At 34.7% G+C, this 235833-nt stretch overlaps 26 protein-coding genes and 1 long non-coding RNA gene across 35 annotated transcripts; 9 read left to right on the top strand and 18 right to left on the bottom strand.

Moving 5' to 3' along the window:
* Nucleotides 1-3487: 3487 nt before the first annotated feature.
* Nucleotides 3488-5305, top strand: LOC113494985 (zinc finger matrin-type protein 2). Its single transcript, XM_026873539.1, has 3 exons — nt 3488-3804; nt 4018-4259; nt 4772-5305. Exons 1-3 carry the CDS (start codon nt 3690-3692, stop codon nt 5009-5011), a joined length of 597 nt encoding a protein of 198 aa, XP_026729340.1. The 5' UTR covers nt 3488-3689; the 3' UTR covers nt 5012-5305.
* A 3895-nt stretch (nt 5306-9200) lies between these two features.
* On the bottom strand, nt 9201-11049 carry LOC113494984. The gene has a single exon (XM_026873537.1). It carries the CDS (start codon nt 10743-10745, stop codon nt 10023-10025), a length of 723 nt encoding a protein of 240 aa, XP_026729338.1. The 5' UTR covers nt 10746-11049; the 3' UTR covers nt 9201-10022.
* Nucleotides 11050-11593: 544 nt separating this feature from the next.
* On the bottom strand, nt 11594-23621 carry LOC113494981 (rapamycin-insensitive companion of mTOR). The gene is made up of 24 exons (XM_026873534.1): nt 23374-23621; nt 22949-23225; nt 22717-22848; nt 21779-22008; nt 21210-21432; nt 20945-21098; nt 20750-20854; nt 20545-20670; nt 19800-20468; nt 19538-19723; nt 19248-19456; nt 18785-19172; nt 18480-18703; nt 17724-17916; nt 17189-17453; nt 16545-17112; nt 16353-16471; nt 16141-16225; nt 15904-16050; nt 15424-15630; nt 15124-15272; nt 14558-15046; nt 14327-14454; nt 11594-14219 (listed from the first exon to the last, which is right to left on the bottom strand). Exons 1-24 carry the CDS (start codon nt 23411-23413, stop codon nt 13977-13979), a joined length of 5556 nt encoding a protein of 1851 aa, XP_026729335.1. The 5' UTR covers nt 23414-23621; the 3' UTR covers nt 11594-13976.
* Nucleotides 23622-24486: 865 nt separating this feature from the next.
* LOC113494983 (zinc finger protein 436-like) lies at nt 24487-29037 on the top strand. Of its 2 annotated transcripts, none has more exons than XM_026873536.1 (9): nt 24487-24765; nt 25079-25170; nt 25340-25667; nt 25937-26192; nt 26273-26524; nt 26916-27063; nt 27153-27219; nt 27521-27664; nt 27998-29037. In XM_026873536.1, exons 1-9 carry the CDS (start codon nt 24628-24630, stop codon nt 28220-28222), a joined length of 1650 nt encoding a protein of 549 aa, XP_026729337.1. In that variant the 5' UTR covers nt 24487-24627; the 3' UTR covers nt 28223-29037. The 2 variants fall into 2 exon arrangements, with proteins under 2 accessions (XP_026729337.1, XP_026729336.1); XM_026873535.1 differs by lacking the exon at nt 27521-27664 and adding an exon at nt 27337-27480 and having other exon boundaries at nt 24488-24765; nt 27998-28674.
* On the bottom strand, nt 28438-30510 carry LOC113495167 (prothoracicotropic hormone-like; the record flags this gene model as incomplete). The annotated part of the gene is made up of 4 exons (XM_026873775.1): nt 28438-29304; nt 29380-29496; nt 29579-29617; nt 30136-30510. Coding segments are annotated over 4 exons (672 nt in total), but the record flags the coding sequence as incomplete, so codon positions are not given.
* Nucleotides 30511-32304: 1794 nt separating this feature from the next.
* On the bottom strand, nt 32305-36602 carry LOC113494980 (zinc finger protein 626-like). Its single transcript, XM_026873533.1, has 9 exons — nt 35900-36602; nt 35701-35792; nt 35268-35544; nt 34610-34736; nt 33904-34131; nt 33379-33526; nt 33202-33268; nt 32981-33127; nt 32305-32645 (listed from the first exon to the last, which is right to left on the bottom strand). The coding sequence occupies exons 1-9, from the start codon at nt 36014-36016 to the stop codon at nt 32376-32378; spliced, it is 1473 nt and encodes a 490-aa protein (XP_026729334.1). The 5' UTR covers nt 36017-36602; the 3' UTR covers nt 32305-32375.
* Nucleotides 36603-38983: 2381 nt separating this feature from the next.
* On the top strand, nt 38984-43436 carry LOC113495312. The gene is made up of 2 exons (XR_003400705.1): nt 38984-41105; nt 43062-43436. It is a non-coding gene; the product is annotated as an uncharacterized LOC113495312 (long non-coding RNA).
* Nucleotides 43437-50282: 6846 nt separating this feature from the next.
* On the top strand, nt 50283-53500 carry LOC113494974 (putative ATPase N2B). Its single transcript, XM_026873522.1, has 7 exons — nt 50283-50987; nt 51108-51302; nt 51767-52008; nt 52387-52561; nt 52803-52952; nt 53041-53154; nt 53322-53500. The coding sequence occupies exons 1-7, from the start codon at nt 50589-50591 to the stop codon at nt 53445-53447; spliced, it is 1401 nt and encodes a 466-aa protein (XP_026729323.1). The 5' UTR covers nt 50283-50588; the 3' UTR covers nt 53448-53500.
* A 939-nt stretch (nt 53501-54439) lies between these two features.
* LOC113494975 (general transcription factor IIE subunit 1) lies at nt 54440-61944 on the bottom strand. Of its 3 annotated transcripts, none has more exons than XM_026873524.1 (9): nt 61855-61944; nt 57743-57868; nt 57432-57548; nt 57100-57278; nt 56519-56745; nt 56155-56353; nt 55352-55484; nt 54966-55076; nt 54440-54671 (listed from the first exon to the last, which is right to left on the bottom strand). In XM_026873524.1, exons 2-9 carry the CDS (start codon nt 57864-57866, stop codon nt 54496-54498), a joined length of 1266 nt encoding a protein of 421 aa, XP_026729325.1. In that variant the 5' UTR covers nt 57867-57868; nt 61855-61944; the 3' UTR covers nt 54440-54495. The 3 variants fall into 3 exon arrangements, with proteins under 3 accessions (XP_026729325.1, XP_026729327.1, XP_026729324.1); XM_026873526.1 differs by having other exon boundaries at nt 57743-57880; nt 61855-61933; XM_026873523.1 differs by having other exon boundaries at nt 61844-61932.
* Nucleotides 58353-61516, bottom strand: LOC113494971 (tyrosine-protein kinase transmembrane receptor Ror2). The gene has a single exon (XM_026873520.1). It carries the CDS (start codon nt 61336-61338, stop codon nt 59419-59421), a length of 1920 nt encoding a protein of 639 aa, XP_026729321.1. The 5' UTR covers nt 61339-61516; the 3' UTR covers nt 58353-59418.
* Nucleotides 61790-64629, top strand: LOC113494978 (rab-like protein 3). The gene is made up of 6 exons (XM_026873529.1): nt 61790-61907; nt 62640-62849; nt 63493-63635; nt 64002-64138; nt 64218-64272; nt 64408-64629. The coding sequence occupies exons 1-6, from the start codon at nt 61862-61864 to the stop codon at nt 64549-64551; spliced, it is 735 nt and encodes a 244-aa protein (XP_026729330.1). The 5' UTR covers nt 61790-61861; the 3' UTR covers nt 64552-64629.
* A 153-nt stretch (nt 64630-64782) lies between these two features.
* Nucleotides 64783-68175, bottom strand: LOC113494976 (beta-1,3-glucan-binding protein-like). The gene is made up of 9 exons (XM_026873527.1): nt 68099-68175; nt 67588-67778; nt 67133-67287; nt 66401-66564; nt 66080-66201; nt 65855-65984; nt 65511-65659; nt 65266-65367; nt 64783-64950 (listed from the first exon to the last, which is right to left on the bottom strand). Exons 2-9 carry the CDS (start codon nt 67774-67776, stop codon nt 64834-64836), a joined length of 1128 nt encoding a protein of 375 aa, XP_026729328.1. The 5' UTR covers nt 67777-67778; nt 68099-68175; the 3' UTR covers nt 64783-64833.
* An 804-nt stretch (nt 68176-68979) lies between these two features.
* On the top strand, nt 68980-70840 carry LOC113494977 (m-AAA protease-interacting protein 1, mitochondrial-like). Its single transcript, XM_026873528.1, has 4 exons — nt 68980-69145; nt 69230-69676; nt 69854-70052; nt 70357-70840. Exons 1-4 carry the CDS (start codon nt 69143-69145, stop codon nt 70539-70541), a joined length of 834 nt encoding a protein of 277 aa, XP_026729329.1. The 5' UTR covers nt 68980-69142; the 3' UTR covers nt 70542-70840.
* Nucleotides 70841-71404: 564 nt separating this feature from the next.
* On the bottom strand, nt 71405-77308 carry LOC113494972 (lipoamide acyltransferase component of branched-chain alpha-keto acid dehydrogenase complex, mitochondrial). The gene is made up of 9 exons (XM_026873521.1): nt 76995-77308; nt 75683-75843; nt 74450-74637; nt 73767-73891; nt 73181-73420; nt 72677-72943; nt 72462-72590; nt 72106-72177; nt 71405-71728 (listed from the first exon to the last, which is right to left on the bottom strand). The coding sequence occupies exons 1-9, from the start codon at nt 77073-77075 to the stop codon at nt 71564-71566; spliced, it is 1428 nt and encodes a 475-aa protein (XP_026729322.1). The 5' UTR covers nt 77076-77308; the 3' UTR covers nt 71405-71563.
* A 3665-nt stretch (nt 77309-80973) lies between these two features.
* On the bottom strand, nt 80974-100532 carry LOC113495215 (blood vessel epicardial substance-like). Of its 2 annotated transcripts, XM_026873836.1 has the most exons (8): nt 100248-100532; nt 90068-90451; nt 89568-89770; nt 88424-88618; nt 86682-86790; nt 83941-84052; nt 82710-82886; nt 80974-82629 (listed from the first exon to the last, which is right to left on the bottom strand). In XM_026873836.1, exons 2-8 carry the CDS (start codon nt 90407-90409, stop codon nt 82406-82408), a joined length of 1362 nt encoding a protein of 453 aa, XP_026729637.1. In that variant the 5' UTR covers nt 90410-90451; nt 100248-100532; the 3' UTR covers nt 80974-82405. The 2 variants fall into 2 exon arrangements, with proteins under 2 accessions (XP_026729637.1, XP_026729639.1); XM_026873838.1 differs by lacking the exon at nt 100248-100532 and having other exon boundaries at nt 90068-90534.
* Nucleotides 100533-106360: 5828 nt separating this feature from the next.
* LOC113494970 (popeye domain-containing protein 3-like) lies at nt 106361-113961 on the bottom strand. 2 transcript variants are annotated; one of them, XM_026873518.1, is made up of 8 exons: nt 113635-113961; nt 113423-113481; nt 113240-113324; nt 112312-112493; nt 111841-111972; nt 110448-110555; nt 107449-107746; nt 106361-107075 (listed from the first exon to the last, which is right to left on the bottom strand). In XM_026873518.1, the coding sequence occupies exons 1-8, from the start codon at nt 113759-113761 to the stop codon at nt 106861-106863; spliced, it is 1206 nt and encodes a 401-aa protein (XP_026729319.1). In that variant the 5' UTR covers nt 113762-113961; the 3' UTR covers nt 106361-106860. The 2 variants fall into 2 exon arrangements, with proteins under 2 accessions (XP_026729319.1, XP_026729320.1); XM_026873519.1 differs by lacking the exons at nt 113240-113324; nt 113423-113481; nt 113635-113961 and adding an exon at nt 112907-113095.
* Nucleotides 113962-114237: 276 nt separating this feature from the next.
* Nucleotides 114238-128604, top strand: LOC113494968 (probable cation-transporting ATPase 13A3). The gene is made up of 20 exons (XM_026873516.1): nt 114238-114451; nt 116374-116601; nt 116885-117113; nt 117473-117677; nt 118087-118300; nt 119235-119365; nt 119452-119634; nt 119719-119907; nt 120108-120320; nt 120655-120792; nt 120932-121045; nt 121135-121408; nt 121650-121777; nt 121902-122025; nt 122190-122351; nt 122514-122668; nt 123005-123228; nt 123437-123585; nt 123660-123847; nt 124059-128604. Exons 1-20 carry the CDS (start codon nt 114418-114420, stop codon nt 124185-124187), a joined length of 3411 nt encoding a protein of 1136 aa, XP_026729317.1. The 5' UTR covers nt 114238-114417; the 3' UTR covers nt 124188-128604.
* LOC113494969 (sodium channel protein Nach-like) lies at nt 127967-133835 on the bottom strand. Its single transcript, XM_026873517.1, has 11 exons — nt 132593-133835; nt 132101-132198; nt 131566-131668; nt 131306-131483; nt 130888-131033; nt 130706-130811; nt 130344-130620; nt 129860-129998; nt 129473-129576; nt 129080-129263; nt 127967-128817 (listed from the first exon to the last, which is right to left on the bottom strand). The coding sequence occupies exons 1-11, from the start codon at nt 132778-132780 to the stop codon at nt 128706-128708; spliced, it is 1635 nt and encodes a 544-aa protein (XP_026729318.1). The 5' UTR covers nt 132781-133835; the 3' UTR covers nt 127967-128705.
* A 688-nt stretch (nt 133836-134523) lies between these two features.
* LOC113494966 (adenylate kinase 7-like) lies at nt 134524-142003 on the bottom strand. 3 transcript variants are annotated; one of them, XM_026873511.1, is made up of 16 exons: nt 141629-142003; nt 140904-141059; nt 140523-140689; nt 140236-140363; nt 139871-140023; nt 139498-139579; nt 139343-139429; nt 139107-139265; nt 138878-138997; nt 137576-137763; nt 137260-137351; nt 137052-137162; nt 136572-136853; nt 136332-136459; nt 136099-136257; nt 134524-134790 (listed from the first exon to the last, which is right to left on the bottom strand). In XM_026873511.1, the coding sequence occupies exons 1-16, from the start codon at nt 141873-141875 to the stop codon at nt 134581-134583; spliced, it is 2469 nt and encodes an 822-aa protein (XP_026729312.1). In that variant the 5' UTR covers nt 141876-142003; the 3' UTR covers nt 134524-134580. The 3 variants fall into 3 exon arrangements, with proteins under 3 accessions (XP_026729312.1, XP_026729313.1, XP_026729311.1); XM_026873512.1 differs by having other exon boundaries at nt 134686-134821; nt 141629-142002; XM_026873510.1 differs by lacking the exon at nt 134524-134790 and adding an exon at nt 135441-135879.
* Nucleotides 142004-142263: 260 nt separating this feature from the next.
* LOC113494967 (band 4.1-like protein 5) lies at nt 142264-147361 on the bottom strand. Of its 2 annotated transcripts, none has more exons than XM_026873514.1 (2): nt 147267-147361; nt 142264-146746 (listed from the first exon to the last, which is right to left on the bottom strand). In XM_026873514.1, exon 2 carries the CDS (start codon nt 146727-146729, stop codon nt 144726-144728), a length of 2004 nt encoding a protein of 667 aa, XP_026729315.1. In that variant the 5' UTR covers nt 146730-146746; nt 147267-147361; the 3' UTR covers nt 142264-144725. The 2 variants fall into 2 exon arrangements, with proteins under 2 accessions (XP_026729315.1, XP_026729316.1); XM_026873515.1 differs by lacking the exon at nt 147267-147361 and adding an exon at nt 147177-147233.
* Nucleotides 147362-147813: 452 nt separating this feature from the next.
* LOC113494963 (eukaryotic translation initiation factor 3 subunit G) lies at nt 147814-150875 on the top strand. Its single transcript, XM_026873508.1, has 6 exons — nt 147814-147945; nt 148386-148574; nt 149304-149474; nt 149779-149902; nt 150162-150376; nt 150673-150875. The coding sequence occupies exons 2-6, from the start codon at nt 148386-148388 to the stop codon at nt 150814-150816; spliced, it is 843 nt and encodes a 280-aa protein (XP_026729309.1). The 5' UTR covers nt 147814-147945; the 3' UTR covers nt 150817-150875.
* A 315-nt stretch (nt 150876-151190) lies between these two features.
* LOC113494965 lies at nt 151191-152307 on the bottom strand. Its single transcript, XM_026873509.1, has 2 exons — nt 151862-152307; nt 151191-151774 (listed from the first exon to the last, which is right to left on the bottom strand). The coding sequence occupies exons 1-2, from the start codon at nt 152080-152082 to the stop codon at nt 151411-151413; spliced, it is 585 nt and encodes a 194-aa protein (XP_026729310.1). The 5' UTR covers nt 152083-152307; the 3' UTR covers nt 151191-151410.
* Nucleotides 152308-153801: 1494 nt separating this feature from the next.
* LOC113495292 (probable tRNA N6-adenosine threonylcarbamoyltransferase, mitochondrial) lies at nt 153802-155358 on the bottom strand. The gene has a single exon (XM_026873961.1). It carries the CDS (start codon nt 155058-155060, stop codon nt 153804-153806), a length of 1257 nt encoding a protein of 418 aa, XP_026729762.1. The 5' UTR covers nt 155061-155358; the 3' UTR covers nt 153802-153803.
* Nucleotides 155359-156040: 682 nt separating this feature from the next.
* On the top strand, nt 156041-160007 carry LOC113494961 (cytochrome P450 302a1, mitochondrial). Its single transcript, XM_026873506.1, has 8 exons — nt 156041-156416; nt 157024-157255; nt 157918-158102; nt 158309-158510; nt 158604-158760; nt 158848-159096; nt 159287-159493; nt 159771-160007. The coding sequence occupies exons 1-8, from the start codon at nt 156083-156085 to the stop codon at nt 159882-159884; spliced, it is 1680 nt and encodes a 559-aa protein (XP_026729307.1). The 5' UTR covers nt 156041-156082; the 3' UTR covers nt 159885-160007.
* A 2170-nt stretch (nt 160008-162177) lies between these two features.
* LOC113494962 lies at nt 162178-196594 on the bottom strand. Its single transcript, XM_026873507.1, has 5 exons — nt 196281-196594; nt 187395-187451; nt 164454-164619; nt 163503-163624; nt 162178-163421 (listed from the first exon to the last, which is right to left on the bottom strand). Exons 2-5 carry the CDS (start codon nt 187425-187427, stop codon nt 162654-162656), a joined length of 1089 nt encoding a protein of 362 aa, XP_026729308.1. The 5' UTR covers nt 187428-187451; nt 196281-196594; the 3' UTR covers nt 162178-162653.
* Nucleotides 196595-200851: 4257 nt separating this feature from the next.
* Nucleotides 200852-210919, bottom strand: LOC113495320 (protein lethal(3)malignant blood neoplasm 1). Its single transcript, XM_026873992.1, has 4 exons — nt 210527-210919; nt 204236-204386; nt 202468-202599; nt 200852-202359 (listed from the first exon to the last, which is right to left on the bottom strand). Exons 2-4 carry the CDS (start codon nt 204384-204386, stop codon nt 201203-201205), a joined length of 1440 nt encoding a protein of 479 aa, XP_026729793.1. The 5' UTR covers nt 210527-210919; the 3' UTR covers nt 200852-201202.
* An 11364-nt stretch (nt 210920-222283) lies between these two features.
* On the bottom strand, nt 222284-226173 carry LOC113495355 (endocuticle structural glycoprotein ABD-5-like). The gene is made up of 3 exons (XM_026874040.1): nt 226091-226173; nt 224404-224519; nt 222284-222859 (listed from the first exon to the last, which is right to left on the bottom strand). Exons 1-3 carry the CDS (start codon nt 226100-226102, stop codon nt 222676-222678), a joined length of 312 nt encoding a protein of 103 aa, XP_026729841.1. The 5' UTR covers nt 226103-226173; the 3' UTR covers nt 222284-222675.
* Between the last annotated feature and the right edge of the window lie 9660 nt (nt 226174-235833).

Below are 235833 nucleotides of genomic sequence, written 5' to 3'. Positions count from 1 at the left end.
GGGAAATTTCTTTTAATATACAGAGGAATTGTTTTATAAAAGTCCGTTGGAGATTCAGAAATGATTTTGGTGTTACGTTTTAAGAAGTAAAACTGCACAAATACTGAAACGCTCGCTACTCACGACGTATGTAAATTGCAATCCGGGCCATGAACCTTCTGAGATTAGTGATTAAAATTTGCGATAATTGTTGCATTCAAATTAAAGTCACTCGGAACCACGATGTTTATTTTCGTTTTCTTCAACGTAAAAAAAGTATCACACTTCGAAAACTCTGGAAAAAATATAGAATTCCCAAAACACAGTTTGTTGTCTCTCCAAAAATACTTACTCATACGGGTATAAATAGTACATTAATGTAGTTAATAATATTCAAGGAAACAATCGAACTTCATTATACGGTGGGAGGTAAGATAGAGATGATTTATCGGAGCAGAAACAGCCGGGGGCGTGCGCTCTTGTTCATAGTCGCCCGCAACACCTAGACATCGCGCGAATCCCCAGTGACATGTTTTACATTACACAATTCACCGAACATTACTACCGCTTCAATATTGTTCTGGAATTCTGTGAAATCGAATGATTTCATTCATTATAACTTGTATTTGTAAAGGTACTTTATTTTATCTTTTGAACTATACATTTTTTACTGCCTGTTATTCGAAGAGCATTATTACTGCTCATCAAGTAGGCAAGTGTGTGACCATGCTATTATTAAACCTCGTCAGTTAAATTACATTAAATCGTTACAGGAAACGACTCTCATTACTGGTCATGAACTGTAACGACACTCTTACGATTGACACAGATCTATGTACGTAGGTATAACAAGAGTATCTTTCACACATTAAACTCAACACTAGATCTCGGTGTCTTCTCACGAACTCATCTTCATAATGGCTTCCTCTTTATCCGCAGAAAGAGTAGCTTTTACGTTAAGAACCAACGATTTAACGTTAGCTTAATGACTGTTAAGGTGATGACGTGTAAAGAAAATTGTGCCAATTTGTTTGGTAAAGTCAATTTATCACATACTCGACGTGCGTCGGATCCGAGCACGCTCCGCCCTTCATGTCTGTTTTTCCTGAAATTGTTCCTCTCACGAGACCGATGCAATTTACATCGACACCGTCTGCAAAAAATCCATATATGTTAAAGCTGAATAGAACCTTCTAGTAGAACAGATACTATAACACTAAAATCAAATATAACTCGAGTAGGTGCATAGGCACTTGGGAAGTTGCGGCATATCGATCCACACAACATCAGAGTAAAGTAAATAGAACAACGAAGAGTTACGACAAAAAACAAGAGACATGATAGATAACTGCTATCTCGCCGGCAAAAAGGGCAAAATGAAGAAATTTCTCGTCATAATAATGTTATAGTCATGCCATGTGTCACGGTCGGGCCTCCACGCTCGTTCTCTTCATGACGTCACTTCGTCAGGCTTCTTGTCCTAAATCGTGTCGCATTAACCCATGCCTGTCTAAGAGAGCAAACGGACAGAGGACGACCTGATTATTTCTGATATGTTTTTTCAGTACTCTACATTGTTAATGCCATATCGAAACCATTGATTCTTATTTAAGATTCTGATTTCTAAAGTTCTTATGGAAAAAAATACTTCTCTTGCTTTTTGCTCTCACTTTAGCCACCTTTTGGTGGTGGAAGGCCATTGCAGGTGCTGCTATAATTACCTGAAGAGATTGATGTAGTGAGTAATCTTGACAGATCTTAATATTGCTGTTGGATAATTCATATTGCTACCAAATTTATGTCACGTCCTACGCTATAGAGCTTATGTTAAAGCCACTATTTAAAGACAAGAAACACAAACACGAACAAAATTAAAGCACACCTACGCGGCGTTATCAGTCATAAATTTACCTGGGGGTTTGTAGGATAGGTGATGATCATAGGCCACCGCCTATGATCCTGAGTCCTGCACCTACAAATAATTTTTACCTCTTTGGTTCCATTCTTGCAATGGTCACTTCAGTAGTCTTAGAATCATCTTCAAGTGATTCTCTTACTTATTTATAAGGACCAAAATCACGTAAGAAATATTATTTTACCAGGCTCAAATCTTCGTTTAGTAGATATCTCTATGACAACGCGGAGTTCAATTCTCTATGTCTCTATTTTTCTTACTGATTAAGCTGCTTCATTAAGGATAGTTACAATTTTTAAATGAAACCTGCTATTCACACCGAAACAGGTTTCGAATAAAATAACTTCAATCCGTTCCTACGCATATTATTTACCCTTGGGTAATTATAACCTACTTGACCTTTTGAATGTATAATTGTTATGAATTGATGTCAATCGATTTCATTGTATTTAGACATGATATAAAGTCCTGTCCTCCGTATTACAGCTGTCCGTCCCTTATCAACTCTTTTTTGCACTCAGCGTTGAGCGTCATTACCTCCATCAATTTTTCCCGTTCCCTCCATAACGACATCACTTCACCTCATCAACCGTTCCCCAGCCAGGGTTCCTGCATCCCTCGTATAAATTACACTCAATATCACACTTCAGAAAGACTAAGGGTTGATATTCTTTCACTAAATGCCCAAAAGAAATGAATTTTCTGATATTAAGTAAGTAGATAGAAGCTGAACCGGATTATAAGTGGAACATTAATTTATCGTTAGGTTTCGTGAAATGAAATAATAACTTGCTTTTGTAATAGACTAGACACAGCGATCGAGTAATGTAGTGGTTTCTTAGGTTTACGCGAATGTTAGACATTGAAATGAAACTACTTTTACGGATTTTATCGCGTTTTAACCTTTGCAGGTATCATGGTCACGGGCAGACTGCCCGTGACCATGATACCTGCAAAGGTTTCGAAACGTCGGGAACTAAAATCTAAAATTAAAACCGCGATAAAATCCGTAAAAGTAGTTTCATTTCAATGATCGAGTAATGTGATATATTACTATTCAGTTAAACATAATTTACATAGTTACAAAGTATCTAGTTTATTAATCCACATTTTCAGTAATAGTTTTATAATGTCAGGATATAAGTTTAAGTGTGTTTTATTTAGATCTTAGCAATCATTTTTGTTAGAAAAGAGGCTTACCGCCAAATGTATTGAAATCATTCCAATTAAAAATGTCAGTTTACAAAATTCACAAATAAAGTACCCGAGTGAAATCATATCCCCAGCTAATTTGAAAATTAAACTGCGGCCAGCGACACATGGCGCCATCTGCAGCAATTTCCTATAACAAAGTGAATTCTTATTAAAACACCGTGCCTCTATTAACTTTAGGGTAAAAGTTTTAGTTGTATACAGAAACTAAAAGAACTTATAGGTATCTCATTTTAAATGTAATATTCAAGTTCAATTCAACAAAATTAAATTATGTTCGTAAACCCTGTGTATCTAAGCCGATAAAATCTATAGACAACTAAAAAGACAGTCATTGACAATAATTTTGTTGACATTACATTCAAAGTCAGTGTGCTGTCAAATGTCAAACGTTATATTGTCAACAGCAAAGGAAGGTGCTTCAATCGTCTGTCTATAACTTCTCGTGTTATCGGTGTTATTCTTCGACCAATGTTGTTTCTTTTCTTTCTGAATAGCAATAAAAACAATTAACCAATAGCATAGAATAAACAAGACTGTTCTCTTGGGCTTTCAATACCAAGATTAACAAAATATCAGCATCATGAGTATGCGACCAGATGATCATCGTCGAAAATGGGACAAAGACGAATTCGAAAGAATAGCTGCCGAGCGGTTGAAAGCCGAAATAGAAGAAGAGGAACGAGCCAAAAAGAAAGGTAATACATAATACATGTTACGTTCATTTTAGTTTCTCTTAATTTATTATATATAAGCTCTAAATTACATTAAGAAATGAAGTTTGAAATTTCTCTTTTCTACTTAGAAATAATGGTTTTCTTTATTGTTATAACAAAGACTATCAATTTTCCATACTGTTGTCTAGCAGCACTCAATTATTGCACATTTTAAGAAATTATGTTATATTCCAGTTCCGCCAGTTAAGAGGGAGCTACTCAAACAACGCGACTACAAAGTCGATCTCGACTCAAAGCTTGGCAAAAGTGTCGTGATCACAAAGAACACTCCAACTTCCCAGTCTGGAGGTTACTATTGCGATGTTTGTGATTGTGTTGTCAAAGACTCCATAAACTTTCTGGACCATATCAATGGAAAGAAACATCAAAGGAATCTTGGCATGTCCATGAAGATTGAAAGGAGTTCATTAGATCAGGTGAGCAGGAAACATGGTAAACATTTTACTTTTTTATAAATATGAGAAAAACTTAATTATTTATGTACACAGAACATACAAAAAGACATAATATGTTAATTGGTTCTTTAAAAAAAATTGTCGGCAGAACTGCAGCTGGAGATATCAAAAAGAAATCATAGAGACTTTATTAGTAAATGTCTGGTTCCGTGTCTTTATTAGTTAATGACATCTCATTTAGATATGATTTTGTAATGATTGGTGTCATTTGAAAATTAACTAATAACATTGGTAAATGTAGTGCAAAGTATGTTTGCAAAAAATTTGCTTAGTCCAACATTGAGTCTGAATTTTAAGCTTTATGATCTCTATCTCTATGTTTACCATCTCAGACTCTTTTTGTATAGCTAAGAGAGTTGATTAACTCCCCTTTTTCATCCCTACTTCTTTTAGCCATTTAAACATAAATAATATGTTTACCAGCATATTGATTTGAACATATTGTATTGAAATATGAAATCATCTTCTTTCAGGTTAAAGCTCGTTTTGCAATGAACAAACGTAAACTGGAAGAAAAGAAGCGTGAGTACGAGTTGGACACTAGGCTAAGGGAGGCAGCAGAAGAGGAGGCCAGGGTTAAAGAACAGCGCCGTGAAAGGCGTCGGGATAAGAAGCGTAAGTTGATGGAGTCTGAGGAACCAGAAGACACCCCAGCTCAGTCAGAACTAGCTCAGATCATGGGATTCTCTGGATTCGGAGGCACCAAGAAATGACCAACATTAGCTTTAATTTAGTCATAATTAAAAAAGTGATCCACATTTGAAGTTTAGTATTGCTACGTATTTTTAATTATTTTAAGGTTGCTTGTGCAGAGAACCTCAACATTTTAGGTGTCAATTGAGTTTCTTAGAATAATATGACCTCATCTTAAAAGTGATGCTTGGACGTCTATAGATATTATTCAATAGTTATTAACCCAACAAACATTTTTTGTACACTTTTGTAATTTTAGATTTAATGAATTGTTCACAGAATAATATGAGTAATAATAAATATGTTGCAAGTACCTTAGTTTGTTATTATTGGTCTGTCTGTTACCTTATTGTAAGATCCTCATGTTTTACTTTGTCAGATGTCCCATGATGTTTAGATGTCTATTAAACAAACTGAAAACAGTAAGACTATTTTTATATTATTTACACATATTCATACATTGAAAGTAAAAAGTTTTGATAAAGAATAAAAATTGAACCAGATCATCAGCTTATGCAAGTATACCAACAGACACGCAACAATATCTGCCGACAGCAAAACTCTTCCTGCCATCACATTAATGAATATGTTTTAAGTTCATAGATGAAGGTAGGTATACTTCAAAGTAACTCAGGAGCCGTTCTTTGAGGAAATACTTAGTTGCGAAAATATCCAAGACCCAATGAACACTGAAACAGTACCAGTAGATAGAAAGGTCACCTTGGACACTGACTGTATTTAAACCTGAGATGAAAACGCTGCAAACTCAAACAAGTACCTCCGTACCGAGCAAATAGTATTTATACCGAAGTACAGTACGTGTGTCCAATTAATTATGGGTATTTACCCACCTGCCTACAGAACTTATTACGTGACGATGACTCTTCACTTCCCGTCGAGTCCACGCCTATGATACAGTGTCCAGTGTTCTATTGTACGAGAGCTTTGATGCGGAACATGCATCTGAATCGACAAGGTCGTTTCAGGTAATGAAAACATACACGAAGTACTACAATCTTGAATGTGGGTACAGATATCACCAAAGGTGCCTTCCTAATTATTTATAATTTTTCTTGAAGTTTAAAAGTGCAACTCTTACTACTCTGTAGCTTTAAGTAATATTTATGTATTTGACTTTACTTCAATAACAAATTCTCTAGAATGTGTGCGGGTTCGATGCCCGCATTTTTTATGTATATTTGTGTGATCTATGATCATTCAACTCTGGGTAGTATTCATTATTTTTGTTTTATATTAAATAGCACCCAGTGTAGAAAACTACACAAATAGCCTAGTGGTTTAGGTCACCACGCCATACCCACTGAGCGCGATGTTTCGCGGGTTCAATCCGTGTAAACGGTTTTGCGGGGCATTTAATTTACTTATGTAATATATATGAGAATAATAAAGATTTTGAATTGAATTGAATCCCGTTCAAAGCAAGCATTTGTGTGATCTGCGAATACTTGCCCTGAGTCTGGGTGTCTTTGTACATCTTTCTTGAAACACCCCGCGAAACAAGGATTAATATCCCTAATGCGGGAATTCTTTTTTTTATATTAAAGAAAAACACTCAAGAACATTATTTATGAGAGTAAATTCTAGTCAATGGGTGAATCAAGCAAGATGTGGTAGTAGTTTGTGGTATACAGCTAGCCGTGCAATGCATATGCAAGCGATCAGGCATCTTTAACAAAAGCGGGACGGGAATGGAGATTTGTTATCGATACAAGTTCAGCACTTTCCACGCCAAACCCTCGATGGCATATGCAGCCTTAGCCGAAGTTTTCGCTGAGAATGATATAACTACATACGTACACGAGGAAAAATAAAAAATAGCTCTAAATACTTGTTGTGAGTATCTAATCAAACTGCAAGATCATTTTCCGCCACAATCAGGCAAAGCCCCGCCCTCCTATAAAACGCAAATTCACATTCATGGCGGATCAATGTGGTGATTGAAAACGGAGACATGAGGACGATACTTTTGTCTGTTGCTTTACTAACTATACTTTATTCATGTATTTCGGCATTTCAAGTAAGTTATTTTTGTAAATTTCTAAAAATATTTAGGACATATTTAACCCCTTAGCTACTTTGATAGCCTGTACCTAGCTGAATTTGTAAGTAGGTACCAAAGAATATAACGATGTGGTTTACTTATAAGGTATTTTTTATTTTTCAGATACCATTAGACTCCTCGAGCTTGTCATGTAAGTTATTATTATTTATTTATTTATTTGGCGTTTAGGTTTTTTTTTCAATATGCTTCAGTAGGTATATAGCTAAGTACGTACCTACATACGTACGTATTAGCGTTTTCAAATATTTACGTTTATCTTTCTTCAATTAGGTTTCTGTTTTAATTACCAAGCAATCGAAAACTTAAATGTGTTTAAGGGTCTAAACAGACGGACCGCATTTCAACTGCAAGTTTGCAGTTCGGATGCAGTTTGAATAGTAATGGTTGGTTTGCAGTTCTATTGCAGTCGTGTCACCCGCATTCAAACTGCATTTGAACTGCAAATTTGCAGTTGGATTGCAGTTGAAATGCAGTCCGTCTGTCTAGAGCCTTAATTACAGGTAGGTAAGCTTTACTTTCAAATAAAGTTACGTTTTAAGCCTTAAAAGGTTTAAGGTTTTGTTGAACACAATAACCCAGTTACCTAGACTGTCGCGCTATCGGTTGCTTTTTGATTTAGCTCGTGGTAAAATAGGTGTAATATACAATAAGGTGTCCACTCCATTTTAATTGAAGCTATGTATCAACAATATTATAGCTACTTATAGGATGTGAGAAAATGCTGATATATATTTTTTACTTTATAGATACTCTTGACAGCGTTCAAGAATATCAGCGAGAAAAACGGCAGTTAGAAAACTTCGACGATGAATACCCATCAGCGTCAAGTCAAAACGAAGAAGAAGAACCTGGTTTTTGGGACAGAATCGTTAAAGTAGCGCTGAAGTTATTCAGTAGGTTCATAGAATGGTTGAATTCTTCATAATGGAACCGAATATATAGGAACAACTACCTAATTATAATTATGTCTAACTTTAAATAAATAATAACTAATTTATTTCTTGTGTAATACGTGATTTATTATTAAACGACGAGTTTTTTCTCCTTCTCCATATCTTAATTATTTATCATTGGTAGGTACACTTGAATCGTTTTACCTACTATTTTATAATACCTGCCGCCTTCCGGCCTCATCTCTTTCTTCAATTGGTAGGTAGCACTATTTGGGAAATGTATGAAGTTTTTGTGACTACTGGAAAACTATCCAATCCCATTTTCCACAATGTTTCATAAGAAGTTAAATGCCAGCGACCTATCAACATTTCGTCAATTGATATTTATCCAACTCAAAATGTATCTAACCGCTATGTAATAAATAAAATACAATTTCCGGTTTTTGTCACATTATTATATAACTAGCTTTTGCCCGCGACTTCGTTCGCGTGGAACAGTGACTTCCGGCAGATTTTTGGTTTTACTCACATAGTTCCCGATCTCGCGGGATTTTTGAGAAGTTCCCGCTCCCGCAGGATTTTTGGGATAAAAACTATCCTATGTCCAACCAAATGCGTGTAACGAAACCATAGCGCGATCTATTTCGATCCCAACGCCATCTATCGACCATAGTAACAACTCGGATTATTTATCTATACTCCGTTCGGGCATTTTCTTTGTACTAAAAGTAGTATTATATTTTTTATATGTTATTTTATTATTTTTTTCATACCTTTTTACTATTTATTTACTTTTTTCCGATGAATTAAAACAACATGAACCGAACTCGTGTAACGATCGACACCATTGCGCGTAGTACTAATAGAATTATCTATACTCCGTTAGAGCATTTTCTTTGTAGTAAAACTTTTATTATATTAATATTTTTTTTTTACACCTTTTTACTGTTTATTTACATTTTTCTGATGGATTTTCCGATGAATTAAAACAATAACATGAACCGAACACGTGTAATGACACCATTGCGCGATTAACGCCATCTATCTACGGAGCATAGGAACAGCTCGACATTTGACCAATAGATGGCACTATTATATAGTATGCCCGTAATAAATTTTATTTTTTATTTTTATTTTTTGTAATAAAAACTATCCTATGTCCTTTCTCAAGTTTCAAACTATGTCTGTACCAAATTTCACACAAATCGGTTCAGTAGTTTAGGCGTGAAGAAAAGACAGACAGACAGACAGAAAGACAGACAGACAGACAGAGTTACTTTCGCATTTATAATATTAGTTTGGATTAGGCAAATGTACCGACGCGATGCTGTAATGCTTATAATGGCTACATTGGCTACAATGCTCTAAAGGGTTAATTGATCCTATGCCACATAACATTATCAAACAATTACAAGAGCTACAAAACTAAACATCACATGCATTTAAAATTAACACATATTTCTGAATGTAATGTCTTATGCATATGAAACAGTACATAATAGTAATATTTAACAATATTTGAAACATTTTTAACATTTATAGTAAACAGAGAGAAGAGTTGCTTAAATCGTAGTAATTATAAAGTTAATTAGTCACTGAAGTTCAATAGTTTATGTATGTTAGCACAAATAATGCAACAGTTGATTCAGTACTAACACTAATGGTGTACATGTAAATGAAAATATTGCATTTTCCTCAAATATCTAACAAGCAAATGTAAAAATTTTCCAGCCTTTTTCATCTTCTTTTCTTCCTTTATTCACTGTCAATATAAGAGAAATCTATATTTTAACATTTATTTAATAAGCCAATATTATACTGGCAATAATTGCCTACTTGCTTATGTAATTTCACAGGTAAATGCTGTTTGAATGTGCATAAAATTATGTTTTAACTTGTCACTATACATATAATTGTAAACACATAAACACTAGTCAAAATCTTTCATCTGGTTTATAAAACTGTTTGAATGGTCTGTTGTTTTTCAATTATTTAATAATCGTCACTCTCATCTGAGCTGACATCAGCTTGGGACTTGAGAGTCCGGAGCAAACCTCAGTCAGCTTTAATCTGTGCAGAAGTCCATGCCACTTGGCATGTAGGACGAAGGTACTCTTCAGCCACCCTCAATGGGTTGTAACTCCTTTGGGCCGCTAAATGGCGGACTACAGAAAGCTCTTGATCCTCAGTAGGTCTAGGAAACATGTTAATTGCTTTATCAGACAAATCAATTTCATTTAGTACATACTTGTAAGCAGTATTTTTAATAAATGCTTTACTAGCTAAAGCTGTCTCAGTTATGGTTCTGTGAAGCACTGCACCAGTTACCAAATCTGTAGTCAATTGTTTTCCTTCTAAAGCATTGGCTACTTGGTGATATACTTGTCGAAAATCTACACCACCCGTGCACAAAGGCGGGGGCAGTGTTTCTAAATCTGCAATCAATCTCACAGCAGTTGATGTTTCTGTTCGGAGTTCATTGAATTTTAAAGAGTCTGTAAGCAGCTTGGCCCAGCCTGTCAGAGGCATACGTGGTTTACGACTTTGTCTAGTCTTTTCTACCTTACATTTGGATTCAAACAATGGATGCCTAAGTGCTAATTGTTTATAATAAAAGACAGCTGCTTCGATTTCTTCTAACGATCTTGTTGTTACATATTCAATTAATTTATTGGTTTCGTGTGATCCACAGGTTTTTAGAGCTACCATTAAATCAAATTTTTCTTCCTTCGTCCATCCCTTAATAGCAGACTCATCGATTTTTTTATCATCGGACATTTTTGATTATTTCAATATTCTTCAATTTTATACTACTAGAACTCGAGACAGACTCACTTCAGGTTATGATAACCAACGAAAACTGCAGGTTTACAATGTTTCAACCGATAACACGTAGACCAAGACTTATAAGACGTAGACTTTATGATATTATGATTACCTGTTATGGTAGGTCACTAATTATTTTATAAGTAGGTACTTAATAAATTTTAAACAATAATATTATTTTATTTTGATACTTTGTTGTCTTGTTGTCTCTCCTGTCAGTTGTGTCAGTGTCAGTCAGACTGCGTTTGACATTTGTTTGACTGCCGCTTTTTTTATGCATTTTGACATTATATCAACAAAGGCATTGCATTTACTCATCTTTGAGTATAGTTGTGGAGAATATTAAAACAAAATGAGGAATATTAATTATTTTACTATTAAAGTTTACAATTTCTACATGTTATAAAAGAAACACTATAGGTTATTAATTTTGCGGAGTCGAGAATTAGGGCTTTTATATTTGTAGCGAAACACAATCCAGATACTCGAGAATTCTCTTTACTCCGACCCCGATGCTTATGGGCTTTATTCCCTTTGCTATACGATAGCTTAATCTATTTTCGAATGTCACTAAAAAGCGTTTGAGCTTCACTCGCTGCAAATGCTGCTTAGACCTTTGTTTAGTCCTAGCTACCGCATTAGGTTAAGTAACCTGTAATGGTAGATTAGTGTGATAATTAAATAAATAAATAAATGTGCGCCGGTCGCCAGTTGTAATTTTATTAAGCATAGAATGACAATGTTTTTCATGTCTCAGTGCCCAATGATGAGTAGAGGTATAGAGGTAATAAAAACATAAATACGTTATTAAAATAATATATTTTATTGTAATGAAGTGGCATAATCGAAAGTCGATACTTAGTAGTAATGTAACATGTAAATATAACTGCAAGGAACCAGCACAATGGCACGATTTTGTTTTTTCTATATTTTATGAATAGGTTTATAATGTGCAATCACGTATAAATTAATTTGTATTTAGTAAAAAAAAACTTTATACCGGAACGCACGTTGAAAGATATTATTTAATAACTCTTTGTATATTATTAATAATGTAGGCATTATTATACAATTAGAATCAACTCTTAGGACTAGTATTCAACAGGAAAGTATCATAATACATAATGTACAATACTCAGAAGTACTAAAGGAAGATAAAACTAAAAAATAATGAAAGTAATTTCCTTGTCTGGAATAAATATGCAGATCTGCATATAAAAGTTAATAAGTTATATAATAAATGAGTCGCCATTTTCATTTTTACCACGTTTACAAAAATATCGGACTCAAATATATACAAATTATTTAACCAAGCCGGAATAGTGAGAGACAGATAGACAGTTTTTACGTTCATAGGAATAAATAGAATGGAAACACTAAACACGCACCTTTTGGTTACCCTATTGTAACCAAAACATATGTGTTCGTAAATATTATTTGAGTAGCTACTTACTTTTAGTACCTCTGAGTGCTTGTTGTAGTTGATATTAGTTTGAATTCATAAATTATGGTACAGTATTATAAATGCAGAAATTCGAGGACGCATAATTGAATAAACTTGGAAGGAGAATACAAGAATGTTTCTCATAAATACGGCAGTATATAAGTGACAGCTTTCTTTCATTATTTATTGCTTTTCACTAGTAATATACCTTATATAAATTACATATTTCCCACTATTATTAACAAAAGATTCCTATAACAAATAGTAATATGGGACATCTAGTGTGCTCTTTTAATACTTATAATATCATGTTATGTAAAACTAGATTGCTATTCTGATTTAGTTTTTATAAATAACAACAACGAACAAAAGGGAACAACTACTATTAAATGCAAACATAAGACTTTAGTTAAATAATGAACACAGGGTTGTAATAGGTATTTATAACTAATTATGCTTGAAACTAGGGAACATTGTGTATCGTTTTAGGTGGGATATATGAAGAGGTACAGCTAAGCTATTGAAGTCAGTGGGAATGGTGCATATTCAGTCCGTAAGATCAGTAACTATTGTCATTATGTGAGACTTTATAAACTAATTATAATAACTATTTTTCTAGGAGAGTAACTATAGGCAATCGCGCCATTCTTGAGTTTCTATTCAAATTATACAACAAAATCAAAAACGTTTCTATAAGTAACATAAATCGATGTCACGACATAATGTTTTTGAATTTTTTAATAATTATAAAAATAGTAATTTGGTTATTTTTAATGTGCAGATTACTATCCAATACTGTCTTGGCTAATTTTGACGTTACGGTCATTGAACATAACAGGGTCACGAGAAGGCGGTCACTCGGGGACGTAAATTTATACTTAAAAAAGATAAGTAAACATAAATAGGTATTTATTGATTTTGGCATTAGCGGATTGAGTGGCAGCTTTAGAGCAAGTATATAAGCTTAATCATGCATGATAAGGTCTCTTGCCATTACTCTATTATAACTTAGGGCAGTTTATCGCAAGTTAAACAACAAACCAGCAAAATAAAAACTTTGCATATGAATAAATTTATCGCACACTTTACGAGCATATAATTATATATCCCTTACAATCGGATATCCTACTTTATAAAATATTATAAATTAGTAATATTTTACATGTAAAACTGTAACAACTTATACTAATTGAAGACTGCTCTGTATATGTTAAATCGTGAGTCGATCGTTAATGTTACACCTAGGTCGTCTCTATACATTACATTATATCTAAACAAAGTGCTATAATATTCAAATCCATACAAGTGCTTGAAAATAGACTAACAGTAAGCAATAGCATCAGGAATAATTAAATTAACACCTAATAAATTACCAAAACCAAAACAACGTAAAAGTAAATTTTATGTTACTAGAAATCACGATCGATTATGTAAGGTCGCCTATCTTGCTATATTTAACGCAGTGTAGGTAGTATAAGACTATCTAATACTGAAGGGACGCAATATTACTTTGTTCAAATTGTATTAAGACTTTTGTTCCATGCTAATTGGATGGGATTCGACGACATACTGGGTTGATAAAATCCTAGCGTACATCGTGCAACTTTAATAGCGTTTTTTTAATGCAAGTCACATTCAATTTTAATCAATATCAGGGTTTAAAATAATTGTAATTAAAACCGATTTTGACAGTTTAAACAATATTTTACGACCTTACATGTTCGTTATGATCTTAAATACTATTGGTGTACATCAGTAGATATTCTATCTGAAGGTGTTGTCACGCCGTGACGTTTCAGCACAGCAGCCGGTTCAGTGGCAAAGCAGTCGAAATTTGTATCAAGAAAAAGTTCCTGTACAAACCGTCTGGCACATAACATGTACGTGTCTCTTGCCAGTAATGCGCATACGTCAGAGTAAACACAGGGACTCCGGAATACCTCTAGATGCCGCTGCTTCATCGACAGAAGAACAGACCGAGCCTGGAAGAGTAGAAAAAAATATTTGTTATTGCTATAAAACTAAAAAAAAACTATATCAAAAACATTTTTGGTCACAACAAAAAATAATAGTTTTCCATATAACATACCTGTCTTAAGTGTATGGGGTTGGACATGAAATGTACTTGATGTAACAACTCCGCTTGCGGGCCACGATCAGCCTTTTCGTTTACCGGACTGCGGGTGTCTTTGGTGATGGAGCCAGAAGCATCCATATCTAAATAATTAAGAAAATAAGCGTAAACTTAGAGTGTTTTCTATCCTTTATGTTAGGAGCTAACTGTCGAAAGCAATATAAGACGTAGGCGCAAGGATCTTACCAGCAAAGAACGCTTCGCGTAATTCATGTGAAGAAGGCGGCCGGGTTCGAACGCAAGCCAAACAATCCGCAGTTGCATGTCTCCACTTTCTGCTAGAGGAACTGGATACTTCAGTAACCACAGCACCTATACTTTGAGCCACACTTTCACCGTCGGCGGCAATCGACCGATTAGGGTCTAATCCATCCTGCACTTGACTTGTACCCTGTGAGTCTTCATTATTTGCAGCGACATTTTCACTTTTATTTTCATTATTGACTGTTTTAACGCTTCCTTCAGCAGTTTTCTTAGATAAAGTGTTAGTAACATTTTCATCTTCATTTACAGTTGTGACTAGCCTCTTAGGTTTGTCTTTAGGTGTTCTCGTATTTGTGTCATTCGGTTCTACACTTGCTGTAGATGTATCGGCATTAGAGGCCACTGTTGTGTCAGTTTTATCCGAATTAGAACTAGCCTTATGTAGTTGCACTGCAATAATGTTTGAACCAGCTAAAAATAATAAAAAATAAAGATAAATTCATCCCTACAAATCCAGACTAATCATTTATTTTGTTAATTGATTATACCTTTTTGGGATGTTAGCTTTTGGCTATCAGGTGTAGCTCGAGATTTGTTTTCTGTGCTTGCACTACTAGTATCTACGAGGAAAGATGGAAGGCGACCACGTTTCGTATGTTCACTTTTGTCAGTATCTTCATCATATTTCTCTTCATCTCTGAAAGAACAACTTTGTTAGTTTTTACACTTATATGACCAATTCACATATTTGTGCCTTTTCATACAACCTGTTTTGTAAAGTAACACAAGTAATCATGATGGTTTTCAAGGATAGGAATAGCATTGAGGAAGAAAAAGATGTTAGGTACCGAGGAAAGAGTTCCATGAGGTCCCTGGGAAGGCAGATGCCGATGTACGCGGGTGAATGCGCGGAGGAGTTAGGCGGCGGCTGCGGCAGCGTAGCGCTCGGAGTGCGGCGTCTGGCGCCCGCCGGGCCCGCGCCCACACCCACTGCGGGTGGGGACGAGCGAGAGCTCTCGCCCAAGGGAAGGGGCTTCCAATCGTACTCCAACAGGCTAAACGGGACAATGCAACAATCATTATTAGAAGTTATTTTCCATAGGGTCATACATGGTGATGCAATGGTGGTGATAATAGACATTATTCACAGAAGCTATATCAATGTTACCCTAAAAAACTACAAATGGCAGGAGAGTATTAACCAGTGACACATGGCACAATAGAACTTGCATGAATTTACAATACATTCAAAATCTCATTCTTCATTACAAGTTTTAGAGTATAGTCATTAGAGTAAGTAGAGAGTGATAGTATTACAAAAACAATACCTGAGCTTTGTCATTCTTTCTTTAGTTGTTTTAGCTCTGTCTCTCAGTGAAGAGAACGGCTTCGTACGTCGATTGGTGTCCGAAAGTAACCAACTAAGGTCGTCCATTTCGGTAGAGCCTGTAGCCGCGCTTTCCGACAAATGAGGCCTGTAATAATTAAATGTTAATAAATAGATGCTTATTTAAATTAATCAACAAATATACTGAAATTCCTGATAATATAAAATGTTACAATACCTTCGATTTAGTGACTTCAAAGTAGCATATCCTGTCATATCCATTTGGGACGGAGGTGAACTGGCTACTTCATGACCAGCGAAACCTGTTAAACCAAAACGTTTTAATCAATTCAGCAAGTCTTGTTATCATGAATAATATATACTTTTCGGTATTTTAAGTAAAGTGAATCAGACTATTTGTAAGTGTTTTTACTCAAACAGGTAACTTACTTGAGGTGGAAGTCCGTCGCTGCAGTTCTGGTATTTTCGGCCGATGTGAACTATTACTGCTCTTCATACCATACAAACTAGACGAACTTGGTATAGGACTGAGAGTTAAAACTCTATCCCTGTGAAATTGAATGTCATTAGAAAAATATTGTTGTTTACATCGTTTGGAGATGTTTTTGTAGGGATACTTACGGAATAGCGTATTTCCCTAGAAATGAATCACAACTACTGACTCCACTGGTGCTGGATTCACTAGTGTTCCTCACTCTGCCCTCGTGTGCGTGCTCTAGTGAGTTCATTCTGCCTATAACTAATCTATTTTCCATTCGATGTGGTCCATGGCGCTCGTAGCTTGAGCAGTCCCGCAGTATGTCCACAGTTCTCGATTCAGACAATGTAGGCCGGTCGTGGGAACTAGAGACACCTTGCGATGGTAGCGTATGCGACTTTCTCTTGTCCGGTCGCCCGTCAGCGTAAACCTTATTGTCCGTAACATCCTGGTCTTTAATTTCGGATGTGTCGGCCGATATTGACCCAGTCTTTCCAAACTGTTTCGTTGTTTCCGAATGTAAGCTTTCTGCTACGCTTTGGTCGGTATGGTCTGAATGTTCGCTTAGCTCTGCATCATAAGCATTGTAACGGCATTCCGGAGAGGTTACATAGTAATGCACATTTGAACCCTGTTCAAAGTTACAGCCTGAAGTTTCATCGGGGATGATTGGGAACTGGTCATATCGTGTGTGTCGTACGCACAGCCAACCTGTAAAAACGAAGTTTTATGAGTAATCGATCTGACAGGAACACTACACAAAAATGTATTATGCGATTATCCTTACCAAGATCAGATAGTAGGTTAGCACCGTCGTATGTACTTCCGATAAGACCAAGAACATAAAAGGCTGTCGCTCGCACGGAATACACGGGGTTGTATTTGGCTAATCTGACGATGTGAACAAGGACAGAGTCCTCTAAATAGCCGTTACTTAAACTCATAAGTTGTTGAAGTCCTTGAGAAGTGACTGCGGTATTGCCGACAGCCCACAAAGAGGCCTTTATATCGGCTATTTCTTGTTCCGTAGCGCACTTTTTACGTTGCAGAATCTGAGAAAGATTTTTTTATATTATTTTATGTGTAAAATTGTACAGAATTAATTAATTGTGGAGTCTCATAACTAAACTAGCTATAACTGTGTTTTTTAATTTGTAAAACATTTTTTTTCGAACTAATCGCTAAATTCATCTTTATAAAGAAAACATGCTTTTGGTAATATTCAGGAACCGAAGACTCTTTTTATATTTTTTATAAAATCTGATATCGTAGTTTGTTTTAATTTTGTAATAGTATTTGTGGCAGTGCTTTGTGCTAGGTACCTTGTAGTGTTCGGGCAGCACGGCGGCCAGCAGCGCGCGCGCGCGGGCGGCGGGCGGCGCGCGCGGCGCCAGCGCGGCGTGCACGTGCGGCGGCGGGCGCGCGGCGCGCCGGGCGCGGGGCAGGCCGCGCGCGCCGCCCGCGGAGCTCACCGCCAGCGCCTCGTGCACGCCCGCCTCCACCAGCCGCACGTACCTGCAACGCCGACGACTCTAAGCGACCACTGACACTACGTGAGGGCTACTACTGACCAAACTAGGAGCTACTGTTAACGATCCTGCTCACAAACCGAGTCAAGATTCATAGTACTAGACAGGCGACCATAGTTTTTAAAGAAAGTATTGCTGTCTGTCTGCCTGTCTCACTTTCAAGCCTAACAGCTACACGATTTAATTAAATTTAGTACACAGATAGTCTAGAGCCTGAGAAAGGACATGGCTACTTTTTAACTGGAAAAAAAGGAGGTAATGAGGGCGACATTCGAAAGAAACTTTAAGATTTGGCTTAAATATTTTTTATTTAAAAAAATGAAATATATTCACAGAGCGGTTTTAAGCTATGATTATTATTTACTATTTTAAGTGTAGAATAGGTTATGGGGATTCATATTATAAATGCGAATGTTTGTAAGAAGGTTTGCATGTTTGTTTAACACGCAAAATCTACCGGATTTTACGATTTTGAGAAAACTATGCAGTAAAGTGGACTTGCGGGCAACAGCTAGTAATAAATTTAAATACTTTTATGATAATAGTTACCGATAATTATAAGATTTCGTCCAAAAATCGAGATGTTTCTTGAGAAATGCAATGGATTTCGCATCAACCGATTGAACAGCGACGGAAACTTCGAGACTTAACCACAGCAAATATCCACGATCGCTGACCGCTCCAAAATCAAGAGACGAAGGATCCGCGGCCTTGTCCAGATGACAGTTTTGACAGAGCAACTCCTTCATCGTTACCAATTTTTCGACGTACGACTACAGAAAAAAAAAACTTATTGATTCACTTATATTCAGAAACCTTGTAGTGTTAGACAAAAAATAAGGAGTATAACTTACAGGAACGTGATAAGCTTCTTCCAATATCGTTAGGGCAATTTTTATCACGGCCTTCGATTCATCTTTGACTTGACCAATCAACATCTGCAGTATCCAAGTGTCCATATCAACACCCGTGTTCACTTCAGGGTTATCTTTATGCGTCGACTTCATATGATCCAAATTCTTTTTCAATTTTGCCTTTCTCCGCACTAATTCACGCGATTTCGTCGACGCACGCAACAGAACGTTTAGAAATTGTGTCGTGTATAATCTTGAAGCTTGAATGTTGCATGTTAATGTTTTTGCCAGAATATCCCTCGGATATGAGTCCAAAGTATAATCAAGACTAGATATTACTAACTTCACATAACAACTGTGATGAGTTTTTGTTGATAGTTCTAAAAGACTGGAAAAATAAATTACATTAGTTTAATACAATATATCATTATATCATTTTTTATTGTACTTTAAAATTACTTACTTTTCATATAGTCCAGTCTGTTTGAATAGCCTCAAGCCGCTGTGTGAATGACAAAGTTGTCCAATAAAGAGGAAGTACATCTGACACATAGTGTTGCACATGTGCTGTGGACTGAACAGGCACTCGTGAGCCTTTAAACCTGTCTCAATAGCCTCTATTTGGCGACTCACGTCTGAGAACAGATCTTCCAGGAGTCTTTGGCAGTCAAGCTGAGGAAATACCAAAACATAATAAATAAATTACGATAATATGTTAGTAAGGAAAAAAATCATCGTAAAACTAATTCTTACATCATTATGTCTCAATAGATGTCTAATAAGTTGGCAGCCGGCGCGCGTTGCGGAGTGGCCGTGGCAAGTACTTGACAAATCAGTATGGGAATATTTATTGGAAGACGGCTTCAAATAATTAATTATACGAGTGACCCAAGCTTTATGACCGCTATCGTTTAGGTTTAATAAAGGAGTGTCGTTTTCCTGAAAAAAAAAGTAATCATTATTAGGATACTTAGAACTTTTAGCAAAGGTTTTACTTTCGAATGTGGTTATGTACCTTCAATATAGTCCTAATAATATCCCAATTCCACGTGTTACCGTCTTTATTTTGCATTACCAATGTACAACGGATCAAGTTGTCGCTATCACGTTCAAATAAGTTGAAGAATTTCGCAGATTTAGTAACTCTACTGACGGCAGCACTAGTCCGTGAACTGACACTTTTACTTTTCACTAAAGCACCCACGTTTCTGTTAGGAACATCGGCTCGCGAGCCAACACTGTGCCTTTGTTTTAATTCGTTTTCATTATCAGAATCATTCAAAAATTCAATACTATTTTCTTTATGAAACGAAACGTCATGTTTAGGTTTAACCATACTGGCGTTGTCTTTTTCTTTTCGACTCTTTGTGTTATCTTCTACTTTTTCTCTAAATGCACCACTGCAATACTGTATAATATGGTCTAGGAACAAGCTGCTACTCGCCGGCCTAGCTTCGAGCATGGAGTGCAGTCTTCGTAAGGCGGCCACCGCGGCTAGCGCCTGCGGCTTGCCGGCCGAAGCCTGAGACATGAGCGTCGGTAGCGCCGGCGTTATACTACATATTTGAGGAGGTAGATATAGGTGTATTAAATGCAATAGTTGACCCAATAATACAGTCGCTCGGACCGATATAAATGTATCACTTGTAACAATCACTTCAGCTAACCCGTCCAACAATCCAGCCTGAAAATATAAAGAAATAATTTAATAGTACCGTATAAGTAGATGAGTTTATAATTTGAAAATCCTCATGACATACCTCTAAGAAACACTGAAGTAAGAGCGCGAGATGAATTTCAATTATATCTGGGCCCGTAGCACCGAGATGAGGTAATATGGCAGTGCCTTCGGCGGCAACAAAACCTTCGTTTAGTCGCCAAGAATCCTAAAAGAACACCACATAATATTTACATGTCACTTATGTTATACCCAAAACCGATAAAAGTTACTGAAATAGAACTTACTTGAAAATCAGATGGATCAACTGCATCCAAAGCTACAGAAATCTCATCTGTCCATTCTGGTTGCGGTAATCCGACTAGCTCGTACAATAGATCCAAAATTGCTTTCTAGAAGTAAATTATACAATTACAGTAATAAGATCAAAAATGTCGATTACTTCTCATCTTACAAAACTTATGACTGTTTTGTTTACTCACTCGAACCTCTAATCGCGGAAGATATAGAGCGGCAACTAACGCCCGCAGCCCGCCCGTGCTACAAGGGTGACAGAAGTGAAGCAAGCCAGGCCAACTGCGCAGCACACACAGCAGCGCCAGCCGACTACATGTGAATCTCATCTCACGTTCATCTCTAATCATGTTCGATAAAAGAAAAACACGAATTAAGTTATTTATTTTTAATAATAATATTATATTATATATTTAAATTAACTGTGGAAATTATAGTATTGATTTAACGCACCTGCTAGTCTCAGTACCGGCTGGACGGAAGTGAAAATCACAGTATGGTGAACTAAGACACATCAGATCGATGCGTGCAGATCTTCGTGAGACAGGATCGTTCAGCGCGTGCAGCAACACGCCGCACAGCGCTTCAGCCATGCGGGGGGTAGCACATTCTGCTAGCTGTCGAGTCACTGCGTTCACACCGCCACATGATATGAACATGTCGGGGTTCAATACGCCTTGAAAAATTTTTTAAGTCCCTTTAATTCCTTGTGTCGCGGGGTGATACACTAACATAGAACTCACATAGACAATAACACCCAGGCTCAGAACAAGCATTCGTGGATCACACAAATGCTTGTCCTACGCGGGGATCGAACCCGCGACACGATGCGCACAGCGGGTTTGGTTTGGTGACCCTCACCACTCGGCTATCCGTGCAGGCCAATTGTTAACTATTAGACGGAATGTAGTAACACATGATATGGTGTTTGAAGAGCGAGAGAGAAAGAAAAAAAATGTGCTGTAAAATATTTTCATCTACAGTTATTGCAGATAATTTGTAAGACACATGGTAAGACTCACATATCTCGGCCAGCGTGGCGATGGCCGGCCTGGCCAGGCGGTCGCCCGTGCCGTCGCCGGCGCTGGCGGCGCGCGCCACGGCGGCCAGGCAGCGCAGCAGGCCGTGCTCCACGAAGGCGCCGCGCTGCAGCCGCGCGCCCTGCGCCGCGCCCACCACCGCCACCACGCGCCGGACCACGCGTAACGCTTGTGCACGCTCCTCTTCGTTCCGGAGCATTAAATCCATTGATCTGGGATATATCAAGAATTTATAAGAAGCAACTGAACAGCAGTAAAAATGTAAAATAAAAACGTGGCAATATTGCTTTTCCCTAAAACTTACAACTTATGGAATATGGGTATAATTTAAATATTAAATAGGCTCTAATGCCTTTTATGCAGGCTTAGCAGATAGCAACAGATTTCATATGCTCATAGCTGAACGTTCAAACCCAAGGTAGCTGTTTAAATAAAACTATTTCTTAAACATGACGGAAAGTATTTAAAAAAATATTTCCCTTTTTTTCATCAATTGTACATTAACATACAAGTATATTTGCACTACTATATTTCTATCAAAACGCAAGAAAAATATGTTGCATATTTTTGGAACCAACAAAATACAACATTATTGAGTGTAGCTTGCTTTTTCTACATATTAATAAGTAAAAGCTATAATTCAAAAACTTTTTAATTTGCTTACTTATATCAGTATGAAAGTCTTACAGTATTTTCACACGAAAAAAGTACATTATGACAATATAGTGGATAATGTTATTAAAATTATCTGTCTAATGATTTAATGATATGGTTATAATACATGACTTATTTTTAAAAGTCAACAATATATTCACAAAGATTACTATGGAAAATATGAATGCAATTTTTTGTTTTTTAGGATTCAGCTTTAAATTTTACTGATTCATCATATTCAGTTAATATGAAAGAATAACACTTACCTTATAACTAAATATGGTAATTTCAAATTATTAAATGTTGCTACATCACTTTCTGTCTTAATCAAGTAGCGTAATACTCTTAAGGCTGCTGCTCTAATTACCATAGATTCATCTACTAGACTCACACGAATACTGAAAATTATAATTATATTATTTTTAATAATATCTCACGAAACTGATTTATATCATCAGCTTTGTGACGTTATGTCAAGTTACAGGACTATGTTCTCACCATGTCATTAGTTCATCAGGTGTAAAGCCTAAATTACTTCTATCTTCTTTACATAATAAGGTGACTAAGGCATTTAAGTAGGACAGTTTACGGCTATCAGAGCCATTTTTCTGCATGCCTCTCAGACCTATCTTGAATTCCATAGGATTAGTCTTGTTGGTGGGTGAGGTGTCATTGTGTAATGTTCTCTTCGAATAGAGTCCCTGCAGTATTTCTTTTATGTTTTCTTCAGGTGTTTTATTCTTAGTGTCCAATTTGAATAAATCACTCTGTTTACCTGTAATGTACATTTTAGACGTGTTACGAAATAATTGAATTTAGAGCGTGAAATATAGTTTACATCTCCATTAACAAAATACTAATATTATATGATAAATACAGGCATACTATTTCAATTAATACCCAAAAAAATTACAAATATTTACCTTTCCTGCGACTCAACCAATTTTCGTAGGAGGTAGCCATTATAACATTTTTTACGCAACAGTGTGTGAAAGTAATGGGTATTCTTATATTACAGCAACGTGTAGGGACATAAATACTTTCAGTAATTCCTATATGAATTAGACATAGATCATAAAATAAGCTGTAATTCAGTCCTGTTTTCTCACACACCAACACCACACATTTGATTTGACATATACCTACTTTGACTGTCTTTGACTGACAAGTTTATCCTGCAATTTAAAAAAGTTTGAAGATTGTCCTTGGGCTTAAAAAAACTATCGTCGTTTATAAATTAGGTTTTATAAGTGACTTCAAGAAATAAACACTACTTATTCCCCAAACTAAGTACGTATTTTTTAATACATTGATTTATTAAAATCACAAAAACTAAATAGTATCGAAAACCCATTTCTTCATTGAAAATAAATGTGGAATTCTATTCTAAATGAATCGTTAACTTACTTACTTATTAAGCAAGAAGACCTGGATTTATTTAAGTATATACCACTAGGCACACAAATTAACGATTAAATTGTGTTCAACACTTTTAAATGAAATAGACCAATCGATCAAAGCTGCAAAAATAAGCTTAGCCATCATCAAGAGAAAGCTGAAAGTAATATTTTATATCATTACCGAGAGCCGACGTATACAAGATTATTTATTAACGGATCCATGCAATAGCTGGGCTAAGATGATGAATGCTGTACCAGATCATCATCTGGCATTGTAATCTTATCGCGAGAACTTTCACGGCAATTATCATTACAATAGTAAAATACCTAGGCAATAAACGTAACTGTACAGACTGGGCTGAGCGCAATTTTATCCATAAAATAAATAAAACTTGAAGAATTTTATTTTGTACGACTGTCTGTTATATCTTTCTGTCTCAGCTGCTTTTTGAGCTGTCTAAGTATTGATCATTTATTTTCTACTTGTTCTTTCATATAAAATATCTTTAGAGTAGTTTGTTTTTAATTCATTATACGAACAAGAAGGTTTTATGAGAATTCCAAAATCAAATTACACGTAGCATGGCAACAAAACGCTTCGAAAATTAACAAATTACGACGCACTATCTGCTGTTCATTGTCTATGGAGGCGTAGTGAGGTGGTGAAGAGACTGCTGTGGAATCGTACGAAGAAATCCCTAAAGTGTATTTTTATGAAAAGTGAAGTGCGCTCTTCGATACGAAAACGGATTACTGCCATCACTTTAGTTTTGGATAATGCTAGACCCAATTGATACTATCGACATGAAATCATGTCGAATATGCTTGACAAACAACAAACCATTATGTCCCCTTTTCAGATATAAATTGTCTGGTAATTATGCTGAAATGCTTACAGCGATTGCCGACGTAAAGGTAAGTTTCATAAGCTACTATTTTGTTTACAAACTGATCCTAGTCTTGTAGTCTGTCAGTCGATTTCGGTATTTACTCTTTTACTAACTATATTTAGTGCCGGGACTAGTGAAAACCGATAAGCGCGGGAGATTGTCCTGTAACGTTTGATTCAAGAATTGGTGATAAATTCTAATTGTGTAGCGAAATAAATGTTACTATGATGTCTATCCGAAAGCTTTTAATGTGGTTATTGATTACATTTATATCATAGTCTTCAACTTGAATGTGTTGTTAAGAGCTAAGACCCATGTAAACATATATTTGTTTGCAGGTGTCATCAAATGATGGCTTGCCAGAAAAGATTTGCCTTAAATGCTGCCTTACTTTGGAAAAGGCATACCTACTTAAAACAGTGGCTGAAAGGTAACAGAACCATTTGAATCAATACTAATATAGTAGATTGTTATGTTAGTGTATATAATATAAATTAATTTTTAACTTTTTGGTACACACCTAGTTCTGCTTTTCATCAAACTTGAATTTTGGTTATTTATAATATCATAATAATCTTTTATAAAATTATAAATTACAGGTCAGATAAAAAGCTAAGAAAAATTTTGGCCAAGGAAAGAGAGAGTGTCCCAACCAAGAAAATCGCATTTGACTCTTTCACTGACATCAAAAGTGAAATTGGACCTCTGACAATAAAGTCTGAACCAAAATGGGAAATGGAAATAGAGGTACCAGAGGGAAGCAAGCCAGTTGAGACCATGGACGGAAAAGATATTGTCATTGCCAACACAGTCATAAGAAAAGTAGATCCAAATGCAGAAGAGATTAAATTTGATAATAGTAGTGATGATGTTCAGCTTACATGGAAAACTACTAAGACTAGTATTAATGCCAAACAAGATCCAGATGTAAGTACTTAAAAAAATGCAAAGCATTTGAGTAGTGTGTTTTAAAAACACAAGATTTAAGCCTGAACTTCTGGATTACTTAAACCGTCTAGGCTTTTTATTCATTATTTTCTAGTTAACCAAGCTGTTGACAAATTAGAAAACTCTTATGGAAGCACAAATTAAATATGTTCTATTCCAAATCCACAATATTTTCAAGTTTTTATAAGTGTGTTCAAATTATTTTAAATGAAAATTAAAAAGCTTTTTTAATTTATATCTGTTTGTAGATTGAATACCTAGACGACAATGTATTTCAAGATGATGATGTATATCAAGACGATGATGATGATGACTATATTCCACCAGTTGAAAAACCCAAGACTAAATTCAAAAAACCAAAACTGTCTGATATAAAAGTGTTTAAAGGAAAAACTGTTGTAAGAACAGTGAAATTGGTAAAGAAATCTAAGGATAGTTATGATGATGATGATACAGGCAGGTCAAGGGATGAAAACAAAACAAGATCTACTACAATTACTTGCTGTAGGTATAACAGAAAGTACCAGTAACACATTATGTATCTCTTGTCTATAAATAATTTGCTTATGATTCCTAAATTTCAGACCCTATAATGAAAAATGGTTCTAGAGGTTCACCTATACTTTTAAAGCGGCCAAAAGATGCAACTGTATTAAAGGTTCATACTGGATACAAAAGCAAAGTGCCTGGATCATCTGATGGTAGTAAAGGTTTACGTAGGGACAAGCCTGTGAGAATGGTGCGGACTGCTGTCAGTAAACAGAGAGAGAAACTTGTGTGCCCTGTGTGTGGCATTCTTACTTACACATTGGGCAATCATATAGCCACTCACCAAGGTAGATATTTCTTTATAACTGTATGGATCTGTTTTAAGACTGTAATTTATGTCACATCAATACTGTTGTTTAAGTTCTATTCAGACTTCAGCTACATCATAATAATTTGACGACCTCCGTGGTCGAGTGGCGTACGCACCGGTTTCAAGGTGTCGCTAGCTCTGAGGTCCCGGGTTCGATCCTCGGTCGGGATGTAAAAATGTGTAAAAATGTAAAAATTCACATTTCTACATTGTCTCGGGTCTGGGTGTTTGTGGTACCCTCGTTGTATCTGAATTCCATAACACAAGTGCTTTAGCAACTTACTTTGGGTTCAGAACAATGTATGTGATGTTGTCTGCATTTATTTATTTATTTTATTTATCATAATTCATTATCTTCCTTCTTACAGAGAAAAAGAGATACACTTGTTCACAATGTCCAAGGTCCTTTGCTCAAAAGAGTAATTTACTAGTACATGCAAAGCAACACACAGGGGTCAAAGACCATATTTGTGAAATATGTGGTGCTGGCTTCTATAGTCAGAAATCTTTGGTTAGGTAAGCAATAGTTTTTACTTTTAATGAGGAGTGTAATGATATAATGTAATTGTGGACATTTAGAGTAATAACAAGTTTTGTTTTTTCAGACATAATTTAATTCATAAAGGAGACAGACCATTTTCCTGTAATTTGTGTACAAAGAGATTTATTGCTGTAAGTATAATTATATTTTTTTTGTCTCTGTTACTAGATCATAATAAAATATGTAATGAAATTAAAAAAAACCCCAATATGTGCTGAAGGACAATAAGTGCAATTGATGTATTTCAGCGTTGTGATCTGAATCGGCACCTGCGTATACATTCGGGTTACAAACCATTCAAATGTAACACTTGCACAATGTCGTTCAACGCGAAACATCAGTTGCAAAACCACGAGAGAATGCACACCGGGGAGCGGCCGTACACATGCCAGGTGCGTCATAGCCTTTACCAGATCTCTTGTCACGTTGCAGATGGCAGGACTGCGCCGCCATATGGCGATCCATACTGGTGACAAAAGGTTCAACTGTGACTTCTGCTATAAAAAATTCACGCAAAGCCACCATCTGCAGAACCATTTGCTTATCCACACAGGCGATAGACCCTATACTTGCGAGGTCAGTAGGCCCTACTAATAGTTTGAACGCCAGACCAGCAGTTTAAGCTTGAAAATGATACCAAACTAGATTTTAGACCCTAAAACCCTTCTCATATCTTTTGAGTAATTAACATAGGTCATATAAATGTTTTGTGGTGAAAAATAACGCATAGGTTTTTTTGGTACTTAGCGTTTTTGCTAATTACACATCATTATCGCTGATCTGTTGGACCTATCATATTCAACCAACCCACCTGCCTGAACCTATGACTTTTTAGAATTCATTATAATAATTTATTTTTTTACACAGAGGTCTTGAATATGGTTTACTAAGAATTGTATTTAATTTCAGGTATGTAATGTGGCATTTAGTTACAAAGTGAACCTTAATAACCATGTGTCTAAGGTTCATGGCATCAATCTTAAGTTCAAGTCAATTCACACTGTTACCGAGGACGTGTTACGACGAGAGATGGGCATGGTCAATGAGACGAGAGTTGCGATATCGCATATTATGCCGCAGTTGGGAGAAGTCCCCACACCAGCCGCTCATGAGACTGTACTATCCTTGTCCTGATCCGAGTATGAAAAACAATTTTCGTAAAGGTATTACAAATAGAGAAATGTGCAAGCGGCAGTAAACATTTTGAACATTCTGAACACGACTTATCAAGTGCAACCTATTATGTCTGAACAAGCAAGTTAGTGCACAACTTCAGATATCAAGTTGATAGTTACTGAATTTTTTATAGGTAGGTAATAATGTTTTAATTTTTACACCTATTGTTTTAATTTGTTTGTCTTAGTTCAGAGCGACTACGATGTTTCCGATTTTATTTTAGATGTTGGTAACTTAATTTTTTGTGATTATTGTCGAGAGTCATGTTGAATTGTATAAAAGCTAGATTTATGTTAAGACATTTAAATATAACTGTTGAAAATGAAAACTATGATTGTGTTACTACAATACTTGTAAATATTTTCATTAACATAGGATTTGTTAATACTTAATAAACGAGATTTCTGATATAAAAATGGTTTGCTTTAAAACAAACATCGACATATTTTATTAGACTTTCTTTTTAAATAAAAATACCAGTTTCTTAGCTTGAATACCCGATATTTTTAATCATTGGCTACCGTCCATAAGTTGAAAAAATACTTCCACTTACGGACATAATAGCCTTCGTGTTAAAGCAGAAAATACGTTTTTTCCAGGCATTACGAGTCGCAATCGTAGTTATAGTTCAAAAAATGTGTATCTACTGTGAAGCTTTTTTTGTTATTACCTCCTTATTTTATGAATTTCAGTTTAATTCAGGTATATTGTATAGCAACAAGACGGGCACAAATTGTTAGAAATGTAGAAATGGAATAAAACATAATATACAGGGTGTACGTTTTATTGTTTTTACATTGTGGCTTTAGTCACCCCTCTTACTGATATTAAAAATATAAATTCGTTTTGCGTTCTCAAATACATTTTTAGGCATTTTTCTTGCAGCATGATTATTAATTTTAATTTTCAAAAATGTAGTCTCGGGTGCACACGCATCCGACGCTCACTGGACGTTTTTCAGCAACCCATTTCAATTTCAATTCGTGAGGTAGTTCCAAAGATTCTTGCTTTGACCATTCTCGTCTTCTTATTACTATTAGCTATAAAAATAAAAATATAGTATTTAAATCAATTCAGGCCTTGAAAATAATGTTAAGTAAAATTATTTTTCTTACTTCGTATAAGTTTTCCTTGCAAATGTACGGCGGTAGACAGGTTTTTTGCGAACCGTTGCAATTTCTGGTCTCAACGTAACGCGGATATACGTCCTCACCCAAATCTTTTGTAGTTTTCTGAAATGTAAATTTGAACATTTACTTTAAAAATTGTATAAAAATAACGGTAACAATAATATAATATAGGCAAGAGTCTTACGTTGTATTGGCAGCTACAAGGAGGGTCCGGTATAGCTTGCTGAAAACATTTTTTTAAGATTAATAAGTAATATTACAAGGATATAAATTAGATAATTTGTAGTAGATTCCCATGTTGTGCATACCTACCCTATACTTGGACTCTATAAAATGTAGAATAAAATAGGTAAAACGTCATTCCTATTAATTGTTTCAGTTGGAAGACAGTTGTACAAGTGTTTTGTGGCAGTATGCGGAGGCCAGAACACTATTATTTTGAACTAGCTTTGCCAGCGGCTTCGTTCGCGTTGAAAAACGATTTAGGCAGATTTTTTTAAACAAATTCCCTACTACAGTAACAGATCAAACTCAGATTAGCATTCAGCCGTTGCCGAGTTAATCGCACACAAACACACAGAAAAACGTGTCGTATGGTATGGGAATGGTTTATGCACGCAGCATTCTTTAAAAAATATCAATGTATAGGTTTCACTTCTCTACGATTTTATTTCTATGTATAGATCAACACAGTTTCACACAATGAGCCCTAGAATCAGCTAATAAATATGTTTTACTTACGTTAAACTTCTTAACTTTAATGTTACCCCTTTTTCGAGTCCTTGTTTCCACGGAGTTGTCCAATAAAATGACATCATTGCGTATCATATTGGCATAGTCCACTATGAATGCCGATAGTTCTTCCGGGTTCGAAGGATCCGGTTTTATAAAATCTGTGCCATAGTCATTGCCTAGACTGCCTGCATTGTCTAGTATTTCACCGTCCCTGGCTAATCGCACGACGTAATTCTTTCTTTTGCGAGTTCTTTGGTCTTCTAGCATATACTCGTCAACGTTAGATTGTTTTAAGGCCATCACTTTAGGGACTAATGATTGAATTAAAATGAAAAGTCCAAAACATACTATTACGAAAACGAGCGGTCGAGTAATCTTAAAAAAATACAACAAATATTAATTAAATCTCTATTAATACCTATATATTTTATTACAAAATATTCAAAGAGTTCTTACCATGACTAGTCCGCTTACTACAGGCACCACAAGACTAATAAATACCCTTGGAAAATTTTCCTCCCTTATATAGGAGGATTTGATTGATAGGTGGATAAAAGGGTCCATTAGGTAGCGTAGAATCCCGTGTTGTGTTATTTATAAATGATCATAGACAGATGATATTGGGTTACACTTTTCTAGTTGATATGTAGGTGTAACAATAGATTCTTGATATATCAGCTTATTGAATAGGCTTTGACATTTCGTCGTAGGTCTAATAAATGAATGGTCTAATTTCACTTGCTTCACGCTCGCGTACTTACTGTTTTTAGCTTTTCGGGTGAGAAAATGGGATTTTTTTTTTATAAATTAACTGTAGCATACTTCGAAGCCGTTGGAGTATGTTAAAAATCCATTATACCATTGAATAACTGTTATTGAATTCGTCTATTTATTAAGTGTGTGTTTGAAAAAATATACATTAGGTTATTTACCTCCTTTTAAGTAGTAGTAGATACACATGGAGTATATGTGTTTTTATACGATATGTAGTTTAATAATAATCGATCTCAAATCTCGATCAATCACGCCTTAGACTTCTGCTGGGGTAGGATTCGAATTCTGTGTCTTTTGAAAGAAAAATACTACTTTAATTCGCTGTGGACTTGTGAAACTTAGGGTCGTCGCACACGGGCCACCGGCCACAACTACAATACGCCGCGGCGCCGCTACAGGCATATTTACTGTAGTTTATAGGGACTCGCCGCATAAGATTGAAGCTAGTGGTCGCCGCACGCTACAATACAAGGCTCGCTCTTCTATACAAACTACAGGAAATATATTATGTAGCGGCGTTTTGTTGCTGTGGCCAGTGGCCCGTGTTCGGGAGCCCTTAGTTTTCCGTACTAATAGTAGTTTTAAAGAAACAAGAACATTTTTAATTGTTGTTATAGCGGCACATATACATAATCATTAAATCAAATGCATCATTAACGTATCATGAGATACAGCCTGGTGGCAGGCGGACAAATAGCAGAGCCTTACTTATAGCTACGACGCTTGGTTTTTATTATTTGGGTGCAAACTTAAAAATAAGATTAGTTGACAAGGTTGTAGGTAGGAATAACAAAATAGTAATTTGTAGTAATATTTAATTTATGTAATTACAATCATTTATCAGCTCATTTAAATAACAAATCAACTTAAAACACAACAAATTAAAGTTATTTAAGTGTCTGCCAAATTAAGAAAATAATTTCAGTCGTTCATTAAGAATATTAGCGCCTGTTTCACAATCACTGATTAGCTGCTATCTGACAGGTAAAATGAAATGTTTGACATTCTTTGTAAGAAAAAATTACAAATAATTTAACGGGATCTTATGTGGCGGTCGTGATCAGGCCTTTATTCTCCTTAATTTATAATTAAAGCATAAGTATTTACCAGTGACCAGTAATACAATCAGGCTACTTACAAAGTCTCTGCTTACATAATCTTTTTTTTCTTCTTAAAATAATCTTTTGGACTTCGAAACTCAACCATTCTGATTATAGAGCTAGGATTTTTTTTCCTGAGAGTTTAAAATAAAAAAGTAAGTCTAAGTATAGTTACCGGCACCGATCTTCAGCGCTCGGCGGAAGAGTGGGGATCGCTTTGTGCAACGTAAAATAAAACGCCAATAAATTGTCCGTACTCGTCGTCTTGCGGCGCATGCAACTGCAGCAAATAACGAATTTAAAAAAATCACTTCTGCGCAGGTGAAGGTCAGCGCTCAAGATCCGTGCCGGTAACTATACTTATTTATAACACTAGTAGGTGATAGGGATTTTATTAGATTCTATGGCTTTCATCGCCTGTTCAAAGGCTAATGCCGCTTGGGGTCCTTCGAAAGGATTTTCTACTACACCGCCTTTTATAACGCCGTGAGCTCTAAGCACTAAATCTCTCATAATGGCCTTCTCTTGTTGTAAAACCTCCTCGTTCATTACGTATACAGATCTTCGTTTCAAGAATACGCCATGCTTTTTGAAGCAGTGCCGGTTGAAGTCGTGTTTATAACTGTATGGTTGTGAGCAGATCTGAAATTGATAATTTTTAATAGCAATCTTTGGAGTATGTGCAACAACTTGGTATTTCATTAAAAATCTTGAAACCCCTATAGGATCATGTAGTGATTAAGGAAATATATCAAAAGAGTGTAAAAGGCCAATTTGAAGTAAAAAGTTTTTGATTTGATGATGATGATTAGTAAAGTAAGTATAGTCTATATGTAGATTTACCTATCCTACTATTTAAAGCTGGATAGAAATTCTGTAAGCGAGTGTTTGTTATTTCGAGCGGGGTTCGAGAAAGAAATATAAAGTGGCCTATGTTTTAGAAACAAATAAATAAGTAACATAAGAAAAAGATATACCTCGCATTTGAAGGGTCGCTCGCCAGTATGGACTCGCAAGTGATGGCGCAGATTATACTTTGTTATAAATGTCATAGGACATAATTCACATTGAATAGGTTTGTTTCCAAAATTATGAATCATCATATGCCGTGTCAGTATAGCTTTCTAAAATTAAAAACAAAATTGGTCACATTAATTCAGAAAAATTACATGCAAAAAAAGGAAAAATTTAAACATACCCTCTTAAAAGCTTTGCTACATATATCACAGACGTGTTTTTTCTCATCACGATGAACTGCCATGTGACTAAAAAAAATTAGGGTAAAATTAATAAACCGTTATGTTTATTTACTTTACAAAACAGTAGATAGAATTATTGTTTGCTAGAATATTGTATTTGTATAGGTAGTACCTACCTTTTCAAACTACCTTTACAATTGAAAGCTGCAATACATTGATCACATTTAAAAGTTCTGTTCGGATTATGCTTTTTCTTATGCTCAGTTAAAGTAGGAGCCGAAAAGAATGCTTTGTCACACTTATCACATTTAAATTTTCTTTCAGCTGAAAAATAAAGGCATTATTTATGTACGATTTGCGCTCCAGTATTTATACCAAATTAAAGAGGGAATAAATTCTGTTTGGTATTAAGGTCACTTCCAAAACAAGCGTATAGCCGATTGTGAGCTGCTGATCTGATTCTTATCTCACTGTGATCCCGTTTGAGAAAGTGAAAATAAACGGCATTATTCGTTTTGTCTGTAGCAAAGGAAAAATTGAATATTTGTGGAAATACAATGAACAATATGAGATGAAGGATTGACACACATATCAATCGCTCGTAGTTTGCTGACTATACGATTACTTGGTTCAAGCGCGGATTAAGGTTGTAAGATATGTTCGTCGGCATCGAGCCTCCGCTTAGGCATAATATTACTTACCTGTGTGTAGTAAAATGTGTGAGTTTATGGACTTAGATAGTTTGCCACAATACGGACAAACATTTAGTTTTGTACATGCCTTTTTCCTTGGCTTCCGAGACAATCTTTGGGTAGCTTCTGTACGAGCTAACCTGAGGTCATCTATAAACTTGGGCTTGATTGGTTTCATGCTAGGATATTTTGTCCAATTTTTACTATTACTTTTAGGTTTTCCAGTAGTTTTGTTTTCTAAAACAAATTGTTTGAGAACATTTTATATAGTCTTTTCATAAAGGTTATAAACAAAATCTATATCTATACTAATATATAAAGCTGAAGAGTTTATTTGTTTGTTTGTTTGAACGCGCTAATCTCAACTACTGGTCCAAATTGAAAAATTATTTTGTGTAGAATAGACCATTCATTGAGGAAGGCTTTAGGCTATAAACTATCACGCTGCGACTAATAGGAGCGAAGATACTATGGAAAATGTGAAAAAAACAGGGCAGGTATAAATCATAATTTATATGTTCTACCCACGGGGACGAAGTCGCGGGCAACAGCTAGTCTTAAATAAAGCACATATTAGTACATTGCATTTAGCTGTAAAATTAAACCGTTTTCGAAAATGAATTAAATGAATGTCTTATGTATACTTAGAAAGGTCTAGACACGCGGTAGCGGCAGGTAAGAAGGTATACCATAAAATATATCTTTGAATACTTACTTTTGTTTTTTGTTATGCCTATTCTGGCTTTCTTTTTTTTTAATTTACGAGATTTTAAATCATTTTCCAAACTGTAGTCACTCCCCGAGTCTTGGCCATATTCATCAACACCTATGTCATAATCATGCTAAAATTAAAGTATAAAATGTAAGTTGTTAGCATGAATTAAAGAAGTAAAATTGATATATACTTCTTTAATTAAAAGATTTTACAAAACAAATTAACTCATAAGGAGGTTATATTGACCTTATTACCTTTATAATGATAAAAAAATATAACTTATATACTTTCATAAGCAAAGTTATAAAAGTTATGAATATTGTCGTATAATTAAATGAGAGAGTTATAGTAAATTTATGGCAGTTGTACTAAAAATTATGTTTCTTATGTTAAAAACTGATTCACTCGCAAAGCAAGCAAACACACATGCAAATTATTATCAGATGCAAGTCCATCCAATCTGTGTTATCTAGTTTTATTTTAAGCCTACGAAATAACTACTGTACTAATATATCATATTTTTGTGATGTAGGGCTGTAACTTGAAATTACATCAACCAAACTGAAAAAAATGTAGGCTTAGTTTGTGGTTCATAGCAAGGGTCTTAATATAAATTTACTCTTTGTATAAATAAAGACTTATTATTATCATTACTTACATAGTCATGATCATTGTCAGATTCAGTTTTAATTGAATTAAGAAATTCATTGACTGAAAGTGATGTTTTATCAGTATGCACAGGTTCAATTTTCTTTATAACAGTGTTGTTGTAAGCTATACTTTGGGAGCCATCTTTAAATAATTCTGCAGGTAGTTGTTGCACAGGAGGTAAAGGTTTACTATCCAATTCTATTTCAATCTTAATTTTAATGTCATTTATGTCCCTAAAACTAATTCTTTTTAAGTTTGAAGCTTCTTGTAGAGTAATTTCAGCACTGTAAAAATGGAGAGAAGCATTAGTCTTGCTGTGATTTTTTTTTCCAGTTTGTAGTATTGCTCCGCAGAGCTAGCAATTAAAATCCAATTCATTTGTAATTTAAAATGGTTAATTTATAGTCATAGTCACTCTCTATTATTGTAAATATACTTACTCTTCTATTAAAACTTTAAAATCATAAGCTTCAGTGAGCTTTTTACAACATGAATAACATAATTTATCATTTATCTCGTCTTCAGGTCGTATCTGCAAGAATAACAATAATGAAGTTTATGTATAACCCGGTGTTGTATTTTAGTGATATCTGCAATAGCTGTCATATAGTCATAAAAATATTATTATCAAATAAACACCTTCACATTAGCAATAGAAGTCATCATGTAAGCATAAGTAGTATCATCTTTTTTTTCATATATTGAACGCAAGTTTTTGCGAATCTTTAAACATATACGACATTTGTCCGATATCATTTTTGAAACTTATATTTGTTTATTTATTTATTTTTAAAGCTTGTTTTTAAGGTTATGTCTTACATAGACGCCAGCAGATGGTCATTCTGACAGTGACACTAATGACAGACTTAATAGACTTATTTTTTATCATATATTATGGACCAGTCTTATTAAAGAATGAGAATGATCATAAAAAAAAGTGAAAAATAAAATGACTGCCTACTAATGGGGTTGTAAATAAGCTGAATTTTATGATGTTCAAATGATTTCTTGTTTTAATTTTTCAGTTAATTTGGCTCTCAAATAAGTATTAAGAAAAATCATTGTTAGTTTAACGCAGTAACCCAGGAATACGTTCATGACCTCACCTTTAAATGCTGCTGACATATTAAGTGCTTAAATATATTAATAGCTGTCTCCTATCTTTGCAGACAAAAGTAAAAGATGAAGATTTATAAATTATACCATTTTTTAATATTATACCATACAGCCGGCTCCGTAGACTATTTTATTCCTGTGACACTGACATTGACTTAAGATTGACAAATAGTGACGTACACTATAAAATATTTTGGGGTCCTTGAAATGACTCGTATTTCTAGGACTATCTTCGCATGATTTATGTAGGGTCATCTATGAATTAGGTTAGCTTGATTGGCAGTGACCTATTTTTGCCCATGTTCCTTTTAAGGACTGCTACCTATCTCGATGAGTCGCGTGGGACCCAATATATTTTTTTCTACAACTTTAAACTAAATCTGATACTACTCGAATACATATTAATAAAGTTGGAGTATCCGCTGGAAATATTGAAATAACCGAAATAATATTTTTTACAATTTTTGTCTGTCTGTTTGTTGCGGCTAATCCCTACCTACAGGGTTGGACCGATTTTGACCGGGCTTTTATTAGCAGATAGCTAATCTATACTTATAATAAATATTGTAATAAGGAGTAACTTGGGCTTCTTTTATTTCCCACTGAAATGTTGCAATGTCCAAGTACCTAGTACCAACCTGTCGAGTAGGTACCTACCGTGCGCAAAATGTTCAATAAAACTACCTAATACAGAAATACTGCTGATGAATCCAAACTAATATTATAAATGCGAAAGTAACTCTGTCTGTCTGTCTTTCTGTCAGTCTGTCTGTCTTTTCTTCACGCCTAAACTACTGAACCGATTTGTGTGAAATTTGGTACAGACATAGTTTGAAACTTGAGAAAGGACATAGGATAGTTTTTATTACAAAAAATAAAAATAAAAAATAAAATTTATTACGGACATACTATATAATAGTGCCATCTATTGGTCAAATGTCGAGCTGTTCCTATGCTCCGTAGATAGATGGCGTTAATCGCGCAATGGTGTCATTACACGTGTTCGGTTCATGTTATTGTTTTAATTCATCGGAAAATCCATCAGAAAAATGTAAATAAACAGTAAAAAGGTGTAAAAAAAATAATATTAATATAATAAAAGTTTTACTACAAAGAAAATGCTCTAACGGAGTATAGATAATTCTATTAGTACTACGCGCAATGGTGTCGATGTTGAAAAATCCCGCGAGATCGGGAACTATGTGAGTAAAACCAAAAATCTGCCGGAAGTCACTGTTCCACGCGAACGAAGTCGCGGGCAAAAGCTAGTGATTATATAAATACTAAAACCAAACAACAAATATAAACTCATTTACTTCTTTTGTTAAATTCCACGCGGATGAAGTCGCATGTCCAGCTGGCAGCTAGTACTTCCATAAAGCTGTAGGGGTACGAATAGAGGCGAATACCTACTTAGCAAGCGACTTCGGTAGTTTTTGACTTTTTCGTAAATAATTTCCTTAATTCCATAGGCGTAGCAGTGATTTGTATCTTTGAACTCCAGCCCTCGATACCTATAAGCTATGATAAAACCGCAGGAAAAACAGGTAGGTACAGGCGTCGTTTTTCCTGCGCTTGTATGGGTGAGCTATCCAAAGTTTGAACCGATTATTAATTAGGTATATTTTGTTAAAATGTTTGTGTCGAAACTTTACTAACTAACAAAGACAAACTCATCAAAGCTAAGCTTATGCGTATGAAAGGGTATTTTTCATTGCGAGGATTGAATCCCTACAGCAGGCAGTACTTATAAGTATAAAAAACAATGGCACTATTATATAGTATGTCCGTAATAAATTTTATTTTTTATTTTTATTTTTTGTAATAAAAACTATCCTATGTCCTTTCTCAAGTTTCAAACTATGTCTGTACCAAATTTCACACAAATCGGTTCAGTAGTTTAGGCGTGAAGAAAAGACAGACAGACAGACAGAAAGACAGACAGACAGAGTTACTTTCGCATTTATAATATTACTAGCTTTTGCCCGCGACTTCGTTCGCGTGGAACAGTGACTTCCGGCAGATTTTTGGTTTTACTCACATAGTTCCCGATCTCGCGGGATTTTTCAACATCGACACCATTGCGCGTAGTACTAATAGAATTATCTATACTCCGTTAGAGCATTTTCTTTGTAGTAAAACTTTTATTATATTAATATTATTTTTTTTTACACCTTTTTACTGTTTATTTACATTTTTCTGATGGATTTTCCGATGAATTAAAACAATAACATGAACCGAACACGTGTAATGACACCATTGCGCGGGTATATTTTGTTAAAATGTTTGTGTCGAAACTTTACTAACTAACAAAGACAAACTCATCAAAGCTAAGCTTATGCGTATGAAAGGGTATTTTTCATTGCGAGGATTGAATCCCTACAGCAGGCAGTACTTATAAGTATACAAAGGTTTGCAGAATTTCTCAACATCTACTAATTATAATAAAACAGATTGCCTCCTCGCTAAAAGTGTTTAAAAGCTGAAGAGCTAGTTGACGATCCCTTACAAACCAATCAGCAAATCATTTTAGCTGTTCACACGTATTTTTTCGGTTACGTTTGTTCTCTCTCCTTTTACATGTAGTAGGTAGAGATGTACAGTAGTACAACATAAATTACCAGTACATAAGCTCGAAAGTTTGTTACCTTTTTACTCTCAAACGGCTTGAAGAATTTCATAATTTAACGGTAAATCCGCAGGAGAAAAAAACTTATCTCTTTCACGCCCTATTTCTTAGCATCTTTTTAAAAATATAACGTTTAGTTTAGTAGAGTTCTTAAAAGACGATGGAGAATATCGATATTATGTGTTGGCACAATATGCCTCAGTGTAATAATTATAGTTAAGCAAAAACATGATTAGTTTAGGGCATTATTTTAAATGGGAGATTCTCATGTATCGAATAGGTTACGGTAGTAACAGAACGATGTCTTCCTTTTAAATATTCAGATTCCTTTCGCCACATGTAAAGGATTTTTGTAATACATATATGTACTTAGTTTACAGTTTTTTTATACATATATATATAACTAATTACATAAATAAGTTTCCTGAGCAATAATCGAATTTGCGACCCATCGACTCTACCTGACTACTAACTGTTTAAAAACATCCTGTAGGACCTAAGTGAAAAAGTGATTAGGTTGAATTGAATTATACTTCATACAGATTAAAGAAAATGTAATATATTCTTGCTCTATTATTTGTTTTGACGACATATTATAGAGAGCCATTGCGCTACAGGATTACAAAAACAGAACAGCCAGATCATATTCCATAAGAGTTAAATTTCACAAAGAATTAATACTTTTCTATAGCTAATTTACTTATATTGAGGAGTAACAAATACCACTGTGTTTCTAACTGTTGCTTACAGCAGAGTTCGAATCACAACCTCTTAAGGAAGTTAAAATCTCAACACGATACTCATTTAGGTCAAGCGGTTTATGGTAGAGACATTTCGAGTGCTACATCTAGGTCAAGCTTCGTCTAACTAACCCGAAAATTCTATCAGACTTAGAAGAGAAAATGTGCTATTAAAGATATTTCTATTTAAGTCAGAACACTTCGGAGTATTTTGAGCTATTCTGTTAAACCTAACCTACATACGTCTTTAACCTAAACTAGACACATTCCAGACTCTCTCAGACTCAGCTTCAGCAGTTACCGATTACATGATATGTATTTACAATTTTTCTACTTCACGAGTAAGCTGTCAAAATATTTATTCTATTCAACACAACAGATTAGTCCATATGTTCCTTGTTAAAATAAACTGGAAAATTTGCTGTAAATATTTCTAACAGTATATTTTATTTTACCCCCAATTTATTGCTTTACCAGCTGATTTGTTGCCTCCTAAGTATAATATTTCATACTAGTCAAACTCCTCTAAACTTTCGACATTATCAAATACCACTAATGTAAAGTGGTTTAACTTTACGGACATTAAATGAAAATTTTGAAGTACTTAAATTATCACTAGTCTCAGTTATCAGAGTGCAACTTATGAAAAACTTATAACTAGTTGGGCGGGCGGCGCTTGTTGGTTGCACTGCATTATCAGGAAGCTGAGGTGAGAGTCCAGCGCAGCCCTGGCGCCGCTTGCAACGTGAGTCAGCAGCAGTCAGCAGCGAGCAGGCCATCCCGCGGGGCGTAAGGCGTGCGGCGGCGGCGCGGGGCGGTTGCAGCGCCCCAGGCAACGCCGCGTGGCGAGGCGTGCGACATACTAGTGTCGAATGTGAGTCGTGTGCAGTGTAGCACGCGCCGCCCGCGGCCGCACATCGCTCATCGCGCTACGCCGCCGCCTCCCCGCTCTGCCGCACCACGCGTCCGCTGGGCGCGTCGCGCGGGCCGCGGGCCAGGCCCGCGAGCCTGCTGCTTCTGGCCGCGTGGCTAGCGGCCGTCGCTGCCGAGCTCGCTTGTCCTCAAGACCCTCCCGCCGCTCAGATCGCGTGCGCCTCTTGCCGCTCCTACGAGAACGCGCGAGAACACAGCTTGAGAGTGATACGCGAGAGCTTGCTGGCCAAGCTCGGCTTCACGCAGGCCCCCAATACGACGGGGCGGGAGCTGCCTCAGGTGCCAGCAGACATGATGGAGCGGTTCGAGCGTCGGAAGCCGCCGCCGGGCGTGCAGGCCGACTCACCAGTCCCCACCAGGACCTTCGTCACTCATACGGAGCAGGACGACTTCCTCGCAAGAACCGACAATGTCCTCATCTTTGCACGTTAGTATCTAACGAAAAATTAAGTTCCTATCCAATAATACCTAATAGTTATTTAGTGATCAGTTAATAATTATAATACAATATCGACATACCTAGAACTAAGTTCGATGCCCCTAGTCTAGATAGAAACTACAGCCCATTTGCAGGTTTTAGTTACATTCTTAGAATAAATTATAGAAAGCTTTATAATTTGAGAAAACTAATAAGCCGCGTATGTGATATAAATTGTGTGTATTTGTAAACCAGATAAAAGGTCGGTAGCTGTGCAAAAATAATTGTAGAGACGTTTTACAAAAGATAGTGGAGCTCAGTTCTCAAGTGCAGAATTTTGGCGGCTGAACTCGTGGACAGCTATCGGCATGGTCTGCGAAGTTCATTGACAGGCACGTGTGCAGCCTATAAGTGAGTAAGGCACTTCGTGGTCGCGTCACGCACAGCAAATTTTAATTAGCCAATGATTGCTTCAACTTCAACGCGTAGATATATTCTGCTCCATTGTCTATAGAGTACGACAAGTTGAGATTGCTATCGCGATGGTCTCCGACAACTTTTGAATAATAAAATTTGCAACGGTCAATGTAAGCGCCTATTGAACATTTTGGGTACATTATTTAAGTACTCTAATGTAAGCAAACTCGAAGCTTTATTCGCTATCGTGAGTAAAATTAAAAATTCAGTAGGTTCAATTTTATTTTGGGTGTGATATAAATAGGATGAAGTTTTTCTATTTTCAAAAGTAAATAAATGTAGAAATTAACAGACGTTGTAAGGGAGAAATTGTTGTAATGCGAAATGGGGCTATCAAAGTTCAGGCTAGTATGTAATCTGGTAACGTGAGCGAGGGGCTTCGACCGCTGACGATAACGTTAACTCCAGTGCTTCTTGCGTATAGCTTATGATTAATTGAAACATTATAACTAAAATTTAATTGATGGCTACAGACAGTTTCATTTAAGCATTGGTGTATATGATGGTAAAGGTCATGTCGCCGAAATGCACTAAATAATAATGAGTGGCATACGCAATTAATCAAAAACAGAATTTTCTATTCTAGGAGCAAACACCAAAGATTTCGCACGGTATTTAATATTTTAGGCTGGAACTGAGCATGATGTAGATTAGGATTTTGTATCTGTATGTTGTTAATTTTAGTTTCAAGCTTCTGACTCCAATAATAACCCTCGTCTGTTAGTACATACACTCTCACTTGGACAAATTATTTATAAACCATCTGGTCGTATAATTAATGCTACTGTTTAATAATAATAATGTGTGACATTGTGTTTTCAATTGGTGTTAAAACTTGGTTCTTCTGAACAGCTGTTATTTCCAAGATTATTTATTATGTGTCGACTCAAAGTAATAGGTATGTTCCTAAGTTATTTATAGCACATTCAAGCTGATAAAGCCATCACTGGTCTTCTTGGTTGTGCATTCAGAAGTGACAGACAAGATGCAACCTTTAGTGCTTTATTGATAGTTATACTTACTTATGCTACTTTTAAAGATGTATGTGGTGTGAGAGTGTGATTTGGAGATGGAAAGACTGCGTTTTATATGTTAATATTATCTATTGGGTTAAAGTGCGTGGCCGCCACCACAAAACTCTACACCCAATTTATAACACTAACAAATAAAACAAAAGTGGACGGGCAAGTGACAGATAAAAGTAAAAATACGGAAATATTTGAATAAAGGTATTTGTAGAATGGCATCTATTACTTGTAGGTACATTTCATTATGAAAACGGCTGATATAAACTTACATGCCGCTTCCTAATTATGCCAGAATTAAATGATCCATTGTTAATCAAAGAAGCAGGCATAATTTAAAGGCCAATTACAATGTATTACAATAAATGCAAACCCGAGAAGCTAAATAATTTAAAGAAAACTTGCATTTGTCAAAAAAATAAGTCCGGCTGACGATAAAAATATATATTTTCTTATTGTTTAGATTATTATTCGGCGATATCACATCTGCCCTTAAGCTGATCGCAATTGCCAATCGCGGATTTGACGTAGAGTAGGTGAGTACTTGAGTAGGCGTTCGACGTCTCTCTGTCTGTCATTCGCGCTGCCCGAGGAACACTGCCCTCGACTCATATAATCGACGTGCAAACGCACCGCCTCCGTTTAACTGAATGACACAATTCCTGACACATTACCTAATCTCGACAACGTACGTTACGGCGATTTTGGGAGTTCAGGGTTCCCGATCTGTTAGCCCAAATTGTACTCCAATTTATTCCGGATGATACTTAAGGCTACCAGTTATTCTTCAAAGACAAAAGAGGACTATGCCTATTGGGGACACCTCTATAAAAAAAACGCACCTACGGTTCTTACCTCTCAGGTGGTGTGGAAAGAGGACCTGATACATCTACAAAACTATGTATTAAGATATGGTAGTCGGTACCAAAACTTTCGCTCTTATGGGTAATTGATTTCCCCTTGACCCACAGACAACATCCTGCCAAACCGATTACAACAATCGATAAATCAGTTATCGCATCACTGCATCTACGAACATTATTAAGATATATTGTCAAAATTAGTATAACGTTCCCAAAACGTAACATAGTCAAATATCCATTAATTTAATGTACAATGTGCTTGTCATTTTTATAAATAATCATTCCTTATCAAGAAAAGCAAGGACGCGACACTGTTACGAGTTATAATTTTAATACACACTTATATTCTTACAGTTTCTGCATTATTACCCGTTTATCATTAATTTTTCCTTATAGTAACCAAGGAATTCCTTATCATAAATATTAAGAGATAAAGTAATGAAAGATCTTCATAAATGTTAAGAACGGGGTCCTAATTGAGAGCGCGGTTGGCAACAAATCTGCTGCTCAGCAACTCAGCTGAGTGCGAGCGCACGCCGCACCTATTTAAAGCTAAGAATAGGATGCGAAAAAAAACTAAAATGTATCATATTTTTCATTAACCTAGAGTGAAAATCATAAGATTTAAAAACACAAATTTCGAAGACCATAACTAAACTGCCGCAATTGAACTGCGCCAGAGGATTCTGCAAATATGACAAATTTTGCTCCCTAAAAAGGACCAACAAAAGTATTTGTGGGTCTACAAATCTACAGTCTTATAGCAACTTTGATTTTAATACAGTTGTACTTTTGTGTGTCATGTGTGGGTTCATTCAATTTAATCATAACGTGACCTAAAAGTTACTTATCGTTTATCACTACATGGTATCACTGAAAAAATTAGTCTTATATCTGCAATATAAAGCATATATTTGCAGTGCGTCTGTCTGTAGGGAGAGACTCGGGAGTGTCTCGCGCGCGTCTGACCAGTGCGTGTCGCCGAGACGGCCATTTGCAGCGATCGATTGTTTTGGCTGCTCGCAGTCACCTTAATTGCTCGTGAGTCAAGATGACTTAAGTGCTTTTGTATGGAATGATCAGTACTAGACTTTGTATAATATATTACTCTTATAATGTTGACTGTTCAGGCGGTTTAACTTGGTTTGTTCTAGTGCAACAAAAAAACCAGACTATTATCATGATCCACATGCCTTTTGGTCCATTAAGTTATTATTTTTGTCGATACCTCTTGTTAAAAAGAGAAGAAATAATCTTTTGGCTCTTGTATTATGGACGTAAACAGCTTTCGTAACACAATTTTGTTTTACAAAAGTTGCAAAAACCCCGTTTTTCGAGGAGTTTTTCTTTGTACGGATTTTAATGAACCCTGTATTAAGGCCTGACTTATTTTTGGTATCTAACTTCAGTCTAGAAACTCATTAGAAAATTCTGAATCAATGCTGGAAATAATCTTCAGTAAAGTCGCTCTACCGATTCTGTTACGACAGATAGGTGCAGGTAACTTAGAGCGAGAATTTATCGACATATAATTAATAATTAGGAAATTCTAAAATTTGTAATATTGTGCCAAATTTTATTAATTCTATGTTCTATTCTTAAATGCGCCAACTATCCACTTTTTTTTAAAATTTTTGGTATACGAAATCGGCTCTTTCCAAAATGTTCAATATATTTTCTACTTACTGCTATTGTGTAGAAAACTGTGGTGAAATATTAAACTCTACATTCCACGCTGCATGGTTTTGTTTTGTACCTAAACCGGTGATTATTTAGAATTACCTACTTAAAATCTCATTTGTGTAAAAATGTGAAAATAAAGGTTTTATAGTTACGCTAAAAGATTAGCTAAGAACATTAGCGATACACTTACACGCCCATCGTTTTAATTTTCTGCTCTAGAATTTTAAACAAGTATGATTTATCCCGGAATAGGCAGTACATATTTCTAAGCCAACACGTTATTTAAAACCGTTGTACTGAATCACGTTCTCAATATGTAAATATGTGTGGGCAACGTTTTCGTATTAGAAACACGATTTTAGCCATATTGTTGAATTCGACGTAGAGCGCAAGTTGATTAATTCTAACTCAATATACAAAGATAGCGGATATCTTAAGTATGGAAAGCACATCCGCAGACTTAAATAGAGGTACGCATACCCATACAGCATAATGTGCAAAATTCTGTGTAAAGTTATACGCAGCTGAGCCCGCATATGTCGACCACCCTCGCGCTTTTGCAACAAATCGGTAATTGGTAGGGTTGACAGGAATAGGGATGTGCGCGAAATACTCTGCGAGTGCTATAGGGTTTAACTTATTATTCATCGTGAACGCAGCGTACGACAAGACACGTTTTTGACGTTGATTGCTTATTTGGTACAATAGATACGCCTGCTAGCGAACCGCGGATTTGGGCCGCATCCGTGCCTTGTACTAGGTCATGTCTATGATATCATGCAAATTGGTTTTCTTTTATAAGAGATTGTATCTAAGTTTCTTAACTAGGTATGTAACATTATAATTTAAATGACAGTTTTGCTTTGATGAACATTATTCATATGTACGGTGTAGTTCCTGGGTTAAACGAAAGCTGTTAACCCTTACTCTACATTGTAAACCATTTAGAAGTGTTATTTACGTTCATTTGTAATAATGTTAAGTATTTTTTGTTCTATAGATGTTTTATTGTTGTTTACTAAGTAGACTATAAGGCGTCACAGAAAGTTCCCCGAATACAAGAATTATAGTATCTTGTTTATCATTGTTTACTTTCCAATAAAAAACCGACTGACCAAATAACTGACTGTAAAGTTTGTTACTTTTTAAAACGTATAAAATTGTCCTTGTGATATAGTCCCTCACTGGGGACTGGGGTTAACGTTAGTAGATTTGATAGTTTTGAGACTTCCTTTCACTATGCAAACAACTCCAGGCACCTTGACACTAGAGGTTGTTAACCGGTGCATTAGATGGGGCACAATTGAGGCCAGTGTGTGAGCGAGTTCAAGAGCAATTTAGGTTCCGTAGGTCAGTTCGCCGAAGGTAACCTTGACATTGACCACAATAGTTCCACCTGAAACGCTTATTTATATTAAACTATTTTGACAAAAATGATAATTATTATCTCGGCTGTTCGCTGAACCCAAACAAAACGAGTGATATTGTAATAAAAGTACGTAAATGTACACGACAAATTAGGCACTTGACATAGACGTTTTGGTGCGCCAATATATCCTTGAAACCACTTGTGACGTAAGCAAGATGTGCACATCTCGTAATATTAGGTACCCAGATAGTGTTGCACTCCTGATGTCTACTTTGCTTAGAAAAAATGATTGATTTAAAAATTGACCTTAGTTTATTTAAAATTATTTTATAAGTGTACATTCCCACTGATAGATATTTTGTCAATTTGTGATTTAAACGAAAAAAAATGATATTCCTTAAGTAAAACGAATTCAATCGGCGAAACCAGTAAGAACCTTCATAATGCAGACATGGCAATAAGCAAACAAATGTCCTTATTCGCAATTTACCAGCGCAAGTAGGTATACAGCGTATGAAAATAACTTGCAGCATGACTCGCGACGGATTTCCAGGAGACAGGAGACTCAGACAGAAAAAAAGGAACAGCACGTAAATTAAGCGGGCGGAGACTGCGTATGCGCTGCCGTTTCATTCAGGGCTGTTTTAGTTTTGATTTAGTATCCCTACCTTTGTTGACGTCTGCGTTTATTTATATCTAAGCGTACAGTAAAATAAGTATCTTTGATACTTCAAAGGGTATTACGCTGTCTGGGTGCAAACCCTAAACCATAACTGTTAATGTTTTCCCTTAAGAAGCGATTTGGAGATACTTCTTGCTAACAAGATAAGTAGCTAGTGGAGTAGTTAAATACAATAAACCTCTTAGGATAACTACAGCACCGTTCTTACTTGATCTCAGTAGCCACAAGCCAACTGGTGGGGCATGGAAAAACTCTTGCATTGAAAAGCATCTAAACATGTAACTAGATTACAATGGCTGATGAATTAATTTAAATTGGATTAAATTTGCACTATTCGTATTATTCTCATATTTTTTCTCAAGACCGTAATTATAAATAATACGAGTCGGAACACTCGCGGTCAATACAATGAATTTTCAATAATTGTGTTGTAAAATGCTTAAGAAAATTGAAATAATTTAAAATTTAATCCAATAGCCAATTTTACATCGGTCATTGTAAATTAATGTTAATAGCAGAATCGGGGCCCAGCTTTCAGATTAGAGAGACTCACTAAGTTGCTCATTGATCCATCTGGCTGAAAATAAGCCAACAATGAATAATCAGTTCCTAGAATCTAGATCGATTCTAGGAACTGATTATTCATTCAATAATATAATACGCACGTCAGCTCATCTCTTAACGGGCTTTTGATAATCATCGTTTCATTTAACAATGACGTATGGGACGCACATAACGAAAGTGAGCTACATTTATAAATTTAAAATGTCAGAGTGATTTATTACTTTTTAGCTGGCAAATGGAAGTTCAGTAAAAAGTAAATAAAAATTGCTTTTTAAATTACAATTTTATTGAGTATACATCATTCTGCCAGTGGCACCCCTGTTACATACCGTTCAAGAAAAAGAGGATGTCACGATAATGTGTGACCGTTGATTGCAATAAGCACTTACTTTGCATCAATTCAGTCAGGACGTCGATTTCAATTTGACCACATCCTGCTTTCTCAAGATATTCTTGTTATTTATTGTTATGAGAGAGTTTTTTAAATCAGCTCTCATTCTCACTTGTTTCAAGTGTTTGTAAGCTGAGGATACAGTAAATTATTGAGACCTACATTTACATAGGTAGGTATATTGCCACGAATATTTTGCCACACTGCTATTACGAGCTTATCACTGTTTTATATACCTACTTACGTACGTATGTTAGTACCTAGCTAGCAAAACAAAATATGTGAATGTTACATGTCATATGTCTACATCTATCACAAAGTATTCACTTCGATGAGCTCCGATCTTACGCTTTAGCTATTGCCTTGCGTCTGGCCTAGAAGCTGACATGAACATGCTATATGCTGCCTACTACTCCAGGTAAGTATGGGTCTGATGACGTGCGAAGGGACATTATATTGCAGAAACGGTTAGCGTTTGTGACTTTTAACTTAAATTTTAATGTATTCTTGTGTTTCAGGTATATTCCAAATTTGCTTTTTGGCAATTTGTTTTCAACCTAAAATTGTTGTATCATTTTATAAAGATCTATCTATCTGTATATTACAAGAAATTAAATAATGAGATAAAAATACTAGCTACTTCGGTATGAACATTAAAAATAATTTAACTTACAATGCTTATCTTAATTTGCTGTTGCATTACTTATAGCTTACTTTATTAAAACGATAAGGCTGTTTTTAATTAAGATCCAAATATCTCATTTAAACTAAATACTTTCCTAGATTAATATTCACCGTTGCTGAATATCAGCCGTCCGTGTGTCCGTAGATAATTTTTTTCTCAGGCCGCGTTGATATTTTGGCACAGTTGGAATTCAATGATCCTTTAGAGCTGTGAAACACTATTTTTTTGCTTTGCGTATTCAAAAACATTTCATTCGCAAAGGTATTCTCATATTCTCTAATTCTACTAAAAAATAACAACCTTTTGTAGAGCAAGTAGGAAAATCCATAAGGAAAAAATGACGAATGAAGTCTTTAACTATAGTTTATACGTAACTGAAGCGCGAAAAAACGAAGTCCTCATTGAACTTGGCCCGTTTCTTACAGCGTTTTCAAACTATGCAGCCTCACTCCCACAACTTCTTGCGTTCCTGAATCCCTAAATCGTTGTACCTACAAGAATTTATACAAATAAGCTAACATTTCAATAAAGTTACAAATTATATACATAATCCAAGAAGCGAGGTAATATCATAGTTTTATGGTTGTCAAGGTTGTACAGTGAAAATCGTCAAATTCCCCAACCAGCTAGCAAGCCCTCGTGAGTGGCGGTAAGTAAAACAAGGGGTGTGGTTTTGCGTGACACCAAAATACTAGACAGATTTATGGGTAAGATTAGATAAGAGTGTTAGACTGTTAATCGAAAGGTGGCCACGCAGGTAGGTACTGCTGATTAGAGAGAAGAGGAGGCCACTAAAGCCAAGTCTAGAAAACCCTTCAATAATTTCCGATTTATAAGTGTGTAGCCGTTAAAGTATAGTTTCGTAAAAACTGGTATGCGCCTATACTTTTTGTAAAAATAGGGCAAAAGGCAAGAACAAAGGGCACATAATATGCCTTCTCAAATCTTGTTGTTGTAATGTTTCCAAAGATCCTACCTAGAAGCAAAGATCTTCACCATGTGACAACTTGTTTGTGAGTAGCGACTCAAGGGAAACTGCATGCCCCAAGAGATCACTCTTTTTGGGAACTCCTAGCTTTTTCGTGAAGTAAATGGCTGGCTAGTGAGGAGTTGCTAAAGTTAAAATACTTCCTCCAAATTAATATTTTTTTACTTATTTTAAACACCAGACAAGCGGATGAAGCAAACATAACATACTTGCTAAGTTTACAAGTTTTGAATGTAATACAGTCAACATAATATGTCTGCTTATGCAGTTTTTACAAATTGTGTTGGGTCGTTGATCGTTTTTCATCATTTGTTACATTTATTTCCGTCTAGTTAAGCAGTATCCGAACGTTGTTTAACTATTTTGACATTGACATTGTCAACTTGTCATCTGACATTGCCAAATGCCAAAGCGTTCCATGTCTTGATATCGCATAGCAGTTTTAATTTTATGAAGTTATAGATTTTGCTTTATCTGTCTTTGAAATAACCTAAATACTATGATAATATTTCGCCAAAATTAGTCATTGCAACAGAAGTTACCGATATGCTATTAGTGTTTAATTGATGAACGATTTATTTTGTAGAAGTAAACTATTCAACAACTTACAACGAAGTAATTGAAAATGAATGTTTCTATGTGTAAAGTGTTTTATGATTGCACATTATTATGAAAAGCTGTAAAATTGTTTACAGTAGTCAAGGTTATTATGGTTGAAAGTTATATAATGCAAATATTTTCCGTGAGTGAATCAGTCAGTTGACAATGAACACAATGTTCGCACAGAATACATGTTTCCATGTTTCCTCTCTTGTAAAGTATCACTGGAAGAGATGTTATCAATGCATGAAGTTATTTTCTTCACAAGCTCACGATCAGACCCCTGGTGACGGTCCTTGGTCAATATACTCACAGAGGGTATCAAGTGGAGTTTTAACTAAAGATACATATCAGGAAACTGTTGTTGAAAACCTGCAGCGAGTGTATAATGAAGTGGTTGCTTATGAAAGACCTGTATTACATAGTCCTAGTGCAGGATCACTTTTTAGCTTCTTTAAGAAACCTGAGCCTCAGAAGATTGTTGCTCCCAATGGACTTTATATATATGGCAGTGTTGGAGGAGGGAAGACCATGTTAATGGATTTATTTTATGAAACTGTGCCGGTAACTTAACCATTGCTTTTACTCCATATTAAAAAATATACTTCAAAATATAAGATGTTGATGGCAATAATACTTCATATTTTACAAGTTCATTATGTTTTATTATGTGTTTTTTTCCAGATTAAAGAGAAGTTGAGGGTTCATTTCAATTCCTTCATGTTGAACATTCATGCTAGGATTCATGAATTGAAAATTAAATCTGGAAAAGGAGCAAGTTCATTCCGTGATGAAGGTTCAAAGCCATTTGATCCAATCCCTCCAGTGGCAGCAGATATAACCCAGGAGTCATGGCTTATTTGTTTTGATGAATTTCAAGTAAGTGAAATAAAATACAAATTGTCTTCTCTTGAAATCAGATGTATTTGAATTTACCTGTTAAAGTATTTGTGGTTTGCAATAATTTTGCTATCTATGTGCTAGATACAATCAGATCTTACATGACATATGAACCAATAGAATATAATTAATAATTATATCTATATTATTGTGCATTCAATCAAAAAACCACACAATGAAGATTATAACATCAATTACATAATAGGAATAATAATAGAAATATTACATTTTAGACAATAACTAAATACTTTACCTACCTAATTATGATTTTAGTTTGTAGAAAAATATTTTTAAATTGTGACTTGAAGTTAAATGAATAAAAAATATAATTTTTGTGAATGTAACTATTTTATAATTTTATAAACATGTATAACATGAGATTGTAATATTTCATGTAAGGACTCACTTCACGGATTAGTTGAACATATTTATTTTATTTATAGGTAACAGATATTGGGGATGCTATGATATTGAAACGTCTTTTCACACAATTATTTGACAATGGTTGTGTTGTAATAGCAACTAGTAATAGAAAACCTGATGACTTGTACAAAAATGGACTGCAGAGATCAAACTTCTTGCCATTTATACCTGTACTAAAATCTCATTGTGATATAATTCAATTAGATTCAGGTGTTGACTATAGATTACGTGGTACAGGCAATAAGTATAGTAAATACTTTCTGTAAGTATCAATCTAAACTGCATATGATTCATCTTGGCTGCCCGTTTGAGTTGGACAGCATTCTATTTCGCTGTATTAAACGTAGTCTATATTTCTCGAATTAGCAGGTACCTTATGTAACAATCATTCTTTTGATTTGATATCTAATCTTAATCTGTTCCTAAAGTAATAACAGTAAGAAAATAGTGGCAATACATATCGTCTAGGTACATTAATAATTGATTAAGGATTCTGACTCATTGGTAACAAACTTTCTGATTAGAATTTTTTAAGTGACATTCGCCATAAATACTGAATTGACGTCATCTGAATAATAAATTTTATTATTTACTAACATCATTGAACAATGTCAGTAGTAAAATATATTATTTATTACAGAAACAATGAACTGACTCCCGACAATAATGCAGTAGACAACTTGTTTAAATTCCTTGTATCGAAAGAAAATGATACGGTGCGACCTCGAGTTATCAATATAATGGGTAGGAATGTCAAGTTCGCCAAATCGTGTGGAAGAATTCTGGATTCTACCTTTGAGGAATTATGTGATAGGGTAAGTCTATTGGTATACCTATATAATCGCACTCTTAAAAGTTGAAGCATGTGGATATTTAACTGAGTAAACTGTCGAAAGTTTGTTTTACAGCTGGTGAAAACGATTGTTATTGATCGATTTGTAAATCGAGTAGCCTTGGAGTTGACAAAAAGTACATCCGTGTTTCGCAACTACAATCAAAGCAACAAAGAAAAAATCTTTAGTAATAATTTTTTCATTATCATGATGTTCTTTTCAGCCTCTTGGAGCTAGCGATTATCTTGTGATATCCAAGACATTTCACACCGTTTTTATAAGAAACCTTCCACAGTTATCAGTACATACGCATAGATCACAACTAAGGAGGTTTATCACACTTATAGATACATTGTATGATAACAGAGTGAGGGTGAGTAACCATATAGCACTAAGTGAATAGACTTGAATTTATTTGTTTAAAATACATTATTAAATAACTATGACACTGTCTCTTATAGGTTGTTATCGCAGCAGATTGCGACCCGAAAGATTTGTTTAAATTAGATCAGAAAACAGAGTATGTTGATGCCGATAGAGCGCTCATGGATGACTTGAAAATTACAAAGGACTCTGTAAGTTAATAACTTAAAAAACGTTTTTATTGTTCTTTGATCATTGTCGTTTACGTGGTAAAATATGTTATGAAACTTAAATTGACACCGCTAATCGGCATCGTGTTTTGTGTTTAGTTTTAACGCTAATATTTTAAAGTGATTGATGACACATTGTCTTATATCAGGAGGATGCTAATGCTGCCATATTTACGGGTGAAGAAGAAATGTTTGCATGTGATCGCAGCTTATCGAGAATCATGGAAATGCAAACTGAAGAGTACTGGGAAAAATGGGGCAAACATCTTAATTAATGTCCTATAGTCATTATAGTTCAATTTTTAAATAGAAAAATGTATATTCTGTTTCTTGTTGTTTGCGTTAATTTTAGATGTTGCAATGATGCCTAATTGAAGTGCCTATATTAGATAATGTATGAACGAATAACTTAGGTACTTTTATATTTAACATCAAGCAGTATTATAACATTTAACTACATTATTAAAATTAATTAAATTATTTTAGTTTCATGTTTCTAATTTTTATTATATTTTTGTAAAATATATAGTTGAGTACTTAGGTATAATGTATAATTTAATTCTGTTAGTAATTTATTTTTTGAAAATATAGTTTTACTATTGTCTTTAAGGCCCTTATTTTTCATACCTTATAATACGACCACTATACCTTCACGCATCTGAAAACAGCCCCAAATTCGTTTAGACGAGGTTAAAGAATGGATGAACAGTGGGAGAGAAAGAGACGGCAATACGCCAAGGTCCTTCCGACACGCCAAGTAATGGTCGCACTTGAGGTTTACACTTCCATAATAACTATACATTTTTTAAGCAGTATGTAAATGTACAACTATATGAACATGAAAGTGAGACAAACATCTACCATTACTGAGAAACGATAAAACTTGACATTTGTGTGAGAATGTAAAAACCCAATGGTGTTTATTAAAGGAAACTGATAATATAATATATACTTTGAATGTGGTTCACTCAGTACTATCTATAGCAATAATATGTATTATATATGTACATTGTTGAATTGACTTTTTAGTAATTGGTAGGTACTTTTTACCCATGCAGAAATACCATGATTTCCTTAAAGATTAAATTAGAGCTGTGCTCTTTTCTGTCGTTTCATCATGGGTCTACTACGCCATATTTCGACTAACTAGATTTAAACATTCTAATTTTGATCTACGAATTGACTGATTAATGTTGCGACAAGTCCCACTTACATCCTCACTACTCTTACTTATTGTAACACTAAGCAGGATGTAACAAGAAACTTATTCGAGATTTAGACAAGACATTTATTTACGTCTGATAGCTGATTTGTAATGCTTATCTAATCGTACATGTGGCTGTAATACTCTTGGTATACTTGGATGTAAGTTTCTTTTTCCGTGGGCGTCATCTGTGCGATGACGTCATCGTCGATGCTCGTGATTGGCACCTCTTTGCCGTTGACGAGTACGGTGGGTGCGTTGTCATCAATGTCAGAATCCTCGCTTTCCATTTCAGCTAGAAAAAGGATGACAATTTTTTTTATTAAAATGTGTCAAAAATTGATAACTACATCATCGAAAAATTAAAAAAAGGAATAGGAAATATCGAAAATAGATCGTATCGTTTGCTTCTGCAAAATTTAAATTATTGGGTATTATGATGCTTTCGTGATTTCTGTCATATTAGGGTACAACTAGCTTGACTAGCACAAAGGTGTAAAGCAAAACAACTTTTAGATACGAACTATAATTTAGCATGTATATAGCATTTTGGCTGTTTGAAGTCAGTTCTGAGTAATCCTTTACTTACCAACAGCAGCAAGCTCGTCCTTGAGTTTGTACGGGTCTTTCGACTCGTTGTCACTTGAATCTGAACTATCCGGTTCGATTCCTTTCACGGCGTTCATCATAGCCGAATTTCCTGGAAATAAAATAGAAATAGTATCATACTAAAAAATAATAAGATAAAGTAGTTAATTCATTTGTCATTGTTTCATTTGTTTTTGGAATAGAAATAGTTCTTATGATTAATCAATTCATTCCAGTTGTTTGCAGTATCGCCTTCACATAAGGCTGTTTACTAGTATTCGCATAATTTATAGGGAAATATCTTATGTTCTGGCTAGAAGATTGAATTTTGCGTCCAGCGGTCCACGGGACCTCGAGGTCTGGATAAGTGGGTCTTTCTAAGTTTACCTGAGTTTTGTTTTTCATGAGCAAGCAAGACGGACATGATGTCATCATTCTTCTCTTTTCCTGTCGTCTTCACATTACTGGCATTGCTAGCTGCTTTCTCCAACGCAGCGTCAGTGGAATGTACACTATCACTCTGTAAATAAATGCATATCCCGTTTAAAGTATGGGTCATTGTTATTCGTGAGAATATCCCATTAATCTAATCAAAACGGGCTCTTGATACAGTGAATAATAACATAAAACGTAACCGATATCACTTATAAGTGAATCACATGTTATATGCGCATTTATAAAATGATATCAGTAGATATACAAATTTAGGTCACATTCTATAAGTCAGATAGTTTACAAAGGAGTATTTTGATCTTCAAATAATATCTGCGTTGTTTATAAGGGGATGACAATTAATTGCGACCGCTTCTAAATATAGAACGACAAAAGACCTTTGATTTGGATAAGAATAACAGGAAACAAAATCTATAACATGCGTATATATTTTTTATGTAGTGTTATAAATGCCGACATACTACATTTTCTGTATTATGAGCGCTTAAAAAAAATCAGATGGCAGAAGCGAGACGGCAATCTAGCAATTGTATACTGCTGCCAGCTTATAGCATAATGCTGCAGTCAAATGTCATTTTCTTTCAAGTTGTATTTGTATTGCATATTCATATTGGCTTAAGAATACCGCGTAAAAAAAAAACAAAGTTGGATACAAGAATGTGTCTGGGTGTTCTTTGTGAATACCCAACATAAAGCGTAAACTCATTACTTTGTTTAGTTACTTAATCCATGTTTACCTGGTCATTAGTAACGATGGTACTCTCGACCATCCATACGGGCCGCTCCTTGCGCAGCGCGCTGGTGTCGTTCGCGTTGTCGGCCTCCCCGATGGTGACGTCGACGCGGGTCTCCTCCACCAGCATGCCCTGGTTGCGCGTGGCTTCGCCCGACCACTGCTCTCCTGGTGGCCGTTGGGCCATCTGTTTGTTGTTCAACCTGAAATAAACCATACAATTATTAATTTAGGGGAGAATATTAGGTGGATGGAATTTGAAATGGATTTTTTTCAGTACGAAAACTTCTTCTTATTAATTTTTTTTTAGTGTAAATATTACAGTAAATTGAGAGGAAAGACAAAAAACAAAGAGGATATGAACTTACCCTCTGATAGTATTAATATCCACTGGTTCCGGTTCCAAAATTTCTGGTGAAAGCTTGATGCCTTCCACTTCTCGTAATAAAATATACAGTGTTTCTAACTGTTCGTTGAACTTGGCCAATAATAATCTTGAATCCTTTTTTGGAAGAGCCGACTGATCTTCTTCTACGATTTGACTACAAAATGTACAACGGAACTCGTTTGTCATCATGTCATATAACTGGTCTGCCTGAAATTGGTAAGTAAGTACATGAGAAATAGCGGCCTGCAAAAAGAATATCACATAGAGAAAAAAAAAACTTCTATACATCTAGGAACCGTAATAAGGCTAAATCGACACAAGCAATTAATTAGGACGTAGGACAAGTCTGTGAGACACCCCGCGACACAATAACACAGGCAAACCCCGGTTGGTAGCTGTTGTCGTTTTTTAATCCTTGTATCTTTAAACATAGGCTAATGATTTTCAAATAGTTTGCCAACAATTTAAAAGGGATTTTCCAGTTAGTATTGCCAAAGCTATAGAGAAATGGTGAATCAACATACACAGGTACGTATCACGATACGGTACCTAGTAACTTACTTCAAGATCAGTGAATGTTTTGCCGCACGACGGGCATTTGAAGCTAGCGCGACTGGTAGCGTCACGTTCCTCTGTTTCCATTCTTTTGCGCATGAGATCCAACTTGTACTTAACTACGTTAACGAAAGTTTTGTAATTTATAAAATAATAGTTCACTTTCTGTGCTTTACCGTCTGGTCCTGAAAATGCAACATTGTAATGTTAATCAATTGAGAGTTTATTTTATTGTTAAGGACATAATCCCTTTTATATTGTAGGTAGCAGCGAATTTTTAATATTGGATAATATGTGCTACCATTCATATGTAATTTTTATTATTAATTAATATTTACCCGTTTCCATTTTCAATCTCACTTGAATGAATTTATCGTTTTTCAATGTAGCTATTCGAGCTCTTAACATTTTCCTCTCGAACTTGAGGAGTTCGCAAATATCATCTTCTTTCATACCTGCAAAATTAAGATTTATTGATAAGAGTGTGGTTTGCCTCTTTACTAAAAATCTTCAGACAATGCAAAAAACTGATTCGAATTTTGGTTAGAAAAAAGGTAACTTGCAAACCATAGAATTTGGTATCGGTTTATCTCTAGATTCAAATGTTACTCAAGCTCTTTAAAAAAAAAGAAAATAGGTAAGTACTTACATGGATTTCTTACAAGCATGTCGACTATGAGAGCATCTTCTATCGTATAGAAGCCTCTAACGACAAGTCTTGCCAGCTGCTTCAAGCTGCTGGGAACTTCAGTCACCAACCGTTCCTCAGTCATCTCTGCAATAAGTACTTAAATATGTTACATTATTACGGTTGAGGTTGCCGAAATAGAATAAAGAGTTACTTTGATCGATCATCTGTGTTGACAATTTGTGTTTTCTCTCAAGTTGCGAAACTCAAGCAATTAGTCTGTAATTCTGTATGCTAATTTATGCACGTTTTCCGAGAGAGCGCGTGTATTCATTTATTACGACAGATTTGCGATGAGCTCTGCTATAAATTTTAATGAATATTTCACCTATACTGTGGATGTGGGTGTTTTGTTTATACTCATTTAGAATTACTAGGGTAAGCAATAAATCAAATTATTCCATTCATAAAAACAAATTTATTCAATTAAATTCACTTACAATTATTTTTATTGACAAAATAAAATTACATTATATTGTAAAACTGTAAATTAATAGGTACATAAATAAAAATATTCTAAAAATGCCTATATATTTACCGTCAGCGTTACGAAAAATATTACAATTCACTCTTTTGTATGTATATATAGAACTTTAAATTGTTTGGCAGTATGTACAATTTGTTTACTTTGGACATATCACTTTAAACACATATTGTTATCGATCACTAGGGAGACATTCAGTCCAATTTTGTTGCTTAAACTATCCTACTTCATTTCAAAATTAGATATAATACAAATCCAATTTCGTAATAACACTTTATTCCTCTAATGACAACTTTTTGTAATATGAATTGAAGGATTGTTTTTAAATGGAAATAAAAAACAAAGCTGCAATATGTAGCAGAGATGCCCTTTTAGTTACAAAAGTATTGAGTCTTGTAGACAAAGCAAACATTTTGAATGTCAACAACAAATTATAATTGCTGTTTACAAAAAAGTAGCAAGTATAAGGACAAACAACGCCTGTATTAAGCACATCTTAAATACTATATAATTAGTAGCAACCCACATTTTCATCATTCATACTGGATAATTACAAGTACAAGACAACTAAAGGTTCACTAGAATAAATTAGGATCCTTGAGTACTAACCAAAATCAGTCTTGGATTTAATGTAAAAAATGAAATCATACATAAACATAGCATGCCACTTATATGAACCTTATTGCTTAAAATAATTGATTACTTTAAAAATTGACAAATAAATTCAATAGCTTGCCTCAAATTAAATTATCATTAAAATAGGTAACATATCAATAATTAATTTTAAGGGAAAACACAACCTGTTTCAACAGTGATTTAACAAACATTGGTTTTTGTATAGTAACTTTTTTGAGGCGGATTCACAATTATTTATCACCAATGTCTTCTTGAGCATAATTAAAACCAACCAGTTTTAGAAGCAATTAGGAGTTAAATCAAGTGCCAGAAAGCAGTGATGTTCCTAGTTGAACTCAATTCATCAACATTGGTTTTAAATAATTAGGTATCAATTAAAATTTGATAAAAAACAATCCCAATCAAATTATACTAGGTTGTTGTAATAAATAATATAAAAGAAATACAACAAGATGGTACTAAAATTATTATACAAAATGTTATTCCTACTCTCTAATCAATCAAATAGACACTTATATTATTCTGGATGACTTCTTTCCAATATCATTTGAATGCTGTCCAGTGTTTGATATATGATTCTAAAGTTGGGGCGATCACTAGGGCTGTGATTCCAGCATTGTTTCATCAAATCATAAACACACCGGGGTGTGTTATCAGGACAGGCCAAAACATTTCCATCCTTAAGGAATCTTACAACTTCTTCATGGGTCATCCCAAAATATGGTTGTAGAGCAAAGGAGAATATTTCCCAAAGGCAAACACCATAAGCCCAAACATCTGATTCCAAAGTATACTTATTATAAAGTATGCTTTCTAGGGGCATCCATCTCACTGGGATTGCATCATGTTCATCACCTTTATAGTAATCTTGTAAGTATATTTTATGAGACAAACCAAAATCAGCTATTTTTACCACCATATCATCATTGATAAGACAATTTCTAGTAGCTAAGTCCCGATGAACAAATTTTCTATCTGATAAATAAACCATACCAGAGGCTATTTGTCTTGCAACATGTAAGAGATCCAAGTGATGAAGTGGTGTTACAAGCAGTTTCAGATCTTCTCGGTTTTCAACAGAAGGTGGAAAGTTTGTGGCTGTGCTACAGGCACGCAAATATTCATTCAAGTCACCTTTTCCCATAAATTCAAATAATAAACACATGGGTCGTCCAATAGCACACACACCAAGTAATTTCACAATATTGGGATGGTCAAAATCAGCTAATAAACATGCTTCTCTTTCAAAATCTAATTTTAAATCATGAGAAGCTTCATCTTTGAGCATTTTAACAGCAACAAGAGTAAACTCTTCCTCAGGAACAAGTCCTGGGGCCTTAGCTTGAAACACTCTTCCAAAAGCACCTTGTCCCAGATCTCTGATATATATAATGTTGTTCCTGGGAAACTCCAGCTTTTCCAACTTAGGATTGAGTTGGGCTCCAGTTGTGTGGTAAGCTAAATTACTAGGAAGTTTGTCTAGATCTATGTCCATGTTAGGCAAGTTTCGGCGGCTAGACACATGGCATTTTGAGTAATGATTCTTAACAAAATAATGACACAGAAGGGTTATTAAAGCCATTCCCAAGACACATCCAAGGCCACCAATTGAGAGTAACAATACAAATGTTGGCGTAAAGTAATTCTCCATTATAATATTTGGTCCATTGCTATTGTCAAATTCATCACTAGAATTGGCACAAGATGGAATATCACAGTGTTCCCATCGCACATTCGGATCCATAGTGTAACACCATGGTTTTGTCTCTTCTCCGCCTGCATTCCTACAATAGTTGGTAGAATTTTGAACTTCAGGAAAAACTAAAGGAGGTCTTGTGTGTTGATGAGGTGATTGTGACTCCCATGCTTGGCAGGCTAGCCCTGACTCAGTAACATTCATAGTGCCCTGATAATATCGGCCATTGTCTCTATAACAGTTTGTGGTTACCTGGCTGTAATCCATATTAGTAATACCAACATTATTGCATGTCACTTGCAAACCTTTTCCTGAAAACCTTGGAAGTTTTTCACATTCCGGAAATCGGAAATGACCTCTGTTCTCGAAGAAAACTCCTCGTCGTTTTTGTTCTTCAACAACTATCCAATCATTGTAACAGAACTGCATTTTAACAGCCATACAGTCTTCATAACAGATCGGTAATGCAAAATAACCCACACCATCTCTATCTATGCATTTGGGGAATGCATAAGCACATAACAATTTTTCAGCCCTACTTCGACAGGGCTCTTTGAGATTTGATATCATTTCTTTCCAGAGTCCGGTTGTAATTTTTTCATTGTCAAAGCCTCCCGTGTAGTTGTACCAAACGTATCCAGTAGAATATTTTTTACATATTTGTCCATTGTATGGTCCACAGTAAAGATGCACTGATTTAATAAGAAGGAGCGCAATAAATATTCTGTAGTATAAGTCCATTGTTTTATTTTATGGGTGTAAGAGAGTCGATGTATGTAATCTTTGTTCGTTGCATTTTACTATAAAGCTAGATACAACATGTTAAAAACACGATACTTGTACAATGGCGGACGTGGTTATTTTATTATGTATTGATTTTAGTCTTCGTAAAAGAAGCAACTTGAAGCGAGCAAGAACATGAACAATGATGGGCATCGAGCATTCCGATGTCTGACCGATTAATGTCACTTTGTATTTTCGTTACTAAATAACAAAACTGAGAAGTTATTACAGCGAGGAATTCCGTAAATTAAGTGATATATTGAGAATATGAGGCATATAAATAAGAATTTGATAAAATACTGATAATACACTGAAATTTAAGATTTCATGTTTAAATAAAGAAATGTAGTCGATTTTTTACGTTAGGCTGGCAACGAGAGTCTGGAACGGCACTCCAGTTTTGTTTTGGAAAGTTGGTAATAAAGGTGAATGTCAAAATAATAGAACATAATATATTACGAACCGAATTAATACCTTGTGAATGGCTGCTATTGAGAAAGTCAAAGTCGTCGTTCTTGGTGATTCTGGTAAATGAAGTGCTAATCTATATTCACACACGTTTTGAATTAATTACACTATTAAAATCGAACACAATACACTTATTTTACTGAACAACTTAACATTTGCCAACATGACTGTAGCCATGACACTTTTGAAGGCTAGCCAACATAACATTTTATAGGTTATTTTGGCGGTAAAAACCAAGTGTTTATGTTTTTTTATACTTTATAGGCACACACAATTAATCACACCATGCAAAGACATAAGATAGGACATAAGGGATAAAATTAATATACTTATCATGTTTATTGAAATCAACTGCAATTATAGTAAATTAAATATTGAAAAAAAAATAATGATAAAATATAAAAATTATATCATGATTCAATATTCAATCAATTCAATATTTAATTATATTTCTTGGCTGTTCTTTTTCTTGTTTTCTTGCTTTTTGTGTATGGGTTGGACATATAAAAATTCAAGAAACCAAATTAAAAAAAAAATACGGTAACAACATTTTGTTAAACAATCGTAGTTTTTCGAGAATGTGCTGCATAATTTAGGTAAACGGATAACTGGATATTTCTTATTATTGCTATCATACATAAATTTTCCCATTTACCCAATTTGTGTTAGCTCGGCCTATCTTACACCACGGTTCCACGTTTAAGTTATCTCTTAATATCAAACAGAAACAAGAATACCATATCAACGGCGGCTTTTAGTTTATGCATAATTTACGAATGATTTTGTTTTAGGCGTGGGCAAAACCTCATTGACGTATTTGATTGCACACAATAAGCCGCTATTATCGCCAGGATGGACAGTAGGATGTTCGGTCGAGGTAAAATTGCACAGGTACAAGGAGGGGACACAAGCACAAAACACGTTTTTTGTGGAGTTTTGGGACGTTGGAGGGTCTAACGGACACCGTAATACAAGGAACGTGTTCTATCAGCCTACTCATGGTTGGTTTACAGACATTTTTTTTTAATAATGTCGCAGTTCTGGTATTAATATTAGAATGATTAACAACGTCTGGGCCCGAGTCCGCTATTTACAATGGCCGTTCAATGAATCTTAAGCATTTTACTAACATAATAATTTTATGTTCATATCAATTATTGACCGTAAGTGTTCTGCCCCGTACTGAATTTCCAAAATGCTTTAACACAAAAATAACACAAAAAGTGCCAATTCAATCCAATTTCCATTCATTCATCGGCCAATGTATTAAGTAGAATTGGAACCCCTCAAGTAAAATTAGTACTTTTGATTAATTTCGTATGAGGAAAATAATATTTCCGTTTCGTTCAAGTGGTGTCGCAAAATTAGTGGTCCGCCGGCTGGTAAGTAGAAATATCAGGACAGACAAACATTCGGCTAATCCGTCTTTCACTCTTGGGAGGATTAACTCAGAATGATTTTTTTTCTAGCATTTTCTGTGTTTGCTCTATGCATTTTAACACTAATGCTATTGTTGCAGTTCTTAGTGAATGACGTTCGACAGACAGTCCTACAGAATCTTTTGCTCGCTTTCATTTATCTGTATACCTACTAAACGTTCCTTAACCAACGCAATCAATCACATCACACAATTAAATGTTTCAGGTATTATATTAGTTCATGATTTAACGAATAGGAAAAGCCAAGTTAATTTACAGAAATGGCTGTCAGAAATACTGAATCAAGACAGTTCAAATCCCACACAACACGTAGACGTAGATCCTGAACAGTTTCTTGGATCTACTCAGGTAAGATAATTAATTATGTACATGCTAGCATTTGCCCGCGGGACCGCCTGCTAAAAATCCAAAATGGTCCCACGGGCATATGGAGAAAGGCTAATATCCTATGTGTTAATCCTGGTTATGAACCATCCATGTACTTAGTTTCGTCTTAATCCATTCAGTGGTTTTGCGAGAAAAAGGCACAAACTTCCATATATACAAACTTGTACACTTTAACTTAATAGGTCAACTTTTAAACGGGCTAAAACATTGAGAAAATGAGAATAGCTAGATAAATTACTTAAATATTCAAGGTACTTACTGTCCTTCAATTTATTTGACCTACACGTAATTACGCGGTACTTGACAAGTTTCTCAACCTGTTTTCAGATTCCTATATTAGTGATTGGGACAAAGTTTGATTTAGCTGAAGAAAAACAAAGAAAGAACCAGTACAGAAGGTTAGCTAGCAGTATTGCAGAGCAGTGTGGTGCTGACGAAATATTTGTGAATTGCCATCAGGCGAGGTATTAATCATTAAACTTATTTAATGTCGATTTCTTTATGAACGTGCTTTTATTATTTAAAATTACTATTATTTTACAGATCACTAGCCCCAGGTACAAGTAACTCCGTTAAGTTAACAAGATTTTTTGATAAGGTGCGTAGCTATACTCATTGTCAGCATCTATCTTGAATATTTATCATGTGTTTAAGTTGTAACTAATCAAACATATCGCTGATCTGTATTTATCTATTTTATAGTTCTTTGTATCTCTTATATTTTATATTGTAGGTAATAGAACGACGGTATTATTCAAGAGTGAGCCCCTTTACGGATAAGCGACGCTTACCGCAGTACATAATGTCGACTTCGACGCCGCTGTCAAGCAACAAGCCCGCTCAGTACCTGAGCCCTCGGTTCTATCATATGGACTGATGGTCTCTATATAAGCTTTACTGTTGTATCATTCCATGTTTGTAATACCTACTACTATAAAGTTTGTTATGTAATTTATTCCGCATTTTATTAAAGACTTTCTTAAAACACTTCGCAAACATGATCCAATACCGAAATATTTCCTATATCTATTTAAAATAAATACCAAAAACAAAGTGCTAAAACATTTAAAAAAATACCATTTGGGGACCACAAATAACAAAACTTTGAAAAGATTTTAAATGGTTTATTACTCTTATAAATGATGTATTCTTTTACTGATTACAAAGCCCAAATGCGTACGTAATCAACTTGTAGGGATGCATCCTGACCGTCATTGGAGTTTAGGTTCCAAGTGGGCAACCATCCCCAGCGGCCATTCCAGAAGTCAGTTGCGGCCTGAAAAACAAAAATATTGCAATAAGGAACATCGACTGAAAGTTTTTATATCAGGTGTCATCCATCAGTCGTGATCACTGGTGATCAAAATGATTGAATGATGTCAAAGTTCTGTTAGAAAAAAAGTAACATGGGCCTTTTGGAACAAGACTTTGCCTTTGTGAAAAAAACATGCGCTCACATCAGTTGCCGGCTTTTCTCATTTAAAACTGTTACTAAACGGTTTTAAAAGATTTAGCGATACACACCTCTGTCTCAAAATTTGGTTGGTTGAATAAAATGAGTTATTACTAAGGTTTCTTAAAACATGCTTACCGAAGGAGAGCCATTCCACCAAGGTTTGGGTGTGGGGTTGGCGACATTATCGGGGAAAAATCCGTTAGTTCCTCCTACCGCCAAGTTGATAATGAGGTAAAACTGAAATTTTGCACAAAAAGGTATTAATTAATTTCTATTTTCAGTAATTATAAATACATAAACGGAAATGTGTAACTCGCTTTATGAGTGTAGATCAGTTTTATCAATGGAGGATGCATCAAAAGGATAGGGACAAATCTCACCTTTTCGTCAAACGGTGCCATCTTGCTGCCGTATCTCCAGGGGTTTTCGATCCTGGAGTTGGTGTTGAAGCCGCCGTATTCCCAGAAACCACCATTGCCAGGTGTCGCTCGTCCAAGTTCGACATCATCAATGCTGAATCGCAAGTAATCTGTGAAGATTATTTGATATTTGGATATTAAGTCTTCAATGGGTCAATTTTCAGATAATAATGCTGTTACACTTCTGGGTAACGGCCTCCCCTAATCATCCATTCTTTAAACTTCTTGTGAGTTAGAAGACAAGATCAATGGTAGTTAACTTAATATATTGGTATGTAACCTAATGTTGTAAATAAAAATCATACTTGGAGTCCATTCGAGTTGGTAACGATGGAAGTTGCTGTTGTATCCAGCCGTGTTTCTTCTCAGCCAGTGGGCACGTTCCCAGCCGTTCAATTCGGGGTAAGGACCGTAATGAAGAGTGGAACCGGCTTCCTGAAATTAGAAAAAAAATAAGTAATTGCTTTATCCTTTTAATATCTCGGGAGTAAAGTAATAAGTAGGATATAAAGTAAAGGATAACAACTTACTTGTGTGCCAATGTGAACGCCGTGTTGTGTCATGGCGCGGTTGCCTCGAGACTCGACTAAGTCGATCTCACCAGACGCGGGCCAAGTACCATATGTGTTGTAAGCAGGCATCAACCAGATAGCTGTCAAAAAAAGGTTAAGAATGAATACCAAAATCATACACCTACATTTAAAATAGACTAGTGGTAGAAGTTGGGTTGATATTAAAATTATGCATGTATTTAGGCCTGTATTCGGGATGGGCACATCAAATCCTCCCGCAGGAATGGATGTGCTCAAGCCGGCACTTGTTAGTGTTATAATATTTTAGAAAATGATTACCGGGCCAAAGCCAGTCTCCAGCAGGCATTTTTGCGCGAACTTCAACGCGACCATAGCGGAAGCTGAACGAATTTACAGTACGGATACGTGCACTCTTGATAGGGTTCAAAATATTCGAAGGACTGCCAGTACGTTCGCATCCCCACCATCTTGGGTTTGTACATCTGTAAAGTAAACACCGCGTGTTATAGCCATATTGAAACAAAACCACATCTTTGAACCCATAGACTGAGGGCTTACCACCCATAATGCAGTTAACAGAGTTGGCAAGAGATGCCACAAAGCAGCGTGTGTGGGCACCTTTATAACTGTAATTATTGCTTTTCTCAACAAGGCCTCTGGTTTTGGACTAGGTCTATTCGAACGAGGTTATCCCGTACATTAAAATAAGTTACTTTAAGGGGTGGCGATAGAAGCTGTTAAAATAGGCATGCATTCAAACATTTGGCTTTCTCCTCATTCTATATGTGTTCAGATATATAGTATTGATTAGATAATGCAAGCCAACACAAAGATCACCTTATAAATTAAATCATTGAGTTTGATCAAGCTACTTTATTTTTTAGATAATAGCGTGTCTGTATCTTATCTTTTATCCATCTCGACCAATTTTCTTTCATGCCTATGCCAACTAAAAAGTATCATGAGTTTATTCTATTTTTAAAGCGATAGTCATACTAGTGTCATTTTCAATGTGAAAACTTATTATCAATAATAAAATAGCTTAATTACCTATCCGCGGGTGCGCCTCCTTCAACGTTCAATGTGCCATGAGACAGGAAGGCCTCCCCAAACTGGTCAGAAGTCAGCGAGGGACGGATGAACAGGCGTCCACTGTGAGTGAACGAGTTTGATCGGTTGTTGCTGTAGTATTGGAACTCCCAGTTCTGTAAAGCGATCAATGGATTTAGTAAAATTAGACACGTTGCTGCTCGCCAGTTCTGTACTGGAAATTGGCTTGACATGCTACCACGTTTCTGGAGTTGTAGTTATAATTCCTGAAAACTCTGAATCCTCAGAATGTCTATGTCAGTGCTTTCTCAGCAATACTATTTGTGTTTTTATGTGTATTTAGACGAGACGAGATATCATGCACGTTTCTTAATTTCCTGCGATATTTATCGCTTTATATAAATGTGCCTTTATACACCGGATGTCATTATTAAAGTAATTGCAATGAATCTTACACCGCCACCGGCAAGAGTGTTCTCATGCTGCCATTTCTCAAGATCGAAACTCTCGAAATCATCAGCGAAGATGAGAGCCCCCGAGCACACGGTGGCTGGGGCGTGGGTCCCACTGACTGTCGTCACACTGGGGGTGCAAGCTGCACCCAGTGACGCTACGGCTAACACGCCTGCTAACACCGACCACATCTCTGTAACAATAAAAAATGAATGATTTATTTTAATATAAATTATTATCCTCATATTTTTCCCTTAACTAACACTTTGATATAGTTTTTCTGAATAAAATTATATTTTCATCTGAAATATTATAACGTCAATGTATCTTTGCAATACACTCTCACGATTTCTTATGGCATAAAGTTTAATTACAGTATACGGTCACGAATAAAGGTTTAGCTAACGTTAATAACTGTAAAATACTATAGGGGTATGTATTAAAAAAATTACAATTAACAAAGTCCAATGTAAACACATTTAAAATAATAATACATATTTATGTACTACTTACCGGCGGGAAAGAACTAAAACTGACAAAATCCTCGAATTCGCCGGAGTTTTATAATCTTAGAACATCGATAACACAGCACTTGAATGATAATGTGTAAGAATAGGAACCATACCGTTGGTTAGTGACGCAGTTATATTATTTTCAGTAAAAAACAATAAAATTAATGTTCCACAATGACCATTATCACAATTAAGTTGTTCTCTTGATTACCCAAATTATCAGATCAATATTTTTAATCAATCAAGTAATTTCATTTGTATGAGCTGAATACCTAAGTCGCACATGCAAAATTACTTTAACAACTAATCTGAAGTCTAATGGATACTTCTATTTAAAATATTGCGGCGGGGGAACGGGAAGTTACAACTTGGTAGACTACAACTAACACAGGCAACAGGAACAACGTTTACTTGCTCAAGCTTTCTTAGAATAGAAACACGCAGTTATTATGGGAAAACACATTAAGCATAAGTAAATGCGCACTATGACCATATTATCTCTTTACTGTTTACTTATTGCAACCAGAGCATATTCCCGAGCTCTTTTGCCACGTCTTTTATAGGTATTGAAATTGTGTGCAGCACGTGTGGAGGGCTAGTCCGAAAACATTCAGACAGAACAAGCTTAAAAATTTGTGAAAACCCCACAAGAATTAAATTACTTAGTGCGGAAAGAGTTAAGAATGAAAGTATTTGCTAGCACATTTTCTTGAAGTTCAAATACAATTCGGTTGATATCTTGTCAGTTTTCCAATCATACAAAAATTAAATCCTATAGCGGGAATAGGAGTGGAGATTTTCTAATGTTTAAGGTTGTACTGGGACAAAAAAACCTACTTCGGTTTTATCAAATTTTGACACCTGTTGACAACCATTAAATTTATGTAAAAAAAATCGGAATACTTGATGTCAATATGCATTCCTTTTAGACTCAATATACACATTTCCTAAAATTTACAGTAATTAAGTAAATAATAAAAATGGAAAAACTTACTTGCTATCAGGAATACAATAATTGGTTACTCTGAAATTTTGCCATGGATGTATGGTGAGTAGCCAATGCTTGGTTTCAAATAACGCTTGACTGGTACCTGATCGTCGTGTATGTCTCTACAAACATGTTTATTTTCAGATGGCTTCAACAATTAAATTACTGCCGAGGTATATATGTCCCGTTGTAACACGTCAATTTTCGTTGAAGCAAGCCAACTTTTGTAACTTCTTCAGAGTAGTACGTTGTACATCAAATGAAGCTTCTACCACACAATCCCAAGGCTTAACGTGTTTTAACTCTAACAGCAAAATCGATTTTCGGCAATTTGATCCTCGGAGAAATGACAGGGGCGACAATTTATTACAGCGTTCTAAAAATTCTCTAAGTTTCCTAAAAGGCTTTCAAAAATCATTTACATTCCGGAGAAAAGACGAAAAGCCAAAAAATCAGAAGAGGCGAGTCCCTAAATTAATTTTAATTCAAAATCCTTTGACATGGTTAATGATTAAGATTGACTTCAGCGTGTTAAGGAATATATGGGATCCGTCTTTTGAAGAAAAGGAATTTAAGTTTGGAACGAAGCAGGTAAATTATTCTCCTTCACTACTCTAGTGGCTCTAGTTTCGTAAGTGTCTGTCTGAATGGTTGCTTGCTTGCTTGCTGGAGGGATCAACTCTGCTGTTTACACTTCACACAGTTGTATATTCGTAATCGGAACAGAATTTTCGGTTTCCCTATTTATTGACCTAGTGATTATTCCAGGCTATATCGCGTATAACGCATGTGATCAGCGCTGGTCAGTTCACCGAGTTAAACGGCTTATTGACTAAACCTGCGCGTTTAAGTTTAATGCGAGAGTTGGACCGCAACTGGGGAGAAAAGCAACGTTCCCTCCTAGCGCTAAATCATGATGACATACAGATTTCTTCCCCACGAAAGGTTTATTTCATTCGAATAGCTGGTACGTATGTTTCTGCATCCATATAGTAAAGTATTTTTCACTTAGTAACTAAGCTTTTTGTAGACTTATTTGTTGTTTTCACAATTATCAATGTGCAGCGATCTTATCAAATTAATGATAAATATGATAAACCAAAAGGTATAATTTGATTGCGGCACTCATTGTACTTAATATGGGAGGTGTAATTAGTGTTAATTCAATCATTACAATGTATCTTTTATAGTTTCGTACAATGGATTGTTTGGCAATTCCGATCCTGTAAAACTAAGTTGACATGAAATTACAAATATTTGTTTGTTTGTAGATAAGAAATTTTGTGATGTTGATATGGCGTTTTTGGCCCTAAAATGGGCGCCTATTAATAGTATTGAAGCCCTTATATTTACTGAGATATTTGCAAGATTTCACCGAGAGTATACGCCTCACTCTATCCCAGAGTGGACTATAGCTTATTTCAAAGTAACACGCTTTGAAGTCTTGCGCCGATGACATACGTTGTCACGAAGTTAAGCTATATTCGACAAGCATGAAATTTTTATGTCAGCACTGCAAATGTTGATTAATAAGACAGTGACACTCAGCCTTTTTTGACAATTGTATAGTTATAATTGTTATTTGACGCTGTACCAACGAGGACGTTTTTATTGGAGTTTCGACGTCTTAATGTGCCTTGGAAATGTTGGTTGAACGTTGATATGAATAATAAATATATCGGTTGCTTGTCGGTTAAAAATTAATTTACTGTATTTGAAAGAGTCAGTCTCAGAATTATATAATTATCTGGAAAATCATTTTATTTTTTGCTAAAACACTGAGCCATTCATCTTGCAGAATCATCTATGACATTCTAAAATATGGGGGGCAGGCGTTTAAGACATATTATGGGAACCATCAGGCGCAGATTAATATTAAAAGCTGCAGCAATTTATGTGACATATTTGCGGACTAAAACGATTTTTGTCTATAACGTCAACAACAACCTTCACCAGATTTATGAAATAAATTTATTTAAAAGATAACCGCTGGATCAAGTCTAGGTGAACGTGGCTTACGTATCGCTGCTTCGCGGAAGACAGCGATCGGTGGACACCTATTTACCTATGCATGCGTTTTAGTATTTTTATTTTGCCACAACTTTCGCCCTATGCGCATGCGTCATTAACTGCACAGATTCCAAACTTGACTATTTGGCTGTGGCTGTGAGTATATTTAATCGAAATCACATTTGTAATGAAATCGTATATTGGCATTTAGTAAATATTTAGTTAGTTTTTAACCTTTTGGTGAAACGTGTTACGAATGAATAAAACTATGATAACGAAATAATATTTTTTTATTTTATTTTAAAAATATTTGTCATGGTAGGTATATTACTAAAACTAAAGACCTATTTCAAAGTATTCCATATTTTTATGTTTACGTACAAAGAATTACTACTGTATGTGACATAGTTCTCTAGTTTCAAAATATACCTTGACCGAGTAACAAAAAATAGATACTTAAAAGTAGCTCTATAAATCTAATAACAGCGTGGTTGGGTTTTCGAGGTAGTTTTTCAAGTAATTAGAGAAGCGAGCCATAGTAACGCCATCTATCACTCTGTGGTCGGCGGAGAAGCTTATGGTTAGTATGTGGGCTTTCCTAATGTTGCTTTCGGAATCGAATCTTGGTAGTACCTGCAAATATGGAGAATAGGGGTAGGTAAAGTAATAGTATCTTTTAGACTGGTTACTATTCGCTTACCAAGTAAAGCTGTAGGTATTATTACTGCGTATTAACACACCGGGAAGTGTGAATAGAGTTCATTAAATTTCTTTGTTCACCACAGATGTAGAAACTAATTACTAAAAATGATAAACAACAAGTGTAGCATCAGTCTTCAGATTAGTTTCATTAGGATCTTATTATTTGGTTAATAATTTGAATGTGGTGAGTAACCTCGTAAATCGCAGACTGGAAGAAGAGAAGAAGAAGAAGTGGAAAACTGTTAGTCTTCCACTTTTTTCATATGTTTTTTTAACTATAAACATAATTACTAAATAATGTTATTTACCTGTATTTTACCAAGGGCACCAATTGCGACTTGTGGTGGTAATATCACAGGTTTAGTATAGGTTCCACCAATCTGAAAAGTGTAAGATCGATTAAATGTACACATTTTGATAATTGTTATTTATATTCGTATTTTAAAAGTACAAGCTTTTCAGTCGGCGCTCGATGGTAGACTTGAATTTTGGAACTTAAAATTTGGCCAGGTTATCATTATATGTATGTCGGAATTTTTTTTTGGGCTTAATTAATGAATGGGTGATTTAAATTTATTTACAAGTAGGTGACTTCATCATTATCTCTGGCCGTCATAAACCACCACAAAAATTCAATGATGACATTAAGTGTTATTATACTCACAATGCCTATGTTTGACAAGGTGAATGTTCCACCAGATATTTCAGCGAGCCCCAGTTGTCCCTTTGTTCCCTTTTCTTGGAGACTGTTAAGTTCACTCGCTATTTCTAGTATCGTTTTATTTTGCACGTTCTGAAACAGACAAAGCAGAATTAAAAAATGTTACTAAATTATATCTATCATATTTTATATTGTTAAATGATGTAATTTAGTAATACCTTGATAACAGGAACGACTAATCCATTAGGCGTATCCATGGCAACACCGATGTTGTGATTTGCTTTGTAAATAATGTGTTCACAATTGCTGTCAAGGCTGCTATTAAGAATTGGTAGTTGAGTCAAGCCCAAAGAAGTGGCTTTGATAATGATGGGCATGTATGAGAACTTGACACCTCTCTCTAGTGCTATTGTCTTCAATAAATCACGAGCTTCAACTAATTTTGTCACGTCGTATTCTTCGCTATATCCAAAGTGAGGTATTTTCTGAAATAAAAATAGAATAACTATTAATGCAAATTCGTTTAAACATGTTATATTTTAGTTCCAAACCTATGCAGCATTACTCCTGTGCCACACCAGGTAGCACGATACCAGCCGACTTAGATTCGCGCATAAAACAAGTATTTGTATTATCCACTAATGCGTTGATGTTATGACCCCTTTCGAACCACAAGAAAACTATATCTCAGCAGAACGGAATACATAAAAATCCCTTCTTACCATGGCTTCGGTCATAGATTTCACCATTGCTTTCGTAAACCCGCTCACTGGAACTACCCTGTCTTCCAATAATACTTCAACTTTAGCTTGTGCCTTAGTGACTGGAATTTCAACAGCTTTAACGGTTGTTGCATCAGGTACGATGTTGGAAGCATCAGAGTCGATGTTCAAATGCGCGAGCATGTCTTCTTTGAGAATCCTGCCGTTTTTGCCAGTAGGTTTAACAGTACTTAAGTCTACCTGTAAAGCAATTAATATTGATTAAATTGACAGAAAATTATTATAGACAAGTATTTCGGGCAAAAGCAAGTTTCTGAAACGCAGCTCTAGTTTTTGTTTACATATATCATTCTCGTCTTTTGGATAAATCAATGCTTAGGTGTTAAAGAGAAATAAATCATGAGCAACACTGGGACTAGTACTCACTGTAAGTATTCATAAGTGTTGAATATTTCGCTATCAGCGAAATATTGCCTATACTGACAGCGGATGGATACGGGCTGCCCAGATGGTTGGCGTTCTTTGAAAAAGGCAGAGCACGGCAATAGGCAGATGAAATGATAAAGATTGAATATTGAACACTTACATTGAATTGTGCTGCAATTCTCCTAACTGATGGAGTTGTCAATACTTTTACTTTTTGGGCTTTCTCGTCCGCTGCTTGTTTTGTGCTAACCTGCGCTTGTTCTTCATCCGAAGAAGAAGATGACCCTGAAAAGTGAGACGGTTACATATGGACTAATATTATTGTTTACTTGTGTCTCTTAACGCGACATCCACTTTAAATGAAGTAGATTGCGTTATTCGTAGACTTTCTTGCCGGTTCTTCTTCATAGGAAAAAAACATTGTATAACCATGCATGTAAAGGCACTACCACATCGTTTCAAAAGTGCCTGAAAAATGGCTTACTTAAAATTAAAACTTACTTTGACGACAATTTGAAAGGATAAGTTGTATCATAGTATAGAGTCGTCACTAACATAGTGAAACGCACGTCACCTAAGTTCGATATGTACCACCAGTCTTCAGTAAGGCCAGTAGAGGACGGACGTGCTTTTTATTGCTGACGACATATTTCTCATATTGATCCGTCAGTTAGCGTCAAATGATGGGGCCTACCCATCTCGTGTAGTGGGCATTTGTTAAAAAGTGATACTTTCCTCTGATCTCCTCTACGCCGCTCATGTTGTGCGCTGTCACGCTGCTTAAAGTAGGAACTTTAAGAAAAGTTGGCAATCCTACTACTACTACTGCTTATGAATACACACCTTCATCCTCTCCATCTTCAACTTCGATGTCTACAAGAGGTTGTCCAACTAAAGCCGTTTGGTCGACCTCATGGTAGAGTCGCTTCACCACTCCGTCGTACCGACTGGTTATTGTAACCGCAGCCTTATCACTCTGAACCTCACATATATTGTCAAATTGCTGCACTTTGTCACCTACTTTCACAAACCTGAAATACCGGAATATTCATTAGCCTTAGTTTTAGATTGCAATTTGAAGAGTTCCAAATTGATAGCTTTTCTAGTATTTAAGGGTAAAATAATATACCTATGCATTGAGTTAGAAAATACATTTAAATTCATAATATTATTCATTATGCACGACATAAGTGGATCTAGTTCAGACAACATATTAATGAAAATAAACTCTTTCATAAGAAAGGAATACTGTCGATACCGATGTATATAAATATATATCTATTTATATATTCGAACATGAATATGAATAACATTTGGTAAATAAACTTATCTTTGTAAACAGAAAATCTTTGTTTTGCATAAACAACTATTTCATCACGTACCTATAGCAAGCCGTCATAAGTCATAATTATATGAGAAGGTTACGTTAAGTAATTATTTTGTGGGTACGTATATATTCTGTAGCTATTAAATTCAATGACTGCTATTATGACAATCGTCGTCGACTTAACAATAAAAAGTACGAAAATAACACTAAGAAGAAAACCTAAAACATCTTAACTACCAAGACGTATCGCTTCGGGACATTCAAGTCTCTATAAAAGCAAGTTTATTGGTCTGAGTACTAATTCTGCATGTTACTCGTAACTATACGTACTGTACGTATACCTATATACTTGCGTTAAAATAATATTTTAAATTGAAATTCAACATCCTCGCACTCGACGCGCCTCGCTACAAGTAGAACGATAAGGATAATTTTAAATCAAAACTGCACTTCAGCACAATGATAAAAGCTAAAAATGCAATTATTGGGCATGGATTTCCTTTCCGACAAACCGTTCGGTTTTGTGTGTTTTCGTAAGATATTTTGTTGACCTATATTTTATAACATTTTTTTTTCTAACGCCAGAATTACGCAGGTTTGGGAGTTGTACAAAAATGTTACTAAGACAAGAGTCAAGTCATGTTTCGTAAGAAGTATTTCTTCTTAAAATTTAATAATGGATTGATTATTGCTTTGTTATTATTTTTTAATGTAAACACTATATTGAGTACTTAATGAAAAAGTCTTACCATTCTTTTATAACTACTTCTCGAATACCCTCACCAATGTCAGATAGTTTGAAAGCAACGCTTTTGTTTAATATTGAGCTTGTGTGGAATGTTCTATGGCTTATAGTAGCGTTGGTTATTTCACGTTTCAGTATACAAGCAGATTGAGATCGCTGCCTCTCCTGAAAAGTAGACAAATATGAATTAGTTACGACTATAATAACGGGCCATAAGGCTACGTTTCCATCAGGGGCCTACACACTGTAAAGAAGATTGTTTCAGCTATACGATGATGGCGGTGGCATCTCACTTCCGAAATTGCAACAGTCTTGTATTACAATCGTAGGCCCCTGTATTCCATTTGCTTAGTAACTAACATTTATTTTCTCGAGTTTTTACACAGAAGTTTGACTGTTTGTCTAAAAATACAGCTATTAAAAACGCGGCTAGAAACGAATTTAAAACTTAGAAATAAATAAATTGTTTATTTGTTTTATGCGTTTATGTTAAAAGCCACACTAATATTTAGTTTCGCTTTTATAAGATTGTTTATCTATTTTTAAATATCTGATCACTGGGGGCCTAAATCATCCATCGAGCGGGCCAGCGACGGATGTTAAAGTCTTATTTAATTAGTCAATTCTACTTAATATTTATCTATCACGTTGTAAGAGAATAGAAGAGATAAAGACTTGTGGATAATCAAAAATGTCATAAACATTATGAGTTTTAGAGGTGATTACAATCATTGTGAATAGTTACTAAGCGGTTTTTCTGCATGTGAAAAATATATAAATCGTCGTATTTTACAGATATTCCAAAATTGCCCAATCTGTTACAGAAAAATGCACAAATTTTGGCAAGATGTTATTCTGTTAATGCTTTGAAAATGATCCGAAACCAATAAATAAGTGGGCGTGTATAATCGACAAAGTGAACAATGTTTTAACTTCAGATTGTTTCTTATCATTTAGCAGAACATCTTAGTAATTCGGTAATTACTTGATAAGATTTGCTTATTTTATAATTCTGTTATCTTATTGCTATGAAAAAATAACGTTTTGATTTAAGGTGTCACTGATTATTTCAATCACGGCGATTAGGGGCTTGTAACACTGACATCTATTACATATGTTTTAAATTAATTAATTATAAATTCCAAGCTAACCTTTAACATTGTACTTCTGCACTAGTAAATAGCTATTGGAAATAAGGAGAAATATGCGAGTGTTAATTTAGTTTTTCGTATACTTAAATTGTATTATTATTAAATTACCACAGGCACGTTCGTAAACATTGAAAATAATATGGAATTTCATTAAATATTACTCACATTTCTCATTACCACACACACAGAGCTCCACCGGTTCACATTCTTCAAGTTCACAACACATTTTCTCATTAAGTACGACATTATGAGTAAATTAAATATATTTTTACTAATTGTTAAGATTCATGTCGCGGTCGCCGCGCCGCGCCTCGCCTTCGCAAACACTACTGAATGTTATCACCTCATTATCAGTGGGCCACGGCATTGATTACCATTTTAAACAATATTATACGTTTAAGTCGAATATGCTGTCACTGTGACGTAAGGGTGTAAGGGTCAACGTTCGTGTATTAACTTAACCCATAACAGAATAATAAGATATAACTTGTTGAGTTGCGGACGCTGTTCAGTGAATACTGGTGCATGTAACTGGTTTTAGTATAATGATATCCCCATCCTTTTCGCTTTTGTAGCAATGTAAACAAGTAGTGAGTCGCACGCTATACAGCGCGCCAGTATAATAGATTAGATTTCGACGCTCGGTAAATAATTATAGCATTTAATCGGAGTAAAAACTCGTTATTTCGCGGGTGTGTCTGAGTAACTCACAGTGTATATATTTTATATAAAATATTAATGTGAACTTAAACAACACGTTTTCGGTAAAGATGACTTATGAACAAAACTAAAAGTCTTTAATGCTCATGGTCTTTTCAGACAGTCATAACATAGGTGAGTGAGTTAGTAAAATAAAACGATGTAATAAGCAATTGTTTTATTAAAGACATAATAAACATGTTAATAAAGTGAATAAATACAATAATATAATCAATAACTGTAATGTCATGTATGACGAGACGCAGGAGGCAACCCATATTGAGAATAACATCAGATTGCGAGTACATGATATTTAAACCGACGACTCCTATTCTAAATAGCTAACGTGTATCACAGAGGCGCTCTGCCAAGTGTCTGCTACCGATCATTGTTTTAGTTCACAGCAGATATAATATACGTACTATGTAACAACACACATCAATAAAATAGCTTTAAAGTTATAACTATCATCTATTGCTTCTTTTCGCTGCATAGTAGAATGGAACTAATTTTCTAAAACAATGTCTGTGCATCCATCAACTCGCGCCTTTCACAAGTCTATGAATATGCTGATATTATCACATCATAACTGCCTACATTGTATCTATTTACTCTGAATAATATACATTGTTATATTTAAATGTACTTAAAATAAATGTGTTTTAAAAAGACGTGATTCTGGAAGATCTGGGTATTTCGTCTTCTTAGACTATGGAGATATAATGACTCGTTTGCATTTGATATTATATCTTCAATAATCTAGACATAGATAGAGAAACGCCCCTGGAAGATTTATTGTAACTTTGTACATGAGTGCCTATATAAACTTTAATATTCAATTTATAATTCTTACGATGAAGAACGTAAATATATTACTTACTCGGATATTGACATTTTGTTTGTACACATTTATTATTAATTCACCTATTAGCTACAGACGTTGCCTGTGAAATAACTGAGGAACAATATAAATAGTTACACGAAAAGCATTAAATAAGTAAGAAGTTGCTCCCGTTTTTGTACAAATAGCTTCGACAATAAGTTATATTATATCACACTAGTGACACTAACAAATAAATACAGTCAAGCGATTACATTACTTTATATTTCAGGGCCTTGCATATATTATTAAGCTGCTAAATACAGTTACCAAAGTACAGACTTGATATTGACTGGAAGTTACTTAAGACAGTATTACAGAATATCGGGAAGAATCTTTAAATCATGGAAGACGTTATAAGCTGTCAGAACCAATTCTAAAGTATCGATATTATCTGGAAAATAGTGGAAGTTGTCAGTTGACACTATCGAGACTGTAAAGTTTGTTCAATTCAATTCCTGCGATGAGTTAGTCGGTTGTTCCGAAGTCGTCTTAAATGCATGTGGCACTCAATCGTCATTAGTAACATAAAATACACAACGTACACATTTTCAAAAAGCGACATGATATACGCAGCGTATGTTAGTTAATAATTAATGTCATAATGATTTATACCTTATCAATTTATAATTTCAATCTAGTTGTTATTTAGTTATCAAAATTTCACTAGCCTTTTATAATGTTATTTTATTACACCATAAGAGCAAGGCCAACATTTTTGTAGATTGCAAAGAAACTAAGAGAATGTTGCGATATTGTCACCAGTGTTGAGTATACCTGAGGGGATATATTCTATTCCTGAAATTGTATCCTCATGCAATAACAAATTTATAGGTGCAATATAACAGCATTCCCTAGCTGTCTTTTGCTACTAGTTAAGTCGTATAGAAAGCGTTTTACGGTTATGATCACGTTGACGATGTAAATGTGTGATTAACTAGTTCATTATTGAAGTCGAAGTCTGATCGTATTAACCTACTGCGTTAAAAAAATTAGCCCACCGAGAACACGCTACGCCATTAGATAAATTACTAACGAGACGAGACAAGACGAAGAACGATATGTATTCGAGAGACACCGTACAATCAGGAAGTATGGAGTGAAAGAAAAATGTTCATAGATGAAAATATAAGGATCATGCATGCTGGCTCAGCACAAGACCGTTGGCGGAAGAATGGCGATGGAAGACGCAGTTTAATTATTGCACAACAATATTTAACTCTGGCGTTACACTACTATCTTATTTACCAATATGTACTCCACAAAAATAATAAAATCTTGTCCCAATAACACAAGTAACAGGTACATGTCGTGCTTCAGTAAGTTCCTAACAAAATTAGATATCAACTTGACACTGTTCTTATTTGTCAGTTTTATATATAATTTAGTTACAAAACGTAAAAATACTCTGCAATATCATTATCAGAAAATTTATACACGTACATACTTTTATAGTTAGAAGTTCTCTCTTGTTACCGTAGTCTATCGAGTTATGACATATAATGGTATCACACTATACACGGTAAGATTACCTATACAATAGTGATGGGTGACCTATCCTCGTTGTACGGTCTCTTAAAGTTACGCATTATCGTCGACGGGGACACAAATCCGCTATTTCTAATTGACAATGAATTAATGGAAATTGCATTAAATTGGACACAATTCAATTCTTGGTATTGATAGATTTCCAATCATTGTATGGGAAAAGTACTTAGGAGACTACGAGTAGCGTCATTTGAATCCAATTTTCGGCAATTCATCCGCAATTGTAAATAACGGATTTGGGACCTTGGTCTTAGTACAGTGAGTGCGAACTACATGTTTCTAGTCTGACACCGTACACGTATAATGAAGTAACAACATCAACTAAACATCGACGTGATTATTATCTATGTATTAATTCAGACATCACACGGCATTTGATTGCCCGGTGTTTTCAATTCTTGAAGGTCTGGCGATCATAGTAAAGTTTTTATAACGATATTTGTAAAAGTTCTTGCATTTGTCATTGGTAGGTCTTGCGTGTGATGTTTGAATCCTTCTCTATTGAGATGTGTTATGTCACTTAATGTAAAGTTAACGATAATGCATTGTTTTAATGCTTACACAATATGAGTAGATACATTGACTAAAAGCTCAGCTCTTAGCGTTACATGAACTCGAATATTTTGTTTGTGAGATATTCCAAATGTGCATTTTGAACATTAGGGTCTTAAGGTTATTTTTTTTATAAATCTGTTTTATAATATCCAAATTAATCATGACGAAAAATAAGTAGACATTTCAGCATGGATGTTGTCTAAAAAGTAATTTATAAAATTACTCAAATTTGAAACAAAAGAGTAACAATTGCTTCTACACTTATAACCAAAAAATACACAGTTATCTACATCTACATTTTGACCACATCAATTTGAGAGAATGCTAATAATTCTTCCTTTAATCCTATCACGGTATCTGCCTCAGTCGATGTCGAAGAAAATATAGCAATATCAACAAAATAACAATCTGTATTTGCGTCAGTACAGAAAAGAACCAGCTTTATTCCCAGAACTAAGGTAACTGAATGTTAATGAGTAGGTATAACATTTTCATCTAATACTGAAAATATAATGTTCCAAAGTTTCTCTATCGACATCGACAAAAGCTTTCTAATATTCCGACGTTACACAAAAGACCTAATTTCGTTGTAGTTTTCAATAGGATCTTTCACGCGCATACCCGTGTTAAATAAATAAATGTTAACAAACAGCAAGTACCTAGCTTTGTTACCTACGATAGGGTGCTAAACTGACAAAGCGTAGAATATTTAGATCTTGAGATTAAAAGTAACAGATAAATCTATTTAGTATTCGTGCATCGTGTATGAGTTGTCGTTTAAAAGCTGTAAACTGATCTGGTCATTGTCCAGTATATATATATTTAAACATAATACATTGCGCATGTACACACAGCAGAAAGACCAGCACTCACCATCAGTTATTTGTGAATAAGTACGATTATATTAAGCAGTGTTGACGTCACGCTACGAATATTATAATGCGGTGCTGTAGATGGTATCACTGGAACTTTGCTGATTGTACTTCACTACACAACAGGCACTTATTAATGTATTGACATTTTCTTCAACGAAATAATCTTGGCGACTTACGTTTAAGCTTGAATTCCTTCGTCACAGAAGATGAATGATGAAATAGCACATTATTGATGAATGTATACAATCATATTGATAATATTTAATATAAATTCGCGCAGTAACTTTAATATTTTATCACGAATTTAACACATCTTAACACTAATAAACAATTAATTACTTTAACATTAAAATACTTTTAGAATTCCACATTTGAATTGTTAATTGCTAAAAATTAGGTATTATTACAATTCCATTATTCTATCAGTGTTTCAGTTTGGAACAATAATCGCTCATTTTGCGTCGTTATGGTCTTATAAAACTTTTGCACGTTAACTTAGTGTTCTCTTGTGTATTTGAGCGTTGGTAGTAGCGGCGTACTTTGTAACAATGTACACTGCCGGTACATCGACGCTAGTCTACTTTCTCACACGATAAATACAATGTAACACCATCACTCCTAATAATTTGTCATATTCAACTTACACTATTTCACTTATTCATTGTTCATAGTTTCACTGTGCTAATGTTATTTCGAGCGAACGAGAAAACGTTATACAAATAACAAAATAAATACTTATTAAGTATTATATAACAGGAAGCTCTTTTTGTGAACGAAACTTATAACGGGAAATCGTAGTGTGCCGCATTCCACTTAGTTTATATCTCTCACGTGTTTTGTAACAGTACTTGAATGCAGGCACAGAGTACGACGAAGGTTACTTAGAAATCAGTGGTATGAGGCGCGAACGTTCGCTCAGCCTGCGGTCAGGGGGACTTGATAGAGGGCGACGTGTGAGTGGGGGAGAAGGTCTGTGGCGAGACGAGCGGCACCAGCTCGGGCTGGAGCCGCGGCCCGCGTCACACCGCCGGCTCCGGCGCGACCGTCATCTCCGCGAACTTCACCTCGCGCCCGCGTCGGAACGACGTGCTCCGCCGCGGGGGACTGCGCCGCCGCGCCGCTGCTGCCGGCTGCAGGCTGGCCGACGACGCCTGTGTCAGCAGTCGCGGAGGCTGCGCTACTCGCCCGAACGGTGATTGCCGTAGGAACTGACGGGCTACCATTGGTTGCCAGTATGATGTTCCTAGAAGAAACATATGTTAACAATGCTTGTCCCTTCAACTATATCGATTGGCAGTCTTAATCCATGTCACAGTTATATACCTTTAGTGTTAGTGCTTCTTGCGCGCCACGCACTGCTACGTAGCCTGCCGCGCGTGCCTTCGTGTACGGCGTCGACGCTGGCGGAGCGCGTCAGGTGTGATGGCTGACCCTCATGATCCGCCACGCCAGCGCCCAGACCCTCACTCACTGAATACAGCTTATGCGTTATATCTTTGCCTGGAATTATACCGAAAATTATCTTTCCTTTGACGTCAATTGTAATGAAGATATCTCATAAAATGTTCGAAGAATAGCTTAATTTAATTTTGAGACAGGATGTTCTGTTTTAATCGAAAGTTTTGGTTTTACTGCTATTTTCCGCCTCATAAATCTAAAAGCATTTGAGACACGCGCAGGATGCAATGTCTCTATCATAAATCTCAAATTGTTTAAGTGTATACAGGACAGTTATGTGTGTTAAATCTATATCCAACGACTCTCAAATAAGCAATAACCATTATACTACCAATGTTATGACACATTTATTATGTTCTCGTGCGTAAGAAAATCTACTTATAGGATTGACTTTGATCGGGCTATTTCTGAAACCCGAATCTATAATTTCGTAAAAGCTTCATAGAACATATGCATTGGGAAAGTTCCGTCATAATGCACTTTTCTTTTGTTCTATGTATAAACCTATCTACTATTGTATATGCACGGTTTTTTCCTCTTGCAATGTTGTTTAATAAAATGTTTTCTTCATTAATACTTTATATTAATTTCAAAGAAACACAAATAGTGTATTTGTGGGCAAATAGCTTTTCATTCACACCCTAATTCGGTTTATATAAACAATAGTCCGGCCACGGTGGAGAATTCCTTTATACTAAGGATATAATAGAAAGCTATTTCAGCCAGTGTCGTGCCTGCCTCGCATTTGCAACGAAGTTCGGGGAAACATATAAACAAGTTTGTACGTCTCGTAGGACCAAGCACGGAATCGTGACTTCGAAGATCTCACAAAAAACTAAGGTTTTAAAGAAAATGTATTCGATTCATTTAGCTTTTTATCTTCAGCAGTTGAACTTTAAAACTGGGGTATTTTGGCTATGCTGTAGGCATTCGCACAGTTAAGAAATTGTTTTTCACCAGCTTTAAAAGACGTTACAATAGATTTAAAATGAACTCTGAATCTTCCATCCTGTTTATTTTGCGAAACACCTAATAAAGAAATATGATTAAAGTTTCGTAAGAATTAGTCGCAACAAAAACATTAAAGGAGACTGACCTATAAGGCAGTCGAGCACGACCTTGAGTGCGGGGCGGTGACGCAACACGCGCTCCAGGCGCATGCGCGGCCAGCAAACGCACGTGCACACTTCTTCCGCGATCACGCTCACCTGAGGAAAATAGGGACTGTCAAAATTTACCTAAAACATTTAAAAGACAACAAAAAACCCAAAAAAGATTACAATTTATTATCCTTCAACAAAGTTAAGGTGACTAACTTTTTTAACTCTACTTCATTTCTACGCGATTTCATCAGTCATTGCCTAATGCGGATGGATTTTTATGTTCAAAGCCGTACTCGTGATAAAGGTTTCCCAATTTTCTATATTGTTGGTTGAGAAATCAACCTTATCTGATTTATAATATTAAAATTAAGGCATTTTGCTGTTGTTGTCCTTGTTCGAGATAAATAATTTTGTCAATCTTATATATTTCATGTTGTCCGTTGTTCCACTGGATAATAAATTTCGTATGAATTTTCAGATATGGGTTGAGAATTATTTTAGCTTTGTGAAATTCTTTGGCATCTAGAAAATATAGTTCTGTGTTTGGTAAAGTAGAAATGAATTTCAATGTCTAAAATTTTACTTTTTATTTTCATTAGCTTTTTTAATGAATCCATTCGTTTCAACAACTATAGCTTACTAGGTAAACGTAAATATTACGTTTACCTAGTAAATATTACCGAAATAAACGAAAATATTACCTTTTAATTGTTTATAAATAGATTATAGGTTAAATTTTATTGTTCCGAAAAAACATACATTTAAAAGTTTTAAATTTAAAAAATCTAATATCGTTTTCTGGCTATTATAAATTCAAAATTTAAATAGTACATATACAAAAAATAACCAAACAAAAAACTTGGTATTCATGCATATCAGTTCTATAAAGTCGGAGAGAACGTGTCTCGAAAGAAGTCGTAGATAAAGATCTTTTGCCCAGCACTCGTATAGATTCAAATAAAGTAGCCTCGAGTTTTCCAATAAAGTGAGTCGCTTTTCCGGATGATCCGCTGTTGTCTCCATTCCTTATATGCAGCTGTGTAATGTAACGTAGTAGCGAATGCAAACCATATTATAGTAAAGCTAAAATGAGAGATCGCGGAAATGTAAATAATCTTGGTTTACGCTTACAATGTTATTTACTAACGAAATGTGGTTTTGATTTAATGTTTGCATTAAATTTTACATTTTGAATTATGTTTTTTGGTATCTTACTTTAAATGTTAATTTAATTTCATAATAAATATTTACTTTCATTATATATAAACTAAAAAAAAATGTCTCAGAGTTGCATGTTATGTTACAATAAACACATCACCGATGCAACGCTTCTTTATAACGTGTTTTTTCGTCGTAATATAGTCGTTTATAATATTTATTATTATCACTAAAGAAGGAAGATATCGTTACGGTGAAAAATTGTATTGTACGCATAAATAACACAAACCGTCCGTCTATTTATTTAAATGGTTACACATAAACATAATTAAGCGTTGTTTTCTATTCCCTATAGGAGTATTTTCGGTTAAATATTCTTCCCCCGTGAGGAGAAGATGTGGGGTAAATGAGTCGTTCATTATTGTGCACCTGTCCGCACCTCACCCACCCTTACACAAACCGAAACACAGAACAGACCTTAGCAATAACTTTGTTATACACTTACATTTATAAACAGTACGGTTTATCTAACAAAACAAATGAATAACAGTTATAAAAGGGAACCGTCTAGTTGCACAACCTATAGTACAAATATTAAATACAGTTGATCGTTGGACTGCGAAGTTAAAGGTCGAAGGTTTAAAGCCCGTCTCCAATGTCTTTTTAATGTCATGTGTATAATACAACTTGCTAAAGAGAATGCTTGCAGTACGTATGTGTAAATTCCCGTCAGTGGGCTACGGGCACCGGGTTTTACATCTACGATACAATAAAAAGTCAATCAATTGAAATTACAAGACAATTAATGTAAACAATAAATATGTTATTTTTTTTAAAGAAGTCTGTATAAATTATTCGTAGAAACTTCATGAACAAGAGAACATACTACAAAATGTCAGTCTTCTGTCTACTGGGAAATTCATAATTGAATGTCCGCATGAACAGCACACAAGATAAAATATTACTAAGAAAATATATGGAAACTTAACAAAACCAAAAAGTATGCATGTTACTATAAAACCTTCATTCGCAACGAGAAGAAAAAAGGTACAAATTCGCATGTTTATGTCACTATAAAATTGATAGATTTTATGTAGCAACATGTTTAGAAATGTTAATCCTAGTTTTATCAAGCATTATGGATCCAATTTAATAAATACCCAGTCATTAAGATAATGCTTTATTCCGTGCCGCCCCTGAATTATTTAATGTAATTGTGCGTAGAATTACAATGAGTACTCGTCCGAAGTGATACGAGAAAAGATGTTAACGATATTGGCTCTCATCTTTCATGGATAGAATTACGGCGCGCGTGAGTTATTTTGTCATTCGATAGAAATAATATTTCATGGAAATCGGCAATCTGTACATAATCATGAGAAAGGACGATATTTATCATCTTATATTACGTATTTCAGATAATAAAGCATTATTTCTTTGAATGCTATAGTTCGTAGCAATATGTTAATGACGCTGAAAATAAGAAGGAAATTTTCTTTAGATCGTCGTGAAGCTTTAAACCATTAGTTTTGTATAATATTACAAAGTTGACATAAAGTAGTTATAATTTACGTACCTGGAAGACATCATCGGATTGTTCACGATTGGCCTCCCACTCCGGCGAGTCAACGAACTGGTAAGGCTGTATGAAGTGAAGATGTGTCTCGTCACAGCTTACTCGCATCCTATTAAAAAACTCATATGTCAGTGTCACAAATACGCATAACTTACGTCAAACCCTCTTTGGGCTTATCAATAGAAGCGAAATCAAATCAGACTAATATATTATACTCTAATTTGACATGACTTATAACTGCCTAACCCCTAGCTCATATATACAATTCGGTATAATTATTAAACCTGAAAACTTTTTATACGCCAGTTCTTTAGTTATAAATTAGCTGCGGTAACGCAATACATGATAAACATAATACATGCGCATTTTACATGGTAAAATATATGAAAATGCGAAAGTCCTACCTTGAGTACTCAAATTTATTATAGAGCCGCTATAAAAATGGCTTACAAGGGAATTAGAATCATTAGCTTATGGGCTGCCGTACATTACCCCCGTGCCGAGCCCAGGCAAGTGCAAAGCTTTTAACAAGTCTATACACCTATAGAAAGTGACTGAAACAGAGCACCTAACATCGAAAACGTTTTAAAAGACACACCAGACTAAATATTCAAAATGGTTTCCAGACTTAATTGAGCCATTGACATCAATTTCACTTATATTACCCATAGTTTTTGGGCCGTAATGATATTACGATACATATATTCTGTAAATACAACCTTGTTAATTTTTCTATTCAGTGTTGCTACGCACGCAATGCTTGAAGCTATACGAACAACGATTAAGGTCTGCGTAATATTTGACCCCAAATGTACGGGTTCATGATTGAATAAAACTTTTATTCAATATTTTACTCTACCATTTCATAAAACCTTAGAGAAAATTTGTATTATCGTTCTCTGAAAATGTTCAAAAGTATTTTTTGCATGATTGCGAAGCTATTTTACTTGCTTTCATGACTTAAAACTAACCCCTTTATTACTTGTTAGTTACTTGTAAACGTAAATTACTTATACAATGCATGCATACTAAAACAAATTACCAACACTTAAAACTTAAAAACGTCTATAGGTATGCAGTTTTCATAATATAAATTATGTGATAGACCAAAACTTTTTCTCTAAATTTATCATTGTGAAACCCACATTAGGTTCCGAATTCAATTATAGCATTTGCCCTGAAAGTTTCCAAAAACTTGTATTGACTTAATATTCCTTTTAACTTTATATCAAACGAAACATTTTACAGTTAAATGGTTGTGTTCAATTAGACAGGGAATATTTAACGATGCTTCTTTTATGCTGAAGCACACCCGTTCATACAATGCCGGCGATGATAAAACAAAGAAAAATATTTCTTTACGAGTAAAACAAAAGGAACATGTGTAGGTATCTTATTTTACATTGCGAGGGTCGACGCTCGTCTTTGAATTGTTTATTTTGTAGCCCTATACCCTCGATATTTTTCTTTATGAGATTTTTGGGAACATCCATTTAGTATTTAATTTATACCGTAATAGATGACGCGTCCCTAGATAGAGGTTTAATTAATTAGATAGCCTCGGTGTCCCTTAACACTTTATTGATTATGTCTTCGGGAAGTTCTCGTGTCGGGACTACAAAGGCATCGATACAGAATTGAGTAGCACTTCCATTAAAATACTTATATAAGGGAATGTAGTACACCTACACTAAAGAAAATTAACTCGAAATGGAACGGAACACAGTATTTGTTGAACATACTTTCCCTTTAAAAGTATTGAGAGTCTCTCGTCGGCGGGCGTGACTTCTTCCACGGCGTACGCCTCCCCCGGGTCGAGCCGCACTATCCTGGCTTCACGCGTCAGTTCTGTGAAGTGCTTCTTGTTCACTTTCAGAGGCTTGAACAGTTTCAGGTATAGATCCGTCAGCTCGAGTGATAACGCTGGCGGGAGGAACCTGCCATGGAAAATCCGTTGAAAAATAGGAACGATTGTGACGTTAAGTAACAGACTATTCTAGATAGTCTGAATGAAAACTTCAGTATATTATTGCAATTTCACGTTGTATTCAATGATTAATACTGTAAGATATACTGGTATAAATACTACAGACATAATTCGCGTTTCATGGCAATTAGACGATCAGAGCATGATATTGATAACGCTCAGTGTAAATGATGTTCCGCATATACATAGATAGATAATTAAGTCCAGACAGATTAACTTCCAACATCTTAGCAAATAACGCTATCACAAACGTATTGCTATTCCTGTACCAAACAAAATAATAATAGAGCATTAATTTTCTTGGCGACGTACAAAACATGTTCGAATAATATGATTTTTGGAACCAAGAGCGCTCAACAAACCTTGTCGCCAAGTTTCTCGGAGCATGAACATGAAACAGCAGGATGTGCCGGATCTTTATAACAAATCTTGAAATACATTTGTAACTACCGTTATACTGGGGAACAGAGCAAGAAGTCCCTTTATGTGCGTTGAATGATTCAGTTCTTATTGAAAGCTCGCTCGCTTCTTGAAGCTTATAAATCTATTTGCAGATGAAAGTACTTTGAAGCGTTCCGAAATGACTGAAATGTTACCTTGGACAAAACTGATAAGGCTGTTATCAGAAAGCTGTTAAGCACATTCTATGTCCGAATGTCTTTAAGTCTTAGTCGTACCTTGAGCTTTAAGCCAATGCAAATGCATATATGACTATATAGTCAGATATATAGAGAGTTCTATCTCTACATTTAACTGTGTAGGCCAAAAACAATAACATGAAGTTTGCAAAACTAAATTTCAAGATATTCACACGCTCCGGATTACCTTCACAGCTAAACAATGTTTATAATAAGACTGACTTTCAATTAGAACTTTTTGGCTCCTATCTTACACCTTACCTTATTATTAAAAACACAGTGTGTATAGAGTTGACGAGCACCAGTGCCAGGCTCCAGGCGAGCACGTCGGGCGCGCACACCTCAGCGCCGGCCCACAGTCCCATCAGCACGGCGCCGGCCGCGGCCAGCGCCCGCAACACTAGTATACTCTGCTTGAAACTCTTTGGTGCTAGGAACGCGATCGCAAAACATAAGTTTGCCGCCTAGGAAAAAAAAATGATTTTATCATGTACGTTTTTTTTATATTTTAGCACGCTTCGAAGGCTAGCTTGACCAAAACTAACTTACTGTTCAAGAAGCTTACAAAAAAATGGTTCTAAATCTTCTCTGTAATTTGAAGCGACTGTTAAGCCACGTGTTGAAGAAAAAGCATTTGCAGAATTATCTCTGTACAAACATCTGAGTAGACGACATTCCACACGGGATCAAAACACAGTGGTGGCTGCAAACGGTAGGCAGTTATTCTTGCTACATATTTGATCAATGGAATAACTAGTTACCTGAAAGAGATCTTGTTGGGCGTTGGTCCACTTTGCACAGAACCAGTGGTGGTGTTCATCTGTCGAGTTCGAGTTGAGCAGGTCGAAGTCGGTGTCGAAAGTGGCGTTTAGCCTGGTGGCGTTGTAGACGAGCGTGGCGTTGAGCCAGGGCGCGGCGGACGCCGGCGCGGGCGCGGCCGGTGCCGGCGCCATGCTGGCGGCGCGCTCGCGGCCCGCGCCCCCCCGCGCCGCCGCCGCCCCGCCCCCCGCCCGGCCCGAGCGCTCCCCGCCGCCCGCGCGCCTTTCTCCGGACGACACGAGACGATTCAGTTGGGCTCTCGCTCTCAGTATTACCACCTCCATCACCACACCCTGCTGCCAACTTCACGGTACACCACACCCTACCTGTGACAAAAAAATGGACATGGTCATCAAAAATAATAGACATTCTTAAAATCAAGTACCTTACTGTTATGAACTACTCAAGGTTAGGGTTAAGTCTAATACTATGAAAATGGAAAATACTGTGGTAAAAGTATAAGCGAGAGTTTGAAAAAAAAAGAATGTGAAACTTCTTTTAACTACGCAAATACAAAAAAAAAACATGTGGAAGTAGAGGGCAATTCCATCACCAAAGTAAATAGGAAGTGTTTAATTAGCTAAAGACTCAAGTTTAACGGTTACGAATTCGCTAGTTGAAATAAGAAACAAAACTACTCTAACTAATTAAAGCGGCGAGGAACTAAAATTACGCCACTTTGCTAAAAATCTATATTGCACGGATTTGGCCCATTGACCTGTTTTGCAGGAATACTTGTACGCGACTTTAAACTAATTTTGCAAAATCTTCGGGACAAAACTAGAATAAAGTGACCGTGTTTATATGGCGTAGCCTCACGTAGCCGCCGCGTAGCAACTTGCTACGCATAGCACGCTCCTACACATATTAGTTTTTCCTCATCTCTAAACTTCAGCCCGGTTTTTTTGCAGAAGTTTTATTTCATAAAATTCTTGCCTTCGTAAGTTTAGATTTATAAGAGATTTTTGTTACATTAGAAGTTTTAAATAGTATAATATCAACCAGACAATCTCTCGTCTTAGCTTCTATGCTTATATAATAAAAATAAAATAAATCTATTAGCTTTTAACACATACTTGACTATCCATTTCCTAACCACTTCCACTTCCTTCCTAACCACAGTATTTCGAAACACTTGCTATGCTAAACATAGTCCAGACATGGAATAATAGACTTCGTTACACTACCTTATTTTCCAAAACACAAACGTTGCACTTAAAACCACTTAACTAAATGGGTCACTTAAATAGAATGAGCTAGCCACGTCTGCCTTATGTCGTCTGAGCTGTGGGCCAAAATAACCACACAGTGGAGACCATTGTGCAGACAATAAGGCAGCAAAGGGTATACCACAAATGCAACGCGACTAGGACAGATTCAGTATCAACTCGAAAAGAATGTAAGAAGTTTCGAACCCATTAACAACACAAGAATGTCTCCTTGTATCGAATACACCCTGTAGAGTCCTAAAGTCCGTCATAACTTAAACCTAAAATGCAAAACATTTTGCATTCTCCAATGAAATATGGCTACAAGCAAAACAATAGAACTAGCTTATTTTGTGACGGAACATAGGATTGTATGCAGCGGTCGGTAGGCGTGTAATCCGCGACATTTCCGCACACATTAAGTCATCGGGCAGGCGGCGGCAAGGCGGTTCGGGTCGGCTGCGGTCCGGCTGCGACTTGGCAGCGGCGCGGCTGCGTGGCGGCGTCGTATCGCGGCGGCGAGGAATCCGCCCGCCTGCTGCACACGCGGGCCTTGTTATCGCCACATCAACACATTTGCATTAAATTGCATTACTTACGACCCGACCGATGCATTAATACGATTCATTTGATGAACTGTTCATTTGGTCTATTGTTTCAAGCAGCCGTGGTTTATTTTTGGGTCAACGTGAGGTTTTTTGAAACAAAGAGACAATTAATCTTAGTCTCAGTCTGCCTCACGAAGGTTTGTAACGTGTTTAAGGTTTATGTATGCAAGTTTCTTATTCAATTTTATGTTCTGAATTACTAAAGGAATTTTATTAATATCGTCCAAAACCTTATATCACTGCAAGATACACTGGCCACATTTCTCTCGCAAAAAATAAACTGGATTTTATGAAACCATTTTTCAATTCTCGGGATATTCTTTTAAAAATCGAAAACTGGTTTCATGTAGTCGTTATTTTTTTTAATTGTTGAATGATTCAATGGTTTTCTAAACATTAAGAGTTCATAAACAATTTTGGCGCGTAAAATTATACAAATACTCGTAAGATAGGATCAAAATACTTTTTAATAAAAACTCCCAAAGATTTCAAGTCTTTCAAAGTTAAGACGAGACTGAAATATTTTATATAATAATAAAGAATAATAGTTGCGATAGCATGTCTCGGGTGACTTTCTCTACATGCTTGGGGAATAAGTATATGCAGGATCGTAAACTCGGTAGACGTCCATTCGGAATGCGACATAAAAGAATCATATAAAATATTTAATCGGGATAGAGGAGATATGAGATGTAGGTAGTGAGGATACCTGCATTTTATTTTGCAATATCATGCCTATACCATACCGTACATATACATTTCGTAGATCAGAATTGCACTTACAAATTAGAAGACCAGGTGATCTTGAGAACATCAATAAAAGAAAAGAAAGGGAAGGCTTAAGAGGCGCTTTTGGGAAATTAATAACAATTAATTACTTTCCTATAGAGGGGAACTGGCAAAATAGTCCAAGAGGTTTCCCTACGCCTATGATGCTACTCGTACAGACATTTTTACATTATTATATAGGTACTTACTCCAAGTTATCTATACTTATATATAAATCTGAAAAGTTTGTTTGTTTATTTGAACGCGCTAATCTGAGGAACTACTGGTTTAAAGGCTATATACCATCACGCTGCGGCTAATAGGAGCGAAGATAATGGAAATGTAGAAAAAACAGGACAGGTATGAATCATAACTTATATCTTCTAACCACGCGGAAGAAGTCGCGGGCAACAGCTAGTTCACGATACAACTACATATATCTATCCCATTATTTCCGCGCGGGAATATAACTTGAAAAGAATTTCATACATCCATATATAGAAGGCAGAAAATTACTCCTACACCACTCAACTGATAGGTTGATAGGTGACAAGACATTCTGTTCATATATTCGATTATTTACGCCCCATTGTTAAAGTTACCTCAATCCTGAAAGATTAAAACTTTTCCATAATTTGCCTATGAGTAAAACAGGACAAAATATTTTTATTTTCCTGATGGCTTAAAGAATTTTACGAAAATCTAACAATTTAGGACGAATGTGCGGTTTTAAATTAAATAAACTAAATAAAGCTATAGTAAAGCATTAACTTTACTAGTTACCTTAAATTATACTGACAAAAGAATCACGACTTGAATATATTTACAGCCCAATTTCGAGTACGCTTGATTAGTTTCGGATTTATCCAGATCCCTTAATTTAAGTTTTGCTTGTGACCTCGCTCGGAAGGATTATGAATGTCCCTCAGTTAACTTACAATACAGACCCACAAATAGACGTTTGCTCAACAAATGAGTTCGTAAAAAGGGTCATTTTATACATATTCATTTAAGTAAAGCTTCCCTCATATATATGTTTATAATATATGAATAGTTTGAGACTTACTCATAGACGATATCTCTATATCGTATTAACCCCGAAACACCCATAGCCTTTTATAGAATTATACAGGACTAATTATCGAGATATTATCTTTTTTGACGTAACGGTATTGATGACGTCATTTTCATCAAGTTTTTTACGTATTTTTTGAAATTAAATATCTAGAATTCCTTTTAGAAGCCCTAGTAACGTCTAGCTATGAGATTGCATCGGATTAAGTCCACAGTACATACGTATGCACATTCTGTCTGTACACCACAAGCACAGTGAATGCCTGCTAAATATTCTTGTATTCTCTGTCGGCACTCATCATACTTTTAAGAAACACTCGTCAGTGCAAAGAGCTCTTGACGTGGCCAACCTCTTTTAAAGCTCTAATCCTCGTGTTCCAGCGTCTGGTTAACCCTTGCCTTGTAAACTGGCATTTTAGTTTATTTTTGTCTCCTTTCTCGTCCTACGAATCATATTTTTGCCTTTTAATATTTTGGTTGGTTTCGTTTTGTAATTGAAATTGTAAAAAGTTTCATGTAATATGTGTTTAATTACCATTACTTGCTCATGCAGCTCAGCTTATTTTCTTAAACTTGTAAGTTTGTAAGCCAAATTAAGAATGTTTATGACCATAACCTTACAGTGGGGATTTTAAATTAAACCCATATTACTTTGGTTTAACTTGCAGTTCGTTATCTGAATCTACCCTAAAATATCGTGCATACCAAAAAGCCTACGCAAGCCAACCTAGGACGCTCATCTAATCCCACAACATTCAAATATTATTGAGAAATAAGCTGTGAATAAAAACGAATGTAATATCCTCATGTCTATAGCAATCATCACTTAAAGCTTCATTTTTATTCTATTACGGAACCCAAGTTTTCGAATCACTAAAAAATACATTTACATTTATTTTGTCCTGCACAATCATTAGGTATTGACTATTGATGTATTACACAGTAGTCTGTACAGTGTTCACAGCACTCAGACGTACCGTGACCACTACATATCTAAGCGTCACGGAATAATCCTCAAAGGATTAGGCGGAGTGCTACCCTCATACCTACCATTTACCGACGAGGTTCACTTGCTTCATTACGTTCCAAGTGATTTGGCCCAATTTAGGTTACGGTTTGGAAATCAATTTATCAACCGACTTAATCAAGCTGTAACTAAAAAAATGAAATTTTTACTACTTTTCTTTGGCCAAAATATTGTAACAAAAAAAGCTTAATTATTAACTATTTTGCTTTATAGATAAAAATAAACTATTCCGATATACAATGATATGCTCTTTTACTTGTCTAAATTATATATCCAGGTATACGAAGCTCCTCAAACACCCTTTCAAGATATTAATCACTGTAGGAAGCAAAAGTGCTTTCTGAAGATCGTTCCAGTAAATCAAATGAAATATGTAAGTTTATCACCTCTTTAAGGGTGGCGTTGAGACAAACCTTTCAAAATAAAATATTATTTTGACGTGTTCCATGTAACTGGGTCACTAGGTCAGCTAGGAAGTGTGTACGTTAAACATTTTTGGCGTTGGATTGAAGTTTTGATTGATTTTCTGGATTTGAATCTAATTAAGTCTTATTAAATTAGAGACAGCCTGAACCTATAAATAACTATCGTATTACTAGACTTGGGTTACAAGTCGAAATTCCGCAATATATCCTAAATTAATTACTGTGTTTGTATACACCGCAAAAAAATGGACAATACCTTAAAAATAGGTTTAACTTATTCGGTAATCTGTCAGAAGGCCTGTACCTACAAAATATTCTTTTCTCGTCAAAACTGCAGACGCATTTACACAGTGATCGCACGGTATGTCCTTGTATATTATCATTCAGGGTATTTCTATAACAACTATGCTTAATAGGAGAGTTAATTAAAAGCTGGACGCCTTACAGAAGGTTATTGAAATAGTTCTCCAACTCAGTTGGACAACAATACAGAAAATTTCCATCGAATCAAAGTTGTAGTTGCACAACTCGTGCTCTACACAGTATACAGGCCGGGGGCAAAACTATTACGTGTGAAAACCATGATAGTTTTGTTGTCACGTAGGTATGCCAACCAAGGATATGATGTTTTGGTACTCCTATGGTCTGATAGGGGTGGGATTGTTTTTTTTTTCCGAAAAGCCATAATAATTAAAAATTTTGCAACATTGGGCTCTCCTTATCATTGTTATCAAATATCATCTGGGATTTACCAAAAAAACAACCGAAGCTGTAATAACCTAGTGATAAGACCGCAGGACATCCAAGACAATGGTTTCGAGTTCAATCCCAAGGCACGCAACGACATTTCGAACGTTGTATGAGTTTTAGCTTCAGAGTTTCGGAAGATTATGAGGATAAGAGGACATAGAGTGCACCTGTGTTTGCGCACATGTTTGTGCACTATAACCCCACGCAAGTGGCTTGTCTTTCGATACCAGCCGCCGTGGTCAATCGGTCAGCACCTTATGAATCCAAAAATTAAACCGGCTCTCTTTTTTTGGGTTAGTATAATCTATATCTATCTATACTTCTATACTAATATATAAAGCTGAAGAGTTTGTTTGTTTGAACGCGCTAATCTCAGGAACTACTGGTCCAAATTGAAAAATTCTTTTGTGTTGAATAGACCATTCATCGAGGAATGCTTTAGTCTATAAATCATTACGCTGCGACTAATAGGAGCGAAGATACAATGGAAAATGTGAAAAAAAACAGGGCAGGTATAAATCATAACTTATATCTTCTACCCACGGGGACGAAGTCGCGGGCAACAGCTAGTTTCATAATAGAAGTTACATTTAAATGTGAACAGGCTCTATAAGAGACTCCTGTTACAAGAGACGTGTGGCTAAAACGTCATAAAACGACCATAATGTATCATGGCTTCTAAGATATAAACACAGATTTCCTAGGAATATTGTTGACTGTTTTACTATCGCTTTTATTTACTCGTACTCGTTGGACACTGAGTAAGTTCCTTATTCATATCAAAAGAGTAATGATTCTGACATTTGAAAAACAACGTACAGTTTGCCTTTAAATTTGTTGACAGCTGCACTTTTTTCAGCAGTGCGAAAATAAAACAACGTTCTTAAAATTGTAAAATAAAAATATTTTCTTAGAAATCGCCATATCTGACCACACTATGTAATTACTTGGTAAACTATTATTAGTTTAATAACCTATTATTAGTTAAATTACCTATTATTAGTTAAATTACCTATTATTTCTATTTGTGAAATGTTATGTCACTATTATATCGATTTAAAAATATGCTTTGAAGACACCATGTTTAAGTACCATGTGTCCAAGCATTTCGTATCAATGTAGATCGTTGTAGATCAAGTTAAATTGAAAATGCTGGACTCAAAAAGGCGAGCCTTCACTGAAGCAATATGTGGAGCAAAGCCACCTCCTACTTATTCAAATGTTATGACTGTGATAGCCATATTATGTAGTGGGTACTTTACACTTCATTTCTCTCTGTATCTCGTTTGGGATAAAAGTGAACAGTTTTACATACTGGCTGATAATATTGTCTGCACTGAGCAAACGATCAATGATCGCTCCTTTTCTAAATGAGAAGAAGGTTTTTAATCCTAAGCTACGAATAGACCCAGACAAAAATATCAACACCATATATGGTGTTGATATTTTTTTTCCAATCTTATATTTTTTGCAATTTGCTATGTACAATAACAATTTTAATTTTATAACTCAAAAGTAGTAATTAAGATTTTCTCGTTTGTACCATCTTGTTCTTATTATGGTACTTTATTAGACTGGTTTCCAGTTTCAATGATAAAAAGTCTCACGCCTCCTTATGCTCACTGATCCATCACTATCATGCCATGATTTAAAACGCGTTCTTTAAACCGGATTTTCTGTTTTTTTACCAGTTACATATCATCAAAACATAAAAAGCTATCTTTAAGTAATTCTGAATGGATTTAGGTAGGTGTATGAAAACTTGTTGACTTGTTACATATCATGGCTCTATCGGGACAAACTCTTAGGAGAACATAGATCTTAATACAAACTTTCCTCTCGCGTTTCAAACGTAAGTTATCATAAAATCTTACGGGTAACACGAGCCGTGGTACGTCACCTTGTTCGCAGTACTAACATATTTTATTGGCTTATTCAACGTGCATGTAGGTTACGATACCGACCAAATATGGCTTTTACGTTTAAGTAACATGCGGTATCGTAAAATATAATGCAGCTATTAACACGTCACATATAAACGCACCAGTATATAATGTACAACATGGTGACAATACGTGATCATGAAGTGTGCCTCATACATATGCATTAGTGTTTTTAATTCGTTAATGGAAGCCGACCGCTATCGGAAATATCGAGTGAGATTTTACTCCGGAAATATCGAGATAAGTGTCAAAAAATATGTTTCAATACAAGATTATTATCAACTCTTGGCAAGTTCTGCAAGGTTTTATTTTATAAACCAATAAACATTGTATTGTATTGTTCTGACATCACGTTTTTCTGTTTCGATGCTCTTATATGTGCTTGTTTCTATCTCGTCTACGTACATATGTGGTAAAATATTTTTCTGTAAATATGCCTTCCAGTGGAGCGCACTAATCTAAATAAACAATTGGTTGATGTGTGAGAGTTATTCCCTAGTTATTTATAGGCGAGATATTTGTATACATGTCGTGTGTGTGAGTGCAGGCTGGCACTGGCACAGGCCTGGCGACGAGTTGTCGCGACCGTCTCGCCGCCTACATTCACGAATATCTTCTTACATAGAATAACTGCCGACCTATAGAGAAACAAGAAATGCAATTTTATTGCACTTTGCTACATTAATAGCCTATTATTTTGGAGCTATGTCTTTTTTGCAAGTCAAGTAGTAGCCATGGAAATTCATTTCAGTTTTGAAAGCCTGGTAACATATTGTAGTATGGTTTGGTCTATCACACCCTTTGCTATATTTATCTTTTTTTGATTTATTCTAAAAGAGTTTTTATTCACCTATCACTGGGATGACACACTGGGGTGTAAATCATCAACATTAACTATCGACGATAATGCTTGATGTTGATTATACTATAAAGTTGACTTAATTAATTCATAAATACTAATTTCGTACAATTGCAGAATTTGATAAATTTTTAGTTATTATTGAGTTAAAACTCGTATCAAAATCGAAATAGTGTTATTGTACTGTTATAAAATAGCTCCATTTCAAAACGTTATCATAAATAATTTGCGTTTATTTTTGTCAGTTATATCCACTCCATTTTAAACTCTTGTTTTTTTGGACTGAGCGTTTATTATATTATTGGAATACAATTTTTGATGAGTATACGATCATTAGATATATCAAAATAGAGGGAAACAGAGATTTAACTTGTTGTAATTCTTACTTTCATTAATTCCATTACAAAAACTTTGGATACCTAAGTAATAAATAAAAATTACACTTCTCAATTATTACATCATAAAGAATAGTAGCATCCCTACATAAAGAACCTAACATAAAATTATATCTATTTCTATACATTACATTGTATCGCTACATAAATATTGGCAACTATTGTTTATTCCTATAACATAATATGAATATAACATTGTGTACGAGCTGTCGTTTTCCGAACCTTAAGATTGATGACGGCGGTTTGTAGCTTTTCTGACTCCAAGATATGCTGTATTCCCGATATTGCGTGACTTACAAGTCACGATTCTGAGCCCTTCCACCAAATTTATTGACTTCCAACCTTCTATGTCATTTAGAAACACGAAATAAAAATGAATGAAAAAATTATTGGTTTTCTCGATTTTTTGTACTCGACATTAAGCTTCGGTGACCAGCAAAGTATCCAATATTGAGTGGGCAAGAATTATGGAAGGAAAAGGTCGTGGCTCGACTGATATTTATTTAAGAGTTATAGTATATTTCATCTACTGAGTTTGGAACTCGAGTCACTAGGTGATAGTTGTTTATTTACATGAATTGGAAATTCAATGACATCGATAGGTATACAATAGTAGTGACGTTGCCAAGTTTGCCCATATTACATGTCTCGCAACGTGAGTACGATTCATACTCTGGACAAATTGCGATGCTGTTGTTGACTCCCCGTTTTCTGGATTTAGAGTTGTTATTGAAGTAGCAGGCAGCAAGCCAACCAGAAAGTAGGATATATATTTATGTCCGTTCGAATTTCAGTATTGTGTTATAGTGCAAATGTCACGAGTCTAAAGGTAGGATAAATCTCTACGAAAAAGACTCTTTTTACGATAGAAAAACAATAAAAATCACTTAGTTAGTAAAAATTAATAACACGTTTCTGGTGTATTTAAATTAGGAACCGCATGTATAGTTACCGTAAGGCGCTACATCTACGTATTACCCTGCGTAGATCTGTCTACGAAATTTCGTAGCAAAGGTTACGGTAATGTTACAATGAGTTTTCATTCGAGACTAGGCAGCAAGGTACCTTATCGACCCCGAGATCACAGCGTCTTTAGCCAGCGTGCAACGGGCGGCGTGAGATGCGAAGGGCCGCTCACCTGAGCAGCCTAGGACGCGTCCCGTCTCTCCGCCCACTTGTGGCGGTGGTGATTTCGGCAGCACGTCTTTCACGGAACGTCCGCATATCTGGCAGTCTCATGCCGTACCATCATAAAGCACCACAACACGAGAGAGCGCGGCACGCGAGTCGCATAGTAGTACAGGGCGCGTGATGAGGCGCTCACGGCGCTCGGCGGCGAGGGAGCGCGGCGCCGCGCGGCACGACTGACTGGCCGCTCGCTCTCCGCGCCGCGAGACGGGCGCGGCGCCGCCGCACGCACGCGCCATGCGCCCCCGCGCGACACCCGCTTCAACCCTTACTCCCATCTCGCTACTACCTACTTAGATATTATCAATAAAATTATTGTACGACATGAACTCGTCCGCTAGCTGCAGCCTGTCAATTGTTTAGTGATTTGTTGCCGGCCGTCACAACACGTACGTAAATTTATAAACATTTATGTATTTCTTGACCATACAACCATCGAAATCGGTGTTTGATGCTATTTAATGACTTGATTCTAAACAAATGTGTTGGTTATGTGTTTAGTGATACTTAGTCCTAATTCTTTATCTAAATAACCTTTTGTGAAACTGGAGTACACTTCGAGTATTGACATGTCGAGTGCCGGCAACGGTCCAGGCTTTTTCAGCAAGAAATGCCAATATAAATCATAGGAAGTAAAACGCTAGGTGGTAACTGCAAGAGATTAATAAACAAGACTTTTAAGGTTTTAAGTACAAGTCTGGGGTGTTACGAGCTCCATTTTGATGAATTAATGGTTTTTAATAATTGGAACTATTACTGTTGTGGCTATTTAACTATGAAACATACTGTAAATTTCGTTTGGAGAACGGAAGTGATTTAGTGCCGATCGATAATCTAGACTTCCATGACGCCTACGTGCATAGTTATTTACGACATTTTGTTTGGGTAGGAATTTACGACATAAAACAAGATTTCAATTAGGTAAATATGCGTTTCTATCTTTAGTAATTTATCTAAAAATATAAATTGTTTGTTTATTTCATTAAACGAATGGATTTATTCAACTTTTATGATTGAATGTATAACTGCGCGACGATTAGCGGCTGGCAGGACTCCAACGATGACAAGATGCGGGGCCTTGCTGCGACGACGCAGTCTCTCCAATTTTCTATGCTCCGAAAACAATATCACATTACAGTGATGACAAATTCGTGTGGGGGCAAATAGGGCACATTTATATCAGAAGTATGTTAAAATTTCACTGAAACACGTGTGGTTCAGGGTTAACCGGTTTTAGCCTTTTTTAATACCTGTAACTCACTGTCGTAGTCGTAAAGTTGTGTTCGTACCCAATATCTGTTTTGGTGCTCGGTACAAGGCCATCGATAAAAATAAATTTTGTAGTCCTAAAACAGACGAATGCGACGCTGACTGAAATGTAATGAATTCAAGGAAAACTCTTTTTCAGTGTAATGAAACATAATTATTATTGCTTTACCAAGCTTACGTAGGTCTTTACTTAAGTGGAGTTTTATTAAAATAATCTATATTGTCAAACATTGACAAACAGTGCATTCGCTTAATGCAGGAGCTTAATTTGTGCTATTTCTGTATTGGACCATACGGTCAAGCATATCGATCCTTCTTCCACCGTATTTAGAGCTCCTTTGTTAGGTACGCCATAGGCCATCAGATAACGGTTGGGAAGGTAAATCGCATGTAATGCTCAAGAATAGTGCGGTGTAGCGGTGGTGGATAAGGAAACATCGTGAGTGCGGGCCAGCCCAGCCTTGACCACGCCGGCCTGCAGGTGATCAGATCGTATCACACTATCGTTTGTTGAGTCACCTTTGTGCTGTAAGGTCACCTGTTCATTTACTTAGATAAACTAAGATTGACGAATACCGGTTCTTTTAACACCAGAGTCGCCTCGTTCCTTAAACACGCTGATTAGATTACAAATACGAAAACAAACCCATAAATATTGATTACAAGTTGTTTTTTCGAACCCGTTGGAGTAAGTGTAAAGTTCTGTTCGATTGATTTCTTAAAATATGATCCTCTCTTAAGCTATAAAGTAGTCTTAAGCAAAATAAGTGTCTTGTGGGTCAATTTGTGGCCATAAAACTTATGTACTAAAATCATATAAATACCTAAATATTTAGTTTTTTAAATAAAAAGTTACTTAAAACCCAAAGTGGTAACCTATTATATTTTTATAATAAGCAATACAAATCGCTCTTTAATTGGGATTACAACTGTTTTATAACATGACATGATACTTAAAGTCACGCGAGCCCACTTTCAGTGTTTATCAAATTATTTTGTAGCACCTTTTATAATTAGCACCTATGTTAAACTACGCAAACAGCCTGTAGAAACGTGACTCGGCGAGGTCATTAAGACAGCACAAATTTAAGGTTCCTTCATATTTTCGCCCTAATTTTCAAGTCAGATGGCTTGAAATTTATGATATTTACGATTCGATTTAAAACCGGTGAATACTTGAGTGACGTAATACCGTTTACCGAGATCTTCAAATCTATGTAAGCGACTAGCCCGAGGCCCTTAGCAACACACCCAGGCGGGCGCACATTCATCAATCATGAAAGGCCGCACGAGAAATAACCGCTGGTTGGCATTTTATTTACATTCAAAAACGAATTCCTCATTATAAATATCTTAGACATGCATCAAAATATCTCTATCATTTTCAGAATAAGGACCACCTTGAAGCAAAACGGTTTAGCTTATACTGCCTACGTATAATAGCTCTAAACTTTTTGATGTAGGCCGCCTAAGATACCAACAGTTTAGGTAGATATAAAATCAATCGTTTTAGAAGGTAAGCCTACGTTTACAGAGCTTTAACGAGTTTGCGTTACCTACTTTTCGTGCGACTAGACGTTGAGTAGAAAACATCGCGATCTCAGTAAGTTTGTATAGCTCTTGCCAAACGTTTCTTTCCAATTACAATCGCTGCAAGGCAATAACGAAATTGCAAAAGTTGACACGGTAACGTAGCTTCTATAAAGATACGTCGGCTCAGACATTCAAGCGAAGCTTAAAAGTTTTCCGCTTCCAATTTTCGCGATGGACACGGTTCAGTAGGTATTGAACTTTAAGTAAAACCGTGTTGGTTTGCTTATTTAGTTACAGGAACACTTAATATACTAAACGTATTTTCATAAATATGTAATTCAAATCCAGCCTTATCATCTATTTCTTAGCAATTTCAACGACAAATATGTAAGTCAAATAACTATGTTATATTGCACTCAACAGTCTGCTGGGCATTTCATCAATCACGTTCTTAGTTCGTAATTATGCCATAACTTAGCCGTGTAACGGTGTACCCTGATTGTTTAGCAATTAATTTTAATCGCCACATAATAGGTGGCTCGCGTCGCATGAATATTCGCTAAACAGAGCCTAATTTAGATTACAACATAGTTAACAAATGAGACACATTAATAGCAGACTTAGGTGTGCGTTTGCTAATTAGGTCTATAGTTGTTTCAAACAAAGCAAACTTTAGAATTGTGTTTTCATTAAGGTTCTAGGTAATAGCTTACAAAGCTAACGTTAATTCAATGAATCGAAAATTGGGTGCGAACTAAATATTGGTGTTATTAACTGAAAATAAATTACATTATCAACACCGGGTGGATGTGTATCCGGTTCAGTGAAAGAAAATAATGAGAACAGGCATTATTATATGCAGAACACCGCCATATCCACAGCATTAGTGAAATTAAAAGCATAAATTTTAAAATGCAGTCATGCTTACGCATTAATAATAATTATTCATAGGAACATACATGCTCGTATGTGTACAAAATTTGATTATTGATATCAATTTTAATATTCTCGTTACGAATGGGTTTTAGCAAAATTGTGATGCACGCTTTCTATAAAACTAGGTTAGTACCTAATTGGTGTATAAATGACGTTAAAATGTAGTCATAAATGTCAGAGACAAATTAAAGTTAATAAGTACTTGATAAGTGAGGGGTTTGCTAGTTGAAGCCGCCAAAAAGCAACGCCAACGCGCTTCCAGTTTAGTTAGATGATGTTCATTTGGCTGCAAGACCAGCGTCTGCAGCTGAGAGTGTTTGGCATACCGGGACGGTATCAGCTGCTTTTCCTGGCATCATCGCACAGGTTAAGAGCCAAACGACTACAGAACACAATGTTTAATTCCGCGGATGGCCGAGGATTAGAAGCCAATAAGCAATTTTCCGCTGCACTTCATATTGATCTTACCTTTCTCATTAAACTTTTTTTTTTGTTGCGGTTACATTGTGATTTAAAAAAATTATTACATGTTTTATATACTTTCTCTCAAAATGAGTAGGTATAACAAAATAAAACCGCAGATGGTTTTGTGTTCTAGAGGTAGAAATTCGGACACGGCAAATTGAGAATAATAGTCGTCTATAATAAGTATTAATTGTGAATCTTTGCCATTGGCGGTAGAGACAAAATTGCCTCGTACTTCTCATCGAATATAACTCAATTGTCATTGGTAGAGTGAACTTATATTTGTGTTGTAGTTAAAGACCTATTTAGCTCGTTGAGCGAGCTTCCATTGGACAATACAAGTACACTTTACAAAACTAGTTAGCCGGCTGTAGAGCGCAAAGCTTGCAATATTGATTCCGATATCCTACTTTTGTTTTATACAGTACGCTATTTTGAACATTCAACCAATTTGTTCTGGTTTGGGTGACATCTGGTAGTATAATGGGAAGTGTATTATCCTTTATCCTCAGATTCTTGAATGAAGCACTAATGTTTAATTATTATTTAAAATGTTATGCGCAAATTGGTCATCGATAAAAATAAACTTTATAATTTAAAGTTTTATGCATTATGTGGAGTTAGGCGCAACGTAACACTGCTATTTAAAATGATTATGTGCTTTATCTTTGTGTCTGTTTATTAATACGCAAGTCATCGAACACTCCCAGATAGGATAATACGCTACAATAGTAGCCAATTGACATAATTACATATATGCAATATACTAAAGTTAACATTATCCTCCATGAAACAACGATATCTTACTAAAACTTATTTTAATAATTAGTGTGTAGTAGAGTTTCTAATATTTACTAACATAAGTAGATAATGTAATACTTACATAGGAAAATGGTAGGTACCTCCGTAATTGATCACCGTCCATTGCGTGACTTCAAAGATAGCAACTACGCAGAACAAGCAGTCTTGTATCTAAACGGGTATCAGTTTAATAGGAAAACTCTTTTAATTTCTCGATCATCTAATTAAATCCAATGTTTTCATTACATATCGTAGTGTTACTGTTATTTTTCGATTACGATTTTTTTCTACCATCTATTCAAATCTTGCAACTACGTACTTTAAAGAACATTTCACAACTTCACAAGCTACACCATAACTAATAACAGCATGCCTACACTTTCTTTATGTACAGTGTTTTATTAGTTTATCGACTGATATAAAATCTCTAAAGTACATAATGTACAAAATTAATATTTCAGCTATCCATTAGATTGTGTGTACTTACTATCGCAAAATTAGATTGGTAAGTTGATTGATTGATAGCCACAGGGAGGGGCGTGCGTCGAGTCGGTGTCCACTCGTAACACAGCTTTATTGCGATTACCCGTCTTATCCTCGTATTGAAATCGTGAAATACACTCTTCATTTACTTACCGCGTTGGCGTGAATAAATAAATCTAAAAGTTGGTAATTGCTATGCAAATTCCACTGTTTCTACTTATAATGCAAGACGAGAAATGGTATTGTTTAGTCTACAAGTTAAAACCAATTCAGTAATTCAGTTATTGTATTTTTCAGGGTTTTAATAAATAATTGATTAAGTTTTAAATAAATCAAATTAATGATGACAACTGCGGTTTAAACTTATGTTGTCATAGATAATATAAATGTCTATTATCGCAAACTGTTTCACAGAATTGCGAGTTTTTTTATTAAATGATACTTTATGTGTTTTGATAAATAAATAAACTCAAAGTTTAATTTATATTTTTAAATAAAACATCTAAACGGGATATAAGTAGTTTATTACATTACCATTGATTGAAACAGTTACTGATTCAAAATTTTAAGGCATACAATAATTTTGACACTACAAGTTTGCATTACTTTTAGCAATGCGAGTACATTACTTAATTTCTAAACATATCATTCGATTATCAACGAACCAATAGTCCCCGATATACCCTCTATCACCTTCATTCTTCATATTAAATGTTACAGTCTCGACAATACTTTAACCATTATTTGATTAAACATTTATATGTACATGCTAAGTATTAAGTAATAACATAAAGAAATATAGCCATCAGCAAATAACTTGACAAAAGTATGGACTTTTAACGCAAAGTACTGATATCTGTAGATAATATCTTGACCCCAAACTTTGAGAACTTTTAATCGATGAAATTAAACCACTCTTATGCTCAAGTTATTTTCTAATAGATACCCATATCAAAGCTTCCCAATCTGTTACAAATCGCTTCTGGAAATTTCTAAGTCTTCCTTAATGTCTGAGTTCATCATCTGTCTCGACAGCCTCACAGCTATGATACTTGGAGGACGTGTCAGGACAGCTGTCAGCTACAGACAGGTCGTCAGACGAAGCCGCCGGCGCCTCATGAGCGGCCAAAGGCATCAGCTCTTCGTCCCCACCGTCGTACACCGGCGTGCAATTCCGTTTCACAGTTGCTATAGGATCGGCCTCGCGTGTCCAGTAACCTGTGTTATTTTCATATTAATGGTTTGTGTCAAGGATTTTCTTATGTGCTTGTTGACCTTTGACTTAAATTAAGTGTTTGGAAATTGTGTCTTAAATTACAGTTTAGGGCTACAAATGAGTTGAGAGGGACTACTTATACAGATTTTGCTGGTTTGTCAAATTTGTCGGATCATAGTATTTTGATAATACTGTTGCTTGCATTCGATAAACGAAATGTATTGAGAGTGAAAATAATATGACTACAATAAAAGCAACAACAAATATCTGTAGAATAAATGTGGGGAGCAAACAGAATTAGAATTCAAGTTGCAAAATTTGTTGGTCAACACGGAAATCGTATATTGTTTATGTAGAATGTAGAGCGAGACTTACTCGGTCGTTTCTCAGGCGGTACAGGCTGGACCGTTGTCGGCGGCGGCAGTTTCGCGGCAGCGCGCAGTTTCCTAGGACTCCTAGCTAATGCATGCGATATACTCGGCAGCCGTATATCCAAGTGCGAACCCCTCTCGGTCACTATCTTATTATTCATCGCGTACAGCTTCGTAGTGATGTCCCTCGCTATTAGTGTTGTGACCACACACGCGAGATACGGCTCCTTTACAAAAAGATATTCGAGGGAGCTCCTCTGCCAGTATACGTAGCGACATGATGATGCTGCTACAATTGACACCTGGGTGAAAAAAAAATGTTTTATTTACAAAGCCTTCATTTACAAGGGCAATTCCTCAAAAACTTCTGAAATTATAATACAAATGAGATTGAGATGATTACTTTTTTGTTCTAGGCGATGGACTGACATTCGTCTACATCGCGGTTCCCGACTCCCGAGTACCTAAATCTACATATCAAAGCAAGATGTCGTTGATACCGATTGGACACAGTAAGTATTTACCGCTGAGACTATATATCATTTAACTTTACCTAAGAATTTACAGGCTTATAAAGATATGCTGGTGTAAAATTGGACCACACTAGGCAATTGACCAATCAATAAAAATCTGAACCTTTTTGAACCCTATAGAAAATTGAATACACAGGAAAGACATTACTTTACCTATATGATTACGTCAAAATAGTGTTGGTCGTTATCGCGGCTGTGTAAAGAAAGAACGCTATTACTAAAGTTGATGAGTGCTCGGCCACATTATGTGGGCGGCCGAGGGCGGCGCGCGTGCGGTGCGCCTGTTTTAATAAAGTAGCCAACTAAATACGTGACGTATTATTATGCTCGTATGATGAACGATACCATGAAACGGGAAACTTACATTAAATGTCTATTATGACAGCTATATTTAATAATCTCGCGATTAATATTATTGTTTTAACTGCTCTACCATTATGGCAATGTACAGGTGTTTTCTTTTTGTTTTTCTTTTTTCAGAACATTTTCACGCGCTTTACATTCTATTTCTTTAAAATGGGTAATTTAGAAAGGAATTGTGAATGATTGATATTGTAGATATAATTATCGTAGCGTACTTGAAAAAATAATGTAGAGAATAGTAATCTGTAAAGGAAGAATAAATTGAATCGCTTTATCCAACTATTCCTCTGACTCCAAAACAGAAGAAATTGTCGAAATAAACTTTGGTAGGAATCAGATTCACTCCCATTTCTATAATTCACGCCAACAAATACAACTGCTACATCTAAAGTGTATGTCTATAAGTCAATGTGATTGATGTGTAAAGAAGCAATTTAGGTAAGTTCCGCACGTCTTTGCGAGACTGTTAGACTTCATCGATATTTAACCCAGTTTCTTGCATTTATAGCCACTTCGGCTGTTATACAGCCATATCAGGCAACAATTAGGTCAGCGGAATGGGGTAGGTAATGCCAAAGCACGATCAACGAGTGAGTACCGATCGCGAAATACTATCAGATGGTGTTAACCTTTATTCACGTAAAGAAATATTAACAAAAGCGAGAAATTGTGCAGGCTCGAAAGGAATATGGAAAATAAACATATAACATTAAAAAGTAACACGTAAAAATAAAGCGAAACATATATTATGCTTGATGTTTGTAAGCCGACCCAGTGAAGGGTGCAAACACACGTCAATTTTGCAGAGCCGTTTGTAATACGATTGAAGCTTTTTACTTAATGGTACCGCGATCTAGGGGTTGAGTTGGTAACCGAACCCATAAGCGTTTCTTTGTTGTACCTATGACTCAGCTCCGAGGCGCCACACGAGGCGATATCACTTAGTGATTCGTGTCATTGTATGTAAGGTTTAGGCGTGATAACATGGCGTCTTATCTTAGCGACTCTATTTGCTTGGAGTACGAAATCTTTTAAAATATTGCGACTTTTTTATCGTGTTTAGAGGTATAACTCTTAGATATCGCTTTCTAGGCCAAACGAATCCGGTAAGTGTAGGTATCAGCTATAAAATGTTAAAGTTTAGTATTCAGTACTACCTGTAGGCTACCTAAAAACCTGACATATAGGTATATCGGCGACCTTTTACCTGAAATATACAAAGGCGTTATCACGGCTGACACTTTGAACAGAGTAATTGGCGAGCATCGGGTTGGCCAGCGAGGTGAACACGTCGCAATTTATGCGATTAAGTTTGCAGTTGTTTATGACCTGCCTCGTTGAGCTTCAAGCGTCTAGTATCTGCGTAACGACTGTTGGCTTGCTTTTATTACCCATTCTGATTGGGATTTGTAACGATGGAACGTAAAAAAAATGAACGCTGATAAAATGAGTGCAACGTGGTTCTGGTTTTATGGACTTATATTTTTGTTTTGGTTGGTTGAAATGGTATTTTAATTTTTGGCAAAAACTGATATTTTTTAGTTGAATTGGTGCTACGTAATTAAATTAAAAAATAGCCCAACGACATATTTCAAACTCAAGTTGCAAATTACGTGAAAAAAAAACCAGCATTTGATCAAAGTACTGCCCTCTTAGTTCAAAAAAATGGGGTTAATTATAGAGCAGCGTGATATTATCCCGACCTTTAGTCATTATACCAAAACCCGATGTAACATTTGTTTAAATAGGTTAGTAGATTCTGGAGCGTTCACTACGGTGTCAGGAACTCCGCTTCCCTTGAATAATGAACTCATCAGGTCGCTACCCAACCGTGTTTAGTTAGTTAGCCCCATTGCCTTGCTTAACAAGGTGACGTTTTACACCAAGCCCTTATTATGCGAATAGAGGTGCTTTTAGATAACATTAAACACAATGACTGCTCGAGAATTTTCTTTTTACATTTTAGTTGGTGAGTAAATTATGTAAGAGCTACAAAATGGGGCACGTGGTTTGAAACGTTATGTTCTTTATGTAGAGTTAGATAAGAAACAATATTATTAACATGTATTTATGATGTAAATCTATATTCTGTAGAATATTATCTTACCTTGAACTTTTCGTCGATGGTAGCACGACTTGATTCGAATTCCGGGGAATCCAAGAATTCACATGGCAGGATCGGATGCAAGAACTGATGTCCGCTCATTACGTTCACCTACATAAAAAAAAAAATCTTATTTTATATACTTATGTGTCGTTCACGGGTCAGTTTCGGTAACTCACCGAAAGCAACATCAGAGATTGTAAAAAATATCTGCTACTATTACTTATAATCCGAAGTTCCTGTATGCAAAACCCGCGGTTCTAAAAGTTAATTTACAAAACTTTTAAGTGGATTTTCGCCGCTATGTGAAACATTTTAAAAACCGATTTCGGTACCTTTATTTTGGAGTTGTTGAAACTATGAAATTTTGGGATGGTGAAATATCAAAATTTAAGACTACATAGATTTAACCTTGATAATGAATAATTATACATATATGTCTCATCTTTAAGTATAATAGTAGTCTAAATATGTTTAATCCCTAGTGATTAAGTCACCTTTTTAACGAACTTAGGTAAAAAATTATAATTTTTTCCATAGTTTAGCCAATTTTGTCTAGCAGACATATTTTTCATCACCCCAAGATATATTGATGCTTTAGTAAAGAGTGAAAATCGATGTACTTCAATATTATCTAAAGGTATCGGGTAAAAAGCACGTCCGTGTCGTTACGCGAACTAGGGAACGCCATAAGTATTCATCTCATACATTGCCTCCAACATGCAGCCTGAAAAATTGTTTTAAATTTTCCAACTGTATGAGTAGCTATGGAATACAAACTTTGCATTTGCATATTTTGTGGCTACAGAGCTCTAAGGTGGAACTAGCAGCTTTTAATATTCATAAGTAGTAAGCTACTAGTGCCACTACACTTCTATAAGAAACTAGTGCTTATCTGTATAATTTAATCGGAGTAAATTGTGCAAATATTTATATTTTTCCAATCTATATGACTTCTAAACATTCTGTTTTAACTAACATACAACAAAATATTTACGGTATTTTTGTACAAAGATAAACGGAAAAGATAAACTTAATATTTTTTTAATTAAAGCTACTTTTGATTAGTATTTTTGGAGTTGCTGAGTAACGATTGTGGTTCTTGTGGGCAATTTTTCAGGTTCAAAGAACAAAATTAGGGTAATAAGACCCAACAAAGCGCTCCCCTTCTGCAATCACCGAAAGCGCAAGGGACGAGTTTAATTAAAAGACATTCTATACAGTTCTATCGTACCTACTTACAGTAACGTAAATATAATGGAACTGGTGTTTATTGGAAAAAAAATATCGATACTCACGCAAATGTGCATAAGGAACAAAAAAATACAAAGTCTAGTAGACTAAAATTTTATGCAGGATATAGTAGAAACTAGAAAAACTTGATCTAAAAACCTACCTTTCCAGAAAGAAGTAGCCCTAGACGGTCAGTCTTAGTAAGGTTCTGCATGGCGTAGGCCTCGCCCGCGTGTAGCGACATCACATGCGCAAAATCCGGGGAAACCATCCTCTTGAACTGCAATCTTGATACCTAGACCAGAATGTAAGACTCAATTGTGTATAATATACAAGTATTGCATTATTGTAGAGCTACATTTACAAATTTTGATTGTAGATTTAGTGATGCTATCATGTATGTATTCGATGTCTAACCTTTCCGTTTTAAGTTCACTAGAGTCATTTTGCATTTAAGTAACGAGTTTCCAGCAGATGTAGAAAAGCCACGGCGCGGGCGCTAACACAAATTTAATAGTTACCCGTTATTTAAATCTCTACCTTTAAAAAAATGTTAGCCTTATCTTGATCGGGACCAAATCTATCTATATTCATCTCTTAAATATTTTAAACGGAGTTTCAATTTGTACAGTACCTTAAATGGTTCGAACAACGTATGATAAACTTCTTCGAGTTCAGGGTCAAACTTGACGGGTCTCATCTCATAGACCAAGTAGACGACTTGCGCGAGGTTTAGGAACACAAAGCCAAAGTTCCAGGAGAAGGCGTCGGGTGAACATATGACGTGCCATGCCCATATTGAATACAACATGAAAGCTTGAAAGAAATTATATAATACGTTAAAGCGCTCAGCAAGTAGGCAGTTTATTCAAGTACCTACGAATGACCTTTATTTTGATTAGATCAGTTCAACGTTTAATATTTTATTATATAGGCAGCATGCGTGGTTATTTAAAGTATTACTGTCATTATAGCAAACCGATGAAATAATTCATACTTTATTTTATATTATAAAGCTAAAGAGTTTATTTATTTTTTAGCGACAATCTCAGACTCTACTGGTCAGATTTGAACAAATATTTCAGTGATAGATAAATTCAGATGAGCAATGAAATATGATATAAAAACAGGCAGACGTTGCTTGCGTTGTTTCAATTGTTGAAGTCATGTACGACGGCAAAAAGACTGCGGCAGCGTATGTTTAAGTTAGAAGGTTGAGTCACAATAACCTTTTTTACGCTTGTTTTCAAAGTTGCTTTTTTTATAATGCTTTTGATTAGGGTAAAATATACTTTGTCAAAATAAAAACGCGAAGCGTCGAACGCTCGAAGGCTTTTACAAAATCGTCACGAATCAGTATTAAATTAGTAAGAAGCCTCTGAAATACGTTTTTAAAAAACGTAATGCAAGTGACTGGATTGGAAATTTTGAAAGTACCTGGAAAACAGTCTTCTTGAAATAAAAACTTTTGATTTTAAACACAAGTAAAATATTAACAAAAATGAGCACTATTGTATAAAAAATATTTTTTTTTGATGGGCTATATTGATATTACTGCTTACCAAATATCAAAATAGTGTGCATCCACAATTGTCCTTTTTTTGTACTTGGCGCACAATAGGATGCCACAAAAAGCATGTTGGATAGCTAAAAAAAATATTTAGGTTATTTTATCTTTTTTAATTAGATATATGCATATTCTTGCTGTTTAATTACGTCAGTAGAAATCATTTTCCATAACTTGCCTGAAATAGAGGATGTTGAGGGAACCGCCAAAGTGGACACCACGGCCAGTACCAGGGTCCTACGTACCAAAAACATCATCGATTTAGATTCAACTCTTAATACTACATATTTAGGTAATATATTTTATTATTTATTTAGAAAGACTAACATATTTTATAACATGTTGACGACCGTGACTATAAAGGAAAAAATAAATAAACACGTTATTTACCTGATGGCATAGTGTAATTTACCGAGCCAAAATCTTGAAATGTACCATTTTCACCGGGCCATGAAAAATTATATTCTCCAATTTCTAAATATTCACTTTTTTTAGCAAACACTCCACCGTGCGACATTTTTGTGTTTTTTTTTTTTATTTATTCAATGCTATAATGTGCGTCTGTTTCGATTACGCGAATTTATTTGGAATCTTTTAATTGAAATCAGCAAACGATCTTAAATTGTAACAAATTCAACATTACTTCGACATCAACACGTTCGCGCCAACCAAATCAATAACATCCGCCTTTTCCGCAAACATGGCGCCATCTATGCAATGCCGACTGAATCTTATCAGCTGTTACTTTTGCCTTGTTGTACAAACGAACTATTTTATTCGGATAAAGTGATATAAATAATCATTAATAATAAAAAGTTTATTTATGGTGGAATTATCATCTTTTTTCTGTTACCATTTAGTAATAAATTAATAACTACAACAGAGTCCTAGAAAATCAATAACACAATAGTCGATTTTGTGAAGTAGCAATGTATAATGTTGCTTGACTTAAATTTAAACCCAGAAATGATTTAAAAAGTAACATTTGACATTTAGATTCATGTCTATGAATCAATTCATTCGACAAGGTGTGATGTGAGTAGTGCGACCATTCAAAGAAACCTACAATAGTTTGCAATGAGGTAGCACCGGTTACTTAAAAATAACGAAACAACATCTGAGTAATATGCCTTAACTTTTTTGTGTTAGAAGAAAAAAATATTATCCGCGGGAATGCCGAACATAAATGCAATTGCTGTCTCTAATGGTAAGTGTCGACCACTTGATTAAATATCTTGTGACTCATTAAAACCCCATGTAAATACTGCATATGGTATTTTAAATCAATTTTGATTTCACCACCGATACAATACTACAAAATAACACCTACAAGAATGATTTTATCACAGCCTGAGAAAAAAAATGTGCCCAATGATTTTTCCATATCAGCAGATTTTCTTTTGGTTTCGAAAATTCCGCATAGTATATAATTTTGTGAATCCGAAAAGGGTTAAGATTATTGAGAATGAAAATCTACAGTTGTTCTCATATATAAATTTTGTTATTATTCATTGTCACTTGTACAATTCTTTGAAAATAATCAAAATGATGACATTGTATTTATCCCAGTCTATTAATACAACATTAAATAATAACTGTTGTTAATATCAGCACTGACATGTCATGCAATAAAATTTCAAAGCTAGGTAAATTAGTAAAAAAGGAATTAAGTTTGTTAATATATTATTAGGCTATATTAAATAATTAATTATGCAGTTGCAACTTTTATATCACCTGCTCAAATCTATGTAGGTATGTACTATCAGGTTGTCACCGGTAACATGATTATTTCATAATTTTGTGCAATTAAGCTATATAAACTAATATCTTTATAAATAATAATATCTTACAATTTGAATTCCTACCATTTTTATTTTTTGTTAGAATTGAAAATTAACCTAACTAAATATACCCCTTACAACATCAGAGAATAATTAAACCAGCAATAAAAAATAATTTAAGTTTTCTTGCTGCAATTTTAACCAAATTAATACTTAATTCAGTATTAAGTGTACATCATAACAGCCATTTAATTTCAATCTTAGCCTACACTAAATTTCTACAATTTTAATTACTAATAAAATAGTAATTAGTGTACATGCAACCTAGTCCTGAATATTTCTGACAGGTTAGATAATTTCTTAGACCTTATGCATAATATTTACATAATAGTATTAATTTTTTCTTAAATGGTAATATTTCAATATAATCTGTTTTTTGCATTACTAATTATAGTCTTAATTTTGAATTTGGCTTGCTTAAGCAATCACTTTGATCCTGACAAAGAATACCATGCTTGGCCGTCTTTTAACAATATTTTATAAGTAGTGTTATAAGTAGAGTTCTTTAATTTAACAATAATTCATTTTTATTGATCTAGAAACTTTTTCATGGAGTCTAATAATTAATCATTAATTGTAGTGTATCTGGCATAGACTATATTCATCTTTTCTTTCATACCGTCAGGAAATTGCTTGATATTGTGTGAAACTTATATTTTTTTAATGTTTAAATTAACTTAAGGTATATGTAAACATAGTTTAGAGTTATCAGCCAGCTAAAAAGCTAAGAATTGTGCTGTTTTGTTGCAATAATTGTTCTAATAATGGTACAAAATATGTTTCAAATAAATATAAATGTACCTAATATTTAAGTACTGCATTGTTATTATGTGGGAATATTAAATAAATAATGCCAATCAGCTTGTTTGTATGAACCATTTTCAAATTATAGTAGTATAAAAATAAACTTTTTATGAAATTACTTTAAATTTAAAACAGATTTTGTTATTCCTATTCTGCTTGTGTTGAAGCAATTTTTCTGGTGCATTCAAATTAGGTCATCTCTTTTGGGGGAAGTACCACTCTCCTGCTAATGCTAAAGTTTTAAGGTTTTCTATTAAACACATTACCACTGTGTTTAGTAGAAAGCCCTGAGACTTACAGGAACATAATCTCCTAGAATACAGATCTTTGAGTTATTCAATAGTTACTGTGCTAGTCTCTTAAAATGGCATTCGCCAATTAATCAGATCTGCTATAAAACGTTTTGTTTGTTCATTGACTTTGATTGTTGACACTACTAGTTTAGATATATGCTTTGAGAATGCAATTTGTGTTTTTATTTCAGACGACTATGAAGTTATCGGTGAAACCCAGTGGCAGGTTCTTGAGGACTGTGGCGATGAACAGACCATCAAAATCTATGGTTACAAATATTCAAGATGCCGCGCCATTTTATTTCACACCATATGCATATTACTATGCGGGATACCATACTTTGCGTTGGCTTATTATCCAGCCTACAACAGATTCAAATACGTAAACTGCAGTTTGAAATTGGCCGAACAGATCTGTGGTAAGCAAGAATTTATATGCATTGAATCCATTAATCGAAGGTTTTGTAGTTTGAAGTTATCGTATTTCGAAACGCCGTACAATCAACCTTATTTGTATAACGAAAATACTTGTTATTAGGGTGCACCGGAGTTGGTCTCTATTATTTCTAAATGATGATGGTATCCCATTTCATTACATTGTATTGGACCCGAAAAACCTTACTACAATGCAAATCACAATGCTTAAAGATAGAATAGCTATTTATTACGTCACTTGTATTCATTCTATTGTTAACTTTATAGTTACCGATGCGGAAAGGCTTTACAAGATAGAAGACGTGCAAGACATCGACCTGAATCTATCCAACCACCGAGACAACAAATTGCGTTATTTCGTTTACAAACATAACCGCTTTATCTGGCTCAATGACCAAGGGACTTTCATCAACGTACTGGCTCTCAATGAAAAACTTACTATCCAAATACTGATGGAAAATACGTCTGGAATAAATAAACGCCAACAAAACGAACTGTAAGCTACCTATTAAACATGTAATATGTATTAAAACACATTAACAAAAATAATAAATTACTAGAAAGCTTCGAAAGTTTCGTATATTAAATAAAATTATATGTTTGAAGGACATTTCCTTGTGATCGATAATGTAAATAATTATTATCTGTGTTATCAACTCACTACTCTGTTACTGTTGTCTAGAAAACCATTTAAGAGTTGGGCTTGTAATTTAGTTACCTGTCATTCATTCAGTTCATCATAAAGATTTTTGGCCACAGGACTCTTTGGAATCATATAATAAATTCATTTGATTACATTCGCATGTAGAACCAAAATTACAAGAAGAATTCGTAGTAAAACACATTCCTTTTTAGGATCAAGCTGTATGGACCTAACTCTGTGGAAGTGGAAGTCAAGAGTTACTGGACCCTGTTCGTGAATGAAGTCTTCAATCCGTTTTATCTGTTCCAAGTGTTCTCGATTATCCTCTGGTCGTTGGATGAATATTATCAGTATGCGGCGTGCGTCTTTCTTCTGTCCATTGCTTCTTGCATCCTGGCACTATATCAGACCAAAAAGGTAGGTTTTTCGTTTAGGTGTTGCAGTTTTAAATTTATACCAACCAATAAACATTTGTCCTCATGTAGCAAAATTCAATGGTCTAGTAACAAATGCACCTGAAAATGTTGAATGTCTAATACTTAGTAAAAATAGACGTAACTTTTTACCTAAATGTGTTCACGATAAAGATCTATCCTTGGTAGTAAAACTAACTTCCTCTTAAATTATTTGCTGATTGTCATTATGTAATTGAGTTAAATATTTACTTTTCGATAACATCAGGTTATTATATCGATAGTATAAATAATACAGCTTTATATACAGATGTTACTGATTTATTTCCTTATATTTTATTACATTCTCTCAATTTTTAATATTACAATGAATTGGACGCAATTAATTAAAAAAAGAATGTCTATCTAAACAGATGAGCGTAAATCTGCACAAGATGGCCGGTTCGACTAGTACGTTTACGGTGACGGTACTGCGTCCTACCCGCATGGCGCGCGAGGTATGCGTAGTCAACGCTAGTAGACTGGTCCCGGGCGACGTGCTCGTGCTGCCACCTGACGGCTGCGTCATGCCCTGCGATGCCATGATCCTTACCGGCACCTGCATTGTGGATGAGAGCATGCTTACCGGTAAATATATGCTAGATTATCATTCGGAGTCAGAGTCAGATTATCATTGATTGGCATTCAGTGCCTCAGACACTTCTACCCAAAACGTCAAAGTAGTCCTTCTTGCCCGCATCTTAAATAACTTCGAAAGTGTTGGTATAATATTAAAAACCGTCGTATTAAAGAGTTTTAAATTTTTCTATTGTTCGAGACTATGTATTTTAAGTTGTTACATATCAATGGTTATTATCATCAGTAGATTACAAAGACTACAAGACTTGTGTATGCTGATTGATGGGTATACTCTGAGGGTACACTCAACGTAAAATTACAATGGAACCATAATATCAACCATAAATTGAGATGTTAATAATCTAAAAGTTCTCCTACACCTTCTTATTACCAATAAAAACTCGACACTTAACCGTAAACTGTACTACATTCTTCAATAAAGGAGCAAATAAAAAAGACGTTTATTGAACTAATATTGTCAATTAAATTGTATTTGTTCATGACTCAATTGTAGGTCTACTGATACAATGCTCATTATAATATTCGCCTTGTCAAACCATGCGTGAAGCATACATATCATGTAGCAATTTGAATATAATAAAATAGTAATAAATAATACATAATATAAATTATGTAAGCTAGTTTATACATTGATAATCTTGTTCGTCGAGTTATTTTAAAAGCGTCGTCGACTATGCAATCAAGTGGTCATCCTAAAATTAGGTCAGCGTCAGGACGGCTCACTTTCAATAAAAATGGTCGTGAGCAAGGCCAAGTCGGTCGGCGATCAATTTTGTTTAATAAATACTTGAATTAGAATGACATTTCAAAGGGTTTGCTTTTTAATACCAATACTCATAAATTCATTACTCAACGTGGACGCTTGGCCTTAAATGTCTGTAAATCACGTAATGTCTTCGTATAACATGTGTATTTATTTCAGGCGAAAGTGTACCAGTGATGAAAGGCCCCCCTTGTCCATCTGCGGAAATATATTCTACTGAGGGCCACAAACGCCATACTTTGTTTGCCGGAACTCATGTTTTGCAGACGCGATTTTACGGCAATAATCAGGTTATTATAATAGAATAGTTGTATACCTAAAAGCATAAAAATGGGGCTTCGGTAGACATTCCTACATATTAATGTTTTTTTTTTAGGTCCTAGCTAAAGTTGTACGCACCGGTTTCTATACAGCCAAAGGAGAGCTGCTCAAAAGCATTCTGTTTCCCAAACCGTTTGGCTTTCAATTCTACAAAGATGCCGTCAAGTTTGTCGTATTCATGTTCTGCATTGCCGCGATTGGAATGTGTTATTCGATTTGGCTTTATGTTGAAAGAGGGGTAAGTTTTACCAGAAAAAAATAAACTTTTAATAAACTAATGAGTTTTATATAAAGAGTACTATAAAACTTTGATGTTTTACAGAGTCTTTGGGGCACAATAGTTCTACGCACACTGGATATCATTACCATTGTAGTTCCGCCCGCTTTGCCCGCCGCCATGACAGCTGGTATCGTATACAGCCAACAGCGCTTACGTAGAAACAGAATCTTCTGTGTATCACCACCCCGGATCATTATATGTGGAAAATTGCAAGTTATGTGCTTTGATAAGGTACGTTTGAGCAATTATAAAGACAGATTATGTCACGTAAGTACATCATTCGTAGGTACATACTTTGTCCATATTTGGTGGTCATCTGGCACTAACTAAATGGTTCATCTACTAATCTCTTACGATTGTTTATCATCATACCATACGCTGTTTTATTCCACGCCTTAGGAAAATAAATAAAATGATGGTATACTTTTTAGACCGGTACCTTGACCGAAGATGGGCTGGATTTCTACGCTGTGATCCCCGTCCGCGCGGGCGAGAAGTTCGGCCAGTGCGTGGTCGAAGTGGCCGGCCTGCCCGTCACCAGCCCACTTGTACAAGCGCTCGCTTCCTGCCACTCGCTCACCAGCATTCAGGGACAGTTGAAAGGAGACCCGCTGGACTTGAAGATGTTTGAATTCACACAATGGGTGAGTTACTATAATTTTGTTTACTTCAGATGTCGTAAACGTACATGATAAGGTTCTAATCATTATGAGATCACTTTTGAGATCTTGAACAAAAAAGGAAACTAAATTTTTTCTTAGAAATAAGTAACATATACATTATGTACTCGAAAATGATGCAACATTATCTTAACATTGAAATCACACATTTATCTTACAGTAACAATATGATAACATGTTATGTATATCTAGAATCTAGGTATCTTGGATTCTATGAAATACGCTAAGTGTGTCAAACTATTTTTAATATAGGAAATTCCTTTTAGAAGTCGTCGTAATCCGCTTGTTATCTCGGTAGGTACTTGAAGAACCTGGACCGGAAAACACCCGATATGATAACCTGACGCCTGCCATTGTAAAGCCCGTGACTGCGCATAGCGAGACCCTTCAGAATATGGATGATTATGATCCCTTCACAATGGAGATTCCATATGAAGTGAGTATCATAATTTACGCTTTGTCAAGCCGGCAATGCCCATGGCCCATGGCGTTATGAGATTATTCTGGCCAGTCTTTTTAAAAAGGTTTGACAGAGTTTTCTGTTATTATAACTAACACTTTTATTTTTCTTCAAGATCGGTCTATTGCGGCGTTTCCATTTCTCGTCGGCGCAACAATCGATGGGTGTAATCGCCAGAGTGCTCGGACAACCACAAATGGTTTACTTTGTAAAAGGCGCCCCCGAAAAGGTAAGGTTTGGTTCGCAACAAACTGATACGATAAAATATTCTGCGTAAAACGTTCATAACAACAAAATAATCGTAAATAAATTTTATAGGTTGCGGGAATGTGCAATCCAGATACTCTTCCTGAGAATTTCAGTTCCATTCTCAATGAATACACATCCAACGGCTTCCGCGTGATCGGTCTCGCTCATAAGAAACTCGATCGCAAGATGAAGTGGGTCGACGCTCAGAGGATCAAGCGAGAGAATCTCGAGTGCGACATGGTTTTTCTAGGCTTTCTAGTCATGCAAAATAGCCTGAAACCAGAAACGACCCAAGTGATTAAAGAACTTCATGAGGCTAATATGAGACTGATCATGGTTACGGGTTCGTATACTTCTTGACTTTAGAAAATGAGAATATTTTAGCCACATTCTTGCTGATAAGAAAATAAAGTATTTTTTTCTATCTTGTTTCTCTTCTCCCAAACAATAGTTGCTGTTGTTATGCCACTGAAAACGAAAGCAATTAATGTTGTTTCATTTTTCAATTTCAAAATGAACCTTTTTGGTGACAAAGCCAGTTTCAGCATGAAGCATTTCTATAAATTTATTTATTTTTTATCCAGGGGACAATATAATGACAGCCATGTCGGTAGCCCGAGGATGTTTCATGGTGCAGCCACATCAAAAACTCGTACTTATCACCACTGGACAGTCGCAAAATAATGATTCCCGACCGCCTTTGTTAATGGAAGTAAGTTCAAACGCCAAATTTTAATAAAATAAAATATAGCAGTTGGAAGCTTCTTTATAAAATTTTACATATTTTGTTTTGAATTAAAATGTTGATATACTTAATATTGTATTGCACCTTTTAGGTTGTTGGTGAAGGTGGTCCGCCTAAGTTGTCGATTGAAGCGTATGTATTGGCATTGGAGGGCAAAACCTGGGCTGCGATCCGTACTCATTATCCTGAATTGATGCCCGCTGTACTCAGTCGTGGTAAGTTCGCTTCGACTTGTTTTATAAAGCTGATAAATGCTTACCTAAGTACCTTGTAATATCGAAGTCAACAGACAAACTTTACGTATAAATAACCAATTTTACTATTAGGTTTAATCAATGAACTGTCATTCTTCAGATATTTTAAATATGTTTTTATTCAGGTATGGTCTTTGGTCGTTTCGGTCCTGATCAGAAGACCCAATTGATAACTGCATTGCAAAACGAGGATCAAATCGTGGGAATGTGTGGTGATGGAGCTAATGACTGCGGAGCGCTGAAAGCTGCTCATGTTGGCATATCACTTTCTGAGGCCGACGCGTCAGGTATGAAAGCAGTTTTGTCTGTAAAATCATTATCTTTATAAAAAAAAATACCTACAGAGCTTGCCTTCTCGTTACAAAAAATACGCTAAGCATGCAGAAATAGTCATCCAGTAAAAAGAAATAGGTCTATAGACAGCAGAAATAACCCTACGTTTTTTCCAGTTGCGGCTCCCTTCACTTCTCAAGAACAGAACATTCGTTGCGTAAAACTTCTCGCTTTGGAAGGACGTTGTGCACTGAGTACCTCTTTCGCTATCTTTAAATACATGGCTCTTTATTCGCTGATCCAGTTTTTCTCCATCCTGATTCTATACAACGTAAGTATTTTCAAAAACCCCAAATACTTAATAATTAAATATCCCCAAATCAAATTACATAATATACAGTTTTCAAGGTTCGAGAATCTATTAAATTTAATTTAGGACTTAACAGTCCTTATTATGACAATCCCTTAAATCTTTGTAAATCATGTCACTTTTCCATGCATCATACGACTGACTTTCACTTCCACACATGTGATCCGTACAATCCGCGTATTCGATTGTGTCAATTCAATACAGGGCAGGTTATATCAAAAAAAAAATGACACCATGAGTGAAACTGAGCTTAGAGTTTGATTGGTTCCCCGGGCTACATGTGTTTCTGGTCGTCAGTTCTACTCGATCCTGGGCAACAACCAGTTCCTGTACATCGACCTGGTGCTGACGACGCTGCTGGCGCTGTCGCTGGGCCGCGCGGCGCCGGGCCCGCTGCTGACGCGCCAGTCGCCGCCCGTGTCGCTCGTGGCCCTCTCCAGCATCCTGCCGCTCATCATGCAGGTCGCTCTCGTCTTGCTCATGCAGATTGCCTCCGTTTATCTGCTCTATGCACAACCCTGGTAAGCATTGTACTCAGTTTTTATGGATATGTTTCAAAATTTAATCTTGCAACGGTACTCTTACGACATGTAAACAGTTTAATTTTTGAAGTAACTTTTAGGCAAAATTGAATACCGTTACTTAATTTCTCAAACATAGTTTCTTTTTAATAAATTGTTTTATTATAACTAAAACTGGAGTAAGACTAAAAATATCTATTTTTCATAGGTTTAAGCCAGTCGAAGGTGGACCTAATGTGGAACAAGTGCTTTGCTGGGAGAATACAGTCATCTTCATTGTCACATCATTCCAATATTTAATAATGGCCTGTGTGTATGCAAAAGGCTGGCCCTTCCGTCAACCATTCTGTGCCAATTGTGAGTAAAATTTTCATTTTTTATCATTATTAATTTTTAGCCTACATATACTAACAAAATGATTGTATTTTCAGATTATATTATGATAACGTTAGTGACTCAATCTGTGTTTGTGGTGATTCTCCTGCTGTGCCCTTGGGATTGGCTTGCTGAGTTCATGGAGGTGCAGCCCATGGCTGCCAATGACTCCGAACAGACCATGTTCCGCATCTACCTGCTGCTGATACCCGCCATTCACTTCATCCTGGCTATAGCTATAGAGGTAAAAATCTGAAAAAATAATTACTTTACCTACCATATTAAGAGTTCGCCTTTTTTGTGATAATATTCCAACTATTCTAGTACTTCAGAGAATTTTGCTTTTCTGAGTCCTGATAAAAATCATATAAAAGTTTATTACTACATTTTTAAGTATCTACAAAATTTTAGTGTGTTAAAAAAATGACTTAATTAATTTATATAAATATTTATAGGCAACCCTGTCGGACCCGGAGAAGTTCACCCGCCTGGTGCGCGTGGTCCGGCGCCGCTGCGGCCAGAAGGGCGCGGCGGCGGGCGAGGCGGCGCGCCCGCTGTGGCCGCACGACGCGCTCGCGTGCTGACGCGCCCCGCGCAGGTCAGTCACAAGGGACGCCCGCCTCTTCTTCTCTTACGACCTCCATATATTTATTTTCCTCCCGGATAAACTTACCTGACATTCGTTCAGTTGGCTGTTACTTAATTTTTAAGACCATATCTAGTAAAATATACTATTGCCGTACAGTATCGGGCTGTGACGTCTTAGGTAGGTTGAGCTAAACTCGCACGTGTTGGATGGTCAATTGTTTTAGATATTGATGTAAAAAAGCAATTTATCTTCTAACAGTGATATCAATTTATAAAGCCAACAATATAAATCGTCCCAAACATCTTGTATGGGTGCAATTTTAGTTCAACCTTAATACTTATCGTGATATCTTGATGCTCTAGTATCAAGATCTTCTCGACGTTTGCTGTGATAAAGGGATGCCCGGTTATTTGCACCAAATATACAAGCTTGCAAACATTGACCCATTCAACACGTTTTCGTTTTAAGCCACAGTAATATCCCAAAATATTGTGATAGCTGAAATCGAAAACAGTTTAATATGTATAAACCGATGTAAACATCGCAGATTTGCGATATTTATTGAACCCCAACTCTCCATCATGGTTCGACTGACTGAGCACTATTACGCTCCAAAAACCATAATGAGAATGAATTCGGTTCTAATATCGCATTTCTCCGTTTGTTTTCTCTTGCCCTTTCTCTCAGTAAATACTATATTATAAACAGATAGCTACCGAAACGTGCGATTTGGGCCAATATATTTGCACGGAAGTGAATCCTTTAACATGTAGCATTTCCGTACTATTTTGTTTTAAAAGTAGTTGTAATCCTTATGACAGTACTTCTCAGGTATTGTTTGTAGTAAAAATCTCTAAATCAATTATTTCACGTTGATGAACTATAACTTTAGCATTTGCAATTAGGTTGTGTTGTAAAATATATTTTTCATAGACGAATCATTTCATAATTCATCGGAGTCTGTCAAGTCTAAGTTAATAGTTATTTTCAAGAGTAGAAATTAGTTACCATCCAAAGGAAAGTATGTTTAGTATAATTTTTCAATATAATCGTCGTTTTTAGCGTAAGTTGTCCACTATTTGTCATTTTAGTAGTAAAATCTCTTTCGGGAGATTCAAATAGTGATCGCTTTTAAGGCACTTAGCTATAAAGATAAATGTACTATTCTTTGAAATATCGATGTTTAAAATAATCAGATTTCTTTTTAAATATCAAGTTGTATCGATGTATTGTGAACACATTCGTATTAAACATTAATATTAATCATTCTATATCATACTGTAATTGCTATACTACTAGTCTTGTCTCATACAGAGAAGACTTTTAACATTGTGTATTATTCATTCGTAAGCATATATTAAGGTAAGGTTTCTAGAATTCTATTACTATGCAGTGTATTAATTCTTATAGTTAACTAATTGTCTCCAATGCTGGCAATTTAATTTGCTTGATTTGTCAAATGTAAAGAACGATATCGAAACTAAAACGAGAACCAAACATCGGTAGCTACAAAACCCATTCAGACATATCGATTTATAGTAACTAATGTTTATAATTAAGGGCTATGTAGAGTTACTCGGTTCTGCCCTCGAAAAGCTATACTAACAACATGAAATACAAATGAGCAGGTTCAAAACCAAAATAGGAAGTGTCTTGTCAAGCGATTTAGATCGTCAGCTGTCTAATATATTCTCTCCCATCCTGGTTATGCCTTTGAAAGTGAGCCGAAATATTTAGCGGGTGTAATGTAAGAGAAGGACACTCGAATAATTTCACGTTCCGCCTAAATGTCATGCCCCATTCATCTGCGGAGATAACATCCATAGAGATATAAGTAGCGAAACGCTTCTCTATGGACTCCCAACCTCATCATTAATATTATTTAAGAAAGTTACTTCACTAGTTCATATCCCAGTGTTAAAGAGGGTTTTTCTTAAATTAACAATATGCACGAGCTTATCATATTATATTTAGTTCTATTCAATAAATAAGGGTGCCAAATATTACTTGACAGACTCTAAACTAAAAGCATTAAATTGTAGTTGTTATCGAAATAACAGCTTTTATACAACCTGCAATGGTACAAAGTGTTAAGATCGTGCTAACAATAAAATATTTTTGCTTTCCCACAATATCATGAATTCTATCATCGTTCATTAAAGTGGTCATGTATTATGTGTATCCTCATAGAGCAAAATACCTCATATTTTTCTAGATTAGTTTCATTGTCACAAACGAAAAATATATATTTTGAATGATTCACCCATAGTGGAAACCCGCGCACGAAACAGGCTAACCTTTTCCCAATGTTGTTGGATTCCGCTTTAGTCTGCTGTCTAGCTAGATAGAGTTTAATAATTAATCAGTATTTTACACGTAACGAATGCATCTGATTTCCGCCACCCAGTTACTAGCAAATATTTGTATCGATCAGTCCAGTCATTTGACTTTCGGATTTAGCTGGGGGCTCATACCGACTGTCATAAGAATTCTGAAGATCATTGGCTAACGTTCAAAGAACGGTCGCCAAGACAAAATTGATAACCGTTGCAAGCATGGCCTAACCCCGTTAACCGATCAGCGCAGTCGCGAGTCCCTCAATCAATTATAATTTATTAAATATTCATTGTAATATTTTATGGAAATCAATTTATTAGAAAATAGTAGTCCCGTTTTAGAATGAAATCATAGATTTAGTAATATAAGTTAAACCCTACTTATTTTATTACTGTAAATATAGATAAAATTATGAATTGAAATTACGTATGATTCTGAATGCGCGATTAGTTAAGGATAAAGAAATTGTGATTTTGCATTTCATCTATACTTCATATACCGTACTTATTAGTTGTGCTCAGTTATTAGTTATTTATGTTATTTTGTAGTGTACTATTTATATATAATTGCAGTTTATATCATACTTTTTTTGTAAAGGGCAGGTTCTCGAAATTACACAATATTAACAGTGTGATGCTGTATTGTATTATTATCGTTTAATGATATAAAACGTGCACAAATCGTCAAAGATACATGTAAAAGACCTTATATTTAAAATTACTTAATTTAACGACATTACTTAAATTACTTTAATGTTACGTCTAACTTAATTTTATACTTAACAGTTTCATATTTATCGTCTACATTTTGTTTGAAAAGTACTTAATATAAACACTACACACGTTGTTCTTAAAATTACATAAATTGTGCGTGATTGAAATAAGTAGAATATTTTAACTATCGACTGGATTAAAATGTACTGTGCAATTAGACCTACAAACAATCAGTGCGCATAAAACATCCAATAACGTCAAATGTATATAAAAGGCGTCAACGAGGTACTTAAACATACGTAAATTAGACGTAATACAATCCCAAATAAGTTTACCGTATTTTTTTGTGTTAAGCTATTATCGTCCAATAATTTCTATCCAGTGACCCACAATTGTAACTTTTTATTTATCAAACCCAAGTCATGACAAGGACGTGATTATCAGTAAAGATGAGGAACATATTAGAGTCATACGACAATTTATTAATAAGAACTGTATTTAACTGTACTGAAAATAAACCCAGTAAACGCATGTTACGTGTAAAACTAGCTGTTTCCAAGCAATTTTAATTACACTCTGATTGATATGACTCTCAACTCTTTAGAAATTAATATTTAATAATAGTCTATAGTCAAAGTTCCTTTTTCGAAATGTGTTTCAAAAGGTATAATACCAAAGCTGTAGTTGAAATTGGAAATGTAGTGAAAAAGGTATACGTATATGAACTCTTTTCAATACGCCTTTATTAATATCTGTGTCTTTTAATATTATTAAATGTACTATGTAATCAAACAGTAGACAGTAGTCATAAGTTCACGAACGCTGTAAAATCCATTCTACGACTAATGCGATAAAAATACAATCAGCATGTAATATCTGGTGTTCACAAAAGCAAGACTCGCAAGTATTATGTTATATTCATTTTTATTATAATAAAGTGTGTGAAATGAATACTGACTCAATTTATTTATGCAATATTAGTAATTTACGTTTGATTAGTCAGAACATTCATTCCTAATTGTTTAGAACCTAGACGTTTGGTGCTTATTATGATTTAGTCCCTTTGGTTCTTAGATAACAAATTGTATAAATTTAATAAAATGTATATATAAACTGTTATTCTTACACAGTTTTCTCGAAATGTTTATATTTTTTTGTAAACTTGTTATTTATTGAACTGCATTATTGTGATCGTTTTTTAGACTTTACTGTACGTATGTTTATATTCCTCGAATTTTTGGAACTTGTTGACTGTTTTTGTGTCCAATTAGTCACGATAATGTAGTTCGATATAAATTTTACTAATTGCGACATTAGAATGGATGTGACCAAAATATTGTAATAAATATTAACTTCAAAATACTTCTGTCGTTTTACTTTCCCATACTCCAGATAACACTTTTTAACATGGTTATTAGATTAAGCCGTAGTCGTTTCAATGAGTAAAATAGAATTTATTGTAATTAAGGTAAGTAGGTTGGATATGCTGGCGGTGGCGAATACTCCGGTGGTTGCACGTCTTTCGCGCGTACTGCCAAAGGGCGGGCACTGCGCGGTGCTGGCGGTTGCTTCCACCTAAGAAGAAAAAGGACATAAGAAATTAATGTAAAATTATAAAAGAACCATTTTCTTTTTCACTTCTAAAAGTTAGTCCGCTGAAACCAAACAAGGTTTTTTTATAATAACTAACCAAACAAGGGTGTTAAGCGGTGTATTAAAGAAGTCTTTACGAGAGAGGAGCAGATATTCTATACAATTCTACTGCTTAAATTTCACCATTTTTCGTTCAGACTGACTCTAATTAAGGCAGCTTAAAACGCCAAATAGAATGTCTTACCAAGGCACAAGGCTGAGATCATGAGGCGGCTTAGGTCTAGCAAGTCTTTCAGCACGTTCCTGACGCAGGGTGTCCGCGTCGCGTGCGGCTGCACACCATGCCCGCAACGTGAAGTAGTAGATCAGCTCTACGCCAGACAGCAAAGAGAAGCCAAGGAAGAGACCCGCGATGCCGCCGAACGACACTGAAAATAAATTCTTTACATCTGAAGAAAAAAACAAGATCTTTAGAAGGTTTACAAAGAATATGACTTCATGAAACAAGTAGAAAAGTACTGCACTACATTCGTTGTTATAAGGAAAACCAACATTTTAATTGGAACTATGTCTCAACCTAATAAAGTAAGGATAGTCCTTCCATTATTAGGTCCCTATCATGAGGCATGTGACTCACCCAATAAATCGACCCAACCGAAAAGCACCTCACGTTTGTAGCGAACCATTGGCCATGAAACAAATTCTGTCTCCAAAAGAGTGTTTTCGGTATTACGTGTTGCCCTGAAAATAATGTATGCTTAAGGTTGCTTAAAATAAACATGCCATTTGTTATGTGAGATCAACAAGTCAGTAGATAATAGGTATGTTCCTTCTGGAACTGCGTCAATTATTACGTCAAAGTTGTCTATGACGCTGGCCTACTTGCATTCTATTTAAATATTTTACACGAGACATTGCAATAAGTGCCAAGATTTGCAATACGCGAGTACCTATCTATACCATAATACGAAACATATTAGTACGAACGTGTTTATGGACTTTACTTGCTATTCCAGAAACTTACTCGACGTCGGAAAGTTTTTCAACTTCGTACACGGTGTGAGAGCAGCCAAGTTCACAGGTGCATCGCGTCACGTCCGTTATAGCAGCTGCGTATTGCGCTATACAGCTTAGTTCCGGGAGAGTGCATTGCTTGTAGCCCTCTGTTGAAAATCCAATATTGTAAAGAACCACCAGTCAAATCGTTTAATTGAAAAAGTATTTTTTAATCGAATCTAGCAGGAAATTAGGAATTTAATCCATGTGTCACGAGGACTTTTTAATCACATGCACACAATCACACCAATTGGAGCCTACTTTACTTACTACAACAGTTGTAGAAGACGTGCTGTGCCTTTTTGATCATACAACTGAGTCTTACTTTTTCAAGATTATGGAGACATATTTTCAGTTTAATAATCTAGTTAAAAAAGCTTGTATAAATTATTACGAAATACGAGTTTCAACTTCTCATAGGTTTTAATGTAGCAAAATCTAAAGATACTTACTAAGAGGTGGATAGAAATGCGGTACACATTTACAAAATGCTCTACTTCGTTGCATACGACACTGTCTCATGCAAGCCGAATAAGTATAAATGTTGGAGGTCTCTAAATGCAGTTCGTCGGCAAACACACAACGTCGTTGACGAATAGAAAGCTGGCGGGCGTCCTCAGTCGTGTAAGTGTGCTTTACAGAAAACGAGACCTTTTCCACGCGACGGTCCCAATTATGTTGTGCGCTTTGTTCAAGACCTGCCATCTCTTCAGTTGAATGAATGTAAATCTACACAAAAGAACATTTAGGACAAAATCGTGCGACAAAAAACGTAGGACCTCTAGCTACAGAACTTAGGTGTTTAACGACTTACATCAAAAGTTGTGTTTTTACGTTCCGAGTTAAACATAAAAGACCATTTTGCGTCGGTTTCATGAATAAAAGCTTCATTAAATTGTTCCGCTTGGGCTTGACTTTGCCTGAAATAATGGGTAAAAGCTATTAATATAAACAATTTATGAAAACTTATAGAAAATATTTAGTATGTCCATTTACCACGGCCACGTTTTTTCTGCATGTTTCGAATTGAACGCGTAACAGAATCCCATTTCCGTGAACACTGGCACCATAACGTCGCAGCATTCTTCTGAATCTCCCTTCCATTCACAGTCATAAAACGACGATTCACAGTGACGGACGATCTAAAACGTTGTTAGTATAATTTATTCCAGATTACCAGTAATTATGTCAGTAATTTAGTCCAGATTACCTATAGTCTTAAAGCAAGAGCCCACGACAGCCAGACCTTCGTAATTATATAAAAGCTGAAAGTTTCTCAGCGCATGTATCCAACAGCAGAAGGACTGACTATTTCGGTTGTGGTTACTTGGGCAGGTAAAAGATAGTAAAAGTGTGTCACAAACTTAGTATCTAAGCTTTTATCAATTGATTGCATGTCTATCGATTGATTTACTTGAAAAATTGCTTCTTTAGGATTCTTAACCGGGGCAGGAGCATCCTCTTCTGTCTTTCCAACTAAAGAGGGATCCGAGAGATATGTTGAAGCATGTTCTGCTATTGAACGATAACTGAGTGTCGCCATCCATCGCAGCATTTCCCCAGCTTTTTCAGGTGGATCGGAGCCCCAAACACTAATAACATACAATACCTTCTTTTAGATAATGAGAAACCTACTACGACCTCATTTAAAATTATTTAGTTTTTTGTTATTACCTTTCTATGTAAGCTTCCAGTAGCTCGTCATCAACTGGATTTGCATCGCACACTGTTACCGCCGGAAAAGGTACATCCCAATTGTGAAAATCCGTATCTAAACCTATAACATCCATATTATGTGTTTTAGTTGTGGTTACTTGTTGTAAAAAAAGTCACGTGTGTTTTATGCTATCGATTCTTTCTTGCCGTCCGGAGTATTTCCATACTTTTAATCTATTTTCACACTGACTCGTAAAAGACTTTACGGAGCTCTCGTAACGGTGACACATGTGCACTTAAACATGATATCACAGCAAAGTGTATCGGTCTCAACGCGACTTGTACCGGATTAAGCCAAGCTTATCGTCGTTTCAGAGCATATTCCTACAGAAAGCCCGGAGAGCTATCTAATCAGCTGAATATTTTTAAATTTCACTATATTTTCAACGTCTCGCTTAGAACTTGAGTAAGGCAGTTAGAATGAGCTGCCACTGTAGAGGACGAAGTAAATCTAATCCCTGCAACCACATTATTATTACCATCTGGATCTTACCCGTAATAGTAGGATTCGTTTGAAATTTCTCCCATAAGCTAACAATTATGATACAGGTTGTAACAGCACCGACGGCTGTAAAACTAAACCACATAAACCTGAAATTTGACAATAGCAATTAACTTAAAAGGTACCACAAATAACATTTGGCGTGCCGAAATTATATATTATTGGGAGGTTTTCTTACTACAACCGTACCACATGTGAAGTAGGTACATAATGTTCCACTTCTAGGTATGGCAGGTGCCATCATCTGTATTCCAGTATTCACCAAGTAAGAGTCCTTCTTATGCTTCACTCAAAAATAGTTGTACCACCCCTAAACTGATATCTATTCAATAATATAAAAAGTGACTGTCAAAAACAGAAAGAAGGGCAATTTTCTGCGGCAAGCGCTCAAAGCTTTTTGTAATTGAATATTAGAGACGATAACTGGTAGGAATCACAAGCCCCTACATTACATATACTTACTAATGTTACTAACATACTTACTTTTCGCAAAACGGTCTGTCTTTTTCAGCGATGTATCGCACACCATGCAAAGTTGAATTGTTAAAGAATTCCGTTGTCTGATGACGAAGGCTTGTAGCCAGCAATGATATGCCACTAACATCTGAAGACGCCCTTTTCTTTTTTGAACGTGAATAATCATTTTTAATATTTTCAGGATACACTTTCATGACCTATTACATTTTCCGGTAGAATGTTCATTTGTGTACACACAAGACCGGCACTAAGCTGACTAAAATCACGTGGCATTGATAGCATCGGTAATATCGATCTGCCCTTGCGTGATATTTCCACATACCGATTTATGACAACACACATTTTAGTAAATTACCATGACTAACAAAGGCAGAGATGTATTAATGATTTTTTCTTTCTATTTCTTATTTTTTTCCAGTCCATAAAATTCTGAGATTCTGTAGTAGTATCTAAGTTTTCATAGTAACCAGTTTGTAAATCTTTGTAGTAGCTATTTTTAAATAGACCTGAGGCTCTACCACCGGGTAATACCTAGTATTGCGAGGGGAAGAGAGATTCTTCTCCACGCAGTCATTTGCGCTATCTCGCAACTATTTCGCTGTTTGCCAATAATGCAAAAAATGGTTTTTGCGAGTTTAAGAATAAATTAAACAGAGTAGTAAATGCTATATTACGATGCTTAACATAGCTCACGGATCCCTAATTTGATATCTCGATAATGTAAACTGAATTAGTCGTGTAATTTGTACGTTTGACACGCATGACTATCATGAAAGTTTAATAAACAAAGTGGACCATTATATAATTAAATATCTATAGTCCTCACTCACAGTATGCTGAATTAAGTTAAAATCCAGTGTAAGATATATAGTTAGAATCTGAATATCTTTAAGTTGCATTAATTTAATATGAAAGCACAGAAACTAAGTAAGTATTAAGAATTATATTGTTTTTTTATTTGAGGCGTTGGTCTCTTTCCGTATAGGGAAAGGTTTCGAGTATTTATCGCCAGCCACGCTAGCTCACTGCGGGTTTGTGATTTATGATTCCAATATTTGATATCCAGCTTTGCGATGGTTTTCGTCACCGTGTCAGCGGTGTCTTAGAATGAATAAAGTACTCAGGTATCAGTTTGAAAAGTCACTTTGGTACTTTGCCCGTTAGGATCGAACCTGCACTTTGTGCTTACAAATCTTAACTTACCTATCTATACTAATATATAAAGCTGAAGAGTTTGTTTGTTTGTTTGAACGCGCTAATCTCAGGAACTACTGATCCAAATTGAAAAAATATTTTTTGTTGAATAGACCATTCATCGAGGAAGGCTTTAGGCTATAAACCATCACGCAGCAACTAATAGGAGCGAAGATACAATGGAAAATGTGAAAAAAACAGGGCAGGTATAAATCATAACTTATATCTTCTACCCACGAGGACGAAGTCGCGGGCAACAGCTAGTCCATACTAATATTATAAGTATCTCTGTCTGTATGTCTCATTTTCACTCCAAATAACTGAACCGATTGTAATGAAATTTAATACACAGATTGTAAGAGGTAATGAGGGTCAAAGTATATATGAAACTTTTTTTGGAATGTACTATGACTATTTGGCTTTAAAATATTTATTTATTAAAATAATTTATATTTATTAAAATAATGAAATATTTGCAAAGCGCTTTTTGGTATTCTAATTTTAAGGGGGGACCAGGCTACATTTTATTCTGGCATTCCCACGGAAACGAGAACCACCGCGCGCTGTAACACTCAAACCTAATAACCAACTAAAAACCTGATGTGCCTAAGATGGCATTTATACAACTTGTAACTTTAATCAATTTTATTACAGCATATATCAAGCGGTTACTAACCATTAAAATAAAAGAATAAAAAAATATTCCCACAAAATGAAAACAATAACTTTTAACAAAGAAAAAAAAGTGTAAAATGATATTTATTTACAATACTGTAATAGAAATTGCAGTCGTTGTGAGATTAAAAATTACTCATTGGATTACACTTCACGCTTGTTGATAAAGCATCTTGTATGTCGCATTCTGGAGTAACAAGAGGTTCGATTTGTAAGTCGAGCTCCTGCAACGCATCGTCTAGTATTTTAATTTTTCCCATCAATTTCTCTGCTTGTAAATTATATCCTGGTTCAAGCATTTTACCGGTTGGATTCAGCTTAAACAGGTGTTCCGCCTGACGAGCACCAAATAAAATAAGTAAATACCTACGTATATTAAAAGGAACGTCATAAGTTTTATTAAATAATAAATAGATGTTCTTTCAGTTTTACCGATAAATGGTGAATGTAAAAATGATAAATAGTAATGGAACCATGTACTTTTTCAAGGAAATAAGCTGTAAGAAGAATTATAACATTGTAATTGCAATGTACGAAATTGACCTCCTGCGAACTGGCTCGAGCAATTCTCATGAAATATTCGGTAGGTCTGAGAATCGGACAGCATCCATCCCCCTAAATGTTAAGGGCGGTCCAACCCTTTTTTGGTCAATATCTTTATTTTCTTATGATATAACATACAAAAATACATACAACCCTAAATTGTCAACCCTTTACGATCAATCCCTATTTTTATATGACAAAACAACATTCGCTGGCTCATCTAGTAGTACGATAAAATAGGCTATGGCTATGTGGGCAAGAGGTCTATTGTAAAGTTACAAAAGAAAGCCTGGCTTCCTTTTAATCAGGAGTTTTCTGGATAACGCAATTAATAGCATATTTCATTCACAAACCAAAAAAAAGTAAAAATGTCTCACACGGTTTCTTGAATTCTTATTTATGATTTTGGGTACGAAAACAAAAAAAGCAAAGATTTTAATAATTATAATTAAAATTATTTATTTAAAGAAATGCCAAACCTAGAACAAGTATAATATCTAGGCAACTAAATAAAACAGGTATATAGAACACACAAACTAAAAGCACGTACGAAAACCGTCGTACACAAAATAAAACTAGCGTCACCCTGAAAACTCTACCACACCTATTAAATAAACGTATCACAAATATCACAATTAAATAAAAAGTAATAAATCTGAAGACAACATTTATAAATTGTACATAAGTTCAAGTCCATGATGTGACTCTTCACTAGGTTTACTTTCAACTATTACTGGTTTTTCTTCTACTTCATAATTAAGATGTTTTTGCTTTTCTTTTTCAATAGCAGCCTCTTTAGTCAGGCTTAATCTTTGCATGTACAAATTGTACTTTTCTTCAAATTCTTTACCAATAGGGTTAAGCTTGAAAGTTTTTTCAGCCTGACGATGTACAAATTTACTTGTAATTATTCGTAATATTAACCTACAACTCTTTGATCCTTAGCACTTACCACATTTTGTACGCCAACCCTGTCTGAGGTTAAGGTCAAGATAATACAGTGCCAGAAATTTTAGCCAGAATTTCCATTTAAATGAAGGATTTTCTAAGATTAATAAAAATAACAAAGACCCACAGGGTGTGCAATTAAATATACTCACAAGGAAATCAATTGGATCCTCCGGCCGCAACTTTGCAACTTCGAGTAGAGCTGGAGTAAGAGTTGGAAAGATGTGATGGACTAAATAATTTCGCATTGGTTCGCCTGCAGCTGCCAACGCCGCTTCCTCTTCCTCACGCATTATAGCGTACAATTCCGTCTAAATAAAAAACACAGGTTTGATTACGACGAAATCAACAATTAGGTACTTTACTGTAATGTTATGATAATGACCCAATATTCCATTTTCTCCTCGCGTTCTTCTTTCAGCTTTGCCTCGAGTTGTTTTAAAATCTTTTCTTCGCGCGCTCTCAAGGTTTCTAATTCCTCCTTTTCTTTCTTTTCGGCTGCTTCGATAAGAGCTGCAAGCGGTATAACATTTATATAGATCGTATATGATTATTATCAACTACTTTAATTTTTACTTAGGTCTAGAGAGCGTTCCATACTATTATTTTTGGTAACTTTACTAACCCATAAGTTTTCCATAGCGACATGGTCGTCCCATGCGCAGGGCTACAGCCGAATACGCAATTTTCATTGAATAATCCCCATGATCTTTAACATTTACAACTAATGGATGAATATCTAGTTCATCAAAGAAGTTCAGCGGAGTAGATTCGCGAGTATCGACTGCTCGAAATTCACTTAGGCGCTTAAGTATTGTCTCTTCATCTAAACGAGCATCGCCTTCTGGTTGACGCATGGCTTTTTCACAAATAAAATCGTCAGTAGCATCTAAATAAACCACAATATCTGCAACAATGGTCCACTAATTACTGAAAAACTTAATAATAAAGTAAAGATTTTCAACCAATTGAACACATACGACGATAAACTCATGATGGTCTAGTACATGGCTTTCTTATAACGAAAGTAGAACATTTTTTGTTTATGCAATGCAAATAATTCGTTGATAACTAGTGGTTTTGGAAAATAGATATCTTAAAATACCTGGCAACATCTTTCTTAGAACATTGTTATATAAATCGACGTCTTCGTCAAACGGTTCTTCAGTAGTTTCCTCTCCTGCTTCCGAATCCTGTTCTTCACCCTTTTCAAACACTGGAGACCGAAATTTATCATCCATTAGAAAGTTAACGTAAACAGCTATGACATCAATACCATAGGTACTTTAGCGGGAGTAGGTATATTTACTCACGTGCAGCGCATTGTATAAGTGACGTTGGATACCCATCAAGTACCCATCCTCTGTTCAAGGCGTCACGACTCAGCATTTTCTGCCGCAAATACCTATACGTAGTCCCACAATGAATTCACAGAACAAAATAGACTTAGAAACTAAAATACAACTAGTCAGTTTTTTTACAGGCAAATGCTTGGTTATTTTGTGTGGGCTACGGTTACCTACGTGTAGGTACGTAGGTACCTAAGTATTTACTCTTTACAGGCTTATGTTCTGACCCTTGTGTGAGAAGTATACAAAACCTTTACTAAAAAGTTAAATCTAGAGTCACCCTAAAATTTCTTCGTCATTAAGCAGTCGGCCAGACTGTAGGATTGCCAGGGTTTGCTTAGCTGCCTCTTGTAAATCCTCTTCTCCAAACTCGTCATCATCGTCCGCTAGACCCAAGTCCTCTTCTTCGGGGGAAACAATACCCAGGGCAGCAATTTCTCCAACTTCCCAATGATGTACTCGCCATGTCTAGCATTTATTAGAATCAAAACTTAGAGAGATAATGTTTTTTTTTAACCACTCCCGCACTGAATAATTAAATCCTTGTATCGCGGGAGTTGCACAAAATTTCAAGCCACATGCACAAAGACACCCATACTCAGGACAGGACAAGCATTCGTGGATCACACAAAGGGTTTCCTACGCGGGGATCGACCCCGTGACACGACGCGCTCAGTGGGTTTAGCTTGGCGACCTCAACCACCGGGCCATCCTTGCAATCAATTTTCCATTTATATTTAGTGCAACATATAATAATTAGGCGGGCTCGTAGGGTCCGGCAAACTAATTTATTTTAACTTACCCAATTTCAAGAGGAACAATGGGTTTGGTGTCACTTATACTGTCGCTTGTATTTTTTTCAGTGTAGACGGAGAAATAACCTACTGAGCGACTGTCGAACTGTTGACATCGTCACGTAGGTACCTAACCCCATCTTATGCTCGTGCTTTGTCCAATTTTACATTAGCGAAGTAAATTTTATAATAGGTACGTGGAATAGTTCGTAAAAGTGAGTAAGTACCTTAGTACTGATAAGTATGCAATTCTGCATTATCTTTTGAATACATATTTACATTATATACCCACATAGCGAGTGAGCGTTGAATTGAAAGTTACAGATAAGCTATCACGATTGATTTAAATTCTGATTAGAGCTACCTATAGACCCACTTATCGGTATGGCAAAAGAACGTTATAGAGTATTGTAGTACCTACTTGTATAGATTTTGTAGCTAAATAAATCATAAGAATTTAGGTACTCCCTGTAGAATCTTCTATCACTACTAATTTTACTACTATACTATGCTAATGTTATTACCATCAATGGTAATATTTTACATCTACAAAATGTAGCTACCACATTATTTATATCTACATAAACCAAACTTTCAAAATTATTGAAATGACAAATGAGTCAAACCGTTTAGTCCCGTCTGTTTTGAAGTATTTATTACCTACTTATCAAATCGCTAACACTCATAGTTAAGGCCATCTGTTCGCACCACATGGTGTTCGTGCAATATTCGGTATTATGTTTTACCCGACACAATGTCATTAGCATTGTATGGTATTTACTACTTACTAAGTCTTCCAACATGTCTTGTGCTACGGTTTCCGGTGAAATGTAAACGAGTCCGTAAGCTTCACAAATACTCTTTGCCAAAGTCGTTTTACCCGCAATTGGCGGGCCGTATATGACAATCTACAAAACATATTAGTATTAGAAAGGTTTACCTTGTAACAATAACAACTGTTAGCTATATGCTATGGGTAGGTACCTATCTACATTGGTTGCTAAGTATCGTACCCACCTTAAAAGGTTTCAATCCCCTCTCCTTCTTAAATTGCTTCATAAGCACTGGTATGTTCTCAGCAAAGGTCAACTCCGAAACCCATTGCAGTCCCATTGTCTCGACAATGAAAGTTGGTTCCATGCTCAAATTTAAAGTCATCAAATCATATATTCTTTGCTGTTTACAGGTTGAAATAGCTAATTAGTTATCAATTACAATGGTTTTATAATTTGTAATCAGCGAAGAAAGCTTACGTCTAGTTCCGGAATCAAAAAGGCGTCTTCCGGCGGAATACATTTGAACATTCCAGAACCTACTTGTCGGCCGAGTGGCTTCACTATCTGCAACAAGAATTTACGTATCGTCACTGTGACCAGCGATAACAAACGTCATCGGTTGTTAAACTTACCTCTCTTTGTTTCGTCACGTTTTGCTCTACCGCTAATATATAGAGCTTCCTTGGGAAGTCCAACACTAAATTGTACACTATTCTGGAAAGGTAGATATAACGCATATTTATGGCTAGGAGACAAAAAACCAGTTTAGTCTCCCTCTCACGGATATTTAATTTTATTAGTCGGATATTACCTAAACAATTTGTCGTTTGCTATATAAGGTCACGTACCTTCATACTTTTGTGCATTGTGCGTGTCGTTTGGAATACAGTAATGCATTCAAAAGATAGTAGATAACGATAATTAGATAGAAAATTCCAATAAAGCTAAGTCATAAAAATATCTACGTATTGAAAAGATACAACTTCAGGTAAATTAAATACTAACTGAGCTAGATCGTAAACGTTTATCAAAGGGACGATATTATTTCCACGGCCTAGTATGGGAAGAACTGGCTCGCATTCCCAAGATTTTTGGAACCAGTAGAAAAGCACATCCTCTTTGCCACCATAGGTTACCCCAGCGGCTACCACCAATGCTCTGTGGTAAAAAAAAGAGTTATGTCATACATGTAGCTTAAATTATAATTATACGATAAATCAAGCCATGTCTCATGTAAACTGTTACAGTTGAAAGCAAGACGCCAGTACACGCTGTGTAGTGCTGTCTAGCTTCCACAACCGCACCAGTCTTACAATGAGACATGGCTAAATGACATGGTGCAACATATAATAATGGGCAGCAAACCTTACCCAATATAATATCTATACTTTCTTGCTATTCCAATAACTTCATTTTCGATGTCAAAATGCATTTTATAATTTGGGTGCGGTTTTCTTTTTCTAAAATCTGTTTCTATAAACGGCATCTCTGGAGTATCCTGATACAATAATACATGTAGATAAGTACATAATAAATAAGATTGAGTAAGTATTTATAATCTAGACCAAGAGATAGCTGGGTAGTAAAATTTACAGCCGAGGAATTTACAAGTCGAAAAGTTTATCGAAATATCATAATTACAACTTAATTATCTTACCGGATCCAATGGTTTAGTGCAAGCCCAAGTCATGACAGTGGATATAAGTATCAGGTACCGCTTCTTGTTTTCCCCAATGCCGCCGGCTGTACCACTAGTTGCCGGTTCGTCGGGATCACCCGAAGACTTGGGGGGAGGAGCTTGTTTTTCTAACAACTCCTTCAAAACTGACCATGAGTGAACAAGTCAAAAGTAAGTTAGATTTCTAAGTACTTAAGTGGTTTAAAGGTTTTCAGGAAATTAAAATAGAAGTAAAAAATTAAAACCATTAACAACTTTCGTATATAGAGCTCTCTGGTTTGCCGTATTTTGCCAAATGTAGACAAGTACCTATCTACATAATTTATTATAATTACGCTTTAAGTATAGGTAGAAAATCACCTTTAATATATTCCGAGGCAATTCTTAGTTGCTCTCTGTCATAACTGACATCCAAAATTACAGTACCGCAAGTCAGCATTTGCGGGATACATTCAGCGGTTGGTATGATCCTAGCCACATGATCGATGGTCTTCAAGTTTTCATTTATAACAGTGCCTAAGCAAATAAAAACAATATTACCTCTACTTAGATCTATTGGCTAGAACATTTTGTTAAGATCAAAACGCCTTGTTTAGGTACCTAAGTATTAACTTAATTCGAAAAGAGAGTAGGGTTGTCGACACGTATCTTAAAATGGTAATTGATTCTCAAGATGCTACGACTACAAAGATGCAAGATTAATCAACTTTAAAATACAGATCACGAAGTTACTCAGGCAATAACAAGGTCATCTCGTAAACTCTTCGGTCGACTAACTCTGAAAACCGGTAATTTAAGCAGATAAACGAAAATTAGTCTCATCTTTGTCAGCTAAGTGGTTTTCATTTTCCTAGGCTTAGTATAGGATTTCCCACAGCTGGCAAAGGTCTTTCCCAAATCTATCACGAGCCACCCCGAAGGCATCCCGAAGCTACAAGGGCTGGCCTTGTGGTATGCATTCAATTCATTCCGCCACCGCTTCTTGGGCCGTCCACTTGCTGGCTCCCATGGTAACCTTCGTCCAGTAGTTGATAATTATTTCTATGTCTAAATTAAAATGTCAAGAATGAGAAAGATCTGCCGACCTATAATTTCAAATGGTTGTTCAGGTGGAGGTGGTGACACAGGCATGATGTCTTCTCCCAAAAGGCTTTGTGAAGTATCTTTTGTAGAAGCATTATTTTTCTCGAGAACTTTTGACACTTCTTTTAACATATAAGCACCATGATAGGAATCTAAGTTGTTTATAAAATAACGCTTATAGGAAAACTGATTTCCAACATCACTCGAAGATCGCGCTGAAGAAAGAACTTCCGTTGATTTCTTATGCATTGCGGTTGTTTTTAAATAATTATTATTCACACGATTCAATATTCATATGACAGTATTAAAAATTACGTTGATAGGAAAATATTTGAAATAAATGCATGTTTTTTTTTAAACAAAAGAGAACATAACTGTCAGTGACTGAGTTCCGTCAATAAGGCGACTACGACAAGAGCGTTATATAAACTTTTTTCAACTAGTAGAGTGCAACAGTAAGGGTGGCCTCACACATCTGGAATGTTGTTCTTAATTGAATATTTAATTCCAGTATTTTTTATTACATTTAAAAAATCTGAATCAATACATAATCTCGTCATTCCCGGAAAATGCAGAATTTAAAATCGAAGTTGATGTAAGCCTTCGAGGAAGACCATTAGGGGAAAAAAACAAAAAGTCAAATAAAATAAATATTTTATTATAATCCATTATTAATGTTGGTATAATAATATGAGACAGAATAAACGAGAATAATATAAAGTACATTAAATCTTATGTCTAAAACTAACCAATCATAAACCAAATGCACGGTAGCACAGTTTTAAGTAGTATTAAGTAGTAGCACGCTGAATCGACAGAAGTTTGTGGTGCAGGTGGTTACATAATAGCAACATCATTACGATTGATGGAATGCTAAAGACAAAATTATATATTTTAGGCAGTGCTGTGACCGACAAGCAACTGTCCTATAAGTTGTTTGCCACATTCACGTTTTATTATAAAGCGAATTTATTGAGCAAATGGGTTTCAATAAGTTAGATTACGATTATCTAACCAAGGAGGCAAAAGCGAATAGCTGAGCCTAGATGTCTACGCTGACTAAATTCATCTTTAGATTTTATAGCTCGAGCAAAGGCAAGCACTACTCAGCGTAGAGCAGTCTAGCTTTTACAACTGTGACAGGAAGGGCCTGCCACTAATTCTTACTTTAGAGTTAGTGGTAGGCCCCTCAATACTAGTTTCAGTTTATTTATAGACATTTTGCATTTTGACAGGAATGTACTATCTATGTATGTAACGCCGTGAGTAGGAATGTCTCTCATACTTCTGTTCAACAAATCCTAGACAACCATTTACAAATTTGTAAAATATTGTATTTAAAACTTAATACAATGATAACAATCATATTTATGTCGTGTCGTTGGTTTTTTTAAGGGAACGTTTTGTACATTTTTATTGTTAAATTCCTATTTATACTTATTTGTATGTTTAATAACTATTGGGCCGATTTCATAGGTGAAAATGACGTGCGATTTTAAAATTTTATCTTCGTTTCAAACAATAGCAAGTTCAATGCTCCAATTGGCAACAAGCCAACAAGAGGCTTGTTATCGATCACGAAAAACCTTAACTGGTGAAATCGGCCCAGTCACCGAGATTCTATTAACCTGATCGGTTATTATTGGTCCCAAGCACCTTGATATATATCCCTAACTGTCGTTAATTGGCACGATATTTTGTTTTGTTTGAAATTATTTAAATGGTGCTTACATATTTATTACAAGTTGAATTTGACAAAGTAACTCAATGTAATATTCAGAAGACTTCAGATTAAAAGATTTTGTAAGCAAATCTGTATGCACCAGATAAAATTTCGTTTGCTTTTATACATCAGTATAGTGAATACTTACAAATAGATTAGATAGGTAAATATCCCTAAAACTAGTTCATTACTAACTGTATAAGAGTTTTATAAAATTAAACTAGAAATACAATTATTGGACTACATTGGACGAAAATTGATTTAATATCTGCTAAGAGAAGTACAATATAATAAAATACTTTTTTTAATTATTTGGGTACATAACATATAATAGAACAATTAATACATTCATAAAATTTGTGGCAACATTGCATTATTGAAATCAATTTGCTTATTTCGCAAAATATTAAAGTTAAGACTGTTATTTTCCTGTGTATTAGTACCTTTATCATTTATCGTAATTTTATTGGCAGATTAGTAACATTTAAGAAATATTCCGAAAACAAAAACCATCACATTTATAATAGCAATCTATTTTAAAGGGTATGCGAATGGCAATTTTATAAATCAACTATGGCACCTAGCTTGCTACTTGTTTTATGTCTAATACTGATATGTTGTACTTAATTCTAATTGTTTGATATAGAATGATTAAAGTTTAAAAGGACGGTTTCAAAAATACTACCATTAAAGATTGTTGAATTACAATTAAGTAAATATAAGGAATGTATAGATAACTCATCTCTTAATGCAAAATACAGAGTCATTTCAATGTTATCAATATTTTTATAAAATACTTACGCTCAGACTCATTGCCTAGAGAATTGAATAATTCTCGACTGTCTCATTTTGGTTAATATTAAGTACGATAATTAAGTACATGTAAATATATAAAAAGTATCGATACCTACTTAGTTACCCCAAGCGGAATGAAACCTGTTGATCTCATATTTGGAATATATTGCGGTAATGTAGGCATCATCTCGCTTTAGGTTTCTATCGAAACTTAGAAAGCGAAAATGAAAAATAATTAAAAATGAATCCTATTCAAGAATGTAACAGTCTCAAAAATTTCATGGGGTGGCAATATCTGAAATTATTAAATAACTTCATTTATCCACAATAAATTGGCTTAATTACTATAATTGGAAATAGGCGATTTCATAAGGCACTAAATAATAATTAAAACATCTTCAAAGTACAACATGCTAAAATATATCTCTAACTTGTCATTTCTAAACAAAAACTGTATGATGAGCAGCTTACGGAATGTAGCTTTAGCTGCTTTTTTGTGATTCGTAACATAAAGGGTTTACCCCAGAATAATAAAATTTTAATTTAAAAATTTGTCAAATGTACTTATAAGTAGTGCTCAATTACAACTGAGTAGTAATTACAGACTTACGGTGGATTATTGTAATTTCCTTTTCACCAATGCCAGATGGAGAGCTGGGTTCAGAAGTCACCAACCATGGTGACAGAGATGATATAGGCTGCACCTTCGGAGTCACATCCTCCTTCTTCTCAACAGGTTTAGGAGATGCTACCTTTGTTTGATTATGTGGTGGTTCCACAACAACAATAGATACATATTGCGAATTTATAGGATTTGTAGGTTCATTCAAAATTTTTGGTGAAGGTGTAGATGGTATAGCCAGATTGATATTAGTAGATTCATTAATGATCTTTACTTCATTTTCTCTGGCCTTCAAAATATTGTTACATTTTAATTGACCAGGGGGTAGAGCTTTAGTTGATGACAAGTAACATTTTGTCTGGTTGTTAGGCACCTCTTTTTCACTTGGAGAATCTAATAGATCTCGCTTTACTTCATTTTTAGAGTCATCATTATTGAGCTTTTCTTTTACAAGACTCATTAAAAGGTCATTAAGAGGGTTTGACTCTGTAACTGGTGAGCAGCTACAGGCAGGTTTGTTAATCACAAGCTGAGTCAAGTTGCTCTTCTTGTCCTCATTCACAGATTTATCCATTTTAAATAGCACCTTGTTACTGATTGCATCGTCTTTCGACATCAACACTTCTTCAGCTGGTTCTTCATTGAGTAGATTCTTAGTAGATGGTTCACCAATTTCAGCTTTAGTCTCAGGTTCTAATAGAGTAGACTTCTGTGATTTGGCACTACTCCTCCTTGATAAAGTATCAATATCAGGCACTAGCACTGCAGTTTCAGAAGAAGTGCTAGGAGCATCATTAACCACCTCAGATGATGTTGTCTCAGGTTTTACAACATTTTGTTTTTCGCGTTCTCTCAAAACGTGGCTTTGTCGGCGAGCAAAACGTTGACTAGGACGTCTTTCAAACTGTACCGTGCGACGAGCGCGGTTTTGCTGGGTAGTTTGATATTCAGTTTTTCCAGAATATTGGAATCGAGAGCCCATCCTGAAGAAGTTCTGTCGTGCGGAAGGTCCTTTCACTGGCGCCCTCAAGCGGAAGAATGTGTGATGTTCCACTGCGCATTTCCAAAGATGTTTACAGGCTTTCTCATTGTGTAATCTAAATACGAAAGTATGCTCTTGTTCACGGCCTTGGTCATCATCTTCAACAACAACAAGTGTAAGTTTCTTTTTCTTGAAGTCCAATTTACTGATTTTAGGCCAGAAAAACAAGCCAATTTTTTGAGGTCCCTCAAACACTAGTATGCCAGTGGGTGTCAATCCTAAGTGGTATTCACATCCATCCTTGCCTAGTACTATGTGCATGTCAACACCATACATTTCAAGCCACTTCGCTTTATTTAGGTAGTTGACTTCAGCTTGTGCTGGAGTCAGACCTTTGCATTTCTTATATTCTTCAAGTATTTCAATCTCCATTTCTTCAGTCTGGTTGGGAACAAATCTGAACTCTGACACTGTAGCAGGTGTGTGAACATTTTCATCAAAATCTCCTAGTTCTGACTGCAAAGCCAATGCAGCTAACTCAACTGCAGTAGAATGAGGACATTCTAGTTTACTTTCCAAAATATCTTTCTTCAATTGCAAGAAAAATTGATATCTTGTTAATTCCTCCCTTAGATTATTGGGTTCAGAAGAATAAAATTTGACCTTCAGTCGCAAGGTATACGGAGGACCTATCTTCACTTGTTTCTTGATAGTCTTGGTGGGATCTAACCAATGTTTGACATTGTGAGTATCAGTAAACTGCAGTCCAAAATAATCTTTTTCAATTAAATCCAGAGAATAAAATACTTGCTCATAGAGATCATTTGCACTTGCCTTTTTAGACAGATTTATGGACAAATCTGTGTCATCAAGTAGTAACACTTTACATTGTATTAAGTTTTTGTTGCTGGATGCCTTTTGGGTTTGTTTGTTGCGGTTTTGACTTGATGAGCGCCCTCTCCTACTCAGAAAGCGCAACATCCTAGACTAAGTGTTATCTGAAACAATTTATCTGAGTTATGGTTGTGTCATAATTCTCGTATTTTCTTCACTTGCAAAACATATGGATATCAATAAGTGAAATATCTGTAAAGCGAACATTATAGATTTTATACAATAACTTATTCATAACTCATATGCATAATCTTATAACAAATTAAATGAAGAAACCTGCCCAGTCAACTTTTTTTAAACCACTTGTTTCACACCTAAGCACAGTCATAATTTAATTACAATAACTGTATTGACTCAAATTAGACTAAAGAAGTCTGTTTCTAAGAAGTTAGATTCTAAGCCAAAAAGACTAGAGACAATCACTAAATCAAAAAATATTTTAAAACGTTCGTAAATAAAGTTGCAAACAAGTATCACGAAATGAATGTTTTGACATCATTTCAACATGTATGTTATGACGTTAACGTAACTTACAAATTATAGAACTTATAATATTGTTTTAACTATTATTGAAACACATCCAATATAACATGCAATTTTTATCACACTAAAAACTAAACTCACTTTTAAAGTTGATAAACGAGTAAGAAAATCAGCACGCTTATTACGCCAGCGGCCAGCGCCACCCTTACAAAGTTAACTTAGTAATCGCAGCAGTCGCACAGAGTCACAGACTGCATCACACACTACCTATTTTATCAAAGTGCTGTATGTACACTACGATTTCCTACAATTGGAAATTTTCAAAATTTCCTCTCTTTGCCTAAAAGATCTTCATAACAATAATATTCTTAAGCTAAAAAAAATATTTGAGCTAATTTCATTAAATTTAATTATTGTATGCCTAAATAGGCTGATTGTAGTACTGTATTATTATTATTTAACACCTGTAACATACTCAATCAACACAATAAAGATACTTTGACTTTGGACTTTTAAAACCAGTGCACATTTTGATAAATTTCATATTATTCAGCTACATTTACTTTAATAGTCGATTTTTCAAGAACGGACACGGAGGTGAAAGGTGAAACTTACTCACCTTTGTGAAACTTACGTATTATTTATCTGTGGTCATTGTGGCCACTTGGCCGTCGGGGTACTAGGGGGAGGCAAGGGGAAGTGGGGTACTGCAAGACGTGAAATAGGTTCATTTTTAGAGGTTCTGTCAAACAAAAAAAGGCTCGAAAACTTTAAATATTGTTAGCAGTATTTTGAACAGAACAAATAGAATAAGTGAACCGTAAGTATAAAATCAACTTTATGAGTCGGCAATATTGAGCTATATTATTAGTTTGTTCACGTTTTATAACCAACAAAAGTCAGCTACTGCTATCGTCATTTCACCTGCGTTTTGACGGTATCAGTATTTAGATGTTTGACCAGCTTCTTACATTTGGCTTGAAGTATGTTATTCGTAACAATTTTTGTAATATAATAATGTAATGTAATCAAAGTACTAAGTTTGTATTGATGACATGTACAAGTTGTTCAGTTTTCCTTGACTTAAAAGTGGCTTAGTTCTGTCTAAGTTTTATTATGGACCTATTTGCGACTAATGTATAATATATTCATATCTGATTATGGATCCAACATTTATATAACTGTTTGGTGAATATTTTTATTTAATAAGAGATAAACATTGTTTTCGTCTGGTCGATACGATTCTATGTGATGTTTAAGATGCGTGTTGCTGATGAAATCCAGTCCTCTTGGGCTGATGAGGTTGAGATAGACCAGGGAGCCCTGCCACCACCTTCTGAAGTTGTAGAAAATGGATTGAAGATTGTCACTGAATATAAATATGACAATGACAACAAGAAAGTTAAGATTGTCCGCACCTATAAAATTGAAAAGCGTGTAGTCTCAAAGGTATGATTGATTTATTCAGAGCATCCTTAATTCACTTATACATAAGATTTGAGTGCATTTTTCTTCACTATTGATTATTAATTAATTACAAGGGCGGATCCTATTATCTCATTTATCTCATGTTTGGTAAAGAATTTATGAAGTGAATCTGTTGATAATACCACCACAACATAAGTACTTTAACATACTTTATTAAACAACAGTTTATACTGTTCATTTGATATTCTGCAAGGTTAAACTCCTGCATTACAATATTATAGTGTTATTATAATGTGGTAACACAAGCTGCTGTTACAACAATCTTATTTATGACTCAAATCAATATTGTCTCAACCATAATTCTAATACTGTAAAGAAAAAAACCACTTTCATAAACAATTTATATGAATTCAGGCCTCCAGCATAATGTTGCTTCTGAAGAATTTGTTGGCATATTTTTGTTGTGCATTGTTTTGGAATGCATTACTCTTCATAGCTTGATTCAAAACTTTTTCAAAGATTTCCCATGTATAGTATAAACAGTTACTATTGTGTCATGTATCCAGCGTCACATACTAACTAGTCTGAATGCTTGTTGTTTTGAGAGTTCTACTTGGAGTTAGGAATCAGTTTTCTCTCATTTAATCTCATATATCATTATTATGTCATCCTGGAATGGTACAGTGATGGTTCTGACCCTTTCCTGACAATTTTTTCTAAACCTGATAAATACTTACATTATTTCCAAAGGACATCGCTAAGCGCAAAACTTGGAGCAAATTTGGAGACTCTGCAAATGATAAACCAGGACCAAATCCTGCTACCACCAATGTTGCTGAAGATGTCTTTATGCAGTTCATCACCAGTAAAGAGGAAGCACAGCGCCCTGATGGAGAGACTGGAGAGCTTGATGGACTCAAGGTTATTGTTTAACTATTAGTGTGGGATAACTTGCTGTTGTTGTTAACATTTAATATTTGATAAGGCTGATTTGCAATCTGTAATTTAATCTGGTGGCAAACAGTCTTTTGATTGTGATTTATTGACCATAAAAAGCAACATAAAATAACATTTTTGACAAGAAGTTTGACCAATTCTTAACAATTCTCTTCAAATTCTTTCAATTCTTTTTTGTCAGAGCAATTGATTAGCCCATTAGAATATATCCAGGCATGTTTTCAATTGAAAGATATTCACACATTCCTATTCATTCTCACACTTTCAGGTTCAAACCAGCAGTGTGATCATCAAGTGCCGAACCTGCCAAGGAGAGCACTGGACGACAAGCTGTCCCTTCAAACACACACAAATTGCTCAGGCTAAAGCTAGTGAAGCTGCTAAGGTTGCAGGTAAGACTAGCCATAAATAGTAATCTGAATAAGCATATTGATCATGACATCAATTTTTGTCTTTCTTTCTTCCAAAGTTTGAACCTCAATACTTTAAAATCAATTAATTAATCATCTAATATTACTTTAATACATGGTGGTGGTCCCTCAAACCACATTTTACAGTAAAGAAATGATATAAATATTTTATAATTCTCAAGATCTTCATGATTTTTCTTCTTTTTCGCTTGGTGTTAATATATGGTTAAATGTTTTCCAGAATCTAAGGCCCCTTCTACCAACAAGTATGTCGCCCCCTACCTGCGAGACGGCGGCGCGGCGCGCGGCACTGGGCGTGAACCGCCAGGCGCCCGCCGGGACGACGCCACCGCCATTCGTATTTCCAACCTTAGTAACTTCGCCGTGGAAGCTGATCTTGACGACCTTGTCAAGGGCTTTGGGCCTGTGCAGAAACTGTATCTCGCTAAAGAGAAGGTAATTAGTCTGCAAACTCATGCAGAGTTGTTACCACTATCTAATCATTTTAGTATGATTATTCAATCAAGTATTATAAAAAAAAATCTTACCACCAGTATTATCACTATTGTCACGTATTCTGTGAGAGTTTATGTAGGGTATATACAATTTTAATTAACCATTGATGCTTAATGTACATACATCAAAATACAATGGTATTTTTTATTACCATGTCGGAAAGTACAATTGTTTTTATAAAACAACATTGAATTGATTTAAAGGAAGTAAATAACTCTTGTTTTATCTTTTTTCAGAGTACTGGTCTCTGCAAAGGATTTGCTTACGTTCACTTCAAGTTCCGTGCCGATGCTGCTAAAGCTATCCAGACCCTCAACGGACATGGTTACGATCATTTGATTCTCAATGTGGAATGGTCTAAGCCCCCTCAGAACAATTGAATAATGTGAACATTTCCATATTGTATACAAATTATAAATAAAATTTTATAAAGTGTAAATTGTTTCTTATTAAGTTTTAATTAGGTATAATTTATCAACCACAATTTAATTAGAATAATTTAATGGTTTGGAAAGAGTCTACTTCTTAATGACTAGAAAGTTTGTATGACTAACATGAATTGAATCTGTCTGAAGCTTTGTAGTGGCAGGAAGGCTTATCAGTAGCTGCTAATAAACAATGTGATAAATTGTTATTCAGATGACTATATTTCATCAAATATAAGAACCTTCCCTATGGGCAGATATTAGTGAAAGTTAATATAAGACTGACAACAGCTATACACTTTTTGATGAAAGGAATAATTATAAAATGCTTAATTTTTTTTAATACTTTATTCAAAGCACTTAGTGAAAGACTAGACAGACTTTGAAAAGTATTACAACATCAACATGCTAGAAGGTGCGTACAACATAACTCAGTATGACTTAACAACTACCACAAAATATGCATAAAAGTAAATAGCTTTCTGTACATACTCAATAAATAAATTTTACAACGGTACAGTAAATATGATAATATAACAGAAATTTAATTCAAATATCAATATCATACTTTTCATCGTCACTCTGGGGACTATATGTTTCTTCAGGCAGTTGCACTTCACCACAGAACATAAGTTCCACATAATGAAAATAATCTAAAGCAATATTAGTAAGCATAGCTCCAGTAGTAACACCTAATACTGTGCCAATGACTGGTCTCTGACCAACAGAACTTCTCAATATAGCCCATAAGAATATAGATCCTAGTGGCCACAAACACCCTCCTAGAAATGCCCATGAGAACCTTCTAGCAGGAGCTGCTGCTGCCATGTGTGGTCTGGCCCAGAGCCATAGTCCAGCACCTCCACCAGCAGTCAAAAATAGAACATCAGTTACATCCCTTTGAGGAAACAACCTGCAATTGAATTGTAAACAATTAGTACCCAAGACATGCCCAATTAAACACATAAAGTTAAAAAAGTAGTACTTGGTGATTACATACCTTACCATGAGATGAGGGTTCATCACACTGACGGACAAAGTTGTGTAACTAACCAGGCCTTGTAATGGTAAATAATAGTACAGTACATTGTCCTTATTAAAAGGTGGCAACCTTACATTTGCAACCGATTTATTAAGAAGATCAACAGTTTTCGGTACCGTACCCGGTAAGTTAACGATATGTTGTCGAATGTTCCGGTAAATCTTCTCTAGTATATCCATTTTCTCAATATATATCCTTTCTGTGTATAATCAAAACAATTTGCACTCTATACTAGTGCAACGGTATTAAGGTTACGTCGCTGCACATTATTTGGCAACTGTTAAGGTTTGTGATGTTATTTATACTATAATTTTAATCATTATAGGCAAGTACAGCACGCAAAAAGTGATTGCAAAATGCAAACACAGATTGCAATGCAATACAAAGTGAACACCAAAAATTGGAATGTGACATTTGTAGAGATGTTCTATTTTAATCGATGCACTAACGATGAACTAATAATGAATTTTCATTTAAGCCTCACAAAATTTAAATGTATATTTCAAGGTAAAAAAAGAGTTGAAATAAAATAGAGATATTTACTAAAATGTAAGTTTTTTTAGTGCGCCAATCCACATTTTAAAATGATTGATTAGGCGATTTTTGTCAGTAATTTAATCGAGCTGACCGTTTGCAAACTATCCGATGTCGATATAACAGGCGGAACTCGGAAGCCCGGGAAGCCCAAAATAAATAGATTATAGGATTTAATTTAATCAAAGAAAGCTGTCACAATGCCTAATCTGAGTAGTTATAGATATAATTTCTAGAATCGTAGAAAAAGTGTAAACACAAGGACTTTTCTAAAATAATCTTCGTATGATGAAGCTAAATCTTTTATCTTTCATGTATGTCTATGTAGGTAGTCAAAATTTGTTCCACTTTGGGTTGAGCAGAAGGTCTATATTCCTTCCTTTGATTATCGTGTACCGGAGCCAGGGTTACCTTTTCGGACAATACCCCAATAGGCACACCCCCTATCCCGATCAGGCATAAGCTCTAATGGGTTCGACGGAGCTTGTTTAGTTTTGTTGAGACTCGTGGAACACAAAAGTTACCGCCGCTGCCGGTCGCCGCTACGAGGACACAGTTAGGTTGTTAGGTATCCCTATCAATTTCATCCAACCGGCCGTTTTTTCTAAAAAATAAGCCTGCCTTAAAGATCCTATCCTTGTGGACGCGAGAATCGAACCCGCAACACGCCGAACCTAGTGGGATTGGTGAGGTGTCTGCAACCGCCAGGCTATCTGTGCATACATTTTTCAAAATTTCAAGATTTTATATTATGTAGGTACCATATTTTATCCTACTACTATTATAAAGGCGAAAGTTTGTAAGTATGGATGTATGGATGTTTTTTACTCTTTCACGTAAAAACTACTGAATGGATTTGAATGAAACTTTACCACAATATAGCTTATACATCAGAATAACACATAGGCTACAATTTTTGAGGTTTCTAATGTGAGGTCGTAAAAAAAACACATTTTTTGCGCTTACATTGCAAACGTAACATGCAGATGGTATATGTTTATTTCTTAGGAATAACCCACAATAACCATTTTTTATCCTTTACTTTGTACGAGAAATAATGGCTTATTTACGAAGCGATTTTAAGCAATACAGTATTAATCCTTATCCAATTAAGTATCTTAAATACATTGTGCATTTAAAAAATCAATATGAATTTTTACAGCATGTAAATTAAATAAATATTTTAGTCCGTCTACTTATTACTAGACTAGACGGGACGAACCTGAAGTCCACGCAAACGAAGTCGCGGGCAAAAGCTAGTTCTTAAATATATTTGCCACAGTGCCATTAATGTTACAGACTTTCAAGAGTTTATGATGTTATTACAGGTACTTAGGTATATTCAGAATGAATAAAAGATTGAATATTAAATTCTAGATTTTAATTTCATTAATTTAGTGGTTATTTTTGCAGCTTTAACATTTTCTATCAAATTTTCTCCTAGTGGACTAGTTGCTTCAATATCTAAGGTGTTAAAATCTGTTACTGGTGTAATATCAAGCCCCTTTTTCCATTTTTCTAAGCCATTCCAAGCAATCATCACTCCATTGTCTGTACATAGTTTAGGAAAAGGTCTGTAAATTTGATAGTTGGTTTCATTACACAGTAACTGTAATGCACTGAAGATGTAATTATTGCATGCCACCCCTCCAGATACCACCAGCTGTTTATTTTTTTCTGAGATAAGTTTATTTTCTTGACAGAATTCCATGGCTCTCTGTGTTCTGTGAACTAGATGTCTTGTGGTAGCCATTAACATAGCAGCACACAAATCATTGACTTCAGGGATTAATTCATGAGCAACGACTTTGTGCTCCACTTCTTTTCTATGTAAATGATACATAACTGAGGTTTTCAGACCATTTAGACTAAAGTTGCAGTCTTTATACTCAGCTAAAGGTAGAGGTAGCTTAAACATATTTGGATTAGTTGCTTTTGCTGCTGCTTCCTCTACAGCTTGACCTCCACAAATCTTAGAATATTCAGGAACATTTTTCAACTTCATTTTTCTGGCAACTTTATCAAATACTTCACCAGGAGCGCAATCCATACTTTCACCAAGTAGTTGAAAGTGACTAACATCTTGAACAACAGCAAGCAAACAGTGACCCCCAGATATCAATAAAACCAGAAATGGGAATGATATATTATGATGCATTCTTGCAACTAGTGCATGGGCTTGCATGTGGTGAATGGGTATGATTGGTTTATCATAACGCCTGCCTAAATGTTTAGCATATTTCATGCCTACAGCAAGACTGAGTGGAAGCCCAGGTTTAAGAGTGACAGCAATTGCAGAGATTTCTTCCATTGTTAATTTTGCATCTTGTAAAGTTTTAGATACTGTTGGTTCCATATATTGCCTGTGTAGGTCTTGTGCTATATCTGGAATAATTCCTCCATAGCGTAGGTGCATTAAATGTTGTGAGTGTATAGCTTCGGACAATACTTTCCCATTACCGTTTATTATAGCACAGCCAGTATCGTCGCAAGACGTCTCAATTCCAAGAATATTGATATTTGAGGAGTATTTAGCATCATAGTAACGTAAATTATGTTGAATATACTGTTTAGTTCTTTTATTGAGAAATTGTGTTCTACGAAGACGTCTTAAGATATTCATAATCACTTCACACAGTGAAACACTTCAGTTCATGAAATGGAATAGGTTAATAAGTGCAGATGATTTTTCTTACGTTATACACAATTTGGTAAATAAAAATAGATAAACACCCCACAAAAAATATTGTAGATGTAGGCAGTAAAGTGAACTATGAAAAATACTATGATAATAACTGGCCTAGTGTAATATTTATTCTTATAACTAGATAATTACTACATTAATATTTGGGATTTCGACATAACCTGAAAAGTGGCAAAACCATAACAAAGGTGGTCGAATGTCATTGTTAGGATTGTCATGTGTCAAAATTGTCAAATAGACTGTCAGCAGAAATTGTCACTCGGACCTTTTAAATCGGATATTGACGCCTGACGGCCACAAGGAAAGTTTAAGGTAAAATAAAAAATGAATAAGTATAACGTAAAATAAAATGAAAAATCGTTTTTTTAATTTTTTAATTCGTTTATTAATTTTAATCAGTATTTCCGTAGCATGTTAAAACTCAAGACGACGTATTATAATTAAGGTATTTCTCCAAATCGTTCTATTCAAGTTTTTTGATTTATTCCTTATCCAATCTGTTTTGGTAAATTATATTATAAGCGGGGAAAATGAAATTTTTGAACGATAAGAAATACCTTATTATTCGTCGGTTACTGGTGAGTTAGAATGTTATTTTGCATATTCGAGTTTTGGAGAACCCTATACTATACCTCTAGCTATTCTATATTCTAAGGAACTGGTAAGCTAGATCCTAAGTATTACCCAAGTATCGAAACAGGTAGATCAGAAAACCTGCATCTGTAGGTACATAACTGAAGAAACCGGCATAGAGAAATGCCTTGATGAAATACACCGTGGACGCTCTTCTTAAAACAGAGGGACGATTGTATTCGGTCAGTCGATAGTGGGAGGCTTGGTATATATCAGTTCGTATGGCACCAAAAAAATATGTTAATAAGTACTTATCTACTTAGGTAGGCACATTTTGCATTTATTTATGACTTCTAGGTAGATATAATATGATGCGAGTCGTAGGATCCGTCTTTCTTTGTTTGTATTATGTGCATAATTTCATGGGGACGGGATCTTATTGTAATTCGATGATTTCGCTCCGCGACGCCTTGCGATCTGGTTGCGCTTCGATAAAGGTTATAAACATGTTACATTTTACATTTAAACAAGTACATTTTGCCAGTCATGTTAAAAGTGTTCGATTATCATCGAAGTTAAAGACTTCTAATAGTGACCATAATACTTGTAGTGAAAAAGATATAGCTATGAATTTTGAAGAAATCCCAGGCCCTACGAGCTATCCTTTAATAGGGACGCTGCATAAATATGTGCCTTTCTTTGGTAAGTTTTTTTATCGGAATGCATTGACTAGTTCATAAATGCTTTTGTGTATTTTTTTCAAGTTAGTAATGATTTCGTCCAAATTTTAAGGGAAATCATTTTATTGCGCATTCCGGGCGCTAATGAATTAAGACTGATATTTATTTATTTATTTGAGAACACAAACAGTTACACAAAGAGTGTTATTTACAAGGCTCATCATCGAAAGTTAGTATTAGAGTAGCTCACAACGGTAAATATAAGAACTATACTAAGCATGCGAGTAAATTTAAATTCCATTTTATGTATTATTGTTAACATTATTAATATTATTTAATTAAAATCTCCTTTAAAATAGGTTGAAGTGATGTTGTCACAAGACAGAGGTCATCGTAAAACAATGCTTATTGCCCGAATTCGCCCATCCGTCGCTGTAATTGTAATTCATGTCTGGATGTTGGCTAGGAGCTGTTTACTAGACTTATAAGTGTTTGATGATCAAAAGCGCCTCATTATTAGCTTCTCTCGAGCATGAAGGTACATAGGGGTTAAAGTAGGATATCTTCCTTCTAGGAAGAGAAGTGGATCTATTCCAAAAATACCTTAAAACTAAATCAATAAATTTTAGGTGAATACAATGCAGAAGCGCTTGACAAAAATGCTTGGCTGAACTGGAGACGCTATGGCAGTCTTGCCCGGGAAAATCCAGGTGTAAGGTTACTTCATGTGTTTGACCCTGAAGACATTGAGACGGTATTCCGTCAAGATCACCGCTACCCAGCCCGAAGGAGTCACGTGGCCATGCTACACTATCGCCTCAGTAAACCTAACGTTTATAACACCGGAGGATTGCTTTCCACGTAAAGTATTTACTAGTGTATATCTTAAACACAAGTTCGGCTTATCTTTTTTTGGTCGATATCAGCTTGACTTACAATTCCTGAGCCCTGGCTTAATTGGACTCCATTAGATTATTTCACACTGATAAAGTTTCATGACGGCAATTAGTTGGATACCCGAGGTTGACTGAGGTTGCCAACGCAAACACTATGCGCGTGCTGTCGCGGTTTCGATCCCTGCTTGAACAAGCGTTTTCGTAATTCACGAATGCTTATCTTGAGTGTAGTGTCTCTATGCATGTGATCTAATTGGTTGTGAAACCCCCGCGACCTAAGGATTAAAGTCCTTAGTGCGGGGATCGTTTTTTATAAAGAAATTATTTACGTACCTGAGCACTATTTACGTTGTTTTACTTAATTAGTTGGGCTGATTGATTTGTGGTCTAGCAGCTGTTAGATGCTGCTTAGCTGTTATTTGTGGACTGTCTTACATAATAGATAAGACAGTCCACAAAGAAAACCAAAATACCAAACTATGTGGTATAGCAATTGATATAGTGATATCTACACTAAAGAACTATGTTTAGTTGTGACATTTGGATTCTTGGAAAATTTTACACATTAGTAACAATAACTATTTGTCCTTTTCGCTAAGTGTTTAAAATATCGAATGTTGATTTCAGCAATGGCCCAGAATGGTGGAGACTTAGAAGCACTCTACAAAAGAATTTTACAAGTCCACAGAGTGTAAAGAGTCATATAAGCAGTACCGATATAGTGGTACAAGAATTTCTGGAGTGGATAAAAAAAAGAAATGTTTCACATCATGAAGACTTTTTGCCGTATTTAAATAGACTGAATTTAGAAGGTGATGGCTTACCTTTGTTAAACTTGCAAGTTCAATCTTTCTTTCTCTTTTATGTTGATTGAGAGTGCATTAGAATACACACACAAAAAATAAAACATTATCCCTATTATGCTTGGGTATCCTCTTTTGAAAGAGACAGACAAACTTTATTGTTTACAAATTTACAAACTTATATTATATGCACATTATATTTTACTACATTACAGTTATTGGAACCGTGGCTTTTAATGAACGATTTCATGGCTTTTCTGAACAAGAACAGGATCGTAAATCGCGAAGCAGTAAAATAATTGAAGCAGCTTTTGGATCAAACAGCGGAATCATGAAGTTAGATAAGGGATTTCTATGGAGGTTGTTCAAAACTCCGCTTTATAGAAAACTGGTTAACTCTCAGGAATATTTGGAAAAGTAGGTCAAGAATAAAAATAACTATTGCCTAAATATATTTTTATTTCTCGTCTCGTTCCTTTTAATGATTTAATTGGGTTTTATCGGTTTTAGAGTATCGTGGAATATATTACTAGAAAGAGCGAACTTGTTTGTAAGTGATAAAGATAACGACAATTCTCTTTTGGCGTCTTTTCTAAAGCAGTCCAACTTAGATTTGAAGGATATTCTCGGAATGATGGTAGATATTCTAATGGCAGCTATAGACACGGTGTGTAACGCAAATATTTGACATTTAACTACCTACTTTAGTTTTTAACTTAAGAACAATTAAAACCTACCTCCGTTTTAATTTCAGACCTCTTATGCAACCAGTTTTGCTCTATACCATATAAGTCGAAATCCAGAAGTTCAGAAGAAAATATTTTATGAAATATTTGAACACCTTCCTACGAAAGACACAAAAATAACAGCAGAAATGCTATCGAAGCTTGCTTATACCAAGAGCTGTATCAAAGAAAGCTTGAGGCTTAATCCGGTATCGATTGGCGTCGGCCGTTTGACCCAAAAGGAATTTATTTTAAGAGGATATTTGATTCCTGAAGGAGTAAGTTCTTATAAATATGGCAATATAATGTCTCTATAAAATCTTTTATGTATGAATAAAAACATTCGTTTAAGTACCCCAACGTTCTTCAAAGTCGTCTTCGCTACTGTATCTCAAGCAAATATAAATAAAAAGCTATGAACAGTTTACTTCTCCTTAATGCTACTGAATTATTCTTCATTTGTTTCAGACGGTTATAGTCACCCAAAATATGATAGCATGTCGATTGCCACATTATGTTTCGGATCCTTTAGTTTTTAAGCCGGAGCGTTGGCTGCGAGGATCCGAGGGCTATGAAAACTTACACCCTTTTTTAAGCCTACCATTTGGTTTTGGGCCTCGATCCTGTATAGCAAGACGATTGGCTGAACAAAATATGTGCATCACTATCGTTCGGGTAAAGTTCTTTATTGTAATGACAAATGCATGCATCTTATTTTTATTTACTTTTTTTTAAACCGACTCCCGTAGTAAGCAATTTAATCCATGTATCGCGGGGGTTTTACGAACATACAAATCATGTGCACAAAGACACCCAGACTCGGAAAAAGCGTTTTTGGATCACAACAGTGCTTATTTGTAATAGGAATTTACCTTAGTGCCAAAATAATTTATTTTATGACAAGTAAATAAAAATATATTATTTGAAAGTCTAACTGTTTTTGTCTTTACAGTTGATCCGTGAATTTCAAATTGATTGGAAGGGCGGTGAGCTCGGAATACGGACTCTACTTATAAACAAGCCGGATAAACCAGTATCTTTGTCTTTTACTTCAAGAAAAGAGTAAATATTTATTGAATGACGACTATCTAATGTTTTCACTTATAATAGTAACATAATATTAGGAATTGAATTTTGTATGTGAATTTGTGAATGATAAACTAAGCTTTGCAATAAAATATATGAAGTTTTATTTACTTACATAATGAAGCAATTTTCCTAAAACCCTTTCCTATCTCATTTTTCTGTGTTCACGTGAAACGAACTACAAGTATAACCCATATTCACTGTTAAGTATAATAGACTAAGTAACGCTTAACGAAAAAATGTACCCTCTTTATTTTGACTGATATGGGCGAACTCCTATACCTGAGTAAAGCTGACTAAACTTGCCTTAAAAAAAAAATTGTCCCCCACTGGTTCTAATAATTGGAGAGCGGCGTTATTGTAGATAATGGAATTTTCCCAGCAGTGATCAAACTCATGGAATTGTATCTATTAGACTGACCACACATTTATCACAATAAAGAGATTTTAATATCATTTCGATAGTTTTGGTAATTAGTTTAAGTATACTCCTTGGGTATAAAAGACAACCCGAGCTAGTTTATGGTACTAGTATTGCATTTTAAGTAAAAGAGGTAAGTTGCTACATGTTTTACCATTTTAATAATTTCGTCTATATGCATAAGGTTTCCAAGCTGCAGGTATGCTTGCTGATTTTTTTAATAGATTCCCTGAATTCTGTTGAAGCATCTGTGTTTCGAAATTACGTGCTTATTAAAAAAAAAACAGTTAAAATAATTAATAATACTATTTTGTTCTAGATGCGTTTCTTAGTTGTCTTGTGTGTTATTGCGGCTTTGGCTGCGCCATCGTTCGGTGAATCTGCTCCGGCACCAGAAAACCCTCCGGAATCAGTGCAGGCTGAACCGCAGGCAGCCGCAGCTGTACCGACGGTGGAACAGCCAGCAGAACAGCCAGCTCCACCGGCAGCTGAAAATCCAGCACCAGAAACGGAAAATGCTGAGGAGACCAATGTACCTGTACCTGACAACACCAAACCTCTAGTCGACCCGACCCCAGCTCCCGGAGAAAAACCTGCCGAAGTACCTACACCTCATAGACCATCATTGTCAAACTTCTTCCATTCACTCTACGATCGGTTCTCCCTGCCTAGCTTCCATTGGCCTTCTCTCTGGCCATTCCGCAGAGGGTACCCGCTCCGTGACAGCTACCCACCACGTGGTCGGTATCCTCCTGGATATCCACCAGTCTACATTGTACGGGAAAACGAACCGATGAATGAAGATTACTATTGATTGGTCTTAATAGACGGTTACGATCATATTTAGTTGCTTTTCGATGTATCATAAGGTTGAAATTATGATACGTATTTATACGCGTTATAATTCATCAAATTGCGCGATATGCATCTGATAAAAATAAAATCTGCCTATCGATTAAATATTTAAACGTGTATTTGTTTATCAGCCCTTAACATACTGACGCCTGTACATATTTTGAATTGTAATAGATTCAAATAATTTAAGTAGGTATATCTTGCATGTTATATCGTAACTTATGAGAGGCATGTACAGGACTGCTATAGAAACAATTTACATTTTCGATACATGTATGTATGTATGGTTACATTTCCATACTTCCCGAGTCTTCTGAAGGCTCTCCACTGTGATGTCATTTCTTTAAACTTAAGTGTAGTTAACGATCGTAGAAATGTTACTAACGAGTAGGTATCTTTGGCATGGTAACTTAAGAACACAATTTTAAAACAAACAAATATTTTGTTAACAAATTATTTATATAGGTACTTAATAAAACAATAAAATTAGTATAAATACATGCTGTGCAATCATCACAAAATAATTAAGATGGTACAGTAATTAAATAGTTATCAGTGAATCATAGTAAAACACGAACACATTTTATTAAATTAATAATTAATTAATACCCACAGTACAGTCATTGCAACAAGTTGTCATTTGTTATGAAACGAAGTTCTCGAAAATGACAAATTATTCGCAAAGACCTTTTTATAACATGCACCTGGCTTAGTGTTATCGATTAAATAGTCTTCTGTTCATTGTTTCGCAGCGATAGACAAGGTAAGTATTATATATTGCTGCATGTACTTGCTTTTGTTAAAGAGATACGTTTTAGTACGAGTCTAAAACATTACGACGATTTCTGTTGCGCCTACGCCTGTACATTAGCAAAGAAACACATTTAGATGACAATCGAAATGAGTTCAAAGACCTCATTACTACTTCTTTAGACATTATGACCGACGACTATCCTTATTTGTTATTTAAACGATAATTTAGAATATATTAACGGTAGTTTTCGTATTATTTTAATATAAAGCACATTTTAAGCATGTTGATAACAGCGTAGCGTCACACTAACACGATTTTGAAAATTGACAACTTTCTTTAAATTTATTTATTATTTACAAATAGATGATGAACATTTTGTCGTGACAAAAGCATACGGTAATAAAACCATAGGTTATCTATATAATAGTACAATGGCACTGAAAATTAAGTAGTACGTCATGATTTAGGCAGTGAAAAACATGGTCACTGGCAAAAAATATCTACGCTATTTGACTTTAAATATTTTTAAATTATGTACCTATAATTTCCTCGTATGATTCAACTATCATAACAAATTAATGGCTAAGACTTGTTCGCTTCGTTCGATTAAATCGTTTTGTCTCCTTTATCATAAATAGTTCATGGGAACTAAAAATACTGATGAATAAATAATTAGGTAACTTCAATTTCTTAAATGTACGTAAAATTCCTAATTCACATTAATTCACTGGTCTAGGATCATATGGGGTCGCATCGTGACCGACATATCTATTGTTTTTGCGTACTTGGAAACCTTCGCCAGGTGCCGTATTGTAGTAAATCACTCGACGAATACCGAACGGGTCTACGTAACCGAAACTTCCAGTCCTCTCGTTGGAAGGGTTGCTTTCTTCCTCGTGATACTGTTTCGGCAGGTAGTACCGGAATCCGTTTCTCCTGAAGGCGGCCCCATCGTAAGTCGGGAATTGAGGAGTGTAGCCATCACCGAGTCTTACATTGCCCTGCTGTTGCTGCTGTTGTTGTTGTTGTTGTTGTTGCTGTCGCCTCAACCAAGCGTCGGCGTGTCTGTACGAATTTGGATTAAATATGTCGTAACGTTTACTATCACTCGCGTAGTATCCGTCATCAAGTGTGTTAGTGTTGGATGAGTCATAGTCGTAGGGGCCGCGGGTTGATGCGGCTTCACTCGCTGTGATCGGTGCTACCGTCGGTCTGAAGTCATACGTAGTTGTCGACGAATCTATCGAGTTAGGTGAGACGTAAACTTGGGGAGTTGAAGTAGGGTGAGGATATGCTGGTGGGTGCGGCGTCACTGATACTTCTATAGGGAAGGTGTCTGTTGGTCGGTATGAAGATGATACCGGTGGGGCTTGTGTGGTAGACGTGAAACGAGGCGGCCCTCGATTGCGATGCACTGCAGGAGCTGGAGCCGGTGTCACACCGAAACCAGAATCAGTTGGGGCTGTCTTAGCTATTTGCAAAGACTCCTGAAATACAAACAGAGGAGAGGTTACATAAGGCAAATTATCCAAAATTCAAACAGATTTTTTATGAGTTGTTTTACATACCGATATTGGTCGGTTTTCTCCAACATAAACAGTTTTAGACTTGTATATTCGATAACCCTGACTGTCGGCGATGTAATCCTGTAGCCGTAAATAGCCATCAGCTCCCACCCAGCCAGTTGTTCCTGAAACGTAAAGCAGTTCACTACAAATTTCCTCTTATAAATAAAGCTTAGGTTTACAGATATGGTTGGTCACGAATTCGTTAGCTAAGCTTTACGAGTCGTTTGTTGGATATCCTTATTTCCGTACAAGGTCATTACTATTTTATAGAGACGGGTCCTCCTACGGGTTTCCGTGGAGATAGGACAATGAACTACGGAGTTTGTGTGGGATAACAATACAGTCTTATATTGGCAATGAAACTCGTAAACAAGTAAGTTGCATTTTACATCGCTCTATATTTGGAAGGAACGAACGTTATATCATGATAGTTCATGCTTAATTCAGTCGGATTCATTACTTACATAGATAGTCAAGAAGGGGATTGATTGGATTTTGATAATTTACTGAATAGCAGTTAAGTAAATTGCAAAAAGGGCTTAAAATAACCCATTTCGAAAGCATGTGTTATATACTTGATATCCTCTGTTCAACCTGTACGTAATGCATTACGTACTTGCTTAAATCAAATACATATTAGGTGAGTCATCGGAACACACGATTATGTACTGAACCTAATGAGTGTTGTAATTTAGGATACAACATTATATCTTAACTGTGTTTGTTTAACTATATGGAAATTTTATTACTTCAAACCATGGCGAGGTTCGAAAAGAGGTCAGAATTGCACATATCAAATCACCCTCAAGTCTGTCTTTTTGGAACTGCTTGTTACTTACAAATATTATATACGATTCTCCCGATTTTAAACAGTTGCACATGGTAACCTGATTTGCTTGCTTCGAGTACCATTAGACTATGCATTGCCTGTGTGGTACACTTGATACTAACCTACAACAGATCCGTCTTTAAGCCTTCTCTCCTTCCTGTACTGGCCATTGTGAGTCTGATACAAGAAGTAGCGCTCGTCGTCTTCATCGGTCTGTATGTGGAACTGGTCGGGATCCTGCTGGTTGCTGTAACCGTCCAACGAGGCTAGCACACTGCAAGCGAACACCTGGAAAATGATAAGGTTCTCATTTAGATATTTCATTGAATAAATATTATTTCATCTAATAAAAGTGACTTAAAATTGTTTTTTGACTCCTTGCATTTGAGTAAGATGTCAAAGATTTTTTTTGGGGAAGCCATTTTTTTTAAAGTATGAGATGACCGCATCTTATCATGTAATAAAACTATATCGGGTGATGGATGATTCATCTGTGTTTGTCTGTCATTACCAAGAAAATAATACATACATTAATCCAATATAACATGGGTGAGACTATTAATTGCCATTTACCGAGCGCCATAGACCATGTATGGTAAATGTTGAGTGGAAATAATTCTCAACAATTTTTTTTGCATTATCAGAAAATTTATTGAAATTGAATACCTTAAAAATTTGACTGACGATACCGTAAAAGTGACTCTTATTGGAGATATATTAAATGATCAAAAGTCAAAACGATTAATCAAACGTATTATTCATCTATGTTCTTATAGGCATCACCTCGACAATAGGCTGTGTGTAGTTGTGTACCTTATTAATATGAAGTTTGCACGTAACAATATAGTGTCTGATTGTGGGCTAAGACAAGGTCTGCAGTACTTGATTACTGATTAGTGTATGGAGTTAGTTTCATAAATCGCGGGTTAGACAAGCGTGGGACTTGGGATTGTGGTAATAGCTGTTTATTAGGTGGTGTCAAGGACCATTTGTATAAACTAATAATAATGTTCTTGCGTATTATCTTATACTTTACACATAAATGGGCATTGTCATGTAAGAATCTATTCACGATACACAAGGGTAGACCGCTGATTTCGTGTGTCGCGACGTTGTTTGTATATTGAAAATATAAAATTCTTCAGGTTAATATAATGCGGGAAAATCTCTCAATAGACGACAACTATTACCACGCACGGTAATTAGCTGTAGCTAATAAGACAAAAGCACATTTACATTTATCACGCGATGTTTTTCCTAGTGAAGTGGATGTGTTCGTCTTCTCGCGATGTGCACTACCCGTAAAATCGGGCAACAGAGACAATGGATCTGCCACGAATTAGAGACGGAATCAGTAATTTGTTAAACAATAGATGTTTACTCAGCCCCGAAGGTCGAAATGAAGTAACAAAAATACATGGACCTCCCTTAATATTGGAATATCAATGAAAGTCAAATAAGACCCGAAAGTCGTGCACAGCTGGCTGCTTAGCATGATGTTAGCAAGACGGAGACACATGTCGTGATGTTGAATATTCAGAGACTTGGACGCAAAAACGTTGTGTGGCATATTTCAGAAAAGAAAAGACGTTGACATTGTAAAAAGAACAAGTAGAATCATCTAAAGGACACAAGTGTCACTAGTAATACAGACAAAGGTACCTAGTTGTGACATTTTCCTTTTAAGGAAATGTCCAAGAGTGATGTTAGAAGGACTAACCATGTCAGCCTTACTCACGGCTAGTGTCATGGAATATCAATGTGTTGTTAGTTGCCTACTTGGCGGTACCTACCGCAACAGCCTCGGGACATACGTGGGTGTTTAACTAAGGACCTACGCGGAAATGTTTCCATGCATGACTAAATAACACAATGTATGAAACAAAAAACCTTAATACACGTTTGTTCTTATTTCTTCCGAATCCAACGTCGTTTGCGGTCTCTTCCGTCGAAATTCAAATTTTCAATAATTGAGTATCTGCAGTTAGGCAATGCAGTTACATATATCTCTATAGCCTTGCAGATACGATTTCTTGGTATTTTGCATGACAAAAATATGCTCTACACTATACATCCTTTTACTTTTCTACGCTCTTCGATTCTGTGCAAAAATACAAATAAGATTCTAGTTCTAATAATGTTGTTGCATATCAAGTCAGCTATTTTATTTCTTTTATTAACATGATCTAAGTGACGTAAGATCTATTTTTTAGGGCTCTGGTAAAACATTTGGACAGTTAAATGTAAAGTACTTTAACACAAAGTAGTCACGTTTTTAAGTCCAGTCAGCTATTCGGCATGCCATGAGTTAGGTGTGACGTAATAGAATAATTAGCCGTTTAAGTAAAAACCCGACTTCAAATGTTTCTTAAATAGTTTCTGAGTAACTTAGTACATATACAATCAGAGAAAAGTCTCCCTCCCTATATAAGTAATCTTTATTCATTGCGCCTAACTCATTTTTTTTTTTAATTTTAAAAGGCTATCTTTTGGTTAAAACATATCCTTTTAGCCATAGCCATAAAACGTGATCACAAGAGTGTTGTGAATCAGATGGGTGGAGCGGTCGCACCTTTGTAATACACGGCTTCTGGTTAATAATAGGTTTCATAGTTTAAATAATTTACTAATGAATGAGGTAGATTGTCTGAAAATTTAAATAATTGTCTGGCGAGGTGATTCACGAATTAACCTACAAAAAAAGATGTAACATTTTATTATAACGGGTGTATCACCTCATAATATCCATCAGAATTTACATGTAAAAGCTTGGAAAGCCATTAACAAATTATCACCTTTTAAATATTGGCATCCTGGACTAGTCTATGATAGTATATGGAAACACTAAATAGGTACGTTATATCAGTGTATTTAACGGTACCTTTTCCCTTATTGGAGGTGTGTGTTGACATTGGTTAAACTACGTACGATTACGATATGCATTTTTCAAACAGATACGTTATAGGTATTATAGGAGCGTCACACCGATTTTCTGATAAAGACAATCTGTGACAAGTTTTTTTATTTTTTTTATCGTTAGCTACTTAAGGTTAATCATAAACAAGTATGCATGATAATAGTCTTAGAAATTACATTTAAAACATTTGCGCTCGTGTTGTGTCTAATATTCGACCAATTTCGATCAAATCGTAAACAAACAAAAAGTAATTGGTCGATGTTCATTTGGTAATTCTTCAATCTTATTTGTTCGGTGAATGATTCCTGAATAAATAAAAAGGTACGGCTATAAATCACTAGTCACGTGTAAACCGTACTTTAAATATATTTCACAACAAAATTTAACATTGACGTTCAAGGAAGCCTTATCATATCTGAATTAACCGATGTGCAAGAAAAACTGTTTTAATTAGAAAATAATTAGCTTTGAAGAGAATCCGGATATTTAAAAATAATTAGTTAATTCTTGGTTACAATAGATGCATGGTGACGCCATCACTCGATTCATTATGTAGAATAACATTGTTTGTTGTTTTGTAGATACTTTATTTATAATGTTAGATACGATTAGAGTGAACAGGAATGCAGCCGACCATAAATATAAATGATTGGATTTGAATATCTACTATTATTATATTATGTAGTGCTGGATTGTGGGTTTTGTCATAATAGTTTTTATTTCAGTTACGTACCTAAGTAAAGACCTTTATCTATGTAAGTATATGTGACGGAGAAGAGTTTTTTTATTGGTGACTGCATACGCCTCCCAAATTTGGAAGGCTGATCAATTCAAACTGTGGGGATTTGTGTGAAGAGAAACCGCTGTTGCGATTGTCATGAGTTTTCACAAACTCATTTTTGTGACGAGGGAACATGACGAGCATTTCTGAAACTAAGGGGAGCCCACGCACATCGAATACATGTTGAAAATTCTACATTCTGTTGCTTAAATTCAATGAAAAGTTTCAAACTTTACCTTAATGATAGGCATATGTTATGTATGGTAATATTATTAAAAACCACAAAGCTAACAAAAACATAATTAACTTATCTCTATTCCATTTTTAGTTAGTTCCTTACGAAATGACTAGGTCGGCTATTACTCATACTGCAGGTCGAGGCTGTGGTCACTATACCCATAATTTACGGGTTTTGCCTTCTCTAGCTATATTCTGTTGTTGCCAGTGTTACAACCCGACTGTGTGGGCGGTAGTGGCGCCTGGAATGCCAACACCCACTTCGAAACTTACGCCTAACTTGAACATGAAATCCCAGCACGCAAACAAGTGAAATATATGTCTAAGCACAATCAATCAATAATAGTATCGAAGTATTTTCTTCTGCACAGCCTAAAACAGCAAACATCACGGTAACAAAAAAGACGGATTAAAAATAATAATTGCGAACTTCCGCGATAGAATATTTTTTGCCGTCGTTTTTGTAAGCGATTAACAGATTCATGGATATCAATTTACAATTAAAATATCAATCAACATAACAATTTACTATTGTGACAGGAATATCAAGTTATGAGATCAGCTCGCCCCAACATAGCTATGAATATGTGGGCGACAGATTATTTATCCACGTGTAATTGTTCATTGAAATTCAAGCTAAGTCAGTGGCAATACGCACTTGCAGCGTCTGGCAGGTCTAGTAGCTCTGGTCGCCCGGTGGTGACCGTACAAGGCGTGGGCGGCAGTAAGGCGACGTGTGGGCTCTGAGGGCGCGCAAATCCGCATTCAACGAAATACTGGCAACCTTGTTAATCACAGGTTATTTACATTCCTTATAAGACCTTCATTAGTCGCCTACGAAACCAAAATTATGATTCCTTAAAAGAACACGGTGTGACGTCGACAGTAGTAGACAGTGTAGGTGTGTCTCGTGATCGTTAGAGGCTCATTTTATTTTCTATAATTTCGTCGGACCAATATGATTAGTTGAGTTTTTTCCGCTTTGCGATTGCTAAATCTCGCTTCATCTGGGTTAGTGGGTTCGTATAAATTTGACGCTCTTGATGTATTACAATATTCAACACAGTATAGCCGTAATGATCTTCGCCACTGGTTTTGTAAACTAGGCCGTTAATATTATTTGAATTCTAAATAATATTACGAAATCCGACGAGTAGTGACGGACACTTGCACAAGTAGATTTAATTTTCTCAAGTATTTCGAATGAGTGAAGAGACACATTTTACGGCATTAGGTTATAGGCTCGGAGTAAATGAGTAGTTAAAAAGCTCATTAGAAGTGTCCATTAAAGTTGTCCGTGTGCGTCTGTCGCGCTCGCGAAGCCGCCTGCGCCGCTCTGACGCCGCTGTCACACATTCCTTACCGTATACTGCTAATGCTTTTATCATAACTGTAACGTATTGTTGCAAGTACTGCATATAAACGAACTGCATAAAACACAGCTAAACTTAGGATTCCTGCAAAGTAAATATTTGCGGAATACAGTTCGCCTATTAGCATTTTAGTCGTCGGATGCTTTTGATTGAGATTGAAAATGTGATCATGCTCGGAATTAAATATCTACTTCCATGCGACGACATAAATAAGTGGGCGTTGCGGTTACTGCAATCATAACTGGTCAGTTTAATAATTCGTTGAGAACTGCTTCAAGCCATTTAAAGTTCAATGTGAACCTTAAGTGTAATACTATTTAGAAATAGTCATCTTTGCAGTATCATTTAACAAGTAACCGTTCTTATCTATTACGATCTCAGCGGTTATTACATTATCACATTTTGTCTTAACATTGTTAAAAATCTGCGTGCACGCACACCACGCACATCTTCCGTTCCGTGCGCGGAGTTCCGTATAAACAATGAAAGTGATGCGAGTCGCCACAATGCTCGAAGGTTCTCACGCGACGAAAGCTGATGACGTAATCACGCGACAACGTGACGAGTGGCGAGCAATGCATGCTCAGCTTCGCTCTACATTATCATTTTCGATAGATAAATTCCGCACAGGTATAATGTTAGATGGGAAGCAACGTGCAGGTAGCTACCGTCTAAAGGTGAGCTAGCAGGCCAATGACGAGCGTTTGCTTCCGAATTTAAAAAAAATGCATTCGGGATTTTAATGGAAAATTTATGGAAAATAGTTTCTTCGATATTCCAAAGATTAGACCCTAGTTGGTTTATATCTGGCAAGATTAACTTATGAGCTTATGATACCTACTGGAATGCCGATTTTGTATATTTTGATATAATAACGTAATTAAGCAACTGTCTTTATAACTAATGTATATGATAGCAAAGTCAGCTGTATAAATTTTATGAAAAATAAGTGGAGACTATACGTAAATTTCATTTTTAATTGAATTAAATTTGTTGTCGAGTTTTAAGTGCTTGTCCGTTTTTTGGAACCACGCGGAAGGTATAATTAGATAAGCTATTTAGTAGAATTGTGGTAAAACCAAACTAGTGTAAAAAGTTGATGAATTATTAAATAATGTACAAATTGTTTTATCCGTGAGAGTAATGTTTTTACATGCATTGTATACAATGATGATTAAAATAAGGATTTGTCTGCGGTTTTACCTAATTTATTCTCGTAATATTATGGATTATTTTCAGTATGACCCAAAGAATTATTTACCTTATTTTTGTTATTATTTAATTAGAGCTTTTGAGTAGTTTATCTTATCCTCATAATTATGCTTATAATTAAAAGCAGTCAGTCATTATAATTATAACATTGCGACGCAAAAAAATAATACTGTAATAACAGAAATATTTAACTCCAAATAACATGAAGTCAATTTATATGTGAATTAAAGTTACGTGAGATTTTACTTTTAACCTGGATTTCAACCTACAACCGTGCTATTTCATGTTATTACTTTTGGTATGTTGCTATGCCATTGAAAAATAACTATTGAGCTGTTAAAACCCTAAAACTATTTGAAAGGTGTAGCATATCGTAACACACTTTCTGCATCGATATTGTGTATTATATTTTATTAGGTATGTAATAAATTCAGTAAAAAACAGTAATAATCTAGAATTTATAATTTAGCACAAGTTGTAACGATATAATTACCTGTCTAGGTATTAAGTAAGCTTGTTTTGAGTCTGCCCTCACCCCACTTTCGTTAGCCTATGTGAATGTTCGTACGAACTCCGGCAAGTCGTTCCAATTTGCAAATTTCTGGTTCCGCACCTCAAAAATTTTATATTACGAGAGCAAAAACTTGTATTCTACCAGCTATTAATAATACATGTAATGACTGTCATTCGTATATCACGTGTATGTATCTATAGATTTATTTACTTGACCTGGTTGTAGTCAACTTTTCCTCGTAATATTTAGGGATCTGATTTTTACGTAAATTCTTTCAACAAATTTACTTAAATGAAACATATAATTAGATTATTATAATTTAGTACTTAAAAAGGTCACTTGGTGTCAACTTTTGATGCTTTAAAAGTATAAGTGTAATATAAACGATACACGGACACTAAACAGCATGCATACTGAAATTGTTGTACCTATATAAGTATTCATTATTTGTGTGATATAAATAAGCTCCATAACCATCTGTTACAATGCGGAACTCTAAAAAATATCAGAGATCCGGTGTTCTGTCTATTAAATAAGCATGCGCAGGCTTTAATGCTAAGTGCCAGTAAATTGATATGTCCGTTCGGAAGTTAACTACATTAGCATATGTATATTGCATGTTCTTACACAATATGGCGATTGCACAACTTTCTGAGACACATTGGCATGTGCTGAAATGTTATGTGCTTTCTAATTGTAATCCGGCACTGTCCAACAAATAAACAAAAATATTGAGCCTTCGCCGTGAATCCAAACGACTTGATTAATTCTGCACCAGTTTATCCGTGACTCATCGCTACTTAATTATTTTGAGAGTGTTTTGTTTATATTTGTTAGTCGTGGTGCCTTACAAAAACTAGTTTTAGTAATACAATAGATATTTTGAACATTAGGTTGGGTTGCGTCAAATACTAAGGGATCCTAAATCCCGACGAATTACGAACGAAAGACAAACTTTGTTTCTATCAGCTGATAGCTGGATGATTAGTGACTGACCTGTTGGTCTAGTGGTTAGTCGCCTAGACTGCTACACCAGAGGTCGTGGGTTCTATTTCCACCCCGGACAAAAATTTGTGATGAGAGCTGTGAAGCTTTGCTTAGTTTGTGTCTAGATGGCGGTGTGTGGCTTATAACATTAATGCACACGCATGTTCGCTACTTATGTTAACGCTCTAAATTAAAATCTTAAGTACCCATTTTTTATAACAAGATATAAAAGCTCTGGCACTTCGCCAGCCTCTGGTGTAGGCTGAATATTCCTGTATTTCCCACCTTAGTTCAACAATTATGTATGCACCAAACGTTATACATGCATAACATGTTACTAGTCTTGACGTAAAACAATTTCAAATGGCATGTCGACAGGCGATAGACGGTAGCCAGTGCCGTCTCTAATTATAGAAGAGTTATTATATAATTCATTCTTCTCTATTTTCGTGTATGGCGTGACTAGTTAAGTTGACACGGGTTGCGGAATCAGGCCGCGTAAGGGCGACAGGACAGCGATGACCACTTTCTCCCGTGTACCACGAGCCCACGACAAGCGTCAGGTATAAACGACATTATTTATGTAAACGTAGTAGAGGAACGTGACCAGCTAAACTTGTTCATGACAAAATTGGTTTGATAATCACTGAGGCGACTCGTTTGCATCGTCTGATGCATATCGGAGATTAACACGTGAGCGGTGACTGTAACGACTAATCAGGGTTCTTGACCGTTTTGGGATTAAAGGATACAAGTATCGTATTTCAGATGTTTAACAAAAAGTAAAACGAGTTTTTATTGCTCTTTAATGTAAGGCATTTAATTTGTTTTATATTAAATTATAATTATTTCTAACCCTGTATGGAAAGGGTTTTTGTCCACAACATTTTTTTAATGTAAAATGATTGTCCAATAATAACGTGTGTCATTAGAAGTTACGGTATTATTGTCGTTACGGTCTTACCTACCATTCTTGATTCTACCTACGTTTCATATGAACAAAACGCACCTTAGGTAAATCAAATGACATGGGTAACAAAATATTTAAGTTGTTAATTCTGTTGAACACAGTGTAATTACTCTAAATCTCTCCAACGAGCACAACGATACAAATAAGGTACGAGAGTGCTACAGTTTAGTAACAGTACCGCAAGATTGCGATCTATACCGCACTGTTGGTTAATAAATCAAATGGTGATGGAGTAACGTATGGTTTCGGCTTTTATTGACGCCAATGACAAATGGTTTAGTGAACTCAATGGCGTAATAGCGTACTTTGTACGTCATAGTATGATTGTCTTTTAAAAAAGTCGCTCTAGCCTCTAACGGTTAATAAACAAAAGTCATTAAGAAGTTGTCGTCGCAACTCCAAGTTTCCAATCAGTTACTGCAGAACTAAACCGTTCAGTCTTTTGTTTTGTACCCATAAACTTATACGGGAAACCTTCGAATATAATGTTCATAAAATGGTTCATAAGTACGGTCCAAGTATAATGAATTGTTTTAGTATTATACTAGTCGTAAAAATCTGCATAATATTAAAATTATTGTTTTGAATAATACGAGGGTAGTTAAAGCTCGCTAAAGCACGCAGTAAATTATCTTCAATTGTGTGCAGAATCTATGTGGTTTCATTAAAGTATCGAACCATGACCTCGACCTCAAAACAAGCTCATTTGTTGCAGACGAGACACGTACCAGTGTTACGACTTAATTCTACAATAGGAAGCTATACGCACATTGATATATGCAGGCGATTTGTCTCGACCAACGTGCAACGTGCCATAATCATTAGTTCTAAGTGACATTGAGCAACGTTCTCACTTAAATCTTGAAGCCTTGAGTACTGGATGGGTGAATTTTGTGAACAAGGCTTTATATTGTGGTAGGCTGGTGACCTACAGCTACATCACTGATAACATTGTTTTGTTCCAGATACGAACATTTCACATATTGCCGCATGGTCTGTTTGTTTTATATCTCGCTCCGAAACTAAATAGAGTTCTGTCATTGTTATTCTGTGAATGCGGATAATATCGTTGTTGCATATCCAATGGCATGTAATTATACATGGTGTTGATTGTAAACAAATAATATGTTGATTGTCGAGTGAATATGGCTGGGTAATTGGATTAGCCGGTGGATGTTATGTCATGGGTGCCTTGTGTACATTGTTATTAGTTCAACAACTTTTTTAATTAACACGTCCTTTTGTGATACTGATAATTTGCATTGTTATAAAAACACGAAACAATAATTTTGTCAAATCCACACATGGGATATTCTCTTTAGTTACGCTAAGCGTATATCTGCACGACCTTAGTTCATAATTCTAGTTCGTGTTAGTGTATAGGAATATCAGACACCTCTTAAATTACATTATATTTAACACATTAGCGATATAAACGAAAAAACCTACACTCGCAGAAAAAAAAGAACGCCAGCGATATGTCTTAAACTAAAATGAAGGTATAATAATAAAGTAATTATGTTTTTTCGAAGCTTATACGTCAGGATGTTTAACAAAATAATAATTAGGTCTCATTCTATATTTTAAAATCTCATAAATTGGCAATTAATGTTTTTTTTCTTTTTGATTACATGTCACGTTCTTAATTCAATATTGTTTTCTTCCTTATTATGCCATGATTCAAAAGTGCGCAAGTTAATGTAATGAGTATTTATTTAAACATTTGTCACAAGTCTTGTTGCTTCTAGTTGTCTCTCCATAAAGGTTTGTGGGCGCAAATAAATTACATCTGTCATGTAGTTTATTGAACGTGGGTACTTTTGGCTAAGACCTTGTTCATATATCTATTGTGTGCGCTCCTTGAGGTGTTTGTATTAAGTCTATAGTCGAGGTAAATGTGCTATTATTCCTCTGGTTTTTGTTTAAATAGAATATGGAACTGACACTGAAACACTAATTTTATTTGTTCACAAAAAAGTTTAGGTAAGGATTAACTGAATCTAGTTTTATAATGACCATGCAAAACAAATTCTGAAATGTGTGAAGTATAACCTAAACAATCACATATTTTATACTATAGTTCATGAGGATTCACGGCAAATGATTATAAGACACAATTTACTACCCTATGCAACCCAACGTATATCATTAGACAATCATTAACAACCTCACGTAGTCATAATGGTACGAATATGTCTACGTCATACGAAACATCGTGACAAGACACAATTAGTGCTATAACACTGTAATGTAAGTTATTTGGACATTTGCGTGTTTCAAGAGTCACTGGCGATGTGCAATGTGACCTAACAGTGACCACTTAACAAAGAACCTTGACTGCGCTCGCGTTAACAGTTTCTGTCCTATTAAGCACAATGCTTGTGAATGAAATGCTTCATTTGATTTTATGTAAAAAGTGGATTTGTGTTGCACTGACAGTTGATCTCTGATCTCGGTTTCGGTAAATTAAATAAATCTAGACAACTTTACGTTACCATGCAACAGCTACAGAAATAGAAAAGGCGTTAAGAAAAGTCTTTAATAGATTTCTTTTAATTTGTTGTTTTAGGTGTTGTCTGACATGCATAATATTGAGAATAAAATAAAATCCTTTATACCAAATTATCTGAATTTGGTATCTACAAAAGTTTTTTTAAGTATCACTAGATTATAAGTAATTTAAGGGCGGTTCTTGTAACGTAATGTGTTTGTTTCTCATGTAAATGAGCTTTCTTCAACCTTATGGTTCAGCTGCATGGTATGCGAATCGATTGTTGAATAGTTGTTTGACACGTAGGCGACCTTGCTTGCATTCTTTCGGGGTCCCTAACTTGCCCAAACATTACCAGGTGGTCTATTACCACCTCTTAAAGTAAGGTTATTATAACTGTGCAAGAGAGATGTGTGTGCGCCGTGTAATGCACTATCCCGCTCCCGCACCAAGTAAGACTTTTTCGGCCCCCCGTTGTTAGATTCTGTTTTATTTGCTAAAAGCAATCGTTTGGAACAAGTTATAAGCTAATTGAAGGTAACTTCTTAGCAGAATGTAGAGCCACAGTTTTGGAGATATATTCATCAATTTATTTACCAAATATACATTTAACCTATGCTTATCCCATAAAGCGTAGACCATGAGTAGGTTATAAACATTTTTAAACAATGCCTCATTGATGAATAGGTTGTAATTAAATGTTATTGTGTTATAATAACTTTAAACAATAACCATATAATATGTTTTATATTTTCCCGCTTGCGTCCATGGCTTGATATCAGAGTGACCTAGACCGACATGCGACGGTCATCGCTTTCAATTTATATAGGGACGACAACTCAGTCTCAAGAGCAAGTCTTGCCGAATTAGCAGTTTAAATTTGATATCTAAGATTTATGGGTTGTAAACGACCTTTTAAATCATACAGCGTAATGCCAATATCTACAGCAAGGATAGGTACAGATAATTAGATATACAGGGTCTCAATTCCTGTATATCCGTTCCGCAAAACAGGTTAGAGGTATTGAAGCGTTTAAAATGCATTATAATTACAACTAAGCATTAAATTTCAGAGAAATTAGAATTAGTTAAAGTCGTTTGGATCTTAATAAGACTTGATAAGTGTTATTGTAATTCTGCTGAAGCTAAAATTATTTTATTAAAAAACCAGAATTCTAGAATGTCTAGAAAGCTCCAAATAGGCATAATAAAAAAGTGAACTGAAAATATAAGTATCTGTTTTATAAGTATTAGGTACGCATACCTAAAATACAACAAACATAATACCATTGATAATTATTACAAAACAGGGCGACGCGATGAATCCAATTGATAGCGCATGTAATAACGTACGTTTATGAATAATTAACTTAATTGACCCGTAATTATCAGAGTGTTTTACAACATTTTGATAATATCAGGTCCAGCCTTGTGACCCACTATTTAGACATTAACATATAGCACGATATAAAATCAATTTCTTAGTACCATACATAAATAATATCAGTGTGTTCGAAAAATGCCTCTAAAATACACATACATTTTCAATTAATGTAGTTATTATTATAAAAGTTATTCCGAAATAAAAGTATTCGTTACTTAAATATTTCTGAACCAATTTTTGTTGTATTAATAAAGAAGAGACACTAGATAGAGGTGAACACTACCTACTAATACCGCAAATCGATATGAGTTACGACGAAATATCGAAATTACTTATTAATTTGTACAGGCATGAAGGAACTAAGCTAGATCAGAATCCTCCCATCCAGTGAATGCCTTGTAAACAGGTTCGCCATTTTTGTTGCAAACGATTTCTAAACAAGTTCGGTGTTACATCCAGGAAACGTTTAATGTAAAACTTTAAGAAATGAGGAACTGCACTGACATGACTTGATAGTTTTGGACTTGTCACATTTTATAAGAAAAAGGTTCCTGATTTCACTTTTGGTATCCTGAACATTATATTTATACTCGTTTAGAAAGATGAGACAGGTAGTCGTCTCTCCTTTTCAAGTTTTATATTTAAGGTACTAGCCTTGAAATAAAAATTTTGGTGTGATACATTTAACTTGTAGAATTATTTTGTTATCCACATATGTATAAACATCTATTTTTCCACTATTGTATCTATTTGCGGGGCAGCAAAGTTGTTAAATTCTCCGTTTTTTATATCTATGAAAGTACACTACTTCAAGTCATATACTAATTATGCTGTTTATTTGATTTCTGCATCCAAGTGCTCATCAAACCATAAATTGAGTAAATTCAAATTGAACAAATAAGGATGAATCCCAAATTACATTACTAAGGCCCACAACCATAATATTTATACACAGTAAAGTAAAGATTATTAGTTCAATTGCTCCTTAATTAATTTCCTTAATTATCTCGGTATACCAAGTTTGATTATATTTCCTTATAATCATTGTTTCGTTAGTAATACAGCTTAACTCTACATTAGAGACTCATTCAAAAACGTGCGTACTACATAATTAGATGAATTTGTTCAGTAATAAATTACGCTAATTACTTGATGACGACGATAAGTTCTACCAAACTGCCTATTATAGTGGATTTCTAAAAAAAAGTGGCCCTGAGAACATTTGCCTGTTTCATTGCAACTGACGTTTCTCTCAAGTTTTTATACAAAAACGTCAAACCATGAACATTAATTGTGTATAGTTAATTGATAGAAGAAGGAAATTACATCGTTTGTAAGTTATAAATAGCTTTCGTCATCTTTTTACGAGTGTCATTGATTTTTTTTATAATACGCAGTTGAACAATCGATTGATTTAAGTAAGACTTGATAAATTACACGAGTTAAGTTCAATTTGTAGTCATTATACTTACGCATGTAGCGACAGCTAGAGAACGAGCAAATGAGGTTTAATAGGTAAACTTGAGACAACACATCATGATAATATTACTGTATAAAAGTATATATCATTTCGTAAAATTAAAGTTATGGATTTAAACTAGATCACGTAACATGTAGAGCGCAATGATATACATTTAATTACATTAGTATTAAAATTGTTAATTTCAATATATGAGGTAACTCGTATATTTAATATCTTAAATATGCAGACATGTTAATGAGAAGTATAATGCTGTGATCGAAGGTGCGTAAAGCTATTTGTCGGTAAGCACTATAGGAAGGAATTTAACTTAATGATAATATTATTGTTACATTTGCAGGTGTACCTTTAATTTGCTTAAATGAATATGGTAGGTGTAGCAATGCGTTGTTACATCTTAACTTATGCTTAAACATAAGACCTAATCATAGTTTTTATGAACGTCAAAGAAACTTATTTGTTTTTAAAAATATCACGTGTAGTACCTTCTTATCTGCGCAGCCATCAAGTGAGTATGTAGCATATAAATAAAATTTAAAACCGACCTTGAAGTGAGACATGAATTATTTCCAAAGCACGGGACAATATTAGAGGTTTTGCAACTGGGTCAAAGTAACAGATACCCATAGGTTTATGTAAAATTAGTGGGTGTATCCTAATGGTCAGCGTGAGAGTTGAAACTAGCAAACGAACTGTTAAATCGATCAGGGCTACTACTATGCGCTAATCGAGATTAACATTCAGTTCCTAACCTTATCGTATCTTCTGATCAGACTTGTCGTTGGTCAAGTATCGTGTGTGCATACTAATCGATTTTTCACACCTAACTGAGACTGTATAACTGGACCTGTTTGAATCGTGTTACTGCATCGAAAACGTTTGTATTTACAATTTTATTGACATTCTTTTAATCAATATTAAATAGGGGTGCGACTTTAGTTGAACTAATCATAATAATTCATATTTTAAGCTGTTATAAAATGAGACAAGAAACTACGTCTCTACAATATCCTGGGTTTTAGTAAATACATTATCTGTGTTACATACTTCGACAATTTACGACATTTTATGTATTACTAGATGATATAATACATTACGAGAGTATTACTTATAGCTGGTGGTCTTATAACAGATGACAGAAAGAGTTAACAGCATCGGCAACCCTGCACTCGTGCATTACGCAAGCATCAGTTAGCTGCTCGATAACTTGCTCCACATTCGCTTTGTCTCGGAGGCTCGCTGCTGCCCGCTCGCCTGCCCACAAACCCGTATATTTGTGTAATAAGCCATTTAAATAACACAGTTTCCCTTACTTTTGTATGTTACGTAATCAACCAACAGGGCAGATTAGTTCTCATAATTGTATTTCGACGGCTGCGCGTTTAAGATTTTATTGTATCGCTTATGAATTTTAATTAATGTTTACTTACGTAGGTAGTACTCGTGTTTGAAATGTTATGGTAAGCTTTCTCAGGCGATGTTTATGTCGGAAGAGTTGCGTATTGCGGCAAAAATTTGCAAGTTTTTGCAGATTCGCCCACACGCACCTACATTTCATAGTTATCTAACGCACTTCTAAATATGGTAGCAAGGTCTTTTAATTGCGCTATAAGTTTAAGATTTCATATTTTCTGCGTAAAGTATGTCCAATGGTAAAACATTAATTTTAAGATTGCTTATTTTAAATGCAAACGAAATATATCAACAAAATTATTACATAAATAACTTGTTACAGATTACTTAATGAGAAACTAGTCCATTGCAGTGGATTTTAACCATGAACTCTACTATAAACATTATGTAACTGAATCTTCTGCATCAGAATAAACTATTATAATTTTTAATTATGCTTGCTTCATATTAACGGTGTCTTTACTTTTGTAATTCTTTTCAAACTTATTTCTGCAATATGGAGCCATCTCATTATGAAGTATACCTAACGTGGAATATAAATTATATTCATTAAAACTAAAAAAATAGCACGAAACTAAACGAGACCAAATAAATGCTCTTAAAAAGGTCGTTAAAAGGGGATTGCAGTCGCTGACGTCATCTGTGAGTCACTGATATATTTTTCTATTTTTCTTACTAGTTGGACAAGGAATGCTGTCACCGTGGGCTGGTCAACTTGGGCCTACTTCACAGGTAAGCAGAGAGTTCTCGGGTGAGTCCATAAATTATATTTAAAAGGCATTCATATAATTTTGCTGGGAAAAATTAAACAGAATAGTTTTTGTGAAGTGCACTAATTTAGGACCTGTTTTACAAGGTCAGTGACCTAAAAACGACCAGATGGCAACTTGTTTGCTAATTTTAAACATTAAAAACGTGAGATATTCAGCAGTTGTGACTAATTACTAACACACAGACTTAGTATAGAGTTTGAAATAAGCAGAAGAGGTCATTTTGCGACAGACAGTATATTCAAAAGGCTAATTATGTTGTTAGTGTGTACTTACTGTTCAAATGCTGACTACTCTGTTACAAGAAACATGAACGTGTCAATTACCATTAAAGAAAAACTAAGATGAAAGAACCATATAGTACAGAGAGCTGAAATTAGTAAACAGTTTAAGTTTTGACCTGAGTCAATTATTCAGAATAGTCATATTATAAGTAGTAAGAACTAAAAGTCAGTTCAAGGAAATTGGTACTTATTGTTATAATAATATGGTATCCATGATTCGGTCTGATACTGCGTCATTGATGGATGACGTTTACTTGTCCGACATATTTGGAACTTGGGTCTACCAAGAATTACCCACGTAGCCTTGCTATCTACATACTGGTCATAGCTAATTCACGTCCCAGGAAAACTAGTTACTGAAACTAATAGTTAAGGAAGCACAAGGAACTTTCCTACATGCTAAACATTATGTTATGCAAAAACATGTTTAACGGTTCTTCCATCTAAAAGGCCGGAAGAGCATGTGTTGAAAGAGAGATATTAAATAAGTCTGCGAGAAATTACACATTTCTAACGTATTATGACTTATCACACTACAATAACAGATCGTAACAACAGCGAGCGTAAACTATCTCTCAAGAATGCGCATTGTGTAGGTGACTTGGACCACTGAGGGTCTACAATCATCACTCTGCGCAAAACTTACAATTGTAGAAGAGAGACGCCGTTACATGACATACAGCGAGTTGTCTCTTTCAATTGTATTTTCTTTCAGTGATTGTGGTAGGCCCCCTGACTTCCGAATACGCGTCGGTCGGCGTCGGGAGCAATTCTGTGCGAAAAGTTCTTTTGCCCTATTGTCGACGTGAGTCGCTGCGAACAGGTGTTGTTTAATTAGACGTGGGTATAGAATATGACTAACTATTATATTGTATTCGCTAGCTGTTGTTACATCTCCTATTGTGTTAAATGAAGGCTTCTACGTCGTTTTGTACAAAGAGAAACGCTAACAAATTGTCCGAATTTGAAATCTGCAAACGCTTTGTGAGAAAACCGTTTCCTATCGTAAATATCAAAAGGCTTGTTATGTCACTTTCGAAATCCGTATATACTATCTTGTTCCGATGTCATCGCTAATTTTGTTTAGAATATATTTTAGTGCCATTTACATATTCTGAGGTATATGCAAAGTTATGTGAAACGGTATAAGTACTGTTTGACATCAATTCCTAAATTTTATAACTTTAGCATTTAGGTCGACTAAAAAGCAATGTGTCATTGGACAAGTGTTATTATGCTGATGAATATTTAAATGTAATCGACGGTGCTAACGTTAATGTCACCTTGTATGTTAACAAATGGATTCAACAAACGGTCAAGTGAACTATAAGTTTAAAGTGCACGAAGGATAGTTTTCATAGAAATCCAAAAAGGATAAACTCGTCACTATGAATGGAAATAAAAGCCTTCTAACTAATGACAAGTGCGAAAATTATAAAAAATCAGCCGAAAATCCACAAATAGATAGGATTTAATAGCAACTCTTTATAGACTAAGACATATACGGCAATCTACATTTACGACCCGCAAACCCATAAAATTAGAACTTAGCAAAAACATAGAATCAAAAAACAGGAAAAACAAATCAAAGCAGTATCGCCGCGAATAAACGCTGTCAGGGCTATTATGGCCTATTATGTGTAAGTTTAATAACCTCATATTTGTTTGGAACTAAGTTATTATACAACACTTATTAATTTGTTAAGGTACGAGATTATATCTCGGTGTATTTCGCAATGATAAGCGTAGGATGTAATCGCATTCGGTCAAGTCAATACATTACTTTTGATTCCTATTAATAATGCTCGCAAATTGAAACATATAATTTAATGTTGATCAAGCTCGGTTTAGTGCGGATGTTATAATTATATTTATACGATTAGCGCATTAAAATTGTCACTGCATTTTTTATGATCACCGCTTGTCAAAGGATATAAACCCTGGGAAAATATCCATAAACCAATGTTATGTAAATTACATTAGCTGTTTTTTTAAGTTGATGGCACTAACGACCGTATTATGGTACGCTCGAAACATATAATTTTAGTCAGGATGCCTCATAGTTTCATACGATGTCAATGTTTAGTAATTAAATGTTGATTTACGACATGTAATTAATTTTGACGATTACATTTCAATTTGGGTTGTTGAATAGCACTCACACATTGACAATATTTTATATCGTATTTCTGTAGATCAATGCTCGACCCTTTACTTTCATTGCATTGATGAAGCTTATTTCCAATGGTAAGACGATCATAGGTCGATATTATTATCAATTTCTTCTTACCGGCCGGTACGATATTCATTACACTAGTATTCCAGTTCATACTACGGCATTCGAACATTGGATGGTCCATTTGTCCAGTGCAGCTTATTACCAAAACATACGAACTCAGGAAATAAAGATTGAGAAACAATTACGTAATCATATCGAAAACGAGTTCCATTACGTGGAATTGGGTCCTGTATGTAGGTAATTGCGAGTAGAATATTGTGACCATTGGAATACTGTTACTTTCACTCTTATGTTGGGTGACAAGTAAACAAAGTGCGGGACGGAATACCTCGTATTTGTAGATATGAAAGTAGGTTAGTAAGGAAAATTAAACTTTTTATGTATTGTTTTACTCTAGGTCTCGCTGTAGAATTGACAATTACAAATAACTAGCTGCTGCTCGCTGCTTTGCCTGCTCGTGTGTCGGTTATAGCTGCAAAATGCAGATTAAAGTAGCCTATGTATTAATTGAAGATGTCAGCTACCTCCATACAATATTTCATCGAAATTGGTTTAGCCATTTGAGCGTGAAGAGGAAACAAATATACAAACAAAAATACAGCACATTTACATACTTTCGCTTGTTTAATATTAGATTATACTTAACCCAAAATTTAAAGTTTACACTAAGTGTAGGCAAGGTTTGGTTTTTAATAGATAGTATCTACTCGATATCTTGGTTTTCTGTTATAATATGTCATAACATCTAAGAAAAATACAACAAAACAAGTCTTAGTCTTGGTTTTTATAATTTAGCAACGTTAAAGTACATGTACATAATTTTTTGTATGAAATTGGAACTGAAATTTCATAAAAATCATTTATTGAACCGTAACTTTAAGTGAAACACCTAGTTTTTTTATATCGTCAGAAAGTAAAAAATAGCCTACTTGGTTTTCAGCAATTATTTAGAAACACTTGCCCGTGTAATCTTACAAAATTAATCAGTTTGAACATCTCATGCAAAAAATTTAGAAATAAAAGTATTCAATGTACGAGTTCTATGTATTTTACTTGATTAGAGGTTTCCATTTTTATTTAAAAACACAAAAAAATGTATACAAACAAAGTACGCGAATTTACTTGCTTGTAGCTATTGCCGTTTAAGATTCAAATATTTCAATTGTATCGTAGATTAAATCTAACCAGTCATGTCCTGAACGGGCCATGTTTGCTAATATCGAAATTCGAAACTACTCTAACTAGTAAGTATCAGATCTTGTTAAGATACGACCAGCTCTTGCGTCTTAACATACAACAAGCGCATTACATTATTCAATTTATTGTTCCAACAAAATATTGGTACACGAACGTACTTCAATCCTAATTAAGAATCGAAGACAATAAAATTGTTAATTCAATTGTTCACTTTGTACTTAGCATGATATGAATATAAGGCGAGGTTCCTTTAACTTGTATGAATGTAATTGTATAGTTGGGGAAGTGAACATGACTGCAATAAATGTTTGTGAATTCATCTTCTAGAATCGAGCCATCCTCGTTTATTGTACACGAGTTTGCTCGGATCGGCCCACACTTTGCAAACTTGCTGCTTCTTAGCGTAGTAACAGCGAAATATTTTACCACCGGGAGGACTGTATGAATACTGCCTTCGTGTAGGCGACACCTGACCACTGTACCCACACCATATATCAGTGCACACACGTTTCAAGGGGACTATGTAAGTTCCACTTTTAATAATAACGCTGTCGTCAAACTTTATCGATTCTTTCATTTTTAGTCCGCTGTCGAATGGCACGTATGGATTGAGATCACAATTGACTTGTTTATCTTCACTCTCCTCACATATGAACTCATCTTGTGCTAGAATTCCGGGCTCCTTAGGCCTCGCTAAAGTTCCTGTGTCCATGAGATCCACATGTGACTCTTGATTGTCGTGTTTATGGCACACACGACCACCGTCAGAGTAAATTAAACAGTCGACTGAGTAAAATATTTTTCCGGGTATAATTTTGGATAACAACAATAATTTGTCGGAGTTTTTTAAGTAGTTGTATCTAATGTTTTCGCACCCAACGGTGTCCGTTTCAGTTATTTCTGGGAAACATGACTTTAAAGATAAGCTTGGTGACGTAAGTTCAGTCATAGACCTAAAGGTAACTGGATTGCATTCCAAGGAACAGTTGAAGAGCACGGTGTTGTTTCTTGGAATGTACGGATCATGTGATGGGATATTGTTGACATTGCTTCTACGTTTAATTCGTTCAGACACTTTGCATACTGGTTCTAGGCCCTGAAATATTTAATCCGATATAATGAACCCTACTTTTAGCGCAACGACATAAGCTCTACCAAAATTTAAAGATCTGTGGGTATCATACAATTTTAATATTTTTTTGCCATATCTTTTTGATTATTTTTTAGACTATTACGAGTTAAGTCCACTTGTAATATCCTGTTCAATTATTAAAATTTAAATACAAAGTTATCCATATCATTTAAATAAATGTCGGTGTTCCCACAGTCTGTTGAGATTGTGGAAATATTCAAGGCTAAGACAATAGCACTAATAAATTATAATGATGAAATGATACCTGGTCTATAACGCAAGTTATGTCCTTATTGTAAACCTGCAAAAAATGTTATTTCGTATAATTAGTTGTTAAAAAAATTATAAGACTAGCTTTACTTTGAGCTAGAAGTGAAGCGTATATTAAATCAAATAGATTTATTGAACGTTTTTACAATTTTTGTGGCATAACATTTTGGTAGAAGTCAGGTTTTCTTACAGCATACTTTACTTGTTAAAAAATATAGTAAATACCGTTTAGTGACCCTTACCGCGTGCACTTCATATGTGAATAGATACTGAAGAATAAACACACATAAACAAGAGAAATTCATGTTTATATTACATCACTCACGAAAATGAAAACGAACAAGGTTCGAGGAAGTCAATTCGCAATAAAATATTAACTGTTTGTCGGTTCATTTCACATTAATGTACAAACAAATTGAAAACTCACTGATAACATATTCAAGTACTACGTAAGAGACAAGAAATTACTAGCAGTTTCACTATAAAACGCAGATGCAATCTCAACGCTGCCGTAAAAGTGTAAAAATCAAGTTGTCACTTGTTATTAGTAATTATGATTGGAGATATGGGAGAAACAATTGACGATAAGCGATAAAACTTTTCGGTAGTTTTCTATGCTTAATTGTTAAGCACCAGGGCCCCGATTCTGCTAACTGGCTTTAAAATTGGATTACACAAAAATAAACAATTCAAAATTCATGATATTCACCGTCAGTGTATACTATACTACACTGAATATCCAATAATTGTGCCGGAAAAATGTGAGAATACAAAAATTGTGTCATTTTAATCCAATTTCCATTCATTCATCGGCCATTGTAAATAGCAGAATTGGGGCCCAAGACCTGTCGCCATCTTTAAAGCAGTATCGTTGCAGACATGAAAAGGAAACACTGCTGTACATTGTGTAGTAGCTTCCAAAACTGGAAAAGTCTAACAGATGCTGTTAGGCTACCAGGTCTACTAGGAATTTATGATTAGATTCTGCAAAAGCACCATTTTAGAACCCCAGCAGCCGACAGCCGTACTTAAGCAATGATACACTTACAACAGCATCTATTTCGTAAGGTCCGGTAAAAGTGGGTTCACAGAAGGTTGTTCGTAGTTTATGATTTAGCGAGATATATTATTGTAGAGTAAGGAAAATACTTGAGATAGTCCTATGTAAAATAGCGAATATTTAGTAAATTATTTCTTATATTTTTAAATATTAGCAAATATATGTAGGTATTTAAAGATATTTTTTGGTTTTGAGATTTTCTGGATGGCAGGTACGCGTTCGGTAGAAGGAAGTATTAGTAGAAGAGTATTTGTCGCGTGTATAGAATCTTAAAAGGGAAAATAGTCCTAATAGATATAATTAGGTGATAAAACTAATATACTATCAAACAAATTCCGATACAAGTACTCACCAAATAGACAACAATTAACTCCTGGTTAAACATCTTTCATCACAGTTTCGACGGTTCCTGTAACAATTAGAATAAACTTTAACTGCAGTACTTAAAATAAAAAAAGGAAAACATAGTGACGTACATATACGTTAGTGATGGAGTAAAATTAAATATCTAATTTTACTCCTCTTAATATAAGAGAAGTGTAAGTCTAATTTAATTTTGATTAATTAGCCGGGAGCCCCGTATGAGCAGCAATTTTCGCCAAATATTCCATTCTCTCTAATTTACTGGTAATCTCTACCTTTTGCACCAACGACGTGTGACGTAATGGTACAGACGATGTGACATGAATCTCTGTAAACGCATCAATACAGGAAGATGTCTAACGATATAAACATTCTAATACGTTGCGACACGTGATTGAGTCACTAACAACAACATAATTTAGTTTCGTTGGCTTAACTACATTTGAACCGTAAAATGATTGCAAAGTTTTGACAGAGTCAGTTTGAGTTTAAAACTTAAAATCATTTTCAGATTTACATTTATTTAAGTAAATATTTAGGACAAACGGATCTCGTGATAACGTTATGATCTCATGCATCAAGTGCGCGAACTTAGAGTATCTAGAACAATCTGTATAGTTTTATTTGTTTAAATAATAACAAACAATATTTAAAATATTTTTGTTTTCCATCTGTATTTTATGCTTCATAAACTTTTTATTTTTAACTTTTCCTACACATTTATGAGTAACAACTTACATTAAGCGCAGATTGTGACTGTTTCAGCGGACTAGAAATAATACTGTAATTTAGTCCTAAAAATAATCCAATAAGATACCTCAAGTTGAAGAATGCAATTTAAAAATATTTTTTTCCAAACTTAAAACAATACTTGCATCAGCACATATTCATTGCCGTCATTATTCCGTGCCGGTAAACATAAAAGCAAGCGTTTTTGGTCACAGCCTGTGTCACGTGCTCTAGTTACGGCAAGGTTGCGCGTGGGCAGTATTCTTGGGCCAATCCTAACACCATCACTTACGCCGTGACGACGGTAATCGCGGTGACATTGAGCCTGATCCAATGTCTGTGCAATTAATAACGCCTGTTTGTACGCCTGTTTGTTTGTTAAACAATTTTCTCACGCGTTCATAAATGATTTGTTGGTTTTTGGTATGGTTTGTTTTCCTAGTTCTTTATAAATATTTTCATAGTATTTGATGAACATTTGAACTGTGGAAAAGGCTACTTAACCCTTGAAAACACGTTAACAAATCTAAATTCCCTACAACAGTTCCAATTATTCAAATGTTCATGACCGTAGGCTGCTCTTGCAGAAATCCTAAATGTCTGGCATGAAGCCTTATAAGTTGTTAAACGTTTTATAGCATTATATTAATAGCAGGTAAGTAACATAGCAACGCAAGCGAAGCACTAAAAATAAACAGAAAATTTACTATCTTAAATAAATCAATCGCTATTGCTATTGCCTAATAGCTTTATGGAAAGCCTCTAGGTGGTAATGATCATAATCACTGCGTAATCACTTATTAAATAACGAGGAACTATTGGTACGTCCGTATCTCGTTTGACATGGCTGAAAAACAATAAGCTAATTTAGTGTGTGTAACCACCTACAGTGCACATACCAGATAAGGAAATAGGTATGCGGCTAATTAAACGTCGGTACTAATTAAGTAACAGCCGTGACATCACAATTTAGCATGACCAATAATGTTAATACGTAATTATTTATAAATTCTATCTATTATGGCGTTGTTTACTATAGAAAGTGTCGGTACAATGGGACATTGAATGATAGTGAAAATGCTCCCGCCGCTCGCATGACAAGTAGCTATTTGGTGTGTTTTATGCGGTTGGTCATGATCGACGTCGGAACCAAACTTAAATATGCAGTTCCGATAATATGGACACTGACTGAAATAGCTAATGCACCGCGATTGATATGAGCGTGTGTGTTAGCTTTAGTTTTCTAATTCAAGGAAGAAGATCTTGTTTTAGAGGTAGCTTATTGGGAAGAAATTGTACGTATTCATTCTTACCTTATTTTGATCAGATTTTCCCGTTCCTATACCCTTTCTGGGATATAATTAGATCTTTTTTTTATAATACTATTAAGTCGATTATAATTTTTGGTCGCTGATTTCTATTAAACAAAGTTATCTAATGTAATCTATTATCTCTGTAGTTAACAAAACACATGGGAACTGTCCAAAGCGCTTGGTTTAAAACATAAATTGTTGAGTCAAGTTGTTAGTAACCTACTCTTGTCTTGATCGTATCGTTAACGTTAAATTAATCATCACGCTACATAGTTTACGTAAGTCCATCTTATTGTTAAAACACTTCACTTGTTTTTGAGCACCTAATGAGGAAACGAGTTGTTAAATGTTGCATTAACCCTGCTGGTGTATTGTAACTTCATCTTATATAATTTCATCTAATGACACTATTTACCATTAGGGCAGTATGAGTACATGGTGTGACGTCTCTGCACATTAACTGAGAAAAGTTTAAGTGTTTAAACCTACCTCCTTATCAAGTAATAGTGTTACAATACTGGGGGCAAATTCTGCTATTTACAATGGCCGACGAATGAATGAAAATTGGCACTTTTCGTGTTATTCTAAGCATTTTTCCAACACAATAATTGGAATTTCAGTATGGGGCGGAACGCTAAAATATAATGAATTTCCAATTATATAAGTATTGGCAAAATGCTTAAGAGAATAGGCATAGTTTCAAATTTTGTAAAAATGCCATTCATTCATTGTAAAATTGGGGCACTGGAAACGAGATGGTTGTTTTATTGTATTTAGTTTCGAGTATTTTCGACTTCAAGACCAGCAACAGTACCTAACTTTACGAGATAGTAATAAAACATTCGCGAGTGTAATCATATAACCGTACAAGCGTGAAACATCACTATCGTTAATAATAGCGTGTAATGAGTGCGAACAAGTATTCGGTTAAATAATACTCAAACTATTGATTACGATAAACAGGAAATGTGTGCGAGTAACTCGATAATGTAAGGGAAGCGTGCGGCCGCGGTTACTTAGCTGTAACGTTGTAAATATATCTTAACTGGAATTCAAACGTTATGAGTGGAATAACTGTAGTGTTAGCACAATGTGATAGGAGGTAATTATTTTATATCTATAGATATATATATAGAAAATTGGTGTGTCCCGTTTTTTACTGCATGCATAAGAATATACATATTTTTTAATTTATGTCTTTTCCCTTGTGCCGTGATATCTCAGAAATGGCATTGACGGGAGTTTTATTACCAGTTAGCTGATGTTATAAAGAGTAATTAAGGCAACTATGAAGCAAGATTTTTTTTTATTTTACAGAATAAAAAAGATAAAAGAAAACTACTCTGCTACAATAAGAAAATTTATTTCTACTTTGGTGGCCGGCAAAGTTTCGATCGTAAAGATCACCCTACATACCTACCTATACTTGAATAAATGTCAATAACTAATAAAAATATCGATAAGAAATAAAAAACACTTAATTAAAGGTGACGATTATAGTAAGGAATTTATATCACAGACTTTCGATGTCTGACTCATATTCGATACACAAAATGGAACTAGTGAGCCAATGCAATTAATTAGCCAAGTTTTTATTTATTTGTTATCTTAATAAACCTGTAAAATATAGCACTTTTTATAACGATAATAATATACGTTATCCGAATAATTTGGACTTTTATGGCATAGTGGAAATGTCAGAAACACGTGACTTTTAAAACTATCTTGATATAAACTCTAACTATAAAACTTTTAAACATGAATATTTTGTACGAGGTGTAGGTTCGATCCCAACGCAGGGAAAAAGTTATATGTATTTTCTACGCTCTATGCTACAACTAAAAACAAATTTGGGAAAGCTAGATTCCAAGGAGTACAATCTGAAATCGATGCTCAAACCTTCCCTATAATTTTATTATTACTACTATTCCCTTCCCTTCATAATATAGGATGCAATTATGATGTTCGTATGAAGGCAAATCACATAGAATAAAAAAAATCAAGTTGCCAAGTCGTCACAATACTTGACTTTGATTTTGACAATTTTCTTGTATCCACTTTACCAAATCTCTAGATCAGTAATTCAATTGGGTATTGGCCGACACCTTTTACAATTTTAATATCTATGCAAGTCTCTTTTTCTACTTGCAATAAATCATTTTTAATAGTATTCAAGACAGCAGAGATGTATGCACCAATATCATTTTGCAAATATTGCGTGGATATGGTTGAGAACGAGTTTATTGACCTTATTACTGGACCACTATTATGTATTTCTGAAACACTATTTATGGACGGTGCTGTAACGATTTTGGAATTTCAACTTAGAAATACGCGAATAAATGGAATGTATCAGGTTTCTATTATTGATTTTAATTAGTAGTTATCTAGAATTTTAGCATACACACTACCTCTTAATGAGCTTTTTTATCACAACAATTAAAATTCGGGAATTTTTATGTTCTTATTTTACTACAAATTTAACGGTAAATGCTATTAAAATTACGAATTTGTTCAAGGAGGCGAAGTATCTATAATTATTATGTTATCTACGTTAAGTATTAAACAAAAGAAAATGGAAAACAATTTCCTAGTTTGTTCGGCAGTTTGGTAAAGTATTTATAAAGAGTTTTATAAATACTTTACCAATCGGACTTCCTATCGGACGTGATGTAATGTGATGCTCGGATAGCAGTGTTTTACAATGTACCATAATAAGGAAACAATAGAGTGTCGTGAACTTGGCTGTTATATACTTGTTACATATTTATTGCAAAATAAAGGCTTTGCCAGGGTATGTTTTGTAAAGTATTTGACTCTGATTATTTTATCTTATAGCAGTCAAGTCGTCCTGTGCATGTAAGCTTCACATGCAATTTTAACCCAACAGAGACTATTATAAGGCTTGCAACAGTTTCTAAAATGTTTTATTAAACTATAAACATTAAGTACTCCTAAACTTCGGAGATTATGTGTGAGATTTTGACATATTTTGTTGTATTTGTAATAACCACCGTTTAGTTTATTATCGTTAGTGTTGTAAACCCAACTTAATATCTCTTTAATGAGTATAGAAGAAATATCCTCACCGCAAGCTAATAAAATAAGATTTAAAAGAATGTTACCGAAATAAAATGTTTTTTTAATCTGAAGTTGTTATGCTGAAATCTTATGTAAAATGGAATATTAATTATTAAACATGCGTTTTGTGCTTTGTTTTTTTTATATTGAAACCAGAAATGTACATAATATTTTGTATTACACGTGTAAGACATACTTAAAATAAACTGGTCTTGTATTAAGACCATAATAACATGTATTAACTGCTAACCATACCCACTTCCTTCCTATGACTTGCAGAGCCAATTAAAGTACAGACTGTCATGACATAATTGTCTACGACATTATTACGTTATCGTAACTAGGCGGGTAAGCAGTGTGACAAACGAGTATTTGATTTATGACTGCGATATCGTTCATACGACTTTGATCTTATTATAAATCCGAAAGTTTATCTGTCGTTTCTTTTCTTTTTCCTTCACGGCTATGTTATCTTTGTGAAGTAAGTTTGGGAGGTAAGTGACAGCCTGTCCCACTTAAGAAGTGATATTTATACAAAGCGTTTTTTCGTCAACATGAATATAAAATAAACAAAAGTATGGAAATGACAGGTCAAAGTCACGTGATTTATTGCAAGGAAATGTAATTTCCATACATTTGAAATTGCTGTTTGGTATCCTAAACGACTGTAAGCCATGTCACTTGGCCTGAGGGTTTGGACCCTGTTAATGTTGGAATGACCAATTAACAGTGTATCTAATTAACCTCACGTAACGCCGTGGGTTATAGCTAATAGAATATAATTCCAGACATAAACCTGCCAGTATCGCATTGATTTATTCGATAATGATTTGTTTTAAGCTATATTTTAATTTCAAATATGACATATTGCAAATTAGTCACTGCTGTATTGTGTTATTATGTTATGTTGTATACATGTTGATAAGTTTCCTTCCTTACGTGATATTCAGGACTTACGGATTTACCTTGATAGAAAGTATCTGATATACTTAGGATGCAACGAGAAGCCAAGCTATATTCACCTCAATTTCTACGTTGACTATCTTAGTCATCCAATTTAAGCTTTCTAGTTGGGAAAATCCTTTAACACTAGTATATACAGAGGCCCTAATATTACCTTTTTAGGTAATATGTATTATCCTGGTTGTGGAAAAAGCGACAGTACTCTACACGAAGTACTACTGTGCCGTCCCTACAATAATTTCATAGCTACAATAATGCCGAACTTGATTTATTCAGAAGGTTTAATTGCACCATAATTTAAAGGCATAAAATATAAAACACCATTTATTTATTTTTTTATAGATTACGACGTATTTTCTATTTTGTGAAGAAAGGTGGAATCCGCTTTACCAGCGCACAATTTTGCTGGACCGTATTGTTCAAGTTCAAATATTCACATAATCAAAACACTACTAATCTACCCTTCACAACGTCTGAAACGTTTTTATCAAAGCAAATGTCTGAACGTCGATGAAAGTCTTTATTTATTTCGTCGAGGTTTCAATCTCTTCCGGAAAATGTTCAGTTAATAGCACTTTACTTTTACAAGTGATAGGTAGAGCACCATCACTCACTAGCTCTAGCAAAAGGTTTAAAATAATACTATTGTAATTGAAGAAGCGAGATAGCAGAATACGCGGCGAAGACCGACGTCTCTTTCACAACTGATCCAATTTTATTTTTAAAGACGTTGGTAGGCAACCTGAATGTATTTTGTAATCGACTGCAAGTGCACTTTCTTTGTGTCTGTACTTGACTCTATGTGAATGTTCGCGATTCGATTGTGCTACAGTAATTACAGCCCATTCGCGTGTTATATATTTTTTTGTTGAGGAAGTCGCTTCGTAACATCATGTTCTTTATTCAGATAACAAGATTGCATTTTAAATATTTCTGTTGGTCCCTATTCTCATAGAGATAGGTAGAAATATTTTAATTATTCTGTAAGGTGATTCTTTGATCGTATTTTTGAACATTAATTACAACTATCATTTAACTTTTGCTGCTCAATCACTTGTTAGGTACTTAAAACTACCAATAAGTTTGGTTTTTCCCTTTTTAGTTAAACATTCCATTAATATTAGAGTGATTATAATTGGAATGACAAGTCTTTTGTTCAAATATTGTTTTTGTATCTTAACGAACTATGATTGATGGTAAATAAGCAAGTTGATTGAAGGCTTAAAAGCATTTCGTTGGTAAAGGAGTCTTTGTTTATCGAAAGAACTGCTTAATTTTGTTGAATTAATGAGATATTATGTGTTCGCAACCTTGCATGTTATGCGTGATTTGCAGGTTAAAGGTAGGTACTAAAAACTAGGTTATTTTTGCTAATTCTTGTAACTAGGTAAATTGTCTAATGTAATTATAAGTACATATTAATAGAGTTTCTTCTTAATTGGTTTACTGATTGATATAGAGCAAATTAATTGACAAGAATCATTTTTGCATCACGTGTAGTGTTAACAAAATATACTTAATGAATTTCATCATAAGAGCGACAAACTATTAGCTGTTTCTCTTTTATTTGAAATTTAACAGCGACAACCTTTAGAATTTCATTAGAATTGCCTTTAACGACAATAAAAGCAAAAGTTGGACTGTTGCAGAACTCATATCAGTACTTTAAGAAGTGTCCATTTGTAGGTACTAATTCATTGCGCAAGGCCCTTGAGATTAATACATTGAATGTCAAGGGTATTTGCCATTTTGACAAGGAGCCATGTTACACATAACATGTTTTTGAAGGCCTGTTTAATTAGACCAAATGCGAAAAGGCAAAGATAAATTACATTATTTCCTAGCGTTTTTAACTTCCGGTGTGTATGTGTGTTTTTCTTCTTTTACTCAGAAAGCTTCGAATAATTAATGTTATAATGTTAATAATAAGCGCTTCCACATCGCATCATAGAGAATTTCTAGTTTGACGACGAATGAGGATTACTTCAAACAGGTATAAAAATAAATAAAATGAAGTTCAATGTCGCAAAGGACAAACAATAAAGTTTTATTTGTTTTTTATTGATTTGTTTTAACTTTGATTGATTTATGAAACATTTACGGCTAATGACCGACATAAGTATAGTTTATGATTTCTTGTTACTACTGCAACATCCTTACATGATACCTAAAGGACTAAATATTATTTAAATATCTACAATAGAAGAATATCGGTTCTAATAAATAAGTATTCAGGTTTCTTAGGTTTGGGGTAATCTTTTCATCTATTGAAGTTGAAAAGATTTTTTATTTCGAGTAGTTTTTTCAGACACTTTCAAAACAGAGTAATGTTAATCATGGAGAAGAGCCAAAATTCAATGAGAGCAATTAAAAAAATACAAAATAATTACTCCTTTTTGAATTGCTTTTATTTCTTAGATTCTTTTCCAAAAGTACCGTGGTTATTAATACAAAGTCTAAAATATTCATGCGTCTGGATGCAATTTGGTTTATTTAGGTTGGGTGTTTTAGTGGTGTCAGATGTTTTAAATTTATTTTGTTTCAATATTATTTGAAGATGCCAAGAATGCATACGACATTTGCACACCTAAAGATTAAATTAATTTTTGTTTTTATTGTTTTGAGTTTTTATTAGTTTAAAGGCGGGTTGTGAACCAGTTTCTGCATGAGGTCATAATGCATTTCTACCAAACTATTGTTATTATTAATGCGGGGTTAGTGGTTTTTGGTAAAAGTAAGTTTCATTGTTATTGTATGTTAATGTAAGCTACACTATAAGCACTACTTACTTCTTTTATCGGAACGTCTTTCGCTTAATAATGTCCAACATCAAATACTCAGTTAAGGTTTGTTTTGTCTAGATTAAGAAAGTAGAACTAACACTTCTTTTATTGTTTAACAAAGCATATTCACACCATTTTAAACAGAATCGTTACAATGGGAAATGAGGAGTGTCCTCAATACTTCCATTTAAACAAATTTTAAAACAAAAGACTAGGAGACGAAACGTCGCGTACGCGATCGCATTGAGATTGGAAATTTGAATAACGAACGCGTGTTGCGCACGCGCCGGCTTTGGTACGACTGGTGGAGGTTTCGCGCCAAAAGCACGCAGAGATAGTGGTTGCAAGTAGCCGCTGAGATTCATTCATGAATGCGAGCGTTATGCAATTATATTGTTATTGAGTTTATTGTGAGGACCATTGAATCGCGTTTGGGTCACGATTACCCGCGGGTACAGGCGGGTCATTTATTGTATCATTGCATTACAAAAGCGTTTAAAGGCTTATCGTGATAAACAAACGTATGATTATTACATAGAACCCCGACTTCCTTATCAGGTACACAAAATGCTGTATGATTTAAATAATTAAATTTTACTGCTACAGAAAATATGAAAGGTCGACCACGATCAATAAACTTACTTTTATGTAATTAAATAATATTCAATGGGAAACTAGATATCTTTAACAAGTGATGTAATTGAAGGAAATAATATATTCAAAATCAATTTAAGGTTGTGAAATTGTTATACATTTGTGCAGGACATGACAAGCATTAAAGTTAGCGGGTTAGTAGGTTTTTTCTTTTACCCTTTACTTGACTTTTTATATAATTCCTAGTAATATTATAAATGAAAAAAATAACTCTGTCTGTCTGTATGTGACGCTTTAACGTCTAAACCACTGATCTGATTTTAATGAAATTTGGTGCCGAGATAGAGTAGACCTTGAGAAAGAACATAAGATAAATAGTTTTTATCCCGGACTTTTGAAAAGTTTTCTTAGAAACGCGATATAACAGACTTCGAAGCGGGCGAACCCGCATGCGAAAACCTAGTATTATTAATAACTCTGTTTTGGGTTATATTTATTTCTGCCTAGCAAGACAAAAATTGAGATAGTTCGGCTAATATGCATGGTACCTATAATTTATAGGCTTTAGCACTCACGAAAATGTAGCATTGTGAAACAATTTTTAAAATTGGTTTATTACTTCCAGAGATTACCTACCCATTACCTACATAAAAACTTACAAACAAATTTTACCTCTTTATATTATCAAAGAAATAGTAAAGACTTATATCCAGGTAGGTATGTTTATAGCAATAAAAATGAAAATTATCTGGATTAAAATGCTAAGACGGACGATTACAGTGGAGTAATCGTGCATGGACATACTCAGTTAGTCTGAAACCAGAAACTTTATTAGGTAGTGAATTCTATTTAAGAAACGCGAGTTCATGGGAATTCGCCAGTTCTGCAGTTTGCACGGCAATTAAAAACAAGTCATACTTATATAAAACCTACTTTAAAATCACTACTTATAATAAAAATTGTCACGAGCAGAAATTATGAGTGAGTTTCTTTCCTGTCGGCGTAATTAAAAGTTTAATGCATATGTTAACATGGGTAATCTAATCTCTTGTTTATAAACTTGTCAATTTAAATCTATGGAAATGTTTTTATTATGTTGTTCAACGAAAGCGAGGAAGGATTAATGTGTGAACTGTTTTAGTTTCCTGAGCAAGTTTGATTACTCAATCTGTGACTATGAGTCATAAATTATAGTTGATTACTAGCTTTTGCCCGCAACTTCGTCCGCGTGGTTAGAAGATATATTTTATCCACATTTTCCATTGTATCTTCGCTCCTAATAGTCGCAGCGTAACAGTTTATATCCGACAGCCTTCCTTAATGAATGGTCTTTTCAATACAAAAATATGTTTTCAATTTGAACCAGTAGTTCCTGAGATTAGCGCCTTCAAACAAACAAACTCTTCAGCTTCGTATATTAGTATAGATTATGGACTAGCTGATCCAATTGGTGTTGTCATAGGTATTCTTTATTAGTTAAACCATGAAACAAAATTAGCATTAGCAATTTATATTCAAAATTAAATCTTTTTTTTTCTTCTTTCACCTTCGGGATAACTTAATGGGAAGAGACCCGGTTCTTTTAAAAGACATGAACTTGGACACAGGTCCAACATGCAGAGACCTTGATCTAGTATGTGATGCCTATTATTATTTTAATTTTTTTTTTTAAGTTAAGTAAATTTATTTTTTTAGTTATATTTAAGCCTTATACTTAAAAAGTGAAGTTAGTTTCGATACATTTGGATTTTCAAATTTGCAACGAGCCATTTTTAGTACTAATGTTTGGCCCCTATACTTCCCGTTCATTTATTCATCCTCTTAGCTAGTGTATAGTTTAAAAAATCTTTAATGCACTAAAATATTATTTTCACAGTGTTATATTATGTTTTCAAAGTGATACGCAAAAATAGAATATTCAATCAGTATAATAAGACCTTTTTCTGTACTTTCATCAATATAAATTTGGGCCTCTATTTTGCTATTTACAATGGCCGATACATGAATGAAAACTGGCTTAAAAAGACACTTTTCGTATTCTATTAAGCATTTTTCCATCACAATAATTAAAAAAAAATGGATGAGAGCGTAATAGTTTGTATAGGCGATGTTCCGAATAAAAAAATCTTCCTTGTAACTCGTGCTTTTGAACTCATTTATTCTGCTGACCGTACGCACAAGTTAGTAAATTTGATCCAATGTATGTCAGTTATAGCATGTGAATGTGACTTTTCCAAAGTTCTTTCTTTACGACGCCACTAACAAACGGTGTGGTAAAACTTCGAGAGGAAATGTATATTTCAACAATTGGAATCTACCAACTTGTAGTGAGCTAATGTGATCATCAAAAACTCCCTTTTGCAAGAAGAGTCCTATCCCTGCAGCGAAACATGTATACCCCTTTATTCTAAATTAGGGACACTGCATAAATTACAATATGAAATAGCAGAGGAGACAAAATGTAATGGTAATAAATGTAATAATGTTATGCGGTGAATGATATTTTTAATGATAAAAATGTTGGTGTTGACTGTACTGTTATGGTGCTGACATCTGTAGAATATTACTTGCAACAAACACCGAACAGCGATCACACACATAATATAATAAGTTCATGTAAACGGGTTTCGATAGGTGTTAGTGACTGTATAAATATACAGAGTTATCAAAAGATGGCGTTAGCGATCTTACTTTAAGTTCAAGGTCTAATGATTCCACTTTTTGTTATGTTAATTTTCTGTCTGTTGTCGAAAGTGTGCAAATGGAAATTTATTATCATGGCGCAATATTTTTATTAAATATTTACTTCAAAAAAATCTAATAAAATCTCATTTAAACAACCTATTTTAAGTTACACATTAAAAAATGATTGTTTGTTTTTTTTTCTAAGCAAATTACTTGGCCTAATTTCAAGTAAACATTTTTAACAATAGGCTAACAGGATCATCATCGGCCTAGCCTTTTCCCAACTATTTTGGGGTCGGCTACATAAGTGGTATGTAATAAAACTTTCCTTTATGATTTTTACTTGATTTAGACACCATTCTCTATATCATCTACAAACCGTTTAACTTTAAATTTGGTTTTCCTGAGATGAGGAATATATATTTTTTTATTATTCATTCTGCTTTTTACACCTAGTTTTAAAGAGAGGAGAAAAAACCCGTAACTGAACCTTATTTTCACGCGAACTGAGTGTAGTGGCCTTTTACAAAATATTCATAAAAAAATGACTATTTTTAACCCATTGCGTAAAAAGAGGGATGTCATAAGTTATAGCTGTCTGTCTATTGCATAATAACGCCCGGACGGATTTCAATTTATTCTATTTTGTATTAAAGGTGAATTATTTGAGAGTGTATTTAGAAATGTTTGATAAAAATCAGTTGAGCCGTTTCAAAATCGTGTGGGGTGCTAGCTAAAAAGGGGAAAATTATCGAGTATTTGCAAAGGTACTCAAATGGAGCGCACTGAAATGGAAGAGATGAGAAAAATGCTGGCGGTTTTTTGTCAGCTGTTGTTTTATTTTTTCAGGTATGTACCACTATAATTATCTTCGTTTAAATTGTTATTATTTACATTTTGTCCGAAAAATAACTTTAGTTTCAGAAAAAGGTTTTGCCCTATACCTAGTCAAAGATCTCAGTATTTTTTTTATTCTCTGAGCTTGACTTAGGCATAATTTTATTGTATTTTAATTGTTAGAGCACATTAATTAGTAAGTCAAATTAAGTCATGTATCGACAAGAGAATTGTGTCAAAACGATATTAAATATGTAAATTATTCAGATTTATTAGGATTTAATTACTCTAAATCACTCTTGATAAAAATATCAAAGAGAACAAGTCAATATGTGGCTAATTTATGAGATCATAAATTGTTCTTCTTTTGATTAGAAAATGTTAATTTGCAGTTTATTTAAACACCTATTAAACTCTTTATAATAGCTAATTAAATTAACGCATTAAAAATAATTGGTAGATACTCTTCGAAATATATTTTATTGTATTTATATTTATATTTTACATTTAAATCTACTAATTCTAAATGTCATCATGCTATACTAGAATGATATTAACAGTGTTAATTATTAAAATCATTAGTTTATGATCACATTTATTAAATGTTATGGCAGTTACATGGCAGTGTGTTATTTGCACATAATTCAGGTAAATCTTTAATACTTTATACGTCTTATTCTAATTTACAAAAACTAAACTAAAATTAATAGTTACAGAAGGTAAAGCTATAATTTTCTTAGTTCCTAAGGAGTATCCTTAAGATCAGGTCCACTAGAGCTTGCGATTCTTGCCTTAATAGAGTTGCTTATTTTTCACTTCTTGGTATCAGTGGGGTAATACAGCCATTTGAATTCGTAGCCTTTAAGACCGTACTTTTCATCTCTCTCGGTTTCAGGCTTAGGGACATCTTCTGACAGTAAATCGAGCACCTCTTGTGATACTTTGGGGTGGAATCCTGAGTCATCGGCGATGTAATCGATCCTCGTTCTGACACCATTTCTTCCCGTCACGTAATAGTATCCCTTCTTCACGCCGTTAGTGTACCCCTCTTCAAAGTGGCCATGGAAACCAACAGTGTAATTAAAGGTGTAAAGAAGTGTTGTCATATCATTCTTGCTTAGTCCTGGGGGTAATCCTTCTCTTTCACCAGGTCCGAGAGCATGAATGTCTGTATTTTTGTCAACGATTTGCATTTGCGCGGAAACTAGCGTTGGTTTAACGGGGCCGGGTTGTTGACTTGGTGGGGACCCTGGGCCTTGGGGATATGAATCAAATTGCTGTTCAGGAGGATTATATTGTTTGGATGTTCTGCCTCCTTGCGAGTTGGTACTCTGTTTTGGGGATTGGCCGTTGAGTCCTGCGTAAGACGCGGCGTCTCCATTATTCAAACTATTTTGCTCTCCAGTGTAAGTTTGCGGCACTTCAGATTGACCCACCGCAGGCGCTCCTGGTTGATTATAGTTATTGGGTCGATTACCATTATTAGGTGAACTTGGGAAATTTTGGACCGGTTGACCAGCTGTTTGGATAGGTTGACCAGCTGGTTGGACGTAGGTTGGGATATCTGCGGGTGCACTCAGTCCTTGTTGAGGATAGTTTTGAGGAGCACCTGAAATAGGTTGTTGATAATTTGGCTGTCCTCCTTGATTGTATGATGGTCCACCAAGACCGCCATTGTTTTTAGAACCGCTAGGTACATTTGGACTGTTACTGTAAGCTGCCTGGTTGTAAGCTGGTGGTGCTGGTGCTGCGAGTGCTGCTGGTGGTGGAGCTCGTGTGGTTGTTGTTGGTAAGCTGCAGGATGAGCAAGACCTTCCTGGTGGTTCAATGGAAACGGAGAGAGGTTTTCCTGGCGCAGCGGTTGGCTGTGGCGCCGCGGGCGCTTGTGGAACTGGAGCGGCTTGGGCTGGAGGCAGCGCCAGAGAATGCCCCTGCCTTGCAGACGTAAGCGGCGAGCTTGGAACAGGAGCTGGAATATTAAAACATACAAGTTTGTTTTTAGTGTTTTCACAAAACCTACGTTTTACCTAAAGTTTTAAGAAAAACTTCTTATAATTTTACAGATATAATGACTTACTTGATTTTAGATGAATGTTCTTCATTGACAGAATCTTAAATCGTCCCTCTTTGTCCGTCGCATATACTGTGACGTGGTATACGTCATCAGCGGTTACGAAACCGAACTCGCCCATTATAATTCCGTCTGCGTCTGAAAAGTTATAAGCATTTTTATTACTATTTATAAATAATGCATGTTATTAAATATTATAATTAGTAGCTGCCCTGTCAAGGTTCTATAATCTGTAATGCGGCATTTACTGTTTAGTTTAATATATTTATAGGAAGTATCTAGTGATCTGTAGCCATAGAGATATTATAGACACTGACTAACGATTAACGAATTGACTACTTAAGTCACTTAGTCACTTAGGTATTCAATTTTCTTTTTATTCACGAGATAGCTTCATGAGAAATTACTCGAAAAATATATTTTTGAAGTTTATAATGTTTAGAATCGTACGGAATGACATTTAAACATTATAAATATTTTCATTCAAATTTTTATTTGTTTATGGCAGATAATTATTGAACTAGAATATATTTTCCTGTTTAATTAATAACCAAAAGATGTTTATACCTTTACAAAATCCTGATGTCGTTACATCTTTACTAGGCTTAGAATTCTGTTATCATCAAGTAAATCATACAATTATCTGTGTTCTTAATTAACATGGCATACTAATGTATCCTTTAGCGTAATAAATTTTACAGAGTGCAATTATAATGAGTATTGTATCATAAACTCTATTCAATCTTGATTGTTGGATATTAAATGTTTGTAATTATTTTCACACATTCTGTTTCTATACAACAATATTTAAGTTTTATATTGACTTGTTTGAACTCTATGAAGGTTTAATACTCTTTGGTTCGCATCGCATAATCATTTCATTTTCTAAAGGCGGAAAATGATTTTATTTGTTAATTGAATACAAAATAAAAACAGTTACTCGTATTTCAAAATCACTGAAAATATGTACGTAATAAAAAGGTTGGTTGATTATCTGAGTCATCTTCCAATTAATGTTAATTTAAGACAGTTGTATCTGTGCATAACCTGTTACAAAATTTATTATGTCTATTTGTCCTTTTTAATAATCCGACATAAAAAAGGTTATTTTAATAATGAATTGGAAGCATACAAATTTAACATACTAGTTGGCTACAGCTGGCTGGTGATTCGTTTAAAATTTAACATATTAATCATTTTTTTTTATAATTCTAGGTGTGAAATCCTGTACCACACGTATTGTATGTATAAATTACGTAAATAAACATATCACGGCCTGTCCCTATGTGCTTATTCATCCAAATATTGCAGTTTGACGTATGAAAGTTGCTAACATACTCAAAGTGTTCTTGAAAATTTGTTATCGAGTAAGAGTTTGTCACGTTTATAGTGTTTTACCATTTTTTTTAAGAAATTGAAAGGATTTGTATCTGTATGCATACATTATTAAATGTAGACATTTTTGATAAATTTCTGACTGCGTATGGCTTTTTAAAAACATACATCTGTACTTAAGGCACGTATCATAAAATATCGTTTATATTAGAAAATAGCTAATTGTTGTGTGTAGTTACCGTTAAAACGACTAAACTTAGGTATCTAGGGATAGAATGATACCCGCAAAGTAACGATACTTCAACAAATACTCATACGTATAGGATAGTCCAAGATGTTTGATTTTAAGAGTGTTGATGTTTGTGTGATGTGTTGAGTGGGATCTCACTTCTATGGTATAATGAAAGTAATCCATCTTATTAGAAAAAGTGTTTTTTACCTTTCGATTCATGTCGGTGCTGCTGACCATCGATTTTGAATCCGAACTCGTACGGTCTGTTCTCGTCCGTATATTTGTCGGCTCCATGCGCTTGCAGCAAGAAATATACTAGTATACTCGCCGCTATCCGAAGTATTTTAGGTTGGTCCATCTGTAATCAATAATAGTAACTGCTATAAAGATGCTGATTGATTTAGACCAATTTATTACAATAGTGTGATAAGAAACAAAAGATTCTATTATCGATTTTTTTTTAATCTATGTCTTCTGAAAAATATGTGAATTATAATAATAACTATACATATACTAGTTTTATTACTATTTTGAATATCGCTTACAATTTCTTGATTACGATAAAAGATAAAAAAAAACATAAACCTCGTATATAAATTGTCATAAACAGCCAATGCTCACGTTTTAAAAAAAACTAAATACAACGAAAATATGGAGATTATGTGTATTTATAGATTGTACTGGGTATGTAACATGTTTTAAATGTTGTATTTGTTCGATTCATTATACAATCTCCTTGGCATTATATTCGCCGACAAAACCGTACAGTGTTCATTAAATTTCGGCAAATAGGTACAGTAACTTTGAGAATCATTATGTCATTTGTAAAACGGATCTTTGATGTCAAGGAAAAAATAAATATATTCAGCTAGTTTGGCGTTAAGTTTGCGTTCAGAGATTGTGCGTTAATCATGCGTAAAGCAAGAAACTACTAAATATATGATGTCATTATGAAGATGTCGAAATAAATAGCACATGGAGCTTATAAAATGTTATTTATAAAGCCTTGGATATTCAACTAAGTCAACGTAAACATAGGAAATAGTATTAAGTGCTGCTGTGATTTGCTTTATTCTATTCCTCTTATAATAGACACGGATTTTTAACGTAGATTAGTGATGGAAATAATGAGTAAGTTATTACGATATTTCGAGATCACTCCGATGAAGAATTCTTTGTCTTCGAATTATATGTTAAACGTCTATTTCAAGCCATCCGCATTCTTTCCTTATAAAGGAATATGGTCTAGAAACCAGCTTAGATAGCAAATGCTTAGTCGTGTTGTCTCTGATAGGTATGGGGAAGAGTATCTCCATAGTTTAAGTCCCTTTGAGTGTCTACAAGGGGAGGTACCTATTGACAGCAACAGAAGTTGATAATTAAAAAAAAACCAATAATAAACTAACTGTGATACGTTTTTTTTGGTAAGGTGAGCCCCTCGAGGGAGGTAGCAGATAGTGTCAGACTTTTTTGACTCAATCTATCTTCTGTGCAACGTCTTACACGTTTGATAATTACGCACCAATTATGCTGTTAGCCTAAGCACAAGATTTGACTCCCTTACTAGCCCAGAAAAGCAGAGGAACATTAAGGTCTTTACTTTTTCGATACCGATACTCACTTCTTACCGTAGTCTATTTTTAAGCTCGTGTGTTAGAATCCGATTTTGTTTGTTAACAATTGCCGGTACGTAGGTACCTGATAATAAGTAACGAAAAACTGTATTCGGTAAGGACATAATGACTTCCATTATTTTAAGAAGCTATTTTTACTTATTGTCAACACGACGCAGACGATCACTTACACTTAAACGATATCAAAGTAAATAATGTTTTTTATATGAGGCGGAACTCCAATATTGACTTACGATAATATTGTTTGCATACATACATGTCGTACATATTTCTTTACATTCATTTTACGCCCTAGCACTTTGACAAACTTTCCGGACTACTATGTGATCTCTAATATATCGGATATTGATTATAACGATCTACTAAAACTACTACTTAGGTGTAACTCCCCTTTTTGAGCGCCATATGCTCTAGAAAAGATTATTTTCCAATTAGGTTTGCCTACTATTAGCAAACTGTAAAAGACTACGAGCAACTGAGGTTCCTAAATCATAAATAAGTTATGAGCGAGGCTTCAAATAAAATCGGCCTGTTCAGTCACGGATCTGAAACGAATCTAGATATACTAATATATAAAGCTGAAGAATTTGTTTGTTTGAACGCTCTAATCTCAGGAACTACTGGTTCGAATTGAAAAATTATTGTGTTGAATAGACCATTCATCGAGAAAGGTTTTAGGCTATATACCATCACGCTGCGACTAACAGGAGCGAAGATACAATGGAAAATGTGGAAAAAAACAGGGCAGGTATAAATCATAATTTATATCTTCTAACCACGCTAGTTTCCCTATCATTACTTCCAGTCAACCTCTCTTCATATTAAGTTATTAACCAATTAACTTTGTAGACCTCAGATAATAAATCAAGTAAGAAATTATGCGTAACGAGGTCTCCTGCCTCTATGATATATCGGAGTTTAATTATAATACGCGGAGTCTGTCAGAACTTCATATATCACCTTAACTTGCTTCTGACTATTTTTATAAAGCCATTCATTAATATTTTTTTTTATATTTCAATATTTATTGTTTACGTAAATATTCTTCATATTAATTAATTAAGCCACAATTATTTATAAGATAATATTTGTGTTCTTTGCAGTAGCGGTAAAGTTCAAGAGAAATAAATATTTTGTTTCCTGTATTTTGATTGGTTATCAATACAAACATTTGGATAACTAATTTTTGCATAGTGCGTCAATCGAAGAAATATAGAAGTGGACTGCTTTAAAATGCAAAATTTGGTAAATTACTTTGTCAATTAAAACTTAAAACATATGATAATAAATATGATAATAGTGATGTAAGGTACTTTAAATACTTATATGACAACCATCGGAACGAAATTTGTGATTTGATCACAAAGACAAAGATTATTTGATTAAAACAATCGTTTAAAATTCAAATGTTTCCTTTATCTTTTTTAGCACTTAATGTTTTAAACCACGTAAGTAATTATGATAACGTGGTATTTAAATAGTTTATTATGTTGTTAGCTTTGTCATAATAAAGTAATAACAATGCTACGAATGTCGATATTTTAATAATTAACATACGAATAATGTTCGCTGATTAAAATTGCCAGCTCTCAGCTCTATACATGCTACATGTATAGAGGAAAACATAGTCCGTTATATATTGTATTTTAATTACTACTAAGTCGAATTTTCGATAATTTTAAAGGTCCCCGATAATAAAACCATTGTAAAAATCTAAATATGAATGAAAAATTTATTTAAATCCGTGTCATAGTTTATGATCTAGTAGGAGGCATTTATTACCAATATAAAAAATTGAAGAATATTTTTAATGAATCTCCTACGGACATTTCGTCATTATCGTAATAAGGCTGTGATGTGGTGATGGTCATATAAAGATCCTCTTTAATTAAAGAAAAAACAAACGAGTCGAACAAGTTTGATTTTATAAATACTGTGACATCCATCTTAACGAGAGAATAGCGTTTAAAACAATAAAAATATTTTATTTTAATACCGTAACACTATTAACAGATACTTCACAACATAAAATAAACTTAATCAAATGTATGCAAATATAAAAAATAATCGTAACACTAATGGCTTGTTTTAAAATATAGATCGCTTTTTAAAGCTTCTGTTACAGATTAGGTACGAAGATTTATGGCCGATACGACAAATGATACACATTTTATGTATAAATTAAGTATTCTGACAAATGTGTTTCATTTGAATTAACGATTTTATTATGATGTTGATATGTTAAATGGTTTTAATTTGGAAATTTTAAGATTTATGTATGTTTACATTATGTGGTTATTATTATTATTTAAATTTTATATTCGAATTGTGACACCTGCTGGGCCGGTTTAGTACACAAGATCACGTGAAAGTTCGAAACGGTATGCTCAAGCTAAGTTTTTATGGTCGATATTTTATAATCACAATAGAATTTCAAAATTTATGCAAATAGCCGATACTAAAAATCTCATTACAAGAAATCTTAAATATTATCTGGTAGTTAATGCCTTTGTGTGGTACCACAGTTTTATAACTCTGCCGTTTATGAATTTGAATATGTTAAACAGTGTTTTTGAAACAAGTTTAATATTAAATATACACATACTTAACTAAATTCTTTGTAATATTAAATTAAGTAATTAAGATACTTATTAAGATATGGAACAGATCGCACGGAGCAGACATTAACCCTGTGATTTGTTGCGTTTCATACCTGGGACTAGTCGGTTATTCGCTTGTCGGTGTAAATTTAAGTATTTTTTTACCAAAAAGGTGTCATTACCATGAAATCAATTAAAACGGTCTTATTTATATGTAGAAGCGAGATAGGACACTGTGTAGTGTAGAGCCTTGTTTCTCTTCCACAACGACGACTGTTTTACTGTAAGATTTTGCCGGACTGTATGAAATAAACCTTAACCTACTTCAATTCACTCTCTAACAAAACACCATACCATATACTAATTCGATTATTCCTTATCTTTAATATTATGTTATATTGTCACATTTATTAGAATAGCCAATATAAAATCCATTAGTCTGTCAGCTTTGCTTTCGGTCACAATATTAGCCGTCGCATAATTTTACATTCACGTGGAGAACGATGATTGTGATGATGTCACGAGTTTCTAACTGATAATATTAGATTTTATCACGTGTGCGTATTATTGGTTTTTACAAATATTAATTAGTATAAAAAAGCTAAACAGATGCATGTACCATAACCTTTATCATTTAAAATTGGTCTGCATTTTCCTGCCACCCTTTTCGCAAATACATTTAATTTATAATATTGATTACCGTGAGTGGATCTACCATTATATAATAAGTATAAGAAGAAAAAAAAACTGTTTATTACAAGGTAAAGCTAGTCATGTCCTTACCTAAGTAAATTGGGTAAAGTTAAAACAATTTATTTATTATAAAAGAGTTCCAAAACAAAGATCACTAAAGTTTTTCTGAAGTTTATATTTAAAACGGGTCTTACTGTCTAGTAAAATTAAACGACCAAAAAAATATAAATAGTCAACTAGTAGATTTTATCTTAAAGATGACCATGTTGGCCATGAACTGTCCTAATGTCATTAAAAATAATTTGATTTTATCTTTCTAAAGAGGTGTGTAACGATCGTGTTGTGGATAGACCGATTACAAAGGATTAGTGACACCTGCCTCTCTGAGTAAATAATACAACAATAGGTGAAGTGATAAATCACGACGTAAACTGTACTATATCAAGATGAAGAGTTCGTTTTGCAGGAACTCTACTAAACTGTAGTTCTATTCAGATTGAATATTGATTTAAGTTAGGAAAAGAGTCCTTTGGAAACTTGTTCTAAGTGGGAGCAATTACTTAATTCATTGCGTTTGAGTTAGTGGTATAATATCTGGAAAGCATAAGAAAATGGTAATGAACACTATCGCACTATACAGATACCATTAAAAGCATTTAAGCTCCGTATCTTGTCAAATTGTCTCTTATGTTCACTATTTTTAAACCTCTATTAATATCTGTGTATTCATGCTTTTACGAACCCTAATAGAATGAAGCGCATACTATATTCAATTTACGCAAAATGTTAAGAGATTTTTTAATATCTATATGGAAAGAGATCATTAAGCACTAGAAGATAACGCTCTCTATAACACGCGATATTTTCAAGTTCAATAAAATTTTAACTTTATTCCGATGACAGAGTTCTAGTAACGAAATATTTTTTTGACTATTGTTCTTCACTAGCTCTAGTTGCACAATAATACGTTAAGTCCAATATTTACTGCATCTATTCACGTAGTGCCTACTCACAATGAATTTATTTGAATATGAACAATGGCCGAGTAAACTCTGCAAGGTGGACGCCGTTGTCATGTAGTTAATTATTTCTAGCATTACAGTTGTAAGTGCATAATATTCCTGGTATAAATGTCAATACGTAATATATTATATGAGAAATAATTATAATATTTAAATGCTATTAATAAACATAGGCTAGAAGCGAAATAACTGCTGCATTTATCACAAATCTTTGTGTGAGGAAGTTTACAGTGTTAGATACTAGGGGTCAAGTAATTTCAAGACGTTGTCAATTAATTATTCAGTGCAAAAAGTATTTCGTAGCACTTGCTTATATACCGCTTTGGATTGGAAGTATTGAAAATTACCTTTTAAATCTTATTCAATTAATTAACCCCATTAATTTTGCTATCCGAGAAAGGTCTTTCAAACAATAACTATTTCGTCTAAATGCTTTAATTGGTTTGCAATTAATTAATTGAATATTTGAGTTAGTATTATTTAATTTAGTGCTAGTTAAATACTATTATTATACTATTCATTCGTACAGATGCTATAATGTTGACTTACCTTAAACGTCTCCTAATTTCGGTATAGAGGCTGGCCGTCCCGCGGCCTGTTGCGCAAGAGTTCGCACGAGACTGTGCCGTTTCTTTGGAACACGTAATTTATTAATACTTGTGCCTAGAACAGATAAGTGAAGAGACACACTCGTCACACTATTATACCTATGGGCATATTTTAATCATAGCATTTGTTTCCGGGCCTGAGCTTCGTGCTCGCAATGTCACGACTATTGTATAATTACTTGTAATTATTTGTTTAAATTCTAGATCTTGACAATATTTATTGCTATTAGCGCTGAAAATAATAACGTAATTGAAGATATAGATTTCAATCTATTTCTTAATAGTAAAATTTAAAAAAGAAAACCTAATGTTATTAATTTTTTGCATTGTAATTTTTCCATTCACTGCTGTAATAAAAGAAATGCCTTACGGAATTATTTAAATTATGTCCACATTATGAACTTAACAAAATGAAGACGATTTCCTCATAGAGGCACGTCCTTTTTAGGTAGCCTAAAAATATTATGCATAGACGTATATTTTAATCTTCAGACGTATTTTGTGTACGCGATTGTCTTTTGTCTGAAACCAAATTTTGCATAAATATTTACCTACTATTCAATTTGCTTTAGAGAATCGTTTGCCACTCAGCCAAAATAGATTTTGATTCTTGGGATGCCAAAATGAACGTGGTGATAACGGTATATTTATAATTATCTTGGGGTCTGACTGTCTGACTGTCTCATGTAAAGCAATTTGAAGCACGTGTTAATTTACATATTTTATTGAGCTACTGACAACCTAACTAAGATCTTGAAAAACAATAATCGAGAGATTATTTAAAATACACTTATAACCAGGATTAATGCATAGGATTGCATTTATCCCGATTTTATATTCAGTTAGAATCATTTGGTTTTAAAATAAAATACATTTGGACTAATCAGACTTCGAATAGCTTCCATAAAACATATGCAAATCGACTTAGGACGTCATTACGCTCAACTCCTTAGTCCTCAGTATTATGTGCCTTTCAATAACTTCATTACCAAATTTAAGATATGGGATCTCTCAAATCGCTGCACTATCTATCTTTACAGCCATAAAGACGTACATTACGTATGTCATTATGCTAATGTAGTCCAGTCGGGGTTACGGAGGTCAGACTTCATTTCTTCCGCGGCTAAAACCAGAAAAACGCCAAATCTTACAGAGAATACTAAAAACTAATGAACGTTGAATGATCGCAGTGATTGAAAATGAATGGAATGTAGAATACAGTATTTTGTAATTTTTCTATTTTTTATCCAAAGTAAAAGGCCATGGTACAGTGTATTCATTATTTGGGATTTGAGAGCTCTTTTTATTGGTTTATTGAATGAAGGCTACAACACCTTGTACATTGGCAGATAAGTTAAGTATAAATATTTTTGTGGTTTTTGAAAATATTTCGATAGATCAAGTTAGTAAAGTGATATGTATATCGAGTCTATTGTGTGTGCTGTGGAGGATATTGTTCAAACTATTTCGATCTGTCAAATAAGTTTTTTTTTGTAATGTTTCATAAATGTTTAAAGGAAAAGCGGCTTTATCAAATTTTTACGACTTTGTTGTTTCTGCTATTAAGCCTACTTGTGCTGACTTCCAAATGTTTGTTATTAGTTATCTACGAACTTATTACATGCGAAAAAACTTCAAAATCAGACAAACGCATAAAACAAACATATTAAATCCAATTTATATTTGATAACGAACCGTTACATAACATCTCATTATAGATTTGCATTATGAGCATTCCATAATTATACGAAAAACGAAAATTTAGCTTACATAGTCCATTATGATTGTAATTTGCCTACATTTATATGTAGTAGTCTCAAGTTTCAATCATCAATAAATTACATATACTTTATGATGATTACCTACAAGATGACACTTCTTTTTTGTGGGTATCATCATTATAAATTTGTCGCGATATATTTCCATTTATGATTATTTATGGCATTTTGCCAAATGACGATCGATATAAGCTGTATGGGCTCACAGGTTTCTTAGGTGAGGCTGTTCGCAGACACTGCAAGTCCGGTTTGTTGAGGGGGAGATGGTTTATATGGTAAATAAGAATAACATGCCCATAAAATCAGGCGGCATCGTAAGCGATATCATTCTATTCATAATATAATTAAAGTTTTCTTACGTATTTTAGAGGTTCTATTGTGAATTAAATAAAAATAATTGAAAAAAAAAACCGGTCAAGTGCACGCAAGACACGCAGGGGCACTGCAAATAGACTAAAGATAAACAAAACATAACGGACGGAAGGACAGACACTTCCTCAGACATCGGTGCCTCACTAATAAAGTTGTTATTCTTTGGTTACGCAAAAACAAACAAAACAAAAATTTATACGAACAAGCTAATGCTACATTCTTATAAACAGTTAAAATTCTGAAATTGCTAATCGGATTCGGAACTTGCTGTCAAGTGAAGTTGATAAGTGAATCTATGCGAAGGTCAATATACTAACTTCAAGTAAACTATTGGTAACATTTAGTCGAACCGGAAGGCAGTCTCAGACGATACAAAAAAAACTAAATTGATGACTTACCAAGTGACAATTGATTTGTTGGTTTATCTCTCTGCATTCAAATAAATGTAGTCAAAAGCACTGTTGACCTTGTGAAAGTTTACGTTAAATAATCTCTTAAATATGAAGTAATCTGTTTTCCGTAACTTGAAGTGTTTATAATTATCTGTTTGTGGCGTAAATCGTTGTATTTTTGTTGCCGCTATCCCAACGAACACTAAAACTTTTTGAACGGGACCCTTAGTGTCGCAGCTCTGAGTCACTTGACCAATTTTAATGAAATTGGTCCTTCCTTCCATGTTAATCATCATCACCTTATTTGAATCATAATTTGTGATATATGCAACTACTGCAAGAGTTTGTTCCTTGCAGTTGACGGAACAAGCAGTCCAATAATTTTGTATTAAGAATCAATAATGTAATGTAACACATTGATGGAGGTTAGTGTTAACTATTGACTGTTAACTATTGCCGTAATCAAAGCCTCGTGTGGCTTTAACTGTGTGGCCGGCTGTGATAAGTAGATAACGATAACGTGAAGAGAAAATAACTTTTTGCTTATTGCATTTATTGATAAACTTAAAGGAACCCTGTGTTTGACAGCAACAAATAAAATTGCTGTAAAACAGATGGCGCAACGAATACACACCAGCGAAAAGAAAAAGCAATATATACATATTGCCGCAAGGGGAAAAGATCGGATCGAAAGAGTTTGTTTCAAACATCTAAATTTGGTAATTATTTAGTGTGTGGTTACTTGTGTATACTTTAGTAATTTGTTTGAGGTTTTATCAATATAAAACAAATTTAGAAACATCACTGCCTGCCTTTTGCCCTTGTATTATAATTATACTATTTTCAAATAATTTTATTTTTGACAGATCTCTCAGAATATGTACAAGTATTGAGTATTCAAATAGAAAAAAAAATATTAATACCTGAATTGTGTTTTAATTAAAACTTCATCTTTAGTGGAAAAAGATAATGCTACGTTTACTAAATGATAACAATGCATTTTGAAAATAATTAAAACCTTTATTACTTGTTCTATTCATAAAAGTCAGTAGTGTAGTTAATTGTGTGCGCCTATGTTGGTAAACTTTTGTTTGAGATGCGAATATAAATATTTATGTGGAATTAATTACCTATTTGACGGGCCTGTTTTTCTAGTGGTTAGTGACCCTTACTGCTATACCAGAGGTCGTGGGTTCGATTCCCGCCCAGGACGAATGTTGTATGAGGAGCATGATCATTTGTTCTGGTGTCTGGGTGTAATTTATCTATAATATGTATGTATTTAGAAATATATAAGTAAGTTAATCAGTTGTCTGGTTCCATAACACAAGCTCTGCTTAGCTTGGGATCAGATAAGTGTGTGAGTTGTCCCAGGATATATTATTAATACTTTTGTATTACATTCTTCTAATTGGGTTTTAAACCTTATCCTTTTACTGAATATTTTTTGTCTAGTAGCAGGTAGAGTAACGTAATAAGAAGATTCTCCGGTTTTTCTCTGTGCAATTTTGACATGTCTGCTTGAATCAAAAAGCGCTTGTGCTGTGATCAGTAACGATTTAATTTAAATCGTTTTAAGCTTTTAATCGTAAAAGCGTGAATAGAGATGTCGACGGATAGTGTTAAACGAATAATTTAATATGCTTTTTATGACATTTGAAAGATAAACATGGTAATACAGAAAATCAAATACAATGCCGCATTACAATAAAATAGTTGATTTTATTACTTTTATTGTTAATATGCACATAATATAGAACACTAAAAACTATTGACTTCATTAAATTACAATATTTCTTTTCGATAACATTTAGACCAAATGTGTGTATTATACCGATCACAAATTATAATCTAAGAGCGCTTGTCCACCGCAGCCGATGCCAATACCGTTCAGTTTTCGACGCAATCGACTGAACATCGACATTTTTTTCCATTGTAAAGACGAATAAACGACGTGATGGTCAAATAGCAGTTGTTAACATGTGTGTTGCAAAATCAGCACAGTGGAAAAAAGCATTCATCGTTGCCGTTGAAATCTGGTTATAAATCTAATCATTTAGCACTATTCTTTAATCCTGGTTTATAATCACTAGATTTATATTCTATTCCATATCAAAGATGAAGACTCGTGAGAGACTAATAATGCGTAAAGTGTTACATTCAAATAAATTATTTGTAAAATATCTACGTCAACTTTACTAATAAATATAGGCTATAAACTTATGTGTTGGTAATCATTCAATCGATCGATTTAAAACGCATATTGCATGTTAGACTAATACAGTAGAATAGAAGCACGCTATTAAATACAAGCACAAAATATTTTAATTAAGAGGAATTTAGGGTTGAAGAATTAACTCAAATTACTTTCACACAGGTCTAATTAGCTTACAACAAGCATTTGTTGACGACTGCAATGTTCTTGTCCATTCGATATTTGCATTTTTTTTTCAGTAAAAAAATACGTGTTACTTTATAATATGTACTTATCTATAAGAATGGGCTTAATATTCTAGAATCGGGTTTTGTAGCTTCATTATAATTATGCTGGATACATGCGCCTTTGCTAATTGCGGCTTTAACAATATAATTAGACGTAGCAACTTTGAGTAAAACCGAACATAAGTGTGACGTAATGTTTACTGCATATCCATATAATTTAAACATTCAGAATTTATTTATTTACCGTTGACATCACTGACAGCCTACATTATGTCCATAAACATGGCGAGCACCTTATTTGTGGAACAAATCAACAACATGAATATTTTCTACGTGAGATTTCTGTTCTGTATTTGACTACACTTTTACCTTTTAACGATAGGATTTATTTATGAATTAAGGGATAAAATTTGTTAAATTTGGGGAAACTTTCTAGTCGATGAAAAATGCCTCACTACAATTAATAAATAATAAATAATAAATGCGGACAACATCACATACATTGTTCAGAACCCAAAGTAAGTTGCTAAAGCACTTGTGTTATGGAATTCAGATACAACGAAGGAACCACAAACACCCAGACCCGGGAAAATGTAGAAATGTGAATTTTTACACTGACCCGACCGGGGATCGAACCCGGGACCTCAGAGCTGGCGACGCCTTGAAACCGGTGCATACGCCACTCGACCACGGAGGTCGTCACGTTTGTAGATTATCGACTAATCCCCATTTTCTTTTACTTCCTTATGGAAAGAAGTGGGCAGCGCATGACTCTTGCTAACTAAACTACAACCACAGTGCAAAGTCTTCCGCGATTTGGTCGATGTTTAGCAAAATGTGGCAATCAAGCACCAACCTCTCATTTGTTCAGTGTAGGTCACTCATTGAGTGCGTCCTGCTTCAAGTTACCCATGTATCTACTTTATAATTAAAAAGATTGGTTAATATCTAAACAAAAATAAAATTGTTAACAGAAATATCAACTATAAAGAAAATAAATAAGGCATTGATGATCTTAGTTAATATATCTTGACCTTTCCAATATAAAGTCTATTTAGTTCAGGAACTCGGCTCAGTCACGATTGATGATGACACTGTTCACGTCCATAATTTACATTAGACTTAAATCTCGCGATGATATAAAGCGCATTGTATTTAAATAGCTTTGTATTAATTACGTTTCTTAGTTATTACCTTATTAAAAACAATTGAATAAAACTAAATGCTTACTTGCAACTAAACTCAAATAGGATAATGTCTATATTACATTATTCTATCTACGTATTTCTTTTTAAAACACACATACAGATTTTTCGTGCTGTGGAAAATATTAACAGGAAAATCGACTTTATTACAATGCGTCAAGAGTGTTGTTCATCCAATTTTATCCTCTATTTGATTTCGGTTGACAGTTTGACATAAATTTATCAGTAGATCCTGGTCAGCTACCTTAAGCAGAAGTATTTGTTAACGTAATTATATGTATTGGCTTGTTGGACACGTGACTTCATGTTGTACATTAATTTACATATTTTTAGCGAGTCTCTGTCTAGGAGACATACCTACTTACGCCATCTAGTTATGCTAAATATACAATTTTAAAAATGAGTTTGGCGGAGGCTTTTTGATGTAATATGTTCTTATAAATAATGTTATTATGGCAACTTTTCTGCAGCGTACCCCATTCGTAACTAGGGTTAAGTTAATGCAGAAGTAGGTTTGACATTTGTTGTTTCAGGAGTTTGATAAATTGAGTTCATAGTGTATGTCACTTAAATGCGTTAATTAAAACTTAATTTAAATATTTAACTGTAACAGCCATAAAACATCTCATAAAATAATCGGAAACGTAGAGAGTGCCTTTTCGTCCAAAAAAACATATTTTAAATCGTTGTTCTATAAGCGAGTATTGAACACAAATTAATTTTCAAAAAGTCAAAATAAGAATGCAAAGAAGAAAAATGAGGTTTTTAAAAAGAACGCATCGAGTAAAATAATAAACTCTAAAAAAGCGCCTTTTTTGAGACTGTTGCAGTTGTAGTTTTATACATTCGTGATGTGAATTGAGCTAGGCGCATAGTCTTTAAGCTTAGATTGACCAGCTAACTTTGGTTGGCAAGTGGATTGCTAATAACATACTAAAGGCACTTGCTAATATATTTTATGGGAATTCGTTTATTATTGTGTTTTGAATGAATGAATTCCTGGATATTTATAAAATAACATTGACATGGACATAATATATCAAATGATTAAAAACAGTTCTCATTTACAGTTCTCTCCTGTATTGCTGTGTAATGTTTATTTTTATTATATTTGCCCAGTGCTACAGTTAACTTATTTTGGATATATTTTTCTTCTTAATGTCCAGAGTAGAGTCTTAATGGAAATAGCATGATTATAAAAATACAGTAATTAAGGGATTACTGCTTTAAGCGTAACGTAGGTAACTAATAACTGGTCTTAATATCCGCTACACACTAACTCTTTCACGTAAAACTAACCATTTAACAATTAATCAAATTCTTAAATGTGATTCCTAGTGTACCTACTTCGTAATTCATAACATTAATTTCATAGATATGTTGATGATCCCAAAGAGTTTATGAAGTTGGTCAAGAGTAGGAGAGTATGTTGATGATCCAAAAGACTTAGTGAAGTTGGTCAAGAGTGTATTAAACTCGTGTACAAAAAATGGCTGTGATGACATAAAAAATATTAAAGTATGACAATAACTCTAATCAAGTTACAATCACATGATTATCATATTTAGCAATTCAATCGATCAATTATCATCAAGTACAGTTTAAGTTACCAATCAAACTGTCTTCTTAGTTTCAATGTAATCGTGTAAAAAGGTCGTAAACTGAAATTGTGTAGTCTAGCGAACGCCAGTGACCCCACCGTAGTTAGATGTACAAAAAGGTTACCGGTGTCGTAACAGTCATTTTGTAACCATTTTAAATAACGAAGGTTCAGAAACACTCGTCCCAGAGAGTCGCAGAGGAGACCTACCACGACCTCCTTTAAGAAGAGTATTGCATTTGTGGAAGCAAGATGCCGCTCTACGCCGTTTAGTACATTGTCTCGTTTCCACATCCGAATTCATCTTATTTAAAGATATTGCGGTAGACCCCCTGTACCGTCCGCGCGATGACAATACTTTAACGTTGCGTAACTAATAAAACAAACTTGGAATCTTATGCATACTTACCCATTTGAGTTCACAACCATTCAAGGCCACAAATGCAATTTACGAAAAAAATACATTATTTTTCGCTTAAAATGAATCTGATTACTTTTTTACACCGTTTTCAATGTCGTTTTGTTGCAATTTTTGCTAAATTTGCTTGAAAAATGATTTTTTTGAAGCTTAGAATTTTGATGTTTGTGACCTGTGACTGTGTTACCATACAATTTTTCATTCATTGTAACCAATTTCTAGGTTACCATACAATTTTTCTGATTGTAATGAAATAGAAATTGGTTTAAGATAGATCCGAAGGTTTGAAATACGATTCCTGAACCGAGCAATACTTGAAAATACGCTGCTTAAGAAACCTCTTAACTTCGGCAGGTAAAAATGCCAAATGTTATTTAACATGATTTTGGTTGATGATATTGGTTAGTAAGAACTATCGTGATAAGTGAAGGTTGCAAAACTTTAAACTATACCGTTTCGATAATTATAATAATATACATACATATGTATTAGTGGGTGTACGCATAAACGGATGTTCGAACCTTCGCGATGGTCTTGTGTGCGTTGGCATTTAGATAGATTTACGAAACATACGCTGAACATTCGCTGTGTGAAATTTCTATGCCTAATGTTATGCACTAACTTCTATGGCTTTTAACTGTACACCGTTTAAGGTAAGCTGTGGGTTCAGCCACATACTAATATTAACATTAACAAAAGTGTGAAGCAAATTTATAGAGCCACTAGCTGCAACAGCAAACGTTGCTTTGCCATGATACAAATATTGTCCGATTTTCAGACCTGTCCAATATGCATAAAACTTCATGGGAATCGGTGAAGCCGTTTTGGAGGAGTGCAATTACGTATACTGAGATGTGAAAATTTTAAATATGAGATTTTCAGAGATTTCAGATAATTTTAGATTTTAGATTTCTGTATGTTTTTTTTAAAATAAATATTCTAATCCTATTCTTTAAATGATTGATTTCAAACCTACTTAGTTGTGTAAGGTTGCATATTTATAACTATTATTTCTTTCTTAGATTCGTGCTTTGACATAAAGAGCCTCAATAATACTTCACTTTAACAGTTAACACGCAGTAGTCAGTACACAGTGACCTCGGTTCTATTCTTAAGTTATATTAATATTTTTCCTTTAGAATAACATTAATATTTATTTTGCCATATAATTGTCTACTCTACATTTTTTTGTACACAAAATGATTTTTGTTCCATTGTAAAAAGTCACGTGTTTTCTTAAAACTGTTTATTTTATTATTTTTTTCAATGGCCTTTATATAATAACTGTATAATTTGATTTTGTTATCTTGAAAAGGTTTATTTATGAAAAAACCAAGAAAAGCGTAAGAGGAAGGGGAAAGAATATACTGAAAAAAAAATAACAAATCTTTTGTTAGACGTCATAGATCATCGAAACGTCATACATTAGAAACCTCCGTCATGCAATACTTAATTCCAACAAATTACTCAATAATTAGTTTCAAATAATTTAACCATATCTAATATCGTTTTGATAAATCTTTAAATAGGTATACATAAATAGACTTGCTAGTCAGATTAAACATCTGATGCGTCGTACTTATGTGTTAATGATTGTACCTATAAAGTTAATCCTTCACTAACGAAACATGAAATCAATGTGTTTGCATCAAATGTGATTTCATTTTAGTGTTACTAATGTGTTTGCCACATACTTTTACGAGTTCTGTGATTATTATTTTTACATCCTCAACTGACAGACAAGCTAAATGTTAATATATAATATATAATGTTAATATGTTACTGCCTCTCTGGTCTAGTAAATGGGTATTGAGTGTGTTTTTGGTTTTTCTGTTCCTTTACAGATGCAAGGGTTCATTGATGCCGCACAGTGTAGGCGGAAATGATTGCGGTACCCCAGCAGAGGCAAGGACCTGCAGGGTTGCTTAATAAGTGCAAATCCGTATCCCATATCCGAAGGGATTTAGGATATTACTTATTCACACTGAAACAAAGAAAATGCTTATTTTCTTTTAAAAAGGCCTGTATGTTTTTGCAAAAGAATCTCTAGATTCCGGAATCAGTAACTGAGGTAGTGAGTCCCAGATAGCACGTAGAGCCGTTGGTACCGACTACCACATTTGAACTTTTGACATTCTGCGTGACTTTATTCATCTTTATCTTTATAGGCATTTTGTTATCCTTGTTAGTAGTCAACACTTAGTCGTTTGTCATCAAATAAAAATAAAATAACCAGATGCTCAGGGAACTCATTTAAATCGTTACCGTTTTATTACCGTGGAAGTGCTTTGTCATATAAAAATATCACGCGGCTCGTAAAATGTATTATTTAATAATTATCTAAATCATTATTTTATTAAAATTATTTTAATGGTCAAATCGTGACTAAACTATTAATTAAATTGACAAAGATAAGAATTTTATTTTTAAAAACATCTTAATTTAAATTAAGAAACTGTTAAATTCGTGTATATAAGCATGTGTAACAATAATCTGTATTCATTTGCCGAATGTTGCTTCATAATGTAAATTTATCGTACCTACCAATACCAAATAATGAAGTTTTTTAAGTATTTAAAGGGGTTTGTTTTCATCGCCGTTGTTGTCCTCTGGTACGTAAAAGTTAATTAGAGTGATAGTAAATATAGGCTTCAACCTATGTTTCACGGACAATTGGGCAGAAGTTGTAGAAATCTGTTACATTGTTATGATTAACTTAAGCCTCAATTTGTATTTTATTTTGACATGACGAAACAACACCAGTTTTGAAATGTTAATCAGACATTGCTGGCCTTAAGCCCTTTGTTTTTTTTATGGCATTACCCACAATTAAACCTTTATTGCTCTTTCAATGATCACTAAAACGATAAAATATTTTTTACCAATTATAGGTACCTCATACGTCTATTTAACTTCCGCATCATACAATAATGACGCTCTTTGCTTAATCCTAGACCCGAGCATGATTCCGGGGTCAAATGCACCACGATTTTAAGTTGAAACGACTCAGATCTTCACTTGATAATATTTATTAGTATTGACAAAGTAAGTTACGCTATCGTGATTGTTTCACTGATCTCATGGTACATAGTTTATAGCATGTTCAAGAAGATTTATGTCACCTAGCTACTGGCTCTAGAAAGTCTTCTATTTCTTTTACATTTATGTTTGTCTAATCTGTTTCTTATCGCCTACTTTTTATTTTTGGAGCAGACGTGTCCTTGCGTGGAGACCACGAATCTGCAATCGCAGGGTAGGAGGCCACCCAGCTCAATGGACCGATGATCTAAGAAAGACCTAAGGTGGCTGGCTCGGAATGGGTGCGGGAGGAACGGGTGTTGGGGCGCAACTATGTTCAGCAGTCCGAGTCGAGTCGAGAGTTCGCAGTCGAGGACCGCGATTGCTGAATTAATTGGTTGATTATTTATTATTACATTTTTATTTTCATAAGATCAAAATTGAATGGGTAAGTACGGAATTAAAAAACAATGTATTTACAAAAAGCTATTCATTGATAATTTTATTACAAAAAATATACAAAAGTACAAAAAAGACGTCCTTATGGCACGTGAATTTAGCTGGATCTCGGAGCGAGTTGAGATCTCTAGTACTGTTCGTATGTTATACTTGACAAATGTATTCTACTTGGCGAGAGTATTAACTATTTACAGTACCAAAATAACTTGGAACGTCTGGAAAGAACTACAAGATAGTCGGGCCGATATACAACGTGTGCGACGACGATGTGTGCAATTGAAATGGTAATATCTTTTCGCTCTTTCAAGACATGCCAAGTTTTGACAAGACAGAGTTATCGCTATCTTGTGGCTCTCCTTAAACGTGTCAAGTTATATTGGGCGTGTTGGTACAAGGTGTTATCGTTCTACTGTCCTAAGGAGGTTTTGGGCTGGAAGCCGTTGGGGCCGGCGGTGAAGGTGACGGTGTAGTGCTTGCCGTCGGGCGCGACGTACGCGTACTGGCCGGTCACTGTGAGCGCCGCGTTCTCGGAACCAGGGTTGTCGAGCTTGCCTTCCTCCTGTCTGGAGGTACCGTCGCTGGTCTCGTACCTGAACAAAACATTTTGTCAGTAAAAATACTTTGTTTTGGTTTGGCTGCTTACTAAATATAAACAAATTTAAATTTTCATAATGCAATTCGGATGATCTCACTAGACATAAAGTTTTGCATAAATACTGCGTGCATGAATGATAAAAAATTAAAAATATACTAAAGGACCAAAAGTAATTAATATATACGTATTTAAAAATGTTTTTTAAGTTATATCCTATACACATCCACAGCGACAGCTATTTCACGGTACGTACTATCTTTTGCAGTGAAACTATAACGCTTATTTATGTCCATATAAAAGACATAAACGCGCGTCATAGTGTTAATAAAACGTTTCAGTAATTAAAATAGCATTCAAAACATTACACCACAACTTATGTAAGTATAAATATGCAAATAATATAAAGCCTTTTCATATGTCATATTTTACGTATGATTTATCTACTTACATAAGCACCTATACAATATCTGAACAGTAAAATTGTTACCAAGGGCGTCAAATGTTATAATGTTGAAGAGTTGCGACACAAAAGGGTCATCACCTACCGTTAACTCGTTACACAAGAACGGTTACATTAACCACTAGGTTTAGTAATTATGTTTGTGTTTCACTTAGATCTTAATAGATACTGCAAGTGATTTGTTTACCTGCAGTGCGGTATTTACTCAGTAATTACTTGGGAACAATAGATGAACTATGTGTTATAGTTGTTCAAATCGTTTAATATTGTATTTCTTATCCTGCGGGAACATGCAATGGTGAAAAAAATGTTCAGCTTTTTTTATCGAGAGAGATCTTGGCATCATAAATGCAAATTCATCAAAATGCACTTTAGTGGACCCCATAAGTTTTATGGTTTATTTATTTTATAATCTTGCAATAATAATTCTAATTATTTTTTAAAATCCAATTTTGCAAAATTAAAAAGAAATCGGTATACACAAAAAAGTAACACCTTCACAATTGTTTGGTTAAGTAAGGTATTTGACACCTAAATTGACAAACATAGGACCTTATTGACCCTCAAGGAATCCATGGGTCTTTGTATGATGTTATCAGTTTGCAGTAGGCACGTGTACCAATACTAGGCATTAACACACGTGTAATATAACACCACTTACAAAGCCACTCATTTGCCACTTCGCCACCCTTTGTTTAACACGTAGGTATACATTAATCGATATTATCATCGGCCTGTGTTAACAAACTTAATGGAAAAAACTGAAATATGTTGGGATTAACTTTCAGTTTTAGCTGAATTTTTACAAAAGTTACGTACCTATAGAGTAACTAAGGTTAAATCACTGTTGAAATTCAGATTAAACAGAAAAAAATAATTTGTCCAAAGGCTCTCTATACGAATAAAAACATAGGTACTATTGACTTGTTGTACATTTCAAGGAGAACATTAACGTATGTGACAGATCAATGCTTGCTCCCTCGTATATGAGGTCAGCTTTATTGCAGATCATAGCTGATGGCATATTTATAGGCTCTATAGTATCCTAATTGAAGAATAAACTATAAAGCAATACATACGCGAAGTTGTAGCCATCGGGCTCAACATTGCTGTCGAAGCGCAGGATCTGCACGTCTTGCGGGTTCTGCTGCGGTGCGGCCGCGCATACCGCCACTAAAACGCACACCAAAGCGACCTGTGTATGAAAAAAAAGTTTAAAGCTCGTTTTGAATACAAATACATTGTTGGTTTAGTCGACTATGAGTAAAACGTTTAGGTTTTATGAAAGTCTCTAGACACTAATACCTGGATAAGCAATCATTTGGATAAAGATAGTACGAACCTACTAATATTTAACATTGTCTGAAATCAGGTTAGATTATTTCAATAATAAATAAATATACAATCTTCACGTGTAACCATGTTTTTCAACTTTGTTATTCATTACGTTGTAAAATGCATCAGTAATGTTAGTGAACGAACGTTAGCTGCGCACATATTTAACAAAACAAATATATTACTGTGATCACAGTAACATTCAAAGTACAAATTTTAACCGATTTCAAAAAGGAGGAGGTTCTTAATTCGGCCAGCATTATTTTCCTTTTTTTGGAAGTTTCAAAATTACGAAAATCTCTTTAAAAAGTATTTAATCCATGTTGACATTAGGTTAAGACGTTTTAGAGAGATTTTTTTTAACCTATTAACAAGAAAATATTATAAAGTTAGTAACGATAATTATGAAATATGAAAATGCCAAGGATAATAAATAAATATAAAATTGTCAATACCATCCACAAACAACTAGATAATAACAACTAATTGTTGTCAAACAATTACCTAATACGAGTAAGTTATTTTAAACCTTTGTGTGCCTTGGATTTCCAGTTTCCCATATAGACGTAGTTCTAAATGCTAACTGTTAAGTGGCGACAGTGAACGTTTAACGGACGACCCATTGTTAAAGTTAACTATGGTAGAGGACTAACTTTCCAGGCTTGTATTATGTTAAACGGTATTATTTCGATTTGCATGCTCTTTCACCTCTTATTCATTATATAATTTACGTGCATACAGCATTTATATTATCCAGTATTTAATATTTTAAAAGACGTTTGTTATAAAATGTTATATCCATAAGTACAGGTTACTCCTTATGTGTCAATTAGTATGATGTTTTATATAACACATATATCTGTAAAGGCTAGGGTATTCCGTCCTATTTTTGATTTATACAATCATCCGGGAAAACAATGTACGAGTCACGCAGTTAACACTTGTAAGTTAATGGGGTCAACATTAAAAAAATGCATTTTTATAAATGTTGACCCTTTTAAACACTGATAATTTTAGATTATGAAATTGCCGACGGATATAAAGGACAATGTTCGTAAATAGGTTATTAAATTTGTCAATTAATATCAGCAAATACTTTCGTTTATCTATTAATATTCACTCGATAACTTGCAGATCTTTAAATAAACTATTACGATGTGATGGCACGGTAATAGCTGAACTGCTATTGCAACGTAACCCGGGGTCAGGACTCATCAAGTCACTCCGCTATGACACCTCCACCCATTGTTTTTGAACATCGAACTATCATTGCTTCACCTTACAAATGCATCACAAAAGACACGACACAATTTAGCAACGTCCATTACAACTATGTAATTATAAATTTTTAACATTATAAGCACATTAAAACCAACTTTTGTGCTTAATGTAATTATTATATTTAAATAAGAATAAAAAATCTCGACTCACGTATTTGAGCATGTTGCTTAGTATTCGTCTTGAGTTCAAACTAACGAATGAGTAACTAGTGTAAGATCGTCCATTTTATATATATCCCGAGTTGCAAGCACTTGCAGAAGGCTGACATCATGTGAGGATGGGTCGCGGTGACGCGCTCCTCGCTCCACACTCTGCTCACAGAACTTGCCACTTTTTCAAGTACTTTAAGATACACGCGTACAAAAAGGCGAAAAAAATCTAATAATTACTTAATTAAATGTCTAACAATGAAAAATACGGGCAATCTACCAGTTTTAGAATAATAAAACAATAAAATTAAACTAAAGAATTTTTAATTACATTAATGATATGCATATCTTGTTTAATGCGAATCGGATGTATTTACGGTTTTATTAATAATCATAACATGTTAATAAGCGTATGACACAAGATATATGTTGTCAGATTCTTGTAAGGAAATAGTAAATAATCATAAATGCGTAATAAAATGTCGTAAAAATATTATTTTTGAAAACCTTTTTCATCATGTGCAATCCGTTAATAGGTAGGTGTATTTCATTTTGCACATTATCATTTGAAATAAAACTATTACATTTACGTTTGGCTTTTAAGTCTGTAACCAAATAGGATTTCTAAGAACATCTTATTAGAGGCTGTATAACATAATTGAATCCATGGTATTCTAAGGAAAGCTTTTATTATGTCGACACGCAACATAATCCTAGTTTCTAAACGAAACATGGGACTATGATAACATGTTTGTCCTTACAAAGAATGAAATTGAATATAAATAAAAATGCGAGTCGGACTCACAATACTGAGGGTTCCCTACAAGAGATTAATCAAAGATATTTATTATATTTGGCAACAGACAATACATCATGAGTTTGCAATTTCAGCTATCCACATAATTATTATCACGGTTCATGAGATACAGCCAGGGACAGACGCTGTTTGTCGCACATATGAACAAACAGCGAAAACTAAGCAATAGTTAAGTTTTTACCTTTTGAGTACGGGACTCTAAAAAACGAACACAAAAATCATGACAGACAGATTAAGAAATAGTACGTGAGTGAAAACACAATGAGTTCGTTTAAAAGCTTTATAACGTTATGACATTCGTTTACAAAGCTTCGTCAAATGCTCTAGGATTAGTGAGAAAAAAGATAATCGTGAAATCTTAGAGATATAGCTTTATAGTCGTACAGAATGCATAGTAATATGTCCTTTATATGTTTGCTAATAACAAATTAATATACTATTGTTTTTTGTCAGTGGTACAAAATATTATAAGACCAATTGAGGTTTTTTCGTTGCCTTTGACTTAAGGTATTTAATTTATATGTGGTTCGAGAGGGGACGTATTTCAGCATTCTGATGAACACGATAGTATACCTACATATCGTGAACGAATTAAATAATTATCAAAGGGCAGAAATAAGTTCCATTTTCACGCTTCCATTATCGTTTCTTGATTGGAGTAACATTGACAAACAACTATTGTAATAACATTCGAGTTTTATTTATGATTTTTAGATAAGATAATTTTCTGCCCAGTTGTTGCAAACTTAGGATTTTAATTGTTTCTAGGTATCTAATATTGTATTATTGAAAATATATCTTAGGTATAAATGTATGGGTTGACGATCGATTTAATAGCGGACATAAATTTCCAACAGTTTGTTTTACTGACTGATATTGTAAGTTTCGTAATGAACTAAAGTATCGGACATCAAAAACTTTGATCACTTTTATTGCTGATTACCTAATTATAATATCTTGAAACACGATGAGTTATGCAATTCTTGTTTACTTATAGCAATATTATGAATTAAACATACATCGGGGGATTTATTATTAAAGTAAATAATGATACTTACTAATAGGCTATTTTAAGATATGAGTACTTTACAATCATGAGTTTAAATTAATGTTGCATTCTTTTTCTGTTTGGATATACCAACGCTTTCAATACGCTACGCTATATCGCTATTATTATATGAAAAAAAACCGGCCAAGTGCGAGTCGGACTCGCGCACCGAGGGTTCCGTACAAACCTGCAAGGTTATATATTTTGTAATGTAACCAAAAATTTAAGGTTTTCGGAATTTTTCCTTTATGTGTGCTATAAAACGTTGCTTCATGCCAAATTTCAAGATTCTAAGTCGACTGGAAGTACCCTTTAGGTTTTGATTCCCTTGCGAGTATTTGCGAGTTTCAAAATATGCAGCTTAAATTGCTGTTTCTTTTGATTGCGTTGACATAGAAGTTTGATTTTGTTACAGCTTAAAGGTATTATAGACCTGAGTATTTGGTATGAATTTCAATTTAATACCTCTACGCGTTTATGAGGAAATAGGTAGTAAGTTTAAAATTATTAAAAAAAAATATATTATGTGATATAACGAAAAAATTATGGTTTTCGTAATTTTTCCTTTATCTATGCTATAAGACGTTGCTTCGTACCAAATTTCAAGATTCTGAGTTCACGGGAAGCACCCTGTAGGTTTTGATTCCCTTGCAAGTGTCGAAAATTTGCAGCATAAACGGCTGTATCTTTTGATTGCGTTGGCTTAGAAGTTTGATTTTTTCACAGCTTCAAAGGACAGTAGACCTGAGTAATTGATATAAATTTCAGCTTCATACCTCCACGCGTTCCCGAGAAAAAGGGTCTTGACAGACGGACGGACGGACGGACGGACAGACGGACGGACAGACGGACAACAAAGTGATCCTATAAGGGTTCCGTTTTTTCCTTTTGAGGTACGGAACCCTAACTAGCTATTTATCGGGTTCTTCCCACATACCATTTATATTTTTTTATAAATAACCCAAATCGCTTCAACAGTTCTCAAGTTGTAGCGAGACTGACAAATAGCAATTATTTTTTTTAAACATTAAAGCATAAACAAATATTTCAAAAACCTAGATATCATTTTTTCATTCGATAGTTAACTCGAAAGCAAAGAACTGCTATTAAGAAAGTGTTTCAGTGACTACGAAATTGCACGTCTGCCGTCGCATTCGTTAAACATTGATGTAGACATTATAAAGATGCCACACGGCTTATGTGTTACTCAATAAATGCGAAAGTTTCGATATTTGTTACACCTATTATCACATCAGTATGTAATTGTCCTATTGAAGTGTAAAGGTCTTTTCGATTCGGACTCCTAAAAAATAATCAGATTTATAAACAGGTTACGCGGTGTAAATAAACTTGGTAGGTACATCATCATCATCATCAATTAACGCAACTGTACACCATTGTTATCTATTTTTTAAACACATCACACTATCAAATAAATACTTAATGCCCGTTAATTATCCGTTTCTTTTAATATAATTTAATTTAAACGAGTTGTTTATTTTTAACATTGTGAAAATTGATAACAATAATTGTTAGTAGTAAGTCAGTTAAAGAAGAAGAGTTTGAAGAGTAACTAAAAATAAGCTATGTAATGATGACTTTAAGTTAAGTTACTCGCAATAGATATAAACACTTATGCCAAAGACCTTAGCTTCAGAAAACTCTATTATTATATTCTCAGTGAGGTTCTTGCCGTTGTGGAAGTGAAAGGGTGCGCTACACGGTGCTAGTGTCGTCTCTCTCCCACCTATACCTCTACTGCTCTTAGTAGTGGTAGCAGACCTACAAAACAGTGTTTTTTTCTAAAATTAAATAGCGTAAGAAGTTTTTATCAATCCATATCTATTAAAAGGACTCTACCCAATAAAAACAAATCTTAAATGAACCGACAAAGCTATAATTACATAAACATAATCACTTATCGTTAGAGCTTATTAAAAGTAAGTTTGTATCTACGTGGTTTACTGGTATGTTTTTATATTAGTTAAAAAAACAAACAACTTTGTTTGTGCTTTCGACAGAGGTTATAAGCACACACTTAAGTAGTAACACTTTTGGTAAGTATGTTACATTGTATTGGTTTAGTAAGCAAGAATAAACGGTGTTGATTAAGCATATTGAAATATTTTAGTTACTTCAGATGTTTTCCTATTAATAAATAATAACGTATGTGTGTGTGTTGAAATTAAAAATATATAAAATGAAGATTGAAAGATGTGTATAAAGGTGTTATAATCCTAGGGCTGACAGCCTCATTAAATAACGCAGTTGTAGGTGTGAAAGAGACGTCACTCGACTCCGTGTATAGCATTGTCACGCTTACACAACTGCTTCGGTTTTTCTTTATAGAGTGATGATGGTTGGACCTCAAATATAAAATTTTCTCCAAAAGTTTTACTACCAGTCGCTTAGTGATGTAATGAAGTTCCAAGCTAAAAGAATCTGAACTAATTGGTACTTAGTTGGGCTGCAGAATATTGATAAAAAAAACTGATTGTTTGTAACTTGATACTATAGGGCCAAACCCCCATTTGTTTTCTTCCCAAAGTTACCTACATTTGAAGCACCTTCAATTCACGAAGATATGCAACAAGTAAACATAAAATACAAATATTCGCATGAGTAACAAACGAATGAGTGGGTAAGGTAGGTACTCTTCAAACAAGCTAAAATGTTAAGTAACATGTGAAATAACCGACGGCTGCGAAAAGGACAGATGACCACAATCGCAACCAACTACAATGATGTGAAATTAAATCTCAGTTTGTTTAACCGTGTGCTTTATTATTGCGGTTTCTGTTTTGTTTAAGTTTGATGAAAGGAAAAGTTTTATTTGGTTAAAATATTCGAATTTTGTACATTTTACGTAATTTTTAAGTATAAGCCAATTTATACGAGATATTTTCGACATTTCTTTGTTGTTTTTGTGTTATAGTATTAAGGCTAATTTTTTGTTCGTTTAAGGGGAAAATCTTTAATTTTCACCTTTGTTATTGCTTCATTAAAATTTTCGGTGGTCAATAGTCCTACATATCACTCATGGCTGTGATGGCCTAGTGGTATGACCATTTGTTTGTCAAGTCATAAGTCGTTGGTTTGAATCCGTCATGCACCAATGTCTTTTTGAGTTAAAGTACAAGATACAAAAATATCACTTGCTAAAACGGTAAAGAAAAAAGTGGTGAGAAAAGCCGGATACCTTTTTTGAAGTGTGAGTGTTAAGCTAACATAGGCTTGCGAGCAGATTAAAAATCTAAAGCCCAGTTGTACATTAAACATTAAAAAGAGAGATCCGTTTACATTAATGGTCTTCTTTAGTATTTTGATTACAAGCTAGTTTAACATTTATAAACGATAGATCACATCATGAATGTATGAAATTAAAGCAATAAATATAACAATTAATAAAAAAGTGGAAACAGCAAAAAGCGCTTTATAAAGTTATTGTTCAAAGGATTTTATTGAACTGTTGAACTGCGTATTACTTATAAGTTATAATAGTTTATTATGTTTCTTGCTGTGCTTTTTATATAATTAGTCGGTAATTGTAAACATGGGTTTGAATTGAATATAGCTTAAAGTAGTACGTCATTGGATAATGCAATAAAAACTTCGGCATAGTAGTTTTATTTACGTTCCATAGTTCAGTATTCATATCATAGCTCCTTTGCCTTCCCCAGGGCGAGCGAAGTCCCTTTGACAGGGTAGAGCAAAATAAGAAAATAAATCAGCTGTAACATTTAACCCGTATAAAGATTGTACATCATTTTGTTGTTTTTTTGTCAACAAAATTTATTAATTATTTTGTGAAAGAATACTCGTTTGATTAATTATTCCTTTGGGCAGAAATTGTGATTTCAATTTTTTTTTGTCAAATTAATATGATGGAGTAAATTACTAATTTATTAAAAACACAAATTACTCACATACTTACGAAGTTACTAAAGATTTGTAAATTATCTAGACATTTAGACATAACACCTAACCTTATGCGAATTGATTGTTATATTATACTAAGAAAAATATCAGTGCTTGACATAATAAATATTAATGTACATAAAAAAAGGCAAATTACTTATAATCGCCTTAAAACCTCTGCATAATCTGTTCTCATTAAAAAGAAACGACTACCGCAGCAAGTTATATAATCCTAGTGATTTAAAAAGGGATTTTCAAAAACAACCAAGTTCGCCTATTCAATACGACTTCTATTTATTCTACATCTTTGTAAACAATGAGTCATAGATAGTAGTCCTTTATTATATACAATTATATTAGATGTTCGCATTAACAATTCACCTCCGCTTAGATCGTCTCACCCTTCATTTTATTCAGTGAACGTCCGTTTGAACTTAGAAACAAGTGTCACATGTAGAGGTAAATTAAAATGTAAACGTAAAATACATATGATGCAGTTAAAATACAATTAAGCAGCTCTGTTAAACAATATGTCACAATTGTGTAATGTAAAAATAAATGACTACTAAAAGTTTCCTCAGCGTTGTTCAGATATTTTTGGTTAAAAAAATGAGTCCATTGATGGGTCATTTTGATTTTCGGTTTAAATTTTAATCTTGAAGACGTTCAATGTAAAAATAAGTTTTACACTACTAATTTTCTTAAAAACTAAACACGATCCCTGAACACTTGATTGTTGTTATTTTTTGTTATGCAGTTAATTAAATCTTCTTTATAATGTATATTGTATTTATGGCTTAGAGTTTTTGACACTGCCAAGGTTATATCTTTGTCCATTTATAAAGTTCAGTATAAAAATAATAACTGTTTACGTTCCCGTCGTAATGATCGCACCGGTTGTAATGCCAAGGTAAAGAATCTTCACTTGATATTTCGATTATTTAGCTATGCATGGGACTTGTAAAGGCGAATGTCGATTGTGCTACTGTGAACTGTCACGAAAAAAATGTCTACTTAAACGATTTTTTCTATTTCAATTTTAATGTTCGAGTCTCGCGGATGTCACGAACATTCAAGACCAATGCACAAAGACACAGAGAATTAGAACAAGAGTTTGCAGATCATACAACTTTTTGACTTAACTTCTTTCCTCAACTTTTTTCAGGTTGCCACTCAAAACATACTGCATTTTTGAAAAAGTGTTGCCTACTAGAGAATGGGTGTAACGATATCATTCAGAATAAAATTATTAAAATAAATCACTTTATTACAAAGCGTGCAAAGAGAACGCGCCTTATGCCAGCGATGTCCCTTTGAATGTCAAATTCATATTTAGTAGTCAATGAAAACTAGGTAAGCAGAGGTATCAGTAAGTAGGTTTACAACCAAATAAAGTTGCCAATTATGCGCATACTCATTATACTATTCGGCGTCGATAGATAGATTCACGCGATTAATGGCTTTGGCCATGCTTACTGATTTTGAGATGTTAAAGATAAGTAATTATAAATGTATTGTAATTAATGTAGCGCCCATGGATGTACGATGCTTATGTTACTTCATTATTTATAAATGAAATCCCTAAAAGTCTGTTTGCCTAAAAGTCAGTTTTGCCTTGTGGTCAAGCATATGAAATTTTGTTTAGTACTGGTGCAAAAATTCGTTTCAGCAAGAGTTGTTGTGTTGAGTTTTTATATTTTCTACACAATCTGTCTATGTATGTACCCAAGTTAATGGCTATGTAATTGTTTAAGGAGTCTGTTACAGTTTGCTAATTTTAAAACTCGGAAGGCCCTAGGCTTTTCTACTCAGTGTTGGACTGTTAGTAGGCTCTTGTATTTTCTGCATCTAAGGTTTTCCCATAGCTTCTTCAAACTGCAATCAATTTTTAACTTCCACAGGCATTTGATTATGTCTAATTAAATTGAAACATGATATTCTCCTCGCCCACTAATGTTGTGTCAAACTTACTGCTTAGCGATTTGCGTGGGAAAATTAATTGGAAATAAATCAGATAAAATCAGCATATTGATGACAACTGACAGTGTACAGAAATACCCATGCATGCGAGCATTATGCATGTATCATATGTTGTTAACATATTGCAAGTCTGTTTAACATTTATAATTATGTTTTTGGTTGATTAAACATGTAAAAATTGTTTGTTTGATTCCTACTTGGAAAAAACATTTTCATTTGAATATTAAATACATTTTATAGTAATCGCTTCGACGGAAGTACAGTCTGTAAAAATGTCATCTGTCACTATCACGGCTCATGAGATACAGCCTGGTGATATACCGACTTACAGACCTTAGTAAGTAAAAGAGAACCTGAAAATTAAGAAACAATATTTTTGATTTTTGTCGGATTTCTGTCCTTAAATTTTCGTATTATACAGGATTTTAGACCATAAAATAAAAAAAAACTTTTTACTTATTTGATACTCCATCTTTAAAATAAATAACTAATGCGTGAGGATGCATGACGCCAACTGCGTCGTTATTAATAGTGGTGCTTAACATAATATTTGTTATGTCGGAACTACTTAGATCTCTCGACAGTCATAAATGCAACACAATGCGCATAAGGTCGTATGCTCCGTTCGAAGAAGATTTGTTGACACAATACGTAGCCCAACTCTATTCACAGCACAATTCGATGCTGGATTACAAACAAGCATTTTACTTAAAGTCGAATCCCCAATACGTTACCCATCTCTTTTCGATCAATAACCAGAAGCTTCTTGGTTCGGGGAGAGTGGTAACGTGACAGTCTGCCTACACCGTCACTTACGGGCAGCTAGAAAAAATAATGGTAAGACACGTCAGCATGGCAAAAGGACCCATTTAATCAATACCGCTTCTAAAATACAACTTATTATTACAGTCGAACGCAGAGCGAATCAAGAAAGTGTTATGTATGGGAGTGACGTTCCATTTCTATAGAGACGTGAATATGACTTGTCAATTAGATACATTTATACGAAGATCGCCATCGCTTGAGAAAAAATAATGTATTTTGATTTAATTACTGTTAAACGAGCCAAAACTCAGACATAACAAAATTAGTACGACCTTACATTACTAACGATCGTTTTGCGTTTCCATAGCTTCCGAATAACACGGACATCCATAAACATAATTGAGTTTATTTGTTACGTCATTGAGAGGTTAGAAAAAAATCATTGTTACCAATCAGCCTATGGAATAATTATAGTTATATTTATAATAACTTTGGTATTCCGCATCTGAGTTATAAATAAACCTTTTTTCTGTCAATCGTTAAATTTATAAGGTTACACTAAGTACCTGTTATGTGTTTGTGTGTATGAGGTCATAAAATATAGATTCCAGCGAGGTAGAATGTTCAGTATAGGGTTGTCAATTATGTGTTTTGGTTTAACGTAAGTATCTTTTTTGGATAAAATGTATTAAGCGATGAAATTAAGTCTATAACAGGGGCTTTTTCAAAGTAAGACATGGTTTTAATTGATTTGATTTAAATCAATCAGAATTTGTTTGACATTTTTTGAATTCGATAATGATTAATATAAAAACACTCTGACGGACGGATGGTCTGACAGAGAATTAGAACCCTAAGAAACATACCGGATGGAGATTTTTTTACAATCGGCTTAAAATAGCAAATACTGTGCCAATTTTTTGTGAGATAAGAATAATGTTTGTATGTTAGACAACCCTACAGTATGACGGCGAACATAATATTGAAAATTGAATTACAATGACATATTGTGCGGCATCCCGCAGCCAACTCTTATATAACGAACTGTTAAATGCACAGATATGTATATTATGTACCTACAATCTATCTGTATACCAGTGAAATATAGATGCAACCTTTGATTTCGTTTGACCTCTTTGGATGGATTACAACCAGTAATTAAAACGTATCGGAGTTGGCTAGATTCGTGTGGTGACGTCATCTTGGGTATGAACTC

The sequence above is a fragment of the Trichoplusia ni genome, chromosome 6 (genome assembly GCF_003590095.1).
Source record: "Trichoplusia ni isolate ovarian cell line Hi5 chromosome 6, tn1, whole genome shotgun sequence".
NCBI classification, from domain to species: Eukaryota; Metazoa; Arthropoda; class Insecta; order Lepidoptera; family Noctuidae; genus Trichoplusia; species Trichoplusia ni.
Note: the sequence above shows the minus strand (reverse complement) of the source record. Positions and strands in the feature narration are given on the sequence as shown.

Excerpts from the sequence above, each read along its gene's own strand:
- LOC113494980 (XM_026873533.1), bottom strand. The coding sequence starts at position 36,016 with ATGATATCGGACAAATGTCGTATATGTTTAAAGATTCGCAAAAACTTG. Across the intron at positions 35,545-35,700 it reads TTTAAAGTTTTAATAGAAGA|TGCTGAAATTACTCTACAAG; the intron begins GTAAGTATATTT and ends CCATTTTTACAG. Across the intron at positions 34,132-34,609 it reads AGGCATAACAAAAAACAAAA|AAAACAAAACTACTGGAAAA; the intron begins GTAAGTATTCAA and ends AATTTGTTTTAG.
- LOC113495215 (XM_026873836.1), bottom strand. The coding sequence starts at position 90,409 with ATGGAGGTGGTAATACTGAGAGCGAGAGCCCAACTGAATCGTCTCGTG. Across the intron at positions 88,619-89,567 it reads ACTGTGTTTTTAATAATAAG|GTTCCTCCCGCCAGCGTTAT; the intron begins GTAAGGTGTAAG and ends TTTCCATGGCAG. Across the intron at positions 86,791-88,423 it reads TCAATACTTTTAAAGGGAAA|GATGCGAGTAAGCTGTGACG; the intron begins GTATGTTCAACA and ends GTTTTTTAATAG.
- LOC113494965 (XM_026873509.1), bottom strand. The coding sequence starts at position 152,082 with ATGGATATACTAGAGAAGATTTACCGGAACATTCGACAACATATCGTT. Across the intron at positions 151,775-151,861 it reads AACCCTCATCTCATGGTAAG|GTTGTTTCCTCAAAGGGATG; the intron begins GTATGTAATCAC and ends ATTCAATTGCAG.
- LOC113494962 (XM_026873507.1), bottom strand. The coding sequence starts at position 187,427 with ATGTTTAACCAGGAGTTAATTGTTGTCTATTTG. Across the intron at positions 164,620-187,394 it reads AGTTAATTGTTGTCTATTTG|GTGTTCGCTTGCAGTGTGCT; the intron begins GTGAGTACTTGT and ends ATCATTTTCCAG. Across the intron at positions 163,422-163,502 it reads GAGAAAACCGACCAATATCG|GAGTCTTTGCAAATAGCTAA; the intron begins GTATGTAAAACA and ends TTTGTATTTCAG.
- LOC113494983 (XM_026873536.1), top strand. The coding sequence starts at position 24,628 with ATGCTAGACCCAATTGATACTATCGACATGAAATCATGTCGAATATGC. Across the intron at positions 26,525-26,915 it reads TCATATAGCCACTCACCAAG|AGAAAAAGAGATACACTTGT; the intron begins GTAGATATTTCT and ends TCCTTCTTACAG. Across the intron at positions 27,665-27,997 it reads ATAGACCCTATACTTGCGAG|GTATGTAATGTGGCATTTAG; the intron begins GTCAGTAGGCCC and ends ATTTAATTTCAG.
- LOC113494970 (XM_026873518.1), bottom strand. The coding sequence starts at position 113,761 with ATGTCGCACGGTGGAGTGTTTGCTAAAAAAAGTGAATATTTAGAAATT. Across the intron at positions 113,325-113,422 it reads CTCAACATCCTCTATTTCAG|CTATCCAACATGCTTTTTGT; the intron begins GCAAGTTATGGA and ends TATTTTTTTTAG. Across the intron at positions 107,747-110,447 it reads CCATCGACGAAAAGTTCAAG|GTGTCAATTGTAGCAGCATC; the intron begins GTAAGATAATAT and ends TTTTTCACCCAG.
- LOC113494974 (XM_026873522.1), top strand. The coding sequence starts at position 50,589 with ATGAACACAATGTTCGCACAGAATACATGTTTCCATGTTTCCTCTCTT. Across the intron at positions 51,303-51,766 it reads TTTGTTTTGATGAATTTCAA|GTAACAGATATTGGGGATGC; the intron begins GTAAGTGAAATA and ends TTTTATTTATAG. Across the intron at positions 52,953-53,040 it reads TGTATGATAACAGAGTGAGG|GTTGTTATCGCAGCAGATTG; the intron begins GTGAGTAACCAT and ends TGTCTCTTATAG.
- LOC113494967 (XM_026873514.1), bottom strand. The coding sequence starts at position 146,729 with ATGTTGCGCTTTCTGAGTAGGAGAGGGCGCTCATCAAGTCAAAACCGC.
- LOC113494977 (XM_026873528.1), top strand. Across the intron at positions 69,677-69,853 it reads TTAAGTTTGGAACGAAGCAG|GCTATATCGCGTATAACGCA; the intron begins GTAAATTATTCT and ends TGATTATTCCAG. Across the intron at positions 70,053-70,356 it reads TTATTTCATTCGAATAGCTG|ATAAGAAATTTTGTGATGTT; the intron begins GTACGTATGTTT and ends GTTTGTTTGTAG.
- LOC113494985 (XM_026873539.1), top strand. The coding sequence starts at position 3,690 with ATGAGTATGCGACCAGATGATCATCGTCGAAAATGGGACAAAGACGAA. Across the intron at positions 3,805-4,017 it reads GGAACGAGCCAAAAAGAAAG|TTCCGCCAGTTAAGAGGGAG; the intron begins GTAATACATAAT and ends GTTATATTCCAG. Across the intron at positions 4,260-4,771 it reads AAAGGAGTTCATTAGATCAG|GTTAAAGCTCGTTTTGCAAT; the intron begins GTGAGCAGGAAA and ends ATCTTCTTTCAG.
- LOC113494968 (XM_026873516.1), top strand. The coding sequence starts at position 114,418 with ATGCCGAACATAAATGCAATTGCTGTCTCTAATG. Across the intron at positions 121,778-121,901 it reads GACCGCCTTTGTTAATGGAA|GTTGTTGGTGAAGGTGGTCC; the intron begins GTAAGTTCAAAC and ends TGCACCTTTTAG. Across the intron at positions 122,352-122,513 it reads TTCTGAGGCCGACGCGTCAG|TTGCGGCTCCCTTCACTTCT; the intron begins GTATGAAAGCAG and ends CGTTTTTTCCAG.
- LOC113494969 (XM_026873517.1), bottom strand. The coding sequence starts at position 132,780 with ATGAAAGTGTATCCTGAAAATATTAAAAATGATTATTCACGTTCAAAA. Across the intron at positions 132,199-132,592 it reads GACAGACCGTTTTGCGAAAA|GTTTATGTGGTTTAGTTTTA; the intron begins GTAAGTATGTTA and ends GTCAAATTTCAG. Across the intron at positions 131,484-131,565 it reads CTGGAAGCTTACATAGAAAG|TGTTTGGGGCTCCGATCCAC; the intron begins GTAATAACAAAA and ends GTATGTTATTAG.
- LOC113494984 (XM_026873537.1), bottom strand. The coding sequence starts at position 10,745 with ATGTCCGATGATAAAAAAATCGATGAGTCTGCTATTAAGGGATGGACG.
- LOC113494963 (XM_026873508.1), top strand. The coding sequence starts at position 148,386 with ATGCGTGTTGCTGATGAAATCCAGTCCTCTTGGGCTGATGAGGTTGAG. Across the intron at positions 148,575-149,303 it reads AAAAGCGTGTAGTCTCAAAG|GACATCGCTAAGCGCAAAAC; the intron begins GTATGATTGATT and ends TTATTTCCAAAG. Across the intron at positions 149,903-150,161 it reads TGAAGCTGCTAAGGTTGCAG|AATCTAAGGCCCCTTCTACC; the intron begins GTAAGACTAGCC and ends AATGTTTTCCAG.
- LOC113494975 (XM_026873524.1), bottom strand. The coding sequence starts at position 57,866 with ATGACTGAGGAACGGTTGGTGACTGAAGTTCCCAGCAGCTTGAAGCAG. Across the intron at positions 57,549-57,742 it reads CATGCTTGTAAGAAATCCAT|GTATGAAAGAAGATGATATT; the intron begins GTAAGTACTTAC and ends TTAATTTTGCAG. Across the intron at positions 55,485-56,154 it reads CCATCGTTACTAATGACCAG|AGTGATAGTGTACATTCCAC; the intron begins GTAAACATGGAT and ends ATTTATTTACAG.
- LOC113494981 (XM_026873534.1), bottom strand. The coding sequence starts at position 23,413 with ATGGCTACCTCCTACGAAAATTGGTTGAGTCGCAGGAAAG. Across the intron at positions 22,849-22,948 it reads CCTGATGAACTAATGACATG|TATTCGTGTGAGTCTAGTAG; the intron begins GTGAGAACATAG and ends TATAATTTTCAG. Across the intron at positions 14,220-14,326 it reads ACCCCATACACTTAAGACAG|GCTCGGTCTGTTCTTCTGTC; the intron begins GTATGTTATATG and ends CTACTCTTCCAG.
- LOC113495320 (XM_026873992.1), bottom strand. The coding sequence starts at position 204,386 with ATGGACCAACCTAAAATACTTCGGATAGCGGCGAGTATACTAGTATAT. Across the intron at positions 202,600-204,235 it reads GCACCGACATGAATCGAAAG|ACGCAGACGGAATTATAATG; the intron begins GTAAAAAACACT and ends ATAACTTTTCAG. Across the intron at positions 202,360-202,467 it reads GAACATTCATCTAAAATCAA|CTCCTGTTCCAAGCTCGCCG; the intron begins GTAAGTCATTAT and ends TTAATATTCCAG.
- LOC113494978 (XM_026873529.1), top strand. The coding sequence starts at position 61,862 with ATGGCTGCTATTGAGAAAGTCAAAGTCGTCGTTCTTGGTGATTCTG. Across the intron at positions 61,908-62,639 it reads CGTCGTTCTTGGTGATTCTG|GCGTGGGCAAAACCTCATTG; the intron begins GTAAATGAAGTG and ends ATTTTGTTTTAG. Across the intron at positions 64,139-64,217 it reads GTGAATTGCCATCAGGCGAG|ATCACTAGCCCCAGGTACAA; the intron begins GTATTAATCATT and ends ATTATTTTACAG.
- LOC113495292 (XM_026873961.1), bottom strand. The coding sequence starts at position 155,060 with ATGAATATCTTAAGACGTCTTCGTAGAACACAATTTCTCAATAAAAGA.
- LOC113494976 (XM_026873527.1), bottom strand. The coding sequence starts at position 67,776 with ATGTGGTCGGTGTTAGCAGGCGTGTTAGCCGTAGCGTCACTGGGTGCA. Across the intron at positions 66,565-67,132 it reads GGAGGCGCACCCGCGGATAG|ATGTACAAACCCAAGATGGT; the intron begins GTAATTAAGCTA and ends TTTACTTTACAG. Across the intron at positions 66,202-66,400 it reads TGGAGACTGGCTTTGGCCCG|CTATCTGGTTGATGCCTGCT; the intron begins GTAATCATTTTC and ends TTTTTTTGACAG.
- LOC113494972 (XM_026873521.1), bottom strand. The coding sequence starts at position 77,075 with ATGTCGTACTTAATGAGAAAATGTGTTGTGAACTTGAAGAATGTGAAC. Across the intron at positions 74,638-75,682 it reads GAAGTAGTTATAAAAGAATG|GTTTGTGAAAGTAGGTGACA; the intron begins GTAAGACTTTTT and ends CCGGTATTTCAG. Across the intron at positions 73,421-73,766 it reads GAATTGCAGCACAATTCAAT|GTAGACTTAAGTACTGTTAA; the intron begins GTAAGTGTTCAA and ends ATTGCTTTACAG.
- LOC113494966 (XM_026873510.1), bottom strand. The coding sequence starts at position 141,875 with ATGCATAAGAAATCAACGGAAGTTCTTTCTTCAGCGCGATCTTCGAGT. Across the intron at positions 140,024-140,235 it reads AAGTATAGATATTATATTGG|AGCATTGGTGGTAGCCGCTG; the intron begins GTAAGGTTTGCT and ends TTTTTACCACAG. Across the intron at positions 136,460-136,571 it reads TCGCTATGGAAAACTTATGG|CTCTTATCGAAGCAGCCGAA; the intron begins GTTAGTAAAGTT and ends TACCGCTTGCAG.
- LOC113494971 (XM_026873520.1), bottom strand. The coding sequence starts at position 61,338 with ATGGACTTATACTACAGAATATTTATTGCGCTCCTTCTTATTAAATCA.
- LOC113494961 (XM_026873506.1), top strand. The coding sequence starts at position 156,083 with ATGATGCGAGTCGTAGGATCCGTCTTTCTTTGTTTGTATTATGTGCAT. Across the intron at positions 157,256-157,917 it reads ACCGGAGGATTGCTTTCCAC|CAATGGCCCAGAATGGTGGA; the intron begins GTAAAGTATTTA and ends TGTTGATTTCAG. Across the intron at positions 158,103-158,308 it reads AAATAGACTGAATTTAGAAG|TTATTGGAACCGTGGCTTTT; the intron begins GTGATGGCTTAC and ends ACTACATTACAG.
- LOC113495355 (XM_026874040.1), bottom strand. Across the intron at positions 222,860-224,403 it reads CCCGATGGCTACAACTTCGC|GTACGAGACCAGCGACGGTA; the intron begins GTATGTATTGCT and ends TGTTTTGTTCAG.